This window comes from Antechinus flavipes, chromosome 4, assembly GCF_016432865.1.
Source record: "Antechinus flavipes isolate AdamAnt ecotype Samford, QLD, Australia chromosome 4, AdamAnt_v2, whole genome shotgun sequence".
Taxonomy (NCBI): Eukaryota; Metazoa; Chordata; class Mammalia; order Dasyuromorphia; family Dasyuridae; genus Antechinus; species Antechinus flavipes.
The window spans coordinates 409,845,017-410,120,710 of NC_067401.1; the positions used below are offsets into that span (position 1 = coordinate 409,845,017).

The 275,694-nt window shown below is 35.5% G+C and overlaps 1 protein-coding gene across 1 annotated transcript; it reads left to right on the plus strand.

Moving 5' to 3' along the window:
* Positions 1-25,294: 25,294 nt before the first annotated feature.
* Positions 25,295-235,768, plus strand: NIBAN1 (niban apoptosis regulator 1). Its single transcript, XM_051998784.1, has 14 exons — positions 25,295-26,310; positions 110,101-110,231; positions 112,340-112,471; positions 118,305-118,419; positions 123,527-123,694; positions 190,468-190,583; positions 205,473-205,577; positions 205,905-206,067; positions 213,466-213,653; positions 214,990-215,151; positions 217,419-217,529; positions 220,704-220,811; positions 233,328-233,439; positions 234,090-235,768. Exons 1-14 carry the CDS (start codon positions 26,256-26,258, stop codon positions 235,244-235,246), a joined length of 2,823 nt encoding a protein of 940 aa, XP_051854744.1. The 5' UTR covers positions 25,295-26,255; the 3' UTR covers positions 235,247-235,768.
* The last annotated feature ends 39,926 nt before the right edge of the window (positions 235,769-275,694 follow it).

The window sequence follows — 275,694 nt, forward strand, 5'->3', positions numbered from 1 at the left end:
AACTGGGAGCTCCTTGAGAGCAGGCATTGTCTTATTTTTTGTCTCTATATCCCTAATACTCGGCACAATGCTTTGTGCTGTCAAAGTGGAATAACATTTTCATGAAACTCATGTGAAAACTCATGTATTACATACAGAAGTTTGCATATTCATAACAGTAGGACAAAAGGAGAGGAGAGAAAACACAAATTTTCACCTAACGGGGCATGGAATGGGAAGAGAAAAGTTGCAATAAAGGTGGGAAAAGAACAAAACTCCTCCTAAAGGGAGGAGCAAGAGGATGGCAAAAGCTACTCTTGAGAACTGTTAGACTGTAAAGATGATGTCTGAATAACTATAAGAGTCACAGCTGCACAAGCAATTTCCCAATCTAGCTTAGACTGACTGGCACCTGTCTTGACTCTTAAGGAAAGTCCAGTTTGGGATATAAACAATAAATTATCTTAGTCCCGTGGGGCTTCATCCTCAACACATTCTGGAAAATATAGCAACTCAAAAAGACAAATTAAGGGAACCCCTTAACACCTCTTAATAGCACATAGTAAGTACTTAATAAATACATTATTCATTTATTTATTGTAGCAACTTATAAAAGAAACTACATTAGATTGCAAAGGCTTCAAAATCAGGAGTTTTGTATCTTTTCAGCTTTAGCATTTAATACACAGTAACTCCTAAGAAATATTTGTTTGTTTATCACATATCAAGCAACTATTCCAGATACCATGCTGATTAAATAGTCATCATTTTATTAAACCAGTTAATGATGTTACCACCTATGGCTACAATGAATATTGGTCAGAATTATAATTTCAAAGATGTAGCAAACTTGCATATCAATAACTTGACTACATCTTAGAGTTGTAAAAAGGATGTTGCCTGGAAGCACTCCACAGTGTCATTTAACCAATATGTGACACGGGGAAAACTTGAACTCAAGTCTTCCTAGGTTTGACTTTTAGAATGATGCTTTTTATCCTCTATGTTATACTGTCTTTCATTAGAGGCTTTGTTGTTTTTATTCAGTTATTCCAGATGTGTCCAACTCTTTGTGATCTCATTTGAGGTTTTCATGGCAAAAATAATGGGATGGTTTGCCATTTCCTTTTCCACTTCATTTTTACTAATGAAGAAACTGAGGCAAGCAAGATAAAATCATTTGCCCAGGGTTATGTACATCTGGTAAATATCTAGGGCCAGATTGACTCCAGTCTCAGCACTCTATCCACTGTACCACCTTGCTTTCCCAAAACTACAGTACAATCCCATGATAATATGTCTCTATCATTTGACTTTACCATATTCTCAATTAGATAATGCACTATTCCCTATAATGTGAGAAGCCTAGGAAGTACTTTTTATTCCTGTTCCTAATATTGGGGTTCTCATGTACAGGACTGGAAATGTGAGTTCATTTTTATAGTGACTCCCAATAAGAAAAATCCCTCCACTTATGCAAATTAGGAACTGGTCACAACTTATAGCTTAATTTCCTTAGCACACTAAGGAGTTAAATGACTTTTATGGAATTACATTTCTTTTATTGTATACGTCACAGATGGAATTTGAACCCTGGTCTTTTTGATTGATCCCTGCTTTCTTCCCCCTATGCCTTGATGTCTTTTCCTTAAAGAAGTTAAAACTTAAAATTGCACTAAGACTATTAGAGTAACATCCATATAATAACAATAAAATAATTTTCAAACTCATCTCAACTTATTTATTTATCAATCTTATTTCTAGGCATTTCAAGTTTATGTACTCTCATACAATAATTTCCAAGAATTCTCAAATTAAATAATAGAATTCCTGTTGTAACAATGCATTCTAAAGATTACAAAAATTCTGTGATAGCTAAGTAGAACAGAGTATTCAAAATCACATTATATGATTCTCTCTTGGACTGAAACTTCTCATTGTATATCCTTAATTTAAAAATTGTGGTTTGAAAGGGTAGGCTGAGACTTAATTTACAAACTCTTTCAGAGTTTGAATTCAGGATGTAATGTTGATAGACAATGAATTTAATTCGCCAACTAACTCCTTTTAAATATGACTAAGAATTAGTGTTTCTTTGTGACCAGTAATTAATCAAATTAGTCAAGCTTCTGGTGCAGTTCTCATCACTTTATGCCTGGGTCATTCTAATAACCTTCTGTTGTTCTCCTACTTCTAGCCTTTTTAATTCATTTAAATGCATTTACTACTCAGTTATTAAAATGATCTTTCTAAAGCACAAGCTTGACCATATCAGTTTCCTATTCAAGAAAATCAGTGGCTCCCTCTTACATGAAGGATAAAATATGAAATCTTCTGTTGACTTTACAACTTAGGTTCTTACTTTTCCAGTCTCTTTGCACTTTACACTCCTTTCCAAGTATAGTTATTCCTTTTACATTGCTGGAGTTATGGGCATAGCATCCCTTCAATCTGAAAAATCTGTGTAAATTTATTTTGGCTCCACCTTCAAACCAGAGAAGAAGTCTGAATTTTTTCTTTTACTTTTAAGGGGTGTTTACAATATTAAAAGATAAAATATATTGTTATTATATAATGCATACATATATTTTATACATTTTTGAGTTTCTAATCTTTTTCTGTGTTATCTGCAGGTCTTTGCATGTTGACTGTGGCTTCTACAAAAGTCCCTTATAATTTCTGCTTGGCTTCTTATACTGACTTAGGATATATTGAAACCCCATGGATGTGGAAGAGTAACTGTACTCTAAGATCCAGATGGACCCACCCATCTTCTCACTCCAGGCATTCTCATTGGTCAGTTGGCCATGTTTGGAATGCTTTCCTGAGAACCTGGCTTTCCTGATTTCTTTCTATACTCTGCTCAGATTTCACTTTTTACAAGATCTTTCCTCCCATTCCTTCTTACTGAGATTACTTTTCTTCTACATAATTGTATATATTTTATTTATATCTATATCTACCTCCACTGCAGTTAATGGCAAAGTGAAGGCCCAGACTAGAGATAGGAACACCTGAGTTCAAATTCCTGGCACTTATTATTAGATGTATGATTCTAGGCAAATCACATAACACTGTTTGCCTCAGCTTCCTCACTTGTAAAATGAGCTGGAGGACATGGCAATATCTTTCTAAGAAAACTCAAAATGGGATCATGAAGAATCATTGATTGAACAATCACAAAAATGTATTTCATTTGTTATCTTGTATATCTGCTCTATTCCCCTCGGTAAATTATAAGCTTTTTGAAGATAGATGTTTTCATTTTTGTCTTTATATTACCAAAGTCTAATTGAATTGAATAACTCTGCCAGCAGCTGCTACTCCCAGACCAGAATGAGGCACGTGATGTCAATAAATTATATATACATCAACAAAAGAAAATTCACTGATTACAGAGGAGAATCTAAACCCAGACCCAAGGAAGCAGGAAGGAATAGAGACCAAACAAGATCTAAATCGAAGTAGCTAAACTTGGAATAGGTAAGGGAAGTTACAAACAGATTTAAAAAAGAATTAAAAAAAATAACAGGAAGCAGTCAGAAGCAGATGAAACAACTGGTTGTGGTGGAAAAAGAAGGTAAATTAGTCACATTTTGGTTTTGTTCTCTTACCTTATTTACTTTTATTGCTTGCCCTCTTTATTTCTCAGTGGCCTTTTCCCTTTATATATTCAGGAGTCTAAAATAAGACTTCTTAAACTTTTCCCCTTATGAGCCTTTTGCCTCAAGAAATTTTTATGTGACCGTGAGTATGTAGAGATATAAAATAGATACACAAATCAAATATTTACTGATTAAAAAGTCATAATTCTGCACGCCCCACATTCAGTTACAAGACTTCATATGGTGCTGTTACACACAGGGCTCTAATGCACTGAAGACTTCCTTTTACTGGAACACAGAAGTTCACCAGTAACATCTTTAAGAAGATGTAAGCTCACATCTTTAGGAAGATACCAAATGAAACTAGAGAGAAAGTTTATAATCATTATTAACAAGCATTCTAATCAAACTTACTTCCATCATAATGAACCTCTAATTGAAGAAATTTCAATGTATTTGGATTAGACTACTTTTTTCTTTCTTTTTAAATTTTTAATCATTTATTTCCCTTTCATCATTTATGATTTATTCTTGATCTGGGTAAATTGGTTTTCCTTCCTATAAAAACAATAGATAATAACTTGTCTTTTATTACTTAAATTTTTTCTTAATAATAATCTTTTATTCAAAATATATCCAAAGGTAGTTTTCAATATTCATCCTTGCAAAATGTTGTGTTCCAAAAATTTCTCCCTCCCCTCCACGCTCCTCTCCTAGACACCAAGTAATCCAATATAGATTAAACATGTGCAATTCTTCTAAACATATTTTCATATTTATCATGCTGCACAAGAAAAATCAGAACAAAAAGGAAAAAATGAGGAAGAAAAAAGTAAGCAAATGGCAACAAAAAAGGTAAAAATACTATGTTGTGATTGGCATTCAGTCCCCACGGTCCTCTTTCTAGATGCAAATGGCTCACTCCATCACAAGTCTCCATCACATTTGGCATGAATCACCTCATTGTTGAAAAGAACCAAGTCTATTGGTTCTTATTTTGTAAGAAATGAGGAAAGGGATGGCTTCGGAAAAAACATAGAAAGACTTATATCAGCTAAACAAAATGGAGTGAGCAGAACCAGGTGAACATTTTATTTAGTTACAGCAGTATTATTAAAAAAAAAAAAAAAAAAAAACTTTGAAAAAATCTTGGTCAGTTTTGGCCAGTCATAATTCCATAGGGCTCATGATGAAGTTGTGATTGACTCAAAAGTATAGATAGAAATGTGTGTGTGTGTGTGTGTGTGTGTGTGTGTAGAAACAGACATAGCCAATGTGGGAATTTTTTTTTGCTTGACTGTATGTGTTTATAACAAGGAGTTTGTTTTCTCTGATTTCTCAGTGGTGGAAAGAGGAGGGAAAGGAGAAGGGAAGAAATTTGAAAAAAATTTTTTTGAATATTTGAAAAATATTTTTTTTAAATATTCAGAACCTTGAAAGACTGGCCAATTTTTAAAAGTTGACTCTTCACTTTGAAGAGCTATGCTGATCAATTGTAGGAAAATGAGTTATTAAAACTAAGACATAAAATAATTAGATAATATTTCAAGAAATGATTATATGACAAAACTGTATTTAGATAATGTATCATTCTCGGTTAAGACGAGTTGACCCTAGATTGGGTTCCAACTTTTCTGGACTTTTGTTTCTACCTCTTTTAAAGGAGGGGGTCAGACTAGACAACATCTATCAGTTTTACCAGACTCTGTTTCCAAGCTGATGGTTCCCCATTTAAGCCTTATGGTCCTGACAGTTGAAATCAGATTAATTTTAAAGACCCATCTTGGCCAAGGAGAACAAATGTTGAAACACATCTCCTCCTGTCTCTGTTAAGAGGTGCAGGATTGTGGGTTGGTAATATATCATTTACTGCTAAGGGAGTTGCTACTGTGTCAGTTAGATTTACTTTACTGTTATTCTTTGTTACTAGGGAGGGTTCATTTGATGTATGATATGTGCAGGTGGTAACAGTGGTAACATCTGGAAAGACCTTGGATAGGAAAATAAGAGTCATCAATAAAATTTTTAAAAATGTAAATTAGCCAATGAAGGGGAAGGGTAATGCTATTCTTTTTATTCTTCAGATTATCTGAGAATTTTTATTACCAATATATCAAGAATATGTGATGCTCTTCATTTTAGAATCTCATAGAGCTGCATGAGACTTAGAGAGAAATTTACTGATTTTCCCATGATCATACATCAAGTAATATATCAGAGAAGGATTTGAATCAAGATCCCCCTGATTTCAGTCCTGGCTCAGTGCTCATTACTAATATCACCAAGACAATAATTCACTTCTGGCTCCCTTATATTATATTATATTATATATGATAATATATATATATTATATATATTCTTTGTTGAGCAAAGGGGTCTTAGATATTGTTGTTTGTGAAGACTACCTGAATAACACCAATAGGAGTGATAAACTGATCTGGGTGTGCATTAGTTCTACTTGAATGAATTTCCTTAATACCCGGAGAGAGTATGTATGCTCTATGAGTATTAATGGTTATCCAGTAGGTGGCTCTCTTGAAGTCCTAGCACCATGCTAGAAATCTATTTGGCTGACTACTGTATGGCTGTAAAATCAGTTCATTTATGGTGATGAAGAGAGCTTCAGTTTTTAGTAAGAATAACTGTGTTGGCCCATTTTCTTTATTTACATTGTTAAGATTGATATCTGCTCATCTAAATGTGATTGGGCAATTTCAGTTAGATCCATTGGTTTTGTACTTAATTATAAACTATTGCAAGTATTTATAAAAGTGCTTGGGATTCGATTCCCAAAAGCAGCTTACTATAGAAAATAGGATGCTGCACATGGAGCTAAGGAGGCTTAGTTCAAATATTACCACTGATACTGACTAGGTATGTGGTCTTAGTGTAGTCATTTTAGGGAAGTCTCAGTTGTCTCATCTGTAAAATTTGTCAATAATAATAGCAGTATCAACTGTTTCACATTATTAGACTTAAGTATATGTAAATTATTTTATAAAATTTAAATTTTCTTTCTCTTCACATACACATTCAAGCTATAATTAAGTTTTCTTATATTTCATTTTATGAGGGTAAACTTTGAAGTTATAGTATTGAATGTTTGTTGCTATATTCTCAAGGAAGTATAATATGTAAAGAAAAGGAATTTATTTATCATGTGACTTCCTACTTATTTAATAATAATAATAATATTATTTAATTTGTATACAGCCCAACACTCAAAACTATATACCTCTTCTATGAGAATAATTCTGTAAGATAATTATAATAATTAGGCAACTTTGGAGAGATGTAGAGCCTAGTTAAAACTTGCAATAATAAGATCAATATTAGAACATTAGAGTAAGAGTTATTGAGATATAATGGAAATAGTGTTGGATTTTCAATCAAGAGATCCTGACTTTGTATACTGGCCAGAACCTTTGACCATATAGCTAAGTTAAGGAGGAGCTCAACAAGGAAGGGGGTACAATTCACAAGTGTAGAGGAAATACCTATCATCTAGTAACTTATAATTTTAACTATTTAATTTGACTAATGAGACTTTACATTGATTCTAGATGTTGAAAGATTACAAGTGCTATTAGTGTTCTTAAAATGCCAGTGCCCTGAGATAAAACTGTGATTGCCCTGTTCTAGTTATTATTCTGGTCGTTTGGATCTATGCCTTAAGACTAACCATTCTTGGGCAAGCCATTTAACTTTTGTGGACTTCAAGGCCTTCAAAGTTCTATTCTATCTATAATCCTGTAAGTCAGAATTGAGTGCCTGATTCACCATTCTGTGTGACCTTGAGCAATTCAATTAAGATCTCTGGATTTCAGTTTCCTCATCTATAAATGAAGAGGTTGGAGAAATATTCTTCAGGATTCCTTCTGACTTGAATGTTCTAGGATTAATGTTTTATGTTGGGAGACAAAAAGGATTGCTAGGACCTTCCTGCCAAGAAGGCTGCTTGAATTCTGGAGTTCACACCAGAATGAATCATGATGAAGAAATCCAAGGAGAAATTAGAGTAACTTTTCCCACCACAGAAAGGCACAAAAATCAGGGCAATAGGAAGAAGGGCATCTTTAGCAAAGCAAGTACCATCATGACTAGAACTGTATATATGTAACCTGCAAAGTTCTGCATCCTGAAACAGCAAGTGTAAAGCTCTGCCCTCCCCACAATAAAGGGGAGCTAGAAACCCCAAGAGTAGGTGGTGACCAATATGGTGCTGCTGAATTCAAACCAGGATAGCCCTGACACATAGGGTTCTGAAGTATTTAATGCCACAAATATCAAAGATCCAAGAGATTCTAACCCCAGGAGGTGAAGGTCAGAGCAGGAATGCAAGTGACCCAGAATAAGATCAAGCAGAGTCTACCATCCCAACCCAAACTACAGCAGCAGACGGCAATTGATCCTAATAGAAAGCCCTAATCTGGGAATTAGCTGGAGCCATGAAGACTAATATCCAAAGTAATTGCAAATAGAACTCTATAGTAACTACAAGCAGAAATACAAGGAGAAACACGGATTTTCCACAAAAATTACATGAATACTTAAAGGAAATGATGCAAGAGATTTTTTAGAAGTGAAATCAAAGTCTTAGGGAAAAAATTGGAAGAATAGGTAGCTTAGAAGAAAAAGTGGTAAATGTTTCCCAATATGTGGACTTCTATAAAATACAAAAGAACAAATAAAAACCCATTACTCCATAAAATAATACAAAATATTAGAACAAAGTCAAAAGATTTTTTTTAAAATGAAGAGAACATGATATCTGTTATTTTAAAAAATTGACTTTAAAAACAAGTGAAGGGATAATTTAAAATTCTTCCACTCACTGAAAATCTTTGCTTTAAAAAAAAGCTTAGATGCTATATTTCAAGAAATCATAACCAAAAACTGACCTTAAGGAGAAGAAGACAAAGCAAAATCAAAAAGAGTCCACTGATCACCTCCTAAAAGGAATGCCAAAAGCAAATAGTCCCAGGAATACATAGCCAAAAATCAAAAGCTCTCATGTCAAAGAAGAAAATTATTTGAACATCCAGAAAGAAGCCGTTCAAATATCATGGAATGATAGCATAACATCAGCCCTGGCAATATCTAAAATACCTGAGAGGAGATTTTGAAGTTGTTATTTAATTGTGTCACTCCTATCTGATTCTTCGTGACCGCATTTGGAATTTTCTTGGCAAATCTACTGGAGTGGTTTGCTATTTCCTTCTCCAATTAATTTTACAGATGACATGACCAAGGCAGAATTAAGTAACTTGCCCAGGGTCACACAATTTATAAGTATCTGAAGCTACAGGTCTTCCTGATTCTAGGGTCAACACTCTTATCTACTGTACCTGCAAAAATAAGTATGATCCTATGAAGTTGGGGAGAGGAATAGAGGAGCTGAGTAGGAACATGACTCTAGAAAAACCTAAAAAGGTAAATTGATTTAAGTAATTGGAAGAAGCTGTATAATGATGCTGTGTTAACATTCTAATAGAGAAGAAAAATTAATCCCTTCAAAACATATCCCTTTAAAAGGCATTGAGGAAATTAAATTAATGTAATAAGGGCTATTCTTCAAATGTGTTGTGGAGATGTTATTTGATGATTTGAAGGTTGGCAGAATAGACATCTCTAGCCTCTTCTGCACTCCCCACCCCCCACTTCCTCATCTTGTCTAAGGAAGACTATTTTCTGCCAGGAGGAGAAGTAGGAGCTTGGGATCAAAAGTTTGGCCACTTTGCTTTCCTCACAGATAGTGGTTACTGGGTTAAAATTATATCTATCTGCTAACTTAAACACTATTAGTCTAGAGGAAGTGATTTTTAGGTTTAAGTTAAATTCTGATTCCTGTTCATTAATGTAAAAAAGGAGGACTCAGATTTATATCCAGGGCCTGACACCTTTCTCACAAAATACCAGTTTCACAATGAAAATACACAATAATTAGCAAAGAAATCCAATTTTTTTCAAGTCAATAGAAAAATAGAAATCAGAGAAAGTTGAGAATATATACTTGATAACATAATGAACTCTCTCGTTAAGAGAGCTTAACTAAGAGACAGTCCCAAATCTCACCTAAAGGGAAAATATCCTAAAGTCTCTAGGGTAACATGCTGGGAATAGAGACATAATGGAGATTGCTAGTTCCTTTCATATTGGTTCTTCCCAGAAGAATTTCCCTTTCCCAATTCCCTTCCCAATTTTCCCTTTAGCAACCTGAAATGGCACTGACAACATTCATGCTCTCTCTGAAGTGTCTGAGTTGACTATAGAATCCAAAAAGACTTGCCTGCCCCTAACACAGGTACACATTAGTGCATATTGATCTGTGCTAAGAAAGAAAGAGTACCATTTCAAAGAGCTTTGGGACTCAGACTATATAAGAAAAGCAGAAACCCTGAGAGGGAGTTGATTTTGTACTGAAGATTTTAAGAGGGAAAAGATAAGGGAGACTAAAAGAAGAAATTCTCTCCTATGGAAAGATAAAGAAGGGGGGTATTGATCTTGCTATTTCTTGTATTCGATATACAAGACATGAATATACAAACATGGAGGAAGGGATGGCGAATAGAAAATAGAGGAACTTCACTCTTATCTGAGATGGACAAAAGACACACACAAATAGGATTTGATATAGAAATACATCCAATTCAACATCAAAACAAGAGAGAGTGGAAGTAGGGAATGAGGAGTTAAAAGTCACTAGTAAAATAAACTTCTGATCCCAAAGGGATGGGATTAAAAAGTGGGGGGAAAGAAAATAAAAAACCTTGTATCTAAGAGGATGCCTTAGATGGCCTTTTAGACAACTAAGGAATAGTTGAACAAATTGTGTTATATGAACATATAATATTATTTTGTGGTAAGAAATGCTAAAAGAGACTACTTTAGAGCAGAATCCTGTATCCTATGAATTGACACAAAGCAAAGAGGGTAGAGCCAGGTGAACATTTTATACAAGGGCAACCTGTTAGGGAAAAAGCCAAACAAACAAACTTTGAAGTTTGACCAATGCAATGACTATGTCTCCAGAGAACCCATGATGAAGCATGTTATTCACTTCCTGACAGTGAGGTGATGGACAAAAGATAAAGAGACAAACATTTTTTAACATGGTCACTGTATGAATTCATTTTGCTTGACTTTATTTTTAAAAAAAAATTTATTTCTCTCAATTTTTACTGGGGAGGAGAGAGTTAGCAGTAGTGATACACCAAAAATAAGGTCATTGTAACTTTAAAAAAATGTATAGAACAGAAGGAAGTTCAGAAAGAAACCATCAACCAGTTAGTCAACTAGCATTTATTAAATACTATTTGAAGTCACTGTGCACAGAAGATAAGCAGGGCAGTTCTGAAAGTAATGTATAGAACCGATTATTTTTTTTTTAAAGATATAGTTCTCTCTCTCACTCTCTGTCTCTCTCTGACTCTCTCTCTGTCTCTGCTTGTCTCTATGTCTCCCTCTGTCTCTCTGTCTCTCATTAAAAAAGTCATGTCCCCTTCTCCAAGGATTTGTGGATTTAGAGGTGGAAGGACTTTATATATCCCTCATTTACAGATGAAAAATTAAGAAATTTAGGCATGTATATCAAATTTCTTATTCTCTCAGGGAGGGGAGAGAGAGAATTTTTAAATAACTGTTAAAAATTGTCTTTACATGTAATAGGGGGGAGGAGAATCATTAAAAAAAAAAAAAAAGAAACAGAGTTGAAGTAATCTGCCTAAGATCAGGTAGTAAGATAGTAAGTAGCAAACCAAGGGGGAAAAAAACCTAGATGCTTTGATTCCTTCTCCAATGATCTTTCTACAAAGAAAATTTTGTTTAAGAAATTACATGATGTTGTTGATAAACTGACACATTGATGAATTTCAAGGTCCAATTCCTTCTCTTTCCCAACAAGTTTTTCCCAATTGGTCCAGCCCCCAGCAACCTGTATCCCTTTGCATTTTTATAGCATTTAGAAACTTGAAGGTAGAAACACTGATTTATATTTCTTCTATGGTTCCCATAACTCCCGATAAAGAGCAAGTTTCTCAAATATATGAATGATTTAAAACATTTAAAGTACCAGTTACTAAAACTAACACTAAAACTACAACATAAATCGACTTTTTTCAAAAGAATTCCATTCCACAAATATTTGTTAAGTGCTTACTATGTATGACAGTGTTTGAATGTTCACACTTCAGTACCCGATGGAAGATTAGAAATGACACTTAGTCAAACGATTTAAGTGGTGAAAAATGCCTACATCAGACAAAGAATATACAAAAGAAAAATTGAGATGACACAATTTTGTAAGTATTAAGGAATTGATTTTCAAGATACTTTAGAGTGGAGGACTAGAAAAAAATCATGGAAGGTGTTTTTATTTTTAAAGCCAATTTAGAGGGCAATAGCAACCATTGACCCATATGCCAATTTCATCATTTTTATGAAATATTGATGAAAATAACATGTACATATACTGAGAAAATTCTTGATAAAATTATGGGAAAGAAACAGGACAACTTTGGGAGACAAATTTCTAGACAGATGCATCTTTATAGTCATTCAGTTTATTGAATGGTATAGTAGAGTATAATGAGGTTTAACACATGCTGCCATCACCTAAAGTGTTACCCACATGGAAGACTTTTTGGGACCTACCCCTGAGAGACAAAAGAACTGGTACATATGTGGCTATTACTCATTGACCTATCATGTGGTTGGGAGAAGAATTCAGGTCTTCTAAGATATTAAATATTCTACATATTTTAAAAGTATTAAATGTCCTTAAATTTTAAAAATCTGAGCTCCCTTTTCTTGGTCCCATCTCTAAACATTTATACTCTAATTTAGTTTGCATATAATGGAGATTATAGATGTAGATGGAGTGAAGAAAACAGAAGTCAGTGCAAATTTCCCAACAGTCAATAAGCGACTAGCTTTGATGACTTTAACATATAGAGGATAGCTAGATTCCCTATCTGGCATACTTCCAGGCTCTATGCTAGATCATCTTGTTTTCTTTATTTTCTCTCTTCATGATCTCATCAGCTCCCATGGAGTGATTTATCTATGAAAATGAAAGGTTTTTGGAGTTGAAGAGAGGAATTGATATTTTATTCTATAAGCAATAGAGAGACATGGAGTTGATATAGGAAGGTGATGACATGGTCAGAGGAGCACTTAAGGAAAATTCTTGATCTTCTCCCTGGAAGATGCATTAGAATCACTGGCACAAATGGCAGCAGAAAGCAGCTTGGGAAGCATAGAATCAGTGTAAATACACAGCAAAGATAGGACAATAGAGACATAGCACCCAGGGGAAGTCAAGACATCATCCTCCTTGATGTCTTTGGTCCCCTTCAAGAATAAAGGACAAACAACAGCAAATTATCTTTTATCTTGAAATTAAGCACTTATTTAATTAAAATTAAATAACTGTGAATTAATTATAATTTATTAAAATGACAAATCTATAAATATATTTAAATTCCTTTTTAAATTACTTTAAATATGCTCTGTTTATACTTGTATTTGAATGGCTCTGTAACCTAGAGAGACACCATCAAAGCCAGCAGGAATGGGTTTAAGTCTGGCCTTTGATTCAGATTGACCTAGGACCCTAAGCAAGTTATTTAACCTCTTAGTGCTCCCAGGCAATTAAGACTAAATTGCTGACTTCCAGAGGCAGAGCCAAGATGGTGGAGAGGACATACTTTTCTTTCTGACCTTCTCCTACAACCCTCAGACTAATTACCAAATCCAGTCTCTGAATTAGCTCTGGATGGCAGAATCCACAAATATTGGGAGTATAACAAATTACCAGCAGAAGATGGTTTTGAAGATTGCCTGAAAAGATCTGTTTTAATTGGAAATGGGAGGGAGGAAGCAAGCGCAACCAGCTGAGTACAAACACCAGCACAAACAGTGCAGAGTCCCAGGGTGGTACAGACTATGCCAGTAGATCAGCAGAGAAGTTATAAAACATCCAGCACAAACACAAAAGGTAAAGAGTGAACCCTGAAATGCCAGAATCCCACGGGACCTGGCTGTTCCCACCTAGCACTGAAAGTGAGTCAACATAGATCCAGCACAGCCGCTTGTGGAGGAAGCTTGGAAAACCTCCCCTGCCCTAAGAGCAAACCTTAACTTTTAAAAAATGAATGAAAAAATAAAGAGGACTCTGACCATAGGCAGTTTTTATGGTGAAAGAGAAGAATAGATTTCAAATCCTAAGGAAACTAAAAGAAGATTATCTCCAAATGAAGCCCCAAAAGGTGATATATATCCTGGATGCCACACAAGGCTCTCCTAGAAGAAATTAAAAAGAATCTTAAAAGAGAACTAGAAGAAAAATGGGGAAAGGAAATGAAAACTTAGCAAGAGGGTTTGGAAAAGGCACATAACTCATTAAAAGATAGATTTGACAAAATGGAAAAAGAAGACAATTCTCTGAAAAACAGTATTTGTGAAACAGAAAAAGAAAATAACTCCTTAAAAACAGAATTTGTGAAATGGAAAAAGAAAATAACTCCTTAAAAAACAGAATTTGTGAAATGGAAAAAAAAAATCCATAGAACAAAACAACTCATTTAAAAATTCAGTTGGACAAATACAAAAAGAAGTTTAAAAAAAGTAAATGAAGAAAATAATTCACTAAAATTCAGAACTGAATAAACAAATATATGACTCAATTCAACAACAAGAATGAATTAAGCAAAACCAAAAAAAAAAAAAAGAAAAAGATAGAAAAAATGTAAAATACCTATTTGGGAAAACAACTAACCTGGAAAACAGATCTAGGAGAGACAATCTACGTATTATTGGACTCCCTGAAAACCATCATGAAAAAAAGAGCCTAAACACTATTTTTCAGGAAATCATCTAAGAGAACTGCCTGGATGTCATAGAATCAGAAGGTAAAATAACCATTGAAATAATTCACTGAATACCTCCTGAAAGAGACCCCAAAACTAAAACTCCAATGAATATCATGGCTAAATTTCATAACTATTAGACCAAGACAAAAATATTGCAAGCATCCAGAAAGAAACAATTCAAATACCAGGGAGCCACAATAAGGATTACCCAGGACCTACCAGCTTCCACTTTCAAGGATTGAAGGGCCTGGAATCTGATATCCCAAAAAGCGAAGGAACTTGCAATGCAGCCAAGAATAAATAACCCTGCTAAACTGAGCATTTTCTTTCAGGGAAGAAAATGGACATTCAACGAAACTAGTGAATTCCATTTATTTCTGATGAAAAAACCAGAGCTAAACAAAAAAATTTGACCTCCACATATAGAACTCAAGAAAAGTATAAAAAGGTAAAAAGAAAAGAATTCTTGAGAATTGTATTTCTGTTATGGGTATATATAAAGAGAGCATGTATAATCTGATGTTACTATTATAAAAAAAGACTAAATTGCTGAACAAAAATCCAAATGAATCAAAAGAGGGAGTTTCCTTAGTGTGAGTTCCCTTCCCCAATATAATCACAAATCTAGTTCCAAAAAAATACTTTGAGTTTATTTATTTATGTATGTGAAATATGCCTTTTCCACTTGCCCTTTTACCATATGACACATGAGTATATACACTTCTTGAGAACACAGTTTCCCTTTTCTATCTTCACATCTCCAATATATACCAGTATAAAGTAAATGAAGAAAATAATTCACTAAAATTCAGAACTGAACAAACAGAAATATATGACTTTTGTCTACAGTAGGAATTTAACAAGTGTCTGTTGAATTAAATTTAAATTAAATAGAATTAAATTTAATTAAATTGAACTGAATCATTATCTCATTTTTCTTGACTTCCAGCTTCCTGTTAATTATCAACCATTTGCCCCTTATCCTTCTCAATGTAGAAATCATTCTCTTTGGAAGAAAAAAGAAAAATAAAAGTTAAATAGTTTTGCCTTCTCTTTGTTTTCTGTTTGAGGAGCTTTAATTGACTATAAGAGTTTGGAAAAGAGTTCAAGGAAAGGGAGCTAAGATTTTTAAATTCCTGTTAAAAGTTTAATGCTTTAAAGGTGTGAGTGGAAGTCCCAATTCTGCCTATTCCTATAGGTGTGACCAAAGACAAGTCATTTATCTTCCTGTGCCTCAGTTTGCCCATCTGTGAAATGGGAATAGTACTCGTGTTCAGTATCTCATAGACTTGTGAAGAAAATATTTTGTAAAGCATTCAAAAAAATTCCAATGTGACTTTTTATTAAAAACTATTATTTTTTTTGTTGACAGAATACTTTGTATCCAAACCATTTAAATCTTGAAAATGCTATTTGACATGTGTATGAGTAGATAGTCACTTGTCGAGAACAAGGCAGATTAAATGAAACTCCATCTGTCCTGCAGTAATAACTGCAATATTACAAGCCTGAGCCTGCTGCAATCAATAAAATAGCTTCTTTCACAGAAAAATGGTCATTTCTCAGCGTTTGTCTGCCACTCATTAAGCACTAATCCAGGAGGAATGAAAAGCAAAAAGATAGTGTGGCTGACATACTCCAGAAATACATGCTTCCTGAATATATTGAAGAATCATAAAGAAAAGGAAAGGGGAATGCTTAATAACTTGTTAAGGTTTACTGACATCAAACCCATCTTCTAGATTTTGGTTGGGTTGTTTTTTTTTTTTTTAATGTCCCTCTTTTGTCAAAAACATTGTTCTATTTTGACTGTACATCATATGGATTTTTTTTTTTGTTATTCTAGAAAATAACAATGTGTTAGCACATATGGAGTGCTTACTATATTTCAGGCACTGTGCTAAGCATTTGACAATTATCATCTCATTTGATTCTTATGAGGAAAATGAGGCAAAAAGAAGTCAAATGATTGGATTTGAATTCGGGTCTTCCAGATGCTAGGTCCAGTACTGTACCACTCAGTTACATCAAAAAAAGAGTTAAGTTGTTCTTAAGAACTCTAATGAATAGTCACTTTAATCATTCAAAAAAAAAAAAGTGATTAGGGTGTTTAGAAAGCTGCCAGTCATTGTGCTAAATTCTGTGCATACAAAGATAAGAAAGAAAGAAAAAAAAAAACTCCACAAGGAGTTTACATTTAAGCCTGAGACTACATGCAAATATAAGATGTCTATAGAGTGGATGGAAGATAATCTTGGAGGGAAGACACTTAAGGGACAGGAAGTGTGAATGATCTCTTGCCAGAAAATGTTGAGTTGAGTCCTGAAGGAAGCCTGGGAAGCTAGAAGCTAGGAGGTAAAGGTAAAGAAAGAAATCTTCCAAATATGGGAGAAAGCCAATCCGAAAGCATCAATGAGAGAATAGATAGAGGAGCCTAGGAAGAACAGGATGTAGCCAGTCCAAGGGCACTTGGAAAGAAGGAAAGCATAAGAAGACTGAGATGGGGGTAAGAAGGGAGCAATCCAAAATGTGAATGATTTTGAATGGCTGAGGATCTATTGCTTGATGCTGGAGGCAGTAGTAAACCACTAAAGTTTATGGAGGGGGCAGCTAGGTAGTTCAGGGAATAGAGTGCTGGGGCTGGATTAAGAAGATCTGAGTTCAGATGTTGCCTCAGACACTAGCTATATGACCATAAGCAAGTCACTTAACTCTGTTTGCCTCAATTTCCTCATCTGGAAAATGAACTGGAGAAGGAAATGTCAAATTATTCCAGTATCTTTGCCAAGAAAGCTCCAAATGTGAGTCATGAAAAGTTGGACATGACTAAAAAATAATAACAGCAGGTAGGGGAAGGCTATTGAATGATGTGGTCAGACCTGTGTTTTGGGAAAATCTTTTAGGCAGTTGGGTGGAGTATGTGCTGGAAGGAGACTTCTAGCATCATTGCACAGAAACCCCGTCAAGCAACACCCCCAAAACAATCTAAAGTGATCAAGAGCAAGTTTAGCTTCAAAGAAGACAGAGAAGATAGATCTCTTCATGCAGATCTCTCCACTCTTTTGAAGAGATCAGAGGTCCTTGAGTGTGAAATATTGCATATATTTTTATATTTTTTTGATATATTGATCATTTTGCTGAAGTTTCCTCTATTTTCCTTCTTTTTCTTTTTAAAAAAGTCTATGCTATAAGGGGTGGCATTCTGGGAGGAGAAGAACATGGGTATGGAAGGGGACATTAAGCTGATATAAAAAGACATAATATCCATAGATTTTATGTCTTATTTATTTTTTTCAAAGGAAAGTCATTATAAGAGTACAGGCATAAGGTCAAGGGTGGCTGTGTGAGTGAAGAGAAGGAGAACTTTAGGGAAAATGATGCTATATATAAGCTATATCAAATTATTTGTCATTGTAGAAAGGTGGGAGGGGAGGGATAGAGGGAGAAAATTTGAAACTCAAAATTTTATTTTATTTTTAAAAAGGAATGTTAAAAATCGTATGTGTAATTGGAAAGAATAAATACTATTTAAAAGAAAAAACAGAAAAATATTGCGAAAATGAAAACTACAAGATTTGACAATGGATTGGCTCTGTGGATTAAGTATTAGTCAGGAGTTAAGGTTAAGAGCATGGACAATTGGAAAAATGGTGTTGTCTTTGACAGGAGCAGGAAAGAAGAGCAAAATCAAATTCCCAAATCAAGAGGATCAAAGTGTCACCTTATAGGAATATTAGGGAATAGGGACTGGACTTGTCATAGAAATCAGAACAAAAGGGAAAACCCACAAGAAAGAAAAAGCAAACCTCCCCAAAGGTGAAAATAATATGATTTGATCTGTATTCAGTCTCCATAGTACTTTTTCTGAATGCAGATGGCATTTTTGACCCAAGTCTATTGGAATTGTCTTGAATCAATATGTGGCTGAGAAGACTAAATCTATTATAGTTGATCATGGCATATCTTGCTGTTACTTTATACAGTGTTCTCCTGGTTGATTTCACTCAGCATCAGTTCGTGTAAGTCTTTTTAAGCTTTTCTGAAATCAGTCTGTTTATCATTTCTTTTGGAATAACAATCCTAATTTTTTCAGCCATTCCTTAATTAATAGACATCCATTCATTTTCCAATTCCTCGACACAACCAAAAGACCTGCTACAAACAGTTTTGTACAGGTGGGTTCTTTTCCCTCTTTTCTGATCTCTTTGGGATGCAAACTCAATAGTAACACTGCTGGAGCAAAGGTACTTTGCCTCATTTCTTATCTAGCCTTAATCTTGCCTCAGTCAATGTAAGACCTGGGGAAAATCTTAGTTTAAAAAAGTCAAGATTTCCCACTGCATCCTTGACCATCTCCAGTCATCCTGATCTATATCTGGCCACTGGAGCCATCTAGCTCTGGAAGGGAAAGTGAGCTAGGTGAATTTACACAGTCTTCCTCCCTCCAATCCAATTCATTTGCAAGTCATGGTATATCACCTCCCTGATGTTCCTCTTCAAGAGCTAAGGACAAACAACAATCCTTCTTCCAAGGCTACCTCTTCTCTTCATCACAACCTGCTGAATTTCTTATATTCATTTTTAACATTGCAAAGGAACTAGAGGTTAAAATGACCTCTTTTCTCTAAGAAACCCCAAGGAGTAAAAAGCTGATTTTGATCGCTGAGAAAATTGTGAAGGCAAAGCAAATTAACTTTTTTCCATAACAATGAAGCTATTGATCATTCTGAGGTACATGAAAAGCAATTAATATAATGAAAAGAATCACTGCTCTGTGAATAGACAAAGGGTATATCATTACTAGAATGTTTTCCTGGAGCATACACTTAACCATATTTATCAGTTGAATGGAGTATTAAGAAATGATTCAAACAGTCTAATAAGTTAAATTATAGGGCATTCTTGTCTGAAAATATTCGTTATGTGCCAATTGACTTCACCATTTATTAAATGAATTTAAATGTTTTTATGGCTTTTTCAGATTGAAATGGAAATTGTCTCACTTGGGGCACTGGGGGCAGCATCTCATAGCTGAGCAGAAGTTGAATCATTCTTGTCCTATGTGCAGCTAATTAGCCTTATCATTCCCATTGAGAGTAATCACTCAGAAAATTCATCTTAGGAGGAAATGATCTGGAGAACTGTCAGGTATGAGAATGCTATTGACATATCATGTTCAAGTGTGACGAGTTGTTGCTTTTCTTATTCTGGATGATGACTGTTCAGGGATAAAGTTTCATCTCTGAATTCTTTACAGCTGCTCAAAGATAAAGCTAGACATACATCTTTTTCATAGTCTTAGAGATGTTTTGGAAGTGTTTGAGACCTCAAGTTATCACTTAGCTAATCTCACTATCTTTAGGCAGGTGCCCATCTCAGATAGGTCATAAGATCATTGATCAATCTTCAGTCATTTATTCATTTCATATATATTTATTAAATATTTACTATATAAAGAGTACTGTATTAAGTGCTCAAGGAGATACTGTAGCTAAAACATGGTTTTATACTTAGAATTTGTAACCTAATAGAGAGATGAAACAAAAACTTAGATAGCTATAATTAATATCACATGGTAAATGCATTAAAGAGTTGTACAACCAGGTGTTATGTATGATCCAAGAGGAAAAATTATTATTCTAAAACATCTCTAAGACTATGAAAAAGATATATGTCTAGCTTTATCTTTGAGCAGCTAAATATGACTTAAAAGAATTCAGAGATGAAACTTTATCCCTGAAGAGTCATCATCCAGAATAAGTGAGTATTAAAGGAGAATTTGTGGAGGATATTGCATTTGACTCCATCAGGTGAAGAACAGGAGAGAAAACATTCTATTGTGACTTAAGATGTGAAGAGAATAGTGCAAAGGACGTATTTGGGAAGCAGAGAGTAATCCAGTTTGACTGGAGAATGGAGGATATGAAGAGGAATAATATGAGATAATTAGATAGGATAGGAATAAGGTATGGGAGGGTAGGATAGTACCAGAAATGGGAGGCATTGTCTACCTTCTTGGCAAAGGTGTTTTTACATTATTTGATTAAAAATAGGAATTCACTCAAGATTTAAAAATTATTATGGAAGATTCTACTAAAAAGCTATTAGAAATAATCCACAACTTTAGCAAAGTTGCAGGATACAAAAGAAATCCACATAAATCCTCAGTATTTTTATATAGCACTAACAAAATCCAATAGCAAGAGATACAAAGAGAAATTCCATTTAAAATAATTGCCAATAGTATAAAATATTTGGGAATCTATCTGTCAAAGGTAAGTCAGGAACTATATGAGCAAAACTACAAAACACTTTCCACACAAATAAAGTCAGATCTAAACAATTGGAAAAATATTAAGTGCTCTTGGATAGGTCGAGCAAATATAATAAAGATGACAATACTACCTAAACTAATCTATTTATTTAGTGCTATAAAAATCAGACTCCCAAGAAAGTATTTTAATGACCTAGAAAAAAATAACAACAAAATTCATCAGGAAGAACAAAAGGTCAAGATTTCAAGGGAACTAATGAAAAAAAAAATCAAATGAAGGTAGCCTAGTTGTACCTGATCTAAAATTATATTATAAAGCAGTGGTCACCAAAACCATTTGGTATTGGCTAAGAAATAGACTAGTTGATCAGTGGAATAAGTTAGGTTAACAGGACAAAAATAACTATAGCAATCTAGTGTTTGACAAATCCAAAGACCCCAACTTTTGGGATAAGAATTCATTATTTGACAAAAACTGCTGGGAAAACTGGAAATTAGTATGGCAGAAACTAGGCATTGACCCACACTTAGCCCTATACACCAAGATAAGATCAAAATGAGTTCGTGATTTAGGCATAAATAATGAGATTATAAATAAATTAGAATAACATAGGATAGTTTACCTCTCAGACCTATGGAGGAGGAAGGAATTTGTGACCAAAGAAGAACTAGAGATCATTATTGATCACAAAATAGAAAATTTTGATTATATCAAGTTGAAAAGTTTTTGTACCAACAAAACTAATGCAGACAAGATTAGAAGGGAAACAATAATCTGGGAAAACATTTTTACAGTCAAAGGTTCTGTTAAAGGCCTCATTTCCAAAATATATAGAGAATTGACTCTAATTTATAAGAAATCAAGCCATTCTCCAGTTGACAAATGGTCAAAAGATATGAACAAACAATTTTTGAATGAATTGAAACTATTTCTAGCCATATGAAAAGATGCTCCAAGTCATTATTGATCAGAGAAATGTAAACTAAGACAAATCTGAGATATCACTACATACCTGTCAGAATGGCTAAGATGACAGGAAAAGATCATGGTAAATGTTGGAGAGGATGTGGGAAAACTGGGACACTAGTGCATTGTTGGTGTAATTGTGAATACATCCAACCATTCTGGAGAGCAAATTGGAACTATGCTCAAAAAATTTTCAAACTGTGTATTCCCTTTGATCCAGAAGTGTTACTACTGGGCTTATATTCCAAAGAGATATTAAAGAAGGGAAAGGGACCTGAATGTGCCAAAATGTTTGTGGCAGCTCTTTTTGTAGTGGCCAGAAACTGGAAATTGAAGGGATGCCCATCAATTGGAGAATGGTTGGGTAAATTGTGGTATATGAATGTTATGGAATATTATTGTTCTGTAAGAAATGACCAGCAGGATGAATACAGAGAGGCTTGGAGAGACTCACATGAACTGATGCTGAGTGAAATGAGCAGAACCAGGAGATCATTATATACTTCAACAACAACAACACTACATGATGATCAATTCTGATGGACATGGCTCTCTTTAACAATGGGAGGATTCAAATCAGTTCCAATTGATCAGTAATGAACAGAACCAGCTACACCCAGTGAAAGAACACTGGGAAATGAGTGTGGACCACAACATAGCATTTATACTCTTTCTGTTATTGTTTGCTTGAATTTTTGTTTTTCTTCCCAGGTTATTTTTACCTTATTACTAAATCCGATTTTTCTTGTGCAACAAGATAACTGTACAAACATGTATACATATATTGTATTTAACGTATACTTTAACATATTTAACATGTATGGGACTCCCTGCTATCTATGGGAGGGGGTGGAGGGAAGGAGGGGAAAAATTGGAACAGAAGTTTTTGCAAGAGTCAATGTTGAAAAATTACCCATGCATGTGTTTTGTCAATAAAAGACTATAATAAAAAATTATTATGAAATTAGCAATTATAACAAAAACATTTTAATATATAATGAGCCAAAAGTATGTTGCATATGAAAATGTAAATATGAAGTTTGGGCTTTTTTAAAAGTGTGTATTAAATTTAACTTGAAATTAACAGAGAGTAATGTAATTTTAATGTAGATGGTTCTTTCCATGAAAGTATTTATGATTTTTTTTGGCTGAGATAATTGAGGTTAAGTGACTTGCTCAGGGTCACACAGCTAGGAAGTGTTAAGTGTCTGAGACCAGATTTGAACTCAGGTCCTCCTGACTTCAGGGCTGGTGCTCTATCCACTGCACCATCTAGCTGCCCCATATTTATGAATTTTTGTGTTAATAAGTTTTTTCTGTTTGTATCCCTTTCTGAACTTTTTTCTTCTATATATTTTAAAAATATTTTATTGATTTTTTATTTTATTTCTCTTAACTCTTCCCCTTCTTTCTAATAGAAGCCTTCTTTGTGACAAATATTTTTAGGCAAGCAAAACAATTTGATACACTTGTAATGTTTATAGATGCCTCATCCTAAATCTTCAGTCTATCCTCTGTTCTGATTCTCCTCATTTCACTCTGCATCAGTTCTTATAAGTCTTTACAATTTCCTCTGGATTTATTATCTTTGTCTTTTCTTATGGCACAATAATATTCTATTGTGCCATACTGCATTTTCCCATCCATCTCCCTGTTGGTGAGCACTCACTTTGTTCCTAATTTTTTTGTTATAACAAAAGAGGTTATATACATATGGACCGTTTCCCTTTTGTTTGACCTCTTTGGTGGCATATGCCCAGTAGTAGTATTGATGGGTCAAATAGTATGCACCATGATTTTGGCATAATGTTCAAAAATTCTTTCTAGGATGATTAGACCAATTCACGACTCCACTGGTATTATATATCATTGTGTTCATCCTTCCAGGATCCCTCAAACAACTGCTATTTTAATTTTTTTTTCATCTTTGACAATAAGGTGGGTGGTGAGCAGAGGGGTGACATGAGCAGCTGTATGGATAAGGAAAATTATTCTGTTAGCATTACAACAGAGTGTGGAAGAGGTATAGTAAGATCTAACAGAAAGTTATTACAAAACCCAAGTGGATAGTGTACTAATATTCAGGCCAGTGTCATCATACTTCTTGATCCAGCACTGTCTCTACTGGGCTTGTTTCCCAAAGAGACCATAAAAAAGTGAAAAGGACTCATATGAGCAAAAATGTTTGTAGCAGCCCTTTTTTTAGTAGATGCCCATCAGATGGAGAATGGCTGAATAAGTTACGATACATGAGAAAACACACCTCCTCTTATCTTTGCAGGGGTATAGGACTATGAATGTGAAACACTGGCTAGATTGCCTAACTCAATTACTGTGTTAGCTAGTCTGCTTTCTTCCCATTCTTCTTTTTAAATAATTCTTTGTATAAGTCAACTGGCCTACTACTCACAGCATTCCTTAATTCCTGGCACCATGGTGCCACATACTGTGCTGAGCACTGGGGATAGAAAGGCAAAAAAAAGGGGGGGGAAGTCCCTGCTTTCAAGGAGTTCCCAGTTTAATGGAGTAGGCAAAATGCAAACAACTATGAGTAGACAAGATATATGAAAGATAAATTGTGGGTAAGTCAGAGGGAAGGTCCTAAGATTAAGACATATTGGGAAAGGTTTATTACACAGGCTGAGTCTTTTGCTGAGACTTTAAGGAAACCAGGAAACAGAGAGAAGAAAAGAGGAAACAGATACACACACACACAGAGAGAAGAGAGAGAGAGAGAGAGAGAGAGAAGAGAGAGAGAGAGAGAAGAGAGAGAGAGAGAGAGAGAGAGAGAGAGAGGAAAGAAGAAAAGTGGGGGAGAGAAGGAAGGAGAAAAAGAGAAAGGGGAAAGGAAGGGAGGAACAAGAGAGGAAGGGAAGGGAAAGAGGAAAGGATGGGCTGAGGAAAGCAGGGAAGATGAGAGAAAGAGATGGAGAGACAGGAAGGAGAGAGGAGGAGTAGCGGGAGAGAGAACACTTCAGGCATGGAGGACAATAAATGAAAATACAGTTAGTGATAGAATATTCTGTGGGAGGAATAGCAGCAAGGAAGTCAGAGTCAGTGCATTGAAGACTATGTGGAGGTGATTAAGATGTAAGAAGACTGGAAAGATAGGAAGGGGGCAGTTAAATTATGAAAGGATTTAAAAGTCAAGAGAGGATGCTATATTTATTCCTGGAGGTAATAGGGAGCCATTGGATTTTGCCAAATAGGAAGGTAATATAATCAGACCTTAGTTTTTAGAAGAATGAACTGAGTGAAGAATGGACTAGAAGAAAGAGGCATGAAGGAGTATTTTAATTTAAAAAGATATTAGTAAAAATTAATAAGAAAACATTGAAACTAAGATTAAAGTAGCTACTATATGCCTATAATGTTGCTAGGTAAGATTCTTTACAGATCTCTGCTAAGATTTTCTACTTTTCAGAATCCACAGATCTACTAGGACTAGTCTTACATGTTGAAGGCTGTCTATATGTAATTGGAAAAAAATTAAAATATTATTGTATGAAGTAACAAAGAATCCATCAACAATAATTAAGAGTTTGGGGAAGTAAATAATATTTATTTGAATAGAGTCATTTTCACCATTTCCCCGGGACACAGATTAATTAAGATGAACCTTTGGTCAAAACCCACAGTGCCTTGTACATAGTTGTCTTACAATAAATTCTCTCTCTTCTCTTCTCTTCTCTTCTCTTCTCTTCTCTTCTCTTCTCTTCTCTTCTCTTCTCTTCTCTTCTCTTCTCTTCTCTTCTCTTCTCTTCTCTTCTCTTCTCCTTCCCTTTCCTTTTTCGAAAGGAAAACAAGGTAGGAGCTGTGCATGGTACAGGTTTCTGGAGTGAATACCTATTTGCAAACAAATGCTTTCAGGACCTTGCACCTCATCTCATATAGGAATGGAGAAACCCATAATTCTCTCAAAGTTGTAGTTTTGCTTTCTTTGCAGGAAAAAAAAAAGGCTCTGGACTATGTAAGAAGTACCACGTTGGAGTGGAGCGGCAAAGAGCTGAGTAGGGAGAAAAATAGTTAAGCGCCCGAGACAGAGAAAAAACTATCTAGATTCTTGAAGCTGAGAGAGAGAGAGAGAGAGAGACAGACAGACAGACAGACAGACAGACAGACAGACAGACATAGACAGACAGACACAGACGGACAGACAGAGATAGAGAGCGAGAGCGCCTTGCCTGCCTGCCTCACACTGCCAGGGGGCGAGGACCAGAAGGAGGCGTCTGAGAAGGCGGTGCCTCTTGGAGGAAGTTTACATTTTTATTGAAGAAACCGAGGGGAGAAAACTCTTAAGCCGAATCCTGGGTGACATCCACACACCTAGAAGCCACCAGACTACAGCTGCTTGGCTGCTGCTGGCGTGTGGTGGTGACTCCAGGGGGAACGGCTTGCCCAGTGGGAGCTAGACGTCTGTCCCGCCCTCGGGTGGAGTGAAAGCTTGGGAAGGAGCAGCGAGTCCGGAGTAGAGAGAGATCGTCCTCAGCAGCCTCCGGGGCCGTCCCAGCAGCAATCAGCCCAGAAGCAACAGCCTCAGCAGCGGCAGCCTTAGCACCATGGGCGGAGCAGCCTCCAGTCAGCTGGACGAGAGCAAATGCACTTATATCCAAGGTACGCTCCAAGCGCCTCTTTCCCCTGATGGGCAGCGCTTTGTAGGGTGAGTCCCCGGTCGACTCCTTCGGCTTCTTACCCATCTGGGTTCAGTCCCAGTCCCAGCAGGCTGGTGCAAGACTCACGGAAGAGGCTCTGCCTCTCGTAGCCCTCTCCCCAGCTGGCATCAGGAGCTCCCCACCTGGAGCTCTCAACTTTTTTTTTTAAATTTCTTCCTGCCTGGGGATCCTTAGGGATTATCAGGATCCCTGGGGATCTCAGATTGGCTCTGATCCCAGGTGGAGCCAGGTTATCTAAAGTCTTTCTCGGATTCCCCTATCGGGATCATAGAAGCCTGCGCTGAAGACGTGTGTGAGAGAGAAACGGAGATGTTGTAGGTAGCGATCGGAGACAATTTTAAGAGAGAAAAGTTGCAAGGAGAGCCGCAGGTGGGAGGTAGCGGAGTGTCCTTGCCCCCTGCCCTGTTACTGCCCCTGCCCCTGTCCCTGTTCTTGTTCTAAAAGCTGGTGGCTTGCTATCTTCTCCGAGCGTCATCTCTCTGGTCCCCAGGAAATGCCCAAAGCGTCCTGGCTCTGAGACAGGTCGAGCCGGCTTGCTTTGGCGGGGACTGAGCCGGGGAATCACCGTTTCGCCTTCTAGAAGTTCTTGGGAAATCTTAGGATAAAACAAGGATTCCCTTCTCCATAACGTGGGGTTGAGGTTCGTTTTCCTATTAGCGCCGACTGGTTTATTTCTTCAGGAAGAAAAAAAAAGGTGATGGCTTTACTTTCCCAGGTTTGAAAGATTCCTTGCTCCAGAGAGAAGGAAAACAGACGAGGAACAGTCTCCTATTTTGTAACCGTTGCAAAAGTTTATAGTTAAAGAGAAGCTGTATTTTGTGAGAATTTTGTAAACTCTGGACACGAGAAGTTGGTTCTGGCAAAATTTGGGTACAGTATCAAAATGATACTGAGCAGAAACTGTCTGACAGAAGTCACCCCTCCACTCCGTTCTCCTTACTCGGTATTAAGTGTAGATGAAACCTCCTTATAGCATCCTCAAAGAAAGGGGTCAGCCCGCTCTGAAGCACCAAAGATGCCAAGTTTTAAGCAAACAAGTTTTCATATTAAGACTGAAGTTAAGATTTCTGGGCTCAGAAATGTCATCTATCAACTGGGAGCAGAAAAGCAAACATAAAACCCTCTAATTTACCATAGTCCTTTTTCAAGGAGGAGAAGCCTATATTGTGACCGATTCTTACTTCTGACACTTTACCCTGTCTTTCAGAAAAGGAGTTATACATCTCTTAAAAGGAAAACATTTAATTAGTTTTTTTCCCCATCTTCAGTTTAGAGCACGGCACTATTAAGAGTCTTTGGATAAGGTGAATCCAGAGCACTTTTAAGAGTCAGTCAATAAATACTTTTTAAGTGCCTACTATGCGCTAGATATTTTGCTAATAGCTGGGGATACAAAAAGAGGCAAAAGACAAGCCTGCTTCTCCAGGAGTTCACTATCTAATAAGGGACCAAGATAGTTGATTTTCTTTTTAGTTCAGAAGCCAATTGAATAACAGTTTATTAAGAGCCTTCTATGTGTAAGTCCACAGAAAGAGAATCACTGTTATGGTGTGCTTTTAGATCAAAGAAGGGGAGCAAGAGGACAAGACATAGGCTTTTCTTGAAACACTAATTTCCTACAATTGCTTATAAGAAGGGGAAAACATGAGTGAATTATTTATATAAACAAAAGAATAAGAGCAATCATAACACTGTCAGGAGTGGGGAGAACACAGATATAGATCAAAACAATGAAGAGAGGTTAATATTTGTTAGAAAAATTATATTATAATTTATTATTATAGAATATATAGATTTATTATATAATATAATCTATATGACACGATTATATATAGACTATCTCAGGAAAGATTAGATGAACCTATAACTAGAATAGGATAATAGCTGACATTTATGTAGCATTTTACATTTTCATTCACTTTTCAGTTCTGTCCAACTCTTGCTGACACCATTTTGGATTTTCTTAGCAAAGATACTAAAGTAAAATATGCCATTTCTTCTTCAGCTCATTTTACAGAGGAAGAACTGAGGCAAACAGGGGTAAGGTCACTTGCCCAGGGTCACACAGCTAAAAAATATCCGAGGACAGACTCAAACTCAGAAAGAGGAATCTTCCTAACTCTAGGCTCAGCACTTTATCCCTATTCCCATTCTACAGAGGAGAAAGTGAGATTCAGATAGTAATGACTAGAACAAGGTAATACTGTTAGTATTCCATGTCAGATTTGGATCTAGTTCTATTTTAATTCAAGCCTAGGATGTTATAATTGCTATTTCAAGTCCAGAATTGTTAGTGGAAAAAAGATATAGTGTTTATATCTTAGAATCAGAAGGTATTGGGTTCAAGTCTCTGCTCTGATATTTCCTAACTATGTGATCCTGGGCAAGGCCCTTCATTTCCCTCAATTTTCTAATTTATAAAATGGGGATAATGGTACTTGTGCTATCTACTACACATACTATTGTGTGAAAAGTATGCTGTAAACCTCAAAGTGCAACATAAAAATGTGCTATTCTTAGGGAGGCAGCTGTGGTTTACTGAACAGAATGCAGAATTCATTGTTTTGCTACTTGTTAGCTGTGTGACCTTGGGCTGCACACTTAATATCTCTGAGCATTAGTTTATTCATCCACAGTATGGGATTATTTAGATAATAAAATGAACTAATATAGAAATAAGCTTTGTGGATTGGAAGGTAACACTTAAATGTTAGTTGTTATTTATTTAAAGTAGGTTAACACCCTGCACCTATGCACCTGTGCACCTTAGCACACCAATACTGTCCTTGAGGTTTTCTTGATAAAGATACTGGAGGAGTTTGCCATTTTCTTTTCCAGTGGATTAAGGCAAACAGTGTTAATTGGCTTACCCAGAGTCACACAGCTAATAAGTGACTGAGGTCTTTCTGACTCCAGGCCCAATTCTCTATCCACTGAGTCACCCAGCTGCCTCTACTGAACACATTACTTTTGTCAAAATATGAAGAGCTCTCCATATGGATGTTCTTCATTCTGTCATAGTCTCTCTCAAATCCCTGTGTGAAAAGGGGAATTAAAAAAGTGAAGTTTTGTTATTCTCTCCTTTTCTAAGAGACTTTTGTACAGTTTCTCCATTTCAATTTCTCGGAATAGGAGGGATCCTCTAGTCCCTCACTGATCTTTTCCAAGTCACTTTCTGTAACGTTGGGGTTACCATCATGAAACAAATCCTAAGAGTAAAGTAATCTTACAAAGACAATTTTAATTTCTGGGTCTTCAAAACTAATTTTTTTTTAGGATCAGCACATCTGAGCCCCTTTAATAGAAGACATGCTATATGGTGCACGGTGGTCAGTTTATGGCATTTTCTTTTGTGCAGAATCACTAGTGCAAAAATGTTGCAGAGGCCAGGTCAGAAGCAACAACAGTCGTGGTTTTTTATTTTGGGAGCTGCTTAAAACCATATGGTAGTTTCTTTTAAAAAATCACTTTCCTGTGTTAGTAATAGTTTTATTTCCTTTTTTTGTTGGCACTGTATTTTTAAATGAAATAGAAAGAAAATAAAATTATCAGTAGCTCTGTCTTTCTTGAATAATTCAAGTCCAAGGCCAGAAAATGCTGATGTATTAATGTTGCAGATCAGTCCTACATGAGGAGAACAGCCACCAATTGCCAAGCATCCGACAAAATTTCTAGACGGGATGATAGAAACTGACCCTCAAAATTGGCACCTGTTCCTAGCTCTGCCATCAATTAATGTTTATCTTAGAGAAGTCATTTTACTTCTAATGGCTCCATTTCTTCAACTGAAGTTCAATTCAGTTGAATGTAATGATCAATCAATACATTTTAAGTACAGGAGATAAAAAGATGAAAAAAAATTTACATGATCCTTGTTTTTAAGTAATTTATAATCTAAGGGGGTAGTTCAATATGTGAATGATTAAATTAATAATTAACTCTTAGGTTATACAGTGGGAGTGTCAGACCTAGAGTCAAAAAGACTCATCTTCCTGAGTTCAAATATAACCTCAGATATTTACTAGCTGTATGACCCTGGGCAAGTCACTTAACCCCACTTGTCTTAGTTTCCTCATCTGTAAAATGAGCTGGAAAAAGAAATGGCAAATCATTCCAGTGTCTTTGCCAAGAAAACTCCAAATGGGGTCATGAAGTCATACATGACTGAAAAATGACTGAAAAACAACAAAAATGAATTAACTCATGTTTATAACTCATGACAATACAAAGCAATTTCCTCATGTTAACCTAATAGGAAAAGTTTTCAAGTTATTATATTAGTTTTAAAGATGGGGATATTAACTTGCCTAAATTCATAAAAATAGCATAGTGCTTGACACCTAATGAGCCCTATATAAATGTTAGCTATTGTTATTATCAAATGGGATAATAATTTTTAAAGTTTTATTTTCAAAACATATACATAATTAGTTTTCAACATTCATCCTTGAAAAACCATGTGTTCCAAATTTTTTTCCTCCTTCCTTTCACCACACCTCCTCTTCTAGATGGCAAGTAATCTATGTTAAACGTGCAATTCTTCCATACATATTTCCACAATTATCATCCTATACAAGAAAAATCAGATTAAAAAGGGAAAAAATGAGAAAGAAAACAAAATGCAATGAAACAACAACAAAAAAGTGAAAATACTATGTTGTGATCCCTCACTTAGCCCCCACAGTTCTCCCTCTGGATGCAGATGGCTTTCTCCATCACAAGATCATTGGAACTGGCCTGAAATCATCTCATTGTTGAAAAGAGCCATGTTCATCAGAATTGATTATCATATAATCTTGTTATTGTTGTATACAATGTTCTCCTAGTTCTTCTGCTCACTTCACTTAGCATCAGTTCCTATAAGTCTCTCCAACTCTCTCTGAAATCATCCTGCTGATCATTTTTATAACCTTCATATACCATAACTTAGCCATTCTCCAATGATGGGCAATCACTCAGTTTCCAGTTTCTGGCCACTACAAAAAGGTCTGCCACAAACATTTTTGCACATGTGGGTTCTTTTCCCTTTTTTATGATTTCTTTGGGATACAGGCCCAGCAGAGACACTGCTGGATCAAAGGATATGCATGTTTAGTAGCCCTTTGGGCATAGTTGGAATAATATTTGTAAAGCATTTTGCAAATATGAAAGTATTATATAAATACTAGGTATTACCTGAGTCATGCAGCAAGTTACTTCACTGCTGTCTGCTTCAGTTTCCCCATCTGTAAAAGGGGGATAATAATAGCACCTGCTATGCAGGGTTGTTGTGAGGCTCAAGTGATATAATATTTGTAAACTTTTTTGCAAACATAAAGATAGTATAAAATGTTAGTTATTCGTATGACAAGGAAATCTGCTTTAAAAATTGCACAAGTTTAACCTATATTGGATTGCTTGCTATCTTAGAGAGGGAGGAAGAGAGGGAGAAAAATTTGGAATACAAGGTTTTACAAAGGTGAATGTTGAAAATTATCTTTGTATGTATTTGGAAAAATAAAATGCCATTAAGGAAAATACTATTTTAGAATACTATTAAGGAAAAAAAGTTAGCTATTATTTGAGATTTCATAGTATCTCTCTGTAGTAGGCATTCATTGTTCCTAAAAGACCAAAAAAAAAAAAAATTGCTGACCTCAAGAAGCTTTTATTTAAAAAGTAAGGTGCTTTTGCTTTTAGAATACCAGGAAATGAGCCCTGTACCACAGTACAGTAGGTCTGAATCCTTTGAAGTCATAGGTTCTTTTTTTTGTACCATATTCTTTTTTAAAAATTATAGCCTTTTATTTACAAGATATATGCATGGGTAATTTTTCAGCATTGACAATTGCAAAACCTTTTGTTCCAGTTTTCCTCCTCCTTCCCCCACTTCCTTCCCCAGATGGCAGATAGACCAATACATGTTAAATATGTTAAAATATAAGTTAAATACTATATATATATATCTCCATAGTTATTTTGCTGCGCAAGAAGAATCGATCTTTGAAATAATGTACACTTAACCTGTGAAGGAAATAAAAAATGCAGGCGGACAAAAATAGAGGGACTGGAAATGCTATGTAATGGTTCACACTCATTTCCCAGAGTTCTTTTGCTGGGTATAGCTCATTCTATTCATTATTGAACAAATGGAACTGATTTGGTTCATCTCATTGTTGAAGAGAGTCACTTCCATCAGAATACATCCTCATATAGTATTGTTGTTGAAGTATATAATGATCTCCTGGCCCTGCTCGTTTCACTCAGCTTCAGTTAGGGTAAGTCTCTCAAGGCCTTTCTGAAATCATCCTGCTGGTCATTTCTTACAGAACAATAATATTCCATAATATTCATATACCACAATTTATTCAGCCATTCTCCAATTGATGGGCATCTACTCAGTTTCCAGTTTCTAGCCACTACAAACAGGGCTAACATTTTGGCACATACAGGTCCCTTTCCCCTCTTTAATATCTCTTTGGGATATAAGCCCAGGAGTAACACTGCTGGATCAAAGGGTATGCACAGTTTGATAACTTTTTGAGCATAGTTCCAAATTGCTCTCCAGAATGGCTGGATGTGTTCACAATTCCACCAACTATGTATCAGTGTCCCTGTTTTCCCACATCCCCTCCAACATTCCGCATTGTCTTTCCCTATCATTCTAGCCAGTCTGACAGGTGTGTAGTGGTATCTCAGAGTAGTCTTAATTTGCATTTCTCTGATTAATAATGATTTGGAGCATATTTTCATATGGCTACAAATAGTTTTAATTTCTTCGTCTGAGAATTGTCTGTTCATATCCTTTGACCATTTATCAAATCATTGGAGAATGGCTTGATTTCTTATAAATTAGAGTCAATTCTCTATATATTTTGGAAATGAGGCCTTTATCAGAATCTTTGACTGTAAAAATGTTTTCCCAGTTTATTGTTTCCCTTCTAATCTTGTCTGCATTAGTTTTTGTGGTACAAAAGCTTTTCAATTTGAGATAATCAAAATTTTCTATTTTGTGATCAATAATGATCTCTAGTTCCTCTTTGGTCACAAATTCCTTCTTCCTCCACAGGTCTGAGAGGTAAACTATCCTATATTCTTCTAATTTATTTATAATCTCATTCTTTATAACTAGATCATGAGCCCATTTTGACCTTATTTTGCTGTATGGTGTTAAGTGTGGCTCAATGCCTAGTTTCTGCCATACTAATTTCCAGTTTTCCCAGCAGTTTTTGTCAAACAGTGAATTCTTATCCCAAAAGCTGGGGTCTCTGGGTTTGTCAAACACTAGATTATTAAAGTTACTTGAAGTCATAGGTTCTGAGTTCATATCTTATCTCTGCTTCTTATTACCTTTGTAAACCTGGGCAAAGCATTACCTTCCCTAGGTCTTTATGTAAAATGAAGGTGTTAGACCAGATGCCCTCCAAGTCTATTCCAGCTCTGGCTCTTTGATGCTATGATCCAAAGAATTAGCCCAATCTGAACTTTAAGATCTGATAGAGGACCTAGGTAGGATCTGGAGAACCAGAAGGAGTGGAATGAGCTGAGATTGGAATTAGAAGGAATTGGGTCCAAATCCTAGCATTCTCTTACTAGCTGGGCAATGTTGGTTTCTCTGGGCTTCAGTTTCCTAATCTGTAAAGTTAAAGGTTTGTACTAACTGACTTTGGAAATTCCCTTTAGCTCTCGATTTAGGTTCCTGTGATTTCCCTAGAACTTGTATGTGCGTAGAGACTTGAGGGGTTTGTTCTAACTTCCATGCAGATGGCCTCTACTACCAGATTTGGCTAGTCCAGAAGTTTGGAAATGCCCAAGTCTGAGTGGAAGTGGGAAGGAGGAAAAGAAATAAAAATAAGAAAACTCAGCTCCACTGAGAAACAAACATATGTTGTTAAATATAATTAAATAAACATGATAATAGACTATTAACTATTGCTGTCATTTCAGTCATGTCCAAATGTCTGTGACCCCGTTTGGGGCTCTCTTTGCAGAAATACTGAAGTGGTTAGCCATTGTCTTTTCCAGCTCATTTTACAGATGAAGAAACTGAGGCAAATAGAGTTAGGTGACTTGACTGTGGTTACCCACAGCTGGTGAAGTGTCTGAAATCAGTTTTGAAATCAAGAAGATGAGTCTTCCAGGTCTAATACTGTATCCACTGTGCAACCTAGTTGTCCTCATTACACACACATACACACATTATACATATATACATATATATATATATATAAAACTAAATATTATTAAATATAAGCTGTTAAAGCTTAGAGCTACATTAAGACTTTTGGAACATCCTGTATTGATTTCCAACTTGCTATTTTTTGTTCTTGCTATGTCTCTGTGCATAATGAGATACTGATGAAGCCAGTGGAAATTTGGAATGAGTAGCACTTTAGAAGGAGGGTAACTGCTGCAGTGAAGAAGTATTTAGACCTAATTCCGTTTCATGTACATGGCAATGTAGTATAAAAATTATAATGGTTAGAAAGCTGTTTTCAAGTCAGGACAACCCAGGTTCAAGACCTGTTTTGGACACATTGGCTGTGTGACTCTAAGCAAATCATTTAATCTCTTGATTAGTTATGTCACACTTAAATAGAAACCCAGTCTACTAAACCCTATACAACAATCATGTTGGCCATATATTAACATAGAAGATTACATAGTAACATTTAAAATTTATTGATTTGTTGTATTTTCTGTTGTATTTTTGTGTGACCCTATATGTCACTTAACCCTGATTTTACTCAGTTTCTCATCTGTAAAGTGGGGACACACTTAAAAAAGAAACAACTCCAATATATAAACCAAGAAAACCCATAGAGCCTATGGTCACAGAGAGGCAGGTATGATTGAACGACTGAAAAACAATGTTGTATTTCTATTTATTTATTTGCTTTTTTTGCTGAGGCAATTGGGGTTAAGTGACTTGCCCAGGATCACACAGCTAGAAAGTATTAGGTGTCTGAGGTCATATTTGAAGTCAGGTCTTCCTGACTTTAAGACTGGTGCTCTATCCACTGCACTATCTAGTTGCCTCTATTTTTAAATTTATTTTGTTAAATAGTCCCTGATTACATTTTAATGTGGTTCTGGAGCTTTGGACTGCATATTTGACACTTCTGCTCTGGGTGACTCTAGGATTATAAATTGCAAAGAAAGTGCGGACCTCCCTTGGTAGAGGGATCTTACTTACTCTGAGACTTCCCTAACTCATTGGATTCCAGCTTTAGCCACTACTCCTTTAGGTGAACATTTCTCAAGGAAAACCAACAATCCTTGGATAGACTAAGGACATCTCAATACCTACTTTTTAATCTTCTTGCCTTAATGAAAGGAGAATTTTCTGAAGAAACAGGACAAGAGAAATGGAATGGAATTCAGCCACTTCCCCACTGCTCCTTCCTAGTGGATCCCTGTGCCAGTCTCAATAAATTTCTTGTGTCTCACACAACACACACACACACACACACACACACACACACACACGAGAGAGAGAGAGAGAGAGAGAGAGAGAGACAGAGAGAGAGACAGAGAGAGATAGAGGGAGAGAGAGAGAGAGAGACAGAGACAGAGAGACAGACAGAGAGAGACAGAGAGGGACAGAGGGAGAGAGAGAGATAGAGAGAGATATAGAAAGGGAGAGAGAGACAGAGACAGAGATAAATACTGGAGACAGACAGAGAGAGACAGACAGAGAGACAGACGGGGGGGGAGAGGGAGAGACAGAGAGAGAGAGAGAGAGAGAGAGAGAGAGAGAGAGAGAGAGAGAGAGAGAGAGAGATGAGAGAGAGAGAGAGACAAAGAGGGAGAGAGAGAGACAGAAAGGGAGTGAAGGACAGAGACAGAGAGAGAGGGGGGGGGCAGAGACAGAGAGAGAGAGAGAGAAAGAGAAAGAAACAGAGAGACAGAGACAGAGAGACAGACAGAGAGAGAGAAAGAGAGACAGAGAGAGAGAGAGAGAGAGAGAGAGAGGCAGAGACAGAGAGACAGAAAGAGAATCCATGACTCACCAATGGAAGCAGTTGAGGGCTAAATTGCATAAAGTGAGAGAATGATGAATACTGTGGAGACTATGAGACTGACAGTGCTGATTCATTTGCTATAGACTAGAAAAAAGACTTTAATTTTTCTCCATTGAAAACTCTGGGAAGGCATAAATTGGATGATCTAAAGATGTAAAGGGCAACATCCTTGTGACAGTTTCCCTATTTGAACCAAGCTGATGGAAACATTTTCTTCTAAATCTAATTTTAAAAGTTGCTGTATGATAATTACATAGACAGAATGCTGCTTTTGCTTCATTTTCCAGCTTGGAAATTTAAATTCTTTGCCAGTAAAATTGGCAAAATAAATAAAAAACAAAAATTTAAAACAAATAAATAATAATACTCAAAAACATATGATACATGTGACATGGTATAAGCACAATAGTATTGTCATTTATTATTATATTCTCATTATAAATAATACTTAACTTGAGAATGAGGGGAGGGTTGAAGTCTGTTATGCAGAATAAGGGAGAAAGACAAAGAGATAGTCTATCTGCTACACTTTAAAAAACACGAGTTAAAAGTAGGCCACAATACCTAAAATATTAATAATTGGATGATAATCCAAATTTAAACACACACACACGCACACACACATGCACACACACATGCACACGCACACACAGAGCTCAGCAACTCTAAATTCAGTGCAGATTTTTCTCTTTTGAAAATGGAAAATTCAATTTAATAAGAGACAAGCAAGTTCCTGCCAGTAAGAAAAAGTCATTCCAACTTTGGAAAGTGTTCTTTGCATTGTGTATCACTGTGTATTCTTTTCTTTAGGGGAGAGAATGGTGGAGGTAGGAGGGATGGTTAAAGTTACAGAAGTAGGGTCATTAATATACTTTTCCAAATGTGTAAGAATACAGTCCAGAAAAAGACATTAAAATTTTTATTTGGAAAGATACAATATAAGTTTTTTTACTCTGGGAGTCCCCAGATGTTGGGAGTGGGAGGGAAGAGCAAGCAGTGATTTGAGGGAAATTTGAAGAGTATTTACAATGCTGCATCTGGTGCCAGGGCAGGAAAATGGTCTATCATGCCAATGAGATTCTACAGGGTGACTGATAAGACTATGTCAAAAAGCTGGGACTTCAGTCTTTTCTTCCCCTTTCTTTTCTTCCTTTGGCCAAAAACACTCCAGCTCTTTAGCAGTTCTCTTCTCTTCTCTTCTCTTCTCTTCTCTTCTCTTCTCTTCTCTTCTCTTCTCTTCTCTTCTCTTCTCTTCTCTTCTCTTCTCTTCTCTCTTCTCTTCTCTTCTCTTCTCTTCTCTTCTCTTCTCTCTCTTCTCTTCTCTTCTCTTCTCTTCTCTTCTCTTCTCTTCTCTTCTCTTCTCTTCTCTCTGTTTTCTTCTCTTTTCCTCTCTTTTTAAACTATCTATTCTGTTAATTCACTTGGTCTAGAGAGCTTAGAGGGCCATCTTTCTATATCTGCCTTCCTTGGTCTGGGCCACTCCCCATTTAGTATTTATAGTTCCTTAATTCCCTTCCTCAGCAAACTTTTCCTATATTCACATCGAGGGATGTGAGATATAAGAAATCTAAGGTGATAATGGAATTCTGGGAAAATGGATTGTCAAATGAGATGTTTTTGTCTTTATTTTGTTTAACCTATTCATGTTTCTAACAGTGAGAATTTCAGTATTAGGACTAAGAAGAGGGAATTCTTCTCCTTAGGGAATAGCTTAGTTTGCCAACATAGTTTTATTGTCATGCATCCCATGTCAAGTAGAATATGGCTTTTAAATTTTTTTCACTCATGACCCCTTTTCACCTGAGAAATTTTTACGCAATTCTAGATAGATAGGTATATAAAACAGGTATACAAATTAAACATTTACTAATAAGAAATCATAAAGAAATTTATCTTAAAACAATTCTTTGGTATACATATGATTTTATCTTTTATTAAAGACGAAAGCAAATCTGCACTCTAGTGAGATGGATGTGCTTGTTTATTTTTATATAAATAATTAAGTCTTGGTGGAATTTTTGATACCTTTTACGATTGCCAATTTTTTCTTGACTCCCACATTCAGTTATGTGATTCCATGTGAGGTTGCGACCCACAGTTTAAGAAACTTTGAAGTGGAACAATGGACAAAGTTTATGTGATGTGCCTGAGAAGACACAGTCTTGGCAGGTTTAATCAGTGTCGCTTTTATACCTTGCTAGAGCAGCTCTGATAGACATACACTTCCCTTCCTTTCAAAGAAACAGAATTTTCAGCCCTTAGTTGGTTTAGTGGTGATATTGGAGCCAGGTCAGGGCTTGGTTGGTTGATTGCTGTACTTCCTTCTTGAAGAGGACTAAATCAAGTCAGGGCATAGTTTCCCCAAGATATGAGTCCATTCCCCCCCTTCTCAGTGTCTTTTTCCTCGGTATAGGTCTAACTTTGTATCTGGTTGATGAGCTGGGAAATGACTGAGTTGTGGGCACCAGAATGTAATATAATATTACTGTGCTGTGAGAAATGATGAATCTGATGAATACAGAAAAGCATAGGAAAACTTATGTGGATTAATGCAAAGTGAAATAAGTAGAATCAGGAAAACAACCTATACCATGATTACAAGAATGTAAATAGGAAGAACAGTAACAAAGCAATTGAAATTTAATTATGCTGTGAACTTGTAATAAAACTTGATCACCAAAGAAAAGAAATGAGAAAGCCCCTTTCCTTGTTTTATTTCATGTTAATGCCTTCCTTCTAAGATTACTTCCAAATTATCTTGAATATATCCTATTTGTACATAGTTGTTTCCATGGTGTCTGCTCCATTAGACTGTGAGATACTCTCAAAAGAAGGGACTTTTTTTGTCTTTTTCCTTTCTTCTTATCCTCAATATCAACCCTTGTCAGTTCCTGGTACATAGTAGGTTCTTAATAGTAAACTTCTTGACTTTACTTGATACCTCTTCTGTTGCTTTTTTTTTTTTTAACAGATGTGGGAAGGAGGGATTTTGATATAGAACACTTCATATAATGTAATACTCCTTCTGAATGTTGTTTAGTTTTTGCTAAATTGTTCTCCTTTTTTTCTTTTTTGTTGTAAATAATGGTTCTTTGGAAAGTGGGAGAGGACTAGATCTTAATCAAGAACACTAAAATTATTTTATATCTTCTTGATTTGGGATTCAAATTCACTGGTCTCCATTTTACAATGGAAGAAAAAATAGAATTATGGAATCTTGGACTTGAAAGATACCATAGAAGTCAACTAGAACTCAGCTTCTTCAATAGAGTTCAAATGGGTATTGTAACTGAATGTGGGGTTGTGAAATTATGATTCATTATCAGTGAATTTTTGATTTGCATACCTATTTTATATACCTATATACCTAAGGTCATTAAAATATTTTTCAAGCAAAAGTGGTCATGGGTGGAAAAAAGTTTGAGATACCCTGATCTAGACTAACATTCCCTTGGAGGTAGGAACAAATTAATAACATCCAAAGAGGCGTGGGGTGAACATTTAACTACTTTGTGAGATAGCTCATTTCTTTTTTTAAAAGTAGCTTTTTCAAGGTACAATTCATTTAAATGTTGCTTTTATTTACTGGTTTGTGTTCTGTCTTCTGGATCTAGGTAGAATGTCTAATCAACATATTTTCCCCCACTGATAGCAGATATTCAACAATGTCCTGTGTAGTCTTCTCCAGACTAAATATTCCTGGATTATGCAATCTAAATTAATATGATAGATATATTAATCCTTCACCATCCTCACTATAGATTGTTGCCCTCCTCTGGACACCTGTTAAATTGTCAATGTTTCTCTTAAAGTGAACTGAACAGAACTGAAGTCAGTGTTTTCAAAGTCATCATCTGTAGGGTTCATCTCAATTCAATAAGCATCTACAATATTGTGTCAGGTGCCATAGATATAAAGGCATAACAAAAAATAGTTTCTTAACTTTAAACATATAATCTATTGGGGATTCAATATTTAAAGAGGTAAATAATTAGAATACAGTTTGAGGATACAGAGAATACAATCAGTCAGCCAGCATTTATGGTTGGGGAGGATGGGTATGAAAACAACAAAGACAAAAATGAAATAGTCCTTGCTCTCAAGGAACATGTATTCTGTCACTATTTTATGAATATAAGTATTCACATGTATATGTATGTATATAGACATACAAAATATGTGTAATATACATATAGATTTAGAGTTATTTTTTGGGAAAGGACAAGGAGAGATTAGAAAAGTAATCACAAAGAAGATGACTTCTGAGTTGAGTCATGAAGGAATGGAAGGATTCAAAGAAAAATCTGTTGTGTAAAAACAGGGGAAAAGAATACTAAATAGATCAGAGAATAACAAATAGGTCAGTTTGTCTGAAAAAGATTTTTAAATGCCAGGTTGAGGAATAAGTATCATATCCAATAGACAATAGTGAGCTATGAATGTTTTAGAACAGGGGAGTGAAATAGTCAGACTTGTACTTTAAGAAGATCATTTTTGGCAGCTTTGGGATTGTAAGGAGGAGAGAATCTAGGAGTATAATTAGCTGACTATTACGATAATCCCGATAAGAGGAAATGGCTTGAGTTAGGATTGTAACCACTTAAGTGTGTAAAAGAGAATATATGTGAAATGTGGTAGAAACAGAATTGACAAGTTGTGGCAATGAGTTGGATATATATGTAGAGAGAGAGAGAGAGACACCGAAGACTTAAGTGTGACTATGAGGGTGTAAATCTAAAAGACTGGAAGGTCTTGGTAACTTCCATAGAAAGAGGAAAGTCTTTAGGAGGAGCAGGGAATAAGCATTTTTATCTACTAGGTGTCAGCTATTGTTCTAAGCACTTAAAAACTGGTTTAAGGTGAAGATAATCCATTGTGTTTTAAGATAAACAATGGCAGCCTTTGCAAAGACATCTTCTCCTTACACTTATACTAATAAAATTTAAAATTGTATTTTTCTTAGTAACTGCTTTTCAGTGTTACTTATTTCAAATAAAACTCCCTATTATTTCAGCAATTTGAGGTCATTTTGAATCATTTGCTTATTGTACTTCCTGTTTATCCAAGCTTTGCACCCCATGTACAAGCTGATAAAAATGTTGACCAGGACAAAACTATGGACAGCCCTATAGTACTCCTTCAGACATTTAATGTTTAACATAAATAGTTCATATCTATCTCTTGTCTGAAAATTATGAAAGATCTGCTGAAATATCTTGTTGAAATTAATATAGGTTCTCTGCAAAAATTCTTCTGGTCTACCTATTTAAGAAATGTATAGTCTTCCCTGCTGTTCTGTTGGGCATATGCCAGTGTTCTTTTTTTCCCTCTTTTTGGAGGGTCTTTTTCATTTTCTATTTTATTTTTTCTTATTTTGCATTTAAGTTTTAAATAAATAAAATTGAAAATAATTTTTTCTTCTGGAAAAAGAAATGTACAAAAGTTAAGAGTTTTTGAAGACTTGTTTTTTTTTTTTCAGTGAACCTATGCTAGTTCTGAGGTATTATTACTTTTAAAAAAACTTGAAAAGCACTTGTTCTTAAGAAGCCAGCCTAGCATTTTGGTGGAGATTGATATCAAGTTGGCTGATCTGGAGTCTGTAGAATCCATTTTCTTCTTCATCCCTTTCTTTTATGAAAATTATCTTCAGTCTTCTGGCATTCTTCCCTAATATGTAACAATTAAAAAGGTACTCTCTCCTTTGGCCAGATCTGCTATATTTATTCTCAGGGTTCTAGAGGAGCATTTTGAGGAATTGCAGTGTCTCTCCTCTACTACCACTAGCTCAAACCACCCAATTTTTTTTCCAATCCATTTTTAGGGGGCCAGTAACAAATATTCCACATCCTTTTAAGTACTTAACATTGGGTAGCTTTTACAAAATAATATTTATTACAAAGATACCAAGAACAAACATAAATGTTTCTCCCTATTATATCCGGGACACATTTTCCCCCACGCGATCTCAGCCTTTTTGAGGCTCAAAAGCCTCAGTTCTTACATAACACGGGTCCCATGGAAGTTTGTGTCTCGATACAGCATCATAACTAAGTGAGTTTTTCCATTGGGTTGGAATCCTGAAGATCACTCCTGAGGATACCTCTTTGGGGCTTTAATGCTGCACTGGCTTTAGAACATATCCTGGGATCTTACTCCTCAATTCCTATGGATTATTCTCCTGACCCTTGAAATCTTAAAGGTCAGAGACTATTCCTTTCATCTAGAATGGAAAAGAACAAATGAAAAGGCCTTATGGTCCCAGAATGGGAAGAGTCCTCAGATCCTTACCCTTACACTATTTCTTCATTTTTTGGGTGAACTATCATTAATATTGCTGATGTTCTTTTTGCGGCAGCTGGTGATAAAATGGATAGAGAACAACAACAAAAATAACACTTTTTTAGTCCTTCAGATTTAGTTCATGAAGCCCTTTTGTAATAATCTTTTTTCACTAATCTCAGGGAAACCTCAAAGGCTTTGTCTTTTTGATACTATAGTTACAAGTAAATGCTACTTTTTACTATGAAACTTTCTCTTGTTCACTCATTTTCACTTGTGTCTGACTTCTTGACCTCCCATTGGAATTTTCTTGGCAAAGATATTGGGAATGGTTTGCAATTTCCCTTTCTAGTTCATTTTGAACAGTTTCTTCATCTGAGACACACAGGGTGAAGTGACATGCTCAGGATCGTACAGATAGTAAGTATCTGAGATCAGATTTGAACTCAGAAACTTCCTATGTCCCCAAAATGCAGATCCATTTTGTTGCTTTATTTTACTTATAAAATAATGTATACTTTACCATATAGGAGATTTTAGGAATTTAAAAGGGAAGGAAATTTTGATTATGAAGATTTGTTTTGGTTTAATAATAACTTTAAAACCAATCCCCTAAATGTAATGCAACTCTGGGGTAACCGGAGCTAAACTGGAAGTTTCTCCAGTTTTAACTCAGCTGTTTCTCAGATGGTAGTCCATTGGAAACATTGTCAAAGTCTTACCAGGACTTGTGCTCTGCTGGCAACACCTTTAAGAAAACTCAGAACATTCCCCAGATCATAGGAGCATAGATTTAGATCTGAGATGGTCCTTTGAAATTATCAAGTCCTATTTTCCCATTTTACAGAAGAAGAAACTGAACCCCAAGAAAATGAAATGATTAGCCCCGTGGCACATCAAATAAGTTGAAGAATGACACTTGATGCCAAGATTCATTCAAATTCCTTAATTTAACCAAAATCTAATCCAAGTTTCTTTCCACCACACCATACTGCCTCTCAGATATGGCATAGTATTAGGACTGTAGTAGAGGACCACGTTTGTAAAAGTCACTTGATGAAGCTTTGTTAAAAGTAACTAAAAAATATCCTTTGAAAATCTGAATGTGAACTTTCTCCTTCATCACATTGGTTTCTTTAGATATCTTTTCCTCTTCTTTCTCTTGGATTTTTTCCTGATTAGATGGTGATTCTTTAGCAACTCTTATCCTTCCTAAGCTATTATCCATATAGAGTTTCTAGGCATAAATAAAATCCCATTTTTTTCTTTTAATTTCTTGGACACTTCCTGAAACAAGCATGCTCCAGATGACATAAAGTGTCTGGTATAATCAGCATTTCCTTTTTTTTGCTATTAAAATTTCTCACTTTCTCTTAAGATTAGTATCACTTCTGCATCACCATCTAATTGTTCTTGGTTCAAATTAAATTTAGAATGGAATCTCCTTCTCAATTCTCTTCTCTTCTAAATGATGACATTATCAGAAAGATTTCCCTTTTCATCTCACAAGGAAGCACCTCCGTGGTACTCCTTTCTGTACCACACCTGTTGACTTCCCTACTCTCTGACAATCCAACTTTATCTGGGCATTTTTCTCCCTTCTCCTTCAACTTCAAATTTAAAGTCTCCTCATCACGTCAATGGTATCCCTGTCAAGCATATTCATAAAATCATAGATTTAGTTATAGAATAGACCTTAGAGATCATTGTTTGGCTCCTTCATTTTAGAGATGAGGATGATGCCAAGGGATGTTAAATTACTTGCATAGGGTCACGTAGATAGCGTTGAAAAAATTTTTTTAATACTACAACATAGTCTTTTTAGTTACCTATCTGCCAGAAACAGTTTTATTTAATTTAACATTAATCTATAATTAAATTATTTCTAATTTGGAGAAAGATGTTGAAACTGATATAACTCCCCATGCTTTCATGTGACTCTATCTAATACAAAATAATTTCAGATAACATTTAAAAATCTTAAATAAGAAAAAGATATCTTAAAATGCAGCTTTGGGTATAGCATTTCATAAGAGCAACCAAGTCACTATCACATTCCTCCAACTACTCTCCTCAAGGAATCAATGGGATTCCTCTCCCAGATCTAAAGAAGAATCCTAACAAAATTGAAGGGTTTCAGTGTCTCCAGCTTAATAGAAGAGAGTTCTTCCCATGGAATATAACCTTGCCTTCAGGGAATGCTTTGGATTTGCAGTATCCCAAACTTGACATGATCAGGAATGGTAGAAAATTTGCCATCATTTTTAAAAAGAATCCCTAATAGTGTCAAAGGTAGATTTCTATTTCATTTAGTATCAAGGGTTCTCAGTGGGGTCCATAGATAGATTTCAAGGAATGAATGAACTCAGGTGGGGAAAAATAAGTTTTTTATTTTAATATGATTGATTTCCTTCACAATCTTGTGCATTTTCTTTTATACATTTTAAAAACTTTTTATAGACAAAAAGTACCATAAGCTTCACTGGGCTGCCGAAGGGCACCATGTTACAAAAACCTCTGATCTAGAGATTGGATTGAAAGTGTTACTTGCCCAGCCTTGAGACTTTAGAATAAGTCAGTAAAAAAGCTTAATGATGATTTTTGGTTTTTAATGAGAAAAGATCCAAAATTTTTCAGCACTAATTTTTATCTGATAAAGGTTACTTCTTTGTAGCTGATTACCACAAATAGAAATATATCCTAGAAATGGTAAAGCCCACACACAAATAACATATGTGGAAGCATAATGTGGATTTAAGCAAGTAATCTGAAAACTGCTCAAACATGAATATATATTTGGTAACATAAACATAAGCTTAGAGTTAGAATCAGATACCAAACTTTATTAACAACAGTGACACAAGTGCCAAATCTTTATAAAAAGATGAACATGTATGAAAATTGATCTTGATTAAAATGATTAAGTAGGTGAAGATTAATTCAAATATGCAGTTTATAATGAAAGCAAACAAATGAGAATGTTATAAAAAGCAGGAGACCCAGGGATATAAACAACTATTAGCTGAGAGCTAAAAATTCCTAACTACTGGCTGAGGGAGTTTATAAAAATGTCTCAAAGAAAATGTAACAGGATCTTAAATGATCAAAATCTCTTCTGTACTTGGAAAATGATATTTTATCTGCCTCAGAAGATTGGAAGGATAATAAATTTGATTTTCTAGGATTTTGATAGTGTTGATAGATGAGACAGTGTAGTCACTTTAAATCTGCTTTGAAAAAAAGCACTTTGTACAACCTACTGTTATTTCTTAGGGGACTTTTTCTGTCTTTAGAAATTCAGATGGTAGTGTGTCCTTTTTTAAAAATGGTATTTACCACATTCTGTATCTTATTCTTTTAGCTCCATCAGAGCAGACTGGTCTATATATTTATCTTTGTATCCCCGCAATAGAGTACATGCTCAATAAATATATCTTTTTTTAACTAGACAAATCACTTAATGTCTGATGCCTCAGTTTCCTTATCTGAAAAACAAAATTGATAATAGCACCAACCTGTCATAGTTATGAAGATTATATTTGTGGAGTTATTTGTAAATCTTAAAGAATTATAGAAATGTTAGCTATCATCATTATTATGATTCTTATATTTATGCTGCATATATTTATATAGAGGCAGCTAGCTGGCACAGTGTTTTGTGTATTAGGTCTAGAGTCAAGAAGACCTGAACTCAAATCCAGCCTCAGACATTTACTTGCTCCTTGAGTCTGGGCACAGAGTTTGTCTCAATTTCCTCAACTGAAAAACGAGGGTAATAATAACATTTACTTGCTCCTTGAGTCTGGGCACAGAGTTTGTCTCAATTTCCTCAACTGAAAAACGAGGGTAATAATAGCATCTACCTCCCAGGACTGTTGTAGGGATCAAATGAGATATTTATAAGAATGCTCTTACAAATTAGATACTATTTATAAGAAAGCTCTTAGTGCAGTGTCTGACATGTGGTGGAAAAATGCTTACTTCTTTCCCTTCCCCCATTACATATCTATCTTTCCTCCAAAACAATTCCATTTTTACCCCCAATATTTAATATAGTGCTTCATATGTAGTAGATACTTAATGAATGTTTATAACTGAGTTGGTGATTTCTTACTGTCCAATAATATCCCAATCCCTTCAAATACCAGTCTGTTCTCTAAAGATTGAATATTCCCCTTTTTTGTCCTATCCTTTTTTAAAATAAAGAATGTTATGAATATTTTGTTCCCTAAGAGGTTATGAAAATGAGGAACGTGAGTCATAGAGACAGAGAGAAACAGAGAGAGTGAGAAAGAGAAGGAGACAGAGAGAAAAAGAGAGAGATGAAGACAGAGACAGAGATATTAAGGGACTTGCCCATGATAGTACTAATGTCCAAGACAGCATTAGTGCCCAATCTTTCTGACTCTTGGTTGAGGGCTCTAATCACTATACTAGGCTGTCATTTCTGCTTTTCCTCTTAAATTAAAAAATATATATATATATTTCTCCTGGGGAAATTGAAACACTCTGATCACTCCTTGCAGATATTTGCTTTATGATTTTCATTTTTCAAATAAGAAATTAACTGAGTTGTTGCCATAATTCCAAGGATGCCCTTTCTGTAGACTTTCTTTTTTCTTTTTTTTCCTTTTTATTTGAAAATTAACAAATACCAATAAAATGAACATTTTTGTATCCAATGTGAAACAGAAGGAGAAGCTTACACATGAAAATGTAAATTTCTGTTTTGTGGAGCTTGCTTTTATTTTAAAATATATAATAAATTCAACAAGTAATTTCCAAAGCTGTGATTCCTTATGGCCTTCCTTCTGTTTTATTCTCATATTTTAATATGTGTATATGTGTGGGAATCCTACCCCTAGCCTTCTTTTCTTTCCCAACTTCCTCCATCAATTGAAAAAGGAAAGAAAGAAAACCAGACATTTATGACAAATATGCAATCAAGTGAAACAAATGTCCATGTTGTCCATGACCAAAAATGTATGTCTTTTTCTGCATCTTTTGAAGCTATCACTTTTCTGGTAGGATTTGTGTAGCACACTTTATTATTGTCCTCTGGAATTGTGGTTGATCATCTCTAGAATTATAGCTCATCACAAATGTTTTTTTTTTTTTTTTTACTCTTTTTTAGTTCTTGCAAGACTTCTCAGGTTCACTGAAACTACCTTTCTATTTCTAAGTAATAATAGCCAATTGCATTCTTTACCATAATTGTTCAGCCATTTCCCAACTGATAAGTATCCCCTTTAGTTTCCAATTCTTTGCTACCACAAAAGAGAAACTATGAATTTTTATGTCTATATGGACCTTTTCCTCTCCCTTTGATGTCTTTGGTGTTTAGGCCTCATAGTAAGATTTGCTGAATCAAAGGGTGTTCGTAGTTTAGTAATTTTAAGGGTTTAATTCCAAATTTCATCCTAGAATAATGGAACCAGTTCGAAGCTTCACCAATAGTTCATCATTGTGTCTGTTTTCCTGAAGATTTCCCCTCCAACATTTGTCATTTTCATTTTTTTGTTAATTTTGTTAATCTGTTGAATCAATATGAGGAGGAACGTCAGAGTTGCATTAACCCTCTTCTCTTTCATTATTAGTGATTTAGAAAATTTTTCTTCCTTTGAAAAGTACCTGTTCATATCCTTTGACCACTTATCAATTAGGGAATGGATTCTATGTTTATACACTCTAATCATTTCCTTAAATATCCTTTATTAGAGAAGCTTTCTACAAAGTCTCTTCCACCGAAAAATCCTGCTTTCCTTCTAATTGCAGCTGCATTGAGTTTGTCTATGCAAAAATTTTTGTCATCAAAAATGTTCATTTTATTTTCTGTGATTCACTCTAAACTTTGACCACAAACTATTCCTCTTTCATAGATTGAATGGAAATTTTTTGATCATTTAATTTATGATTTGATCTTTTGTCTTTAAGTCATGAATCCATTTGGTGATCTGCCAAATAGAATGTTTTCCAGTCTTCCTGGAATTTTTGTTAAGGCTTCAGTAGTTAGGGTCTTTGTTTTAATTAAAATTTTACTAGTATATTTATTTGTTTCTTTATCATAGGTACTTAATCTGATCCACTAAATGACCTTCTTATTTTTTACTAAGAAGCTTGGATGATTTGTGTTTATAGAATAGTTTGAGATCTGGCACTTTCACTGCAGACTAACAATCTGCTACTCTCAATTTCTCCCTTGAAAAGGGGATATCACTAACCAAATTGTATTCCAGAATGGCTAGATTACTTTATATCTCCACCAACTATGTATCACCTAGGGAAGAGTTAAAGATAATACTATCTCTCTATATATTATTATACCTATTGAAGTCAAAAGAGGTGGGAATATGAAATTAAGAGCTGGACCTTGAAGAATCCCACTTTCTCTTACTCCCTACCCAGTTTATAATGCAAATAAAATAATTTTCAATAGAACACAAATAGTGTAATTGTAATACTTCAGCGACTGACAAAATAAATCATTTCCTTTCACACTAGTGATAATATTCATTTACTGATTTGTTTAGGGGATTAACTAGTTAATATTTCAAGTGCTTGACGTGGAGACAATGTTGAGTTTGTTTTTGGTATTAATAAGTCCCAGTTTACTCTAATAGAAGAATTAATAGCAGTTGGACTCCATGTTGATAAATTAAAAAAGTCGTACTTAATAAGAGTTCTTAATCTGGAATTTGTGAATTTGATTTATTAATATTTTAATTGCTTTCCTTTTTAATCCCATGCAATTTTATAGTTCCCCCTCCCCAATTTTTAAACATTTTTAATTTAAAAATTTGAGTTCTAAATTCTATCCCTTCCTTCTTTTCTTCCCTCTCCCTGAAATGGTAAGCAATCAGATATATATCAAGCATATGCAATTATATAAAACATTTCCATATTTGTCATTTTGTACAAGAAGACTGGAATAAAAGAAAAAAGGAAACAAATACCATGTTTCAGGCTGTGTACAATCAATATTTTTTTGCCTCTCTGGAGATAGATAGTATCCTTCTTTTGGGATGATGAGATTGCTATTCTCAGCAATACAATGATCTCAGACAAAATCATTCACAATTCATCATCAAATTATACTGCTATTACTGGGTGCAATATTCTTCTGGTTCTATTTACTTTGCTTTGTATCAGTTCATGTAAGTGTGTTTAGGTTTTTCTTAAATCATCCTGCTTGTCATTTTTTATAGCACATTAATTTTCCATTACAATCATATATCACAACTTATTTAGCCAACAATATGATTGCAATGGAAGATTTCCAATTCTTAGCTACCACACAAAGATCTAGTACAAATATTTTTTGACAAATAGAACCTTTCTCTTTTTTTGAATGTCATTGAATCCCATACATTTTATGTCTTAAAATCTTTATTTTAAGAAGGGATCCATGAGCTTCACTAAATTGTTCAAATGATCCTTGACATTAAAAGATGAAAAATCCCCCAATTTTTAATTTAATAGGGTTCTTTATGCATAAGTGGATTCTTCATCATTAGAAGTCTTCCAGTAGATACCCCTTGTTGGCAATGGGAAGTATATAATTGTGAATTGACTTTTGAGTAAGTATAGATTAGATTGGACTGGTGACCTTTGAGGGTCCTGATAAATTTTGAGATACTGGTCTTCCCTGTTTTCATTTATAAGAAATCCAAGTTAAAGGGTCTGATCAGAAATACAAAAAATATGGAATGGTTCTTGAGATTTTTATCATTAAGAGTTGCAAAAATAGAAATCCATTATCAGATAAAAAACTATTGAGAGATAATATTACATAGCGATTAGGAAGCTAGTTTTTGAAGCAGGAAGGCCTGCTTGCTTTATGTGACTCGGGGCATATACATTAACCTCTTGATGCCTAAGAGGTAATAAAAGTATAAATTGCAGAGAAGTTGTAGAGCTTATTGGTAGAAGGAATCTTTCTCTAGGAGTTCTCTATATTGATGAAATCATAGACCTGCAAAAAAAGGAAAATATATGCATTTTGTCTAAGTTAGGGCAGCTAAATGGCACAGCACATACACTACTAGCCCTGGAGTCAGGAGGACCTGAGTTGAAGTTCAAACACTTAACACTTCCTAGCCATGTGTCCCTGGGCAAGTCACTTAACATCAGTTGCCTTGCTTTAAAAAAAAAAAAAAAGAAATGTTTTTTAGTTTTAGTTCAGTTTACAAAACAAAAACAAACAAAAACAAACAAACCTTACAGTACTGATTGCCCTAACTTGTATTTTAGACTAGAATAATTATAGCTCCAAAATTCACCAAATGAGTCAGCAAGGAGGCTCAGTGGATTGAATGTTGGTTAGAATTTCTGGAGTCAGGAAGACTTGAATTATAATTTGACTTCTGACACTAATTGTGTGATCCTTGGCAGGTTACTTAATCTCTCTTTGCCCGAGTTTTTTCAAGCAATGGAGATTATAATAGCACTTACCTTTCAAGATTGCTGAGAGATCAAATGAGATCATATTTGCACAGGACCTGGCACATAATAGGTGTTTAATAAATGTTTCTTTCCTCTTTTACTTTCTTCCTCCCTCTCTCCCTTCCTTCTTTCATTACTCCCTTCTTTCCTTTCTTCCTCCCTCTCTCTCCCTCTCTTCATTCCGTCTTTCCTCCCTTTCTTTACTTATTCCTGTGTTCCTTCCATCTGCCTTCCATCCTTCTTCCTCCTTCTCTCCTTTCTCCCTCCCTGTCTTTTTTCCCTACCTTCTTCTTTCCTCCCCTTCCTTTTTTCCTTCCTCTCTCCCTCCTTCTTCCTTTACTTCTTTCCTCCCTTCTTCCTCTCTTTCTTTATCCCTCTTTCCTTCCTTCCAACATATTAAATTCCAATTGTGACACAATTTTTAAACAAATAGAAAAATGTGAACAATGAAGAATAAATATACTGAGGCAAGTATATTTTTTGAGCTCTGAGCAACTAGAAGAAACTCTTTGTATCTGGGATCCGAGTACCTTTCAGATTATAAACACCTAGATGTAAAAAATGGTCACTCCCTGCTCCCTCAAGAACCATCTATCTGTTATAGTCTTGAAAATGGCTTCTCCAGGAACATTTATTCCCAAAGACTCATTTTCCTCAAATCCCTTAAGCCCTGTTGCCAGAGGTCTCTCCCAAGACTGCCACAGACTCTGAAGAGCTTCTTGAGGCTCCTTCCAGTCTTTAACCAGATACCAGCTTCCCTCAGTAACTCTTACACAGAGAGTGCTATTTCTCTGCTTCTAGATGTCTTCCCCAAATCTGATGCTCAGTTCCCTGGGCCTCTGCCCAGGCCCCATATCCCAACCTTCTTTAGGGCTCAAAGTGGGTCAAGGCTATTCTTGGTACTCTTTGAGCTACATTGTTTGCTAAGTAAACTTTTGAAGACTATCTTAAGAACTTAATGGTCATTTATGACAGTGGGGAAATGAATTTATAAATTGGAAACAATCTATTAATTCAAAGAGTTCAACCCTCTTAAACCTAGGGGTTGCCTTTATTCATAATATAATGAATATTATACTATGAATAAATGGAAGGTCATTTAAGTCTAATCCCCTCCTTTTACAATTGAGGAAACTGACATAGAAGGATTAAATAACTTGCCCAAGATCACATAGATATTAAGTGGAAGAATCAGAATTCAGTCTCAGGTCTTCTGATGTTCATTGTGCTATGTATCATGATCATAATCATCATAAACACTGTTATTAACATTATTATTATTATAAATACTGTTCTCCCCATCTTCAACCCAATCCACTCAACTCTAATTCACTTTTCAATAGTGGTGAGTCAGAGAAATGATCACTCAGACCATGGAACAAAGTCAGCTACCTCAATCCTCCTGGTAAAATGGTGGCCAGGTTTTACCATTTACTCTTCATTGCTCTCCAGAGGTTGAGTAGGCCTTCTTTTTCAGTCATTTTCAGTTGTGTCTAACTCTTGGTGATTCCATTTGGGATTTTCTTGGTAGGGATTTGCCATTTCCTTCTCCAACTCGTTTTATAGATGAGAAAATTGAGGCAAACAGAGTTAAATGACTTGCCCAGGTTCACACAGCAGGTCAACATGTGAAGCCAGATTTAAACTCAGGGAGATGAGTCTTCCTGATTCTAATCCTAGTGTTCTATACATTGTAGCACCTTACTGCTCCTCAAGGTCTTACTTTCTGATATATTGCTAAGGTCTTCTTATTCTAGCATTTGATCTGCTGATGTCTGCTAAGAGTCCAGAGATTTGTCATCCATTTAGCAATTGGATTCTTCTGTGTGTTGTCTTCCCTCATTAAAATAATAATTTCTTGAGAGCAGGGACTGTCTTGATTTTCTATTTATAGCTGTAGAACTCAGAAAAATGCTTGGTCCATAAGTTCTTAATACATTTTTAAAAATTCATTCATATTAATACCTTACATATGCATAGTACTAAATAAAGATGGAGTTGTGTTAATGGTTACAATTATTGTTATTCCCACTTTATACATGAGAAAACTGAGGGTTAGAGAAATGACTCCAGTGCCTAAAATATAATAGACCAAACTCTGAATACAATTTAATGTTATAATAACTTTAATTTTTTTTTGAAGAAGAAGATTATTTACTCAGTTTTGATGACTTTGTTTTGCTTTGGAAATTTAGTACTTTTAAAATATGGGCTTCTTAGAGACCTTTCTATGTATTCAAGCGGAATTTTAGATGCCTCTTCCTTTTCTTCCTCATTGTGAAAACCTGTGATTTTAATTTTGGTCTGAATATAGGCTTGTACCTAAAATGAAATTTTTAATAGAAAAAAACCAGAAGCATTCACTGAAAATCAATTATACAAAATTACTGTGTGAAAATGTATTTATAGAGAAAGCTTTTTAAACACATCTTGTTTAATTCAAGTCAGTCTACAAGCATTTATCAAGGGCTATGAACTAGGAACTAGGCTTAGCTTTAGCAGAGGATTCACAAAAAGGTGAGAGCATGGTGCCTGACCTCTAGATGCTAACATTTTAATTAATACATTATGTATATTTACAGAGTAAATTGGAGGTAATCTTATAGGAAAGACACTGGTATTTGCTGAAAGGAGAGCAGGAATCAGAAAGGCGTCTTGCAGAAAGTGGGATTTGAACTGATTTTTTTAAAGGTACTGACATTTTATTTACAAGGTTATTCTCTATTTTCTAAGTGATTATTTAAATTGGAAATTTGAAGAATGAATTTCTTCACAATGTGTGGAATTCCATTTATACAAAATCTTGGTATTGAATAGTGGTTGTATAGTGCAATTATTTCTTAAAGGCTTTTTTTTTTTTAACACTTGAAGTTATCTGTCTTTTCACAGAAATGAACCATTACAAAAATATTATGTTTAAAAATACATTAAGAATTAGTCTGTTTGTTCAAAGGTATTAAAATCAAAATAAAAAAAATAACTGACACCACCAAATTTTTCACTTTAGACTTAAATTATAGATTTTTATAGATTATTTTAATGTTATATTTTATTTTCATTTGTCAAGCATTTTTTCTTCTTTGTGTTCCCTCATTCCTCCACAAAAGACATTCAAAAATAATTGTAACAAATAGTCATAATCAAAGAAAAGAAATTCCCACACTGGCCATGCCCAAATATATGTCTCATACTATATGTATGGTGTCATTCTTCACTATCAGTTTGCTAGAATCATGGTTGATTGTTTTAGAAAGGCCCAAGTTCAACTTCTGCTTCAGACACTCTATGATATGATCCATGACAAATTCCTTAGCTTCTGTCTGCCTCAGTTTCCTCAATTATAAAATGAAGAATAATAACAGTACCTATTTCTCAGAGTTATTATAAGGTATTTGAAAAGCATTTAGCACAAAACCTGACACACAGTAGGCACTTAATTCTTTCAGAATTGGTCACTGTTTTGATTTTATCTCCCTCAGAGAAGAAAATGGCAAACCATTTCAGTATCTTTGCAAAGAAAACCTGGATGAAATGAAGGTTAAGGATGAAGAAAGACATCCTTAAGAGTATTTATGTAGATGGCTATGAAACAGCCAGTAGACAAGAATCAGATTAAAAGTAACAGTCAGGAATCATCAAAGGGGCACAGGATGAAATGGGATCAAGAGTGAATATGAATTGCTTTGCTAAGGAGAAGGCTCATCTCTTCATGTGGGATCCAGTAGAGGAGAAAATAGTAAGGGAAGACATCTATATGATGTGACATAAGGAGACAATTAAGTATGCCTGAGATATAGTGCCACATATTTAAAGCAACATAACACATTGTATTATAAAGCTATTCATCTCTCTTGATTTGAGATAGACTTCCTTCTTCCACAATTCTCTACTCTCTGACCTGATAGGTGATTGTAGGTATGATCCCCAGCGCTAAGGCTCAAGTTGCGAAGCCCAGAGTAGGGGTAAAGGATGAAAAAACAGGCAGAATTCCAGGGGCTGTGGTGGGGAGGCGGTATTACTTAGGATCTAGTCTTTCTCTCTGTTTCAATCCTGCTTTTCTTCTGCAAGTCTTTTAATTTTCTGGGTCTTTCTCTCAGTATCAGGAATTTCAGATCCTGTCTATCCCAGAATGCTCTACCACTGAGTCATCAGCACCCTTTGCCATTTTCCTTGAAAAGGACTTTCTCTGTAGTTCCTTGAGATCCAATTTACTGATGTAACACAAGCCAAAATAGAAGTCTTGGTTCCCTTTTACAAGTATTGTCCTTTATCACACATGAATCATAGATTTTGAGCTAGAAAGAACCTAAGAGGGGGTGATTGACTACTGCCCTTAATTTTGAAGTACACTGTAAGAGGTTAAATTTTCTCTCCCCTCTTCTCTTCCCCCTCCCCCTTCACTCCCCTGTGCCTTCTCCATTCTGATTGCCACCAACAGATTTTGCCTTTTGTTACCAAAAAATGCTGGGTAAAAGTGAAATGGAGAGATAGAAATTTGAGTCAAATTGCATGTAAGGGTGTGCCAGGTTGCAGCAGAATTTGACATGGTGAGAGAATGGAGAAGTTCTTTTCCCTCAAAAGGGAAGGGAAATTCTTAGCTTCAATAGGGAAGAAAGAAGAACTCATGATATAGTCTAATTGGAACTGTCCAATGGGAAAGAAATATAAGTTGGGCTCCACCTATATATTTAGAGAACTCTTCACCAAGTTAAGTATTCAATATTTTAAAATATTTCTATAAAACACATTTCAACTAAAACAAGTTTTGATTCTTCCTTATAAAGCATCAAAAGCATAGTTTGGCATTAAAAAAATAATTCACCAAAGTGAAGATTAAAAGGATTAAACCTTGTTTATTTGGAAGAGTCTCTTATTCAAAGAACTTGCATCCTAAATGAAGCTAGCCTGGCACATGAGGCCTTGTTTGCTTTTGTTTATATCCTATATCTCTGAATCTTTAGTTTTTTCCTTAGGTAAAAATGCTTATTATTTTATCCAAGGTGGTTATTGCTATATTCCTATTCTTTTAGTTTTCTTCTTTAGAAAGACAGAGGCAGATAAAGCCCTGATATTTTTAGTGGCTACTCCCTCAGTGATAATGGACCTCAGAGATGAACTTGGGAAAAGAAAATAAATGATTTAGGGGCAGCTAGTTGGTGTAGTGGATAGAGCACCAGTCCTGAAGTCAGGAGGACCTGAGTGTTCAGATCTGGCCTCAGTCACTTAACACTTCCTGGCTGTGTGACCTTGGGCAAGTCACTTAACCCCAACTGCCTGAACAACAACAACAACAAAGAAGAAAAAAAAATAAATGCTTTAGTTTTGTCTATTTCCTATCCCTGTGTCCCAATGTAATCACACTTAAGCAGCTATCTGAAACCTTTAACTTCTTTCCAGAGTATTACTATTTAGGACTTTTCTTAATTTTTCCTCTATTTTCATGACACAGATCCCAAAGTCTGGTCTTTCGTGAGTTTCAATAACAGTGTAAGAGTTAATGTTATTTAAATGAGATTCTAATTTTTTTTTGAGAGGTTGCATCTGCCTCAGTAGAGGGAATACTATAAGAGGTACAAATATTGAAATGTGAATATGAAAATTTGTTCAAATAAACATTTGTTCAACCCCTGTACTATATGAACATTATTAGCCACTAGTTTGAGAACCCCCTTTCATAGAAGCTGATTCTAAGCTATATTTATATTTAGCTATTAGATTAGATATATTTATTTAAGATATTTATAGTCTGTCAGAGTTGGCTGAGACTTAGAAGGGGCAAATGACATATCAGTCACAATCGTCAGGTAGGTACTAGAAGGGTAAAACAGGAACCTTAGTCTTCTAATTCTAGAGCCAGTCTTCTGTGTACAACCCACACCACCACCCTGGGGGAGACAGAAAAGTAAACAAAACTCAAGTCCTGTCCCCACGAAGTTTACATTTTAGCAGGAACACACAATTCCTATAGTGATAACTGGTACAAATAGACAATAATAACTTCATATGAGAAGCCCACAGTGCTATTCTGTTTCCTAATCACCTTCTTTGACAAAGGAGAGAATCAGGGGAAAACTTCTAGAGGAAATGGCATTTGGCCATTTGGCCTATCTTTATATTAGCAGATGAAAGATGCTGTTTACATATATTTTACAATAATACATTATGCTTCTAAGGATTAAAATGATTTTAAAACTCTCAATGCCATAATCAGGAAGCATGTGATAACTGTCATCCAGTGAAATTATTGTTTTCAAAGGAGAGAGGTTTGGAGGCTGTTATATTTTTTTCCTACAGTTAAATCATGTATGCATCCTTTAGTTCCAATTTCCATCATCAGAATGTAGTTTTAGCTAGGGAAGTAGCCTTTACTTCTGCTTCTAGTGAACAGTTGCCATTTGTCCATTCAAGTTTCATGATGGCCTCGCACATGAACAAGCAGAAAGATAATCGTGATGTTCGCATTTGCATAAACATCTCCCTGACAGGGCATCAGCTCCCTTTATTGTTCACTGGCACTTTTTTATAGGAGGCAGAAGGCAGCATAATCATCTCTGGCCATTCATCTTCTTACCTGGCTTAATGGACCTTGTTACATTTCAGAAGAATGATAGCTGGGAAAAAGGCAATGTGGTCAGAGCCTGCCTGTCTGCATGGGAATTAACTGAATTCACTCTTCCTGATCATTCAGGCATTGTGGGGCATTACGTGCTTAATGACTGCTTCCAGGGGACTAAACCACCTGGTTGGACCCAAAAAGCATATATGCCTTCCCAAAGCCACCCATTTGCCTAAAGCAAGTTTAGCTTCTGTTTACTTTTTTTTTAGTTTTAGGCTGATTTATCTCAGTTCTTGGCAGGGGCTTATTTTTAATGAGTGAAACCTTCTCAAGTTCACCATCCTGAGCATTCTTTTAAAGCTCCCTGTAGACAAAAGCACTCTATTATGCCAGGGGATCTGATTCTCACTGATGTGGTTACTCTCTATAATGATGCATATTGCAATCCATCCCTGCCTGCTCATCCTGTGCAACTCTCATCCATCTGGGGGTACAGGATCACAAACTCACTGTGCTCTGGTAAATTCACCACAGGACATTAATTACCCAGGGGACTGGGGGCTGTCATGATGTTACTTGGTATTGCCTAAATATTAACAAAGCATGTTAGAGAGTTAAGACACAGCAGTAATTTCACTGGGGAAAACAGCAACAATAACATTTCAAGTATCCACAGAATTCTTCTACTATGTATCCCAACCTCTTTCCCTACCCTCAACACAAAAGGTACAGTATGCTCTTGGGAATTACATTTTGTAAACTCAACATAGACAGAGGAAAGGTTGAATTCTGAGTAGATTTTTTTCTGGGAAATCAGGCTTCTGAAGAATGTTATTAGTGTTTAATTTTTTTGTTAGGTTATAGGAATAACACATATTTGGGGTACTTTTTTTAGGAGAATAAGACATGTAATGGTAGGTTGCTATCATGGAAATTCTGTTTAATGACTTGGCACACTAAAGTTTACTGTATTTGTTCCAAGAAGGTCATGGAGGATTCATGGTCCATAGTGATCAGTCACAGATTTAGACTGGATTGAAATTTAGAGGCTATTAGGCCCACTGCTTTATTTTTACAGATGAGCAACTGAAGCTCAGAAAGCCAAATGATTTGCCCAAGAGCACAGAAGATAAAGCTAGGCTGTGGACCCAGGTACAAGGACCTGGTTTAAATATGCATTTCCTATTATACGGGGCTAACTGTCCTGCCTTAAACAGAACTTTTGTTAGGATATAGGAGATAAATGATGATCTAGTCAGTCAAATATTTATTAAGTGCCTACTATGTGCCAGGCACTGTCTTAAATTCTGGGGATGCAAAAAGAATCAAAAGACAATTCCTGCCTTTAAGGAGCTCACATTTTATTGGGGGACAAAACCCTGCCAAATCTATACAAAAAATATAGACAAGAAAAATACATAATTAAGAGAAGGAAGGTACTAGCATTAAGAGGTATTGTTAAGTAGCTTCCTGGACTGGAAATTGAATTTTAGTAAGGATTTAAAAGAAGCTTCGGAAGGCAATAAATAAAGATGAAGAGTGAGTGCATTCCAGGTGTGGGGAGCAGCAAGAGAAATATGCTTAAACCCAAGAGATAGAAAGTTTTAATTATGAAACAAAAAGGAGGCCAGTGTCACTGTAAAGGGAAATAAAGTATAAGGAAACTGGAAAGGTAGTAGAGGGCTAGATTATGAAGGGCTTTAAATATCAGAAAGACTCTGGGAAAAGTGACTTAGAAGAAGCAGTCAGAGAAATGGGAGACCAGGAGAAAACAGTCAGGGAAGACTGGAAAGATAAAATTTCCAAATGAAAGGGTTGACCCACAGTACCAAAAGCTAAACACAGGTCACGAAAGAAGAGAACTGAAAAATAGTCATAAAATTTAGCAATCAAGGGATCATTGTTAACATTGGAGAAAGCAGTTTTAATAAGGAGAGAGACTAGATTATAAAGGGTTGAAAAATCAGTGGGGAGGCAGGAAAGTAGATTTAACAAATATATATGTCATCTAGGAATTTGAAGTATTGACTGAGTGAGACAAAATATAGCTTGAGGAGATGAAAGGCTCAAATGAAGGTTGTTGTTCTGAAAGATGGGAGGGATTGGACATCTTCATTGGCAGTTTTGGAAAGAGCAAGTAGATAAGGCAAGGTCCTGGAGGATGGGAGGAGAAGGTTTCAAAGATACAAATACAGAAGTTGGCCTTAGCAAAAAGAAGAATCACATCTTCAAAGATTGGAGCAAAGGAGAGGACATGAAGGGGCATTAAAATATAAGTTAGGGGAAAAGAGGACATTCAAACCAAATAATCTTGGTTTTTCAATAGAGTAGGAAAAAATGTCCTTTGTTGAGAGGGTGGGGTAGAGGTTAGTAAAGGAGAGAAGAAAAAGTTCAAGACAGGACAGAGACCTGTAAGAAAATCATTCAGGAAACAAAATGATTACCATGCATCAAGATGGGGAGGTCCCAATAGAGATTAAATAAGATAAAATTTAATGGATCCCATCAGCCCTGGTATATGATTTTCTGTGGTGAGGATAATCCAGACTTGGATTTAAGCACTGATAACTGAACAAAGGGAAAAGGAATTCCAGGGTAAAAGTCAGTGTATGTGTGACCTGGTTAACTAGATAATCAATAGATGAAGGGAGGAGGGTGAGGTTAGGACAGAAGTAATATACTATACTATACTATATATAAACATACATATACATATATGGTCTATATAACATCATATAGTATATATACTATACTATATTATATTAAAGCATATATAGAGAGAGCAAGAAAGGGCAGAGAATCAGTTTGAGAAGAATAGGGGAAAAAGGATAGATAGAAAATGGCTGGTTGTGATCAGAAAGGAATTTCAGAGGCTGTCATGGAGGCTGAACATATGTGAAAAGTGGAAGATTAAGTGTGTGATCATCTCTCTGAGTGTCAGAGATAGAATGATGGTGCAAGTCTGAAAACGTTGATGAATTGGTAATCAAAATTCATAAGGACAGAGGTTGAAATAGAAAGGAAGACTGGGAGTTAGGTGCTATATATTTCTTAGTTGGGAGAAAATAGGACCTAGAACCCAGTATGTGACTACATACTGAGTCTGGATTGGGTGGTTTAACAAGAGTAAATCTAAAAGAGAGATTGTTGATAGATAGAGATAGATAGAGATAGCAGCACAAGGGAATTCATGAAATGGCAGTGAAAAGCCAAAGAATATGTCTACTTCTCCTGTGAGCTCATGCCTATAGTATGAAAGGAAGAACACTCAGCACTGCAGAAGGAAAGCAATATAGGAGTAGAAATATTATCTTAATATTGTAGTTGTAACACTAGCTTAACGTGATTTATTCTTTTGGTTCTATATATAGTCAAGTAGAAAACATTGTTACAGATATTCCATTTGTACCGCCAGGGAAGATTCAGAGTACCCATATTATCATCAACTTTTTTTTTTTTTTGTAGTTGAAATAATTTTAATTTTACATTAACTTTGTTTCTAAATATAGCAGTCCTTTTTAGAGAGAACCATTCCTTATAACAAAGAATAAAAGAGAAAAAGGGAAAAAGTCTAGCAGAAATGAAAAGCATATCAACAGTTTTTGAGTGTGCATGTTAATTTGCATACTGATGTTTCCCTTAATCTTAAGTGCCATGCAAAAACAAAACAAACTCAAAAAAGGGCAGTTAGATGGTGCAATAAATAGAATGCATGCCCTGGAAGTAGGAGAACCTGAGTTTAAATTCAACCTCAGATACTTGAAACTTTGTTATGTGATTCTGGGCAAGTCACTTAACCTTATTTACCTCAGTTGCCTCATCTGTAATAACAAAGCCATTCCAGTATTTTAGCCAAGAAAATCTCAAATGCGGTCATAAAGAGTTCAGATATAACTTAAATGATTGAACAACAACAAAACAATTAATTATTCCATGACTTGTTTTAAAAATATTGCCATATTTGGCTTTTTTCAACATTGAGGTGATTCAGGCTAATTCCAATAGACTTGTGATGGAGAGAACCATCTGCAACCAAGAAGAAGACTATGGGGGCTGAATATGGATCAAAGTAATAATAATAATAATAATAATAATAATAATGTTTTCACCTTTTTTTGTTGTTGTTTGCCTGCTTTTTTCCCTCGTTTTTTGGAGGCAGATAGTGGGGGAACTCTGGTTAAGGTATAAGACCCTTTAGCCCAAAGGAAACCTGCTGACAATATCTGGTTTGGCTCCCCATTTTCCTTTGGTGTCCACCTCCCTTCCTGAGAAGTCAGGGAGGGATTGATCACCTCCCTTTGGTGTTCACATCTCTTCCAGAGAAGTCATGAAGGGTATGCACTCTAATATATTTAAGAGTCCAGTGGTCTGCTTCTGAGTTACCAACAAACCTTGTTTCTCTATTAACCTAATTATGCATGCTACATACTTCCCTCAAGGTGGGGGAGGCTCTTTTCTTAATGTTTGCACCATTTCAGTTAAAAAACAAAAGTGACTAGTTTAGCTCTTACCAAATTTTCCTGCTTGTCTATTTTTGTATTCACCCTATTTCCAGATCACAGGGACTTTTCCACTGAGCTTAAGATCGCATCAGTCGTGCTATTGAGTGTAGGGCCTCATGTCTACGGCCCCACGTTTAGTGCCTCACATTGTAGTGTGTTCTTTCAGTGCCCCACATTTAGTGTCTCATGTTGGGCGCCAAAATGTAGTGTCCTTCTGGAGGTCCCTGTTTGGGCACCAAAATGTAGTGTCCAGACTAATTCTCTGGAGGATCTTGGGACCAGCCTTGGTCTTAGTGAACTAGGCAGGATGGTCAAGGATGGAGAGTGTGTGTCTCATTTCCAGTCTTCTCAGCTCTTAAATACCTCAGTATGATTACATCATTACAGTACACTAAATATGTGCAAACTAAAGAACCATTATCTCATCAATCACACTGAGTATGTGCCAACTATAAGCACCTAGCTGTAAGTATCCCTTGCTTCAAGTAGAACACAGGTGGTCATGCTCTCTTTGACTTCTCAGGAAGGGATGTGGGCACCAAAGGGAAACAGGGAGCCAAACCAGATATTGTCAGCAGGTTTCCTCTGGGTTAAAGGGTCTTATATCTTAGGTCTTATACCTTACCCAGAATTTCCCCACTATCTGCAGCCCTCCACAATGCAGCATAAAAAAATGTGAAAATATGTTTAGAAGAATTGCACATGTTTAAACCATATAGGATTACTTGCTGTCTAAAGGAAGAGGGGGGGAGGAAGGGAGGGAGATAAATTTGGAACACAAGGCTTTGCAAGGGTGAATGTTGAAACCTATCTTTGCATGTTTTTTGAAAATAAAATGCTGTTATTAAAAAAATAAAAATATGGTCATAACAACAACAACAACAGCTCCATTTAGTAGCCGTTTTTATTCAAGCGATCATAGTATTTCACTGACTCCATAATTATGTTCAGATAAAACTGAAAACTATATTGGACAAGAATTGTATATTTAAAGACCTTTAGGAAAAGAGAATTCTTGAGCTTTGTTCTGGTATTTAACAAGTTTCTTGTGACATTTTTCTTTGTATCTGTCTTTTATCTCTCAGATCTGGAATTAATTTAGATATGCAAAGATATAAGTTGTAATTTAAAAAAAATATTAAAATTTTATTTTTAGTATTGTTTTATTTTTTTCCAAATACATGTAAAAAAAGTTTTAAACATTCACCTTTGCAAAACCTTGTGTTCCATATTTCTTCCTCTCTTTCTTTTTTCTCTCCTCCAAGACAGCAAGCAATCTGGTATAGGTTAAACGTGCAATTCTTTTAAACATATTTCCATATTCATCACATTGCACAAGAAAAAGCTGATCAAAAGGGGAAAAAACATAACAAAAAAAACCCCAAACAAATAATAAAAAAGGTGAAAATACTATTCTTTGATTTACATTCATTCTCCAAAGTTCTTTCCCTGGATGCAGATGGTACTTTTTATCACAAGTCTAATAGAATTGTCTTGGATCACCTTATTGTTGAAAAGAGTTCTAAATCCAAGAGATTCAAGTTAAATGGAATTCCTACTGTTTCTAGTTTGGTGTTCTCATTACCATTTGTATAATATTATTTTCCATGCTGGTTAAATTTTAGCAAAAATATACAAGTTTTCAGCCTGGCATGTATAACATGAGTAGGATTTTTTTAAACTCCCAAACCCCTGTTCTACCCATTGCTCCCTGCTCTTTCTGCTTAAAGTCACAAAGTGAACCAGATCTTTGGATGTAATAGGAGTCCTAAATATAACTTCAAATGATAACATTTCTTACTGAGGGGAAGTATTATCCAGTACTAATTTTTTTTTAAGTGACCACATCCTTCCTTATGATGTCAGAACAACAAGTTTCTCCTATGACAGTCAAATTTGAGGAAGCTTGGGATTGGTATATTGCTTAAAGAATCACTGGAAATGATCACTTCATCATAAAGAATATTTCTCAAAAAATAAAGAAGATATAGAAGATATATCTATATCTGCATGGTGCAGAGGAATGAATACTGAATTTGGAGTCAGAAGACTTCCATTTGTAATCTAAGTTCTGTTACTTATGACATAGGGTTGCCAGGTGGCATAGGGGATGGAGTGCTAGGCCCTAGAGTTGGGTAGGCCTGGATTCAAATCTGGTTTCAAACAAGTGTTTTCTCATCTGTAAAATGAGCTAGAAATGGAAATGTCAAACTACTCAATATCTTTGCCACAAAAACCCGCAAAAGGGGTCATGAAGAGTCAGACACATTTGGAACAATTGGAACAAATCCTGCCTGATACTGTAATTTTTGATTTTCAATGTCCCTTTCCTCTTAAAGGTATGCTTCCTATTGAAATATTTAAAGCCTTTTAGTGAGGTTAATATTGGTATGGGATTCTAAAAATCCCATTCTAAAATGGGATATTCTATTTCATGGATATTCCAATGAATATTCCAGTTCACAGTGCCTTCTTTCTTCTCTTCCTACTCCATAAATAAATGCATAGCACTTCTTATCTCTAGCTCTTGATTATGGTAGAGATTGACTGGAGAGTTCAAGATGAGGATACAATTATCCCTTCCACACTGGGACTTTCTCCTTTGTAGTTTCAATATATTGCAGGTTGACATAAGAAATTAAATGGGAATTTTAGAGACATTTTGTGGAAGCCGCAGGTGATATGTGAAGGCTAGTAGGTAGTATTGAAAGTTTAGAAAATCAGAAATGCATAATATATATAATATGTATATATATATATATATATATATATATATATATATACACACACAATACACGCATATATATGGTATTATGTAATATCAATGTATTTTTTTCTTTTAATGCCATGATAATTCATATGTGCCATAATAATTCTCTGGTACAAAGGATTTGCTAGATCACAAGGACTGTGCCCCTAATCCCCACAATGTGGAAGGGATAATTAATTTTTTGTTCTGTGAAATGTATACTCCTCTTTTTCCTCCTTTAAAAAAAAAACAGTAGACTGAAAACTGAGGAGATAAAAAGGCCCAAGGCATTATGTAATTGATTTGTCATTTCTCTTAAATTGTTATAGTTATTTAGACTCATCATGTAATTCTTTTTTCATATATATCTTTAAAAATAAAGGAGAATAAAATCTTACTTGTTCTCCAAGTCTCTCTCTTCATGAAATTGGGACTCATAAGACATATTCCTTTGTATTCTCTGTAATGTCTATCACAGTCCTGGGCTCATACTTAATAAATACTCATTTGAATGAAAGAAAGAATTCAATACTCTCCTGATTGCGAATAAAAAATTGCTTGGTCCTCTTTTGTAAGTAAGACATTGTGGTTCCTAAATTATTCATCTTGATGCCTAGTTTTCTTTAGCATCTCTAAAATTTCCAGGCAGCAGGAAATGTGGTCAACTGCTAAAATAATATGTTTGGCTTTTCCTGTATCATTCAGAATTAACAGGTGTTAGTTTCATTAACTTAAACCTCAAGCCTCTATCTCTGTCCAGAAAATGCCCTTCTAAGGAATGCTATTGCTGCCTTAAACTGGTAGTGACCCAGGTGTCAATGGTGATCCCAATGGGATCACTATTTAAGAACTGTTCAAGAGCTGAAATTGAACCATCTGTAAAATTAAGTAAGCTTTCTTCTTCCTGTCAGCTTCCAAAGCCAGCCTATGAGTTTTCCATCTGTTGACTAGACTAGTAATCTTTTTGAATTGATCTTAGTCTAATGTAAATCAGAAATAATGTACTTATAGAAATTGAATGTATTATTCTAGTATTAATGCTATATCTATAAGATAGAAATTATTCTTAATAATTTAGATTTTCTAAAGAAATTAGAAAGAACTTACTTTCTCTGTAAAATCAGAACCTCTATATGCTGTTATTGATGCAACAGAAAAATAGTTGGTGTTTGGTGGCAAAAAGTAGCTGTTGCCATGGGTAAGAGTGAGTGTGTGAGTGTGTGTGTGTGTGTGTGTGTGTGTGTGTGTGTGTTTTGAGGTGGGGGGAACGGGGAATTGGGCATCTGCATTTAGTTAGAAGAGAAAGAAAATAGTGGCCAAATATTTCAAAAACTGCACAAAGAGAAGAGTCCACAATAGAAGAAAGAGAGACAGGGTCTAGGGAATTGACAGCAGTGGGTGAATATGTGAGAAAGGACAAAAAGGCAACGGTGTCAGGAAGGTAGAGGAAATCAAATGAACATATGATTGACAGCTTGCTGTGTTCAGTGTCTATTGAACAAGAACCTTCTTTTTTATTTCTGGTTAAGCTACTTCTGTTTCTTAAAGCAGAAATGCTATTAGATGTGGGTAACCACATGGAATCCTTTCATAGGACTTTTTACATTCAGAGTAAAGGATTTCTAACAAATATCACTGCCTCCCTAAGATTCTTTGATGTCCCTTCATATAGAGTGGGGAGGATGTGTGTGTGTGTGTGTATCAGGGAAGGCCTCATAGAGGAGGTAGCATTTGAATAAATTACTGTCTTTTTTAATTTGATATGATTTCTGTTACTCCAAATATACCAAGACAGAAAAATTATGCTCTAATCTAGAATTAATTGAACAACCATGAATTCTTAGAGTGCTAGATTTAAATGTATTTCTTTCTTTTATAAGCTGTAAGAGGATTCTTACAGATAAAGTAATTGACCCACTAAGGTACACAATAGACAGCTAAATGACTCAGTGTAAAGAGTGTTAGATGTGGAGTTTAGGAAGACTCATCTCACTGAATTCAATTCTGGCCTCAGACATTTATTAGTTTTGTGATCCTGGGTAAGTCACTTAATGTTTTTGCCTTAGTTTCTTTATCTAGAAAATGAGCTGGAGAAAGAAATGAAAAATCACTTCAGTATCTTTGTCAAGAAAACTCAAAATGGGGCAAAGAGTCATATACAACTGAAAACAATGGAGAAAGGAGGAGGGAAGAGGGAGGAAGGAAGGGAGAGAAAAGAGGAAGGAGGAGGAAGGAGGAAGAAGAAGGAAAGAGGGAGAAAGGTGGGAGAAGATGACACCTCAGTGGGCAGGAAAAAGAAAAATGTGATTCTTTTCAAAATGGCAGCACTGAATTCTACTAATTGCAAGAAAATAACAAGGAATGAAGTCTCAATTGAGTGCTATATTTTAAGAATTTCTTCAGACTGGTAATAAAAACTGAAGGTTTCTATAATGTCCAGTGAATTTCCTCTATATTGTGCCAGAGTGGCTTTATAGGTCAAGATCAAAATATTTGGTTACCCTAAAATGTGTCCCCTCTCTGTTTCTGTCCAAGGTACTCCAGATAAAGAGATAGACACAGAGAGACAGCCAGACAGACTGACACAGAGACACATAGAGACAGAGACAGAGACAGAAAACATATTTCAAAAAATGATTTTACAAAGACATAAAAAATAGTAAGACCTAGTAGCTTATTTGTTCTCTTTAATTGTTTACTATTTCATTTGTCATCATTGGAAAATTTCCCAAAAGTTAGATTTTTTTTATTAGGAGGAGGAGAATAAATGACAACTTTGAGCCCTTATGAAATTTTATGCTGTGCCTTGTGACATTTGTGTAGTTATTAAACCTACAATTACCTTTATGTGACACATATTTAATTGTAAATTAGTTGAAGGAATGTACTCTTCGAGCATTTGGGTTATTTGACCATCATCTTAGATAAATTTTTGGCTGATCACTAGAAGTTGTTCTCATTTTTAGAGTTTGTTTCTCTTGTGCAATCTCCATAACCTTCCTCATAATTATGAGCTTCTTTATTCCCTTGAGAAGAACTGCAACTTTCCTATGGGAATCTTCTTCTTTTCTCTGACTTCCATAAACCTACCAAGACACATGCTTTGTATATTCCATTACTGCATATATCTGTTGGGAATCAGTAAAGATAGACTATATAGTGTGATCACTACTTTTTTTACCATAGTTTCCTCAGAAAGTCAAGGGTTCTGTGGAAGCACGGCAAGAAATAGCAAAGATAGCTTTGATGTATGGTATAAATATTTGAAGAAAGTGACTAAGCAAACGAGATAGAAAATACCCCCACCCCAAAATATCTAATTTGGGGGATAACCTTGATTGTGACTTCCTCTCTAACAAGCACTAGGTACTATTTCTTATGAATAAGCAATGATGCCCCAGGACAGGCCGTAAGCTCTGCTAATTATGTGCTAGCTCTAATTATAGTACTTTAGTCACTATAATATGCTATTTTTCAGTGGAAAAAACCTACCATTGTCATTATCCTTATTAGTTTTTATCTTTCTATTATTCATTTCCATTTTTTTTTGAAAGCAGAATCTGCCCAATTTTCTTTTTTATGAGCAGTATTTGATGCTGGTGCCAGGCACAGACTAAATGATTAATAAAGACTTTATTTATCTACCTGTTTATCCACCTATCCATCTGTACATCCATCTACCTAGCTATCTGTTCATCTCTTTATATGTATCTATCTACTTCTACACTGCTACAATAACAGACTCATAGGCATGTCGTACTTGAAGAGAAGTAAAGGCCATTTTCCTGTGAACTGAAGGACAAATGATGGAGTACCTCTATTCTTCTCTTTTCATTTTTTTCTAAACACCAGTAACCTCTTAATTGACAAATCTAGTGGCTTCCTCATATTTTTTGATGTCTTACATCATTTTATGCTGTTGACTACCTTCTGTGTATTTTCTCCTCTCTGGGTTTTTCATGTCTTAGTTTTCTCTTGTCATTCTCTCTCTCCTTCTCAGTCTTTTGCTAGATATTCATCCATATAATTCCCACTAAGTTTTAATGGGATTTTCCAGTATGTCATAGGCTCTTTTATCTTTCCTTTCTATATGCCATGATTTTACTAGGTTTCATGAGCTCAACAATCATATCCATGCAGTTAATTCTTAGATCTATGTATCGTGAACTCCATTCCCACATCATCAGTTAACTGTTGGCTATTTCTAACTGGATATCTCATAAACATCTCAAACTTATCATGTCCAAAACAAAATTCATTATCTTTTCCCTAAACCTCCCTTCTTCTGAATTTTCCTGGTACTGTGAGGAAATTATTATATTTCTAATTACCTAGCTCAGAACCTCAGTGTTATTCTTAACTTTACTATTTCATTCACTCCATATTTCTTATATTTCTTATTTTCACATATTTCTCTCTCCACTCACACAACTATCCCTTTATTTAAGGGCCTTATCTCTTCTCTGGACTATTATAATTTTTTTAATCTCTCTCCCTGATTCAAATCTTTTGGTCTTGAAATGTTTTTTTCTCCCAGCCACCAACTCTTGAATCCTTGAATTCTGTTAAAACTCAACTAAAGTTCTACTTTGTCCAAAAGGCAAATATCTTTCCAGTTGCAAATGCCATTCCCCTTCTGGTTACCTTACCATTACTAAGTAATTATTTTGTATGTTCTGATTTGAGTTTCTTCTATGAGACCATAAGCCCCTTGAAAATAGAATTGCTTTTAATTTTTCTTTGTATCCTTAACATTTACCCACAATCCCTAGAATATAAGTGCTAAAATGAATAATGTGAACAAACTGACATTGAGGTAGAATTAAGAGTTAGAAAACTTTGGTTCTGGTTATGCTTTTTGTTTCCTTATTAGTGTTTTGAAATGTTACGAGTAGTTTTCAGATTTTCTTGGGTAGATTTTATAATATCTAGGTCACAGAAACCAAAGGAAACTATCTTTGACCCAGTCCTACAAGAGGAAGAATTCAGAGTTTTAGACTGTGTGTGTGTGTGTGTGTGTGTGTGTGTGTGTGTGTGTGTACATACTCTAGTTTATAGTCTCTTGAAAGAAGATTGGATTTGGATAAAGGGGACCCATGTTAAAACCTTATTTCTGTCACTTACCACTTGGGTAATATTGAACATCTGACTATCTCTCTGGGCCTCAGGTGGCAGTTCAACTAAATGGCTTCTAATGTCTTTCCCAGCTTTAAATGTATGGACCTGTGATTCTAAATTACTAAAATATATTATTTTCTGGGTTATATAACAAGGACCAGCCCAAAGTAGGAATTATTATCTTTCTTTTTGGCAAACTAGGAAGCTGCCTTATGTTAACTTCAAGGAAGCCAGCCCTTCATATTATTTAAAAAACAAAAACAAAAACAAAAAACAAAAAACAAGTCTTTTCTTAATTCCATTTTACATTTTCATTTAACATTTAGAGAAAAGGTTGAATAAGAGGAACACTTAGTTTAAGAACCATTACAACAGTTTTTTTTTTTACGGAGGGAGAGGTAAAGGAGACAGCTCAAAGGCATTTCTCAGTGCCTGGAAAGGGAGATATAGTGGAGCGAAGGGGAGATGAAGCCAAAAAGAAGCTGAGAGTAACAAATATAATAGTCATATGTTTGCCTATCTATTTTGCCAGAGTGGCAAGACTAGGCTGTGTATGATACACCCTTGAATTGCCCAGTTTTATGTGCTTTAGTCCTTAAAACATGTTATCTGAGACCAGTGTGAAAATCCAATTTATTAAAGCATGTTACACCAAGACAATTCTGTTTGGCTTTCTTGTTCCTTAGTGGGAGATTGGGTATGTATCTACATGGGTGTCCACATGAAGATGGCTTGGAGAATAAACAGAAAGATTCTTAATACTTTCTTCTCTTCTTCATGGGTAAACTCTAAAAGAGTTTAAAAACTAAAAGAATTTAAAAAACCAGAGCAAGTTATTCTTATCAAGAGTGTTTAATCTCTTACATGTGTGTAAAGGACAAAGTGAATTATGGGAAATTTGCTGAAGGAAATATAACTCATGTCAAAACCATCGTTGACAGCTAAGGCAACCTGGTGGAACAGTGGATAGAGTCATAGGCCTAGAGTCAGGAAGACTCATTTTCCTGAATTCAAATCTGGCCTTAAACATTTACTAGATGTATATGATCCTGGGTAAATCACTTAACTATGTTTGCCTCAGTTCCCTCATTTGTAAGATGAGTTGGAAAGAAAATGGCAAATCACTCCAGTATCATGGTCAAGAAAATGCCACATGAGGTCACAGAGTCAAACAGGATTGTAGCAACTGAGCAACAACATCACCATTGGTATTTGGTAAGAAGGATGATACATACATCTATATCTGTAGATAGATAATTATAGATCAATATCTATATTTCTCTCTTTCTAGATATTTTTAGATCATTTGTCTTCTGGAATTGAGATTTATCATTGTATTGTATTAATCTGAATTCTCTTGCCTTTTAGTATAATTTGCTTTATATTGTTGTATGTATTGTTTTCTCAGTTATGATTCTTTTATTCTTCATTAATTCAAAGAAGTCTTCCCATGTTTCTCTGAATTCTCTATTTCAAAGCTCTTTTCATGAACAATTATTTTACTATTTTATTGTCTAAGATTTCTAGATGGAATTTAATTAGATTGAAATAATCAAGGAATATTAATTAATAGAAGTCAACACACAAGAAACTAAGAAAGAAAATCAAAGTGAATTTTTAAAATGTGCCTAGAAGAAACATTTTATAGTTAGGAATAATGGGGTGATATTTCCCCCAAAAAAAGTTATAATAATTGGTTTCGTAACCTGTGACTGAAAGTATGTCTTTCTACTCTATTTCTTCTTTTTTCTCCAAGGGAAATTTAACTTAATAACCTCAGTTTTTCTTTCCCAGAGTATAATAGTGAGTGCTTAATAAATGTTCATTGAATTGAGTTAGAAAATTATCCTGGCCTTGTTAAGATAATGCTTTCTAAACTAGAAAGTGATACCAAAGCATGAGCTATTACTACTGATACTTAGGAAAATGAAGTAGGAAAAGATTTGGGCTGATTTTCATTTGGCAGTCCTCACATACCACATCATTTTCAAATATTTTCTGCATTACCATGCAAGATATTTGGATATTTATACAGAAAGAAGAGCACTGCTATTAAAAATTGGAAGGTCTAGATATTTCTCAGACATTTGTTAGCTACACATGTACAAGATCAATTTGTGCTGATTTTTAAATGCTTACAGAGTTATGGCTCATCACCTGTCTGACCACAGGGTGAATTCTTCAGCCACAACTCAGCATTGCCAAAATATCTTGCATTGTAGAGGGGTTCCCCCTGGAGTGGTGGAGGGAGTACTCACATTGATGAAATCACAGATTTCACTATCTTCTTCAGTGGTTACGTGAGTGGAAGTAGCAGTTATGTACATTTGTATGTTTTTGTTTGCATTGTTACCTTAGAGACAGGTGTTTTTTCCTCCATGCTAAAATGAAATCAAGAAATATATTGTGAAAGTTATACTATGACCCATCAGCTGGGAATAATGGTGTATTTAGGTTTATAAAAGGCTTTCCTCCCAACAAACCTGTGCGATTGATCAGTAAGAATATTATTATCATAATTCCCATTTTTTGATGTTACCATTCAGTCATTTCAGTCACATCTGACTCTATGAGCCTATTTGGGGTTTTCTTGACAAAGATATCCAAGTAGTTTGCCACTTCCTTCTCCAGCTCATTTTACAGAGGAGAATACTGAGGCAAATAGGATTAAGTGACTTGCCCAGGTTACACACATCTACTAAGTAGCTCTAGCCAGATTTGACCTCAGGAAGATGGAGGCTTCATGATCCCAGACCTGGTACTCTATTGACTCTGCCATCTAGCAGCCCCCTTTACAGACAAGGAAACTGAAGCCTGTCTAGGTTCATATAGTTAGTAACTTGCTGATCCAGGTTTCCTGATTTTAGTTTCAATATGCTTTCTACCAGACTCTGCTTCCTAAGTTCCTCTTCATTTCATAAAATCCCTTCTTTCAAAAGCTAGACTCGCAAAAGGACCAGAGTTCAAATCTAGCCTGAGGCAATTCACTGCCATTAACCTCAATTTCCTCATCTCCAAAATGAATAAAAGTAGAAATCTCATAAGATAATTGTGAGGACCAAATTAGATAATATATGTAAAGTGTTGGTTTTTTTTTTAAGCTGAAAGCACTATATGACTATTAGATAGCATTATTATGAAGATCCAGCTCACTGCTAATACCTTCACCCTTCCCAAATGCCCTGAATTTATTCTGTGTATATGTTTAGATTGTATTTATCTTGTCTCTCCTCAGGGAATGTATCTTATTTTTTAATTCTTGTACTTAGAGTGCCTACTATAACTCCCGGAATCTATTAGATATTTAATAAATGTTTGTTAATTGTTTGATTTTTTTTTTAAATCTTTCATTTCCCAGTAGGCACTCTAAGTACAAGAATTAAAAAATAAGATACATTATATAGCTGGTGTTCTATCCTTTGTGGCATCTATCTGCCCCATGAATCACATTTTAATGGTAATAAATTAAGGATAGACCACAAAATCTGTTTGTTTTCTTTGGTCCTGCCCTTTGAATCTGCTCTGCGTTTTCTTCACATTTTGTAAGAGTTATTATGTAAATTTTGAGTCTTTTTCAATAGGGAACTAGTCATTGACCTTCAAGTTCCTTCTAAGTCTGAGGCCCTTGTTTTTCCCATTTTGTTTCTCAATTTATGTGGGTTTCTACTCCTTAAGTATTATCCCCAACACTGACCGGTGTCTTAATGTGTCTTAATGTAACTTCCTTTTTAAAATTTGCCTCATTTCCTGGACACTCATTTTCTTGGCTGATGCTGACAAGTTTTGTGTATTTAAAGTTACAACAATGAGTCACGTATATGAAAATGAATTTTATATACTATATATATTCACACATATGTGAACATATGTATTTTATATTGTGATATATATGAGTACATGTATATAAGTGAATGAAACAAAGATTTTTATCTATTTCTCTCCTCATTATTTATGATTATGACTCAAAAAAAAGCATTATGCATTCAGTTATGGTGTATACTCTTTATCTAGATTTTTTAAAGGGACTTTCTTCTTGAGGAGTTCACTTGTAGCTATTTTTTATTTCTTACCTGCTAGAGTGATCTAAATATAGACAAATTGAAGATGTATGGAAAATATTAGTTAATTAGAGAGAGAAAAAAATTAACTACATGGTCAAATTATTTCTCCAGCTCCATATTTTTTGGTGTATTTCAGTGAATTACTTCTGGGATATTTTTCTGCCTAATTTTCTTTGTTCTAAGAACTAATATATATATATTTTTGCCAACAAAGTGAGTAAAGTTCTTCACCTGAAATCATAAAAACCTGTGTTCTAATATGATCGTAGACATTTATTAGCACAGATCACTTAACTTCTATCAACCTCAGTTAACCATATCTGTAAAATGGAGATAATAAAAGTCTCATGTAAGATTGTTTTGAGGACCGAATAAGATATTTGTAAAGCTCTTTGCAAATCTTAAAGCACTATATAAATGTTATAATTTTAATTACTATTATCCTCAGTCTTTCATCTGTGAACTCCTTAAGAACAGAGAACTATTTTCTGTTTTTTCTTTATATCCCCAGAGCTTAGTACAGAATTTAATAAATGCAAGTTGAATTACATCAAACTAAGGGAGGGAATAAACTTTGAGTTCCCCTACTGTGCTAAGCACTTTTTACAAATAAAAACTTATCTGATTCTGATAACATTTCAAGGTAAGTGCTATTATATTATGATCTCCATTTTATAGTTGAGAAAACTGAGGCAAACAGAAGTTAAAATGACTTGCCTAGGGTCACACAGCTAGTAAATATCTGAGTCTGAATTTGAATCTTATTCTTCCTTACACCAGGCCTATTGTTATATCTGTTGTACCAACAGCTACTTCTAAAAAAGAAGACTAATAGATCATTTATTTAATTGAATTGACTTTTCTCTCTTTCTTCACTAAGCTAAACCTTTCTTTGCATGTTCTGAATTAATCAGTTATTTTTTTGGTATCCCCTAGACACAGAGTATCTAAATTTTATTCTCTCCCAGTTCTTCCTAAATTTGTATTTATGATATTATGTAACATGGGAGTAGCAAACTTCAAAGCTGACCAGCTACAATAAATGTAATAGAGAGAGATGTCTCTTTCCATAGGGTCTCAGGCCTCTTCAGCCTGGTGGTCTGGTACCACTCATCTATCTGGTAGCTCCTATGTGTGCAAAATGTATTGACCCTAAAGATTACTTAAAAATATTTTTGCAATAGGACCCTTATACTGAGTCCATTATTTGACTTCTTTAATGTGCAATAGTTCTGTGATTTTGTTGGAGGTGTCTAGTTTTACTTGACTGCCCAGATCGTAGTTCCTATTAAATTCAGTTCAGGTCAATTCAATCTTATTCAATTGTTTGTCAACAGTTTCACAAGTTGCTTTGGCCACTTCTCAGTGAAAATCAATGGCCAATTCTATACTTTGAAAAATGTCTCCATTGGTTGGAACTGTTGGGAGCTTCTTTTCCACTGGGATGCTTTTCAAGAAGTCTTCATGCCAGAAAGGGGCCAGAGAAATATTTTAGTAGAGTCGTTCATATTTAAAACATTTGAGATGCGTTTTTCCTCTTTTTTCTTTTCTCTCAATTAAAATGTAAACAAAAATTTGACATTAATTTTTAAAATATTGAGTTTCAAATTCTCCTCCTTCCTTCTTAACTTCCCTCCTTGAGGTGGCAAACAATTTGATATAGATAGTCCATATGCAGTCATAAAAACATTTCTATATTAATCATATTGCAAAAATTCCAGAACAAATGCAGAACAAAAAATTCCAAGAATAATAAAGTAAAAAAAAATACTTCAGACTGCACCAGTTCTTTATCTGGAGTTCTTTTTCTTTATCTGTTTATCATTATAAGTCTTTCAGAATTGTCTTGGATCATCGTATTGCTGAGAATACCTAAGTCATTCACAGTTGATCATTATACAATATTGTTTTATAGTGTACAATGTTCTCCTGGTTCTGCTCATTTCATTTGATATCAATTCATGTAAATCTTCCCAGATTTTTTAAAGGCAGTTTGCTTGTAATTTCTTATAGTATAATAATATTCCATCACAATCATAAGCTATAATTTGTTATCATTCCCCTATTGATGGACATCTCTTCAATTTCCAATTCTTTGTCATCACAAATAATATACATTTTTGCGGTAAATATGTTGGTACAAATAGGTCTTTCCCCCTTTTCTCTGATCTCTTTGGAATACAAACCTAGTAATTATTGGGTCAAAAGGTATGGAGAGTTTTATAGCCCTTTGGCTGTAGTTCCAAATTGTTCTTTAGAATGGTTGGATAGATTCACAACTCCACCAGTAGTGCTTTTAATGTCCCAATTTTTCCATACAGGATGAGTCATTTTGACAAATCATCTCCTCTAGGTCTTTGGTTCCCTTCTATCCACACTAATTTGACGTATAAGTTAGTGGACCCAAAGTAGAGTAGCGAATAAAATAGCTCATTATCTGAATATCCTAGGAACATGCAGCTCTCTAGAGAAGTATTATGGTATGTATTGTGGAAAGGAGTGCTCAATGCCAAGGATCAGAAGACCTGGCTTCCACTGCTCCCTCTCCATAATCTTGGGTTTTTATCATTGAATTGATTTGGTTTTATCATTGAATTGTAGATTGAAAACTAGATGGAAACTCAGATTATGTTGTCGAAGCCCCTCATTCTCCAGATGAGGAACTGAAGGCCACAGAGGTTGTGAATTGCCTAAAATCACAAAGGTAAAGAATAGCAGAGACAAGATTCAAATCCAAGATCTTCACTACAAATCCAGTGCTTGCTCCACTGTTTTACTCTAGATCCCAATTTCATCCCTTTTAAAGGGAAGGGGGCCATATAATATGTAAGACCTCTTCCAGATTTAATATTTTATGTCTGAGTTATTTTTATTACAATTCTAGTTACCCTGTTCTGTTACAAAAGGTTGACACCTCCTGAGGAAAGAGAGTAGATGGGAAATAAATGAAAGCTGGTGGGCTCTGAAGCCAGAAAGATTCCATGTTTAAACCTTAACTACTAAGGTCACAGAAGAATAAAAATACATCATATATAAGATAGATGTTAGAACTACCTTGAAAATACTTTTTCAAAGATGTTCAGGGCATTTGAAGGTCCAATTCTGGGTAAGTTTTCTGAATTTAACTATTGAAATGACTGACAACTTAATTTTCAATTTGGTCTCCAGTGTCAAAGGGAGGTAGTAGAAAAGGCTGCAAAAGGAGAGCTGATCTCTTATCACAGCATCAGCAATTTAAGTCCTAGGAAAGTGATTGACTTGAAATTTAAACAAATTTTATTCTTTTCACTAACATTCACTTGAAAGTTTCAGTCAAGTTATAGGTGATTTGTTGTTGTTGTTTTTTAATCTACTAGGCTAAAGTAGACTTAGAAATACAAATATAGGGGCGATTGTAAGTACTTAATTTACTGTGTTTGCTTAGTGCCAGATAGTTTCCCAGTGAGCACTGTTAAGTAAAAAGTAGTCTCCTGCTTTGGTTATATTGTAGACACTATATAATTGTTTTAAGCCCTCCTTCCCCAATGGGGACAGGTTTTATTTTTCTAATTCTTTTAATAATATCTTTAAAAAGAAATGCTGTTTGAAAGAACATTGTAATTTCTTAAAGCTCAATAATATTCCATTGCAATCATAAGCCATAACGTGTCTAGTCATTCCCCTATATGTTATATATGTATTAGAGGATCAAACCATTTGGGATTTACAAAAGAAAATCTCAATTTTTCCAGCTAGATACCTTCATTTTAGAATAAGGTATTTTGTGTTTGTTTGCTTGTTTTTAACAGGTCTTTGGCTAAATAGTTTGCCTAATTTTTTTTTTTTTTTGGTAAACTTCTTAGGCAGATTATTACATTGCTGCTGTTGCTTCCCCCCAAAACTATCTCTTAAATATTCAGATCCAGTGATTTCTATTTTTAATATCCAGACTGGTCTTCAGGTTGACAGCAGCCCACATGAGACAGAATGGTCACATTAATTCCACCCCCCTCCAAGAGTGATGTTTCTGATATAGAAATAATAATAGTTTCTTGTAATCACAGTACTCCTTTTATCTGAAGGCTTTCAATGCTATATAAAAATAGACATTCTATTCTGAAGAAGGAGGTAAAAGAACAGATGGTTTCTTCATTTGCAGATTGGGAACGTTCACTGACCTCTGAACTTGTCTTTCAACCCAGGATTCCATAGAATGCTAGTGCTGTGTGAGCTGTTTTTTATACTTTATAGCAATAGTGGCCAGCTCAGGGAGGGCTGGCTAGAAGGCAGGATTTGTGCCAAGTCAGGCTTTGATCTTTCCTTGTGATCATTCTGCCTCCCTCTATTACCCAGAATCAACCAGATCTTCCTATCTACGTAAGGAAGTAACTCGCATACTGATTAGCTTTTCATCTCTTCCTCTCAATTATTTTGATGGAGTACTTGTGTTAGAGCAAAACATAAACATTTCAAGCATGATTGAATACATCTGATAAAGTGCTTTGAGCATTCTGGTTCTTTCTGAGGGTTGTTGAAATTCTCAGTATATATCAGAAGACTGAAGTGAGTGCCCCTTGGACCTGAGATGCTCACTATACTAGCAAGCACACGTCAACTTGCTTGGCCACCCATCTCTAGCCATCCCAGGGGATGAAGGTTTTAAACTTTCTCTAGAGTTGAACCAGGCAGGTTCAACTTCAGGATTAACCACCAAAAAAGCAAGTTTGGGTTTGTACCCCTCAATCTACCTTTATGACAGAGATGAGTCTTTTTAGGGAGCAGGTTTAGGGACAGGCAGAATTGTGGGATTAAGCCAGTTCTATACACTAATATCTGAATGACCAGAGTTCTTCTGACAGAAGTAAGCTAAAAAGCAGATTGGGACCTTTGGGTGATGGTCTTGATCTGAAATTTCTAGTTGGTTGCCAAACTGTTTATGGGGGTTGATATAGGTCAGGGGCCACTGGCTGGTTGGCTATAAGCCATATTCTTTTGCATTCATTGGGCTATGTGACCATGCTAATTCTCCTCCTTTCTTTTTCCAATTATTTTGTCCTCCCATTCCTCCTCACTGCAGCTTAAAATGAATTACAAGTATGACATAAAACATAATTAATATTCAATTTTTTCTTTCTTTTTAAAGATTAAATTTTTTTCTCTATTCCCTTTCCCTTCTTTCCTCCTTCTTCCCTCTCCCTCTCTCCTCAATTCAATCCTCAATTTATGAAGATAATATTCCAAAAGTTTGTTGACAAATCAGTTCTTTGGAATTTGGAATGCTTTCTCCCAATAGAAAGTTATACACAGTGGTTACATTCCCAGGTCAGTTGAAAAGTCTATTTAATTCAATGTATCTAAAGGGAAATATGGCACTGAATATTGTATCATCTGAATCTAACATTGTTTCTATAGGAAAATATGTGATGAGTTTCAACTTAAGATTCTTGGAACATCTATTCCTTCAACCTCGGATCCCCTGTTGTTATTCACTTGTATTTAACTCTATGATCCCAACTTTTGGAGTTTTCTTGGCAAAGATTACTGGAGTGATCCACCATATCCTTTTCCAGTTCATTTTACAGATGAGGAAACTGAGGCCAAGGGTCTCTCAGTATCTGAGGCAACATTTGAAAAGGCAAACAGCCATAACACACAGCTCTCTAGGGTATCTTTCCAAGACTTAGAGCTCCGGGAGAGACATGAAGAAATTCTCATGTCAAGGAAGGCTCTAGGGCATCTCCAAAATGTAGTCATGCACTTCCTGAATCCACAGAGTGGGATATGTCTTTCTCACTCTTTACAAGATGGTGAATCAGTCTCTGACAGCATCCAGGCAGTATGTTTTAACATCTCAGATCTCCTTGCCATAAACTATTCTTATATACCAATTATGGAAGGAGAATGTAGTTCACCTTGGTTTCCTCCCTTTGATAAAATGCTGACCTAGCTTACTACTCCATTTTATTGTTATCTCTTCTTAGGATGTTTTTATTTTACATACTCATATGCTTTTAGCACATGTCCAATGTGTATTTAATATACATAGTTTATGTACATTTTATAAATGTATATACAAAACTTACAATTTGTGTACGTGTTAAATGTTTATCTTATGAATATATATAAAACTATTGAATTAGAATGTCACAGTAGTTTCCAGAACAGAAAACAAAACAGGAAAAAAACCTCCTTTTGTTTGATTCTCTTCAATGAATAACCCTATTTTCCCACCTTGGAAATCATCAAACTCCAAACCACTAGAATATAAATGAACAAGACTGAAACTTACTCTATAGCCCCACGTAAATTATGGCTGAGGTTAGAAAACAGATGTCCCAAGGGAAAGTGCCCCACATCCCCATATAGATTACAAGCCTGCTGTCCACAACAGTCTTTTATATCGGATGACCCGGACTCTTCATCAGGATTCAGTTAATAGGAAAATCTATTTAATTAGGATATATCCCAGGGAACTGATTTAAGTCTAATGGTACTTAACTGGCAAAGACTGCAGCTTTAATTGAGATGGTAATACTACTTAATTGGAACACCTGAATGGGATTAAGTGGTACTCAGATACGGTTAACTGGTTTCTCTGATGCCCAAAGGCTTTCTGGTTCTGTTTTCCTGAAAACAGTCTTGGCCAGTTGGGTTGAATCAGAGCCAAATGTTTGTAATGTCTTTTGTAGGTCATTTCATGGGGTGCTTTAAAAACTAATTTCATCTCTCTAGGGAGCTGATCCATAACTCCCCTGATCACTCTCTTCCCAATAAGAGGGAGGAAGACCCCAATCAGCATGATATTATTACGGAGTGTCAACCTTTGTTTGGAGGTATCTGAAGGGTACCTTCCCATAGAGAGCGTGGGCATGCCCATTGCCACCTTGCTGAGAAGACAGACCTATTGATTGAATTTCAGACTGCAGCCTTGATGATTGGTTGTCTGAAACTCAGGAGGATGCATGCTTATCATGAGTCATTCTTTTTGTTGCTCTATAAAGAAAAGCACAGCTAACATTTTGTTCTCTTTTACCCTTTACTTCTATAACTCCTTGTTCTGAACTCAGATTAGCTTCTAGCAGCCTGAAGGTAGGGAAATTAGCCGGCTTCACAATTCCCTTTATCCAGTTCCTGCCTTCCAGTAGTGAGAAGTGGTTCGTCATATTGTCATTTCATAAGTTTGTTCAAGGTCTTGGAGGAAAGATGCTGAGATCCAGAGATTTTTCTGAAAGAAATGGCAAGAACCATAGGAAAAGGGTAGACTTCTTGCAGAAATACCTGGAGGAAAAAGATATGCTTTTCTATTTGTTCCAAGAGGATAGTTTATGGACAATTTAGTGAATCCCAATTGCTCCTGTGTGAAAGAGAAGAGATCGGAATCTCCTAGATAATAATATTCCAGAATTTAGTTTCTAGCTAGAGAAGGGAGATATCCTAAGCAGTGAAGGCCTATTGGGAAACCCCAAGTTTAAGACATGTTAAATGTAAATGTGTTAGCATTGAGCTTTTGGGAGAAAGGAGGCTTTCTTGAGCAATATTGAGATAGGAAAATGATAGTCTTGATGGTTGAAGTAGCCCAAGGATTAAAACCACTTCATGACAGATAGGGAGAAGTAGAAACCTTGCAAAACCCTCCCTTATCCTATTACATTGAGCTATTTAGAACATGTAGGTTGATATAATAGGAAAGGATTTTTCCCCTCCCAATTTTACTTCTGAATCTAGAATGCCCCCATGATTCAGTTACTTTCTCAATACCTGGTGTCTTCTTATCTTGGAAAATCCTACTGTCATGGTGGCCTTTTTTGTCATTGGTGATTTTTTTCTGGTTGCCTCTATTTTGGGAATGGCCTCAAAGCAACCATGCTTCATTCTCCTAATTGTGCTTCCATCTCTCTGGACTGCTTCACCATGCTCCTTTGTAGATCCCTTCCTCTTCTTTTCAGCTTCTTTTTATGTGCTATCTTCCTCCACTTGAAAGTAATTCTCTTGAGGGCAATGACTTTGTATTTGTATCTCTGGCACTTAGCACGATGCCAGGTGCATCGTAATGCTTAAAAAATACTTGTTGCCTTGCCCTGATCAGAGATTCCCCCAATATATTTAACTTTCATGGGATGTCTGAACCACAGGATAGTGTCATATGTATTGGGGGTGGAGGGAAGAAACTAAAGAGGACCCTCTGGGGAAGAAAGATGCACTGGAATAAGGGAGTTGTCCTAATGACAATCTCAAGTTTGCTTCCCTTACAACAAGAACTAATGGACTATTTGAGTGCATTATACATTATCTGTTCATAGATTTTTGTGAATTCTTTGTGTCATTTTTTTTGATAGGATGAAATACAGGTTGTTTTTCTGTATTTCATTTAACAATACTCATGTGTTGCTATTGGCAGTGCCTATAAAAGAACTGGGAACCCTTTTATCAACAGGTGGAAGGCATGAGATATAACATTAATATAGTGGAGGTTTTTCTTAATTTCTATGGATAATGAGGTTAAAAAGTAGAAATGATCACCAGAGGTCTTCCTCCTTCCTTCTCTCCCTCCCGCCCTTCTTCCTCCCTTCTTTCCTTCCTCCCTTTCTTTTCTCTCTCTTTTTGGAAGTGGGTGGGAGTCACTAATTACACATAGCTTTTATAGGAACATCCCAAACTCATAGGTATTCTGCTTTTTTTTTTTGATAAATTTGAAGAAATATCCTTTATGAAGCCATGGCTAATTGTTAGTTGTAACATCTCAGGTGGTTTGCTATGAATTTATAATAATTCAGTAATTATTTCAAGGGCCAAGTATCCTTCAGTCATTAATTTAGTTTTAATTTATATTTGTTTAATTTAAAGGCATTTGATATGAAATTTTTTGAAGGATGAATTTTCATGGCCAAAAAGTTGTTCATAGCATAATAGATTTAGAAGGGGAAAAGAACCTCAGTGAATTCTTAAATTTTCCAGGTCAGAGATGATTCCTTTATGGAAAATTAAGAAACAGGTGTTTCTCAGACCTTTTTTCTTCACCAGGGAATTGTTTAGATGAGAATGTTCATTATATAGCTGTGTCATTGTCTGTTAAATCAAGTGGTCCACCACCTCCCTAACTTATAATTTGGAGTGTCTTTCAAGTTAGCATGTTTACACTTGCAGAGTCTTATTGAGGGCAGCTTGTGAGGATGCACTTAACTTGCCATCCCAAAGACCTGCACTCCAATTTCATCTTCAATTCATATTAATTGTGGGGCCGTCAGTAAGACTTCTAACTTCCCTGAGACTATGAAATGGGAATAGTACCCCAAGACTGTTGGGAAGCTCAAATTGTGTGTACACACATAGATACATACATATATGTACATAATATACACAAATATACATATGTATTTACATACATAGATATGTGTTATATGTGCAATGTATAGGTGTATGAGTACATATATAACATATTGTGCACTTATATAATACATGTGTGTGAATGTGTATCTCTGAAGTGTATCTATATAATGCTATGTGAATTTCAAAACTCTAAATATCAGTAATTATTTTAGCCATTTTAGCCATTTGACTAGTGTTTGGATTATGCAAAATAACTCCATTATAGCATGGAATTTATATATTTTAATGTGACAGAAAGGACTGGATAGATTAGATTCTTTCGATTCTCTAGTTAGGACTTTCAGTTCAAGTCATCAAACATTTATTAAGTGTCTTGCAGTGTCCAAAATCAGATTCTAGCCTGTGGAATATACAGATCTTTAATAATAGCTTCTATATTTTAGAACACTGAATTTAAAGCTGGAAGTGACCTTGGGAATGAAGTCCTCCTTCTAGTCTAATAGGAGAAATAGTGTGTATATAGAATTTCATATTCTAACTTTATATAGAAAACAATTTCCAACATAAATCATTTCTCAATATATTCCTCTTTCACTCCTTCCACCCTCATTGAACCCTCTCTTGGAATCTATTCAAGTTAAATATAACTGACAGTATTCACATATGATAAGTGCAACATTCAGCACCTGTGACTCTCATGATTCAACCCACTAATATTTTTTTTCCTGGAACATCTGTCTAAATGTTTGTGTGTTCTGCATTTAATGGATATTACCTAGAAGCTTAATGGATATTAACTCAAAGCTTCCTCGTATAGTGATGAACTGCACTAAATAGTCAACTACAGTGATATTAAAAATAATAATCTAACATATAGAGCTTTAAACTTTGCAAAGTGCTATACATATATTTGCCTCATTTTATCCTTACAAGAATCCTGTAGGTAAACGCTATTGTTATCCCATTTAACAGAAAAGGAAAATAAGGCTGAATGAAGTTACAAAACTTGCCCATGGTCACATGGGTTGTAAGTATCTGATGCAGGGAAGCTAGTTCAGGAAATAAAATCAACCAACAAGCATTTATTAAGGACTCTAGTTTCTGTGGCTATATATTTAAGGGAGGCTAAATTCTAGCCATTAGGGCTGTCAGTAGGTATCAAAGCAATCATAGATTCTCTTTCTCCAGACATCCCATGGTACAACAGTTAGAGGCAGAGTACCAGGATAGATGAATAGTTGGTCAGAGTTAGTATATCCTTTTTTATATTCTTATGATAATTAATTGGAGATTTTAATAACTTCCACTAATGAATGTTATCAGTTTAGAAGATATTTTTTTAAATTTCTTGTATAACAGAATATTATTTGTCCTTATAAAAAGAATATTATTTGTATGATAAATGGAACTACTTTATACTGAATTTTCTGTGGCATCAAAAGGATAAGCTATAGAGTCTAATTGTGAATCAGTGCACACACACATATTCATGAGATAGCTACATCACTAAATGAATAGAGTATTGGCCTTGGAATAAGAAAACTCATCTTTATGAATTCAAATCTGGTTTCCTTTTTAGCTGTGTGACTCTGAGAAAGTCACTTAACCTAATTGCCTACAAATGAGCACATACATAGCTGAATGAAGAAAAAATTTTTTAGGTTTGTTGCTTTGATTTCTTTCAATTTCTCAAATCTAAATCGAATCTAAATCCAATTTAATCTTTTAAAAAGCTTAGCTGAAACTCCATCTTCTACAAGAGACCTTCCAAAGTACCCCAGCTTCAAGTGTTTTCCTTCCTCAAATTACCTTCCCTTTTTATGTATCTTGCATATACCTAGTTACTTACATGTTGTCTTCCCCATTAGATTTAAGCTTTTTGAGGACAGGAATTGTTTTTTATCTTTCTTTGTACTATGATCCTTTAACACATAGTAAGGCACACAGTAACAACTTAATAAGGGCTTAATAAATGACTGATTTTTTTTGTTTGTAATGTGCAAATAAAGAAAAAATTTGAATCTTTTTAGAGCCTCTTAAAAATTGGGCTATCAACAGACAATATTTAATTACCATTATAAGATTATGAAAGGTGCATGAATACTTGTCGCTTCATTTTCCTGAAAAAAGGACCCTTTTGGCATCTTAGTTTGGTTATTTTTTCCCCTAGAAAATGAAGGGTCATACCAAAGGCAAAAAACAATATAAGTTCATCAGAGACTGAGTACTGTACTGTAGTGACATTTTCTTTGTGAACAGCTGGATCAGATTAACTCAGTGTAATGGATTTTTGTGTGTGTGTGTTTCACAGCAAATCTTTTATTTAAAAAAATGTAAAATACCAGCAGTACAACATTGGATTCACAAGGGCCAATGGACTGATTCAGAAAGTGACCAAATAAATAAGATTGAGGCTTCTCAGAAGATGAGTAATAGGAAAACTAGAGGCATTCAGTGAGGCAATGACAAAAGCATCTCAAAATACTTGCAGTTCTTTTTGCAGATGAAAAGGAAGACAACAATGATTTAAAATTATCATCCATTTATTCTCATGATTGAAAAATGTTTTGAAATGTAAATGATTATAATAATATATTTATACATCTATAAAATGGGAAATAAGATGTAGGAGATAATTCCTGAGGTCCCTTTTAACTCTATTATTCTGTGATTTATGATTACTCAAGTTTATCCATGTATCAATCAATCCACAAGACTCATCAGTATTCTGAAATTATAATTGCTTCCTGGGTTGATAAGACTTCTGTAGTTTTCCTTTATGGTTAATATCATAATTTCCTTCCCTTCTTCCCTCCTTCCTTCCTTTCTTCCTTCCTTCATTCCTCCCTCCCTTCCTCTTTCCCTCCCTCTACTAGGATTTCTGAATTAGATTACGTTGCCCCTCTATTTCTTGTGTTATTTTGACATAGCCTTTAGGAACCCAGGGTCAGCTTACCATGATGAAGCATTCAAGTGGGACTTTAGTGAAGAATGTGGACATTTTTGAAAAAAATTTGAATTTGTTTGGAGTAATCTTGGTTTGACTTTTTTTTGAGTGAAAAATAGTCTATTTTCTTTTCCTATCATCACCTCTGTTAACAGAAGGAAAAAATCCTTATTCATATATGTATAATTGAGCAAAACATATTATTATGTTGGCCACATCCAAAAAAAAAAGCCTCATTCTATACCTAGAATCCATCACTTCTCTGTTAAGAAGTGTATAGCATGTTTCATCATGGGCTTCTATAATCATGCTTGGTCATTACATTCACTAGAGTTCCATAGACTTTTGAAATTATTGACCTTTACAATCTTGTATGTTATTCACAAAATAGTGTCAGAGTTTATAATTTGAATTAAATTCAAATTTTATATATATATGTGTGTGTGTGTATATATACACACACACATATATATAATATGAATTAAATTCAGATTAATTCAACTCTGCTCATTTAGTTTAGGATACTTTGAGGCCTTCTGCTGCTGAACATAGAGTTTGTGCCATTCTTCTAGAGATCCCTTTTAGAGCTTGGTATTATAGGTCAATAATAAATGTGTAGGGAAAAAAAGCCACACCCCTTAGTTCAATTAAGGGAAAACCAATTTATCCTCATTCTCTAAGACATTCTTTAGGGAGGGAAGGAGTCCATGGACATTATTCTTTGTAATTAGATTTTTGTACCTTTGAATTGTGCTTTGGGATTTCCTAGCTTTCAGCCTAATGTGAAAAATGATGATGCTTATTGACTGTAGATCCTAATTGATAATGGAATGCTGCTTTAAAACTACAATATTTAAGGAGGTAAACGGAGGTTATGAAGCTTTTAGCAAGAGAAGAAAACAAGTGATGAAAAAAAGTAAGGGCAGCTAAGTGACACAGAAGTTAGAGCTTTGCCTAGAGTCAAGAAGAACTGAATTCAAATGTAGTCTGAGATACTAGCTGTGTGACACTATACAAGTGACATTATCAGGGGTGATAATGACATCTACTTCCAAAGATTATTGTGAGGAGTAAAAGCAATAATAATTGAAAAATTCTTAGCACAGTGCCTGGTACAATAATAGGTACTATATAAATGATTATTATTATTATTATTATTTTACTTGACTTTTAAAACCACAATCATTTCAGCATCCAATTGTGCAGAGGTATCAAAAACATTGGCAGGTAGCATATAGCCCACAACACATTAAAATAGAATTAGGAAATATTTAGCAAATAAATAAAAATACAATAAAACAGTGTTTGTAATTTTCTAGGGCAATATGTGGCCTGCAGGGATCCTTATGTATGTTTTAGTGGTCCCTCTTTCTGTTTGAATTTCATACTACTGCTGTAGTGAATAGAGCTGACCAGTAAGACAAGTCTGATTTCTGACTCTAGCTGTGTGTTCTTAGACACTTCTCACTGATCTGGACAACTCTCCAAGAATATAAGTTTCAGAGAAGGTCCAAATTTGTTTTTAGAAGAGGGAGTTTCCTCATCTGGGATTCCTTTTCCTATCATTTGTTTTAGTTTCTAACAAAATGAATCTGTGCCAAATGAAACAAACAACTTAGAGGTCAGTTGGCATTGGCCAAAGTTGGTGTGATTGGGGCCCAGCTTTAGGAAAGCAGTACTAGGAATGCAGCTCAAACTATGGGTACAATTCTTTTATAAATAAAAATATCTGACTATGATGGTGTACGACTGCTATAAGAAATAATAAGAGGTTGATTTTTAGAAAAAAATATGGAAAGATTTGCATGAAATAGTGAAGAGTTAAGTCAGAAGAGCCAAGAGAATATTGTATACAGTAACAGAAATATTTTTTTATTTAATGGCATTTTATTTTTTCCTAATTACACATAAAGATAGTTTTCAATATTTACTCTTATAAAATTTTGAGTGAAAATTTGAATTTTTTTCTCCTTTCCCCTTTTTCCCTTTCTCCAACAGAACAAGCAATCTGGTGTAGGTTTTATATATATATGTGTGTGTGTGTGTGTGTGTGTGTGTGTGTGTGTGTGTGTGTGTGTAATCATTTTAACTATATTTCCATATTAGTTATATTGGGAAAGAAAAATCAGAACAGAAGGGAAAAACTACAAGAAAGAAAAAACAACAAAAAAGAGAAAGTAGTATGCTTTGATCTGCATTCATTCTCCACAGTTCTTTGAATGAGGATGACATTTTCTATCCCAAGGCTATTGAAATTGTCTTGAATCCCTGTATTGCTGAGAACTAAGTCTATCACAAATAACAGCAATATTGTTCAGGGAGTAACTGTGAATGACTAAGTTACTCTAACATGAATATTCAAATATATGTATATATATATGTGTGTGTATATGTTTATATACACACACATATATAAATATATACACACATATATACGTGTGTGTATCTATATATCTAGGTCAAATATTTGCTTTCTCTAATGCAGAATAGGGATGGAGGAGACAGCTCAGAACTCAAAATGTAACAAGTAAATCAATAGAAACATCTTTGTTGTTGTGATACAGGAGTCACCTGCCAGTGACTGCTGGAGGTCTAACTTAGACCTGTAGAATGGATCTCTTCATATAAGAGGATGATGATGATACAAGGAGACTGAGAGGCAGTTGCATTCTCTGACTTCTCTTTCCTCTTCCCTCTGTCTCCAATTTATTTCATTCCCAATCCACACGGAACATCTTTATAAGCTGCTTTGCAACTCCTTCAAGTGTTAAGATTCACAGCTGTGGAGGCTCTGGGAGAATTGATCAGATCTAGAACTACTGTTCTAGAACACTAGATGGACCTTAATTTTTAGTGAGGAACTCCTCTTCTTCAATAGCAACTTAAAACTAGGCTCTGTCTTGTTAGATGTGCTCTAGAAAGTTACCTGAGACAACAGAGGTTATGTCCAGGATCACAGAAGTAATATCCAAGTTGAGTTTGGAACCCAGGTCTGCTTATGATAACAAGACCAAATTCATCTGCTACAACACATGAGAGGAGGCAGAGACAAGATGACAGAGTAAAGGGAGGTACTTGCCCAACCTCTCCCTCAAATTGCTCCAAATTCCTTTCCAATTTGAGAGCATCAGAACATCCCAGAAAACAGAGACAACTTAGGTAAGTGGAGAGGCTCTGTGATACCAGGATGGGAGTCCACAGAGGGAGTCTAGCATGCAGGGACCACCAGCACAGTCCTGGCCCTGACCCAGAACCCAGCCCTGGATTGAATCTCTGAATCAAGGAAGATGCTGGAGGCTTTTGAACCTCTCAAGCCAGGGATACCAAAAAGAATTTGGAAGGTCAATGGAGAGGATCTGTGGCACCAGGGTAGGCATCTGGCATGCCCCTGCACAGATTGTGCCAGTGCAATTTCCATCCCAGCCCCAGCCTGGTATTAGTAAGGCAGACTCTGTTGCTTTAGTATACTAGATCTTACAGCTATAATGCAGCAGGGACACACCTAACACTTCCAGAGCAGAGAAGAATGCTTGTGGTTAAATTCCTAGAAGAATTTCTGAAAACAGCTGCACAAACCCCTGAAGCTTGGGACATGTACCCTCTACCCTGGAAATAGAGCCCTACTTAACAAAGAGTTAAAAGCCAAGTAATAGGCTAAGAAAATGAGCAAAAAACAAAATGTTTCTGATCATTGACAATTATTATGGTGACAAGGAGGATCAAAACATACACTCAGAAAATAACAAAGTCAAAGTTTCTATATCCAAAGCCTCCAAGAAAAATAAGAATTGGACTCAAGCCATGGAAGAGCTCAAAAGGGATTTTTAAGATCAAATAAGGGAGTTGTAGAAAAAATTTGGAAAAGAATTGAGTGGTGCAAAAGGAAACACAAAAAGCTTATGAGGAGAAGTGCTGCTGATTGTGCTCACCATTGAAAGAGCATGGCAGTTATGGCGTTTGACTCATGGACATAGAAAATCATTGGACTTCAAAACCCTCAGAAATCATTGGATTCTCTGAGACATTAGATTGTTGTAGGACTTTAAATCCCTCAGGAATCATCGGATTCTTTGAGACATAAGACTTGAAAGCCCTCAGGAATCATTGGATTCTTTGAGACATAAGACTTGAAAGCCCTCAGAAATCAATGGATTTTCTGAGAAATGATAAGACTGTTACAGGACTTCAAAATCTGCTGGAATCATTGGATTCCCTAATACATAAAAAGACTTTTGCTGGATTTTAAAAACTTGGGGGGATCATTGGATTCTCTGATATGTGAAGCAATGGACAATAGATTGGTTTTGGACTATCTCTTGGCTGCTGAAGAAGGTGTATGTGTGACTGCTGTTTACATACTCTCCTTCTAGGATTTCTGGCAATCTTTTACAACACAATGTTGATTTATATTGTTTGTTATACCGTTACTTGGGTGTATAATTCATGTTTGTTACACCACATCAAGCCTGCACTGACTGTGGGGAGAGTCATCACTAATAGCCTCTGCATTGTTGCTATGTGCTTGTGTAATACTTCCCATGCTGATGGGTTTGTGCATAATAAGACCCTTCAGTCCAGAAACCTGCTAGCAACCCCCACTTCCCTTTGGTGCTTTTCATCTCCCTTCCTGAGATGTCAGAGAGGGCGTGATTATCTCCTTTTTAGGGCTTTCACTCCCTTCCTGAGAAGTCAGGGGGGTCGTGATCACCTCCTTTTCGGTGCTTTCACCTCCTTTCCTGAGAAGTCAGGGAGAGTGTGATCACCTCCTCTTGGGGGCTCTGACCTCCCTGAGGAGTCAGGGATGGCATGATCACCTGTGTTCTAAAACAAAAGAAAGCGGGAGATGTAATGGGCTGAGGCTTGAATTGATGCATTGAGGTCCCAAGCACATGAGGCTAAATAGTAATTGGACCATACTCTATTAATATATTAGCTTGAAGAAAGAATGGCCCCCGCCCACTCTTTGTGCAAGTCCTGATGTGTTGTATAGGAAATGGCGATTTTGGTGGGTGGAGGCAGGGGAGTGGAAAAGGAAGGGGAAGGAGAGACTGCTTGCTTTTGCCATTGCAAGGACCTTTCAGTTCAGATCTTCCTCTGTTAGCTGACTTCCTGTCGCAGTTGCCCATATTGCTATCTCAATCTTTCTTGCCCATATTGCTATCGCAATCTTTATTCATCTCTTCACTTCAATAAAGATTGAAGGTTTTTCCCTTAACCTGAATTCCTGACTCTGGCTGATTTTAAATACACTGTCATTACAGAGAAGAATGCCTTAAAAAGCAAAATTAGCCAATTGGGAAAGGAGGCACAAAAGCTCCTAAGGAAAATATTTCCTTAAAAATTAGAATTGAGCAAATGGAAACTTATGACTTTATAAGAAATCAAGATCCAATAAAAGTAAAATAAAAATGTGAACTATTTCATTGGAAAAATACTTGACCTGGAAAATAAATCCAGGAGAAATAATTTAAAAATTATTGGTTTATCCAAAAATTATGATCAGAAAAAAAAAATCTAGATATCATCTTTCAAGAAATTATCAAGGAAAATTGTACTGATAATCTAGAACCAGAGGGTAAAATAGGAATTGAAAGAATCCATTGAACACTTCCTGAAAGAGATCTCAAAAAATGAAAACTCCCAGGAATATTATAGCCAAATTCTGGAACTTCCAGATTATGGAGAAAATATTGCAAGCATCCAGAAAGAAACAAAGTATAGTGAAGCCACAGTCAGCATAATACAAGACTTAGCAGCTTCTACATTAAAGGAATGGAGGTTTGGAATATGATATTCTGGAGAGCAATGGAGTTAGGATTACAACCAAGAATCCCCTACCCAGAAAAAAAGTGAATATAATCTTTCAGTGGAAAAAGTGGTTATACTTCGACAATGATATTGTATGAGGATGTATTCTGATGGAAGTGGATTTCTTTGACAAAGAGACCTAACTGAGTTTCAATTGATAAATGATGGACAGAAGCAGCTACACCCAAAGAAAGAACACTGGGAAACAAATATGAACTATTTGCATTTTTGTTTTTCTTCCTGGGTTATTTTTACCTTCTGAATCCAATTCTCCCTGTGCAACAAGAGAACTGTTCGGTTCTGCAAACATATATTGTATCTAGGATATACTGCAACATATCTAACATATATAGGACGGCTTGCCATCTAGGCCAAGGGGGTGGAGGGAGGGAGGGGAAAAATCGGAACAGAAGCGAGTGCAAGGGATAATTTTATAAAAAAAATTACCCTGGCATGGATTCTGTCAATATAAAGCTATTATTAAATTAAATTAAATTAAAAAAAGAAAAAGTGGTTATTCAATGAAATAAAGTATTTTCAAGCATTCATGATGAAAAGACCAGAGTTGAAGAAAAAATTTGGTTTTTAAGTACAGGATTCTGGAAAAGTGTAAGAAGGTAATCAGGAAAGTGATATCATAAGGGACTTAATCATAAGGGAGGATGATACTTGTAACTCATTAGAACTTTCTCTTTATTATGGCAATTAGACAGAGTATATATAGACAGAGGACACAAATGAGAGTTGAATATGAAGGGATAATATCTTTTTTTTTTTTAATGATGAAATTAAAATGTGAGAGAAAAGTGGAATGGTGCAAATTATCAGCCATAAAAAAGGAAGCAAGATCATCTGAACCCAGAGAGAGGACTATGGAGGACCGAGTGTAGATCACAACATAGTATTTTCACCCTTTTTGTTGTTGTTTGCTTGCATTTTTGTTTTTTTTTCTCATATTTCCCTTTTTGATCTGATTTTTCTTGTGCAGCATGATAAGAGTGGAAATGTGTGTAGAAGAATTGCACATATTTAATATGTATTGGATTACTTGCCATCTTGGGGAGGGATTAGGGGAAATGGAGGGAAAAAATTTGGAACACAAGGTTTTGCAAGAGTGAATGTTGAAAATTATGCATGTTTTAAAAATAAAAAGCTTTATATAATTAAAAAAATAAATGCTTATTGGATTGAGCTGAATCCAATATTGGATTGATGTTAATAAGATTATTACTACTAATAAAAGCTGCCATTTGTATAAGCAAAACTAACTAAATAAATACTATCTCAAAAAAAAAAAAGCTTTAATAATAAACAAGAAAAAAAAGCAAAAAATTAAAAAGTCTCTACTATCAAAAAAATTAAAAGAGGACAAGAGAAAGCTTTTACAGTAGAGGGGCAGAATTGGCTCAAAGAGGAAATAACATACATGTTCAATAGGGGTCTAAAAATCCATCTTACCCTGCAAGAAAATAGGAGAGGAATGGATTGTGGGAAGGGGGGAGTGATAAAAGAGTGGGCATATTGGGAGAGGAAGTGGTCAGTACCAAAACATTTTTGAGGAGGGACAAAATGAAAGGAAAGACAGAATAAATGGTGGGGGAGGGGTGGAAATACAGTTAGCAATAGTAATTGTAGAAAGAATTTCAAAGCAAATTTCTCTAATAAGGTCTCATTTCTCAAACTTGAGGAAACTGAATCAAATTTATATTAAAAAAAAATAAAAGCCATACCTCAATTGATAAATGATCAAAAGATCTGTGTACAAAGGGCTATAAATTCATGCAAATCCTTTGACCTAACAATACTACTACTAGGCATGAATCCCAAAAGAGATTCAAGGAAAAAGAAAGGAAAATGACCTATATGTACAAAAAATATTCATAACAGCTCTCTTCTCAGGGCAAAAACATTGCAAATTGAGGGGATGCCAATCAATTGGAAAATGGCTCAATAAACTGTAGTGTGTGTTTGTGATGGAATACTATTGTTCTATGGAAAATATGAGGAGAATGCTCTTAGGAAAAAAATAACCTGTAAAGTCCTCTATGAACTCAAGCAATATAAAATGTACTATATACAAAGTAATAGCAATGTTCTGGGATGACCAGATATAAATGACTTTGCTATTCTCAGTAATACAATCATCTAAGACTACTCTGAAGGGCTTATGATGAAAAATCCTGTCCATACCCAGAGAAAGAACTGATTGTATTTGAATACAGATTGAAGCATTCTCACTTTCTCTTGCTCTCTCTTTTTTAACTTAATTTTTCTTGAGGGTTTTTATTTTCATTAGGGTAAGAGATCTATGTTTTCTTTCACAACTTGACTTTTATAGAAATGTTTTGCATAACTTCACATGTGGTTTATTAATTGTGGGTGGGGATAAGGGAGAGAATCTAGAATTTAAAAAATTTAAAAAACAAATGCAAATTTTATTTTGAATGTAATTGGGGAAATATTAAATAAATCAAATACACCATATAAAATTCTATAGACGTGATAGAACAAAGTTATGACATTCTTATACTGGCTTTGCCACTGTGTCTATCATCATCTCACTTTGTCTCTTTCCCTTAGTTTCCTCATGTGTAAAAGGAGAGAGTTAGACAAGAATATTTTTTATTCTTTTTTGAATCAGCACAGTCTTTGATATAAGTAGGGACTGTTTATTCCCTTATAATCATGAAACTCAAATGAGTCTTGTAGATGTTTTCTCCAGTGGTACAGATGGCAACCCTTCACACCTGCTTCTCTTGTGCAGAGCTTGAGCTTAGCTTTCCATAAGTTCATCTTAAATAGTACAATCATTGTGCTGTGGGGTTCTTTTTCAATGACTTTTCACATCATGAGCAAAACAGTGGAGTACATGAGTGGAGTACATCTCACTTCTGCCATGTGACCTATCCATCTTCTTTTATATTTTTATATTTTCCCAAATGACTCCAGTTCTTATTCAGTGTTCCTTAATTAAATGCTACATCCTACTCACACAAATGGTGTGATTTTCTATTGATGTCCCTGTTATACTAATTTTTAATTCTTCAAAGACTATAAAGTTCTAGGACTCCTAGACAAAGAATAAAAGATGTAGAATATTGGTTTATAAGATGGACTTTTATTTCTAGGAGGAATTTTGCAGTTTCCTGAAAGCAAATCAGCTTACTCTCCTCCTCTTTAATTCAGGTCCCATTGTCTTTCTATTTATAACATGCACTTCATATGGAAAACACACCCACACCTACACAAGATACAAAGCAGGAGTTCTTAACCTAGAATCCATGAACTTTTTAAAAAGCATTGTATTTTCCCCATTTATATGTAAAGGCATTTTAATATACATTTTTATAAAATTGTGAGTTCCAAATATTTTCCCTTTTTCCTTCCCCTTCTTAAAATAGTAAACAGTTTAATGTACATTATATATGTGCAATCATGTAAAATATATTTCCATATTAGTCATATTGTGAAAGAATAAATAGACCAAAAGGAAAAAGACATGAAAAAAAGTGAAAATAGTATGATTTGATCTGCATTTAGAGTCCATTAGCTCTTCCTCTGAGTGTGGGTAGCATTTTCCATCATGAATAATCTTGGATTGTTGTACCCCTGAGAAGAGCTAAGTCATACTTGATCATCACATAATGTTGCTATTACTGTATGCAATGTTTTCCAGATTCTGCTCAGTTCACTTTGCATCAGTTCATGTTAGTCCAGGTTTTTCTGAAATCTACCTGTTTATCATTTCTTATTGCACAATAGTATTTCATTACATCCATATATCATAGCTTGTTCAGCCATTCCCCAATTAATGGGCTTCTCCTCAATTTGCAGTTTTTTTGCCACTGCAAAAAGAGCTGATATTAATATTTTTTCTGCATATAGGTCCTTTCCTCATTTTTATGCTCTCCTTGTAGTGGTATTTCTGGCTGAAATGGAATGGGCAGTTTGATTACCCTTTGGATATAGTTCCAAATTGCTCTCCAGAATGGTTGGAGTATGAGTTAGTTTTTTAAAAAATGTATTTTGTTAATTATATTTCACTATAATTGATTTACTTTGTAATTTTATATATTTTTAACTTAAAAACATTATTCTGAAGAATCCTCAGGCTTTACCAGAATGCTAAACAAAAAGTAACGAAAACCTGGATAATGAAAAGCATGGATTGTTGATGATTATAATTGCTCATATTTATATAGTCCAACCCTTAATGTAGTTAATGTGCAAGACCAAATGTTAAGTGTTTGGGGAGAAAATGAAATCCTAGGATAATACATTTGGGCAGTAAAGGGTTTAAAAGTCCATCTAGACCAAACTCCTCATTTGTAAACAAGGAAACTGAAGGACAGTTTTATAAGTGAGAAAACTGTCTTTTTCTGGGTCATATATTTGAACACACATATTCCTCACTCCAAGTGACCTCCTTACTATGCCGTGCTAGCAGAAATAGCAGCCATGGGTAGAGATACAATTTGTACAAAGAGAGATAAATACAAAATTAATGCAAATGCCAGTTCTCAAGATTTGTTTTGTTTCTTGGGGCCACTTTTGCTGTGGGTTCCCAGCCTAGGCAATTGCTGCTTAGATGGTAACTATCCCCATGGGACACAATTTTATAATGAAACAGTCAAAATATCCAGGAGAAGTAAACAGTAAAGAAACAAGATTATGAAATAATAATGACAAGTTATATCCCAGTGACCTCAATAAAAACAAGCTCTATTTTGTTTGGGGGCAGTGAGCTTAACCTATTATTTGACTGGCTTTCCAAAAGCATTAGCATGCACGTTATGAAACAAATTACAGTACAAGAAAGTCTTAGCACCTTGCTCAGTCTCATAAAACAGCCTCTGCAATTTAATTTTGCAGAGCTTCACAATCATTTGTGTTGTTTTGCTCCCAATAACTCTTGAAGTTGGTTCATGTTTTTCCCCTTCTATAAGAAATGAAAATGGGGCCACGAAAGGTTAAATCTTTGCATTCCTTTCTCTCCGGGGTCACAGAACAGAGCACAATGGGGACAAAGCTAAGATTAGAACCTACAACTTTAAATCAGCTGCATTAGGGATGATGTCATACCAGAGGAGTCCAGCTACACTTTGTTTTGGAGACTTGAAGGAAGCCAATGAAACGGAGGGTGATTAACCATGTTTTAAAACATCCTGGAAATGCTGGATACCTAGGAGGATAAAAAGGATATCCAAGAATGAGAAAATATACAAATCTGTCATGTTCTCTAGACTTTGGATCACTCTTATCTTAATTCCCAAATACTTCCCACATTTTCAGACTGGCAAAAAGAAGAGGAGGGTGGATTTTGATAAACAATTTTCCAAGCAATTTTCCATCTATTTTTATAAACTAGCAGTATGAAAAATCCTCGACTTGGCCTTTGAGCCTGATCTTGTTATGTTTGAAGGGTTAGACTTTGAGGGAATAGAATTTAAAATTAAATAAAAGCATTAAGAATGAGAGCCAGAGGACTCCCTCCTTTCCCGAAGACAGTGTCACAGCTTTCTTTGGTATAATAATTAACACTTATGTAGTACTTTACACATACTGTCTCATTTGAGAGTCAGACAAGCCTATGAAGTAAGTAGTACAGGTATTACTATTTTGTAATTGGTGAAACAGAGTGGAAAAGATTTAATGTCACAATTTGTAAATTTCAGAAGTGACATTTGAAAATAGATCTTTCTGGCTGGACTTCAGGTCCTGCTCTCTATCCACTATATTAAGACTGCTGCTTCTTATCCCCCAACCCCATTTTAATAGTATTTTATTTTTCCAATTACATGCAAAAATAATTTTCAATATTCATTTTTGTAAGATTCTAAGTTCCAATTTTTTTTCTCTCTCCCTCTTAAACTTTCCCTCTCCCTAAGACAGCAAGAAATCTTATATGGATCATATATATGCAAAATTTTAACATATTTCCATAATAGTCATGTTGAGAAAGACAAATAAGAACAAAAGGGAAAAACTATGGGAAAGAAAAAAACAACAAAAAAAAACTCCTCAAAATAGTATTCTTCAAACTGCATTCAGTCTTCATAGTTCTTTCCTGTGGATAGCTTTTTCCACCCCAAGTCTATGGAATTGTTTTGGATAATTGTATCGCTGAGAAGAACTAAATCTATCATAGTGGATCATCACATAATCTTGTTATACCAGAACTTCTTAAATTTTTTTCCATTCATGACTCTGGCTATAGGGATATAAAATAGGCATACAAATCAAACATTTGCTGATAATCATAACTTCACAACCCTCATATTCAGTTTTGTGACCCCCATATGGAGTTGTGACCCACAGTTTTAGAAGGAAACTTGTTTCCATTAATTTTAATGCATCAAGTATCCATGCTTTCATCCATATGGCAGCTCAGTAGAACGGCAAAGATCACTACCACCTTCTAGAGTTGCTGTGGGGAAGGCATTCTTACTCTATCTCTCCCTCCTTCCTTTTCTCTCTCTCTCTCTCTCTCTCTCTCTCTCTCTCTCTCTCTCTCTCTCTCTCTCTCTCTCTGTCTCTCTCTCTCTCTCTGTCTCTCGCTCTGTCTCTCTCCTGATAGTCATTGAAGTTAGTGAGATAGCAAGCTTTGAGCAGTCAGGAACACAGCTAGAACATCGCTGGACTTTGATTCTAAGCCTGTCCAATGTAGCTGGACCTGTCAGTTTGTGCTGGCTTTGGGAATCTAGGGTTCCCGGAAATGGCATGGTGAGACATTTGAAGTTAATCAGAAGATATTTTTTATTAGACAGATTGTGCCTTAATCTTAAATAGAAGTGGTTCCTAGTATTTAAAATAAGGCCAAAAACATCTCATCTCTTGTTTTAAGGATGAGCTTGTCTTTTTTTTTTTTTTTTTGGTGAAAGATAGCTATTAAAGGGGATTTTTGTAGCTTTAGCTGAAATTATTCTGAAGAGTGATGTAAGCCCCAATGGAAGGGAAATCTCCATCTGTGTTGAACTTACTTATGTTTTCAGAGTCAGAATGTTAACTTTGCCTCTTCTTGTTTCTTTGTCCTTGAATAGCTTCCTAATCAAATTAGTCAGATTTGATATGTTCTCATTGTTTTGGGGGGAGAAAAAATGTGAGAGTATCTAGTTTTAAAACACACATCATTTTTCAGTGCTTGCGTTTCAGTCTTTTCAAACAAGCCAAGTATGGACTTGGCTCTGACTGGGGCAAACAGTGGAGGGGTGTGCAGGGAAGGGGCTGGGAAAGAGGAATTAAATTCTACTAAATTTGGAAAAGAATGAAGAAATGTTATAGATCCTAAAAATTCATTTCAATAAAAATTCATTAAAGATTTGTGCAAAACCAAATGGCTTAGACTGGTTATTTTCTTTGATCCAGAAATAAAAGGGAATTTAGGAATCATTTGATCCAATCTTTTCATTATAGATGTGAGGAAACTGGAGACTAGATAGATTTAGTGACTTGCCCGAAGTTACAATAAGAAGCAAAGCCATTATTCAAAGTCATTGTTCTTTTCATCATGTGAGTTTCTAATGGGTTACCTTCTTGAATCTGGCATAAAAGAATCCTCACTTTTATTGATTTTAATGTCTTATTTTGTTGGAATCCTAGTGTTAACTTGAAACAAGGTGATAATTCAAGGGAGAAGTTAGAATCCTAATGTTAACTCAATGGAATTGATACAATGCTTGTGTTCACACCTTTAGAGAGCTCATATAAGCAAGAAGTATTTAAGTACTCATTGGAGTTCCCAAGTATGGGAGATTTCAGAGTTTAGTATGAGTTATGCAAATTCCCACCTCCCTTGAAGCTCTTAGGGCCAGAGAGCACTCTGGGAGAAACCCATAATCCCACTCTCTCAAAGGAGATCATATATAAAAAGCAGACAGAGGTTCTCTCGGGGAGTTCAGCTGAATTTAGATTGAGAGGGGAGCATCAAGTGAGTTCAGCCAGAAGCCCTCTCTCAGAGGCAAGAAAGATTCATTACAACTTTTACCTTGGTACTGGTTGGAGGCAGAAGAAAGCAGAGGCAAAGGACAAAGCTGCAAGAGCTCTTAGAACCAAGAAGAGAGAGAGGGGCCTCTAAGAAAGCTAACCGGTTATATTGAAGGACACAATAAAAGATCTGAACTTTTAGCACCTGGCTGCATTTGGGTGATTATTACTTTTAACTGAAACTAAGGCTGCCTCCAGAAAACCTCCCCAAGAAACCTGCTTTCTCCCAGAGAGAACCCTTATTATTTTAAAGAAAAGAACACCACATTATTTATTTGGTTTCAGTCCAGGCTATATAAATTGGGTACCTGCTACATACTTGGTATGAGCCTGGAATGAAGAGGACCTGATTTCAAATTCAATCTCAGATACTTCCTAACTCTGTGTGACCCAGGACAAGTCATTTAACCCTGTTTACCTCAGTTTTCCCATCTGTAAAATGAACTGGAGAAGAAAATGGCAAACCATTCCATTATTTTTGCTAAGAAAACTCCCAATGAGGTCATGAAGAATAAGATCGAGTACTCAATTAAACAACAACCCATACAACTAATACTATATTCTTGAAATGCATGTAAACATGAATATCAGAGCCATTATAATCATGGAATTGTTGGAATGGGTTATATAGAATGAAGAAAACCTCTTGTGAGGGGAACAGTACAGAACTGGCTCTACAGAAAATGTTGCAGTATAGGCTCTTCTTGGTCTCCCTATATTCTGGGTTATGTCCCCTCCCTTTGCTTATTGTCTTTCCCTGAATACTTCGTTTAATCTCCTCATTACTAAAGGTCTTTTCCCACCTGAAGGCCTTTGATTAGGGCACTGTGTGATTAGAAATCGTATTGTTCAAGACTTCTAGGTCTTGATTTTAAGGTCCTTATCATCTTTGTTTGAGGGGGAGTTTATTGTGCTAATTAGTGGAAGCTCTGACAAAGGTATAGAAGTTTTGCTTTTTCTCAAAATGATTTTTGCTTTTCACTTTGGTTCAATATAAGTTACACAGAGGAAAGAGAGAATATTGAAAGACCATTTTTGTCTTTTTCTTCTTTTTATGCTGACTGACTGAGAATATTTGATTCCATTTTGTAAGCCTATCTTTTGGATGGCAGAAGGGAAGTTGAAGAATATAGGTGAAAATCTTTATTTGGTGGGCAAATGGTCTCCTACTTTTAATAACTAAATTTTATAGCATTTCAAGCACTTCCTCGGTATGCTGACATAATGTGTTAGGGTTGGCCAGGCATTTAAAATGTTTGTTGCCTCCTTGACTTGGACCTTTATTTGACATCATGCAAAATTTCCTTTGTTCTACTTGGAATTTTGTTCTGTTGTAGATAATATTTCCTTGTCTATACTATATATTTGTTGCCCAATTGACACAACATGAATGGCCATTGAATAATGATTAATGATTGATTCACACCAATTCATAATTTTGATTTTGAAAGGGGCCACTGGGAGAAACTTGATATGTCCAGGTGGATGTTCTGTTTTGGGGCTCATGAAGTTTATTTAGACTATGAGGGAATATCTTCAGGAAACATCAATATATGCACAAAAGTTCCAGGTCAGGATGATGGTTTGATATATCACTGTTAATGAATAGTTGACCTCTACCATTGGATAATAAGTCAACAAACATTCATTAAACCCCTTCTATGTGCTAGGAGCTGTGCTAAGTACTGGGGATATAAATACAAGGTGGTGGTTGTTGCTGTTTTTTGAAGGCAAGTCCTTGCCTTTGAGGAATTTAAAATCAAATTGAGGAAACAACACATAAAAGGAAGATGAAAAGCAAAGGTGAGGGAGGCTGGAGAAGAGGGCAATATGGAGAAATTCAAAGAATTCCAAAACCAGTACAGTTTATGGGAAATGGGGAGGAGATTGTGCTGAGCTCCTTTGTTAGGAGCCCTGGAGCCCCTAGACCTTTCTTCAGCCAGAGGGATACTGATGAGATGTAAATATCAGATTGATCCAATGTTGTAGAATGGTGAAGTTTCCTAGTAATTAGAAGTGATTGACCCTATGCAAGCAAAGAATAAATAGATTTATTTAGCTTAGAAAAATACAACTGTTAATAACAGAACAAGGATATATGTTGACAATTTGGGGTTGGGGTTGGTTAAATGGATCACCAAGAACTTTTCTAGGCTCCCATTTTCTTCATGGGGACCAGGTTGGGAGGTGGTAAAAATACCTGCATGTATATATGAGAGTTTACAGGGATGGAGAGCTAGGCTACCAAATACCATGTCATGCATGAAACAGAGAAACCTTCCTGTTCTAGCTTCCTCCATATGAGGGGACTGCCATTCGTCAATATTCCCAGGTCTCAGTGACTTGCAATTCTGTCTCTGTTCTGTAAGCTGGGAAGTCTTCCTTGCTAATTTAACTATTCCATCTCATTGGTTTCTTCCCTTGCAAGATGTATATGCCTGATTATTGCCTACCATAGACAATGAGCTTTGCAATTTCTCAAAGACAGTTCAGCTCTCTGTCTTGGAAAAGCCCTATAGATTATCCATCTAAATTACGGTTATTATTTCTTCAGTAGGACAACATTAAAACTACCCCAAAAAACTAGTCTTCTCCAAAGACGGGAACTCTCTCTAATTAAATTGAGTATTTCCTGCCCACCTACCTCTGTACAAATAGATGTCTGTTGTTAAAACTCAAATTCTGTCTACTCCAGTAGACCCTTCTCAGTCCCTACAACAACTTCCAATACTTTCTCTGTTCAAAGTATCTTTCATTCTTTTTTGTATACAATGTGTCACAAAAGTGTTAGTGCAGTTCTTTTATAGCTCAAAATGAAGACTTTTGGGACTTATTGGGACCTGATTATCCTTACCTAGTGTTTACATTCCCATTTCTCCCATTTAGGCTGCCAAAAAAACTCTTTGAGAGGACATGGAGTATATGTTTTGCTTTTAAGTCAATCAATCAGTTGAATAGATATCCCTAGCCTTAGTACAGTGCCTAGAACATTTTAATTGCTTAATAAATGCTGATTGGCTTGACTTGTTGAATAAATGCTAAAAAAGTTAACATGAAGTTCTTTGTAAATCTAGTTAAATTGTCAAAGAAATATTAGCTGTTATTGTTCTTTTTGAATATAAAAAAGATGCATCTAAGGTCTCCCCTTTAGAAGGGGACAGAAAAGAACTTTTTTTCTCAATTCTTTAAAAAAATTTTCCCCACTTTAATAGTATTTAGTTTTTTTCCAATTACATGTAAAGGGAATTTTCAACATTCACTTTTTTTCCTCAATAGTATTTTATTTTTCCAAATATATGTAAAGATAGTTTTCAACATTGATTTTTATAAGATTTTGTGTTCTAAAATTTTTCCCTCCCTTACCTCTCCCCTCCCTAAGACAGAAAGCAATATGATATAGGTTTTACATATAAACATATCTTTTTTTTGGTCATGTTGTTCAAGAAAAATCAGACCAAACAGGAAAAAGCCATGAGAAAGAAAAAGCAAACAGTGAAAATACTGTATCCACATTAAATCTCCATACTTCTCTCTTTGGGATGCAGATGGCATTTTTCAATTCAAGTCTAATGGAATTGTCTTGGATCACCACCTTACTGAGAACTAATGATCACATAATAATGTGATAATATAATCTTGCTTTTATTCAAATTCACTTTTGTAAAATTTTGAGTTTCATTTTTTTTCTTCCTTTATTCCTTCCCTTCCCATTGGAAGGAACTCTTTTTACTTTTTCTTTGTATCCTTAGTGCTCAGAAGGAAAGGAAACAAGCATTATTAAGCATATGTACCAGGCATTGTGCTCGCTACTTTATAAATGTTTTTCATTTGATCCTTACAACCTTGGGAAGTAGGGGCTACTATTATTCCCATTTTATAGATGAGTAAACTAAGACAGGCAGAGGTTAGGTGACTTGCCCAGACACATTAGCTAGTTAGTGTCTGAGCCTGAATTAGAGTTGAGGTGTTTCTGAATTCAGGTTCAGTATTCTATCCATTGTACCATTTAGTTGGCTCTAAGATAGCAAGCAGCACCTGATACTTGAGAAATGTTCAATGAATTAATATTAGTTGATTGACTTAGAAGATGTGGATTTAAATGTGGCTCTTCTACTTTCTATATGACCTTATTCAAGTAGCTTTCCAATTCAGATCCTCAGTGTCTTTATCAGTGAAATTAAGGGGTTTGAATAAATTATTTTAGATAAAGTACTCTCAATCCTATTAGTGAAAAGGAATCGGGGATGATACCCACTCTACGTGGAGTAGGTAAATTACAGTTATAGTTCTCCTCCTTTACCTAAACTGAGTTAATGCAATTTTAACTTTTTAACCAGCCTTTTAACAGGCTAATTGGTGATGATCTCCCTCCCAAAAAATCTGGCCAATTTTTTTTTTGGTCCTTCCTCAAAAATTTCACACTTATATAAAGATTATAGCTTAGATCAAGCTAGAACAATGATGTCTCTAAGTAAACAAAGTTTTCTGGGTCCCAGTTTCCTCTGTTCTAGCCTGAAAGTACTGCTTTTTCTTGCTTTGATCTGAAAATCCAAAATGGAGCTGTTCTTTGCCTTCATTGAAATCTCTATGAACTAGTTTCTCCATTTTCTCTTTTCCCAGTAAATCTTTCTGTCTAGCCTTAGCCAGATCATATAACCTGACAAATAATTCTATCCTAGTACTAGGTACAGCACATCTGAAACTCATTACCTTATGATTATTCCTGCCCTGGGAAGAAAGGAAAGGAAGGAAATAAATATTTATATGTATTAAGTGCTAGGCACTTTGCTAAGTGCTTTACAAATATTATCTCATCTGATCCTTACAAAACAGTCTGGGAAATGCCAGATACTATTATTAAATTCATTTTGTAATTGAGGAAACTGAGGCAAACAGAAGTAATGTGACACTCAAGTAGTGTTTCTGAGGTTATAGTTGAACTCAGTCCTAAATCTGAAAGACAGCTAGGTAGCACAGTGGATAGAGTGCTGAATCTGAAATAAGGAAGATTCATTTTCCTGAGTTCAAATGGTAGCCTAAGACACTTTCTACCTGTGTGACCCTGAGCAAGTCATTGAATTCTGTTTGTCTCCGTTTCCTCATCTGTAAAATGGACTGGAGAAGGAAATAGCAAATTACTCTGGTGTTTTTGCCAAGAAAACCTCAAATGGGATCACAGAGAGTCAGACATTACTGGGGGAAAAAAATGATTTAATGACTTTCTGACTCTAGGCCCAGTGTTTAGAATACCACTTAGCTTCAGAGGTAGGTTTATTCCCAGATTTCCATACATTGGGGAAATTCCCTTCCCCTGAATCAAACCTCTACGGCTGGAAGACTCCCCAGAGATCATATAGTCCAAACTTCCTCATTTTACAGATGAAGAAACTGAGGCCCAGAGAAATTATGAAAGTTATCCAAGTCACATAAGTAGTAAGCATCAGAGCAGGTTTGAGTTTCATTGAGTTCCAGGACTCTTTTACCTTTCCACCTGTGATTCCTTGCCTCCTTGTAAAACCTTTTTCATTCATGTATTGTAGCCAATTGTTGGGCTAATCACATTATGCAATTCTGACCTCCTACTTATTGTTTGGTGAGGTGATGGTTACTCCATGCAGTAATCCTGTTTCTGGATTCTTTTGTCACGTGGATGGAAAAAACCAGAACAATTAAACCAACAGCCCCACCTCCCCTTAGTCAACCATTCCTGACTAAGTATAATAGGTACAGGAAATCAAGTTCCTCATCAGAATTCTAGTCTCTACAAAACAGAATAGTCTTTCATCCTAAATGTTTGCAAACATCTTAGAAGCCACATCAAACACCTGCAGGCTTCTCTTGGGGTAGACAAAACAGTTGCCTGGACCTCAGAAGGCACAAACAGTGCAAATCTTGGTACTCGTTTCTCTATTTCTGAAGTGTGATTCATTCTCATTCTTGGGCGTGCTCCAGGAAGATTCTTATTCTCATTTTCTTTCAGGAGAATCACTCAAATGGTGAGAGAATGTTATTGCCTCTGCACAATCTAAAAGCCAATAAAAAACACTGGCCAATTAAATGATGATAAAGCTGTTGAGTCTGTAAAAAGTATTATGCAAATACTGACTAATAGCAATACTGTAAATCTGCAGAGCAAATAAAAGCTGGGTCGAGCAAAATTATAGGAGCTTTTATTTGGATTTCTAGGGAACCTATTATTAGTGGATCTTAATATGCCTTATAAGTAATCATTATTAACCCCTATCACAAATAGGAGAAGTAAATAGCATTTTGTTGAGGGAATAAGCCAGAATCCTCTTCTCTCTCATAAATAGCCCAAGGCCTAATTGCCCATGTGCAAATTAAGAATTACTTATATTGGGGATATTTATGGACTAAGAACTCTCTTTCACTGGGGGTTTTGCAAGTCCCCAAAGCTGACTCATAAATTTAAGTCTTGTGATTCTTATTATGTTATCTGCTAGCCTGGAGAGTTGTTCAATTTACTCTGTCTTTGTACAGTATTAGAACACGGTGTTTGTTTCGGGAACTCCAACAGGATCTCACTGGCATGTTAAACTCCATCCCTTTGTCCCCTGACTGCTGTGTGTAATCTGGAAACAAAAGGTCTGTTGGCACAGTAGGTTTGGTTTGAGCCTCTTCAAAGATTAGGCTGATGAAATCAAGTTCTCATGAAAGAAAGTATCTTTAAAAAAAATTATATTACAAAGAATTTCAAGGCAGCAACCGCTTCACCATCCCCTTATGCACAGTCTCATTAGTTTTCTAACCCCACTGTTCAGGGAGAGGGTCTTATTTACTTGTTTGCACACCCAAGAGCTTGAGCTGAGATAATAATAACTACATTTACATATCATTTTAAAGTTTGCAAAGTACTTCTTTTGTATACTAGTTTTCTTCTGAGTATTATGATAATGACTGTGAGATAGATGCTATGGGGATTATAATTCCCATTTCATAGATGAGGGAATTGATGCCCAGAGAAGGAAAGCGGTTTATGGGAGTTCACACAGATATTTTATGACAAAGCTTGAGCTTTCAGGCTTCCTGACTCTCTATTCAAAGCTTTATATTTTTGCATAGTGCCTGTTATGCTTGAAATGTGAAGGAATAAGTACCATAGGATTAAAATAATAATACATTTATAAGGCACTTCATAATGTCCAAAGAGTTTTCCTGTACTTTATATAATTTAATTTTTATGACATCTATATAAAGTCAGTAACTTGATTTTTAAATGCCTATTTTATGGGCTAGGAAACTGGTTGGTTGTTGTCATCCTTCGTTTCAAAGACAATCAAAATGACATCACTATGTTAGAGTTGGGTTACAGTGTGACCTGTGGCTGATCAGTCAGAGCTTGGAATGCTCTGCCACAGTTTGGACGTGTCCCTTTGAACATTTGGGGTGGCTTCTGTAGCTTTGCACATCTCACGCTTTTTCTGAGCTAATTCTGCTTTGCTCATAGAGCCCAGCACCTCTGAGGAGGGCACCCCATGCTGGGTGGTCCTGTGCCAGTGTCTCTCATGTCATACGGTCCTAAAGTTCTTAAGAGAGACTGGAAGACTGTCCTTGTGTGGCTTTTTCTGACTACCTTGTGAGCTATGTGAGTTCCTTATAAAATAATCAGTTGGCCTTCCAACTGAACTTGAAAGGATTCATAATCTGGCCCAGTTCATCCAGACAAGAAAATGTAAACTCCTTGAGGGTAGAAGCTAAATCACTTTTCTTTTTTTATCCCAGGTACCTAGCTATTTCCTGATACACAGAACCAAACATTTAATAATTGCTTGCAATTGGTAATAAGGGCCAAAAGGGGAGAGACAAATTTAGGTCTTTTCTGACTCCAAGTCCAATGTTTTCCTCTGAATCTTCTCCTTCTCCCCCATCATTATGAAATATATAACTTCACCATAACTTCAATAATAGCAACTCATTTTCTGTTGCTTTAGAGTGCTAAAAGCAATCCTGTGACTTAGAGAATTATTATTGCTAATATGGATGCAATTCTCTGCATATATCATCTCATTTGATCTTGACAACAATGGTATGAGATGGGTTCTATTTTACAGATGAGAAAATTAAGTTTCAGATTGGTTAAATGACTTGTCCAAAGTCATAATGATAGTAGATGTTAAGTCAGGATTCAAACTATGTCTTTTCACTCTATCACCCACATTGATAAGTGAATAAATGAAAAAAAATTTTTTTTTAGCATTTACTATGTGTAAGTCATTGTATCAAACTCTGAGGAAACAAATGGTTCTCGAAGCACTCATATTCTAATAGGGAAAGACATATATAGAGGAGGTTTTATACAGCATCATCCAAATGCCTCATGTTCCTTAGTGTGCAATAGCAAAGCAGATGGAAATGCATATTTTAAAATATTTCCACCAATAAAACCATATCCATTTTTGATATTAAACCATTTCATAGTGCCAAGGATTTTGGTGATGAGACTTTCCTTTCCATGTCTTCAGCACTTGAAGCAGTTAATTTCCAGGTCTCATGTTTGCAAAGGCTGATTTCTCAGATCACAACTTGGGGGGTGGGTAGGGAAGATAGACTGTCTGGAAGCAGGGCCCAGTGATCAAGGTAAGAGAGGTTCACTGCTCTTCTTGGGGTACTTGGACATTCCTGCTTGTTAATGGAAATTGGTCAGTGTTTTGTTTTTGGTCAAGTCACAAGACTTGAGGTCATTCTGCCTCAGTCATTAGTTTGGTGACCTTGGGTAAGACATATAACTTCTCAGCCTCAGTTTCTTCATCTGTAATAAGGAGTTAATGATAGCACATATTTCACAGAGTTGTTGTAAGGATCAAATGAGAGAATATATATTATACGATATATTTGTTATATGTGTCTATATTATTTATATAATGTATATATAGATTTATAAATTTTAAAGCAATATATGAATGCTGGGTATTATTGTTAGATCCATAACTTACTATACTGGTAATATTATAATTTTATCTTACTTTTCCTAAACTTAAAAAATGATAATCAATGATTGAATTCCTTAAATATTTTTTCTCTCTAGGTGGTTAAAATAGGTCACCAGGCAAACTTTGATTAATAGAAAGTTGTTTTATATGTGTTTCTTCTTAGATTAAAAAGGGTAACTAAGTGGTAGCATGGGACCTGTAGTCAGGAAAACTTATCTCCATGAGTTCGAATCCCAACCTCAGATACTTTCTAGCTGTGTGACTCTGGGCAAGTCACTTATTCCTTTTTGCCTCAGTTTCTTCATCTGTAAAACGAAGTAGAGAAAGAAATGGCAAAAACCACTCCAGGATCTTTGCCAAGAAAACCCCAAAGGGGATCCTGAAAAATTAGGCACGACTGAAAAATGACTGAACAACTGAACTTTGAAGGGAAAGACCTCATGTCCCACCATAGTTAGTTCTGTGCTAAACTTATAATAGGTGCTGAATAAATGATTGTTAATTGATTGGTGAATGATTTAAAAAATATATCCAAGGATTAGCTAGATGGTGCAGGGGATAGAGCCCTGAAGTCAGGAAGACCTGAGTTCAAATCAGGTCTCAGAAACTTAACACTTCCTGGATGTGTGACCCTGGACAAGTCACTTAACCTAATTGTCTCAGCAAAATACACACACACACACACACACACACACACACACACACACACACTCACATATATATATATATATATATTATATATATATATATATATATATATATATATCCAGACTTCCATCTGTAGTCAGATCAACTTAGAAAATGTCATTGGGCAGGTACTTTTTAAGTTCTTCCTGGCTAAGTCTAGGAAGAAACTTCACATCTTACCTTTTAACTTCAGGTGCATCTGACAGGTAGCTGGGAAGGAAGAAGGGAGGGTTACTTTATAATTTATTACTTGACCTATATGACCTTGTCTATGCTAGAAGCCCTGGATGATGTTATAAGGATTATAATTTTTCTTTTTACCTCTCCCCCCACCTCAGGCAAAACTGAAGCCGCTATCAAAAACTTCAGTCCCCATTATCGTCGCCAATATTCTGTGGCCTTCTACAATGATGTCTGGAGTGAAGTTGAACAACATAAAGACCTGAGATCCCAGTTCTTAAAAACCAAGGTAATCTAAATCTTGGGAAAATGTTCATAGAATGCTATTTCTAGGAATAGTTCCTTGGCCTTCCCTTTCATACATCTACATTTGCCACTAGGGAAACTTTCATGTCTCCCTCTGTCTCTGAAATAACCAATAACTTGAATAACAGATAAAATAAGGATTTGTCCTAAAATTGTTTAGAATCCAGGAAGACAGCAACATAATCTGTCTGGAAGCCAGAGCATATGATTTCCTGCTGACAGAGTTACCCATATAAAAAGAAAAATGGCACTCTTCCATTTTCATTACACACATATATATATTTTTCATTTTGATGGTTTGATATCAGGAAATTTGCATTGCTATGTAGAACGTTAGTAAAAATGTCAAGGTTTCAGTGCCTCAAAACTATTAGGATTTTCATTTTGGTGATAGATTCCCCTGGGTTTCTATTCCAATGCCTTGAATACAAATAGACTATATGCCCCTTTTCCCTTTTTCATTTATATTCATAACCCATGACCGTAAACGCTTATTGAGTCTTGTTTTGATGTAGAATTTCAGCTAGGCTGACATCCCTGGAGACTGATTGATGTCCCTATAGAGTTATAAGTTCAGCTTCTGCCTTAGACATGAGGGCTTTTTCCTCCAAAGGAGAATGAAGGAGCACTTCCTTTGGCCCTTTCATGAATCCAAATAGGATATTGTTTAATTTGTAGTTAACAAATAATAGTTGGTAAGGTAACAAGAGCCTTTAAACATTAAAATTAGGGAAGGGGAGAGGATTTTCTCCCCAAGTGATCATTAAAATAGGATTACATGCCAGTTATTTAGGATGGTTTAGATAAAAATTCAACTTGGAGGTAAAGGGATAGATTGGATAACTTGTGGTTCATTGGAGAGAATGCTGGGTTTAGTCCAAGAATCTAGATCTGATTCCCCCACTCTGCTCCTTCTCATCAGTCAGATTTGTTGAAGTCACTTCATTTCTTTGTGCTTCAGTTTCCTTGATTGTTAAATGAGGGAGTTGAATTACATGACCTCTGGACCAGCTTTCAATTCTAACTCTATGATCTTGTGATATAAGATTTTTAAAAAACTCTGCAACATAATATGTAAAAAGCAGTAGACCCACAATTTTGTGTAAGATAATGCAATAGAAAAAAAAAAGTGAAGGGGTAGTAATTCTCTTGAGTTTTTATGGACAAGGCATATTGTGTATGGTTAAACAAAAAGGAGAATCAACTGAAAATCTGTCTGTTTACTCAGTTGATGTGATTTCTTAATCTAATATAGGGCAGAGAAAAAATAAATGAGCATGGTAGAGGGGAAGAGAGAGGGAGAGAGACAGAGAGAAAGAGAACATGAGAACAAGATAATTTCTTTTAAGATCCCTGTTAAATGTGAGTCCAGGCTTAATTTGAAAAGAGTTTAGTCCTTGCTTCACAAGAATTAATTATAACTTTCTAGTAATCAAAGAGTTGCAAATTAAGTCAATTTCAAGGTACTACTTCACCCCCATTTAAATTGGCAAAATACTGCCTGTTACTTGTGAAGAAACAGTTATAAACATTCATTGCTATTGGAATTGCAAAGTTAAAAAATCTTTTGGGAGAGCTATCCATCAACAAGCATTTATTAAGTACTTACTATGTGCAAAACATTTTGCTAGGTGCTGGGGATACAAATACAAAAAATGAAACTATGCTTACTGGCAATTGAGTGGTATGCAATAAAAGTCAACACCTCTCCTCTCTTTCTTCCTCCCTCCCCCCCCCCCCTCGCCCCAGCCACATCTTTCCATCCAGTAATTCCATTGTTTTTAAAAGATATTTTGGAAAATTATAAAAAGTAAAAAGGGGAGATATCTATTCATGATTTTCATAGCAACATTTTTTATAATTGCAAAAAATTGGAAACAATAGTGAATAAGATCGAATAAACAAATAAAGAATCCAGATGGAGATTTAGAGAGGGTGACTCAAAAGCTATCATTTCAGTTTATGCATTGAAATTCTTTTATTAAAAAATGTAAATAGCTGCAAAGTATGTCTCCTTATCTACACTGATTAATAATATAAAGCTTATGATAAATCAGCAAAGAAGAGCTAATTGTATTAATTTTCTTTTAGCCACCCTTGGATATGGAAACAGTCTTGTATGAAGGAGAACTATCCCATTTTGCAGATGACCTAAAGAAATGGAAAGACAGATACATTGTGGTTAAAAATGACTTCGCCCTGCAAATCTATGAAAACAAAGAGGTAAAACTTTCTACAACTAGTTTTTAAAGTCTTCTTGGACAGTGGTTGGGTGAGTTGGGGTGCCCATTTTTTCCTGATTTATTTAATGAAGTCTACCTTTCCTGGATAAATCTTGTACTGTGCCCCATAGATCAATTAATTAAAGCCCTGTTGGGAAAGGGGAATTGAATTCCAAAACTCAATTCCTTCCATTAAGATTTGTAAATGAAAGGAGTATTGTAGCCAATTCCCTTTCCATAGAGATAGTCTTTAAGAAACCTGGTTTCAATGTTTTAGCAATAGATCTGGCTACTCATAAGTAAGGGAAGTAACTTCCACCTGCCTCCATTGGCTGCTGTAATGGAAAAGACGAAAGTAAAATATAAACATTTGGGAGAAGGGAATAGTATTAATGAGTGTACCCAAATCTGGAACACAGTAGCCACTTAAGTGCCAGATTCTCTCACGTGTCTTCCTTGAACCTCCTTAGAATCTCTCCTCCAGCCTTAGCTTTATATCTCTTCTTTCTTTCTGCCTTAGGATTTCTGCTTCTATATAATCAGATATCTAATGCAATGAGAAATCAAGGGGACTGATAGAGTGAAAATAAAGCACTGAAATAAGAGTGAGAGGACCTATTTTCAAATCCTGACTCTGCTATTTACTAGCTGTTTGATTTTAGATACGTGACTTAACCTTTCTTAGCTTGTTTCCTCATTTGTAAAATGTGTGCATGTACATGTGTGCGTGTGTGTATATGTCTGTTAAGGGATTCTTAATCTTTTTTGTTTCATTGACCCTTTTGACAGTGTCTGGTGAAGCCTATGAATCCTTTTTCAGAATTGTGGTTTTAAATACATAAAATAAAATACACAAGTTTACAAGGGAAGCTGATTGTATTAAAATGCAGTTATCAAAATATTTTTAAAAACAAGTTCACAGATCCAAGGTTAAGCACTCTTAGACTAGAAGATCTTTAATGTCCCCAGTACTTTTGAAACCCTCTGATATGGTATATTTGTGTTTGAATTAAGTCAAGTTTCCTAGAAACTGAAAAACCAATTATTTTTTTCTTTCCTGTTCTTCTTTCCTTCCCTTCTCCCTCCTTCCCTTATAGATTTTTTTCACTTAGAATTGTCTTACAGTCTCCTTTTTATATTTATAACATATATTCGTGGTGAGAGTAAATGTACATTTTTCATTATTCCAATTTTATGAATAAGGAAATGAAAGCACAGAGAAAATAATAGCTTATCCCAATTCATACAAAAGTAAGATCAGATCTATATTTCAAGTCTCAGTTCAAAATAGGAAATAACCTCTAAGCAGACCAGGCAAGTACCCATCACGCCAAGCCAGTAGGCACTGTGAGTTCAGAGTTGATGGGACAATGGGATTCTGCATTTATAATCTCTATTTCCCAACCCTATCGGAGAATGGAAATCAAGCTCACAGTTCAACCAGTAAATTCCCAAATGACTTCTGGTGTAGAGCTGTGCCTAGTCAAGACTCATTACACTAGATTCTGTCTCTGCCCATCTGTCCAAGTCATTTACGACTTGATTCAACACATGACTGACTCTCTGAAGCAAATTAACAGCAAGGGCATACTGCAAAACTCAGGCACCATCTGCTCCACACAGTTTAGTTGTTTTCTCAGGATGGCCCCTACATTTAGCACTAGGTAGTTTCATGTTGATCTTAGCCTCCGTGTTTACAAACAACCATAGATGTTTTTAAAATCCACTCCTCCATGTGAAATTTAACTGGTGAGCTATTTTCTTCTGTTCATCATTCTCAAAATGTTCAGGTGGTTTGGGTGTGGTGATTACTAGGTGTAGGGATGACTACTGCTTTGACTGTGGGAGGGATGCTAAAAAAGCAAAGTTTATTTTAGAGTTCCACAGCTGCTTAAATTATTTGCCATTTTAGAACATGTTCTGAATAATATTGGTATGATACTTTTGATTTGTATTGTAATTTTTCTCATATGTGCTTAGCATTTATATTTGCTCATTGCTGTTCAGGAGAACTACTTTCAGTTTAGATCAAAAATCTAGGTGAGAGAGAATAGCAATAACTGATGTTTATATAAAATGCTTTCAGATTTCCAAGCCCTTTAAATACTTTTTATCTCATTTGATCCTCTCAACAATTTTACTATGTAAAGTTTATAGTGATTATCTCCATTTTACAGATGAAAAAATAAAGGGGGCCTAGAGAATTTAAATCTCTTGCCTAAGGCCACATAGCTAGTACATGTCAAATAGAATCCAATCCTAGTTATTTGTCTCTTCATTTACCACATTGTGTTGACATTAGTCAGGATGGGTGGCCCCATAAATGAAGTGCAGGTCTTGAAGTCAAGCAGTCAGAAGTTCAAATCTGGCATTTACTAGCTGTGTCACCCAAGGCAAGTCACTTAAGGCAAGTTTACCTCATTTTCTTCAACTGTAAAATGGGAATAATAATAGCATCTAGATCCTAGGGTTGTTGTAAAGGTCAAAAGAATCATATTTGTGAAGCACTTTGTAATACTATATAAATATCAGCTATTATTTTCTTCTTTCTCTCTTTCTCTCTCTCTTTCTTTCTTTTTTTCTTTCTTTCCTATTGGGCTTAAGTGATTTGCCCAGGGTCACACAGCTAGGAAGTGTTAAGTGTCTGAGATCATATTTGAACTCAGGTCCTTCTGATTTCAAGGCTGGTACTCTATCCACTGCACCACCTAGCTGCCCCATTCCTTGATTTTTTTGGACTAAATTGTCTGTTCCTTTCTTTGGAGTCCATCATACACAACCTTGTTTGTATACATGTTGTATCTGACCTAGTAGTTTGAGTGTTCCTTGTTCTTATTCTTCATCTTTGTATCCCTAGCATCTTGCCTAGTGCCTAATGTCTAGTGTCTTGGACAGATTAGATACTTAATAAAAGGCCATCCAATTGAAGACTTAGCTAATCAGTGAGGAGTCATATAACTTTATATCAGGATTGAACCATAAATGACACCTATTAAGCAAAGGGTTTTCAGACTAAATGATAGAACCTCTATTGGTCATCTTGAACTGGATGTCATCTTAAATGACATCTTAAACTCAACATGTCCAAAACCAACCTTATTATCTTACCATACCCTCCATCCTCAAATCTTCCCCCTTTCCTAATTTTATATCACTGTAGACCAAAGATGTCAAACTCTTTAGCAAGAATCAGATTAAAATGTAGTTAGGAAATATTTAACAAAATAAATAAAAATATATTACAAACTTGACAGTATTAATTTTCTAAGTCAATGTACTACTTCAAAGATCTATTTTTATTTGAGTGTGAAACCTATTTGAACCATCTTCCACATGATCCAGTCTCAGAACCTAGATATCACCATCAATTTTCACTTTTTTTCATTCCCTCACAATATCTCTAGTATCTGCCTCCTCTCCTGTGATATTGTTATCACTCTAGTGCAGACCTTTGTCATCTTACATCTAGACTATGGCAGTAGCCTGCTGGTTGGTCTCTGCTTCAAATCTTTCCCCACTTCAAACTATCTTTCATTGAGCTGTCAAAGCAATCTTGCAAGTATAGATCTGATGATATTCTTCACCTCTTCCCCTTGTTCTTTAAATTCGACTAGCTCACTAAGACCTCCAGGATCAAATATAAATACATCTGTTGGGCTTTTAAATCCCTTCATAAGCTGACTTTCTCCTCACTCCTTCACTTCTTAATATTCTTGTACCTCACTCACCCCCACATATTCTGCATTCTAGGGACAGTGACCTCCTTACTATTCCTCCAACCTGACATTCCATCTCCTGACTCTAGGCCTTTTCACATGCTTGAACTCTTTCCTTCTTCATTTCCGTCTCTTAGCTTCCTTCAAATCTCAGCTAAAGTTCCACCTTCAACAAGAAGTTTCCCAATCCACTTTAATCTTAGTGTCTTCCCTCTGAAGTTACCTTCACTTTATCCTATAGATATTTTGTTTGTATGTAGTTATTTACTTGTTGTCTTTCTTATAAGACTATTAAGTCTTTAAGGGCAGGTGCCATATTTTTGTCTCTCTCTCTCTCTTTTTTTTGGTATCTCTAGCACATAGTGCAATATCTGGCATACAGTAAGTGCTTAAAAAATGTTTGTTGATTTGAATAAAATCCCTTCCAATTCTAGTTCCCATGATGCAATGCTCTAGTCCCTAACCCTTTCACTTTACACATGAGTAAACTCTGACAATTGTACATTTATTTAGCAGATTCATAGTATCTCAAAGTTAGAAGGCACCTCAGAGGCCATTTTGTCCAATCTATACCTGAATAATAATCTCCTTTACAACATACTTGATGACTTAGATCTCTAATTAGATAGAGTCCACTACCTCCCAAAGCAGCCTGTTCCATTTTTGGAATTGTTAGATCTAATTGTTGAGATTTAAATTTTTTTTTTTTTTACTACTTGCATCAAATCTAAATTTGCATCTTGGCAACTTGGCAATCATTGGTCTTAATTATTCCATCTTGTGCCAAGAAGAACACGTCTATTCCTTCTTGCATGTGATAATACTTCAAATACTTAAAGACAGATATCATTCCCCTGCCAAACTCTTCTCTCCTCCCTAATAAACATTCATAGTTCCTCCATCTGATCCTCAAAAGCATGAACTTGAAGTCCTTTACAATCCTCACTACCCTTCTTTGGATGCTTTCCAGATTATTAATGTCCTAACTAAAAAGCTGTGCCTAGAATTTAACACAATCTACTAGGGGTCATTTGATTAGGGCAGAATAAAGCAGGGATTCTGCCTCACAGTGTTCACATTGGGTATGGAATCCATTAAATTCCCCAGAACTTTTTCAGATAATTTGCTTTCTAGGGAGCAAAACGGGGTCAAATTCAAGTTATTATTGTTATTAACATGATCCTCCTAGTGAAACATTGACTTCTAATTTGGTGCCAGGATATAATGAATCTTCCATTTAATTACTTGGCTAACATATACCGAATCTCCATTGCCAAGAGAACTGCCCATATTTTATTCATCTGATTTTAATGCTTCTTCTAACTATATGCTTATTTGTCTTGGGATAAGTAGCACTTTTGTAAATATAAATATAATTTTGCAAAGTTTATGAAAAGAGTAGAATTTCTTACCCATTAAAATGCATATTATGTCATATTTCTGTCCCAATATGCTTTGTTGTTACAACATATTCTTATTTGTGGGGAAAGCTTGAGAAATAGAATCTCAGAGCCGTTGATAATCATTAAAGCTGATGCATACCATCTGATTATGAAGTATTCTATTACCTTGTTAGCTCCCTTTCATCCTGTCATCAATTCAAGCAGATTTTCATATATGATAATTTTTAGTGGTAATAATCATTTCTGAGAGGGATAGCTTGGATTAGACCTGGAGCCAGGAAGATGAGTTCAAATCCAATCTCAGAGATTTACTAGTATAACCTGGTCAAATCATTTCATCTCTGTCAGCCCCAGTTTCTTCAACTATGAAAGTGGGAATAATAATAGCATTTACCTTCTGTAGGTGATGTGCAAATAAAATGAGATATTTTTAAGTACTTTTCAAACATTAAAATGCTATGTAGATATTAGCTGTTATTATTATTTTTATCAGAAGGCAGTATATATATACACTTTTGGCTTTTTTTATTTTGCAAGTTAACTCTGTTTAATTCTTTGTAATATATAACATGTTTGTTATATATAACATATATTTGTAATACATATAACATTATATATAGCATATATCTTTGATTTTTATTAAAATATAAATGAAAAATTTGATAACTTTTTCTTTTTTTTTCTTTTTCTTTTTTTTTAACCTTTCCCTGCCTAGGCTTATCAGAAAGGAGCCAGTCCTAAAAGTCGAATTCTCCCAGCAGGCGGCAAAGTTTTAATTTCTGAAGACAATTACAATTTATTATCTGACCGACATTTTCCTGATCCTATTGGTGAGTTGGTGAGAATCTTCTCAAGTTAGAAAGATAGTGTTTGGTTTGGTTTAAATCTTATGTATTATTATAATAATACATAGCAAAGATTTGCAGAGGAACTTATATGTGTCATCTCATTAGATGAAGTATTTTCATTAGGTAAATAACATTATCATTAACCTAGTAGTTATGAGTTTGAACAATAGTGATGATGATGAAAGCTTACATTAATGTAGTACTTTACATTTAACAAAGCATTTTCATTACAACAACTCTGCAGAGTAGTTGAGGCAGCCTGATTATTCTGATGAGGAAACTGAGGTTCACAAGTCAAAGATCTTATCCAGGATTATTCAGCTACCAAGAGACAAAAAGAGGGGACGGAAATCAAGTCCTTGCCTTACATCCAGGGTTCCTTTCACTAAGACAGGAATGTAAAACAATACAATATGGCTAGTATATTTTTGTGGCAGCCAGGTGTTGTAGTAGATAGAGCACCAGGTCCAGAGTCACGATGATTCATCTTGATGATGAACCATTACAGTATTTTTTACCAAGAAAGCCTCCAAAAAGGATCACAAAAATGGACATGACTGAAAGTATATTTTCAATGCTCAGAAATTGCATTATTGTTCTGTAAACCTAGAGACCATTTATGTCCTCTGCAGCCAATCCTTTGTGCCACTGGAGATAAAGAACTTTTCTCTCACTGCACCTTGGGTATGCTCAATTAGCTCAACTATTGATTATCTTATTCTTTCACCCTGCCTGAAGGAAGGGGGAGCTTAGGTTTCATTGAATAGCAGTTTCTACTGGAATGTCATTGGCTCAATCACCTTTAGAGGGAAATACATCACTAATATGCCTTATCATATCTAGGAACAACAGCATTATAGTGTAGTAGCAAGAATTAGGAACTAGGAGAATTAAGACCCCTGAGTTCTGATCATGGATCTTTCATTTATCAGCTGTGTGACCTTGGATATGTCATTTAAATATTCTGAACCTCATTTGTCCCATTTATAAAATGAGGAGATTGAACCATAGGTCCCTTTTAGCTTTAAAATTCTTTGATTCTAATACACCTCATTTTGCCTGTATAGAAAGAACCACTGGAGATATATAGACCAAATAAGGATATTTCATTGAGATTTATGAGCTGTAGACACTATAATAACTCCATCTGGCTTTGTGTGAATTGCACTCCGCAGTAATTATTTGGTTTCTCAGAGAGCCCTAACTCTTATTAATGGCTATAATGCTTTGGTCAGAATTTATGGAGAAGGCTATCTTCTTAGCATTTGTTATTTCTGGGTTGAAATGCTTGGTGGAATAGTTTTAATAACAAGGCGCCCAGATTGGTATATAGATCATGAACAAAGACTAACAAGTTGTTACTGAGTAATGCAGACAAAAACAAAAAACAGCCAAGTCCCTCCTTTCTCTCCCTCCTCCCCAGCAAACCATAAAGCTTTCCCTCAATTATCCAGTTATTTTATCCCCTTTTTTTTTTCACTTAATCCGCACTTAAACACTGCTTTGGCTACAGGAGAAATGCAGCTTGTGGTATGAATACCAAAAAGTACCCACTGTGTTTAGAACTTCCACAGCTGAACTTTACTAGTCAACCAACAGGCATTTTAAAAAACCTTTTATGTGCCAGGCACTATGCTAAGGGCTGGGGAGACAAAGAAAGGTTAAAAGACAGTTTCTGCTCTAGTTTCTTGAAGACCTTGAGACTCCAGTAGAATTATATAATATAAGATCATAGCTCTAGAGGTAAAAGAGACCTTGAGTGCAAGACTTATCTACTTCAATTTCCTCATTTGTAATACAAGGAGACTGAGGCCCAAGGAAGTCAAATGACTTGCCCATATTCATACAAGTTGTAATCACCATAGGCTTGTACTTGTATAATTATTGGTGAAATAATTCTGGAAAGAATTGAATGATTTTTGTAGACCACTACAAATGATTCAAATGTTCCCAAACTTCAGAAGATTATATATGAATTATTGTTTATCTCATATTATGGTATTCTTGATCTTAAAAATAGAAATTATAATTATTAAAATTATAAATTAAAAAATGATACAATGGTTCTTTAATGATAACCTTACAACTCAGCTCAGAAAGCATGCAAATAAATATTTCTGGGAAACTGATGCAAAATGTTAAAGTGAAAGAGAATTCTGTAGCCAAATAATGATGAATTGGCTTGTGGCTTAATAGGACAGCTACATGTAAAAGGTCAGTGCTATTTTTAATTACTTGTGAAATTGTTAACTATGTCATGGAAGGGAATGGGAAGAACTGCATTTTATACAAGTGACTGTACCTTTAACAAAGGCTTGATAATGATGAAAATTCAATAAACATTGATTAGGTACTTCCTGTGTACAAAGCACTGAATGTGTTGATAGAGGCAAAGGCTAATTTGCTCTCCTGATTATCCTGTAAGCCATTGAAACTAATCTGACTTGTAAGTAGATGCCCTACTACAGCATAATTTGGGTCCTCTTAACTGGTATGGAATCAAAATGTATAGTCCAGGAGCTCATTATGAATCAGAGCAGAGAATAAACTGAGATTTTATATGAGGTCTCTGTTCTTTTTTAAGTTCAAGTAGTATTTTTTAGAATGAGTTTCTCCTGAGGCTACCAAATCTTGCAGAATTCAAGCCAATTAAATAACATTTTCTGAATAATGATTACAATAATTTTGATAGGAGCTAACTTTGTATTGAATAGTAGAAAAATATTGGTCCTGGAGTCAGAAGACCTAATGTCAACTCTAACTCTTATTAACTTAATCTCCTAAATCTATCCTTCAGTTAATTAACCAATTAATCAGTAAGTTTTTGTTAAGCATCTACTATGTGTCAAGCATTGTCTTTTTGTTCTATCTAGACCACCATCATCATCCTATTTTTTTGAGTTAGGAATCTTAGAGTCATCCTTCACTCTTTACTCATTTCTGCCTTAAATCTGACAAACTTAGTTGACTCTTCTTAACATTTCTTAACAGGGCATTCTTCCCCCTCTATCAACTTACATGGTGATGACCTTCACCTGGACTTTATCATCTCTTTTAGATCATAGCTGTGTCTCCTAACTGGTGTTCCTGACTCCCTTTTCCCATCTAGCCTCCACCCAACTGCCATATTGATATTTCTAAAACACAGATTTGACCATTTCCTTTTCCTACACAAGAAGCTTCAAGAAATAATTTCAAATCAACTCTATGATAAAATACAAACTTCTGTTTGGCGTTTAATCTCTCACATTCTGATTCCAACTTTTCTTGCCAAGTTGATTTCAAATTACTCTTCATTAAGCACTCTATATTCCAGCTAAATTGCCCTACTTGCTGTTTCATGTACATAGATTGCATAGGTTGTGCCTCTATTAACTCTTCAGTTATATCTTTTGAGTTCTCTAAAGAGATTGTGATATCATTAGCAAAAATCAGGTCTCATTTCCTTTCTGCCTTTGCATATTCTCTAAATTCCTGCCTATTTTTTGGAATGCTTTCCTTTCTCATCTCTGACTCTTGGAATCCATAGCTCTTTTCAAAGTTTACTTCAAGTTACATCTCCTACATGAGGCAATTCTTTTCCTTTTTTATGTCTCTTTTGTGTTATAATAGTATATTATTTTTCCAATAATATGTAAAGATGGTTTTCAATATTCATTTTTATAAGATTTTTGAGTTCCGATTTTTTTCTCCCTTCTTCCCTTACCTGCCCTTTTCTCCACACTAGCAAGCAATCTGGGATAGTGCATATGTGTACCTTCATTTTTAAGATATTTCCAGAAAAGAAAAACCATGAATAAGAGGGGAAAAGGTGACAACAGTATGCTTCAATCCACATTTAGTCTCTACAATTCTCTTTCTGGATGTGGGTAGCATTTTCCATTCAAAGTTTATTGGATCACTAAATTACTGAGAACTAAGTTTATCATGGTTGATCATCACACAATCTTGCTGTTGTTACAATTTTTCTGGTTCTGATCACTTTAGTTACAAGACAGTTGTTGACTATTTTCTCATTGATGTTAGTGCTTTCTCTTAATTATTTTGTATATACATTGTATATATTTTATATTTATTTATTCATATATATGTCATTTTTTGGTATTTCTTGTACTTATAGTAAGTGCTTAATAATTATTTGTTGATTAACTTCATTGGATAGGATATTGCAATAATCTTTTGGTGTGATACCAGGTTTGGATAAGATGATATCCTTTCCATAATGGGGTTTCCAGTCTAATAATGAAATATGATATATATAGAAATGATTATTATGCAAAATAATACAAGGTGCTATTGAAAGGTCATTACCTAAGGTTACCCAGTATTCTATAATTGTAGAATCACAATAGAAAGAAAGGAATCATTCAAGTACCATAATAATTCTAAACATCACGGGGAAGAGAAATCACAATTAATAAGGAAAACAGCATAGTAGATAGGATTATTATCAGTTTATTCTGGAAATTGTCTCTTTAGGGAAATTTGGGCCCTTTAAAACTGCACTGAATAGCATTAAACATTAGAGTATATATTTTTGTATGTATATATATATAGGCATATATATATATTCTTATGTAGGTTCCCATTATCTCAAGAGCTGAAAGGAATCTCAAAAGTTACTTTGTTCCATTCATATATGAACTAGAATCACCTTGATCACATACATATCTGATGAACAAGTGTTCATCTGGCCTTTGCTAAAGATCACAAGTTGGGGGGATTTATTAATCCTTCCTTAAATAGAATATGTAGTCCATTCTACTTTTCTAATTATTGGGAAGTTTTTCTTTATACCCAGCTTGGCCTCTTTATATCTTCCACCCATAGTTACTAGTACTTCCATCCTATGGATGCAGAGATAATGATGTGCCACCTTTTCACTGGGCTAGATGACTTGATAAGATTTAAGATTGATTTTTTTTTCTTTCTTTTGTGAAAATAGTTTATATATCTAATTTGGTTGTCTCAGTATCTTAAATTTCTACTACTTGCCAAAAAACATTAAACAACTTTGTTCTAAATGAAATATAATCCCCAATTTCTTAAGTTTTAATTTTGTATCTGTTTTCCCCCCAATATTCTTTAGCTCCCAACGAAAAGGAGACTTCTCAGCCCTTTGTTGTTTTACCAAAAGAATTCCCCGTATACCTGTGGCAGCCCTTCCTCAGACACAACTACTTCTGTTTCCAAGATTCAGCAGACCAAAAACAGTTCAGTGCTCTATTGAATGACTGCATTCGACATCTGAATCATGGTAGGTACCATCTGTTTTCTCTCCCTTCTTCTTCCTCTTGACTCTTGCCTCCTTCTCTCTTCCTTTAGGTCCTCCCCCCAGCCCAGGGCACATAGTTTAAATTATGCAGAGACTCATGTTGTAAGAGGAGATATTTCCTCTCCAGTTCTCTGAAACTGTATAATGTTGTTGAGTTTGAATCATGTCTGTGAAGTTTGCAACCCACGTGACCTGAACCACTCAAAGCTTTGGTTTCCTCATCAGCTAGATGATATTCATGATAATAACTCCACCTACTTCTCAGATTGTTCTGAGCAAAGTGCTTTGTAAGGTCCTATGTAAACATGGCTTGAATAAATATAAAAATGATAATTGCCTAGTAATCTCTAATAGATCCAGTCCCCATTGAACTCCCGAGTCAGCTACATCTGCATAATTAAGAAGAAAGAGAAGAGGGACATAGAGACTTGTGATTCTGGAATCAGTTCAGATTGTTAATCAATTTACTATCTGTATTTACTAGTATCATTCCCCCTTCTTATTTCTCCCAGTTACTTTCATCTTCCAGACAATAAGAGTGTTCCAAGCCAGTTGCCTGCAGCCCCTTATTCATCTTTATGACATTTTCAATTTTTTATTTCAGTTTACTAAAGAACAGTTGCTTACTCAGAATTATTATTTGCCCTTTGTTCTTGAAGAGGACCATGACACTAGGAGGGGCTGCCATGACTTGCAAACGAATTGGATTTAAGTGAAGGAGGGCTGGACAAGGTCACCTGCCTCACTTTCCCCTCCAGAGCCATCTGGGTCCAGTGGCCAGACATAGATCAGGTCGACTGGAGATGGCCCTGGATGCAGTGTGAGAGGTTGGCCTTTTTAAGCCAAGATTTTCAACAGATCTCAATTTGACTGAGGCTGTACCCATTTAGGAATTAAAGACTAGGTACAAACTGAGTTTAAGAGTAGCCTCTTTAACCTAGCAAAAGAAAAATCTAAATAGAATTTTAAAATTTGAACCTAGATGCTCTGATTCCAAATTCATACCTTTAATGTTCTGTGCTCTATATCTACTCCCAGTTCAGACCTCAATTCTAAGAAATGTCCCAATAAAGACATTCTATACCCCAAGTCCCCTCCATTTCTAAACCAACCTGTGCACTGGTGAGCTGGGAGGGACATTAGAAGTCAAGATTTCCATTTTACATATGAAAAGACTGTGTGACTTGTGAGGATGCTTTCTATTGAAAATGTGGTTATCTTTCAAATATTCAGCCATAACTGGTTTTCTAATAATCATTTTTAGAAGAACAAAATTACATAGCAGTCAGTGGTATAGCCATTGGAACCTAGATTTCCTGATATTTTTCACCAATCAAAATTTCTTTTGATTACTGTCTCTAACAGAGAATTCTGAAGAACATTGGTTCATGTCCATAAAGGATTTCTGTTAATAGGAAAATGGTATTTATTTATACTAAAAGATTTAGAGCTAGAATGGACTTTGGAGGTCATCTAGTTCAACCTCTCAATTTATTTTATTATATTTTATTTATTTATATTATGTTATTTTATTCATTGGGGTTAAGTGACTTGCCCAGGGTCACACATATAATTTAGTGTAAGGTGTCTAAGACTATATTTGAACTCAGATCCTCTTGACTTCAGTGTAAGGTGCTCTGTCCACTGTGCCATCCAGCTGCCCCCCAAACTCTCATTTTAGAGTTAAGAAAATAGAGGCCCAGGGATTTGAAGGACTAATCTAATACAGCTAGGATTTAATTTCTATGTCCTCTGATACCAAACTAGCATTTTCTCCTTCTGTGCTTCTTTGTGTTTATATTTCTTCCCTGGAATTGTAGAAAGCAGAGGTGTGAGAGAGAGTGCTGGGCCTGGAATCAGGAAGATCTCAGTTAAAATCCAGCCTCAGACACCTAGTAGCTATATCATCCTGGACATATTACTTAACCTTTCTCTGCCTCAGTTACCTCAACTGTAAAATGGAAATAATAATAGCATCTCTCATTGTAAGGATCAAATGAGATAATACCAATAAAGTCCTTGCATCCTGCTTGGCACACCCTAGGTGTTTAATAAACATTTGTTCCCTCCCCCACACTCTTGCCTCATTTATCCTGGATCCAGGATCTATCCTTTGTATTATCCCAAATGTTTTCTATCACAGCTGGTTTGCCTGAATGTGGCTGAATGTTTAAGGATTTCCCCTAAAGTCAGAATGCAATAGAAAGAGCTTGACTCATAAAAGATGAATGATTCATTGGTGACAAATCTCTGTCCTTAATTTCTACCTCTTATGTTTGGTTGCCCTATTATTGGAAAGAGAAGGTGAAGGGGAATGAAGAGAAAAAAGGAAATACATAATGTTACTTTACTTTGCCATAGTAACTGAATAACAGAGGGTATAATTTTACTCCTAAGACCCATTTAGATCATTGCAAAAAAAGATTCACTTGTTTTTCTTCTCCCTTCTAGTGTATCAGTCTCTTAAGCCAAGAAGCCCCAAATCCTGATCCTATTTGATTTCCCAATATTCCATTCGCCTCAACATTCTTGTGCCCGAGGCAAAGTTTAATATCAACAAGCAATTGTTAAGCTCTAAGACTGTGACATTTCAGTGGAGAGTGTTTGCCTAACTCTGGCCAGATAAACCTTGTTGCATTCCTCCTTTTGTGCACTTAATAGGAAGTTCTCTTGGGACACAAATGGGCTCTGGTTAGCCTCCACTTAGGGCTCCATTTATGGAAGATAACTGTAGATCCAAAACATGACTTTGCTCTCCAGCTTGTTATCAAAGGCAATAATGGAATGAGGTCCAATCAGGTTTCCCTGGCACCGGGGAGCATTCCTCTGCCTTGAGACCAGTCTTCCTTCATTGGGACCTTCAAACAGGCTTCATGTGGTTTGGCAAAACCTCCAGTCATAACCAGAGGCCACCATGTTACTACAGGGAACAATCCTTTACTGTCATGCGGCTGAATAACTTCATGGGTTTTTCCCCACCTCCCTCTTCTGCTTCTGTTCTTGACAGTAAAAAAGGACAACTGATCTTTTGTTAAGCTATTCCTTGATTGCTGCATGACTTTTTCTTTTCCAGTGATTCATTGTGTGTCTTTCAGGAAGTCACTTAATGTCCTTAAATCTCACCTGTTGGAGTAAAACACATGAGTTGGCAACAATTCACTTTATTTTTTTATTCATTTAGAATCTTATGGTAAGGTCAATGGTTTAGCAGCTGCCATAGTGGATAAAGTGGTGGATCTGGAGTTAGGAAGACCTGAATTAAAATATTAGCTTCAGACACAGGCTAGCTGTGCATTAACCTCTGTCTGCCTCAGTTTCCACATCTATAAAATGGGGGAAATATTAACACCTTCTTCCCAGAGTTGTTGGGAGGATAAAATAATATTCATAAAGTGTTTTGCAGACTTTAAAGTACTACATAAACATTAGCTATTATTATTGATAAAAAGATGGAATAAGTTTATAAAAACTTTATTGATATATTTCACAGCTTGTGGATAGAATGCTCAGTTGGAACTTAGACAGATATGAACTTAGTACTCTCTCACGTACTAGCTGTGTGAGAATGGATAAGCCATTTATTTCTCTAACACTAGTTTCCTCATTTGTTAACCGGAGATAATAATACCCATAGTATCTTATTCACAGCGTTGTTGCTGAGTTAAAATGAGATAATGGATGTATAACAGTTTACATAGCTCTATATAAATGTTAAGGAAGGGCTGGGAGGGCATTGTTGGAGAGAGTACTCCCATTAATGAAGAAAAAAAAAAAATAGATCCATTGAATATTAAGGTATAAATGGCAGCTATTTTTGTTTTTGTTTTTAAAAAATTCACTTGTCAATCAGATATACTTCTCTCGTTGTATACTGGGAACATTGGATACAAATTACCTGGTACGTCAATGACTGGTACATAGGAAGACTTCCTCTCCTTATTTCCAATGGAGTAGAATTCCAGCAGTATTTTACTTTTTAAAATAGTCTGTGATATCTGGGAAGGGCAGGGCTTAGGACTTGTGCTAAGTTACAACTAATATATATATACATATATATTAGTAAATCTATATTATATAATATATATGCTTTGAAATATATAATGTAATATATATGCTTTGAACAACATATTATATATGTGTTTTGAAAAGGATTTATTTTCTTGTTAATTCTTTTCTTGTATTTTCTTTATTTTCTTGTTAATTCTTATTGTCCTGCTTCTGAACTTAGCACCCATGTTGGAATCATTGTTTATTGATATGCTTTAATGCCACAATCATTGCTGAGATGTGTAGGACAGAAACAGTAAACACCATTGAAGATTTCCCATGTTCTTTTCTCTAGTCAAAGTTATATTGCCTAAGCTATATTTATATGATATATAATAAATAATAGAACAATAAATTAATAAAAATATAGTAATATTTAATAATATTTTTATTTCTGGGCAGCTAAGTGGCAGAATGTATAGAGAGCCAGACCTTGAGTCAGAAAGACTCATTTTGCTAGTTCAGAATTGGCCTCAGGCACTTACTAGTTATGTGACCCTGGGAAGTCACTTAATCCCATTTCCCTCATTTTCCTTATATATAAAATAAACTGGACAGGGAAATAGCAAACTACTTCAGTATCTTTGCCAAGAAAATCCCAACTGGGGTCATGAAGTCAGACATGACTGAAAAATGACTGAAACTGAAACTGAGACTGAGATTTTATTTATATAAATTTATTATATCACGAATTATTATGTAATATATAATTATATGAATAAAATGCATAAATAATGAATAATAATGATGTAATATAATTTAATATATAGTTAAGACTAGTTCCTTTACTAAGAAACAATGTTTTATATAAAACATTCAGAGTTTACTATACACGGAACAATAGCTTGGGAAAACTCAGATTATATCACATCCCCACATATGACAAGGTTGAATATTATAAGATAGCTGTTTTTTTATTACACAGATTATGCTGGACTTGGAGTCAGAAAGAGTTTGAATCCTGCCTTATATGTTTACCCATTATGTGACCCTGAACAAGGCATTTAATTTGTCTCAGCTCAATTTCTCCAACTGTAAAACTGAGAGAATAATAGTAGCTACCTCACAGGGTGGTTGTGAGGATCAAATGACATAATAAATGTAGAACAATGCAAACCTTGAAGTGCAATAAATATGTTAGCTATATTATTATGAAACTGGTGAAAGAATTGACTAGTGTATAGAGTTTGTAATAGCCAGGAGAACCTCTCTGCTTTATGCTCATGTAGTTTAAATCTTAAAGTCCTATATAAATAAATGTTTATTATTCATTTTTGTGTTTGTATCCCAAGGGCCTAGCGTAGTGCCTTATGTTAAAGACATAATATTAATATAATGCAGTACTATGTGATTTAGGCCCAAGTCTACTGGAATGGTTTTTATTTCATTTATCACTAATTTATATCCAAGTCATTTCTAGCTGTAGCTAGAGTAGCAAAATGTCCTATGCACTCTGGCTTGACTTTATCCCAAGAAGATTTTAGGTAACATTTATAAGAATCTTGAACAAGGAAGTTATCTTAAAATGCAACTTGGGTTAATTTCCAGAATTGAACAGTCATAGCTCTATCAATTACTTTGGGAATACCTTTTTAGAAAAGTCAGAAGAGTTCTTCCCATAGATCCATATCAATAATTCAAAATCAAAAAATAGAAGACAGTTTGAATGCTTCCTTTTGGATAGAAGAGGGCATTTCTCAAGGGTGGATCCTTGTTAATCCTTTTATGGGGTAGAGGGAAGAAGTAGCTCTTAGGTGGATCAATATCTTGGTTTGTACCAGCTGTGGGAAAATGCAATATCCTTACCTCATTTAGAAGAACTTAATATTGAATATCTGATTATTATCCTTTATCCAGGCACCTAATAGAATTCCTTTTTTTTTCCCTCAAGCTTATCCCACTCACCTTTCCAAGGGGCTTTTCCTTAGAATCTGTAAAGGCCTTTAGAACAAAACATTATTTTTAATATTTCTAGAGAAATTAAAAAAGAGATTTTAACAATACTTTTGTACTTGCATATAGTAATCACTTAATAAATGCATGACGAATTGAATGCTTGATAAATAGAATTAAATTCCTACATTACCTCAAGGTTTATAAAGTGCTTTTCATGCAGCAAACCTATGAAACTGGCAGAATAGGTTTTTATAGCCTTACTTCATGATTGAGAAAATGGGAACCCAGAAAAGTATAGGTCCAGTATTTTATCTACTACACTACCAACTGCCTCTGTGAGCTTCATTTTCCTGATCCCAAGATTGCAGAAAGGATAAAATGAGATCATATTTGTCCAGTTCTTTGTAAACTTTAGAGTGTTATATGAATGCTAGCTATTCTTTTTATTATTCCTAAAACTTCCTTTGCTTTGTCTCTTAGTTGTCTGTCATTTCCATTCCTACTTAAAGTACCCTAATTTTACTGCCTCATCACTACTCTTTTTGGGTAAGTTTATCATTTATAGAACCTCCAGATTAGTCTGAAATCATAATTTTGGGGATCATCCTACTCTCTTTTAGCAACTCCCTATTATCTACAGGGTAACGTCCTCAATTCCAATTAGGCTAACCCCCACACTGTCTTTTCAACTTATCTCTTGCTATTCTCCCTCCCACCCCAAAAGATAAAATTAGAAAGACAGACAAAACAAAACAAAAACCCAGAGTCCTGTAATTCTGGACTAGGTATCATATCATATTTTTTTGAGCCTCTCTACCATGTGTAAGTGTTGATAAATGTTTATTAATTGATTATCTGATGACTAATTTATTAGGACTGGAGAGAAATCTTCAGCTAACAAGATGAATACAGTTTCAGTGTGAAGGGATTCCTTTCATGCCATTATAAATTTGTCTCTGCCATTTTACCATCACTTAATTTTTGCTTTGATCAGTCATCTCTTAAAATGCCAAGAGTTGTAAATATCATAGCTACGTGGTTTTTTAAAAAATAAAAAAATGGAAATGTTTATTCATGTATGTCTTGGATAATTAGAACATTTTCTTAGCTTGTCTAGAATCCTTTTAAATTAACCAGTGAGTAATATTCAAATGGAAACTGATTAGTTAAATGAATGTTGGATGTGTATTAACATCATATTGTTGAGTTATTTTAAAATCTTTTATTAAAAGGAAAAAAAAAGATTTCTTATGTCAGTGTTACAGCACCAAGAAACTGCAGGAATGGGGGAGTAAAATGCTGGGAAAAATACTGAGTAAATGTATTTTTATAACTAATCATATCAACATATTAAGTTTTTATAGCACTTACTGGCACAAATAAAACCCCAAATTATTAAAAAGAAATCACAGTTTAATTTCTCTTGTGCATCAGAAGCTTGTACATTCTTGCTACAACTGACCATATTCTTTCTCTGTCACCTAGTCGAGATTCAAGGGGAAGGAAAGAAAACGAACATTTACATGGCACCTACTATATGCTAAACACTATGCTAAGCATTTTGCAAATATTATCTTATTTGATTTTCACAACAATCCTGGGAGGTAGGTGCTGCTATTATCCCTACAGTTGATGAAACAGACAAACAGGTTAAATGATTTGCCCAAAGTCACACAGCTAGTTTGCATCTGAAGTTGAATTTGAATTCAAGTCTTTTTGACTCCAGGTCTAGGTGCCTCAGTATCCTCTACCTCTTAAACATTGTTCTTAGCTACTTTTAGGAAATGTAGTTTTCCTCAGGTTTTTATAGGATTTGTATCTTTAATCCATGAGTTTGGAAATTATGCTCACCTTTCATTTATAGTTTTATATTTCATTTATAGAGCTGGAAAAGACCATAAAGAACATCTAATATGACCCTATCATCTATAGATGAGGAAATTGAGACACAGAGTGATTAAAGAACTTGTTTTGATGTAAGATAGTGGCAATAGTCCTCAATTGAGATTTTAAAAAATATATATAATTCTAATCCTAGCTTTACCATGAACTAATCCAGTAACTATGGGTGATTGTGTTTAATGCCATAAATATTACAGTATGTGTAATACACTGTGGTGGGTACTAGTGTTACAAATATAGCATCTCCCTCTCTTGCTACTTCACCAAGATTCAGTTTGGCAGCCTGAGTCTATCACTTAAGCAACTGACTACTATTATCCTCCTGGTTCTATTGATAATCTTAATTAACTAGGTTTTCTAGGAATGTCTATCATCAGACATCACTGATATACTCCTCATTGAGTAAATTAACTTTTACCAAAAGGTATTTGTAAGGAGAGTCTTACCAAAACATCCCTCCAAACTAGGGTGTGTCCTCCCTTTGCCCACACAGGGTCTCTGGGAAGAATGGGATGAAATTTTGAGATCACATGTGGCCAAAGGGCAAACTTGTGGTTACTGGAAGTCCTTTCCTCTTCTCCCCCCCCAACCCTCCTTTGTAGAATCATTATTCTTTCCTTGGGGATAGCTCTTAGCTTGACTTTAAAGATCAGGACTCTTATATAAGAGTCCTGCGGCTAAATTTCTTTGATGAGTCTAATTTACTCTTGGTGTATCTTTTAGCTCCCAACGTAGACATCATCATTAATCACTCTAGTTCTGAGGATTCTGCTTCCTACTTACATTAAGATGAAACTTATTTAAACTAAGATGAAACTCGATAGAGAATGTACCTCACTAAAGATTTATCTAACATTTTTGTAGTAGGGGATAACAGATGAACAGAATATAAACATCTAGGAGAGTTCTAAAGATTTGAGATAGGAGGGATAATTCTAGCTGGTATCAACAGTCAAGGTTTAATAGAAAAAAATAGCATCTGAAGTGTTCTTTGAAGAAGGACATGGTAAGGACATAAGTCATTTGGGAAAATGTAGGGCTCCCTCCCTCATCTAAGCCAGACAACCACCTCCCAGAGGATCTTCCTGATTCTCATACATGATACTTCATCTCCCACCTCCAGACCTTTTCAATGACTATTCCCTCTGACCGGAATGAGTTCTTTCTTCACTGGCTATTAATTATGACACTTAATTTCTTTCAGAACACAACTCAAGCACTACCTTTTACAGGTAAATGGTACCTTCCATAGGTAGAGGTATTACCTGATATCCTTAGCTCTTACTGTTTTCTCTTCAAAATCACTTGATGTTGGAATCTTTGCAAACTGTTAAGTCATTAGAATTGATAGAACCATTTTATTTTAAAGAAAAAAAAAACACCACAACTTTACATCAATTTTGTATGTAACTTGTACATACCTATATAGGTATCTCACCTGACTAGACTATAAGCATTGAAAGCACAGTTTTTAAACTTTTGTTATAGTGCGTGGCACAAAGAAGGTGCTTAGTTAATGCTTGTTGAGTAATTGAATAATAAAATGCTTTATATATGTTATCAAATTTGACCCCCACAAGAACTACAAGAGCTATTATCCCCATTTTATACATGAGGAACTAGAGGCAGAGAGAGGTTAAATGACTTGCATGGGCAATCTTCAAGATTTTAAACCCAGGACTCTAGTTATTATGCCATCCAGCCTGAAAGAAAATTATTCCTAAAAGGAAAGTCAAATGCATAAGTGGAGGTGTGGTAAAACCAACAGAAAGGCAGTTTTAGATGAAGCTCTGTGATTTGCAGTCACAAAGACTCAGCCTCAGTTTCCTGTCTGCAAAAGGAATGGCTGAGACTAAATGATTTCAAAGGTCCATTACAGCTCTAAATCTATAATCATAAAATTCCAAAATCTATTCCTTAAGCCAAAATGGGAAGGAGAGAATGGTTGAAAAAAGAAAAGCTTTGAACTTCAGAGAGGAGCTGAGCAAATTCATTACAGATAGTCTTGAGTGTCTCCAGGAAAGATACAATCTTCCTGGACCTGAATTTCCTCAAAAAACAAATAAATGAAAAAGTATTTACTAATCATTTATTTTATGGCAAGATCTGTGCTGAGACTGTGCATGCAAGCACAAAATCAAAGTTAGTTTCTGATGGCAAGGAACTTATATTTTAATGGAGGAGACAATAGACAAAGAAAAGTGATGGTCAGAGAGGGACACTTTGATCAGGAAATTTTCAGGTATAATGAAGGGGGTTACTTATCCAAGGACAGTGGTAGAGTTGAAATGATCATGGTTGTTCCATAATACTGGATTATGGTTCCAGAGGGAAAGTGGGAGGTAGAGAGTAAAATGAAACATGTTGGATGAAGCTTAGCTAAAATAATGTAACACTTCTATCTGTGGTACATCTGTATGATTCAATGTGAAATGTTAGATAAGTTTTTGTTAGCCACATTCATTTGATATAATCTGAATTCTAAAGATGTCACATGTATTTGTTACATTCCATCTTGGCTGTATTTTGTATTTTCTTTGATAAGATAAATATACAATAACTTTTAATTTAAATATACTCTTCATATAAAATAGTTAATGATAGCACCTGTTCCCTTGCCAAGTCATGTATGTATTCCAAAATTCAAACCATTCTCCATTTCAAGTTGGCTGGTTCATCCATTTTAATGAGATGTTATTTCAAAGAAGATTGTGTTGCACAGGAAGACACACATTGAAGTTTCTCCGTGAGATGCTAGTTGGTTAATGACACATTTTAAGATTATTTATGACTGTGGTTTGGCCTAAAGTACCTTCTGCTTTCCAAATAACCTAAGCATGTAGGTAACAAAATGAAAGGATATAATTTTGTCAAGGATGAATTTAAAAAATTCTTGGTTTCTTTAGTTCATTTGGGACTTAGTATATATTTAGGAATTGGTTCATTTGTTGTTTAGAGCTTATCTGTGGGAACATACCAATTTTATTTTTAATTCTGCTTAATCCAAAAAGCATTTAAGCATCTTCTTTGAAATACTATATTGGGTAGTGGGGGAGGGGGAAAACAAATACAAAAATGAAATATTTCTTGCCCACAAGGAGTTTTCATTCTACTGGAAGAATACAATGTACATAAGCAAGTAAATACAAAGTATATATGAGGTATGACATAATTTTTTATTTGGGAGGAAGAACATTAATACTGTTTTTTTTTCAATAAAATAACTGTTGGTGTGGCTGAATTCAATAGTTTCTTTTTCATCTAATTGGTCAGTTGATAGTATTATAGCCCAATTGTTTGCATACACCAGAGGCCAGAAAATTAAATCATTCTTATAGATCAAGCAAACTATGACTTGAACCTGACACCTTTTTTGGGAAGACCTAAAATGGGCTCTGGTCCAGTGTCTGTAGTTTGTACACTACTAATAGATTTTAGTACCTAAAAATGATAAATCAGGTCAATTAGAAAGACCAGAGAGGCAGGCGGTTCAAGTAAATTCAAATGAAAAGCTTTCCCTGAATTATTTAGATTGGGAGCACCCCAGACTCATAATTGTGTCCCTCTGCTTTACTTTGGCAGTGCATAGCCTTTAAATGCATGTAATATGAGAAAAGTGAAAGACCATGTGATATAACTGTTTGAGAGCGATTAGGAAATGGCCAGTATCGTGGAGGATGGTCATCCATCCGTCATTGTAGATCACTGAGATTAGGAAAATATGCCTATCACTTGGGTAGAGAATGATATTGAGTCACGGCAACGTAAAGCTGAAAGGAAGGAGGCAATTTATTGTTCAAAATTTTTATGATAATATCCTTTTTTTACATTTATTTCAGTAGAATTAAGAAACGGTTGCTAAAGCTCAACCAGAAGCCTTACAGTATTTAATTACAGACTGGCTGCTTTAAAGCCTACATTGTTCAGTTGTATTCAGTTGTTGCTGACACCTTGACACCCCATTTGGGGTTTTCTTAGCAAAGATACTGGAGTAGTTTGCCATTTCCTTCTCCAGCTCATTTTTACAGATGAGGAAACTGAGGCAAACAGAATTAAATAACTTGCTCCAAGTCACACAGCTAATAAGTGTGTGAGGCTAGACTTGAACTTAGGGAGATGAATCTTCCTGACTCCAGGCTTGGCAGTCTTTCCACTTAGCTGTCCTCTAAAAACTATAAGTTTCCAGAATGCTCCCAATACTAAGAAGCAATAGAAAAAAAGAAGAAGAGGGGTTCAGGATACTCAGGACAAAATAGATAAACATTCAGCAAGAAGAAAAATGATCAGGAAAACTCAGACCCAGTAAGTTTGATGTAATCGATTTGTTACTGAGAAGACAAAGGAGCTGGCTTAAATTTCATCCTTTCCATTACATGACAGAGTAATCATAGTTGGGAAAAAGTTGATATTTGAGTCTTGCCTGTTTAACCCTTAATAGTCATTTAACTGCAGGCAAATCACAGAGTGAGCCTCAATTTCCATATTTATAAAAGAAGAATATTAATAGCACCTGGCTGACAGAATTGTAGTGAAAGTCACATGAGATTCTATAAAGTGCTTTGTAAACCTCAGAGCCCTAAAAAGATAAAGAATTATCATTAATTACCTCACAGAGGTAATGTGGTACAATGACAAAATAGGACATATTTGTATTCAGAAAACCTAGCTGATCAGTTCTGGCATGGTTTATTTATATGATCTTAGGCAAGTGATTTAACATTTCTAGATCTCTTAATGTTTCTACTTTTGTAAAATATCCAGGGAAAGAACTGATAAATAGTATATATCAAATAACAAACACAGACGCATACACTCATCTATTTGTGTCTAATGGTGGCTATCTTTAGAGTGAGGTTGGGGGGCAGGAAGGGAAGAAAAAATATTACTTGGTAACTTTATTATATGTTTAACATATAAATTTAATATATTTTATAGCAAGTTGTACACAATAGAGTGCAGTATCATGTGCGATTATCTTTTTTATTATATTATGGAAATGCCTACTTTATTTCATATGAAGAAGGGACCCTGAAACTCTCTGAAAACTCCTTGAAGGACAGATTCTCCTTGAATCCTGCTACTATAAAGATCCCACCTGAGGACAAACAGCTTCATTCTATTATCTAGGTGGGGCTGGTTGAGTCCTAAGCTGGAGAATTCCAACCCTATTCAATTGAAGATTTTCTATTCAATTCCAGCTCAAATTCCACCCACCAGGCCTCTGCTTGTAGCCAAAGGCTTCTATTATAAAAACAGCAATTTTAAATCCAATCCTCGCAGAGGGGCTTATATACCATGCCAAGGAAACTCTCCCTTCCTGGCATAGCAAATTCTACCCACTGGAATATTCTCTTTCAGTATTACCCTCTCTTTATCTCCCTCACCTATTTCCCTAACGAGACTTCACATCTCTCTGTCGGGATTTCTCTACTAGAAATTTTACTTCTCTGTCAAACCTTGTCACTAAGGAATTCAGCCTTTCTATTCATGCTTAGCAAAGACTGACTTCCCAATGACAATAATAAGCTTCTTTTTATCAGCCTAGCTTTTCAGGTTTGTAAATTCCTTTACAAAGGACCTCTGTGCTGCCAGAAGCGGGGTTCCCCAAACTCCCTCACCATGCACCAAATGCCAAGCGGATTTAGGAGAGCCAAACCTCTTCATTTGGTTCCATGAACCCCGAACCTGCCACTAACCTCATCATTTAACTCCCTGACCACCAGGAACTCTAATCTCATCATTTGGTTCCCTGACCGGGAATCCCAAAATCTATATCTCATCACATACATTAAAAATAAATTTTAAAAAATGAGTGGATTGCACTAGAGCATCTTTAAGATTCCTTACAGGTTAGTATCTACTTTTTCTCTTCAAATAAATTATGCAGTAGAAAGTCATAATTTAAAAAATGACAAGTGTTTCAAGAAAACCTTTCATGCTATATTTATTAATATTTCCAGCAAGTATACATGTGAAGGAATTTCTATTTTCATCAGGTTATTGGGAGACAATTTTGCTAATAGAATTTCCCTTTCAAAAAAATCTTAAATTGAATAGCAGGTGAATCTGAACAACATTTTTCTTATTTCATAGATATTTGTATTTCAATCAATTACTCAACAAAGATTTCTTAAGCATCTATTGTGCGAAAGGCACTGTGACAAAAGATAAACAGGCTCTGCCTTTAAGGAGCTTACAGTCTGGCTAAGGAAGATAATATATCTATAAATAGGTATGTACATTACATACAAATAGATATAAAGTGCTTTTGATGGGAAGCAACAGGTATTGGGAAGGAAATGCTTAATCTGAGTCCTAAAGGAAACTGAATATTCTAAGAGACAGAAAGTAAGAAAGGTGTATATTCCAGGCATAGGGGTCAGTCACTGCAAAGTTATGGAGGTGGGATTGTTATGCCCTGAATTTCTATACCCTGAATAAAATTATTATGGCCACCTCTTCACTCCCTTCCTTGCCATTAGGACTGGGAGAATTGAGTCAGGAAAAATCTTGAAATATCATTGAGTCATAAAACTCTAGGACACTTATCGCCCTTGCTGTCTCCTGCCCTCAACTTTTTTATCTTGACCTTTCCTTTCCTGTAATTATGGCTCATTGCCCACTTAGTGTCCTCACCTCCCCTTATCTGCCTTTGTTTTCCCCTATAAGATTGTATATTCAGGTTATGTATCCTGTTTGCAAACCCTAGTTAGCTATATAAGTTCCCTGCCTCAGTTCCTCAGGGCTGAATGATTTTGAACATGAGTTCCATTCAGTCAGAACTCTCCACATTACAAGATTAAAAACCAATCTCTGTCTTGCCTCAGTTTCTCTGATGTTACAGGATAATAGGGAACCACCATAGTTTTTGAATAAGAAATGATGTAGTACCAAAAAGCTATTGGAAATAATTCATAATTTTAGCAAAGTAGCTGGCTACAAAATAAATCCCCATAAATCCTCAGCATTTTTATACATCACCAACAAAACCCAACAGCAAGAGATACAAAGAGAAATTCCATTCAGAATAACTGTTGATACCATAAAATATTTGGGAATCTATCTACCAAAGGAAAGTCAGGAATTATATGAGCAAAATTATAAAAAAGTCTCCACACAAATAAAGTCAGACTTAAATAATTGGAAAAATATTAAGTGCTCTTGGATTGGCCGAGCGAACATAATAAAGATGACAATACTCCCTAAACTAATCTATTTATTTAGTGCTATACCAATCAGACTTCCAAGAAAATATTTTATTGATCTAGAAAAAATAACAACAAAATTCATATGGAACAATAAAAAGTCGAGAATCTCAAGGGAACTAATGAAAAAAAAATCAAATGAAGGTGGCCTAGCTGTACCTGATCTAAAATTATATTATAAAGCAGCAGTCACCAAAACCATTTGGTATTGGCTAAGAAATAGATTAGTGGATCAGTGGAAAAGGCTAGGCTCACAAGACAGAATAGTCAATTATAGCAATCTAGTGTTTGACAAACCCAAAGCCCCTAACTTCTGGGAAAAGAATTCAATATTTGATAAAAACTGCTGGGATAATTGGAAATTAGTATGGCAGAAATTAGGCATGGACCCACACTTAACACCATATACCAAGATAAGATCAAAATGGGTCTATGACCTAGGCATAAAGAACGAGACTATAAATAAATTAGAGGAACATAGAATAGTTTATCTCTCAGACTTGTGGAGGAGAAAGAAATTTGTGACCAAAGATGAACTAGAGACCATTACTGATCACAGAATAGAAAATTTCGATTACATCAAATTAAAAAGCCTTTGTACAAATAAAACTAATGCAAACAAGATTAGAAGGGAAGCAACAAACTGGGAAAACATTTTCACAGTTAAAGGTTCTGATAAAGGCCTCATTTCCAAAATATATAGAGAACTGACTCAAATTTATAAGAAATCAAGCCATTCTCCAATTGATAAATGGTCAAAGGATATGAACAGACAATTTTCAGAGGATGAGATTGAAACTATTACCACTCATATGAAAGAGTGTTCCAAATCATTATTGATCAGAGAAATGCAAATTAAGACAACTCTGAGATACCACTACACACCTGTCAGATTGGCTAAGATGACAGGAAAAAATAATGATGAATGTTGGAGGGGATGCGGGAAAACTGGGACACTAATGCATTGTTGGTGGAGTTGTGAACGAATCCAACCATTCTGGAGAGCAATCTGGAATTATGCCCAAAAATTATCAAAATGTGCATATCCTTTGATCCAGCAGTGTTTCTATTGGGCTTATATCCCAAAGAAATACTAAAGAAGGGAAAGGGACCTGTATGTGCCAAAATGTTTGTAGCAGCCCTGTTTGTAGTGGCTAGAAACTGGAAAATGAATGGATGCCCATCAATTGGAGAATGGCTGGGTAAATTGTGGTATATGAATGTTATGGAATATTATTGTTCTGTAAGAAATGACCAGCAGGATGAATACAGAGAGGCTTGGAGAGACCTTCATGAACTGATGCTAAGTGAAATGAGCAGAACCAGGAGATCATTATACACTTCGACAACGATATTGTATGAGGACATATTTTGATGGAAGTGGATTTCTTTGACAAAGAGACCTGAGTTTCAATTGATAAATGACGGACAAAAGCAGCTACACCCAAAGAAAGAACACTGGGAAACGAATGTGAACTATCTGCATTTTTGTTTTTCTTCCCGGATTATTTATACCTTCTGAATCCAATTCTCCCTACGCAACAAGAGAACTGTTCGGTTCTGCAAACATATATTGTATCTAGGATATACTGCAACATATCCAACATATAAAGGACTGCTTGCCATCTAGGGGAGGGGGTGGAGGGAGGGAGGGGAAAAAAAATCGGAACAGAAATGAGTGTCAATATAATGTAATTATTAAATAAAAAAACTTAAAAAAAAAAAAAAGAATGATAGACAAAAAAAAAAAAAAAAAAAAAAGAAATGATGTAGTGAGACGTATACTTTAAGAAGATCTCTTTGGCATCAATGTGCAGTTTGAATTATAATGGGAAAAGACTTAAGATATGGAAAACAATTAGGAGGCAAAGGAAATGAACTAATGTGGTAAATGTGTAAGTGGAAATCACATGAATATGAGAAAGATGGAGAGAGAGGAAAAAAGCAAAATCTGTGATTGGATATGTAGGGAAAGTGAGGAATAAAGAAGAAGGGTGAGTTTTCGGGGTGGGGGGAAGGAAGACAATGATTTCAACTTTGGAAATGTTACATTTGAGATATCTCTAGAAGATTCTGTTTGGAATATCTAATTGGCAATTGGAGAGGATTGCACCTGAAGCTCAGGAGAAAGACTGGGGCTGGATGTATGGATCTGTGAGTCATTTGTACAAAGCTGATAAGGCTGCAAGGAGTGTTTAGAGAGACAATAGCTCAGAACAGAGTCATGGAAGTAGTCAGAGAAGGAAGAGGAGATTCAAGTTATAAAAACTTGGAGGGGAGAGTATCCATAGTTTGGTTGATTGATTTGTACTTCCATAGTTGCTGCTTCTTAGTTCAACTTAGATTTTCTAATATATTTCTACTTGTGTATAAAAGTGCAGGCAAACAAATCCTACTCTCTGTTTACAGTCTGCTTTAGCAAAAGAAAACATTCTGTCCTTCCCATTTCTGGGCTCCATCTCTCAGCCTGCTTGGCAGAGACGCTATCCAGTCCACCAAGAGAGTGCTGCAGAATTCATGTGGTCAATGACATTTGACTAGAGCTGACGATGGAGTGTTATGTAACCTCTTCCCTTTGGCTCATGATCACGTTCTTGAATTATTAACATTTTCTCCATCACTTTCTTAAGTCTAGGCAATGAATAAAACAATAAATATATCTCTACAGTACAAGTAACTGCCCGAGTTTTAACAACTACTTCTCAGTACAATTTTAAATATTTTAAACTGCACTGAAACTTTTGGGACATCTTGTATGGCTGCATGAAGGTAGGAATCATGTGTTGAAAACAACAGTGGCATCTAATATGTATTGGAATGTGAGGAAGAACTAGCTTCAAATGTGACCTCTGAACAAGGGTGTGCTTGAGCCAGCTTGAATCAGCTCTTGGGAGTCAAATGTTAAATATTCAGTGTGAGCATTAATATCTTGGAAACTGGCAAATGCTATAAATCAGGGCTTGATTTATTGTGTTGTTGGTTAAAATGATGGGGGAAGTATTAATAATGCAGATTAAACTTAAAAGTGTATATGTAGAAGGCACATTTTCTTTAACCCCAGAGAGCTTGTTGTTAAACATTTACCAGTACATTACTGCCTCCTTAACTATGTGACTGAGAAAATAATTTAAGCTCTCTTAACCTGTTTCTCTAAGACAGGGATGGTAATACTGAAAGTATTATTATTATTGCACTTTTTTTGTATTTGTTTTCTTTCATTAGAATACAATTTCTTTGAGAGTAGGGGGGGTATCTTTCCTTCTTGCCTTTACTTTCCTGGCTATGAGTTCCTGATGATTTGTTGAATAGTGTTGCTTTGAGAATCAAATGAGATGATATACATGAAATGTCCCACATGTACTGAATATCTGAGATAGGATTTGAACTTTGGTATTCCTAACTCCAAATATATAAATCAGTCAACAAGCCGTTATTAAATACCTATTGTATGTCAGGCATTGTGTCAAATTCAGAGTTCTGCCAGCTCTATCACCTAGCCACTTTATTGGGAGACATCATGGGATAGTGAAAAGAATGTTGGTTTTAGAGTAAAATCTCACTACTTCTCCTTTCTATCTAGGTGATCTTTGGCAAATCATTCTGAGTCTCAGGTTCATCATCTGTAAAATGAAGTATTTGAATTAAATGGTCTTTAAGATATCTTCCAGCTATAATTCAATAATCCAGTGAATACCTAAGGATAGCATATAAAGAATGATTGACAGTTGTATAACTAAAAAAAAAGAGCATTTTTATATTATCATCTCATTTGATCCCTCCAACAAATCTGTTAAGTCAGTAGTAGAAGAATCAGTCATGTCTGACTCTTCATGACCCCATTTGGGGTTTTCTTGGCAAAAATATTGGAATGGTTTGTTATTTCCTTCTCCATTTCATATTGCAGATATGGTAACTGAAACAAACATGTAAGTGGCTTGCCTAGCGTCACACAGCTTGTAAGTGTGACTTGAACTCAGGAAGATGAACCTTCCTGACTCTGGGACTGGCACTCTATTAATGTGCCATCATCTGAACATTTATACTTGAGGTCTAGAAAGATTATAAATTGCATAAGATCATCCAGCAGGAAACAGAGTCAGGATTTGAATTCAAGTCTCTTTACTTAAAGTTTACTCTTCGTTTGTTAGACCTCACCATATGGTTCAAGTGAGAAGGCTGTCAGAGGGGCAGCACTTCTGTGAGACGCACCCTTCTATTCTCCCAGAAGGGAGATGAGAAAAGAGGAAGTTGTGGGAAGAGGAATGGAACCTAACAATCTTTTGCATCTTTCCAGACTGTGATTACTCCTTTTCAAAGTTCCTTTTCTGAAGTGGTCTTATATATATATAAGTACCACCTAAGAAAGGAAATGAAACTTCTGTATAGTCCCCTTCTCTTCATTTTTAACCTGGTTCTTACTAGAACTTCTAACTCTCTGCTCAAACTCTGGAGAGTTTGCTAGGGGAGTTGGGAAGCAAATTTTACCTCATCTAGCTTATCAGGTCCTAAAGCGCTAAAGAAAAGAAAAAAGTTTTACAAAAATTATGTCCTGCCTTGTTAGTAGAAACGAAGTGTGGTAAACTGGGAAAAATATTGGACTTGGAATTAGGAAAGTTTTATTCAAATTCTATTTTACTTTATTTTGTACTTTACCTTACTTTATACTTACTACTTATAGTAGGCAAATTGTTTTACTTCTCCGAGACTCAGTAGCTTCACTGGTGTACCCAGGCTTTGGAGTCTCTCTCAACTCTGAGTAGCAAAATGGGCCCCAGAGAAAGGCTGATTATTATCTTTCCAGGAATCTATGGATAACTATAAAGGCTGAGGGTTTTTAATATTATTTAATACTATTGTTCCTGAGTGTCCTCATTGATTTGTAACTGATATCAATTAGCCAACCTGTGCTAATTAACTTTTAAAAAAAATGGTTATTTACTAAGGTAGTATAGTAAGAATATTTAGTATAAAAATATTCCCCTGGGATCCGTTCCATAACTATATACAGAGCCCAGGGTAAAGTGGGCTCAAACTTAGTAAGCACATGTGGCAAATAAATAGTTCTCAATTTTGCATTATGAAGAGTTATTTTGAAAGTAAATCATAATCCCTAACTCTAGATCCTCAGCTAATTATTTTGTATTTACTTGCATATATTTAGAGGCAGCTGTTGTGAGCTTGCCTGGGAGTTAAAAAGATTTAGGTGGCATAAATGTGAATTTTCATATATCAGAATTGTTCAAAATGGGCTCTTTAAACATTGTTAAAAATTATAATAAAAGAGAATCAAGAAACTAGGTAATAAGCTTTTATTAAATGCCTACTGTTTGCAGAATATTGTACTAAGTCCTGGAGGGTGGGGTATTATACAAAGGAAATAAAAGATGTTTCCTGTCTTTGAGAGATTATTTTAGAATAAAAATCTCTAGAATTGAGGGGGGGGAGGGAGAAAAAATTTGCATGATAACTTTATTATATATTTAAAAGGAATAGGAAGATGTACCTAATAGATTTGCATTTTCATATGCAATCATCTTTTAAAAATTTATGTTGTTATAGAAATGATTTTTAATTACAAATACTAAGAATTAAATATACAAAAATTTAAAAAGAATAATAATTTATAATGTCAATAAGTGGAATCGTAGCATAGGGTATAAGGAGAAAGTAAGGAAGATATGGATCAAAGATATGCTTCTGACACATGCTGACTGCATGGTCCTGGTACGTGACTTTATCTGTTGGTACTTCTGCCACTCTGTGTGCCTCTAAGTTGTAGAGTAGTTGCTCAACTGCACTGGGTTCCTCAACTAGTATCCCTTATACCATGAAATAATAGGTTCAGACAAAAATCATAATAATAGCAACATTTTTTAAAAAATGAATTTAATAAGCATCAGATAAAAAGAGCATTACATGCAACTGAGGACTTGCTATGATGTACGGCTCAAATAACTTAGGCTTCTGTTGTGCTTTATAATTCAAAGTACTTCACATTACAAATATTCAGATGGTTATACCATCTGCCAGGACTGGAGGGCATATGGGAATGTTTTAAGAAATGGCATGGAGAAGAATTGGAACATGATTTCACTCATTCCACCCTGGGGCATCCTCCCAACCTTGGTGCTGCTCCAACCAGAGATCTATAACTTTAAAAATTTCTTCTCTCCTTGAGAAATGCTCCATGTTATTAGTAATTTGTCATTTTCCTCCTTCCCCTTACTTTACTCTTTCCTTATACTCTTCACCCTTTAAGGACTTAAATTGTGAGCAATGGAAACATTTCTCTTCCACAAAAGTCCTATTCTGGTGCTTCAATGGGACATGGTGATAACCCTAGGTTTTCAAGGGTTTTGTGAGCAGCAAAGCTTTAGCTTTCTTTAGAACTTGCCAAAGTGGAAGGAGTTCAGGTATCAGTTGAGACACCTTTCTGTTAGATTAGCAAAGCAGTAAGCCACAAAGTTTGGAGGCTCATTTCCAAAATGCTGGCCACCAAGTGATAGATTTTCTTTTTTTAAGCCATGGCAACCCATTTCCGAAGGTTGGAAATTTTACACAGTGGGGTTGTCTGAGGGAGTACCCACACAGATGTAGTCATGGCTCCTTCAAGTAATTAACATATTTCTAGTCAGCCAACCAGCCACTCATTTCAACAGTAGTAATGAATCACCACAATAAGACTCTCCTAAAATAAAGGTGAGATGAATTTGCATACTTCAATTTTTAAAAATCTGCTCTCCAGTTTGAGAGGTATATATAGTTCTTGGCACTAACTCTCTTAATTATAAACCAAAGAATTTTTTAAATAAAATTTTTTTTTTGATGAATGAAGTTTTACTTTTCTCACTTCTATTTCCTCCACTCTCAATGAAAAAGAAAAGAAAATCAAATCTTTGTAACAAATACGCATATTCAAGCAAAACATGTTGTCCATCTTGAAGAAAAAACAACCCATCTTATATCAATGTGCACTCAGAGTGCATCATCTCTCTTTCAGGAGGTGGGTAGCATGTTTCATCATGAGCATTCTGATTAAATTCATGAATATGATTAGAACATGATTAGAACAGAGAACTTTGAGGAAGGGCAGGTGATTAACAGTGGTCCATATTTTATAAGGTCATAGATTTAGAGGTGATAGAGACCTAAGAAGCCATCTATTGAAACTGTCTCACTTTAAAGAAGAAATGGAGGCTTTGGAAGATTAAATGACATGTACTCCCAATTTTCCAAAAGGTCACCACACACCTAAAAAGAATCAGACATAGATTTGAGCCCATGTTTGTTTGTTTTTTTTTAATAATAGCTTTTTTTTATTTTTCCAAATACTTACCAAGATCGTTTTCAACATTAACCTTTGAAAAACCTTGTGTTCCAAATTTTTCTTCCTCCTTGCCCTTCTCTCCTATCCTCTAGACAAGAAGCAATCCAATAGAAGTTAAACATGTATTTTGTTATTTATCATTCTGCACAAGAAAAATCTGAAAAATCAGATCAAAAGGGGAAAAAACAGGAGAAAGAAAAAAAAAAAACAAGCAAACAAATAACGAACAACAACAACAAAAGGTGAAAATACTCTGCTTTAATCCACATTCAGTCTTCATAGTTCTCTCTCTGGATACAGATGACCCTTTGCATCCCAAGTCTATTGGAATTGCCTTAAATCACTTCACTGTTGAAAGGAGCCTAGTCCATCACAGTCTTGATCATCAAATAATCTTGTTGTTACTATGTACAATGTTCTCTTAGTTCTGTTCATTTCACTGAGCATCAGTTCACTTAAGTTTTTGCAGGCTTTTCTGAAATCAGCCTGCTCATCATTTTTTATAGAACCATAATATTCATTATATTCATATACCATAATTTGTTCAGCCATTCTCAGTGGGCATCCACTCAATTTCCAGTTCCTTGCATATATGGGTTCTTTCCCCTTTTTTATGATTTCTTTAGGATACAGACGCAATAGAGACTTTGCTAGATCAAAGGATATACAGTTTGATAGCCCTTTGGAGTCCATATTTTCTTGACTTAAGTTGTAGCACAGTTGCTATACCATGCTTTCCGATTTCTTTGGGGGACAGAATGTAGTCTTTGCATATTGAGCTCCTAGCTTAGGTTCTTGCACCTCAAGGACACTTATTTCATATTTGTTGGTTTGTATGGCTGTATTGATATGCTTTGATGGTGACAACTCAGATTCCAGACTTCATATTCTTTTTCAAACTGCAGACTCTTCCCAGTAGCCCAGTATTTAGTTTTATTTGTTTGTTTGTTTTTAATGCAAACATTCTAGTTTTATTTAGATGAACAACAAAGGAAGTCAGAAAAAAGAGGAAACATCTGCTTGACTGAGAGATATACATTTCGGTCCTTCCTTTAATTTAAAGTTTTGATGTTCTTATATTTTATCTTCAATCTAAGATAGAGGAAATCAAAAACTTTATAAATTACCAGGTTTTTACCTATAGTTTGAGACATGAAGATTAACTTTCATGGTGGAGTTGAGTCATAACATGATGACTCAGGGAAATTCCCAGCTTAGGTAAAATACATTGCTGTTGGGTGGAGAAGGTGGACTAAATTTTTTTCATCTCTGGATTTTGATTTCCATATATGGTGGTTGCCTTGAAACTCTAGCACTACTCTATTTATATTTTTCATTCTGTTAGCATTTCTCAAATCATAATTCTTTTTGTTTTGGACTTTATAATGCCCCAGAAACCTCTTTATTCTGGAAGCTTATCCCATCCTTGGATTTCAGAGATGGGAAGTATTGTCTGGCCCTTAAGCTTCTCTCTGTGATTGGCTGATTTCTTCCAGAATCTCCATTTTAAGGGGGATGCCCTGGTCAGCTGACTAAACATTCTTTCCTTTTCCAACCACACTTCTGATTCTCCCAGACTTTCTCTACCCCTTATATAAAGTATCTTTTTCTTTTCTTTCATGTAAAATACTTAAGAGTAAGAACTCTTTCTCTCTCCTCACATTTATATTCCTGTACTAAATATGTAATAAATGTTTCTTGCCTTTTAAGGGGGCACTGAAAATGAAGAACTTGAGTTGAAAATGAGGGCTACAGACCTTCAGTTATTGGTATTTGGAGTGATTTAATTTCTGGGAAAGTATATTGTCATGGATTTGAATCTTAATATCCTATTTGCTTTTCTATTGATTTCCTCTAAATGGTAAGCCTAGGATTTCCACATCTTATTTTCATGTTCTTTCATTCTTTTCTTTGGGAATAAATAGGTATGGTTGAGTGTATAATTCTCTCCTTTGGCACCATGGTGGAGTGGAAAAGATCCTGGCATTAGAATTGGAAAGCAAGCTGGAGGATGTTTGCTAATATTTGGAAGCCATAGCCCCGCAATATCAACAAAGAATGTTATAATTCTTATGGGGCTGTCCATTCGATTTGGATTAATCATAATAGCTTTGTCAGCTCAATTCAATTCAATAAGCATTTATTAAATCCTACTCTGTTCAGTGATTCTGGGTCCTAGAGATACATACAAAATAAAAGGCATTTGAACAGTGATGAAGAGGATGGATTGGGAAAGAGAGAGACTATAGCAATCTTATTCCTTTTAGTGTCTCCCCTTTCTTCCTACTATTGGGATTATAGACCCAATCTCCCACTCTTACAGAATTCTTCTGTAGTCCATTTCTGACCAATTAGTCAAGTTCTTCCTTTGCCAGTCTAGGCTACTGATAGATAAATCAGAGTGATAGATAAATAAGAATGAACTTTGGTACATTATCTTATGATTTAAATACACAAATATATAAATTATTCCATTCAGCACCTTTTAAAATTATTTATTGCATAAAAGCATATACTTATTATCTTATTCTTTATAGTTATACTGTTTCAGCTCTTTATATAAGCATTTTAACAAAATGAGGATTAAGCATAGTTTTTCTAGGTCAAGTGCTTGAAATTTTATCTCCTCTGTCAAGTTTTTTTGTACTAATTTATGGGGAGATTCCACTCTCCAAATATGTAATTATAGAAAACTTCACTTGTTTCCTGACTCAAAAATGCACATACAGTGTATTTACTAGTATGCAGGGCTTGAAATAAGACAAACAATGAAAATGAAATACTTGTCTGTCATTCACTAACCATATGAAGTAGTTGCCAAGAAAAAAAAAAGATAGTGTGATAGGAGGCTATGTTAATAGCACTGTAGTGTTGAGATTGTGGAGAGCAATAGTCTCTCTGTCCACTCTGTGCTGATTCAATGACATCTGGAAAATTGTGAGAACCATGTTTTGTGAGGAACTTTGATAAACTAGAATCCATACAGAGAAAGGCAATCAGGAAGTTAAGGGGACTGGAAAATCTCTTATGGGCAGACTGATCATTCAGAAGAGAAGACAAAGAGGGAGCATGGTTTCTGTCTTCAAAAATCTGAGAGACTGAAATATAGAAAAAGGAAAAGATGTGTACTGCATTGCCTAGAAAACAAAAACTTTAATGGGAATGGTGGTCAGTGATCCGAACTTGGGATGGTATTGAATTTATATTGTGAGTTTCAGACTGATTTAACTAAACACAGAAGTCAAGTTTGATATTCAAAACATGTACATTGGGGGAAAAAATCAGATCATCTCATATATGCTCTTGCTAGATATCAGAAAGTATTCTGTTCAATGTATTTGAAGGAATAGTAAACATGTTATGTCAGAAGGTTGTAAGAATCAGTTTTTGAGCTATGAAATATTAAAATAATCCTAACTTTTGGTCCTTTTAAAGCAATAGTGTTAAAGTCAAACACAAATGAGGTTACTGCCTGGGGAAATAATCTCATTTTGTTAATAAGATTATAAGAGCTAACCAGACTTTAAATATTAGTTTCCAGTGGCCTGGTGTTGGGGGTAACTAGGTAGCCCAGCCGATAGACTCATCTTCATGAGTTTAAAACTGACCTTAGATATTTAGTTACTTTGTGACCCTGGGCAATTCTGTTTGCCTCAGTTTCCTCATCTATAAAATTAGCTGAGAAGGAAATGTAAAACCAATCCAGATAAATCCTAAATAGGATCATAAAGAATCAGACATAGCTAAAAACAACCCAATAACAATAATGTCCTAATGTTAATAAAGATAAAGGTACCCTTTCAATGTAAACAGTAAGTCAAAAAGGGACATAATATGTGCTCCCTGCTATGTGTTTTGTCAAAATCCAAATGTTGAGTTTTGTAAGAAAATTTTGGTGAATTTAATTTCATTTAAGAATAACCTATTAAACACCTACTACTTCTCAGGCATTGTTGACTGACTCTTCTATGTTCAAGTTTAAAGACTACTAATTATTGGAGCCTTTGTCTTTAGAGTAAAGGGGAAAGAGAATCGTACTCTTTTAATTAAGGAAAATTTGGTCATATGGGTTTTTAATGTTCCCACAATGTTGCATGGAATTAGCCAAGGTTGTGCAATGTATGGTCATGAAGAAATCTTGATGAGATGACTATTATTTCACACTGCTTCTTCATCAAGATACAAGACCTAAACATTGGGCTCTGAACCAAAGAACACAAAACTAGATTAAATACAAATATGAGGAAATATTGTTCCTTCCTCATCTAATCATCATCTACTCAATAGCTTCCTTACATTAAAAGCAGGCATATTTAGAATGAAATTTGCCATCTTTTTAATGTATTTTGATAACTATATTCTAATATAATGTGTTTCCTTTGCAGTTTCACATGGTTTTGGATTTTTTTTTTGTATATTTAAAAGCATTTTGAGAAGTGATACCTAGACTTTGCCAGGCTGCCAAAGGAGATCATGATACAAAAAAAGGTTATGAACTCGATCTAGAAAATGGTGGCTCATGAACTGACATGTAGGCTGGATTCCTTACCACTGCACCTTCAGTACACAGACACACACACACACACACACACACACACACACACACTCTTTTATTCTTTTCTGAATCCCTAACCTTCAATACCCAAGAACATTCCCTTAATGCTCATGCCCTCTTTACTTCTGTTCTTTAAGTATTTGAAAATATTCTGTTTTATGGAAGAAGGATTAGCCCTATTCAACTTAGACCAAGAGGGCAGAACTGGAATCAATGAGTAGAATTTGAAAGGAGGGAAATGTAGGCTTGATAAAAGAAAAAAAAAAATTCCTAAGTATTACAGCTATCTGTAAGTGGAACTAGCTGTTTCATATTATAATTGCAAGCATTTATATTTTTCTTTAAGGTTTGTAAAAGTCTTTCATAAGTTATCTTATTTGGTCCTCTCAACAACTCTGTGAGGTAGGTGTTATTATTTTCATTTTATCTCCATTTTAAAGATGAGGAAACTGAGACTGAAATTAAGTGATTTACTCAGAATCCCATCACTAGTAAGTGTCTGAGATGGAATTTGTACTTGGGTGTTTCTGACTCCAAGACCAAAGCTGTACCTGGCCACATATATATAATTACACATACATAGATACAGACACACATGTGCATGCACACATATCGTGCATATCATGTGCTATGTGCGAGTGTATTTATATGTATGATGAGTTCCCCCTCAAGCAAAAAGTAAATGATTATTTGTTCAGAAATAGATTAAATCAGTTAGCTTAGACTATTCTTTTCTGCTCTGAAAACTGATGCTTTTGTGATTGGAAAGTAGATGTATTAGCTGTGTGATCTTGGACAAGTCCTTAACCACTCTGTTCCTCAGTTTCCTCATCTGTAAATGATATGGTTGGATCCAATGGCCAGTTTCTCAGGTCCTTTTCAGCTTTCAATTTATGGTTCTATAATCCTATGATAAGTTTGTCATGCAGTAGGAAGATATGAACATACACAAATTAATAATAATATACAAATAATTAACGTACACAAATAATTAATTATTAATAAAATAAATTTGGTCATGCTCATTTTTGGTGCTGCTGTTTGTTTTAATTTAATCTTGCCCTTTTCTATCATAAATGTCAGTTGTCAGATTTAACAGCCAGAATTGCCCATTCCATAAATCTGTCCTTCTGTGTTAAACTTCAACCTATTTATATTTCCTCTTACAGTTTCAGTTGTATAGTATATAAAAATAATAACAGATGTGGAAATGCACCAAAAATGGGCATTATAATGCGGCAATAAGATGGAAACTTGGGCAGTTTGCCAATCTTCAAGGTTGGAAAATACAGAGGAAGAAATGGGAATGCCACTCATAAAATGTACAAAATCTATAAAGATCTCATAAGATGGGGCAAATGCCAGCAGTTAACACCCATATTAAAAGTGAGGGTGGAGTGGAAAATACAAGTGTTTGACTCTGAGCCCCATAGACCTGTAAGCTCAAGTTTTTTGTCTGAAAACATGTGGAAAGAATCACTGTCTATTTCAAAGGTACTGTGTAGCTGCCAGCTTGGTGAAGGGTGAGTACCATTAAGGCTCCTGTGGTCTCTGCTCTCTCAAGGTCATTAGTTTGATCTCAAAAGAGAAGCATTGGCTAAAATAGGTTTTCACAAAAGCTTTAGGTGGAAAGGGACTCAAAGGTCAGCTAGCCCAATCTGTATCTGCATTAAATCTCTTCCACAAAATATTTGACAAGTGTTCACCCAGACTTTGTGTAGAGATTAAAATTGCCCAACCTACAAGAAAACCACTGAGGAAAAGCTCCAAGCCAATCCCACTTTATTAAAGGGTTCATGATCCCCTCTAATGAAATAGACCTCAGATCTTCATCATGACCTGAAATGCCCTTGTCTTCCAGGATTTTATTTTTAAAGGGTTTGATATCTCCCAAAATGCAAAAGTGGCAGAGTAAAATACAGAATCTCATCGGTTAATAGATCTTGCTTCCTGAAGGCCAAAAATGACAAGTCAGTGAGAGTAAGAGTGGGAGTGTAACAAGTTGGGTGACGTGTGGAACATCACTAAGTAGTTCAAAGTATGGTTGTAAGATTGTCACCTGCTCATGTTGGACAAGAGAAAATGGTTCGGGGGTATGAAAATAATGCTTTCCAAAGCATTAAGGGCTTGGACATGGAGTTTGAGCAAAACAGGATAGAGATATCTTTGTCAGCCTTCTTGTGATTGTACAAGTAAACCTTATAATTTGATAAACCAGTAGAGAACATTACATTAAAGTTTGAGGCCCACTATAAGAACCTTTCTATTCCTATATGATTTATATAAAATATCAAATTGATTAATATTGATTGGAATTATTACTCACATCTAGAGAAGGTAATTAATCACATCCCAAATTAATCCATTTCATCTTAATTTTAGGAAGATCTATCATTCTGTTCTGCATATATCCAAAGCTAGGCTTTACAATTTAAGAATTAGAATCACATAAATTTGTAGATGGATCAACCCATATCCAGAAAGGAATCTCCTTTATAACATATGTGACAAGTGGTTATCCAGCTTCTCCAATGAAGGGAAACTCATTGACTCCTGAGGCAACTCAGTTTCCATTCACTTAACTCTGGTAGAAAGTTTTTTTTTTTCCCCAACGTTAAATCTAAATTGGTCTCTTGGGGATTTTTACCAGTCTCTCCTACTTTTGTTCTCCAAAGATAAATAGAACAAGTTTAATTTTTCTTTTCCTGAAGGGGTATTACAGCTATATGAACATGCAGAAGTGTCTGAGGAGAAAACAATTAATAATAATAATAATGAATAACATTGACATAGTATTTATTATGTGCCAGACACTGTGCTAAATGCTTTTTTATAAATCTTATCTCATTTGATCCTCCCAACAATCCTGGAAGGTATATGTTATTATTATTATTAGGAAATTGAGATAGAGGTTAAGTTACTTGTTCAGTCACATAGCCTAGGAAGTAACTGAGACTGGATTTAAATTTAGGTCTTCTTGGCTCCAGGCTCAGTTCTATTTACTGGGCCACCTCACTGCCATAGATGGATAGAGATAACTGAAGAATTGCAAAATGAAAACTCTAAGGAAAAGTTAAAGACACTATGCTTGTTTACTTTGGAGAAGAAAGGGCAAGGGAAGCAATAGTGTATGATAAGTAATCTATTTAGGATTAACTATGTCAAAATTCTCTCTGACCTTGAAATGCTGAAATTAGAGTTGAGAAAGCAATTCTTGATGAAAACCTTGATGAAACTACCTCCCTTATCAATATCTCTTATCTTTAATTGTCTAAGTAATTATATATGGCACACACCTTCTCCCAACTATTGCTCCTTCTTCCCAGAATGGAAACTTCTCCATGGTAGGAGTTATATCATTTGTATTTCAGCTCCTAACAACATGCCTAAGACATAGTAGACTCAGTCCATACTAGTTGAATTGATTTGAATATCCTTTGGATATGTCCAAAATTAGACTGATTTTCATTTATCTGTTAATTCATAAACTAGTCATATTTATGTACATACAGTCAGAAGCTAGGCTTAGTTGATAGAGCTATTGTCCGGAAGATCTGTGTTTGAAACCCACCTTAGACACTTACTAGTTATGTGACCCAGTGCACCCCTTCTCAGACTGTTTCCTCATCTGTTTGTTGTTCTTGTTTAATTATTTCAATCACATCCAACTCTTCCTAATCCCATTTGAGATTTTCTTGCAAAGATACTGGAGGGGTTTGCCACTTCCTTCTCTGACTCATTTTTGCAGATGAGGAAATTGAGACTGACAGGGCTAAGTGACTTGCCCAGGGTCATACAACTGTTTACAACTGAATTTGAACTCATGAAGATGAGTGTTTCTGATTCCAAGACCAGTCTACTGTACCAGCTAGTTGGACTTCCTCCTTTAAAAAATGGGTATAATAACAACATCTACATTCCAGAGTAGTTCTAAGGATAAATGAAATATTTATAAAGCACTTTCCTAAACTTTAGCCACATAGATGCCACATAACTGCTGGTTATTGTTATTATCTCTTTCCTTCCTCAAAATTTACTTAATTTATTTTGCATATGTTTTTCTGTACTTATTTATGCACATGTTGTCTTTCTTACCCTCACCCTCTACTCCCCATAGAATGTAAGCACTTTGAGGACAGGGACTCTTTAATTTTTGTCTTTCTATCCCTAGCTTTTGGCTCCATACCTGGCACCTAGAAGGCATTTAATAAATTCTTGCTGATTAATTGGTTTTATCCTTACAACAATACTATCTGAAGCAGAATGTGCAAATGTTATCTTCTCAGTCAGTCTTCCAAATGGAGGCATTGAGACTCAAAATAATTTTGCAACATGTAGGGAGTAGAAAATCACTTTTTTTTCTGTGTCATATACTTTGATACTGTAGATACCAAAAAACCAGAATGTTTTCTTTACCTTTGAAGGGGGTGAAGGTATTTATATTGTGCTATAGAGAGCCTCAGACCTATTGGTTCAGATATTACCTTGGGGTTTCATAGATTGAAACTTGTTCCAAGTAATTAAAGGAAAGAATCATTCGAGTCTGGTTTCCTACATGATCCTAGAAAGGGAATCTGTGTTACCTGGATCCCTGAAGCTTGCTGGTCCTTTGCAGGATTTTCTATGGCAGTTACTCTAAATACAACAAATGTATCCTGTTTGGAAATGACCTCATCTAATGTGTCTGTTAGTGGTTAGCAGTTTAAAACCACGTGAGGTCTGACTATTGTGCTGTGGCTTTGTTGTTATAGAAACTTCAGAAGGAAAATATCAGGGCTCTCTTAAGGCAGGAAATGTGACTTATTTTATTGTGAAGGACCTCAAATCCTACCTAACTTTGATAATAATAATAACAATAATCCTATCTGTAATGATAATTGCTTACTTTTACATAAGCCTTTAAAGGTTACACAGTATTATATATAACATCTCACATGAATCTTGCAACAATACTGTGAGGTAAGTATTCTTTATATGATTTTTCTCATTTTACAGATGAGGAAACTGACCCACAGATTCTTGCAACATGTTATATCTCCTTCCTTACTGTTAGACATTATTCAAATTTTAGCCCTATTATCTATTACCAAATTTTTGTTACATGGGATCACAGAAACATAGAACTGGAGGAGCTCTGGAGATTAAATATGACATATTCTGTGGGAGTGCCATTAAATTTGAGATCATGACAAGTATCTCTCTTCTGTATTGGTTTTGGGTCTCTCTTTTAGATCATATTTTTATCTCATGTGCTATTTAAATGTGACACTTTTTTCATAAGATTCAAGTTTGTAGAGGTATATTCTGCTTCCCTTTCTTCCCCTCCTTATAAATGCTTGTTGACTTGGCTAGTTCCCTTCATGGCTAGCCTCCCATTCTTCTCCACCCACTCTAATATAATAGCTAGCATTTATGTAGTGCTTTAACATTTGCAAAATACTTTTCAATATGTTGTTTATCTCATTGAATCAAACTCAGGTCTTCTTAACTCCAGGTCATTAAATTTATACTCTGGGTCCATCAGTATGCCATCTGGCTTTCTCAAAGATGCCTCTAGCATCCTTCACCTATAGTATTACAATTGTAAGGGAATCCTAATATCATTTGACACGAACTGTTCGTCATTCTATGGAAAAGGGAACTGAAGCCTAGAAAAAGGAAGAGATTTGCCTCATTTGTGCTTTCAGTGATGTGGATCCTCTTGCCCATCAATACAGATTGCAACTCATCCATATGAGTCTTGGTCATGAAGGGTCCAGACAACATGCTGCAAGTATCTTTAAGTTCTTTATACGTTGTGAGATTAGCAATGAAGCATGTAGACTGTCCATCAATTTCTGTTTTTTATCATATGAGAACATATACTTAGTACATTGGTACAAACTAAACACTTAATAAATAAATTTTCATCTGTTTGTAACCAGTCCATTTTCTTTGTAGCAAAGACATTATCTTGATCATATCTTATACCTGATTTTCTTTTGTTTCTAGTTTGTAATATGCTGTAACTTCCTCCTGGCCACCGTTCACCTCTCTGATATCCTTTGGATGGTATTTAATTGTCATTTTTAAACAAAATTTTCATTTTTCAAAGATGGTACATTCAACATCAGAAGAGTAGTAGTATTAAAAAGATAGATCTTTGTTTCAGGCCGAAGTTTGGTGTCTTTAATTTTTTTTTCTATTTCTTAAGGGCAATCTAACCCATTCTTAATCATCTGTTTAATTTTGGCTCCAACTCATTGTCCACTCCTCACGTCCATCCAAAATACAGAGTAATTGGATGAGCTCTATGAGTTGACCATCCAAATGCATATTATAGTTTTTACAAAAGGCATTTTTCACCTACTTAATTTTTCTTATGTGAATAGTTAGGACAAAGAATTATTTTGGTTCTCATTTGAGAGACGCCATGTCCTGACAAATTTTTGAGAGACAAAAATTTGTCCTGGGGGTCCACTTGACATGCTGGATGTTTTCCTCAATTTTTCTCAACATGATGAGGGCATCAGTAGGGCATGTTGGCTAACTTTCTCTCTCACTCTTACTACATCACCAGGTCCTCTTTTCTATGTCATACAATTCCTTGACACCCTATATTCCTGTTCTTTGGAGTTCATTGATTTTATATAACAACCTGCTCACATTCACCATTCACCTATTCATTTTATTTTGGTTGATGCTCATTTTTAGTTCTTTGAAGGCAGTGGACTTTTGGGTCTCACTATTGTATAGCCACATGGGTAAAATATTTGTATTGAAAATACAATTGCTATTATGGGAAACTTAGGATCAATAAAATTTATTTGCAATTTCCTGAAAGCAATCCAGCATGCTTTCATATGCATAGTCTGACTCCAAAATATATACTGTTTAACAAGCTCTAAGACATGTTCATTTAGATGCATATTGAAATCGAGGCAATAGCTATTCTTCATCCATTAGATCTTTCTTGTGTAAGTGGATAGGCCAAAGTTCTTAGAGTGATTACAGACCTCTTCCAGTGGACTCTGCAGTGTCTTGGAGGTTAATGCAATAGACACTATATTATCCCAAATCAGAAGCATCTGGAGGACTTCACTATCACCTGATAATGTCCCTCTTTCACCTAGACTCTACGTTTGATCACTTCCATCACAATGGTAAATATTTTGGGTGAGCACACATATCCCTATTTTATGCCTAAAGCTGATGTTTATAATTAATAGGATATAGAACAGGATAATTATTATATTTCCCAAGAAATCTTGAATGATCCTGATATGTAGCTGAGAGACATTTTGTATAAAAAAGTCTGTGAGGTGGCATTTTGTCCTGACAACTTAAGTGTCTTTTCATAATCAAACAGTAGCCACAATGAGATCTAACCTCTATATCCTTTTAGCTAATTACAAGATAAAATGTGTTCTGTTTTTGAAAGCTTGCTTTTCCCCTATTAATACCACCATGAAATTGCCCTCAATATGGGTAGATAAATGATAGAGTAAGAATATTGATTGGTAGTTGATAATATTCTCTTGGGTCCCCTTTTTTTGGTAAGAAACTTTTTCAATGCTTTTAGTATCTCCCCTTCCTTTAGATAACTGGTAAATTATTCTGTCAATGCCCTTTCATTTGGATCTTCTCCAGCATGGGTAATAATAATGACCAATGCTTTACATAATACTTTAAGATTTAAGATTTGAAAATACCTCATAAATACTACCTCATTTTACTTATGAAACAGCCTTGATAATGAGATAAAATTATTCCCCATTTTATAGAAGAGAAAATTAAGACTGAGGAAAATTAAATGGCTTGCTCAGAGTCACACATCTAGTGTTTGAGACTATATTTAAATTTCTGATTCTAATATTGTCCTTTAACCACTGTACCAGCCTTGTTGCCTTTGAATAAGTGAATAAATGAATGAAAAAAGTCATTATTATACAGGTACCATGTGCAATATAAACAAATATAAAAGCAAAGATAGTCTTTCCTTTTCCCAGGAGTTTATAATTTAATAAGGAGAGACAATACACATTGAGTAATGATGGTTCTGGAAAAAGCACTTTGAACCTGAATATTATAAGGATGATTAGTGTTAGAGGGAGATGATCATAGCCAGGAGAGAGTAGATTGATACATCCCATCCAGGAATAATGTCAGAGCTGACTTTATCATAGATTCAGAACGAGACAGAACCAGGGAAGAAAGTATATAAGTAAGGCAGGACTGTAGAAAAAATGGGTAGGAACCTCAGAAGTTCAACAACTTGCTGAAAGCATCCTAACAAGTGAATGTTACCGCTAGAACTAGAACCCATGCTTCTTGATTCCAGTCCTGTTTTTCTCACTATATCATACTTTTTGATTATTAGAAGTTTATGTGTTATAGAAGACATACCCAGATATTTAAATGCCTTTATTGTTGTCATTTATTTGATATACTCAAAAGCCAGTATGGTAGCTGTATTCTATCATCATAGCAGACTTTTCTTGTAGCTTCCCAAAACTCTTTTCAAAGTCAAAAGTTTTCATCCATCTCTGAAATACAACTATCTAAAAGATACCACTGAAGAATCATTCTGAGTAAGCTACATTAAGCAACAATTTTAAGGAAGGGGAAAAGAGGGGGAAAATTACTTTTTCCAATGGAAAATATACTGGAAATTTTCAATTGTCCCAGCACCATGGCAAGAATTGGAATGGGGCCAGAATTCTAAAATGACATGATTTCTCCTGGGGGAAAAATAATACCAAGGGGCCAGCTTTCATGTGTGAACTGTCACTGGCTTCAGTCATTAAGTTTTGGAAAAATTTAGTAACAAATGATGGCATTCAACACTGAAACTCTTGGGACTTTGCCATCACCATTTTGAACTTGCTGTCTCTGATATGGGCTCCTTGTGATAGAAAGCAGCAGATTGCAGCCTCTCCATTTGGTTGCTGGAGATTCAAGCTCTTTACCCTATAAACTTTCTGGGAAAAATGAATTGAATGGTTAAGTGAAAAGGAATGCATATGGTGACACTTATTACCCTAAAAACAGAATACTAGACTAGTTCTTGAAAGAAAAGGGTTTTTTTTTTTTTTTGGAGTATAGTGAAAAATCTCTTTTAAAATTAAATCTCTATGCAGTTAGTTGCCCTCAATATAAGATAGTCTAGGGATAAAGACTAGATCTATTCAATGGGATAAGAAACTCCCAGGAGAGGAAATTCCCTCTACTTATGAAGAATTGCACCTTCCTTGTAATTTATAGTCTTAAGAAAGTTGCTAGAACCTAAAGTAAGTCACATAGCCAGCAAATCTGAGGGTCAGACCTTAAGTTCACATCTATGGCTTTAAGACTGGCTTTCTAATTTTGACATATACATATATATATATATGTATAAATGTATAAAAATACCATTCTGAATATAAATCTAATCTTTTCCTTACCCTAATATGTAAATTCTTTTTTCTGACACCTCTCAAACACAATTACATATTTTTCACAGCATTGGGATGCAATTCATGCATCTTTTTGACATTAAAAAAAGTTAGTGCCATGAGTTATGGTTTAAATTTAGCTTTAAAAAAAGATTACCCATTCTCTGCTCAAACACCTTCAGTGATGAGAATCACACTACTTTACAAGGTAGTTCCATTTTGGGATAGGTCTAATTGTTAGGAAGTTCCCCCTTATGTTGAGTCAGAGCTTACTTCCTTTTCATTTCCACCCACTGGATTTGCCATCTGGAGGCAGACAAAATGTCTAATTTTTCTTCTATAACAAAGCCCTTCAGATATCTGTAGAGAGACATTGTGTTACCTCTACATTCTCTTCATCAGTCCCAAACCCTCCAGTTTCTTTTCTTGCATGATCAGGTCAACCTTCCTGGGTACATTCCAATTTGTCAGCATTCTTAAATGTGGCACCCCAAACTATACAAGATATTTCAGAAATGGTCTCAACCACACAGAATATAGAGGGACTGTCACCTCTTGTGCTGGATGCTCCGTTTTTGTTCTTGAAGCCTGAAAAATTACATTAGTTCATTTGGCAGTCATATCATACTATTGACTCATATTGAACTTGTGGTCAATTACAATTAAAGCTATTAAATCACATCTTTCCTCAACCCTTGGTCAGTAGATTTTTTTTTAACCTAAATGCAGAATTGGACATTTATCCCTATTAAATTTCAACTAATTAAAGTTAAGTCATCATTCCAAATGAGGAAGATACTTTTTGGCTCTTGTCTCTGTCATCCAATACTTTATCTATCCTTCCTTATATTGTGTCTTATGTATAGTCTTTCATCAGGATGCCCTGTGTGCATCCCTCTGGCTTAAAAAAGGTTATCATTATGAATTATAGTTTGGATTTATTTTAAAAATAAAAAGAACTTTGTTGATAGTATGAGCAGTTCTTGTAATAATTATGGGAAATTTTTTGTTTATTTATGGAAAACTTTTATTGGTGATGGTTTTTAAAGATACTATTTTTTAAAATGCAATTTTTACCATTTGAGTATTAAGTTAAATTATGTCATTCTTCATCACCTCCCTCTCCTTCCCTCCAACCTACAGAGCCTTAAAAAGTCAGCAAGTCATTTCTATTTTAGATGTCAGAGAAATGGGACAGCTACATGACATCATTATTCTGTAAGTTAGATCTTAAATAGGACAAAAACTTCACTTAGTAGTTGCTTTGACTTGATGCTTTATTTTTATTTGGTGACCTGTTAAGTCACCAAATAAAGCGAGTTTTTTATTTCCAAGTGTGGGCAGTGCCAAAATAACACCCTGGGATTATGTCAAACTATTTTGGAGCTGTGGGGGTGAGGTGTAAGGCAGAGGTTGTAATACTATCTACAAGTCCTGGGAATTAACACCAGTGATTTATTCCATTAAGTAGACTTGGTTTTTCCCTTCCTCTACCAAAGACTCACTCTTCTTACCTTTTATTCTGTTCTTATCTTCTCACATGGGAAATACTTCTTGTGGTCATAGAGCTGTGTCTAGATTAATGGTGGTTCACTTCTAAAGTGTTTTTACCTCAGAAGGAAGGTATAAATATCAGATACTAGGACACTCCCAAAGAAGCAAAGGACTAAGCAGGAAGTGAAGGGGATTTTACCTTCTAAGGTTGCAATACTGTCACATTGACAAATTCCACAAAGCCCCATTTGTAATCATTCATTTGAGGAGGAGGAGGAAAGCATTGGCAAAAATGAAAGACAACCATGCTATTTTGTTGGAGAATGTCTCTCCTCTCTTCCCATTAAAGCACATGCTTGCCTTAAATTGCATCCAGACGGTTGTTGGTGAATTTTTCCCTGCAGGGAGTTCGCCACATAACTCTCCATCATGTTAAAGGGAGGCACATGACTGATTCAATTCCATGGTCTGTACTGAAAGCCTACCCCAGCATTCACATTATGTGTGACTGCTTTTAAATCCTTCTTTGGCAATCACTGTCAGAATTCTCAGTTTTGAAGAAAAAATTAACTAGTTTTTGTTATAGTACCTTATTTATTTTTTTTTTTTACTTCCTTCTGTGTATTTTGTTAATGTCTTTTTCCTCGTAAAAACTTTGGAACAGCATCATAATGATTCAGGATTTGGTCAGAGGTGGGGGATGGGAAGAGATAATTTTGAGCTCCATGTACTTTCTGTGCAAGGGAATAGAGTAAAAGCTCCCATGGAAAGAGAAAGCTACGAGCTAAAATTTAAGGAAATAAATAAATTTAAGGAAATAAAAACTATTTGGTCTAGTGAAGAAGAGAAGGTTTAAGTTTGAATAGGGTTAATCCACATCTAGGACCTAATAAGTCAAGTGTAAAGAGCAACCATTTTCCTTATCTACTGGAAGTCAAACAAGAAGAAAGTAGATTCACCTAATAACAGGAGAGACTGGATTTTGTTTTGAGAAAATAAATGTTTCCAGAGAATGATAACAATACTTAAACCTGGAGTGAGGAGGGAGGTTGCACAATATCCTTTTCAAATAAAGATTCTCATTTCTCTGGAAAGGTTGCCTAGAAGTTGTTCCTAAAGATGATTTATAAAGGACTAAGTAACTTCTAAGAATCACTTTCAAGCCTTAGGTTATATGGTCTTTCTAGATCTCTACTGATATGGGCAAAAAGTTCCTGCTTGAGGCAAGGACTGTTTTTTGCTTTTCTGTTTTCCTAGACTTAGCACATAATAGATGTTTAATAAATACTTGTTGATCAAATGTCAAAATTGAATCTTGTCCCAGGATCGGTGAGAATGCTTTTCTTCTGCTCTGAGTCTATTTATCTTGAGAAGCCAATGAATTCTTTCCATTTCATAAACACATGGTATATTTGCAATATTGATGGCCTTTTAACAGGGAAAGGTTTTATTCATCATTAGTGAATGAGTTGGCAAAAAGGGAGACCTTATTGTGATTTCCAGAGTAAGAATACTTGTAGTCAGTCATTCATATCCTAGAGCCAGCTTCTTTCACAGGGCTTCCATTATCTTTGCTTTTTATAGCTGCCTTTGTTGTTGCTGTTTGTCCTTCCTACCAGAAGAGGACCATTGATATTAGGAAGATGTTGTCTTGACTTTCAGGTCAATTGGATTTAAGTGAGGTAGGACTAAGCAAAGTCATCTGCCTCATTCTTTCCTCCAGAATCATCTGAGACCATGGTAAGATATAGATTAAGATGACTGGAGATGGCCGTCTTTCCAAGGTCTCAGTTTATCTAAGGCAACACCCAGTCAGTGATTTAAGGCTACATAAGAATTAAGGCAAAAGATGGCCTGGTTTGTTTGTAAGGGTTAGAGAGAGGGACAGGAAGTCTTGAGAACCTTGCAACTAGTTGGATTTTATTATCTCAAATAATAATAATCATAGCTGGCATTTATGTAGCACTTTAGAATTTACAAAGCATTTTTCAAATATTATTTTATTTTATTCTCACAACAATCCTAGGATGTAGGTGCTATTATTTTTCCCATTTTACAAATGAGGAAACTGAGGCAGACAGAGATTTAAAAACTTGTCTAGAGTTATTCAACTGGTGTCAATAACCAGATTGCTCTTATCTTTCTATTACATGTCCAGAGCTCCATCTACTATACTGTCAAATTTTTCAAAAATGACTTGATCCATATACAGAAATTTTAATCCAATGGTTTTTGAAGTGCGGTCTGATTAGTTGATCACCATCCCTCACAGGATTGTTCTCAGGAAGGTTCTTTGAAATTTTAAAATGCCTTATCAATGGGATCTATCATAATTATTATGGAATAATGGAATATAATGGAATAATAATTATTAGGAACTACTAGTGATCTTTTGAAACACTGCATATAGTTCTGTGACTGGTCCTATTGGTATTTATGTCATAGTGTCAGTATGTTTGGTTTGGTTTTAAATTGCTGACCCGTCACAAAAACTGTGAATGTTAGTGTCTCTCCACAAAAACGAGATGAGCTTTATCACGTTTGTTGAGGATCATTCTTTGAAATGTTCAGCAGGGATGGGTGATGGATGACATAGCTAGGTCAAGGCCCTTTTAGCCCTCTGAGAAAGTTGATGAATCAATTGTTGTAAACATTTCATCAAAAATAATGTAGTTATTTTGACTTCCGGCCAAGATGGCGGAGAGGAAATACACTTCTGTGTAATCTCCGTGTTTTTCTCTCACTATTCATTTCATTTCATGCCTCTGAATTAATGCTCGACTGAAAAAAAACCATACAATTACTTACCAAGAGAAACCATCCTTGAGACTCGTCAAGAAAGGTCTGTTTTTGCGCGAGGGCGGGGACGGTATTTGGAAGCAGTCTGCGGGCAGCAGCGGCAACCAGAGCACAGATAGCAGCTCAGAACGGGTGGAGCGGAGAGGGGATAGGACCGATCGCAGCCGTCTCTGCGGTGAGAGCTTTGCTATAGGAGCAAGTCAGTAGCCCAGCAGAGAAGCTAAAAACACCGGGGTGAAGAATACAATCCCAAACAGCTGGAGTTTTAGCCCGCTCGGATCTCAGAGCGCTCGGATCTCAGTGCGCAGGCGCCATAGCACAGTAGGACCTGTGCCTCACGAATACCCTGCCCCTCCCCAAAGAAAGCAGCCTCCATTCAAGGGGTTTTTTTTTCCTTCTGTTTCTTTGATAGTTTGTCTTTGATAAATAGACAGAATGAGCAAGAAACTGAAAAAGAATTTAACCCTGGACAGCTTTTATACAGATAAAGAGCAGACTCCAAACCCTGAGGAGACTAAAAACAAACAGTCCCCAGGTGAATCCCCGAAGGAAGAGACCTTATGTCCCTCAGCACAGATGAATCTCATGGAGGAAATTAAAAAGGCTCTCACAAGGGAGCTAGAAGAAAAATGGGAAAAGGAGAGGGAGGCTCTGAAAAGGAGAGGGAGGCTTGGCAAAAGAGCCTGGAGAAGTCAGTTAAAGAGAGAGTGGATAAAGAAACCAAATCCTTGAAAAATAGGATTAGTGAACTGGAAACAGAAAACAGCTCTCTAAAAAACAAAATTGGCGAAATGGAAAAAAATTCCACAGAACAAAAGAACTCAATTGGACAATTAGAAAAAGATCTTAAAAAAGTGAGTGAAGAAAATACCTCACTGAAAATCAGGGTCGAACAATTGGAATTGAATGACTCGAGGAGACAAGAAGAATCAGTCAAGCAAATCCAAAAAAATCAAACAATGGAAAAGGATGTGAAATACCTTCTGGGGAAGACAACAGACCTGGAAAACAGATCCAGGAGAGACAACTTGAGAATCATCGGACTTCCAGAAAAGTATGATGAAAAAAAAAGCCTGAACACTATCTTCCAGGAAATTATCAAAGAGAACTGCCCAGAAGTCATAGAAACAGAAGGTAAAATAGACATTGAAAGAATTCATCGATCCCCTACTGAAAGGGATCCTAAAATCAAAACACCAAGGAATATAGTGGCCAAATGCCAGAACCCTCAGGCAAAGGAAAAAATACTGCAAGCGGCTAGAAAAACCCAATTCAAGTACCAAGGAGCCACAATAAGGATCACCCAGGATCTGGCAGCATCCACATTAAAGGATCGAAGGGCCTGGAATATGATATTCCGAAAGGCTAAGGAACTTGGTATGCAACCAAAAATAACTTACCCAGCGAGATTGAGCATCTTTTTCCAGGGAAGAAGATGGACATTCAACGAAATAAGCGAATTTCATCTATTTCTGATGAAAAAGCCAGAACTTAACAAAAAATTTGATCTACAAGCACAGAACTCAAGAGAAATCTAAAAAGGTAAAGATTAATCTTGGGAACTATATTTCGGCTGTAAAGATGTATAAAGAATACATGTATACCTTGTTCTAGAAACTAGTTGTGGAAAGGACATTGTACTAGAAAAAAGGGAAAGTGGGGGTACTACATTTCATGAAGAGGCAAAGAAAACCTAGTAAATCTGAGAGAAAGAATGGAGAGGAATGAAAATAGTGAGTATTTTACTGCTTTCAGAATTGGCAGTAAGAGAAGAATTTTAGACATATTCAATCTATGGTGAAACTTCTCCCACCTCATTGAAAAGTGAGAAGGGAAAAGTGAAAAAGGAAGGAATAAGCTAAGTGGAAGGGAATACGGTAACTGGGAGGGAAAGGGGTAAGTTGGGGGGGGGGGGAACTCTAAGGGGGAGGAGGGATACTGAAAAAGGGAGGGCTGTGAGAAGCAAGGGGAGCTCACAAGCTTAATACTGGGAAGGGGGGTAAGGGAGGGGGTAAGGGAGTAAGAAGGGAGAAAAGCATAAACCGGGGTTAACAAGATGGCAAGTAATACAGAATTGGTCATTTTAACCATAAATGTGAACGGGGTAAACTCCTCTATAAAGAGGAAGCGGTTAGCAGAATGGATTAAAAGCCAGAATCCTACAATATGTTGTATACAGGAAACACACCTGAAGCGGGGTGATACATGCAGGTTAAAGGTAAAAGGTTGGAGCAAAATCTACTATGCTTCAGGTGAAGCCAAAAAAGCAGGGGTAGCCATCCTGATCTCAGATCAAGCTAAAGCAAAAATTGATCTAATCAAAAGAGATAAGGAAGGGCACTATATCTTGCTAAAGGGTAGAATGAATAATGAAGAAGTATCTATATTAAATATATATGCACCAAGTAGTGTAGCATCTAAATTCCTAAAAGAGAAATTAAGAGAGCTGCAAGAAGAAATAGACAGTAAAACTATAATAGTGGGAGATCTCAACCTTGCACTCTCAGAATTAGATAAATCAAACCACAAAATAAATAAGAAAGAAGTCAAAGAGATAAATAGAATACTAGAAAAATTAGATATGATAGATCTCTGGAGAAAATGTAATGGGGACAGAAAGGAGTACACCTTCTTTTCAGCAGTTCATGGAACTTATACAAAAATTGATCATATATTAGGACATAAAAACCTCAAACTCAAATGCAGTAAGGCAGAAATAGTGAATGCATCCTTTTCAGACCATGATGCATTGAAAATTACATTCAATAAAAAGCCACAGGAAAGTAGACCAAAAAATAATTGGAAACTAAATAATCTCATACTAAAGAATGATTGGGTGAAACAGCAAATTATAGACATAATTAATAACTTCATCCAAGAAAATGATAATAATGAGACATCATACCAAAATGTATGGGATGCAGCCAAAGCGGTAATAAGGGGAAATCTCATATCTCTAGAGGCCTATTTGTATAAAATAGAGAAAGAGAAGGTCAATGAATTGGGCTTGCAACTAAAAATGCTAGAAAAGGAACAAATTAAAAACCCCCAATCAAACACTAAACTTGAAATTCAAAAAATAAAAGGAGAGATCAATAAAATTGAAAGTAAAAAAACTATTGAATTGATTAATAAAACTAAGAGTTGGTTCTATGAAAAAACCAACAAAATAGACAAACCATTAGTAAATCTGATTAAAAAAAGGAAAGAGGAAAATCAAATTGTTAGTCTTAAAAATGAAAAGGGAGAACTCACCACTAACGAAGAGGAAATTAGAGCAATAATTAGGAGTTACTTTGCCCAACTTTACGCCAATAAATTCGACAACTTAAATGAAATAGAAGAATACCTCCAAAAATATAGCTTACCTAAACTAACAGAGGAAGAAGTAAATATCCTAAACACTCCTATCTCAGAAAAAGAAATAGAACAAACTATCAATCAACTCCCTAAGAAAAAAACCCCAGGACCAGATGGATTTACATCTGAATTCTATCAAACATTTAAAGATCAATTAACTCCAATGCTAAATAAACTATTTGAAGAAGTAGGGATTGAAGGAGTCCTACCAAACTCCTTTTATGACACAGACATGGTACTGATACCTAAACCAGGTAGGCTGAAAACAGAGAAAGAAAATTATAGACCAATCTCCCTAATGAATATTGATGCTAAAATCTTAAATAAAATATTAGCAAAAAGATTACAGAAAATCATCCCCAGGATAATACACTATGACCAAGTAGGATTTATACCAGGAATGCAGGGCTGGTTCAATATTAGGAAAACTATTAACATAATTGACTATATCAACAACCAACCAAACAAAAACCATATGATCATTTCAATAGATGCAGAAAAAGCATTTGATAAAATCCAACAGCCATTCCTAATAAAAACACTTGAGAGCATAGGAATAAAAGGACTTTTCCTTAAAATAGTTAGGAGCATATATTTTAAACCTTCAGTAAGCATCATATGCAATGGTGAAAAACTGGAACCTTTCCCGGTAAGATCTGGAGTGAAGCAAGGTTGCCCACTATCACCATTATTATTCAATATTGTATTAGAAACACTGGCCTCTGCAATAAGAGTCGAGAAAGAGATTAAAGGAATTAGAGTAGGCAATGAGGAAACCAAACTATCACTCTTTGCAGATGATATGATGGTATACCTAGAAAACCCCAGAGATTCTACTAAAAAGCTATTAGAAATAATTCATAATTTTAGCAAAGTAGCAGGATACAAAATAAATCCCCATAAATCCTCAGCATTCTTATACACCACCAACAAAATCCAAGAGCAAGAGATACAAAGAGAAATTCCATTCAAAATAACTGTTGATAGCATAAAATATTTGGGAATCTACCTACCAAAGGAAAGTCAGGAATTATATGAGCAAAATTACAAAAAAGTTTTCACACAAATAAAGTCAGACTTAAATAATTGGAAAAATATTAAGTGCTCTTGGATAGGCCGAGCAAATATAATAAAGATGACAATACTCCCTAAACTAATCTATTTATTTAGTGCTATACCAATCAGACTTCCAAGAAAATATTTTAATGATTTAGAAAAAATAACAACAAAATTCATATGGAACAATAAAAAGTCGAGAATCTCAAGGGAATTAATGAAAAAAAAATCAAATGAAGGTGGTCTAGCTGTACCTGATCTAAAATTATATTATAAAGCAGCAGTCACCAAAACCATCTGGTATTGGCTTAGAAATAGATTAGTTGATCAGTGGAAAAGGTTAGGTTCACAAGACAGAATAGTCAACTATAGCAATCTAGTGTTTGACAAACCCAAAGATTCTAAATTTTGGGATAAGATTTCATTATTTGATAAAAACTGCTGGGATAACTGGAAATTAGTATGGCAGAAATTAGGCAAGGACCCACACTTAACACCACATACCAAGATAAGATCAAAATGGGTCCATGACCTAGGCATAAAGAACGAGATTATAAATAAATTAGAGGAACATAGGATAGTTTATCTCTCAGACTTGTGGAGGAGAAAGAAATTTGTGACCAAAGATGAACTAGAGACCATTACCAATCACAAAATAGAAAATTTTGATTATATCAAATTAAAAAGCCTTTGTACAAACAGAACGAATGCAAACAAGATTAGTAGGGAAGTAACTAACTGGGAAAACATCTTTACAATTAAAGGTTCTGATAAAGGCCTCATTTCCAAAATATATAGAGAACTGACTCAAATTTATAAAAAATCAAGCCATTCTCCAATTGATAAATGGTCAAAGGATATGAACAGACAATTTTCAGATGAAGAAATTGAAACTATTACCACTCACATGAAAGAGTGTTCCAAATCACTATTGATCAGAGAAATGCAAATTAAGACAACTCTGAGATATCACTACACTCCTGTCAGATTGGCTAAGATGACAGGAAAAAACAATGATGAATGTTGGAGGGGATGCGGGAAAACGGGGACATTGATGCATTGTTGGTGGAGTTGTGAACGAATACAGCCATTCTGGAGAGCGATCTGGAATTATGCCCAAAAAGTTATCAAACTGTGCATACCCTTTGATCCAACAGTGTTTCTATTGGGCTTATACCCCAAAGAGATACTAAAAAAGGGAAGGGGACCTGTATGTGCCAAAATGTTTGTGGCAGCCCTGTTTGTAGTGGCTAGAAACTGGAAAATGAATGGATGCCCATCAATTGGAGAATGGCTGGGTAAATTGTGGTATATGAATGTTATGGAATATTATTGCTCTGTAAGGAATGACCAGCAGGATGAATACAGAGAGGCTTGGAGAGACCTACATGGACTGATGCTAAGTGAGATGAGCAGAACCAGGAGATCATTATACACTTCGACAACGATATTGTATGAGGATGTATTCTGATGGAAGTGGATTTCTCGGACAAAGAGACTTAACTGAGTTTCATTGGAGAAATGATGGACAGAAACAGCTACACCCAAAGAAGGAATACTGGGAAATGAATGTGAACTATTTGCATTTTTGATTTTCTTCCCGAGTTATTTTTACCTTCTGAATCCAATTCTCCCTGTGCAACAAGAGAACTGTTTGGTTCTGCAAATATGTATTGTATCTAGGATATACTGCAACATGTTTAGCATATATAGGACTGCTTGCCATCCTGGGGGGGGGAGGAGGGAGGGAGGGGGAAAAAACGAAACATAAGTGATTGCAAGGGATAATGTCGTGTAGAAATTATCCTGGCATGGATTCTGTCAATGCGAAGTTATTATTAAATAAAATAAAATTTATTATAAAAAAAAAAAAAAAAAAAAGAGTGAATGCTGAAAAAAAAAAAAAAAAATAATGTAGTTATTTTTCTATTACAATTGTTTCCTATGAACAAGTTAACACAGAAATTTGCAGACTCTTTAGGAAATAAAATATTTCCCTAACAATCAAAGTAGAGATTTTACAAATATGATCCTTTTTTTTCAGGATTAATTCATTGCTGGAAGGAAAATTTCCAGCATCCATTACCAATTTCTCTGGGTCAGTGATCTGATTCTTTTGAATCCAGAAGCAGCTAAGTGATGCAGTGGATAGAATCAGGAAGTCTTCAATTCAAATCCAGTTCCAGATATTTGTGTGACCCTGGGTAAATCACTTAAACTCTGCTTTCCCCAGTTTCATCAACTGTAAAAACTCATCCACTTTCTCAGAGGGCTAAAGAAGGAAAGAGAAGGAAAGTATTTTCAAGAGTTGTGAGAATCAAGTGAGATTATATTTGTAAGGCTCTTTGCTAACCTTAATGTTGTTCATCTTTTGTGTTCTAAGGGGACCAATGACATTACAAGAGTAATGTCTTGATTTGCCCATGAATTGAATTGAAGTGGGGCAGATTTGCACAGTCATCAGCCCCACTCTTTCTCTTCTTGAGTCATTAAAGACCAATGACAGAACATAAGTCAAGACACTGATGCATCCCAAAATGCAGTGGATGACCTTGGCATCTTTGGTATTGGACCAAGCTCTAAGTGTTCTACAGCTGCTTTTGTGGCCATTGGAAAAAATTGTTCCCATCTACCTATTCCACTAGGAAAAGTCTTCACATGCTTGAGATATACATTCCCCCTAATGCACCGACAGACCTGATTTAGCTCATCTGCTAAGAAGGTTTTACCAAACTGTGGTCGTTGCACATACTGTAGCTTCTTGGAGCCACAGGTTGATATAAATGTTGGATGAAAGTTGAACATCAAAGATGGATGAGCTACCCTGAAAAGGGCTCAGCAAGCCCTCACACCAAAGGTGCTGCTCTTCTCTGGACACCCTGTATATCTCATGTTAAGGTGTCCTAGTTGCTAGATAATATGCTAAATATAGCAATCATAGAGTATACAAATAGGAAGATAAAATACTACAATATAATTATAATATAAAATAATAAATAAATGTATCAAAGATGTACAAAGCAAAGTTTTATGTAAGGAAAACAAGGCAACATCCTAGGACAGTGTCTGGCACAGAGTAGGTACTTTATAAATGCTTAATAATTGATTCCTGATAAGGAGATCAGAAAAGGTTTCCTGGAGGAGGTGACATTTGTACTATGCTCTGAGAGGTAAGACCTGCCCATGTTCTTATAGAGAGCAAGCATCTGAGCCAGAATTTGAACAATGGTTTTTTAATCCCCGTCCAGTGGTACTGATACTACAGAATCACCTTTCATCATGTTTCATCAGACTTGACCATATTTATACAAAAAGAGAATCAGTGGCACAATGATAGAAAGTATGAATTAGCAAGAGAGACTAGAAGCAAGAATATCTATCATGATTCAATACCTGCCTGCTTCTAGCCTGTCACAATTATGGTGCATTATGATATATGTTCTTTAATATACACAATCCTTTATGCATAGTAGGCACTTGAGAAATTGTTGATTAATTATAACATTGAATGTTTTTTCAGACTGAGTGATTTTTTTTTAAAAAGAAGATTCTGCCAAGCTACTCACTATCATTGAAACATAATTTAGAATAGCAAATAAAATTTGGAAAAAATATAGTAAATACCATATTCTTTTCTTCCTATGTAGGAGGAAATAAGGGCGATTTTTCATTGTACTTGGTTGAAAAAATTTCTAACCAATAATTTTGCTTACTGCTCACTAACAGAGAAATATTTAAACAGATGTCTATTTTTAAAATGACTACCACAACAAACTTGATTTTGGCTTGGAGCATGGACTAAAATAGGCCTAAATAACATGACATGTCAATTTGTCATGAACCCTTCTGATTTCTCCTTTAGAGAAGAGACTTTTTTTGGTCTTAGGTAATATATCTGACTTCCCAAGTCTTATTTAAACTATCCATATAAAGAGTAAAACTGGCATATTTTGTACAATGGCATCTATATATCTAAAGAAAAGAGATTTCTTTTCTCATTTAGTCAATCCACAAAGTAGAGTGGAAAAAACACTGGACTTTGAATACCCCCTCTTATATAATATAATTATGTTATATGTTACATAATATAATATATTATTATGTTCTTATTATATAATATATTATATATAATATAGTTGTAGAATGATGGGCAAATCATTTAACTTCAAATTTCAGTTTCCTCATCTTTAAAATTGGGATAATGATGCTTATTCTGCTATGGTTGCTATGAAGGTTGCTATTAAGGTGCAAATGGCTGGGAATAAAGAATGATCTTGCTTGTAAATCTGAAAGTATATGTATGTGTAAAGGACTGCTTGCCATCTGAGGGAGGGAGGGGAAAATTCGGAACAGAAGTGAGTGCAAGGGATAATGCTGTAAAAAATTATCCTGGCATGGGTTCTGTCAATAAAAAGTTATTTTTTAAAAAAAGTATATGTATGGGACACTAGCATCTTACACCACATACCACAATAAACTTCATATGAATAGGCAATCTAATATAAAAATTCATATCATTTAAAAAATTAGAGAATAAAAGACTATCTTTTATATTTAGGGGGAGATTATATATCAAACTTGGAATAGGGGAGATTACATAAGATCTAATGGAAATGATTGTTTTATTTTTTCTGCTTTTTAAAAACATTTTAATTTAAAGTTTTAAGTTTCTCTCCTTACCTCCTCTCTTACCCTCCCAGATGTTAAACAATCAGATATAGGTTATACATGTGCAATTATCTAACATATTTTCATAGTAGTCATTTTGTACAAGACGACTCAAAAGAAAAAATGAAAGAAAGTAAAAAATAGTATGTTTCAGTCTATATTCAAACAACATTTAAGGATTTTTTTTTTTAATAACCCAAGAACCTTGAATTGGATCATGAATCCACAAAGAATCCATGAATCTCACCTCATCATTTCCAGGTTTCTGCTTTCTGTTTTGATTGGATCAGTTTTGTTTTGTAAAATCTTTTTCATTTTATATATTCATACTTATTTTACATTTTGTAATGTTTTTTATTTTCTTTGTCCTAAATTCTTTCCTTATCCATAAATCAGACACAGACTCGTCTGTGCTCTCTTAATTTGCTTATGGCATCACCTTTTATGGGTAAATCATGTACCCATTTTGACTTTATGTTGGTATATAATATCAGATATTGGTCTATATCTAGTTTCTGTCACATTATTTTCCATTTTTCTAGCTATTTTTTTTAATCAAATGATAAGTTTTCTTTATGAAATGACATGAAAATGTCTCTTTATCATACACTGGATTACTATGATCATTTACTATGATATAATTTGAAACTAAACATTGATCCACTACTCTATTTCTTAGCCAGTATCAATGTTTTGATAATTACTGTTTTATAATATAGTTTGAGATCTGGTATGGTTAGATCACCTTCATTTGCATTTTTCATTGATTCCCTTGATAATCCTTGAGGTTTTGTTCTCACAGATGAATTTTGTTAATTTTTTCTAGCTCTATAAATATTTTTGATAATTTGGCATGGAACTGAATAAATAGATTAATTTAAGTAGAATTACCATTTTTATTATATTGGCATGGCCTATGCATGAGCAATTAATATTTTCTCAGTTATTTAGATATGACTTATTTGTGTGAAAAGTGTTTTATAGTTGTCTTCATACAGTTCTTAGGTTTGTCGTGGCAAGTAGATTCCCAAGTATTTTATATTGTTTGCAATTATTTTTTTCCTAGTAATTTTAAATGGAATTTCTTTTTATATTGCTTCCTGCTGGACTTTGTGGGAAATATATAGAAATGTTGATGGTTTGCATGCACTTATTTTGTATCTTGTGATTTATTTCTTAAGTTGAGGATAAAACTAAAAAAAAAAAGTCAGTGGAAATTTTCATTCAAAGGATTATGAGATTCTGGCTCTATTGGAACATCTGTCATATCATTTATCCTGTGGTTTAACTTGAATAATCTTGAAATTACTTTAACTGGTTGTCAAATAAACATACAAAACTTCAAAAAAAGTCATAATAAACAATTTTGATTATTTAAAATGAAAAAAATTTTTGCCTAAGTTGATGCAGCTAGATAGGAAGAAAAACTATAATTTTGGGGGAAATATTTATATCAAATGTCGTCAATGAAAATATAACATTAAAAATTTTAGGGATAATTATATTAAGAGCCACTTGCAAATAAATAACTGGTGAAAGAAATAGGAACAGTTTTCAAAGGATAAAGTGAAATTTATCAAAAAAAAACCTTTTTTTTCTATTTGATAAAATAGGTTTGATAAATTAATTTTTCAAGAATTTGGGATATGTAGACAAATTATATATAGTCTTTTAAAAATCCTGCTGAAATCAGGAAAAAAAATGCCAAAAATTTCCTCCCAACTCCTATTGAATACCTAAGGGATTATTTTGGAATCTGTCATAGAGAAGAATTGGCAGGCTGGGAGTGAAGATTCCTCAGTTTTATTGTTGGCTCAACAACTGATTCAATATGTTCATTTTTGATAAATTTATTAACATTTCTGATTCAGTTTCTCCCTCTTATAAAAATGGAAATGATGAGGTGAAATTCATGGATTCTTTGTGGATTCATGATCCAACTCAACGTTCTTGGTTGTTCCAAAGCCTTTTAAAATTCTTTTTTCTTATTTTTGTAAAAGATCAGGGATAGCAGTCCCACTTCAGGGAAAAGGGCATAGGACATGAGGCCTACAGACTTTTTGGAAATGTAACTTAATAAAATGATTCACTAGGATTCATGGTGAGTAATGCAGTTATATAACTTCCACAAATCACTGGGGCAGAGCCACTAATAAGGCTTGGCTTGGTTTCCTCTTAAAGCGAAATAATATGGCAGCTTCCAAAGCAGTGTTGAGTCAAGGAGTCCCCACAAGCTCACATGGGTCAAGATTTGGGATGATTATGTAGGCTATGGAACTTTGCAGTCTGTGATGATGAAGACACGTTATAAATCTCTATGGAAGGAAAAATGATTTCTTCTTGGCTGTTCTCACCAATACACATCCCTATGGGAACCAAAGGAGTTTTCTTTCCCTGAAAGCTATTTCACTCATCTCCCCTAAACATGAGTTTTTCCATGCAGCTGTGAGAGAGAGAGAGTTTGGATGAGGAAATAAAAGCAGATAGAGAAAGCATGTTCCTAGACAGTTTACATGACCATAGATTCATAGATCTGGGGCTGGAAGAGACCTTAAATATTCTTTACCCCAATGCTTTTGTTTTATGGATAAGGAAATTGAGACTCAGAGATTAAGTGATATGATCCAAATTGGGCAAGTAATATGGGGTAAAGTTCCGATTGGAAGATGGGCTCTCTGATTCCAAATACAATATGTTGTTCTCATTGTATTATGTGTCCTCTGTTCCTGTGTCCAGTACAATGTCTAGCACATAGCAGGCATTGAATAAATATGCCAGTTGACTGTCTTGAACTAAATGGCAAAGATCATAGAATAATTAGCTTTAGGATTGAAAGAATCCTTGGATATCTAGTCCAGTTCTTCATTTTATAGGCAAGAAAGGCTTAAATAATTTTATTAAGTCATAGGTAGTCAGTTTCAAAGCCTGAATCTGGGTCTTCTGATTCTAAATCAGAATTAAACTTTTTTTATGCAGTCTTTTGAGTGCATGTCCTGGCAGTATGAATTCAAATCTAACCTCAAACATTTAATAGCTCTGTGGCTATGGACAAATCCCCAGTCTCTGCCTTCCTGAGTTTCTTTAACTGTAAAATGGGGATCATACTAGCTGTGTGACCTTGACAAGTCACTTAACCCCAAATGCCTCAGCAAAAAAAAAAATGGGGATCATAACTCCCTATCACACTGGATTGTAGAAAGGAACAATGAGACAATATTTACAAAGTACTTAGCCTAGTGCTTGGCAGGTAGTAGGTGTCTAATAAATGCTCCTTTCTTTCCCCCTTCCCTTGTGACTAGTCTTCAAATGAGATGACATATATGTAAAACACTTTGCAGACCTTAAAATACTAAATAAATGGTGACTATAATTATTGTGCTATAAGGATATGAATGATGATAGGACCTGTGATTTCACTGGTCAGAAACCTCTCGGGATGAAATTCCCACCAATGCTGATCTCCACTTTCTTTGCAACTTCCAGTCTTAGAGAGTTGCCTCGAATTGCATAGAGAGATTAAAGGACTCGTCCAAGATCACAGAGGGATATGTCAGAAGTACAACTTGTCTTCCTGGCTTTAAGGCTGGCCTTTCTGCCATTAAACCACATTGCTTCTTTCACTGTGTCCCATGCCTTATGCTTCTAGGACTCCGTATCAAGCATCATAGACTTTAGAATTGTAAATAACTTGGTAATTATGTAGTTCAGGGGTCTCTGGATATCCCCAAAATCCTTTCAAAAAGTCTATAAGGTCAAAACTATTTTCATAATATTGTTTTCATAATAATGTTTATTATTTCCCTGGGAAAGATTCTCATAATAATAATTATTATTATTATGAATAATAATGTTATTTTCATAGTAATGTTAAAATATTTAATCTCTATGGTAAATATCAATAAATACAACTCATCTAAACAAAATCATCTGCATATCCATAATAGAAAAAAAGAGGGGTTTACTTACTAAACTGCAAATCTCCATTATGTAAACCTTTCTGTATTTTTAAAATAAGTTTTGTTGGTGTGTTGGGTTTTTCCATAACAAATATTTCTAAATTTTTGATCCCAACTCCATGAGTGCTCTTATAACAAGAACAGTTAAATAAAGATACCAATACAAGGGCCTCAGTTGAAAATACATGCAACATCGCACATCTGTAGCAATCCTCCAACCTCTCTATTTAAAAAAAAATTTTTTTTAGAATTAACAGAAATCTATTTTCTCCCTCCCACTTCCATCATGTTAGGGGGAGAAAAAGAAAAGAAAAACAACTTACTTGTAACAAATATACACAATCAACAAAATAAATTCCCTCATTGACTATATACAAAAATATTTATATTTCATCCTGTCCCTAAATCCATTACTTCTATGTCATGGATACCATGTTTTATCGTTAGTTGTTTGAAATCACAGATGGCCATGATCATGGTTCTCATTGTTTTCAAAGTTGTTTTTCTTTATAATGTTGTTATTGAATAAATTGTTCTCTGGGTTCTGCTCATTTCATTTTTTCTCAGTTTATAAGTATCTTCAAAATAATTCATTTTAATAAAATTGATGTTATGGTATACATTGTTTTCACTGTTTAGACTCACTCTGTATCTGTTCATAGAATTTTTTCATCTCTTTTAAAAATCATCCATTTCATTTTTTCTTACAATACAACAATATTTTATCACATTCCTATTCTATGACGTATTCAGCCAATTCTCAATTCACAGGTCCATCAAAATACGTACATCAATTTGTCTTTTCCCATAGTAAGTCCAGCATTTATGATTTTCTGACTTTGGTCATCTTTGCTTTAATTTTCATTTCTCTAATTGGTAGTGATTTGGAGCATTTTTTTCATATGGCCATTTATACTTTTGCTTGTTTGTATCCTTAAATCATTTATCAATTGAGGGATAGTTTTTATTCTTGAAGATCTGAAATACTTTCTTATCTATGTTGAAAATGAGACCTTGATCAGGAAAACCTGCTACAAAGAATTTTTTTCCTAGTCAATTATTTTCCTTTTAATCTTAGCTCTATTGGATTTATTAATTAGCTGTTGATGACAGTGCCAAATTGGGGTTAGGTTACAAACACTTAAAGCAGTTGATGTTTAGTGTTGAAAAAGAAAGGTTGGGAGTTCACATATCCATGGAAAGCCAGCTGTGATGATGGCTGGAAAAAATTTGGGAGTTCTTGTTAATGAGTAAAGAGAATGATATAGTCATGTTGGAGTGACTTGTTATAGCAGTGGAGGTGGAATGTAATTCTTCTTTCTGTGATTGGTATTCTTCTGCTCTAACATAGTGACATAATTTAGGTTCTCTTCAAGAATGAAGGACATCAACCAAACAATCCTTTCGGTTACTCCATGGGCTCCTTGGACTAATATCATAGCCTTTACTTTGGAGTCTATTGGGATAGAGGACCAGTCTTGGAATCTAGAAGGTCTACAATCACATCTTGCCTCTATTATTTATAAGTTTGGAGTAACTATGGGCAGACCAATTAATGTCAGAGTGCCTTAGACTCTAAGACTAGAAGGAGCTCTGCATTAGTGGAATGAGTTTCCACATTGGGAATTCCCTATATAGATGCAATTTCTTATGGAAGCCCAAACTAACAAACTCTATAGTACATTACAGATTTCAATATCTATGCTTCTAAATCATTTTTAGCATTTTACATGTTCTGATAATCATAATCTATAAGAAAAACTGCTTGAATTGAGTCTTACCACTTTTCTGGGTCCATAATTTGGAGAGGAAAGGCTAGAAGACCAAAATAGTTTGGGTTAGAAGTTATGCTAACATTCTCAATAACCCAAACATGTGGATTATAGAATCATAGACTCAGAATGTGAGAGCAAGGAGAAATCTCAGAATTAAATTAGTTTTTCTGAACCCTTCAATTTATAGATGAGAAAACAAAGGGATATAAGGCTTCTGAACAACTCAGAGAAATGCATTCAAACTCATTAGAGCAAATTGTAGAAAGAGAAAAGAAATATGGAAAAATAATTCTAGAATGGGTCTAAAAAAAATCTTACCAAGTTGCCCCCTTCTAAAGTCCCTGTTTCTTTTGAATATCTTTAGTCATTCTGCTTTGTAAGTTGCATGTTCCACAACAATAATAACAAACTCAAACCATTTTCTCTTGCTCTTTGACAGAACAACAGATTCTAATATAGCTGCTCTGAAATTTTGACTTTAAGTAGAAAGCAGTTACAAAAGCTTTAAACACTAAGGAACTGTTTCCTTAAGTCTGGGCTAATTTGTCTATGTGGTTCAAGTGGGGATATTGGAAGACTTCTGTAGAGTGGAGTGGACTGTATGTGGACTATTACCCACAAAGTATTGAATAAAATAGAGACAGTCTAGCAGGAACATGGGTGTAAGTTATTAACAGATCCACAGAAAGTAGGGAAAAGAGGGAGGCCAGTGGGAAATATCCATAACTGCTTGAAAAGGAAGAAAAAGTCAAGATAGTAACAAATGTTTGAGTTGTGCAGATTTTTTAATAAAAATAGAGGGGCTTATGATAGTAAATCAGGATCAAGTAGGTTATCACTCCCAGAAATTACAGAAAAGTATCTTTCAAGAATCCAACTGGGAAATGATGAGTTACAGAAATTTGATACTTAGCCAATATCTAAAATTATTTGCCTATCTTCTCTTTCCTCCCCTTGGAATGTGAGCTCCTTGAGTTCAGGAAGCCCCTCTGTGCTAAGCACCTGGCACATAGTAAGCACTTAATAAATGCTTGTTGATTGATAACTTGACTGCCTTGACCTCTTGGTGTCCCAGATGATTCTGAGTTAAGAGGAGTTGCTCATGATGATTAGTGGAAAGTTTCCATCCTGGGATTTCCTTATCCTGATGATATCATAGAACTGGACTAAGTTTGTACAACACTTTATATTTTTGAAATACTTTCAAAGACATTATCTCATTTCATTTTATTCACTCAATTCTTTGATGGGAGTAGAGAAACAGGGATAATCCTTCCTTCTTCCTTTTCATTACTTATTTATCTGCTCCCCTTTTATAGGTCTCTTCCAGTGCCAATATGAGGATTATAAGCATTACCACATTCAAGTGCCCCCTCCCTCTAAAGACTGCTTTAGAGTTGTGGTGGGTGGGTAACCATGGATAACATAAATCTGCTTTTGGCTGAAGTATAAAGAAAATAATCATAATTTACATTTAGTACTTCATAGTTCATAAAATACTTTCACATTCATCATTTCAATTGAGTTTTACAACAAACATGAGGTAGGTGGTGCATTTTATCTCCATTTTTCTTTTTTTTTTTTATTAAAGCCTTTTATTTTCAAAACATATGCATGGATAATTTTTCAACATTGACCCTTGCAAAACCCTGTGTTCCAAATCTCTCCTCTTTTCCCCCCACCCTCTTCCTTAGATGGCAAGTAATCCAATGTATGTTAAACTTCTATACATATTTCTACAATTATCATGCTGCACAAGAAAAAACAAATCAAAAAGGAAAAATGTATCTCCATCTTTCTGATAAAGAAAATGGGACTTAGAGGAATTAAGACATAAGACCAAGGTCATATACTAAAGAAAGAGCCCAGATTCAACCTTCCATCTTTTGATTCCAAGTCCATTCTCATAAACCATACTGCTTCCTATGAAAATTGAAAGTTGTACCTATTGCTCCTCATTCATTCATTCATTCATCCAACTCTCTGCGAATGTTCTTGGCTTTGCCTCCTTTCTCTGAAATCTTTTCCGATCTCTTGCCAAGCCATTGGGTTTGATTATCTTATACACCTGATTTAACAAATTCTTATGATTTTTTAGTGAACCTTCTTCCATCCTGATTTGAGGAATGTTCCCCCACACACTTTACCCCCATTCCTGTTATTTATCTCTAATCACTGGCCCTGGTAGATTCTATTCTCCATGGTAGTAAATAAAACTTAGATAGGATTCCTCAACCAGAAATCACAATTGTCAGTACCACTTTTATGATTGCAAATATTCTATACATGTATATTTTTATTGCAGGGCTTGCTGATTTATTGTAATGCTTACTCACTCATTCAGTTATTATTTGCCAAAATATTTAGAATTTCCAGAGCATTTTGAGAGTTTATGAAGGAAAAAGGACAGAATATATAAATATTTAAAACTGGGAAAATCTGGAAGATATGTTCATTGTATCACATCGAGTAGGATAGAATGCAACACTTAGATTTATGGCTTAGTGGTTTGGGAGGGGGAAGAGAAAGAAATAAGTATTTATATAACTCTGACTGTGTGCCAGGCACCATGCTAAAAACTTTACAAATATTGTCTTATTTGATTCTCCCAACAACTCTGGGAGGCAGATAGTTGTTATCTCCATTATATAGTTGAGGAAACTGTGCTTCAGGTCACAATTAGTAAGTGTCTGAGACTGGGTTTGAACTCAGGTCTCACTCTGTTTTTAGGCTGAAATATCACTTTCCTGCTTAGCTTAATTCTGCTTTCCTGTCCCTACCCTGTTTTCCTCAGAAAATCCTAAAACGGAGCAATAATATTCAGAGGTGTTCAGGTCAAGTGTGGTGGATGAAGAAAGCAATTCCCTTCCTCTTCATTTTATGTTTCTGACCTATTTGCTGTAGCCCCAATTTGCAAGGAATTTCCAGACCCTGAACTTCTCAGCAAATGTTTTGATATCTGAAAGCTGGAGAGAGAGATATAAAAGCATACTTTCTCAAGAAACGCAAAGGAAATCACTTAGTCAACATAGGTACTCACAGAGCATTGTAGACCCCTAACAGGGGTCCTCAAACTACGGCCCGCGGGCTAGATGCGGCAACTGAGGACGTTTATCCCCCTCACCCAGGGCTATGACGTTTCTTATTTAAAGGCCCACAAAACAAAGTTTTTTTTTTTTTTTTTTTTGTTTTTTTACTATAGTCTGGCCCTCCAACAGTCTGAGGGACAATGAACTGGTCCCCTATTTAAAAAGTTTGAGGACCCCTGCTAAGGTCTAAGGAAAATATAGACAAGATTTCTAACCTCAGGGAGCTTGAAGTCTAAAGTGAACCTTTTGAGACAGCTACGATTGAAGTTGTTGGGACTGAGATGAGTTGGATTTTTAGTTTGCTTGTAGGTAAGAGTAAAGAAGATAATTAATATGTCTTAGCTCCCTATTTTCCATGGGATTTAGTTAAAGAACTAGAGCAGGAAGTTAATTAGCTCAACTCTCTGGTTATTTGATATGTATTTTTCTCAGAGACACCTGTACCTTCTGAAAAAGTACAGTGATCCTTTGGCAAACAACTCGGGGAAGGGTAGAGAATTAAGATGGGATTTTTGTCTTTTAATGAAGCTAACCTGCGCTCTTTCCTTACTTAAGGACACATATTTTAAAAAAATAAAGGTAACATTTTATGTTGAATCTATTTTAGAACTCATTTTCTATATTGTAGATGGAATAGGTGAAATAGAGTTTGAATTAATTCTGATGAAGAGTCAATCAGATCACCAAGAGTAAATTGAATTTTATTAGGCTTTGCTGCCAGTAATGAATTACTATAATTTTCTGTCATGGTAAGTTTGATTATTAATGCTTTTAGTCTCTGAGTGTAGCTAGTCCCCCTCCCTGGACCACTATTGCTACTCTTTATCCCTCTTTTGGTCATTTTCCTTTTCCTTCTCTTTTATTCTTTTTCCACATTTTCCCCCAACCATTTCTTCAGTTCAATCTGAAAAGGATATTTTTTAAAATGACCATCTCAATAAGAATGTTATTGCATGCTTCGTTATGGCCACAAACGGCCTGGACAGAATTTCAGTCACCTCCCTTAATTTTTGAGGTTAAGTGAAGGGGATAAATAAAGTTATGCTTCCTGCACGGGCCTGAGGAATTTAAAACTATATTCCCCAAATCCAGTGACTGGCCACACTTACTCTATCCAAGTACAGTACCAGTGTTTTCTTCCATCTCTCTCGCCTTTGGTTGGGAATAAGACCAGCTGTTAAAAATAAGAGATCATGAGTCAAACCCCCAATCCCAATGTAGTCATTACAGTTTCCATTCCAGCTGATGGAACCCCTCCCAACATGCTGTGCTCCCTACTGCGCCCCTTGAGGAAGTACTGTCAGTTTTATACATAGAGACCTCTGATTCAGTTGTACTGAGAAAATAATAAGGGATAGAAAGCAGTAATTTTGAAGACTCGGCTTTTACAAAGAGTTATCCTTGTGGCTTCAAATGTATTTTTGATTAAATCCCTATGTTGATATTGAGCATCAGTCATGAACTTACTTTTTTTTTAAAGAAAGAAAGGATGGATGGAAGAAGGGAAGAAAGGAAAGAAAGATAGATGAAAAGAAGAAAAAGAAGGAAAGAAATTTATTACTTGTGTATACTATGAGAGTATGGACAAAGGGGTCCCTTTGAGCTGTGTAGCTCTTAATTTTAAGAATTTTCCCAGGATTTTATGATTTGGGGTGGCTTTTGTTTTTGTTTTTCAGACACTGTCTTTGATTTCATCAAAGATGAAAGTTCCCAACGAGGAACATGCCTGTCCCCCTTTCCTTTCTGCCAGTCAGCATTTGCTATGCAACAAATGGTTGTAAATAAAGAGATGGAATGGAAGGATTGAGTGGGCTTCAGTTCAGTGTCACTTATCCAATATGGATTTTATGTTTTTTTGGCTTCTTCTCTCTTTCCTTATTAAGGACAGCACAGTAACGCTTTGATGTCATAGTACAAGCCTCAAGAAGTTTCATTTTAGAATTCTTATTATTACCTCCCTGAAGCCTAAGGAAAGGCAAGGGAATCCTAGGGGAAAGTTAGAGAAGATGCCTTGAAGTAGCCAGGGAGGTCGGAAATTAATTTCTACCTCTGTCACATATGGCAAAGAGGTAGTGCAATAGATATAGTTCCAGGGCTGGAGTCAAAAAGACACATCTCCTGAATTTGATCTCAGACACCAACAGCTTTATGACCCCAGGTGAATCACTTCACCCTGTTTGCCTCAGTTTCCTCATCTGTAAAATAATCTGGAAAAAGAAATGGCAAATTACTCCATTATCTTTGCCAAGAAAACTTCAAATAAAGTCACAAGGAGACATACAAGCCTGAAAATGACCGAAGAACAACAATGACAATCTGCTTTGTCCATTAGATTCAGTTAAGCCTTTTTTTCAATAGCAAAAAAATTGCAAATTCTGTCTTTCCCCCTTTCATATCAGGAGTGGCAATAGAAAGTAACCAGGCTCACAGGAGAGGTTTCCCCTTTCTCAGGTTATAGTTGGTGCCAGAGAGCAGTAAGCATTGTACACAGCAGCAAGATTCAGCCCTCTTCTAATTAGCAAAGTGATTGAAGAGCTCTATTACCTTGGCCAGACTTTCTCCAGCCAATCATTAAAGCAATGACTCTTTTCCAATCAGCAGACTCCCAGCAGAGCAGCTGCGTGCAAAAACGTCCTCTCCGCTCAATTCCTGTCAAATTCTGTGTTCTGTCTCTTATATGCAGCTTTTTTTGTAGCTTTCTGTCTTCTGACTCCAGCTTCTTTTCAGACTTTTGAGCTCAGCCTTTATTTCTATCGCTTCCTATAGCTTCTTCTCCTACAAATATATCTTCTAAAGCTTCAAATTTGAGCTCCCTTGTGGTCAATGTCTCAAATTTATGATACAAATCTCAAGAAAACTACTTTTCTGTCAGGTATAAACTCAGTGGTGTTTAAATAATTTCCCTTTACTCCCTGGGCAGTTATTTGATTTAACTTACAATTTTTCCATTATAACCCACAAATCTCTTAAAAGAAAAAAAAAGCCCATCTTGTCTACTATGTACTACAAATCTCTAAAAACAATCACATATACATTGGGCTAATGGGCCACAATTTCCTGTAGCTATCATTAACCCACTCATTGCTCTGTCTTCAAATAGAACCTCTTAGTACATTCATCTAAGGAACAGTTTTCTCATTTATATACTCCTCAGAATAAGCTATTTTTCTCAAGCATTTTATCTGAGGCTGTGTTTCTGCACAAATTGATTTTTACTTGTTTTCCTTACTCCTCCTGCCCCCTTTGACAACAAAACTGCAGTTATAAAAGTATATATGAAAATATATGCCTTATATAAACAAAGTAAATATTAGGTAAATAGGAGAAATCCTGGAAATGAGGTAGGATGCAATGCTGGGGGATCACCTATAGAGAAAATAGCACTTGAGCTGAGCTTTGGTTTAAATTAGAGATTCTAAGAAGTAGAGATGGGCACAGATTACATTCTAGACAGAGAAGATACAAAGGCAGAGAGGTGGTAGATGCAATATTGTATTTGAGGACACCAAGAAGGCCAGTTTGGTTTGACTATGGAATGCACAATGGAGTTTTATGTAAAAAATCTGAAAAGAGAGGTTGAAGACAGACCGCTAAGGGCTTCAAGTGCCACATTGAGAAGTTTGAAAAGATGGTAGAAAGTCATTGGAGTTTGTGAACCAAGGATATTTTTTTTAGGTGGCCATATGAAGGATGGTTTAGAGATGAAAGGGAGACTTAAGGGAGGGAGCATCATTAGAAGGCTATTGCAATAATTCTGCCTAGAGAGGGGATAGAGACCTGAAGTATGGTGAAGGTCATAAGAATAAGAAGAAGGGAGGGAAGGGGAAGAAAACAAGCATTTTTTAAAAAGCATAACCTATTGCCAGACATATATCTAGTACTGAGAACTACAAATATCTCATTTGATTCTCACAATATCCTTATATTATAGTTGAGGAAACTGAGATGGATAGAGATTAAGTGACTTGCTCAACTTCACACAGCTAGTAAGTATCTGAAGCTGGACTTGAACTCAGATGGTCCTGACTTCAGATCCATATCTGTATTCAATGCATCAGCTAGCTGGAAGATATAAAAGTTGCTGTGGAGATAGGATCAAGAGAACTTGGGAAGTTACTGGAAATGAGGAGCGGGCAGTGAAGGATATTGAGGAGATGATGACTGAGATTGTGAATCTAAGTAACTGGAAGGATGATAGTATCCTCAATAGAAATTAGGAAGGTTGGAAAAAGGGAGAGTTTTAGGGAAAAGCTAAATTTTGCTTTGGATATGTTGAGTTTGAGAGTCCTCTGTAACATCCAGTTGGAAATGTCCAATGGTTTATATTAGTAAAGTAGACCTGAAGTTCAGTAGAGAATTGCATATATAGATCTTGAAATCATCTGTGTAGAATGAAAAGATGGATGATAGAATTGATCATCGAACCCATGAGAGCCAATAAGATTACCAAGAGAGTGTGAAGAGAGAAAAGTAGGGGACCTCAAACAGAACCTTAAGGTACAGCCATATTTAGGGGGATGGACATAGATGGTGATCCACAAAAAGAGACAAAAAAAGAGAGAGAGAGCAGATGGATAGAAGTATCAAGAGTAGTTTCACAAAAATGTAGAAAGGAGAAAATGTTCAGATTAGTGTGGTTAAGTGTCAAATGCTATAGAGAACTGGGAAAAGGTGAGAGCTAAGACAAGACACTACATTTGACAATTAAGAGATTATTGGTGACATTGAAGAAAGCAGATTTGGTTGAGTGAGGATGAGAGAAGCTAAAGTACAAAAGATTGAGAAGGCAATAAGAAGAAAGTTCAGCATTGATCTTTTGAACAAGATCATCTTATTCAGTACCAGTATTTTTGTACCAAACTGATAATTTGTGATTGGTTTCCACTTTTTTGAAGCAGAAACTGTTGAAATTCCTGGGTTTTTTTGTTTGTTTGTTTGTTTGTTTTTACTGTGGGTCTTTTTACTTCTAAAGTTTCCTCCATCTTCCATTATATGCAAACTTTGAGTCATACACCCATGACCTAAAATTGACTTTCACAACATTAAAAGGACGTTTTAGAAATTGCAGCTCAGAGTTCAGTGACATGCTCAAGGTCACAAACTGGCACCCAGCTCTTCTAATTCTAAATTTACTTCTCTTTCCACTATATTATGGGACCTACTCAATAACCAGTTTAGATCACTGCAGAAGGGAATACAAATTCTGATGGAGCAGAATACTTCCATGCATTTATAATCTCATATCTCTGAAATTCTCTCCCCCAGTACAGATTGCAATGCTTCCATACTTCCCCTTTGTCATTCTAGTTCAGCTTCCATAAATTCCCCATTTACCCAAAACACTTAGTTTTTAAAATGTATCAAAATTACCTTGATTGTATTTGGGTGGTTCTTGCTCCATGGTCAACATACCTTAGATATTCATGTCTTTGATGATGTCTCCTTCCTTATTAATGCTATCACCTACTTATATTTATCATGACTCTTTCCATGACCCAAATTGGGATTTTTCTGAGATCATGGTGTCCCATGATTTGCAGCCATATAACATCGCTGGATGGGCTTTTAACTGCAGGGAGCAGCTGGAGATGATTAAAAGTGCAGTATACTTTTCCAAATGCAATCTAGCCCAATTTCCATCCTCTATTCAATTCCAGGCCCACATTCATGTCCATCTGCAATGTCTGTAAAAAGAGAAAAGGAGGGGATAATTTTGGAGCATGAGACATTTCTTATCCTGCAGTGAGCAACATAAGAAATCTGGAACAGGAGAAAATGGCGAGAGGAAGGAGACGTTTTCTATGTGCCCCAAATTAACAGCCTATTTACCAATTTCACCTGAGCTTGGCCCTGGTACAAAATCTGATTCATCAGAGAGTATGGTGTCATTGCTAGAGAGCCAATCTCTGAACCAAGAAGACCTGAATTCAAGTCAGGAATGTCTTAAAGCCAGGTTAAAATAGCTTATCAGAGCTGACTTAATGTATTCAGCATGTGCAATTACACATTGGAAATCAGCAAACACTGCAAATCAGGGCTTGATTTATTGTTTTGTGTATTTTCTAGACTTAAGAAAGGGATAGAAAGCATGCTAATGATTTCAGATTAAAATTTAAAAGCACGTCATGTGTACATTTCTTTTGGAGGGGAGAACCAGTTGTTAAACATCTATTAATAATACAGTTCAAGCCCCACTTTTCCCATATACTAACTTTCCAGGGCTCTAGGAAATACTGTTAAGAAGTTTCACAGAAGGTGCTGACCTACATGGGTAGAGGAAGTTTCTTTATCAAAAAGTTCCATATACCAGAGAAATCACAGTCTAGTCTTCTTCCTTATAGCTAATTAGTCTTCTGTTAAGACCAGTGTAGTGGAAAGAATACTGGCGGGGAGTCAAGACCTTTTTCTCCCAACCTCTGCCCCTGGCTAAATTGTGACACTGGGGCTAATCACTTCACTTTGACAGGCTGCAGGCTCTTCCTCTGTTTTCAGCTCTGAATTTTGTAATTAATGGCATGTAATCTGTGAGATGGACCCACAGTTTTATAGACTAAAAGATCACATATCATAGGATCATAAATCTCAAGCTAAAACAGATCTCAAGGGCCAAAAAATAAGTAAAAGTACTTTTACTTTTTTTGTAAATGTACAAAAATATACAAAAAAAAAAAACCCACTTAAATAATACTGAATACAAAAAAACTGAGATCAAGGGAAATTAAATAACTTGCCTAGAGAAACACCTATAGAAATGGCAGAAGTGGACTCTGACATCAGAGAATATGTATGATCTTGTCCAGATCCCTGCAGTTCTGCTACTTTGTAATAATCTTGAACACTGGGTTCCTGCGATCGTGAATCTTGAGTCAGAAAGGTCCTCAGAGATTTTCTCATCTATGCTTTTATTTTAGTGCGATCAAATGATTTGCCTTTGTATTTAATAAACTCTAGGCACTCCTAGGAAACAATATGAACATGTCTAGCAGCATGTAGAAATCTATTTCTCTCTGCTTGATAAAAACCTTCACAAACTCCCCAATCTACCTTCCCTGCATTATGACACATTGCTCCCCTTCATGCACTATGTGCTTCTGTTACTAAAGAAGGGAAAGGGACCTGTATGTGCCAAAATGTTTGTGGCAGCCCTGTTTGTAGTGGCTAGAAGCTGGAAAATGAAAGGATGCCCATCAATTGGAGAATGGTTGAGTAAATTGTGGTATATGAACGTTATGGAATATTATTGTTCTGTAAGAAATGACCAGCAGGATGAATACAGAGAGGCTTGGAGAGATTTACATGAACTGATGCTAAGTGAAATGAGCAGAACCAGGAGATCATTATATACCTCAACAACGATACTGTATGAGGATGTATTCTGATGGAAGTGGATCTCTTCGATAAAGAGATCTAACTCAGTTTCAATTGATCAATGATGGACAGAAGCAGCTACACCCAAAGAAAGAATACTGGGAAATGAATATAAACTGCTTGCATTTTTGTTTTTCTTCCCGGGTTATTTTTACCTTCTGAATCCAATTCTCCCTGTGCAACAAGAGAACTGTAAGGTTCTGCATACATATAATGTATCTAGGATATACTGTAACCTATTTAACATGTAAAGGACTGCTTGCCATCTGGGGGAGGGGGTGGAGGGAGGGAAGGTAAAAATCGGAACAGAAGTGAGTACAAGGGATAATGTTGTAAAAAATTACCCTGGCAAGGGTTCTGTCAATAAAAAGTTATTTAAAAAACTATGTGCTTCTGTAAAACCATTTTTCTTACCCATTCTTAGACTTTTTCTTGAACCTGGATTCTGCTCTCCCTTCATTCTGCCTCTTAGAATCCCTTTTTCCTTCAACATTCAACTCAAATCTCACTCTTTATATATATATCCCCCGCAACCACTAGCGCTCTCTCTTCTAAATCACTTTGTTCCTACTTTGACTATCTGTGTTTCTGTAGATGTTCTTTGAGGGCAGGGCCTGTTTGACTTTTATCTTTGCTATATCCTTCCCCCAATACAATGCCTGGTACATAATAACACTTAATAAGTACTTGTTAATTGATTGATTGAAATGTCAGAACAAAACCTTTGCAGTTCATTGACTACAAAGCTTCTTGGACCATTTCATGTAAGTTAAGCGTATTAAAGAATCAAGGGATAATCTCAAATACTTTTTCTTGCTAATTACTCTGATCTTATTGCTTTATAGATTATTTGAAGCAGAAAACATTTGAAGCTCAAGCCTTTTTGGAAGCAGTGCAATTCTTCCGGCAGGAGAAAGGCCACTATGGATCATGGGAAATGATCACTGGGAATGAAGTCCAGGTAATGTTAGATTGAGCTATGAAGATTAAAATTATCCCACCTACAAAAAGAGAGCCTGAGGCAGAGATGGGAGCCAATGGTACTTTATTAAAGGGTCCATGGTGCCCTCTAATGTAGTAAATCTCAGATCTTCCTCACAATCTGAGATACCTCCTCCTTCTAAGGGCCTATTTTTATAGGACTACATATCCACTTATTCTGGAATAGCTATACCAAATACAGACTAACTCTATTGAATAAGCAAAATAATATCTCAGCAGGATCACAAGTTGGGTGAAACAAGGAATCTCTCCACTTCTTCTTAATTTGGGCAGGAAGAAATGGTACCAGCTATCACAATCAGTGACCTAAGTGATCATGAGATGATCATCAGCTCTTATTAGACAAATGGTCTCCATTTCAATGTAAAGGATATTCATTCTGGAGGAAATTTTGTTCCTCATCTAATAATTTATTTATTTATTTATTACTTTTTTATTATCATTTATTCTCAACAAGAATGATTAAGCACCAACTGTGTACAGAGTACCAGGATATTAACTAATGGAATCTCATCATAGGCAGAGAAGGAGTGTCACTTAAATCTTTTTCTACACAAAGGGTAATCCATTAAAGTGAAGAGACTTAGAAGATACCAACTGCATTTACAAAATACGACTAGGTTTTTCTTTTTTTGTTTTTACATAAGGCCTCAACAAAATTTCTACACTTTTCACCCTATTTGATGATTTACTCTGATTAGTCATTGTAATTCCTTTTGGTAATTTGCCTGATTAATTATCCAGGGTAAGCTGACCGATGTTTTAGGTATTATTCCAGGCATCATACTGCATAAATCCCAAGAAACTATGTTCTGCATGATGACTCTAGCTCTCACAGTGTGGTCCAGTTGTATGTATAATTGAGCAAAGACAAAATGTTGGACAGGATTTTAAAAATATGTATTTAGATGTAGGCATCCAGATTCAAATATGTTATTCTTTTCCCCCTCATGTCCCTGAAGAGTCTTGGGGTCTGTGAGACCTGTTATTGGGAGCCAATACTAGGAAGATGCCAGATGGCTCTCAGCCTCTCTATGGTCATTAAACTTCTAAAACTCAAAATATTTTCTCAAGGAGACAGGGCTGTTTTTTTTTAATTGTTTTACCATATGACCCAGAATTTTCCTTTCTATAGAGTTCAAACCTATTTATTTCCCAACCTGAGACAAAGAGCTGAACTTGTACAAATTCTTATTTGCTGGATTTGAGATATCCCTAGTGCATTCATTAGAAATTCTAAGAAGAAAAAGAAACTAAATATTTATGAGAAATAAAAAATAAAAGCTTATCATATTACATGATCATTAGATTTACAGCTAGGAGGGATATTGGAGATCAGCTAATCCAACTTTTTCATTTTGAGGAAATTATGGCCCTGGGAGATTTTGCTGATATATCCCAAGTCATAAAGTTTGGTGAGTTATGTAGTAAAGATTCTAACTCAAGTTTTCTGATATCAAACCCAATTTTCTTTCATTCTTCTAATCACTATGTGTATAAATTTATATCAACAACAATTTATTAAATACCTGCTTTGTGCAAAGCATTGAGCACGGAAAGAAAAAAACAAAACATTTCCCACTTTCAAGAGCTAATATTCTAGAGGTGGGATCCACTATCTTTGTATTTAAAGTGGAATTATATGCAAAATAAGGTAATTTTAAGACCAAAGGAACCCTAACAGCTTACTGAAGGCTCATGAGCCTTTAAGAGTCTCAATTTCCTGATCTGCCTGATGTGAGGGCATGGTCATGCAACATTTAAACAAAATTAATTTAGAGTATTCACTGGAACATTAAATACTTAAACTGAAGCTTAAGTACTCTGGCTACATGATGAAAAGATAGGACTCATGGAAAAAGACCCAGATCTTAGGAAAGACTGAAGGCAAAATGAAAAGGGGATAGCAAAGGTTAAGATGGAGGAATAATGTCCTGGCAAAAAGAGCATGACCTTGGACAAACTTTGAGGAATGGTGGAGGATAGAAGGTCCTGGCATGTTGTGGTCCATAGGGCCACAAAAAGCTGGACATGACTGAACTGCTGAACAACAAAGTGGCGCCATGAAATATGACAACTTCAAAGGTGTCTTATAGTTCTCAATCTGTGATTGCATTGATCAGTTAAATTGGAAAAGGCCTCATATTAGAGACAGTACCTGAGCTGTGCTTTAATAGAAGCTAGGGAGAAGAATCTGCAAGGTAAAAAAGAGGAGGGAAGGCAGTTCCTTGGGGGAAGGAAGTAAGAAGTAGAAGATATGTCATTTGTGGTTGGGAATTGTTAATGACCTATTTGACTAAGGTGGAGGATAGGTGAAGAGGAGTAATAAGAATATGAAATAAGACTGGAAAAGTAAGTGGATGCCAAATTTGTGAAAGTGCTTAAAATAGGCTAATTAAAATATATATAAAATTTTGTCCTTGAAGTAGTAGTATAAATTAACTAGAGTATAAATTAAGAATAAAGGGAAGGGAATAAGCATTTATATAGCACTTCCTATGTACTAGGCACTGTACTAAATGTATTACAAATGTTATCTCATTTAATCCTCATGACAACATTGAAAAGTAGGTATTATTGTTCATTTTACAGATGAGGAAACTAAGGTAAAAAGGATTAAGTGAATTGTGCAGGGTCACATAGCTAACAGTCATCTGAGATTGCATTTGAATTCAGGTATTCCTGACTCCAGGCTCAGTCTTTTATCTACTGTACCACCTAGCTAGAATTTGTGGAAAACAGCTTTAATTTCCATAGCACTTTACAGTTTACAAGGGATTTTACAAGAATGATCTCATTTGATCCTCATAAAAACTCTTGCAGATAAGGTTATCCCCTTTTAACAGATGAGGAAACTGAGGCTAAGAGAGATTAAGTCATTTTCCCAGGATGATCCAGCTAGTAGGTGTCAGACATAGACTCTGAACTCCAGGCTTTGAGTCTCTTAGCTCTTGCTCTTTATCCATGCTACCTCATGGCTACTTCCATAGAGAGATGGGGATAGATGGAAGAGAAGTTGGAAAAGTAGAAGCAACAAAACTTGGAAGTGGAGAGGGAAGAGTTAATGGTGACTCCACATTACTAATCTAGGTGAGTAAAAGGAGGGTGCCATCTTTGACAGGGCTCTGGAATACAAAAAAAAAGAGCGTAAAAGCCCCTGTCCCTAAGAAGGCGAGGGACAAGGGAAGCATATGCTGACACAGGCTTATAAACACCAGCATTGGTACTGCGGTGACAAAGTGTGCCATGAAATAATGTAGGCAGTTAGAATAAGGCTGTACATTTGTAATAAGGACATTACCATGAATCAAACTAAATTAAGTAGAGGAGAAATCAATGTATGTTGGGGTCATCACATAACCTAAACTTGAGGGAGGTCTAGCAGCAGTTCTCAGATCATTTACACTTCATTTATGAAGTCTAGCATTCCATTGGCACGAATTGATGGTTATTTTATGTTAAATTCTAGGTGGGTATAAATCTTACCTTAGGTCATCTTTCCTTTGGTTCCCCTCTGTAGTGCCAGAGAATGTCCTAATCACAGAATCTTTACTCCCTCATAACTTAAATATTTTTAATGGAAACATAAACATAGAATTTTAGAACTGGAATGAACCTTTGAGATTATTCTCATTTTACTAGTGAGAAAATTGGGATTAAATGAGTTACTTAGTTAGTTAATGGCAGTAGCAATGGCTGTGCCAAAGCCAGAGCCAGAACTAGAATTGGTTGGATTTCTAGTCCAGTTTCATCATGTCATACTGCTTTTTGTAGACATGGTGGGATCTTTCTACCCAAAGAAATCAAGGACATCAGGACTTGACCCTTAGATAAAAAAAAAATGTTTTTTGAAACATTTTGTGTGGTAGGAGAGAACTGGAAAGAAAGTAGGTATGAATTAGTTAGGGAATGATTGAAATAATTGACGTTTATGAATAAAATGGAAAGCTATCACATAAGAAATGATGAACATGAAGATGTCTTTAAAAAAAAAAAACTACTTGAGAAGACTTAAATGAAGTGAGGCAACATGAAACCAAGAGAATAATTTAAAGAATGACCAAAAAAATGCAAAGGGAATCTGAAAGATTTCAGAATTCAAGTTAAAACAGTGAGCAATTATAAGTCTAAAGGATTAACAGTGAAGCATGCTTCTAGCTTTTTTGTAGAGAGGTGGTGGACTAAGGGTATGTAGTGAGGCATACATCATTTTTCATAAGTGATGTGTTGATTTGTTTTACTTGGCTGTACTTTTCTTCTACAAAGAAGGGTTGAGTTCAGAGAAAGTAGGCAAGTTACTGGGAAGTAAAAGTGTATATTTTAAAAGTGTAGATATCAATAAACTTTATAACATATTTTAAATGTAACCTGTGAGAATCTGATTTACCAATAAAAACGAAGATATTCTGATTTTATACTTGTTAAGCACCTACTATGTGCTGGGCATTGAGTTAGCAATGTGACTTAGTGGATAGGACACTGGATCTGGAGTCAGGAACACCTGAGTTCAATCCACCTTCAGATATTTCCCAGCTAGGTAAGTCATTTACTATTTTTGTCTTAATCTATTTAATCTACTGGAAAAGGGTTAAGACAATCCCATATAGGGTCATGAAGAATCAGACAGAACTGAACAACTTAACAGTGATTGATAATATAATTATAATAGTGATAACATAATATAATTGATGAGCCTTTAACAATAATATCTATTTCTTAGAGTGGCAAAGAACAGAACAGAACAGATTCAGACACTGAAGAGAAGGATGCCCAGAATAAGAGATGAAAGAAAATACACAAACACTAAAGAGGATAGAATTTACCAAATGATTTAGGAATATGGCTTATTCTAAAAAGCTCGCTCTGATCTATAGAGTTCTTTATTTAAAGCATTGTGCTTATTTTCATATTTTCTTCATGCCTGCCAAAGCACTTACTCATAATGTACTAACCTAGAAGACCTATAATCAGAAGACTCCCAGACAATTTGCAAGATTATCTTTCTAGTAATGACTCACTCTAAAAGCATGGTGTGCCCCCACAGTTGGTTATGTTCAATGGTTATGGTTATTTTGGTCCCATATTCAGGCTGCACAAATAACTTAGAATAACTTACCCATAAAGTTTGTTATTGTGGAAATATTAAGATATCCTGAAAACCCATACTGATTCATTTGTTGCTTATGTAAGTATATATTTGTCCTCAAGTACAGTTGGTCAATAAATATACTACTCCTTCTTAGAACAGGGTAACTGACTGGGAGACAAGGAGGAGTCAATATTATCATCATAGCATCATGGGAAATGTGGTATATTGGGTAGATATCTGGATTGAAGGTGAGGATAAAAAAATCCTCTCTCCATAGGTTCAAATCTCTCCATAGACAATAACTAGCTGTATGAGCTTGAAAAGCACACTTAATGTCTTTGAGCCTCAGTTTCCTTATCTTCAAAATGGAGATATTAATGCCTGCATTACCTTCCCAGCAGATTTAGTGTGAAGACTGAATGAGATAATATATACAAAACACTTTGCAGACGTTAAAATATAATAAAAATGTGAGCTAGAATTGTCATAGACTGAAACCAAAAGAGAATTCAGAGAAGATCTACTCCAACCCATTAGTTTTACAGATAAAGTAATTGAGAAACAAAATTCCAGAGGTATTAGCAAGCATAGGTGAATGTCTTAAAAAATGTGGAAGTTGGGAGGGACCTCAACAACCATCTGGTCCCATCCATATACCAAAAGAATCTCCACTGTCACTTACTAAACAAGTGGCTGTTCCATCTCTACTTGAGGGCTTCTAAACAGGAAAAACTCACTAATTCTTAAAGCAGATAATTTTGGCATCCCTTTGTCCCAAACAAAAGAAAAGCAGAGTGCCAGGGAAAATATTGTGTTATTATATACAAAGGTAAATCTTGACTTTTGAATATTTAAATATTTAATTTATTTAACTTATTAAATTAAATTAAATATTAAGTATTTACAATGAGTCAAGGTATATACTGTCATCTACTTTTAATGTGACAAAAAACAATGTTCTCCTTTAGAGTGTGACTCAGGACAATCTAGAACATAGTAGGTAATTAATATTGAGACAACTAGAAGGCTGGATCTGGACTTGAGGAGATTCATCTTCTGAGTTCAAATCTGGTTTCAGGTACTAGCTTTGTGATTTAATCCTGTTTGCTTCATCTGTAAAATGATCTGGAAAAGGAAATGGCAAACCATTGTCAAGAAAACCATGAGTTCACAAAGAATCAGACAAAACTGAAATATAAAACAATGTATGCTTTTTTGTTTTCCCTTTTCTTTAAGTATAGGTTTAGCGTGTGTCTTTTTCTCTTTTTACTATATACTTGGTAATCTCTTTAGCTTTCTTGGGTTTAATTATCATCTCTATGATGATAACTTCCAGAGCTTTATATCCATCCTTAGTCTCTTTACTTGTTCCAGTCACCAACTCTTTACTAAACATTTCAATCTGGGTTCTTGCCTCAAACTCCACACTTCTAGACATCTCTTCCCATGAAATCTGGCTGTCTTCCTTAGCCCTCTAGTCTCTCAATCTTTGGGTATTTTGCTTTGATAGGTGAGTTTGCATCTTATCTTACATGGAATACAGTCCTAATACTACTCCACAGACATCTCCGCCATCTTTACTTCTGCACCTTTCCTCTTTGCTCCTCTTGATGTATTTTTATCTTTCCTCTGTAGTGTTTTTTGAGGTCTTCATGTAATTGTGTTCCCAATATTTGGCATTATAATTTGCACATAGTGAATGCTTAATAAATTCTCATTGGTTGATTTTAACCAGTCAACAAGCATTTATTAAACACTCATGTGCCATGCACTGTGCTAAATGCTGAGAAAACAAAGAAAGAGAGAAAAAAGGCTGCAAACCCCAAATCTTGCTCTCAAGGAGCTCATAATCTAATAGGAGAGACAGCATGCAAACAATTATGTATGTATGTACTTATATGTATACTTTCCTGTGTATATAAACATATATAATAAAATATATATCTTATTTGTATATTGTCAAACAATATATACATTGTATACACATATGTGTATATATATGGCATATATGCATATGTACTATATAGCTATATACATATATATTTACATACATGTTTATGTGGGAACAATTGGAAATTATCTCAGAAGAAAGGCCTACCATTAAAGGGAATTGAAAAAGACTTCTGGTGGAAAGTGGGATTTTAGCTGGAACTTGAAGGAAGCCAAGGAAACAAAGCGATGGAGGATTAGGAAGGAGAGAACTTTACAGGTGAGGAATAGTCATTGGAAATGCCTGTTTCCTAAGAAACCAGGCTAAGAAAAGGCCAGGCCCAACTGATCAATTGTCATAGTATAGGAAGAGACATTTTCAGAAGAAATCAAAGATATCAGCAGTGACATTAATCACTATTGTTTAGAGAAATGCAAATTAAGACAACTCTGAGATACCACTACACACCTGTCAGATTGGCTAAAATGACAGGGAAAGATAATGATGAATGTTGGAGGGGATGTGGGAAAACTGGGACACTGATGCATTGTTGGTGGAGTTGTGAACGAATCCAACGATTCTGGAGAGCAATCTGGAATTATGCCCAAAAAGTTATCAAACTGTGCATACCCTTTGATCCAGCAGGGTTACTACTGGGCTTATATCCCAAAGAAATACTAAAGAAGGGAAAGGGATCTGTATGTGCCAAAATGTTTGTGGCAGCCCTGTTTGTAGTGGCTAGAAGCTGGAAAATGAATGGATCCCATCAATTGGAGAATGGCTGGGTAAATTGTGGTATATGAATGTTATGGAATATTATTGTTCTGTAAGAAATGAATAGCAGGATGGATACAGAGAGGCTTGGAGAGACTTACATGAACTGATGCTAAGTGAAATGAGCAGAACAAGGAGACCATTATATACCTCAACAATGATACTGTATGAGAATGTATTCTGATGAAAGTGGATTTCTTCTACAAAGAGAAGATCTAACTCAGTTTCAATTGATCAATGATGGACAGAAGCAGCTACACCCAAAGAAAGAACACTGGGAAATGAATATAAACTGCTTGTATTTTTGTTTTTCTTCCCAGGTTATTTCTATCTTCTGAATCCAATTCTCCCTGTGCAACAAGAGAACTGTTCAGTTCTGCACACATATTGTATCTAGGATATACTGCAACATATTTAACACATATAGGACTGCTTGCCATCTAAGGGAGGGAGTGGAGGGAGGGAGGGGAAAAATCAGAACAGAAGTGAATGCAAAGGATAATGCTGTAAAAAATTACCCTGGCATGGGTTCTGTCAATAAAAAGTTATTTAAAAAAACAGATGGAAGGAGAATAAAATAAAGGTTGATTAGAGCAGCCACCTGATATATTGGCCCCCCACAAAGCTTTTGGGATCCCAAGGCTGGAGTTCCAGAGATGAAAGGGTTAAATCTTTTGTCCCAGCTACAAGGCAGCTGATGAGATGGCAGGGAGGTAAAGTTTCTTCCTCCTAAGATTGTTCTTTTTATCAAGCACTTTGAGAATACTTGGAATTGAAGTGTTCAACTTGAATTTAGTGGTAGGGCACTTCGATTTTCATGAAATATGAAGGTTTCAATTTTCCTCTTGAATTCACCAAAACATGCTTTTTCAGTCCTTTCTTATGTTATTTTCCTCTACTTAGTCTATACTTCAGCTAAATCAGGACTTTTCTCTGTTGCCTTTCTGTGGTCTTCTGCTTCCCTAACCCTTTGGTCAAATTGTCCCTATGCTTGATATGTTCCCATTCCAGCATTCAACTATTAAGATCTTATCCTTTCTTTAAAGTCCTGCTCAAAAGCCATCTTTCCCATAATTCCTCCTCTGGGTCCCTCCTTCCTCAGGGGTCTCCATGTCGCCATCTTGGAGAAAAGATTCTGATGATCTAATGAACTTTTCCATTAGCATGAGCACCAATTAGATCACTGAGCTCAGAGCAAATCATTCTCACTTTCCAAAGTTAATTTGGTTGACTCTTTTATGGGGTGGGAGAAGGGGTGGAGAAGTAATTTTATCCAAATATTATTTTTAAATGAGTAGAGCAGATGTTTGGAATGACTTTTCTCCATATTTTTAATCTTCACCCTCTATACCCCCAGTGTTTTTTTCTAAGCTAAGTTCTGCCCAGAGCCTTGTACTAGATATGGCCCAACCTGAAAAGATCATATTTACAAACAGAATAAACATCATTCCTGTTCTAGTGAAAGTGAAATGATGGGGAGCAATTATGATACAGTACATGAATTTCTACTGAAGCTCCAAAGACACATATTTCTTGGCCTAAGAGATCAATTCCTCCAAATTTTAGGACCTTGTGACTTCCTTATATACCTGTTTGTTTTTCATATTTAAATGTTTCCCTTGGTTTCTGGGTAAAAGAATCCTGAAAGTCTTCAAAAAAATTTTTTTTTCTCAAATAAAATATGCATCACTCCTACTTATTTGATAAATTTCTGTGAGCATCTGTTTATTTTTAAATGTTTTTATTTTCAGTTCTAAATTCTTTCCCTCCCTTTATTTCTTCCTCCACCCATTGAGAAAGCAAAAAAAAATATGATATCCATTATACAGATGAAGTGACGTAAAACATATTTCTTTATTAGCCAATGAATATCTGGTTTTGGGAGACTTATTCAGAGTCCTGGTATCCAGTTTCTGCTCCTTTCCACTTCCTATCTTTGATCCATGAGAAAATAATTTAAAGGTAATAGTCCTTGTTGTCTCTCCTATGCTATAGTCTAGCCCTGCTGTTAGATGTTTCCAAATGAATAGCCCCTAGAAATCCCAAACTCATGTTTAAACCAGACCTCATTATCTTGTTTTTTCTTTTCTTTTTTATTACATTAATAAATATTTATAGAATAAAACAAGAATTTCCATAACATGCTACAATAAAAAGATGATTGTACATGAAACTGCAAATCTACTATGTCCAACCTGCTATTCTTTTCAAATATACAACAAAATCATTATGAAATTTCTTTTTTCTCCTCCTTTTTTTACCCTTACCCCATTTTAGAGATGACTATCATTAGACACAAATAAATGCATACACACAAATGTAAAATTATTTTTCTTCTCTCCTTTACTCCCCTATTGTTCCCACTGTCCCTGTTTCTGTTGAGAATATCCTTCCAGTCAGTGAGGTTTACAATGTCAGTCATCCTTGACTCTTTGGTCTTTTTCATTCCTCCCTGCCCCCATATTCAGTGTCTACCTCAACGTGCTCTTTTGTATCCATCCTTTTCTCTCCACTGACATGGTTACTGCCCTGGTTTCAGGCCTTATCTTGCCGAGCCTATTGAAAGAGCCTCTTAATTGGTCTCCTTGCTTCCAGTTTCCTCCCTGCCTTATACTTTCTTTGCTTATCTTCCCAACTTATATTCCTAAAAAGCAATTCAAACCATGTCACTTCTTTGACAAAAAGCTTCCAACCTCTTCATGTTGCCTTTAGGGAGGGAAAAGATTTCTGTTTGCAATTTACAGCTCTTCATATTCTAGCTTTAAGAGCCTTTTACAAGCTTATTTTCCATTTGTCCCCTTCCTACACTCTGTTTCCAACCTATTTGCTATTTTACTCATATATGGTTTTCCATTTCTGCCTATATACCGTTGCCCAAGGCTTTGCTCCAATAGTAAAATGCACATACTCTCTCCTTCCTCATCCTCCCTACTTAGAATATCAAAGTAGAGTCTAGCTCACTTACCACCTCCTACTTGAGACTTTTTCCTAGATGCTAATAATTTTCCTTCATCAAAATAACTTTGCCTTTTTGTTGCATCTTTTGTATTTACGTATGCAAGTTTGTGCTTTTTCTTGCCAGAACCCAGTAAGTCCCTGAAGGATAGTTTTGACTTTTGTCTCTATATGCAGTATCAAGAACATAGTAGGTATAAATGCTTTTTAAATTAATTGAACAAGTATATTAAATTTCTCTTGATTGATTGACCTAGTGTTTGATTTTAATCAATCTCCTGCTTCATTTTTTCAGGCCCAATCTGAAAACAGAGACCTCAGTCAGTTGACCTCTTAGGTCCCTTTCATTATATTTATTTTTAGTCCCTGGGCATGTATATTTTTGTTGTTGTACATTAGGGAAAATGTTACTCTCCCAGGGTTTTTTTTTAACCTGAGGTTTATAAGTTTTTCCAGTTTCCCTCTAGATCTAGTTAATGATCATGAGCCCCTTCCTAGAGAGAAAAGTTATTTCTTCAAGGAGAATAAGACTGTTTAACTTTTTGCATGTGTTGGTGCAGTCCTCAGACTTAGCACTATAACTAAAACATAGTAAACATTTAATAGTAACTGTCAATTGATTCTGCTACTTAGTGGGGACTAAAACTCCACTTGTGATACTGCATCTTTGTTAAGACCTAAAATGTCTCTTGATAAGAAAATATTCATTCATTCATTCAATAAACATTTATTAAGTGCCTACTGTGTGTCAGGCTCTAGGAATAACAAAAGAAGGAAAAGAAAGTTCCTGCCCCTAAGGATCTTAAAAGAGCACTTTAAGCTGAGGTCTATAACTTAAACCTTTTAGCACATTTTTAACGGGAACATTGGAAAGGAATAGCTGATAAAGTTCTGAGGGAGGGCTGATCTGATTCCTTCCCACAAGGAAAAGTTCCTTTTTCACCTAAACTTAACCCACCCTGATAACTGTGACTTAGTGGAAAAAACAGGGGAACGGGGAAGGAACACATATTTATTATTATGCACTATATGCTAGACACTGTGCTAAACTATTTCCTCATCTGATAATCACAAACAACTCTGGGAGGTAAGTATTATCATGATCCTCATTTTACAGGTGAGGAAACTGAGGCACATAGAATTTGAGTGACTTGTCTAAGATCCCACAGTTAATAAGTGTCTAAGAGTCTGATCTGAGTTTGAGGCTTCCTCACTCCAAGCCCAGCACTTCTATTCTATTCTATTCTTACCAGTGAAGGAGTCAGGAGACTGAGTTCTGGTCCTAGGGCTGCCACTGGTTAGTTTGCTGATTTCAGCTTCTCTGAGCCTTTATTTCCTGCCTAAATAATAAGGCAACTGGGCTCAATGATCTCTTGGGGTCCTTCCAGCTCTAAATGCTATGGCACTTTTCTTTTGAGTATGATAAATTGTTGATTCTTTTCTATGTGAAAATATCCATCATCCTCATGAGTTTCTGCCACTTGGGATATTAAAATCTTTGGCTTTTGTTTTATTCAAAATGTCTGTGGCTTCAGGTCCAGAATTGAAACCTGCAGCATTTTCTTACCAGATCCAGATTCTTTTCTTTTTTTCTCTTTTTATTAAAATTATTTTTTGAAAGAGTGAAGTCATTTTTAAGAGTGCTCACTATATTCAAAGTTCTTTGCTAAATTCTTGAGTTAAAATACAAAAAGAGAAGCATTCCCTTCCCTCGAGAAGTTTATATTTCAATAAGGGAAGATGACTTTTTAAAATAGTAGCCAGTGTAATCCCAATAGGATGGAAAATGTAATTTTTGTATCCAGAGATAGAACTATGGAAAATGAATATGGATCAAAGAATAGTATTTTCACGTCTTTATTATTGTTTCCTTGTTTTTTTTCTTTCCTGTGTTTTTTCTCTTTTGAGCTGATTTTTCTTGAACATGACGAAGATGGAAATATGTGTAAGAGAAATGCACATATTTAACCTAAAAAAAGGTAGCCAATAAGAGATGATTGGACTAAAGAATCTATGAGGTTTTGAGTAGAGACACAGGATAATTGATTGATGTTTTTTCTTTAGATTGTTGTTACTATTAGTCCTTAGTTCTTGAAGAGGACCATATTCTCAGGGAGAAGATGCCATGATATGCAAGTGAATTGGATTTAAGCGAGGGAGGGCTGTGCAAGATTACCTGACTCGCTTTCCCGTCCAGAATCATTTGAATCCAGGGGAAAGATATAGATCTGGAGGACTGAAGCTGACTGTAAATACAGTGGGAGACCTTGCCTTTCTAAACTTTCTAAGCTAAGGTCTTTAACAACAATTGCCCATTCAGTGATTAAGGCTAGGGTTAAAAAAAAAAAAAGAGTCAGGGAATAATCTGTTTTATCTAGTCAAAAAAAATCAATTTGGATGGATTTTGGGTCAAAACAGAAACAATTGTTATTTACATTCACTCTGAGCCATCTGGGCCCAAATAAGGAAGGGGGTTGTGTGTAGACAGGGCAATGATGCTCAGGCATTGTCACAACATATGGCATGAAAATAGCCAGAGAACAGCAGACATCCTGATAACGATGGTTCTCTGGCTACTTATGGGAAACTCTTATCAGTTTTTATTAATTTTTTTTAATATTTTTAAATCAATCTACAAGCATTGGTTATGTTGCTACATAGGAGTTACAAAACTTTTAAATGATATAATCCCTTCCCTGAAGGGGCTTCCATTCCATAGGGATCATAGCTCTCTAGCTGGGAGGGACCTCAAAGACTTCTCCCTCATTTTCACAGATGTAGGAAATGTGTGGCTTTCAGAGATGAAATGGCTTGCCTAATATTGCACAGGTAGTGATTGTCAAAGGTGGAGTTTGAACCTATGCAGAGAAGGCAACATAAATACAACCTGTGCACATATAATGCTTTATAATACAGATATATGGTAAATATAAGATAATTAAGTGGCAAGGCTTCAGCTCTGCTGGGAATGCAGAAAGGGTCTCTCTCACATACGACATAGAATTTGAGCTGATCTTTGAAAAATACAAGGGATTCTATAACAGAAATAAGGAGAAAGCTCATTCCAGGCAGGGAGGATAGCAAAGGCACTGATACAGAAGTGTGTTATGTGACAGCATCAGAGAAAAGGCAAACCTGGCTGCATTGCAGATGGCTCTTAGCCCCATGGTGAAAGGCTTTGAATGTCAAACAGAACACCTTTGTATTTGATTATATAGTTAGCGGGCAACTAGTAGAGTTAACTAAGCAAGAGAATCACAGTTAGATCTATGCTTTAGGAAGATCACTTTGTTAGCTACAGGATAGATGGATGTGGGAGAAGAGAGATTTCAGGCAGGGAGACCTGTTAGGAGGCTAATTCAATAGTCTAAGCAAGAGGTGATAAGGCATTGAATTAAGGTGGCTATGGGAGTGGAGAGAAGACAGAGCTAAACAGCATTATGGAGACAGAATCACCATCACATTCATTGTATCACATTTATCTCTACATGTATCTCTTCTCTCAGCTCTTCCTAGAGAGCTATCTGCTGTAACAAAAAGGGGGAAAAACAGGTTAGCAACACTAACCTACATATTCACTATGCAGTATTCAATCTCTATAATTCCTCATCCTTGCAATGAAAAGAAAGTACTTTCCTGTAGCTTTTTCGTAAAATCAAGCTTGATTATTGTAATAATACAGAGTTCAATATCATTTGGTTGATCTTTCCTTTTATGTAGTCATTTTGAATGTTGTTTTTCTGGTTCTTCTTACTTTGCTCTACATCAATTCATTTGAATTTTTCTGTGCTGTGATTTTTTTTATAACTGTCATTTTCATGATGGAATATATTTTCTATTATATTTATATATCACTTTTTCCCCCTTCCTCATTCAATGGACACAACAATATAACATAGTTTTAGAGCCTGTATCATTTGTGATTAGTGCCAGCTAAGAGATCTGTGTTTCAGCTGACAGGGAAGAAATGGCATTGAAAGAAATGGGCGAGAACCAGGAGTTTTTCTTCCTTCGTTCCCCCACCATGGAAGTCATTTCATGACTTTCTAATTCAATTGAACCCCATGGGTTGAAGCTATGGTTTTTCTTTGATTCTATAGATCTTGAGCAACCTTGTGATGGAAGAACTCTTGCCAACCCTTCAGACGGACCTTCTACCTAAAATGAAAGGAAAGAAGAATGACAGGAAAAGAGCTTGGTTTGGTGTAAGTGACTGTTACTTTATTACCGTTCGTGGCTTAGGGGTCAAACAAAATTAGCACTGTCTTCTCTTAGTTGGTGACTTTTTTTTTCTTTTGAAGAGAAAATTCTGGGTAGGAAATTATATTTCATGACTACTTCTTGCTTCTGGCCAATCTCACTTGCATAAGGACAAAAATAAACTGACTATAAGTTAGAAAGAAAAACAAGATTTTTTTTGGTAGCTCAAGTTATAATGGTCCAACTGACAAACCTAATTTCTGCTCTTCATAATGTCATGATGATAGTTTGTACAGTGCAGAATATTAATTTATGTGTTTGTTTTGTTATAGATTTTAGAAGAAGCCTACAACTTAGTCCAGCATCAAGTTTCAGAAGGATTAAGTGCTTTGAAAGAGGAATGCAGAACTATGACAAAGGACCTGGAAGGAACCATTCGTTCAGACATGGATCAGATTGTGAACTCAAAGAACTTCTTATCTGGAAAGATCAGAGGTTAAAAATAAAATGTTCTGTTCTTTATAACTTCATTTTAGAGTTATTCTTCAGAGACACGTTACTAAACAGATGATGTTCTTAGAACATCTAGTCATTAAGACTTTTAAAATGATTAAACTATATGTTTCCATAATCCTATAGTATGCCTTAAACAAATAATTTTAATAATAACTAAAACAATGAAGGGAAAAGTAATAGCTGTTTAAGACAGTTCTCTTGCTGTAAAATAAGTGAGAAAAAAATCACTTTTGCTTTTAATGTGATCCTTTAAAATAATTTTTGGACTAGATAGCCTTCAATATTCCTACTATCTCTTAGATTATGCCATCTTGATTTTATGATTTTATGATTTATGATTTATGTCTCCTCTCTCCAATCATAACTTCTAATCCATAACTGTCAGATTCATCTTCCTTTATGGCTACATCACTTCCCCACTCAAAAGCCTACAGTGGCTAACTCCCAGTTATCTCTAAGATCTTTCTTGTCATCTCAAGATCTCCGACTTATTCCAGGAGGCAGCTTATTTCCAGTATAGCAAAAAATATGCCAGAGTTAGTCATCAGAAATCTGGGTTCACCTTGAACACTAGTTGTGGGCCATTACCTAGTCTAGTAATCACAGAATTTGAGAACTAGAAGGAATTTCAGTAGTTATCTAGTTCAACCCATTAAAAAAAGGAATTCCCAATGTAGCATACCCAACCAATAACTATCTAACCTCTGCTTGCAGGCTGGAAAGAGGTCTTCAAGCAGCCCATCCTACTTTTGGACAGTTCCAATTGTTAGAAGTTTTTCTTATCATTAAACTTGTCACCTTATAATTCCTATCTCCCCTCCACTCCCTGTATACCTGATTCAGCCCTTTGAGGCCAAAAAAAAAAATGAATCTCATTTTTGTTCTATGTGATAACCCCTTGAAACTTAAACTCAAGGCCATCCACCATCCTATGGACATTCTCCAATTTGTCAATGCCATTCTAAACTGTGCTGCTTAGAACTGAACACATCACTCCAGGTGAGATCTTACGAGGGCAGAATACAGTGGGTTTATCTCTTCTCTATTCCTCCAGGTCACTCTTGGTACCAAAGTTTTATTAGTTGTTGTTTATACTTGACCCTTGGTGTTTTTTGTAGTCCACTAAAATACTCAAATCTTTTTTTAAAATAAAGACTGCTGTCTAACCCCTATCTTATACTTTTGAAATTGTATTTTTGTACCCAACTATAATATTTTACATTCATTCCTATTAGATTTTATATCAGATTCAGTCCAATGATCTAGCCTGTCAAGAACTTTTTGAATCTGGATCTGGTAACTATTGTGCTCTCCATCCCAGCTTTGTTTCATTTGCAAATCTTATGAGCATACCATCTGTCTTTATCCACATCATTCATAAAAATGTTAAACACACAGAGCTAGCCACAGATTCTTGCAACATTCCACTAGATATCTCCTGTCTGTCATGTTGATGTTGAGCCATGAATAACTGTTTTTTGAATCCAGCCATCCAACTAGTTCTGAAACCAAGTGATTAATAATATTTTCTAATTCATATCTCTTCCTATCTCCACAAAAAAATATTATGAGCTACTTTATCAGAAGCTTTGCTAGAAATCTAAGTAAGTTATACCTGTAACACCTCCCCCAGATAGTAGCTAGTAATCCTGTTAGAAAAGGAAATGGGTTTAGTCTGGAATGTGTTCTTGATGAAACCATGCTGGAAATTTGTAATCACTACATCCCTTTTTAGGTGTTCAGCAATGATATCTTTACTCCATTCCAGAATTCATCCCTGGAATAAAAATCAGTTTCACTGGCCTGTAATTTGTAGATACTGTTTTCTTCCTGTTACTGAAAATCAAAAAATGTTTGGTCTTTTCAAATCTTTTAGTACTATAATCCATTTTCCACTATCTTTCAAATATCAGTGACAGTAGCTTAGCAGTCATCTCTGTTAGTTCTTTCACTACTCAAGGATGTAGTTCATTTGAGCTAGATGACATGAATTCATCAAAAGCAGTTGAGTATTCTCTCACTGACCCTTTACTTATCTTGGGTATCAACTCAGTGTTAGTCATTTTTGTTCTGTCTTTTCTAGGGTAAAAGTCATTCTCTTTTGCAGAGAGAACTAAAACAAGATAGAGTTAACCATCTATGCTTTCTCTATATTGCCAATTGTCATCATCCTATCAACTCAGAACAAAAAGCTTTACCTTCTTTGATCTTCTACTTCCCCATCTAGCTAAAAATCCCCCTTTTGTCATCCTTTTTTCAGGACTATGCTATACTCTTATATTCAACTTCTGATATCCAATCTTTTCCATTTTTTGTACATTTCTTGTAAAAATCAAAGTTGATTGCTAGATTTGCTGTACTTCTATGTCAGTTTATTCAGACAAATTTCATTTTCCTCTTCATTAGAATTGTTTTCTTTTCTGTCTTTAGATTATCATTCTTGAACATTTCCCATCACTTCTGGGCTGACCTCCCTGCAGCATGTTAGTCCATGGGATCCTACCTGTGTTTCCTCTGAACTCTCTGCAGGATGCTTTTCCCAAATAATAGAGAGAAGGCACTAGAATTAAGAAATATTGAGGAAGACTTCTAGTAAAAGATGGGATTTTAGTTGGAACTTAAAGGAAGTTAGAGAAATCAGTAGGCTCTTCCTCCCTAAGGAGGGGTGAGCATTCCAAACACAGCGGAAAGGCAAAGAAAATGTTCAGAACTGAGAGAGGAAGTGTCTCTTCTGTCTGTCCATGGAACAGAGAGGAGACCAGTGTCTTTGGAGCTAAGAATATCTGAGAGGGGGACACTAAGGCATAAGAGGACTAGAAAGGGATGTGTGTGTGTGTGTGTGTGTGTGTGTGTGTATCTCCATGGATTTTACTTCTGGCTCTATTTTTGGATTTTTGTATCCTGTGTATTTCTAGATTTCTCTTGTGAATCTTCTATGGATTTATAAAATTCTCAGCCACTGTTATACTTCCTTCTTAGACTTCTAACTTAGGATATATATATATATAAAAGTTATCATCTCCCCTTTCCATTCTTTTTTAGTTTAAAATCATTGCAATAAGTTTTATAAGATACCAGGAAAAATATTCTTACTAACTTTTGTTGTATTCCATCTCTAGCCAGGAATCTGTCAATCCTATATTGTAAGCTGTGATCCAGAAATTCAAATCCCATTGTCAGCTGTTCATTTCTTAAATTAATTGTTCTCTTCTGCATTCCTTGCCTTCAATGGGCAGCATTGAGAGAAACACAACCTTATGGTCTTCAGTTTCTTGCCCAAGACTTTATAATCATTGGCAATACTTTTTACATTCCTCCTGAGAGTGTCACTTATGCCCATGTGAATCACCAGAAGTGGGTAGTTTTATCTTGGATACATGCCTGAGGAGAACAGATCTTTTCTTTGTTGTTATCAAGTCAACAAATAACTTCCTGAAAACCCTTGTGTAGGGAATTACTGACTTCTACTCTTCTCACTTTCCTCTTCCCATTACTAAATCATCTCTCACTCCAGAGTTTCTCCACTACATCATTTTTAGAACAACAAATAGTTGCTTTCTCTTTTTAACAGCTCTTTCCTTTTCAGGATGAGCCTCACATCTCTTTTTCACTCTAATTACACAACTCTTTCTCCTTTTCTTTCTTCTTTGTCTGTATTTCCATTTTCCATCATTCTGGCAAGGTCAGACCTTCTCTCCTCAATCTCAAGTCTCAGTCTTTCTCACTGAATCTTTATTTTTGATTCCTTTAGGGAGTTTCATTCTCTCTAACAATTCAAAATGTAAAAACAAAATCTTCCTTTATCTTTACTTTTACCTTCTCCCTCCAGGAGGTAGAACAGCTTACTCTGGTAACAAAGATAAACAACCATGGGCAGAAATGGAAATATTATGTATTTGATACAAGTCAATTACACCATTTCCCCTCCTTCTTTTCAGTCTTATTTCTTGAACTTGCATGTATTAAAAATGTGTTTTTAAGCTTAAGAATTTATTTAAAACTTTTTATAGCAGCTTCACCCAAATGCCTTTGCTTTGTTTCAACAACTATACTCATAGCCAAAGCCTCAGCCCCAACCACGGTCCCTTCAGCTTTGTACCAGTCTTCTGTCTGTTTCATGGATTTGACCATATTGTTCTACCAATTTGCATAACCTAATTATGTCACTTTCCTTTTCTTATTTTCTTTGCTTCTTCTTGCCTACTACCTTGTTCTTATTATTCTATTGTTCTAGGTAGAGACCTCTTCAAATTCTATTCCCTAATCTTTCTTAATCCTTTTATATGCAAATTAAATGTTGAAAAACTGGACATTTCAATCATCTTTCCCTTAATGAATATTTTTTCTTTTGCTGGGATGCCTTTTCCTGGTTCATAACTTTCCCTCTTTCTGCTCCTTTCCACTAACCAAACTATATCTAATATTCATAATAATGGCTAACTTTATAAATGCTTTCCCCTATGCGCCAAACACTCAGGTGTCACCTCTTTCAGGAAGCTCTCACTGATGCCCCCAATTTTTCTTTATTCTATATTTCCCTTTGAAAATTACCCTTGTATGGGTTTAACTATGCATGTGCTGTATCCCCACCCCACTCCTCCCAGCAAAATGTAACCTCCCGAGGTCAGAGACTATTTTATTATGTCTTTGTATCTCTCATACCTGGTCTTGTACATAGTATACATTATGCATTTTTGTTAAATAGAATAGAATTGAACGATCTTAAAAGTTATCATGGAGAAGAGACTAGACTCTAAGACTAGACTAAGACTGCTTCTTAGAATGATCTTCTACCTATATTTCCTCTCAGGCTCATGCTTTTTATCTCAACTGCCATAATTTTAGGATTAGCCCTCATTCCCACCTACCTGACCTATAATGCAGGAATCTCTCTCTAGATCTTCCATGCATACTTACTACTCTTCTTAATTATATGTTTCATACTGTTGTCAGAATATTCTTTCTTATATGATAATCTTCTCATTTCATCAGCAAGCTCAGAATTTTTCTGTAGTTACTAGTGCCTAACAAATAATGTTTAAAACTCCTCTGACTGGCATTCAAGCCCTTATCCAATCAAAAAGATAGTTTCTGCTCTACCTTTCCAGCCTTTTCTCATATTATTCCTCTCTAAAACTCTACTTCAATTAAATCATTGACCTGAACATACGTTACCTTCACCTACCTCTGTTCCTTTGATAGTTCTCATTTCCTATGTTAGAAATATCCTCGATCTTCACTTATTAAATTCCTACTCATCATTAAAGTCCAATTCAAATTCCTCCTCCTTTAAGTTTTCCTGAACCCTGATCAATGATAGACTTCTCCCTCAGACTTTATATGTCACTGATTCTGTAACTCTCCAATGTACCTGTCACATAGTAGGTTTTATAATTGCCTGGTATGATATTGTATCTCCTTCTGAGACTGTAAGATTAATGAAAGTGGGGATTTCTTATCTAAAATGTGCATTATCCCACACCACCTACCCCAGTGCTCTGCATGTAGCAAGCATTCAGTAGTTGCTTGTTGTATTAAGTGTAATTAAAAAGGCACAAACAAAATACTGAAGGAATTTGGAGGAAAGCTCACTTCTAGATAGAAAGATTTAGGACGACATCATAAAGGAGACAGATTGTGAGCCAGGTTGGAAGGATGTGAATACAGATAGCTGGGAGGGTATGGCCTAATATAAAGAATAGCATGAGCCAAGACAAAGGGTTGGGAAAATATAGAGCCTGTTCAGGAAATGGCAAATGGTCCAATTTGGCTGGAACTTAGGGCATATGGCAGGGTGTAGTAGGAGATAAGGCTAAAATTGTAATTTGGTGTCAAATCTGCACTATGACAGGGAAGAAATTTGAAATTCTCCATCATTACTCTTCTCCACCTCTGCCCACTGTACACGTCATTCTGCCCCCAAATTAAAAATAGAGCTCCACCCTCTGACTTAAGCACCAGCTCCCTAGCTCACAGGCTATTATAGATGCTCAGGTTATTGTTATGCTTTTCTTTTTCAGAAGTTCCTTCCATGCTTGTCCTATCATTTTAATAACATGCTTTTTAGAATCACTATTGTGAGTGTTATTGTTCTCTTTTGTTTTTGTGGCAAATTGTTTTGTTGGTTAATAGCTGCCCAGTCATTCAAAGTCTATTCATAGATTTTCTTTAGAAAAAAAACTCTATTGAACAATCATTTATTGACCAAAGAAAAATTTTCCCATATATTTGTAGGGGAATAATATACAAGCTTCTTTCCTAGAAATTGGGAATAGGAAGACAAAAAACAAAGCATGCTCTGTTCTTAAAGAATTTATATTCTTCTGGGAGGATGTAGCAGGTATGCAGATAAATGAATATAATATAAACAAAGTAATTCCAGGAAGAAGCAGACCATAGTATATAGTGCTAGAAATGACCCTTTCATTTTATAAATATAGTATTATGTAACTGGAATACATACACATATAATATGTGTATGGACGTGTAACTGCACATATCTGTATCTCTGTCTATCTCTGTCTACCTATTTATGTGAACTCTGCTTTCATTGGTTTTGGGAGGAAACTCCTTACAAGGTAATTCCTTTACCAAGGTAGCTCAGCCTCCATTCTGCAACTTAAAGGGCTAGAAAGTTATCTGGGATATTGAGGTTATGTGATTTTCCCAGGATCACACAAACCAATGTTGTCAGAGATGGGATTTCAAACTCGGTCCTTCTTGAATCTGAGGTTCTCTATCCACTGTTCCTCACTGCCTTTTCCAATATTTTCCGATATTACATAAATGTATTTGAAAATACAATAGAGTCTATTGTATACTGGGGTCCTCAAACTTTTTAAATAGGGGGCCAGTTCACTGTCCCTCAGACTGTTGGAGGGCCCGACTATAGTAAAAACAAAAACTTTGTTTTGTGGGCCTTTAAATAAAGAAACTTCATAGCCCTGGGTGAGGGGGATAAACGTCCTCAGCTGCTGCATCTGGCCTGTGGCTGTAGTTTGAGAACCCCTGCAGATAGACTATCCAGAAGTGTGGGATACCAGAGTTTTCTTCTTTTGTATAAGATATCTGTCATCTTCTTGCATCTTTGTTTGTAAGAAATAAAAGAAATATGTCTCTTTCCCAAGGTAAAAGAAAGCTCAGTGAGAAAAGGGACTTTGGAAAATATCAGAAAAAGTGAATCAACAGTTGTATATGACAGTGATCATTCGGGAATAAAACTGGGCACAGCAAATACAAAGCTGGTTTGGCGCAGTGGCCCAGGAGAGGTCTTAGAGTTCCTTGGCATGTGCTAGTCTGACTGACCTGACTTCTAGCTCTTCTGCAGCCATTCTTACAACTATTCCCAAAATCATGGCTCTTTTTTTCTTCCCTTAGTCATGGTGGCCGAACTTGCTGGACGAACTTGTGCAGAGAGCGTGCAACCATTTCTAGCTTCTATCTTGGAGGAACTCATGGGGCCTGTGAGTTCTGGGTTTAGTGAAGTCCGGGCCCTCTTTGAAAAAGAGGTGAATGAAATCAGTCAAAGTTTTCAGACCAACAAAGATCCTGCTCAGCTGAGGGAGGTAAAGAAATAAAGTAGAAACATAACTAATATGGAAATATGTTTAATATGATTGTGTTTGTGTAACCTATACCAGATTGCTTGGGGAAGGAAGAGAAAAAAAATGTGATCAAAATTTTATAAAAGTTAATGTTGAAAACTATCTTTACATGTAATTGGAAAAAAACAAAATATTATTAAGTGAAGAAAAAGAGAAATAAAGTGGAACTGCCAGTTGGAGATAAACCATGTGAGTGTTTGAAGATCTTGGCAGACTTCTGTTTGAATTTTTTTAATGGACAACGTTATATGGATGTGTCACTGAGAAAGTTTGGGATAATGATTTTCAGTAAAACTTACACTTGAGAACCTGCCATCACTCTTGATTAATTGAATACTCTAAAATTCTCTAAGTAAAATGACAGCAGTCTCTTTATAATGTTGAACATTGCTGGGCTGTCCTTTCAAAGGGAATATCAATCAATCAATCAATCACCCTTCTTTGGATCCAATCATCCAACAAGATCCAACTCTACCTAACTGTATAATCATTTGGTCCACATCTCTTCATTTTTTTAAAAAACAAAAGAACACTACGAGAGACATAACATTCCTGGCTGAAGTCCAGGAATACTATGCCCAGGAACACAGATCTTTTGGTCTGGTAATCCTTTAAAAAAAATTAGTCTGGTACAACTTGTTCTTGATGAAATTATGGCACCATCATTGCTTCCCTTTCTAAGTGTTCTAAATCATCCTTTTTATAATGACTTTTGCCAGAAATCATTGTTAGGCTTAAGAGAAGGAGAAGCTTTTAAACAATTTGAGCTATCTTAAAGTAGAATGGATTGCCTCAAGAGATATTAAATTCTTTATCAGTGGAAATTGTCAGTTGTAGGCTAAGTAATGCCCCACATGGCATTCCTATTCAGATATTGATTAGTTTGATAAAATTCTGATGCCCCTTCAAATTTTGATATTCTATAACCTGAATTTTCCTGAAGCTCTATAAGGAGTAGCTAAAACTGGGATTTCTCCACAATTCTCTATCTCGTCTATCAATAGGGTTATTCTAATATCAGGAACCACTGCCTCCCCAAGTGCTGTTTCCTTATTCACTAAAGAAAGGTAAAAAATTCTGTATAGAAGAGGAAATACCAAGAAGGGAAAGCAGGAACAAAGACTGAGTCCTTTTTACCCACTCTGCAACAGAGCAGAAAAATATGACAATTTGTAGATTTTGTGGTCCTTAACCTTAAAGATACATTCATGTAAAGAGTCCTTGGAAATTTAGGATGCATTCCTTGAAATCAGCTTCCTCTACCTCAAGATTATTTTGTTTCTTCACCAAATTATAGCACTTGGACCAGCTGATGAATCTCCCATTGAACTCAGTAAAGATGGAACCTTGTTACTTGAAAGTCAATCTACTCCAAGAACAACTCCAAGACCTCAAGAGCCGCTTCAAGTTCCCCCACATTGACTTGGTGGTACAGAGGACTCAAAACTACATGCAAGAAGTGAGTGAAATAAGGGCATTCCCCTGAGAGAGGTAGGAATGGTGAAAAGTGTAGCAGATCAATATACGAGACAGAAAACAGATTCCCAGTCCTAAAGGACCTAGTCTTGATGAGACTTTTCCCAGTAGGATTGAAGGTTTGGCAGGAGTTGGGGTGGAAAGGAAGAGAGAACAAATATTCCTCATTCTAAAGGAGCTAGTCTTTGATAGGACTTTTCCTAGTAGGATTGGAGATTTGGTAGGAGTGGGAGGAAAGGAAAGTCCCAGCATGGTTTCTCCTCAGTGGTAGGAGCCCAAAACTTGTTCCACTATCATCCTACATTCTGTTTCTGGACCACTAAAGAGAAGTGAAAAATTCTGGAGGGAAGAGGAAATAGCAAAAAGGGAAAGTAGGAACAATCATTCTGGATCCTTTTTATCCACTAAGAATCAGCAGAGCAGAACTAAAACTATCAGAAATCAATGGAATAGAATTCCATTCAATAAACTAAAATTAAATATAGCTATTTTTTCTTTTCCACCTCAGGCAAACTTTAAAGAATGTAGAAAATGGAGGTAGGAAAGATTATATGATCCTCCTAAATATTCTCTCTACTCTTTTGGTTTTTATGACATTATTCGCTTCTGGTTCTTCTCCAACCAATGGAGCCACTCTTTCGCAGTCTTCCTTATTCATTCATCATCCAAGTCATAACTGATTGTACCACCAAGGCTTCCTTCTTGCTTTGTCTTCTCTTTTCTTTTGCTTGGTCTACCTAAGCTCTCTCACTAGGTGATTTTGTGAGCTGCCCTCAGTTCAATTACAATATCTCAACTGATGACTTTAAAATCTACTTTTCTAGGGGCAGCTAGGTGACACAGTGGATAGAGTACTGGCCCTTCAAATCTGGCTTCAGATCCTTACTAGCTAGCTGTGTGATTCTGGGCAAATTCAAAAATTTTTAAATCTATATATGTAGCCATCAGCTGTCTCTTGAACCATGATGGAGAAGGAGGATGGAAATAGGAAACTGCCCACTATGCCCTAGAAATGCCCACTGTACATTTCAAACTGGATGTTGTATAGCCATCTCAAACTAAAATTGTACAATTGTAGAAGTCATCCTTCCCCCCAAATCATCCCCTCTCCAAATTCCCCTCTTTCTGTTGATGGAAACAACATCCTTCCAGTCATCCAGATTCACAAACACACCTTCACTCACCCTACATATCTAATCTGTCAATAAATGTTTCTGCATCCACTTCTATTTGTATGTATCTTCTTCTGTGTCCTCACAAAGCCACTATCTTATTTTAAATTTTCATCACTTCTCATGTAGATTATTGTAATAGCTTCCTAATTGGTCTTCCTGGATCCAGTCTCTCTTCTCCAATCCACACTCCACAAAGCTGACAAACTGATTTTCTTAAAGAACAAGACTGACTTCTTTTCTCCTCTACTCAAGAATCTCCAGTTGTTCTTTAGGATAAAACTTTAACTTTAGCATTTAAAGCCCTTTACAACTTGGCTCCAGCCTGTCATTCTGGGCTAATTATACATCATTCTTCCTCATATATCCCAAATTACAGCCAAACTGGCTTAACTTGCTCTTCCCCAGAGGTGACATTCCATTTCCCACATCCATGGCCAGTGATGTGCCCCTCAAGACCAGAATATTCTTTCTTTCCATCCCTTGATACTCCTAGATTCTATCTTTGATAGAATCTTTTCTTCATTAAATCTTCCCTGATTCCCCCAGTTAATGTGCCCTCCATTCCCTTTGTATTATATCTATATCTATATCTTATATTTATAAATATGTTAATATTCTCTTAGAATATAAGCTCCTTGAGAGTAAGGATTGTTTCTTTTTTGTCTTTTATATTCCCAGCACTTAGCACAATGCAGGGCACATAGTAGGCACTTAATAAACAATTGTTAATTTGTTGATTCCATTCAAATTGGGGGGGGGGAGGGGAAAGGATATCAGATAAAAAAAAAATCCCAAACGAGAATGTAACCTTACAGTTTTCATCCTGGCTATTAAGAGACTTATTTCTGAAGGCAGACACATGGAAAGAGTTTTAGGTTACCATATCAGAAACTATTCAGCTTTGGAGCAGTTAGTGCCTGGAGAACCAGATTTTTCTTACTTCAGGAACTGCTCTAATTTAGATAATGGAGGGGGATAGGGGAGAAGAGGGGGACCAAATGAATGCTATAGAACATAAGGGCAGCACCTCCAATCAGCTGTCACTTTAGCTCTGTATGTTGGCTTTGATTTCTAGCTCATGGAAAATGCAGTCTACACTTTTGAGCAGCTTCTATCACCCCATCAACAAGGAGACGTGTCCAAAATCTCAACCGCCATTGAAAAAGTCAAGAAACGAGTCTTAAAGGTAAAATATCTCCCTTATTTCAATGGAAGTACTGTATAAAACAAGATGGCCATTCCTATATTTCTTAAGCTAACTGTAAAATGTCTTCCCACACTTTTTATCTCCTTCCCTTTACTTCTCTATCCTTTACAGACTATTAAGAATTGGCAGGAACCCCGGAGACTATTGAGTTTATAACTGAACAAAAGAATCACTTTGACCCCATCTATACCCAATGAGTGCTCCACCACCCATTCTTTACTTCCTGAGGCAGCCATTCCACTGTAGAGGAGCTCTAATTGTTGGGAAATTTTTTCAATGAGTGAAAAGTCCTTGTTGCAATTTCCAAGCATTAAATGCTCTTAGTTTAGCTTCCTCTGTAATCAAGCAGAACAAATCTAATTCCTTTTCCACGTGCTCATATATTCAAATATACTCTCATAATATACTCAAATATACCTCATATACTCAAAGAAATCAATCGTGTTTCCTCCCCTACTGCTCTTCCCATCCCTCTCCCTTCTTTCCCTTTCTTTCCCTTATTAATCTGTCTTTATTCCTCCCCTTTCCCCCCCTCCCTTTCCCTCCTTCTTTGAAATGCTTTTCATAATTATAAACAAATAAATTGGTCAGTATTTTCCCCCAGTCTGGGGCTTTTGTGTTTGTTCTGCCATCTGGTGGATCCTTGTAGAAATACAGGTCCCTTGCCACCAACTTTTTAAAAGATAGTCATGAAGTGATGGCTTAATATAACCCCAGATTGGTCCAGAGAGCATGCCAGATGAAATCATTTACTTTTAGTATGTTTTATTCATTTTCTGGGAAAGAAACTTAATTTAGTAACTTGTTAAAGTGGTTCTAAATTGCATCTATCAAGGCAATAGACCAGACCAGACACGAATGCAGAATTGATCCTTGAAATGTAAAGCTACATTAGCAAGAGCAGACACTGGAGGCCAGAACATTGGCATTAAATGAAATGTTACTTTTTATTGAATAAAAAAGCATAGAAATTATTACAGGGCTGAAAGATATAGGACCAATGATGGCAACTTTGGAATCCTAAAATGAAAGACTAAGGAACTCAGAAGATCATCCACTCCAACCCTTTAATTTAAAAATGAGACAACTGAGGTTCAAAAAAATAAGGAAATCATGTTACATGGTTATACAATAACCTACAACTCATGCCTAGGATCCAGATCTCCTAGCACCCAAATCTGTGCTGGTCACATCTTTCCAGATGATCACTTAATCATGGCTCAGTGGGATAATCAGCCAAGATTCAATCCCCCTTACTATGGTGGTACTAAGTTAAGGGGGTGCTCAGGGCAAGGCTAGTTCATCCCTTATCAACTAAGCAGGGTCAGTGTCAGAACAAATGCCTCCTCCATATTCTCTTTTAGAGGAGAAACAAGGGGTCCTTCTAAGGCACACCCTCTATCGTACAATGAATGTAAGTTGTTGTGTATATCAAATAGACTTAAGTTTGAGACAAAAAGTTATTAGAAATGAACTTTAAAAACTTGACCTGTCCTCAAATTCACTTAGGATGTAGAAAAACCATGTTCATTTTGTCAGGTTTCAGTTTTACTCCTATTGGATGGAATCAGGAGCATCTGGCAGAAAGAATCCTTGATTTACCGATTATGTCATCCCACATGGGCATTCCCATAGCCTCTCTAATCTCATTTACCTATCCATAAAATTGTAATAAAAAATATCCCCTCAGATATTTGTTGAGAATCAAATGATTTAATGAATGTAAAGTATTTTGTCCCTATGTAGAGCTACATAAATGTCTGTTATTTTTGCTTTTATCATCATCATCATCATCATCATCATCATCATCATCGTTATCATTGTTGCTACTGCTGCTATTATAGTTTGGTTATTTTTTTAGGAGTCTCCTATAAAGTCTAAGGACAAGTTGCTAGCTTGCTTCTTTTATAGCTAATATTTTGTGAACTCTTAGGAGGTATATAAAATGTTCGCTTCTTGTAACTGAATAAGAGCATCAAAATATAATTTCACCTTCTGTAAACTCATTAAAAACATGTTTAAGACAATTCTGCTATCAGAAGGAACAAAAGAGGTGACATATACATCCTTCGGTTCCCAAGTGGTTTAAAATTTTTCACTAGTTCTTTATCTTTGAAAGTTTTTCTTTCAGAGGCAACTAGGTGTCACAGTGGATAGAATGCTAGACCTAGAATAAGAGGTTCAAATATGACCTCAGGCAATTATCGTGTAACCCTGAACAGCTCACTTAACCTCTGCTTCCTCATCTGTAAGAAGAGGGGAGTGATAATAGCACCTACTTTTCTGAGTTATTGTGAGGATAAATTGAGATACTACTTGTAAAGCACTTAGAATACCTTAAAGTGCTGTGTAATACATCTGTAAAAGGGGCGTATGTGAAAATAGCTCCTATTTTTCTGAGTTATTGTGAGAATAAAATGAGATACTATTTGTAAAGCACTTTGAATACCTTAAAGTGCTATATAATACATCATCTGTAAAAGGGGAATATGTGAAAATAGCTCCTATTTTTCTGAGTTATTGTAAGGATAAAATGAGATATTATTTGAAAAGCATTTTGAATACCTTAAAATGCTATGTAATATATACTCGATTAATTATTTCATAGAAGCTTGATATTATGAGTATTTGATTTGACAATGTCTACTGAAAATGTTTCTGAATTTTTATATATCAATATTATGTCAAGGCAGCTGTGGATTACAGTTCTATCTTATGCTCCAGTTCCAGCAAAATTGAATTATTGGATTCTCAATCATATTTTGGAATTTACATTTGTAGTACTGTGATTTATCATGCTATTTTATAATAGAAACTGACCTCTTGGTATGTATTCCTAGCCACATAATTTTTATCTTTTTAGACATCTAGCAGTTGCTAAATCTTTGCAACCCACACTAATATATCACACAATTTCCAAAATGTTATTTTAACATCATCTTAATTATTATTAATCATTTCACTAAATAGAAGTGGGAATTACCTGGAAAAAGCCTCTGAAATACTTAGAAAATAAAATACCATGCCAAAAATAAGAAAGTGAGATGCTGTGGGTTGCTGGGTGTTTTGTTGTTGTAGATTATTTTTTAAAGAAAAGTTTCACCAGACTGTGGTGTTATTATTTAACATATGCTTCTGTCTTTGTATTGACAGCAATATGATTATGATAGCAGTACCATCCGGAAGATGCTATTTCAAGAGGCGCTGGTTCAGATCACACTGCCCACAATGCAAAAGGCATTGGCGTCAACGTGCAAGCCAGTAAGAGACTGAATATATTATTCTTAAAGAGCCCAGGTTCCAATGTACTGCAGTCCAACAACTATGGGCAAGGTACTGGGAATCCAAAGATGAAATCAAACCAAACTATGGACTTTGCTTTCCTAGAGCTTCCATTTTGCTGGGGAAGAGGGGGAAGAATTAGTGTGGAGCAAAAATACAACATAAAATCAGAGAAGCTTATAAATGATCAATTGAGAAGGAAGGAGAGAGAAATTATAACTAGAGAGATGAGGAAAGGCTTCCTGTAAGAGATGGGACATAAACAGCACACTGAAGGAAGGTAGGAATTCTAAGAGGCAGGGGTGAGGAGAGAGTACATTCCAGGCTTAGGGGTCAATCCAATCAATATTTGTTAAACTGAAGTTTTTAGCAGCTTGATGGTACAGTGAATGGGGTGCTGGACTTGGTTCAGAAATATTTGAGTTTGAATCCAGCCTTAGATACATACTAGCTGTGTGACCTTGAGAAAATCACATAATCTCAGTTTCCTCAAGTGCCAGTGTTAATGATAGCACTTACTTCCTAAGTGTGTTGTGAGGATCAAAGGAGATATTTGGAAAGCATTTCAGCAGAGTACCTGGCACATAGCAGGCTCCATGTAACTTCTAGCTATTAAATTATTAAGTTCCATGCAGATAAGGGCCTAAGAACAAAGACTTAAAGACTTAATGGTTATTCCTAACTTCTTGGTTTGGAAGATACTCTATCTAGACACTCAGCATCATTGGACTTTTCTGTCATATTTTTATTGCTACAGATTTGAGATATCATAAATCATATCATATCTCACCCAATTTTGACAAACATGCAGTTTTTAAAAATACTTTTTATAATGGGGCACCCATTTTCCTGGTTATACTGGTCCTCCATTATCAAGGTTATAATGGAGTCCAATATAGTTTTTTCCCCCCACAATCAAATCAATGGCAAGAAAAGACTCAGGTCTACAGGGAACAATTTGGCATCCACTGGGAACCCTGATCTCCTTGGCATCATTAGGTTCTTTATACCACAGCTTCTTAAACTTTTCCCACTCATGACCTTTCAGCTGAGAAATTTTTATGTAAATAGAGATATATGTGTATAAAATAGGTACACAAATCAAGCATTTACTGATAATAAATCATAATTTTGTAATCTCCCACAGTCAGTTTTGAGATCCCATATAAGGTCACAATTCACATCTTGAGAATCTGGGGTTTATACCACTCCATATGGAGTGTAATGACCTAGAAATCCTTTATTTACACAAATAGACATGTGGGAGAAAAAACTATATGACAAAACACATGAGAATAAGGAGCTGAAGATGACATTTTTTTTCATCTCAAAACTAGCAAATTTTAAGAGTTTCCTAAATTGGGGTAGCTAGGTGGCTCAGTGGATAGAGCACCCACCAGCCCTGAAGTCAGGAGAACCTGAGTTCAAATCTGGTCTCAGACACTTAACACTTGACTCTAGGCAAGTCACAACTCCAATTGCCTCAGGAAAAGAGTTTCATAAATCTGTAAAGTTTAACTTTGGGGATTGAAGGATCTTGGAAAAAAAAAAACTAAATCATTAATACTTTTACATGCATAGCATTGTCATAGAAAATCTTCTTCCAATTGGAGGGGGTCGTTTTTCCTCTCAAAACTTATCCCTAATAAGGAACTCCCTCTACTGAGGTAGATGAATGTCATTTTGATAGGTTGGAGTCCTGGAAAGTTTCCTAGGGGCAATGCAAGTTTATCAGGCAACAAGGATATATTAAGAGTTTATAGAAACCAGAAATCATGCTAAATGCTTGGAAAAGAAAGGTAAAAACATGATTATTGCCCCAAAAGGTGCTTGCTTTCTAATATGTAAAAATATATGTACCAGATACATACAGAGTAGATAGAAGATAATCTCAGAATAAAGATACTAGTAGTGACTGGGCCTGGGAAAGATATCTTGATAAATGTGAGATCTGAGTCTTGAAGGAAACCAACAAGACAAAGAAACAGAGGTGAAGGATCCCAGTACTCCAAAAACGAGGGATAGACAACATAAAACACAGAATTGAAGAAGCATGTCATTTAGGATGAACAGCAAGTAAGCTGGAATGATAAGTGAATGGAAGTGTGTAAGGAGGGAAAGACTGGAAAGGTAAGAAGGGCCCAAGTTGTGAATGACTCCATATGCTAAACTATTTAATCTAGAAATAATGGGAAACCACTGGAAGTTTGTTTTGGGGGTTATTTTTGGGGTTGGGTGATAACATCAGATCTGTGATTTAGGGTAATTACCTTGGCAACTAAGTTAAGTAAATGACAAGTTGGAGTTCAGAAAAACTTGAGGCAGTGAGATCATTTAGGAGAATGTTGCGGCATTCCAGGTGGAAGGTGATGAAGGTCTGAACTAATGTGGCAGCTGTGTGGGAAAAGAGAAGAAGGAATATAGGAAAGATACTATGAAGGTAGAAACAAGATTTGACAGTTGATTAGATACATGGGATAAGTAAGAGTGAGAAGTCAAGGAGGATACCAAGGTTATGGGAAACTGAAAATATTTGATGGCAACCTCAATAGTAATAGGAAATTTAGGAAGAGAGGAGAGTTTGGGGAAGATAATAATGATTTCTGTTTTAAATATATTGAGTTTGAGGTGTCTATGAGACATCTGGATCTAGATGTCAAAAAGCATTCTGTGATGTGGGATTATATATCTGGAGAGAAATAAGAGCCGATTGTATAGATCTGGGAATAATCTGAGGAGAGGTGCTTATTAATTCCATGAGAGCTGATGAGATCACAAGTTGTTAGAACTAGATAGATGGAGAAGGCGCAATCAGAAAACCTGAAGGAACAGTATCGCAATCCTGAGAGGACACAGTGTTCAAGAGGAAAAATTAGTCAAGTGACAGAGCTTGCAGAGAGCCAAAAAGAATGAGGACTAAAAAAAGGCTATTCAATTTAGAAATTAGAAAATCACTGGTAACTTTAGAAAGGGATGCTGAGGTAAGAAGATAAATTACATAGAGTTTAGAAGTAAAAGGAGAGAACATGTACACACCTAGTACAATTGACTTTTTCAAGGAATTAATTGAGATGTAGGATATAGTGGAAATGGTCAGATTAACTGAGGGTTTAAGTGAAGTCAAGTGACAAACTCACTATGTGTCAGAGGTGAGATATGATCCCAGGTGTTCCCTATGCTAAAATCAACTCCCTACCTACAGCAATGCAGATTCTCATTTATATAGTTACCACGAAAGGGTAGGAGAATGAGTTTCACATATGAACTTTGGCTTTTCTCTGAGGTTGCTTTAAAAAAAAATCCATTTATTGCCATGTAGTGTCATTGCATGGAACAGCTGTTGAGTGGTGATCACCTGTTGTAGACCAGTGACCTCTAGGCAAATGTCTTCATATATTATTGCTGAATGACTCCCTAAGCCAGATGCTTCTTTGATAGCAATCTGTGGTGAAACCCCGGCATGAGCAATTGCAAGGTTTATCAAGCTAATCACTTAAGGATATGATTTGGTACATTTTGATTCTGAACTTTCAGATTGCTGGAAATCCTTGAAAAGCTAAGGGATTAAAAGATTTTTGTTGTTGTTGTTGTTATGGAAGGGCTAACAGAATAACATGAAGAAAATCAGACCAGGGCAGAGGGAAGGAATACCTCAATAAATCACATAAACCAGGGAATCTCCCTGCAATAAGCATGCCATGGAGAGCTCACTTTTCCCCAGTGAGGAATTCATATCACACAGAGTGCCTGACCTAATGCCATTTATCCCCTCAGGTATTTATTAGAGAACACCTAATATAACATCCAGCATTCACTGCTGAACTTGATGCCTTAGTGGGACACAAATTTGTGTCCTAGGACGGCACAAACACCTACAAATGGCATGGTAGGCCCTTGATCAAACTTCCTGGAAAGGTGAGGCTACTTGTCTAAGGTAAACAGTGATGGATAGAATCCCTCTTTTCCTTTCCCTGCTCGATCCATTACCTCAATCAAAAAAGCAATATATTTTTTCTTGTCCTTTGAAATTAAAGTGCCTTTGGAACTTTTCAGTTGACCATAGATCATATTCCAAATAGATTATGAGAGAAAAGGGACTTTAAACATTTAATCCAACCGCTTTATTTTAAAGTGAGGAAACTGAGGCCTAAATGAAATAGAGATTACATAAGTAATTACATAATTAGTTTCAGAGTCAGGATTCAAACCCAGGATCTTTGGGATTTTTTTTTAAATAATAGTTTTTTAATTTTCAAAACATACAAAAATAGTTTTTAACATTCATCCCTGCAAAACCTTGTATCTCCCTCTCTTTCCCCCCTCCCAGACAGCAAGGAATGCAATATATGTTAAACATGTGTAATTCTTCTATACATATTTCTACATTTATCATGCTACACAAGAAAAATCAAATCAAAAAGGGAAAAAAAGATAAGGAAAAAAAAGTAAGCAAACAACAACAAAAAAGCGTAAATACTATGTTATGCTCCATTCAGTCCCCATGGTCCTCTTTCTGGATGGAGATGACTTTCTTCATCACAAGACTATTGGAACTGGCCTGAATCACCTCATTGTTGAGAAAAGCCATGTTCCTCAGATCTTCACATAATCTTATTGTTGCTGTGTACAGTGTTTTCTTGGTTCTGCTCACTTCACTTAGCATCAGCTCATGTAATTCTTTCCAAGCCTCTCTGAAATCATCCTACTGGTCGTTTCTTATAGAATAATAATATTCCATAGCATTCACATACCAGCACTTATTCAGCCATTCTCTGACTGACAGAAATCCCCTCAGTTTCCAGTTTCTGGCCACTACAAAGAGACCTGACATAAACATTCTTGCACATACAGGTCCCTTTCCCTCCTTTAAGATCTCTTTGGGATATAGGTTCAGTAGTAACACTGCTGGATCAAAAGGTATGCAAGTGTGATAGCCCCTTGGACATAGTTCCAAATTGCTCTGCAGAATGTAAATCCAGGTCAAGGATTCTTTCCAGTAGACCTGATGAAAATGTGTTGAAGGGAAACTACTGTCGTGAAAAATAAACCAGATTCAGGGAAGAGCCCTGAAAGGTCTGTATGTAGAGTATGTTAAGTTTTAATTTGCAGTACCTCAGGCAATGAGTCTCTATTGTATACACATTTGTTAAATGGAACCTATGCAGTCTAGGCTGGAGGCAGGCCTCTGATACATACTGGCTATGTCAACCTGGACAAGTTACTTAACTTAGAGCCCCCAGGCTACTCTCTAACACTCACCCAGAGATTGTTCTTCTTTGTCATTGCTGTTTGTCCTCCATTCTCGAAGACAACCATATGACACCAGGGAGGTGACGCCATGACATGCAAGTGAATTGGATTTCAGTGAAGGAGGCTGTGCAAGGTCACCTGCCTCTCTTTCCCTTCCAGAGCCATCTGGGTCCAGTGGCCAGATATAGATCAAGATGACAGGAGATGACTCTGGATGAAATGGAAGACTTTGACCTCTTTAAGCTAAGATCTTTTAAAACTACAAATTAGAGAACAGATGCTGGCCTGCATTGGTAGAAGGTGTTTACTCACCTGGAAGTTTCCTGTACTAAGGAAATCACTGGTCTCATCCCTAATCCCTCCAAGAATTTAGGTGTATATATTTAAACAAACAAACAAAAATAAGTGGTCTTTCTTATGAAACCAGTATGAGTTCGTTAAGAACAAATTGTACACACTGACCTTCTTTCCTTTTTGATATAAGGTCTAAGAGATTTTCTACCTTCAGTGTGTTTGAATTTTATCCATCAATTAATAAGCATTTATTATTATAGTTATTATTATAATAGACAATCAGGGTTAAGTGACTTGCCCAGAATCACACAGTTAGGTCTTCCTTACTTCAGAGTCAGTACTCTAGCCATTGTGCCAGCAAATGCTCCTCAATAAGCTTTTATTAGGTGCTATATTAGGTGCTATGCTGGGTGCTGGGGCATACAAGGACAAAAGCAAAATATTATTATTGATGAGTTTTATCCTATTGGGGGAGACAATGTATGTGTATATATATATTCATACTAAATACAAGGAGATTTGTATATGCAGGTCAATCAGTCAATAAGCATTTAGTATGTACCCATTAGTATCAGACACTATGCTAAGTGCTGAGGATACAAAGAAAGGGAAAAAACAGACCCTGTCCTCTAGATGTTCACAATCTAATGGAAGAGACAAGCAAATGAACATATACAAACAAGTTATTCATAAGACAAATTGGAAATAGTCAACAAAGGAAATCAGTAGGATGAAGGGAGATGGGAAAGGCTTCCTGCAGAAGGTCTTGAAGGGCACTCTCTGCCAGAGGATGGGGCAGGTCTGACAAGGCTTTGTGTAGAATGTTGTAGTTAAACTGAGATGGTGTCTAAACAGCTCAGGTGTAGAAGAAGTGCATTCCAGATTTGGCAGAGGGGAGAAATGCAAGCTGCGCAGAAGCAAGAAAATGGGGAATGAAGTGTCGTGTTTGAGGAACCACATGGAAGTTAGTGGAACTTGACCCTATAGTACGGGAACAGAAATAAGGTGTAATAAGATTGGGAAATATCCAGCAAGATGTTTGACAGTTTCATGGTATTCTTGAGTCCAAGTGAATCACTGCTCCAAGTGAAGAAAACCTGAATTTATATTTCAACACATTTTCCCAGTCAGATATTTCTAGTGTCTTTTATACTGGCCAATAAAACAATATGATTTCCTTGAAGTATTTCATGAATTTTCTAGGAGGTATTTCATAAGACTTAGCAAGTTTATGGAAAACATGAATTTTAACAAGCTTGTGGGTACACACTTACACAACCCCTACAAAGATGAAATTGGATCAGAAATCAGTACCTCTCTGGGACCATATTGGTTTTATTTGATATGTGTAGTACAGAAGGAGAATAAATATGCTGAATGAAGGGATTTGTATTACTGATGAACAAGAAGAGAAGAGGCTTGGCATTAACTTTAATTTTTATTGTTCCCCCTCCCACGCCTCTGCCCCAATTTTCATCTATTTCCCCAAAAAAGAGAAAGAAAAGATGTGGCCTCCCAACCAGATGCTCAGGAGGAAAAAACAATAATGCTACTTGCTTCTTCCACTAGCTTAGCAGAATAGTTAGAGACTGAAAGAATTTCAGGAATGCCTTTAGAGGAAGGTGTTTTCAGGCTGGTCAAAAACCAAAGTCTGAGACTGGAGTACCATTAATGGTCTTGTCAGAGAAGAGAAAAGGCAGTGGTACCATAATATGGTAAAACACAGGAGGTCCATGTTTCTCATGTCCTTCCTTCAGCTTATGCCTTAAATAGGCTGTGTGATATGGAGCACAGTGGGAAGATTAGTCACTGGTATTAAAGAATCTAGGTTCAAATTCTATTTTTCAAGCTGACTGTTTGTATGACCTTACCCTCTCTGAGCCTCATTTTCCTTATCTATAAAATGAGGGGTTTGAAAAATCAAATCCCATAAACATTCACTATGTGCCAAACACTTGGCTAGATGCTGGAAATACACATATGAGCAAAAAAAAAATAACCCATACCTTCCATGAGATCACATTCTAACCAGGGACACAACATATTAAAGGAGTTTGATGGCCTTCTAGGTCCTTTAGCCTCTAGATCTATGGACCTACAAATCAACAAAAATTACTTTGACCCTGGCTAAGATTTCTGATCTATTCATCAGTTCCCCCTGAAAGTTAGAAATAAAATTCTGCTTTATGAATTTCAATCTCTGAGAGATCTGACAGTTACTAAGGGATGTTGTCACATTTGGGGTTTTATTTAGTATTTTACTTTTCCCCAGTTACATGTAAAAGTAGTTTTCTACATTTGTTTTTAAAACTTTGAGTTCCAGCTTCTCTTCCTTCCTCCTTCCATCCCCTCCTTCATTGAGAAGGCAAGCAATTTAATATAGTTTATACATGTGTAGTAATGCAAAACACTTTTATAATAGTCATATTGTAAAAGAAAGTATAGACCAAAAGCAAGACCTTTAAGAACAACAAAGAAAGTTAAAAAAAAAAAAAAAAAAGTGTGCTCCAAACTGTATTCAGACACTATCAGCTCTTTCTCCGGGGATACACAGTACTTTTTATCATAAGTCTTTCAAAGTTATTTTGGATCATTGTATCATTGAGGATAGCTAACTCATTCACAGCTGATCATCTTACAATATTGCTGTTACATTGTACACAATACATTTCACTTTGCATCATCTCATGCAAGTCTTTCTAGATTTTTCTGAGACCATCTTGCTCATCATCTCTTATAGCATCATAGTATTTCATCATAATTACATATCACAATTTATTCAGTCATTCCCCAATTGATGGGCATCCCCTCAATTTCCTAATTCTTTGCCTCCAGAAAAAAAAAAACTGTTAAAAATATTTTCTACATTTTCATTTTTCTTTTCCATTTTCCATTTTTTGTTTTTTATTTATTTTTATTTTTTAGAATACAAACCTAGTAGTAGAATTGCTAGGTCAATGGGTATAAATGATGTTATAGCCCTTTAGGCATAATTCCAAATTTTCTACAGAATCATTGGATCAGTTCACAACTCTGCCAACAGAGCAATGATGTCTCATTTTCCCTACCCCTCCACCATCTTTCATTTTCCTTTTTTTGTCCCATTAGCTAGTCTAATAGGTACACAGTAGTACCTCAGAATTGTTTCTGCAATCAGTAGTGAGTCAGAGCATTTTTTTTTACTTGGCTATAGATGTACAAACAATAACAAATGGTCAGGCTTTGAATACTGAAGGTCTTGTCCTGGAAGAGAAAGCCATAGGCTCAATCCTATTACATGTCATGGTACCAACTTTTCTTTGAGACTTACTGTTCTAGGGTAATGTTGGGGGGGGTGCTCTTATGCCCCTATTCCAAAAATTTATAAGTTAATAAGGTCTTAAACAATATTTTAAGAGCTTTCCTACACAAAATATTATTTTCTCCATGAACATATTGAGGAGGGTGAGAAGATTGGTCTTTATTGACCAATCTTTTAAGTATGAGGTTTAATTTCTTCCTGATGCCCCAAAATAAATGTGTGAGCTATGCTATTAGGAAAAAATATCCCTGATCCCACAGAACTGTCTGTAGAACTGTGAGGGAAAAAGTAACTGGTGCCATCTGGAAATCTGACCTGACAGTACAATGGCAATTGGGAGCTCTAGTATATCATACTTGGTGATTACAGAATGGAGACCATCATTTATATGTTCTAAACAATGCTCAGTGTTTACACTCTACTTTTTGGAGGAAAGAATGGAGTTTTGATAAAAACTACAGCAAAATTTTAAGGTCCTGGACACCATCCCCCAAATACCCTCTTTCTTTGACTTAACTGGCTCCTTCTCCATGCCCTAGTCTTAGTACTCATCTCCAGAAAACTCTGTGTTTTCTTAGTGCGGATAGATTCCCCTAGGATATGCAGATTCCTTGGCTATAGTACAGAGACTTTTCAGCTATCTATATATATCCTGTAACCTGCTTCTTCTCATGCTTTTTAAATACATCCCTAACTAGCACAATGCTTTGATGTAGATGTAGTTGGATGAAACTATCCAAAAGGCTTGCCTTCAAAATCTAGTTTTTTATGATGGTTTTCTACACAAGGGACCCCATCCATATAGTCTGCTTCTTTTCTCTTCTCTCTAGCAGGATCCCAGATAATGTGAAATAAGTATGGAACTACCCCATCTATCCCATCAATATTCTGTTTCTTTTCTCTCCTTCCTACCAAGATCCCAGATAATGTGAAATAAGCATGGAACTAAGTATATGATCATGGATTTAGAACTGGAAGGGACCTTAAAGATCATAGAATCCAACCTCTTCAATATACAGATTGAAGGATCAGATTGAAGTTTCTGGAAGGAAATTTCCAGGACCAGAGATACTGTAATTTGTCCAAGGTCAGCAGCAGGATTGGAATTCAGATCCTTCTATACCATATTCAGCTCTATTATCTCTGGTAATACACACAGCCTATAGCTTTTCCACTTACAATCTGTATTCTTTAAATTAAATCACAGAATCTCAGATTTGGAAAGGAGATTATCTTATCCCCTTTGTTACTGAATTGGAATCATCTTTCTGGCATTCCTGAGAAGCCTTCACTTTCAGTTCTATGGAGAGGGAGTCTGCTCCTTTCTTGAAGCATTTTATCTACTTTTGAACAGCACTAATTGTTAGGAAATTTTTCTTTAGATCAAATCTGTACGTGCCTTTCTTTTATTGTTCTAAGTCCTGCATTCTAGAATGAGATGGAAACAAGTCACATCCATTTCTCACACAAGAACTCTTCAAATATTTGATGGTAGCTGTCATTGAGGAAGGCCAAATGGGTCTTGTGGAAAGAGCCCTGGGTATGTGGAAGCAAAGGACCTGAATTTGAATCCATGCTTTGCTTGCTTTCTACTACTATGGAAACCTGAACATTTTCTTTCACTTCTCTGGGACTCAGGTTAGATTAGGTGTCCTCTGAAATTTCTTCTAGCTTTAAAGCTATGATCTACAAACAATTCTAAATCCTACAGATCCAGAGTAGAGCCAATGAATTGTCCATTGGACCATAGCTCTAGAACTAGAAGGAACCTTAGAGGCCATCTAATCTTACCCCTCCCCACTTTTACAGATGAAAAACTGAGAGCCCAGTTTGAATTGCCCAAGATCACAAAGATAGTAGGAAAGTCCAGATTTTTGCATTTCCAATCTTCTGACTCCCAATCCAATTGATCAATATTACCTTGTCTTCAATTCAGTTCAATTAAACACCTACTATTACACCTACTTTCACAATACCTGGCACAACATGAGTGGTTTAAAAATGCTTGTTTTTTTTTTTTTTTGTTTTGTTTTTTTTGTTTTCCTTTTTATTTATTTATTTTTATTTATTTATTTTTATTTAAATAACTTTTTATTGACAGAACCCATGCCAGAGTAATTTTTTACAGCATTATCCCTTGCACTCACTTCTGTTCCAATTTTTCCCCTCCCTCTCTCCACCCCCTCCCCCAGATGGCAAGCAGTCCTTTACATGTTAAATAGGTTACAGTATATTTTAGATACAATATATGTGTGCAGAACCGAACAGTTCTCTTGTTGCACAGGGAGAATTGGATTCAGAAGGTATAAATAACCCGGGAAGATAAACAAAAATGCAAGCAGTTTATATTCATTTCCCAATGTCCTTTCTTTGAGTGTAGCTGCTTCTGTCCATCCTTGATCAATTGGAACTGAATTAGCTCTCTTTATCGAAGAGATCCACTTCCATCAGAATCATCCTCAAACAGTATCATTGTTGAGGTATATAATGATCTCCTGGTTCTGCTCATTTCACTTAGCATCAGTTCATGTAAATCTCGCCAGTCCTCTTTGTAGTCATCCTGCTGGTCATTCCTTACAGAACAATAATATCCCATAATGTTCATATACTACAATTTACTCAACCATTCTCCAATTGATGGGCATCCACTCATTTTCCAGTTTCTAGCCACTACAAACAGGGCTGCCACAAACATTTTGGCACATTCAGGTCCCTTTCCCTTCTTTAGTATCTCTTTGGTGTATAAGCCCAGTAGAAACACTGCTGGATCAAAGGGTATGCACAGTTTGATAACTTTTTGAACATAGTTCCAAATCACTCTCCAGAATGGCTGGATGTATTCACAATTCCACCAACAATGCATCAGTGTCCCTGTTTTCCCACATCCCCTCCAACATTCCACATTATCTTTCCCTGTCAGTCTAGCCAATCTGAAGGTATGTAGTAGTATCTCAGAGTTGTATTAATTTGCATTTCTCTGATTAATAATGATTTGGAGCATATTTTCATGTGTCTATAAATAGTTTCAATTTCTTCACCAGAGAATTGTCTGTTCATATCCTTTGACCATTTATCAATTGGAGAATGGTTTGATTTCTTATAAATTAGAGTCAATTCTCTATATATTTTGGAAATGAGGTCTTTATCAGAACCTTTGATTGTAAAAATGTTTTCCCAGTTTATTGTTTCCCTTCTAATCTTGTCTGCATTTGTTTTGTTTGTACAAAAACTTTTCAATTTGATATAATCAAAATTTTCTATTTTGTGGTCAATGGTGATCTCTAGTTCTTCTTTGGTCATAAATTCCTCCCTCTTCCACAGGTCTGAGAGATAAACTATCCTATGCTCTTCCAATTTATTTATAATCTCATCCTTTATGCCTAGTCATGAACCCATTTTGACTTTATCTTGGTGTACGGTGTTAAGTGTGGGTCAATGCCTAGTTTCTGCCATACTATAAAAATGCTTGTTGATGAACTGCAAGGTACTGCTAGGCACTGGGATTATAAAGCAAAAAACTAATATTCATTTCTGCCCTCAAGAAACTTGTATATGGAAAGCTTATATATGATAGCTCCCCTTTATGACTTCTTCTGAAATAACATTGTCTCATACCTTTTTTTCTCTCATTTTCCTCCTTAACCCTTTAGGAGCTTCAGAAATATGAGCAGTTTATCTTTGCAGATCATACCAATGTCATCCAAGTTGAAAATGTCTATGAGGAGATTTTGTATCAGACCCTCCTTGATGAAACTTTGAAAGGTAAGGGACATTCCTTAAGTCTTGATCATGGTGAGGACTCCAATAAGGAGTGGAAAATCTGAAACAGGATACAGGGAATCAATATAAATCCATTACCAATAGATATAGAAGGGGAAAAGGAAAGATGTGTGTGTGTGTGTGTGTATACACATACATATATGTGTGTATATATGTATGTACATAAATACATGCATGCACAAAAGACACACACATATTTTGGGGGAGGAGTTGGGGATGAAAGTGCCTAAAGAGAGGAAGAAAGAAATGAAAGTATAAGAGGAGGAGTTCATAGAAGAACTTTCTGCCCATTTAATATCTTTGGATGATCCCAAATAAAGGCAAATGACCAGAACTTTCCCACTCTCATTTGATGAATAAGCCTCCCCTCAGCAAGCATGTAACTGTCAGTGCAGTTCAGAAGTCCATATTATGAGTTATTTCCATATTAAAGGCTGAAGGGATTCTGAGGAAGGAGAAAACATCTCTGGCTAGTGTGATCCTACCATACAGGAGGTAAGACTTGAGATAGACCTACAAATGTGTGTGGTATTTGGTTGGGGAGAGTACTTGGGGTTCTGGCTGAAAACATAATGTTCAGTTTGCTCAGAGTGGGATGTAAATTTTTCATTTCACTTTCTGGTCCTGCACAGTGATAAAGGAAGCTGCTGTTCTTAAGAAGCACAATCTTTTTGAGGACAACATGGCCTTGCCTTGTGAGAGTGTGTCCAGTTTAACTGATCTAAAAACCCCCTCTGGGTCCAACCAGGCCAGTCCTGCCAAGAAATCATTGACAGGCCTGCAAGCAATTTTAGACCAAGAAACATCAAGTAATGAAGTGTTCCTCACATCCGAGGAGAAGAGACCAGAGAACCAACCTGAGTGTGCTTATCCCTCTGCCAGGGAAGAAAGCATGTCTTTCCTGTTGTCCAGCCCTTCTCTAAATACCAGTGAGAAAGTGATTATTGCTGGGATGTTTGACGAAACAGATTCATCCCCTTTGAGTCTAGCAGCCCAAGAGGAAAAGGTAGATCCCCTAAGCAGAAATACACCTGGAATGGAGCTTGGGGGAATTCCTGAGAATGTCAACCAGTCTGGAGAAAAAACTCTTGCCCCAGACTCCCTGAGTGAAATCAGGAACTTGTTGACAGTGACTGTCGAGGTGCCAACAGGTCCTGCCCAGATGGAAAGAGAAGAAGCTCTGAGGAATGATGTGAACCAGGAGGGGAAAGAAGGTGGGAAAGAGGAAAACAAAGAAGAAACCCAAGTGGATCAAGAGGCCAAACCACCATCCATATCCCACTGGGAAGAGTGCACTTTCGATGAGATTACTGCCAAGGTGTCTTTTCCTTCCAGTCTAGAGACCAACGGTACAGGTTTGATGCAATCTCCAGAAGCGGGCAGCTGTGAAACTCAACCAGCTGGTGTTACGCTCTCAGGAGAAGAGAAAACAGAGCCAGAAGCCACTAGCTGTGGCTGGAATACTGAAGCAGATCATTATAAAGTTCCCCAAAGTGATCAACTGCTAACGATGGGACCCGGTGAAAGTATGTCCAGAGAGGACACTTCCATGTTGCAAGAAAAAGAAGGAGCCCAGCTCCAAGCCATCCCAGCAGGTACTGAGATGGAGAGCACATCTGCTTTTTTTCTTAAGAATAAGCTCTTAACTGAAGAAGATGGTATTTTGGGTGATGACTGCACCAAAATGGAATCTGCCGGACAGAGCTTCATTTCTCTGGAGCAGGAGAATGAGAATAACCCCCTTACCCAAATGCAGATACCCAAAGATTCAGAACCTTCAAAGGTTTAATGATGCAGATGGAATAAAAAGTACCAGTGGGTATATGAAAATGTTCCAAGTGTGAAAAACAAAATCTCCTTGTGAAAGTAACCAGGAGAGCTAAACAAAGCACTAGTCAGAAAATTAGCCAAGGTTAATTGGCCAGAGAGTTTCTCTCTGAAAACAATTCAGCCAAGAATTTTTAGGGTCTGAGTGTAAGTTTCTACAAGAAAAAATACTGTAAGAAAATCCCTTAAACTAAAAAGTGAAACCAAAAGGAAAGCCTTAGTTACAATAGTCAAGCAGCCATTCTGGCTGGCAAGGTAAAACTGTCCAAATGATTGCTTCAGTTTTCATAGGAATTTCAAAAACAATAGAGTGTCTTTTTTTAAGAGGAAGAGGAAAGAAAGAAGAAGAGGGAAATAGACAAAGATGGGGGGTTATATTTATGGCTGGAAAAACACTGTGATCAGCTTTCACAATCCACTCTATATTTGAGTCACATAGCCTTTGAAAGGACTTCGGAGGCCTCTCTCTTTCTCTCTCTCTCTCTCTCTCTCTCTCTCTCTCTCTCTCTCTCTCTCTCTCTCTCATCTCTGTGTGTCTGTGTCTGTATCTCTGTCTCTGTCTGTATCTCTTTGTCTCTGTCTCTCTGTCTGTCTCTGTTTCTCTCTGTCTCTCTCTGTCTCTGTCTTTCATCTCATCTCTGTGTGTCTGTGTCTCTCTGTGTCTGTATCTCTCTGTCTCTCATCTCATCTCTGTGTGTCTGTCTCTCTCTCTGTCTCTGTCTGTATCTCTCTGTCTCTGTCTCTGTCTCTATCTCTCTCTCTCTGTCTCTGTTTCTCTCTCTCTCTGCTTCTGTCTGTCTGTCTCTCTGTCTCTCTCTCTCTCTCTTTCTCTCTGTCTGTCTCTCTCTTTGTCCCACTCTCTCTCTCCCTCTCCTTTTCCCCCCTCTCCTTCTCTGTCCCTTTCTCCCTATCTTTCTGCCTTTAAAGGGATGGATGCAAATGTTTATAGTAATATCAGTTTTCCATTATTCATTAATATTCCAGCTTTACTATCTCCTAGGAGTCCATCAATCATCCACAGCTAGGCAGAACAAAACAGCAAGTTCATTAACACAAATAGTCATTGCAGCAATTTGATGCCCACCCATGTTAATTGTGTTGTAAATGTAGGGATCCTAATGAGAGAAAGCTGAAAAGTCTTAGGAAAGGTTGTAGACAATTAAACTTATTCTCAGATCCATTAACCCACTGGGCTTGTGATATTCTGTCACTTTTGTATTTGTAATTTGGGGTTTTGGATTTACTTTCAATAAACATTTTTATTAGGCTATCTACTATATGTCAGATACTATGTTGGATTCTGGGAATAGAAAGACAACACACTGAACAATCCCTCCTCTCAGGGAGCTTACACTTTACTTTTGGGTGGGGGTTGAAAAGGAGACAATACAAGATTGCAATTGCAATTTCATAGAGGAAAGTTCAGATACGGCAACAAAAGTTCACTTTGCATTTGTGAACCTCAAATCAAAGGACAATTGGTCCTCCTTATTTATGGTCAGGACAAATCTGAATTCCATAGTCTAACTGAAAAAAAAATCCAACCAAAGCAAAAGCTCAAATTAGATTTATTCTTGAAAGGAAAAAAAAAATTCATGATGTTTAAAAACTATTTGAAGGACTGACATCTTTCTGTGGTTACTATTTTGTGTTATTTCAGAAAGAAAAAAAAATAACCAGTGACATGCCATTAAATTACATGGATGTTATCAAAACAAAAATGCATAATAATCACTTTTTAAATATCTCATAACTTGTAAATAGAGTGATAAAATATTGAAGCTAGCAAAGGACCTTGGAAGTCATTAAGACCAATCTCATGTTATAACTGAGAAAACTTAAACCCTAAGAAATCAGATGACTCAGCCAGTGTTATGCATTGTTAAGGCCTAGGGCTAAAGCCAAGATATCCCGACTCAATAATCAAGCCTTTTTCCCACAAGATCTTGCTATCTTGATCAAAAGGTAGAGAATGATTGTTCCATTTCAGAGTGAGTAAGAAATAAGTGGGAGTGACTAGTTGGTGCAGTTGATAGAATGCCAGGTTTACAGACAGGAAGATATCATCCTAAATTCAAAATCTAGCCTCAAACACTTAATAGCTATGTGACCCTGGACAAGTCACTTAACCCTGTTTGCCTCAGTTTCCTCATCTGTAAAATGAGTTGGAGAAGGAAATGGCAAACCATTCCATTATCTTTGCCAAGAGAACACCCAATGGTGGACATGACTGGAAATGACTGAACAACAATAATGAAGAAATAAGTTCTTTAATTTTTAAAAAAAATCTGGATCTATGATTTTTATCAATGTTGGGAAGTCCTCCACTTAGGCACATTGGCAATTTCTAATCGTGAGAGTTACTTGGGGGACTGAAAGGCTAATTACTTTGCCCACCAGTCTCAGTCAGTATCTCCTCAGTCCAAAGTTGATCCTCACTCCAGTTAGATCTTCCTCATTCCAAGGCTTGTTCTCTACCATATCACACTGCCTTTTGGGCCTAGGGATTTCATTTGCTTCCTTTGTGATTTTTAATATCAAGATTATGACGAACTCATCACTTTTGAAAGCCTATAAATATTATCTTTGGGTTCTCTGATATATGTCAGGCAAGTTCAATGTATAGAATTGTATACCAATGGTTTCTTGCCATCACAGTCACTTTTACATATTAATTTTGGGTGAAAGCTGCATGACTATCAACTAGCTTTAATTCTGTTGACTTTGGGAGGAGGGAACATTTAGTTCAGAGAAATAATTAATTTTTGATTCGCACTTTATCCATTTATAACTTTCAATAGGGATAGGTGGGCTTTGTAATAAATACATGTAGCAAATTACCTTTTCAGAGATTTTTGAAAAATCATCCTAATGAGACTCAAATTTAGCAAGATTTCCCTGAAGTTGTACAAAAAACTTCAGGATTTCTTAACATGGACTTTTTCATGAATGGTGTTTCCTACTTCTTGAGGGAGCCAACAATTACTTCAAGAGGCATAACAAAAGTCTCTGGTGGTAGTGGGGATTGTTTCTTTATAAAATAAACATTTTCCACTTCTCTTTAATGTTTAAGTAGCCCATTTACCAGGCATCAAAATTTTTAGAGGAAAAGGGGAGGATGATGTTTTGAAATCAGACATTGATACTAGTGTTATGACTGTAGGAGGCTTGGGAATTCTTTGCACCTTGTTGCTACTGTACTGATTCTTTATAGTACTTTTAAGAAAACAAAATATGGTTCTTATAATCCTATTCCCTATAGATTATTTCACCTTGTTTCCACAAAAAGTTAATAAAATTCAAAATATTTTGTAACCATCTATTTACCTTATAAGATGCTTATATGCCAATAAAAAGTTTCTCTTTGAAGAATTGTCCAGATATATATTTATTTGGTTTTTTAAACACTAATGTGATTCTTAACTGACTTCTTACTAATATTAGCTCTGAACTAAGAGCTAATCTTTCAGAGATGAGGTCCATTTTTCCTGTTCAGTGGGAATGCTATTGAGTGGCAGATGGAATAATGATGTGATCATAGATAAACATCAATATGGTATAGTGGAAAGCAAACTAAATTTGGAGTTTGACTTGAGATTGAATTTTAATTCTGTTCCTCATTCTTGGTATAACCTTGGACGAGACACTTGTCTAATCCTTAATTCTTCATCTATAAAATAATACAGTTGGAGTACATTGCTTCTAATGTTTCAAATGCTTTGTGGTTTGATGAATTAGATTGGTCTCAAGTTTAAGTAACAATTTACTTTCTTTCACCCATAAAAACTTATTTCTATCTTCAATTGGGAACACTTAAAAGGTATCTTTTAAGAAAAGAAGAAAAAGCATTTACTGGTCAGGTTTTCTATGTATCATTCTCCCTGGGTTCACTCAATTGCTTGCATTGGCAAATGGGAAAAGCAGGGTCTACTATTTCTCCCCTTTTGGTTCTAGGGGTAACCTTGAGAGATTTGAAATGTTTATGATATGATTACTTCTGAGCCTCCATTAGTGCCCTACTACTCAATGATCATTAGACACATTCTACAAAGGCATTTTACTAAAGACCTTTGATAGAAATCCAATCCTCCCTGTACTATGAGGCACATTCTCCCACAAGTGCATATAAAATACAGTCTCAAGCTTTGAGAATTCATGTGACAAAAGATAAAATTAAAGACCAGAATATCATTGGAAGTTCATTTCTCTCCTTTTTAGAATATTCATGAAGTTCTCCTGAGGTCTAGCTCTTGGCTGGGTTCTAAAGGTTGATGCCCTTGTGGAGTCCAGAGATGCCCTACTCCCAGCCTCCAAAGCAGTTATCGTATTCTCTGAAGCTGCTTTTCTCTGTGATATGTTTAGTCTTCTCCCAGCTCCCAGTTAGATGCATTGTTAGCTACTGCCCCAGTCTTTTATGGCATAATAATGTGGTAAGTGTGAGGCAAAGGCTGGAGGAGGGGCAAGAGATGGAAGAGTGTGATACTGCTTATGGAACACTCCCATCTGCTCTCCAGTACAGGTACAAAACTCAAAGTTTCCTCAGATTGTTCTCAGTTTGCTTGATTGTCCCATTACTGGAATCCCTTCTGTGATTTACATAAGTTAAAGATGTGTCTCTAATCCTTTCAGCCATTCCCAATATGTTATCAAAAGTGAAATGCATATATACTGTCTTTTAAAATTATCTCATAACCTATTGAGCCACGGAATAGCAGAATTTCAAAGGACTTTGCAAACATGACAATGTGTTTTATATTTTCATCTGACTTCATTAAATAGCACATCACACCTCCTAAAGTAATTAGGAGCTTATTCACACCTAATTTATACTTTTGATGGATTGATTGGTTCTATAAATCCAGCCAAAAAAGTGGTCTCAGCTAATAAATGCTGGTTAGCTTAATTTTAGTTAAAGGATCCAAAGATATGTAGCAATCAATTTTTTGAGAGGAAAGTATATATAGTTCACTTTAAAAATGAATCTCTGTCATTAACATTGTCTTCACTTTCTTAAGCCTAGTTAATCATCAAAATAAGCCTTGATTGGCACCATTTGCAAGGTATAAATGCTTATTCTGATAATTTAACAACTAGCTCTTGCCAACCAGCTTCAGCTGACTTCAGCACATCCCGAAGGATGGGATCCTCCTTTACATAAAATGGTTCAATAATATTCATCACGATGAACTTTAAGAAGGGAGCTTTGTTTTCTATAGCAGTGTTAGCCCTGCCCAATTATACAGCAGAATTCTCTTCACAATTCATTTCAAACTGAGAAGGACAAAAATAGAGTTTATTGGGTGGTGTTAAAGAGTTTTGTAAACATATCCATTGGGAATAAGGAAGTTAGTGTATGACCTCTGGAAAGGATAAAGAGTAAAGTAATTATAGCAAGATCATAAATTCCAGGACTCCTCACCCTCTTGCCCATTAATAAATGTGGAAGATATCACAAAGCCATCCCTAGCTGATGTGTACATGGAAGTTATTCAAAGTTTCTTTGACATTTGACCTCTACCAATATCTGGTTTGGCTTTGACTACAGAGAACTTGATGTGCTACTTTCAACCCAGATTTGAAAGAGATGGCATTAAGTCCAATTTGTACTTGAACAAGAATCTTCTCTACAACATATCAGAAAAGCAGTCATCCAGTCTACACTTGAAGACTTCCAGTAAGGAATAACCTGCTGTCTCTCTGAGGAGTCTATTCTATTTTTGGAAGTCTCTTATTAAGATTCTGATCACAAACCCAAGATTGGTCTTTCTGCAACTTCCACCTGTTCTCTTAGTTCTACTTTCTTTTTAAAATTCCTCCTCTTCACACTTCCCTTTTACTAATTAAAAGACAAATATGAGGTCCACCAAGTCTTCCCTTTTCTAGGGTTCAGCTAAAGAAATCATCACCCCTTTTTACTGATCTTTGTATTCTCTCTACTTTTTTAAAACTCCTGACTGCCTATTTTTGGACATGCTCCCATTTGTCAATAGCCTTCCTAAACACTATTTTGGGTCTAATTTTCCTTTATTACAAGGGAGGACTCAATTTTAAAGAAACAGATGAAGGTGAGGAAGATGAGTGCATGTTTTCAGTGTTGACAGTGGGGAAAAAGTAGAAAGCTTCATTTGTTTAATGTGTCACCTGCTTCCTGACAAAGAGGTGATAGGGCTCACATGCAGAATGAGTAATATTTTTTTTGACATGGTCAATGTGGGGATTTGTTTTGATTTTCTACACTTATTTTCTGGGGCAACAAGGTAATAGAGTAGATAGAGTTCTGGGCATAGAATCAGAAAGATTTATTTTCCTGATTTCAAATCTAGCCTCAGATATTTACTAACTCTCTGACTTTGGGGCACAATTTGCCTTAGTATCCTCATCTGTAAAAGGAGCTGCAAAAAGAGATGATAAATCACTCCAGTATCTTTGCCAAGGAAACCCCAAATGGGATCATGAAAAGTTGGACAAGACTTAACAATAACAAATTGTTATGAAAGTTTTTCTTCATCAAGTTTAAGTTTGTCCCTTTAAAAATTCCACCAGTGTTTCTAGTTCTGCCTTCTGGGATCAAACAGAACTGATTGAATATCTCTTCTGGTTGATGTTCAGATATTTGAAGAGAGATTTTATGCATCTTACCTTCCCTAAGCTAAATATCCTCAGTTTCTTCAACTAACATGATCTAGAATAGTGGTTTTCCATTATTGGTCCAAGGACCCTAGGAGTTTCCAATTCCCTTTCAGAGAATACACAATGTTAAAATAATCTTCATTGACAATACTAATACATTTTAGTTTCTAATACAGTAACCCACATAAGAAATAACCAGTAACTCAATGAATAGAGCTCCAGACCTGGAATCAGCAACACTTGAATTCAAATCAGGCTTCAGATGCTTCCTAGGTCTGTGACCCTGGTAAGTCATTTAACTCTATTTGTCTCAGTTTCTTCATCTGTAAATAAAATGAGTCTGAAAAGAAAATTATAACTTCACTATCTTTACCAAAGAAACTCTAACTAGAGTCATAAAGAATTTCATGACTAAAATGACTGAATAACACCAATCCTCACCTGTATATTTTCTGTTCTTCTGCCATCTAATTCTTATATACTCCTATGGAATTATTTTCTTTCCATGAAAGATTATTCTACTCCCCCTATGAAATACTTACAAAGAAGAATTATTCCAGTCATGAATCATACTACCTCAATTTCCATAAATATTTTTGAGATTCAGTTGACCTCCTGTCAATGCTGCTTTTGTGACACCAGTCCTTTTGTCTCCTTCCCTCCCCTCACATAACCACTATGCTAATTTGGACTTTTAAAATTTCTCATCTGTACTTTAGCAGTGGCTCCTTGATTACTCTCCCATCTCCAGTCCATCCTTCACACAGTCACCAAAACTTCCTAAAACATAGGTTTAGCCATATAATTTCTCCCATGTAAGAATCTCAAATAGCTCCCTATTGCCTCTAACATAAAATTCTTCAAACTTTGCAGGGTGGTATCTAAAATTCTTCAATTTGATTCTAGGTTACATTTCAAGATGTTATATTATTCATCTTCATTCACTTTATGTCATAGCCAATCTTACCCTCAAACTTTATTTCATATCCTGCCTTAATGTCTTTGCTTGTTGCCTCCATATGTCCCCTTCTTCCTTAGCCCTTAGATTCCTTAACTTACTTAAAGGTTTGATTTACAAATCCCATTCGATGGACACATTTCCTAATCCTCCTCCTTAAACTCTTTTATATTTATTTAATCTGGTTACATTTGTATTCCTTAATAGAAGCTAAACTCATTGAGAAGAGGGACTGTTTTTCATTTTGTTTTTGAATCTCAGGCTTAGAAAAGAATAATCACTTAATAAATGCTCGTTGAACTTAATTTAATTGAATAAAACTATCTCCCCAGGAGGCAAGGTAAGAATGTTAGCAGGACAAAGGAACAAGGAATCCTGGGATAAAGGATAGTGTATAATTGAACTAGTTCATAGGATCAAAATTATAAAAGGAAAAACTGTGGATGATGTTGAAGGATTTTGAGGTGGGAAGGAAAGTAGGAGTTGAGATCTGCTATGAGAGAAGTTTAGAATAACTAATGAGGGGAGTTCAATCAGGGAAAAATGAAAGGATTGTCATGGGCAATTCAGTTGAGAGGAGGTAACATCAATTTGGAGTGGACCCAATTTGTCTGTATGACTTACTTTAGTGGTATTTAGCCAAATGGAAGTAGGAGAGAGAAAGGTGGGTGGTGAGCATTATCCAGGGTTGGCAATTGGCAAGGTATGGATCGCAGCAGGACTATGGATCAAAGGATTCTAGGGTAAAATATAATTGAATCAAAAGATAGAAGAGAGGACAGCTGGATGGCAAATTGTATAGAGTGCCAGCTCTGGAGTCAGGAGGCCCTGAGTTCAAATATGGTCTCAGACATTTAATATTTGTGATCCTGGGCAAATCACTTAACCCAGTTGCCTCAGAAGGAAAAATTATGTGGGGAGTGGGGGAAAGGAGGTAGGAGGCATCACGATTCAGTGAAAATAGCACTGATTCTAGAGTTAGGTGACCTGAGAGCAAATCCTATCCTCCTCCAATATGTAAACTTTTGTTTAAACATATTTCAAATTACTGTGTTTGGTTTTTAACATTATGCTTTTCATGTCGGTCTCCTTGTGAATTTCATTCTATTATCTTTTTTAATAAATATTTTATTTTCCCCAATTACATGTAAAAGCATTTTTTTATCATTTGTTTTTAAAAATTTTGAGTTCTAAATTCTCTCTCTCCTTCCCTTTCCTGAGATGATAAGCAATTTCATGTAGGTTATACATGTGCAATCATGTAAAATATATTTCCATAATAGTCATATTGATAACGAAAACATAACAAAAAAACTTGAAAAAATAAAATGAATAAAGTATGCTTTAATCTGCATTCAAACTTCATCAGTTCTTTCTCTGGAGGTGGATATCCTTTTCCCTCATGAGTCCTTTGCTGTCTTGGATCATTATATTGCTGTGAATAGTTAAGTCATTCACAGGAAATCATTGTACAATATTGCTCTTATTGTGTACTGTATTTTCTTGCTTCAACTCACTTCACTTTGCCTCAGTTCATGCACATCTTCCCAGGTTTTTCTTAAATCATCCTATTCATTATTTCTTACATATAATGCTATTCCATTATAATCATATGCCACAATTTATTCAGTCATTCCTCAGTTGATCAATATCCCCTCAATTTCCAATTCTTTGATACTACAAAAAAAAATGACCATAAGTATTTGTGAACAAACAGGTCCTTTTCTCTTAAAAAAATATATATCTTTGAGATACAGATTAATAGTGGTTCAAATCTCACTCCTGTGGCATACAACCTTGATTAAAAGTCACTTCTCACCTGCCTTTGTTTTCTCACCTATAAAACAATGGAATTAGATTAGATTACCTCTAATGAACCTTCTAGCTATAGATCTATGACCTTGGGAGCTTTTTAAGAAGGCATAGTAGAATGTTATGCAGTGGGAAAATTTCAAGGAATGTAGAGTCTGGAGGTCATAAAAGGATACAGAATGAGTTATGAAACCAGGCAGAGGTGAAAGTATAAGAGATGATAATCAAGAAGAAAAATTTCTAGATCGTAAAGGGAAAAAAGCCTTTATTAAATGCCTACTATGTTCCAGACAATTTACAAATATTAAATTGATGGTACAGTGGATAGAATACTGGAAAAATCTGAATTTAAATATAGTGTCAGACAATTGTTGTTTGTCCTTCATTTTTGAGGAGGACCACTTACCATGTTGAGGGGAAAAGTACAATGCGTCTGCCTGGTTGATCAGATCAATTTGAACTCAGAAAACTCTACCAGGTTGGGCATGAATAGAGCACATGGCCATTTGAATGGGAGATGTCTCTAAATTTGTGCATCTCACATTTTTTTGATCTAGTGTGATTCTATTATATTCATCTAACACAGCACCTTCTCTGTTATATTCATAGAACACAACACCCTTCACAGAGCCCACCCCAGCTCTGAACTTCACAGTAATAATTGATCAAAAGTTTCACTAGAACAATGAATAGCCTAGAATATTGGCTTTATCATCCTGAACAATCCTGTGCCAGTCTCCCATGTCTTAGAATTGACCTTGAAAGTTTCCTTGTATTAATTCTTCTGACCAAAGAGTGAGCAATTACTTTTTGTGAGTTCTCTATAAAATAGTCTTTTAGACACATATACATTTGGCATTTAAACAATGTGAGCTACCCATCAGAGTTGCACTCTCTGCAGTAGAGTATGAATGCTTGACAATTCTGCTCAAGAAAGGACCTAAGTGACTGGTACCTAATCTTGCCTCGTGACAGAACCTTCCTAAGACAATCACATGGAAGCAGTTCAATTTTCTGGCATGGCAATGGTAGACTGTTCAGGTTTCACAAGTATACAACAATGAGGTCAGCACAAAGACTCTGTCCACTTTCAGTCTGGTGGACAGCCTAATACCTCTTCTCTCCCCTATTTTCTTTCAGAGCCTCCCAAATGCTGAGCTAACTTTGGCAATGCCTTTGTCAACCTCATTGTCTATGTGGACATTCCTGGAAAAATACATACTAGCTGTCTGACCATCCTGGCAAATACTTAACTTCAGTCTGCCTCAGTCTGCTCAAACAGGAAAAGGGGGATAATAATAGTATCTACCTCCCAGGGTTGTTGTGAGATTCAAATAAGATAACATTTGCAAGTCCTTAACACAGTGCTGCTGCATAGTAGACACTTATTAAATGCTCATTTCCTTCCTTATCTTATTTAATCTTCATAGCAACCAGAGGTGGGTACTTCTGGGGCTCTGATTGTTGCCCCCAGCCCATCCCAGCTCTGAACTCCCCAGGAATAATTGATCAAAGGTCTCACTAGAACAATGAATAGCCTAGATGTAATCACATCACCTGGTTGCACATGATGATTACTATAAAACATTACACAGAAATGAGCCAATAAGAAAGGAGCACCAACAGGATGTAGAACAGGACATTAGACTGCAAATCTCAATAAATCTTCCCTCCGACATGGCACCTGTGCAGTTCCCCTTCTTTTGCTATCCTTGGGTGAATTTTATGCTACTTGTAATATCATTACCATAAATTAATACCCCCCCCCCCCCCGTGGGCTTTTCTGTATGTATTCTGGTTAACTACATGCATTGTTCCACCAAGACTGTTAGTAAATTCCTCTACAACCTCAAATTTGTATTATCTTGTAATGGAATTACCACCATTTACTCTATAAATATCTCTTATCTTGCTTTGCTGGGCAAAAGCGGCTCACCCACTGAGTATATAAAACCTCATTAAAATGCCTTTGCTTACATTGGAGACTATCTGAGCTGCCTGAATTCTTTCTGAGGCAACACCGGGATATGTACCTGATACTTCAGCAATACTATTTTTATCTTCTTTTTACTATTGAGAAAACTGAGGTAGACAGAGGTTAAGTGACTTGTCCACAGTGGTCTTACAGCTACTAAGTACGTGCCTGAGGTGATGTGGAGTACTTAGAACTTGGTCAGACACTGATGACGCCAAGGTCTTCCACAGCATCCTGGACCATCACCAGTCATCTTGCTACTAGACTTTTTGGTCTTACCACTGGACTTTGATAACTTTGGAAGACAGAGTGAGGCTGACAACTTTATGCAACTTAAATCCACCTTATATATGGGTCAAGATATCACTCTGTGATGTCATTGGTCCTCTTTGAAAATTTGGGACCAACAACAAGTACCTGAAACTGGATTTATATCCATGTCTTCCTGACTCCAGGTCCAGCACTCTCTCCACTGCTCAATCTACTTCTGGTACAGTTAAGGAAGAATGTAATGAGAGGAAGCGGAAGATGAAAAAGATAATCACCTCAGGAGAGATGGATTGTGAAATACAGAAAGATTTCACAAGCTTAGAGTTGGTGGTTTCATTGCCTCCTATGAGTAGTTTCAGCTACCCAATTTGTAAACTAATCTGTCTTCAGCTTCTGATCCACATTTCCAATTATTAACTGAACATCCCTACTTTGAGCTCCTCAGATTCATATCCCAAACTGAATTTACTTTCTCTCCAAAACTTCCTCCTCTTGCCAACTTCCTGATTTCTCCCCACACCCACCCTCTAATCTCAAAGTCATCTTTAATGTCTTCTTTTTCCTTGTTCATCCTGTCTAATCAGTCATTAAGCTTTTTAGTCTATTTGAAAGGATTTTTAATATCTATGTCCTTTTCTCCACTTCCACAGCTTTCACCAATAGTTCAAACGTTCAGTACTCCTTGTCTGACTTTCTGTAATAGCTTCTGTCCACTGTGATTTCCTCATTTTCAGGCCCTTTCTTTGAATTTTTCACACAAATTTAAGATTGGACTAGCTGTATAACCAGTCAAAACTGTCATTAATCTGACTCCCACAACAATTAAATTAAGTACTTATTCCTAATTGTTGATTCAATGAATGAAAAAAGTAGAACCCAAGACACTTGTGTATCAATCAGTATTCTCTAACAAGATTATTCTATATCTTTTCAAGATCTTTCTTTGAATTAGTAACATTAATTTTCCTGGTATTCTACTTCACTGAATCTATAAGTTTCAGTGCAAAATTATCATCAGTGTACTATGTATTGCTGGTTAAGGGATATTAAGTTCTTGGTTTATTTGTATAAGCCCAAAAGAATACTTTGTTAGACAGTATATATGTTTAGATAACTTCTATCTTGCTTCCCCTGAACTTTTTATCAATAAAAAAATGAGCACTCAAAAGAACAACAACAACAAAAAAATGAGTATAATAGCACCTAAGGCTATAAACTCTCTATATAATCTGTTTAAAAATATATATTAACTTTTACAAAATGATAAAAATAATTGTCTGCTTCCACATCCTCTTCTAATCATACTCTTTTATGTATTTTTGTCAGATATTGTTGCTTGGATTTTTATCTGTCATCGTTTTTAGTATGTCCATTACTATTCTGGTTTTCTTTCTTCACTCTGTATGATTCGATACTTCTTCTCAGTATTGTAGCTCTTGACTTAATCCAGAGACTAATTGCTATTTCACTTATGCCTTTCTCTCCTGCTACTCAATGGCTCACATGTTTCCCAGAACTGTTGATGTGACCGTATAGACTTTTCTCCTAAGAACAGCATGCTTCTTGGAGAAGTAGGATAGCAGTTGGAGGATACTACAGCTTAAGAACTAATGTCAGGAGAAGTCAGGCAACTCTGACCTTGGCAATCTTCTGTGAATTGTTCTGAGTTATTGGGATGACCTAGGGTCCAAAGTGAATGGGAAAGCAGCCTAATAAATGATGTTGCTATTTGTCTTTTGTTTTCTAAGGGGACCAATGACATCATGGGATGATATTTTGATTTGTACATGCATTTAAGTGAGGCACAAAGTCAACAGCCTCACTCTGTCTTCCAGAGTCATTGAAGTCCAGTACAAGACAACAATCAAAATGACTGTCCATTGATTGCCCAGGAAGACTTTGGTGTCTTTGAAGTCTGAGCAGACTTTCAGTGTTTCATAGTACCTTTATAGATATTGAAGCAATTTATTCTCATCCTCCCCTTCCCCTGGGAGAAATCATCACAAGCTTGGGATAGGTATTTCCCTACACTGACCGGATTGAGACCTGGAGTTCACCCTCAGCCTAGTTTAGCCCATCTGCCAAAAGATTTTACTGGGATTTGACTCCTGTGCATTCTCCAACTTCTTAGAGCCACAGGTGAGAGTTAAGTGAAAGGTATACATCAAAGCTGAAGGAACAGCTCTGAAAAGGTCTCAAGCAGAGCTTCACATCAAAAGTGCTTCTCCTCCCTGAATACATAATGGACAGACCTTAAACTCTTTGTTGAGTTAGGGGAATGTCTACTCCAAGTATGTGCAGACTTCCCTGGTGGAATGAGCTAATGAAAACAATTTGTTTCAATGGCCGTGAAGCTGATTGAAACAGGCTGGGTGAAGAATCTAGAGCATTTCCGTGATGGAAAAACAAAAAAATGACAAGATAGTTAGACAGTACTAGTTGCACCTCTGTCTACAACTCATCCACTGGTGAGCTAGTTGCTTTAATTTAATATTTTATATGAATTTGTTTGTAATCAGGCTCACTATGCAGCTCTTTGTGCTGGCAAGTCTTAGAAAATACATTTGGAGGTGAGGGGAAGACTTGTAAGAATTTGGGAGGGAAAAAGAGAATCATGTGGGAAAGCATGTTCCTAATTTTTTCCTATAAATGGCTCTTTCATTGACTGGCACTGGGAAATACTTAAGAGAAAGGAGAAGAGTGACCTCCTCCCCCCAAATTAAAGTATTTTATTCAACAGAATTTAAATTAAATTTAATAATGTTTTACCAAGAAAGTAAAATCTGCCTTATCATTTACAATTTAACTTCTTAGTAAGATCTTTCTTAAATATTAATTGGGGAGAGAGGAGTAAAAGTAAAAATAGAGGGAAATGAATACAAATTGAACTTTAAGAAAATCCAAAGCCAAACACACACTCACATACACACACACAACCTGAGGAAAGAACTGTGGATTAGTACTACCTGAATGCATTCTATAGTCTCCTACAGAGTTAATGATATGTAAGACAGCAGTGATATATAGATTGATTGCAGAAAAGGTTGAAATAGGCATTAGAATAGATAGGCCCAAATTACTACTGAAGAGCTAACAAAGCATATCAACTGCTTGGAAATGAGTTAAGATTAAACTAAGAAATAGCAATGGAAGCTATTTCTTTTACACTTCTGGAAACATTAAACCAAATAATTCTGAATAGCAATGAGAAATAGGTCAGACTGAATAAACCTTGGTTTGGATATTAGAATAGAAATTAGATTGATGTCTTGAATTGGCTACATTGGTTAAAAAAACAAAACAAAACAGTAAACTCAAGTCCTCCAAAAATTTCCTTGGCTTGAAAAGCCTATTTGTTAAATTCACTGGTGTTCCTTTTAATGTGTCCAGGATTGAACATAATATATAGGAATATCATAAGAGGATTCTGGAAAGATGAACATAATATATATAGGAATATCATAAGAGGATTCTGGAAAGAGTAGATCAGAAAATTCCAAGATCTCCAGATTTTCTCCACAACTATGATAAAATTGTGCTGCAAGGATAATGCAAAGTGATTAAAAACAAATAGGAGTTGGGGCCAAGCAATGGTACTTCTATGTAATGACCGCGTATTTAAAATCAGCCGGAGTCAGGAATTCAGGTTAAGGGGAAAATCTTCAATATTTATTGAAGTGAAGAGGTGAATAAAGATTGCGATAGCAAATATGGGCAGTTGCAACAGGAAGCCAGCTAACAGAGAGCGATGTGAGCTGAGCAAACCGTGGCAATGCCCATCCCAAAAGTCTCTCCTCCCCTTCCTTTTCCACTCCCCTACCTCCACCCACCAAAATCGTCATTTCCTATACAACACATCAGGACTTGCACAAAGAGTGGGCGGGGGGCCATTCTTTCTCCAAGCTTATATATTAATAGAGTATGGTCCAATTACTATTTAGCCTCATGTGCTTGGGACCTCAGTATATCAACTCAAGCCTCAGCCCATTACACTTCTAGGACAATCGTACCAGATCTGAAGAAAGGTACCAGGACTGAGGTTTGGCCCATGTGAAATATAAACACTTCCAGTCTAGTTCCACCGACAAGAAGTGGCAAGTCCTGGAACTAGCTGGATTGGGAGGTGGCCTCTGCCCCATCCACGGGAATTTTCACTCAAGACAGTGTGGGGAATCCAGTGTTTGAGTCCAGGAAGATTGAGGGAATCTCTGCTAATAAGGCATGCCAGGTCCAGCTGTGCTGCTGAAACAGGACCTTGGATAAGAAAGAACCCTGCTAGTTCTAGGTACTTACAAGAGGGTAGAATTCTTGGTTTAGAGTTCCAGGTCAGAGGGAAGAACTGAGAAAGAGAGAGACAGAGACAGAGAGACAGAGACAAAGAGACACAGAGAGACACAGAATGAGAGAAAGAGACAAAGAGATACACAGCGAGAGAGAAACAGAGAGACACAGAAAGAGACATACACACACAAAGAAACAGAGTCAGAGACAGAGAGAGAGACAGAGACAAAAACAGAGAGACAAAGACAGAGACAGAGACAAAGAGACACAGAGAGACCCAGAATGAGAGAAATTGAAAGACAGAGACAGAGACAGAAATACAAAGAGACACAGAGAGAAAGAGACAGAGAGAGATGGAGAGAGACACAAAGACATAGAGACAAAGACAGAGAGAGGAACAAAGAGGAAGATAGGGAGAGAGAGAAAAATGGAAAGAGAAAGAGACAGAGAGAGAGACAGATAGAGAGCAAAGAGACAGAACCAAACAAAGAAAGTTACTATATGAATAGGAAAGGCCAGGGTTCATCTTTAGAGGAAAATACTGAAGTTAAAAAAAAAAAAAAAAGCTCTCTTACCCTAACGAGTAGAAGAACTCAAAAAAGACTTTAGAAATCAAATGAGAGGGATTAAACAAAAAAAAAAAAAAAAAAAGAACAACCCAAGAAAAACAAGATTATGAAAAGAAAGACAGCCAAATAAAAAAGGGGATCCAAAGTCTTAAGGAAGAAAACGACTCTGAAAATTAGAATTGGATAAGAAGAAACCAGTGAAGATATAATAGACCAAGAATTAATAAAACAAAATATAAAGAATGAAAAAAAATTGAAAAGAATGTGAGACATCTCATAAGAAAAACAAAAGATCTGGAGAACATAAGAATAATTGGACTAGTAAAAAGATACAATAAAAATAAAAGACTCAATACAATAATACAAGAAATAATTAAAGAAAATTGTCCTGAAATATTAGAACAAGAGGGGAAAGCAAAAATAGATCACCACCTGAAAGAGATCCTATGAAAAAAGCATAGGAACATCACTGCCAAATTCTTAAATGCCCAAATCAAGGAGAAAATTTTATGAGCAACAAGAAAAGAAACAAGAAAAGAATGTAGCAGAGTTATAATTAGAATCACACAAGACCTTGCAGTGTCTACATTTAAAGACCATAGGTCTTGGACCACTTTATATCAAAGAGAACTAATTCAGAACTAATTCTGAAAAAGTCTAAAAAGCAAAACCATATAGGAAAAGATAAAAAGAGTAATTATATTATAAGAATAAGTTGTGAAAGGAACAACTGACGTACAGGAATTACATGGGGGAAGAGAGCTGCTGGTTCTGGAAATAGGTTAAAGAGGGGACCATACTTTTATGTTTAAAATGATATAAAAGTCATCTAAATTTATGAAGAAATGAGGGGGAGAGAAGGGAATAAAAGAAAGAGTACAAAAGAATATACTGACTGGAACTGGAAAAAGTTTGCAGATGACCAGGAATGGGATAAAGAGGGAGGGGAACGGTATGTGGAGAAATATAGGAGGGATCCTGGAGGGGGAGGTAGGTTAAGTAATAGTAAGGAAAGGTAATGGGTAGACGTAAAGCAAAAGAAGTCACTAGGGATAGGAAATAAGAGATACACGCAAACATAACAATGATCATTTGAAAAAAAAGCAGGGCTAGTAATCATTGATCTCAGGCAAAATTAAAGCTAAAACAGATTTACTCAAAAAAGTAAAGAAGGAAAATTACACTATATAACAGCCATATTAATCAATATTATTTTAGATTCTTAAAATAACTAGATAGTATAATGGAATATTGCTGTGGTGTAGGAAATTATGAGTTGGTAGATTTAAAAAGATAAGGAAAGACTTAGACTTAAGAAGAATGATGTTATCGACCTTCAGAAAAACAGAGGACAAAAAAAGCATAGTATACATATGCATATATATATGTGTGTATGTTTATAGACACCTATGTGTATATCTATAATGTTATATATAGATATCTATAGGATACTATATATATATATCTGTCTACATGTACTACATACATGTATATATTTATATGTGTATACACATATACATGTATATGTAAACATATGTATGTGACCAGCCCACTTTTGCAAATAAAGCTTTGACTTAAAGAGAATCCTGTGTGAATGTTCTTATTCCAACTCTGAACCAAGCACTCTCCCATAGCAAAAAGTCCCCAGACAATCAGTAGGAGGGGAAGGAGAGAGAAACATATACAGAGAGACAGAAGGACAGAGAGACACATATAAACAGATAGACGGACAAAAGAAACAGGGAGAAGAGAGAATAAAGAGAGAAAAGAAAGAGAAGAAACAGGGAGAGGAAAAAAGAGAAACAGGGTAAAGAACAGAGAAGTAATGATTTTCATTCATTCATTTGTTTTTTTTACAATGTAGTGATTTTTATTTTTTTTTAAATTCTATTTTATTTCTATGTCTGAGCTCTCCCCCTCTCATCTCTACTTTTTCCTTTTCCCCATCAAGAAAAACAAAACTCATTACAAAAATATATATAGTCAAGCAAAGCAAATTTCAACACTGACCATGTAAGCAAAACAAAATTAAAACTAAACCTCAATCTGTTCTCCAAGTCAGTCACTTTTTTCTAGAAGTTAATACCCTGTTTCATCATGAATCCTTTGGATTTGGGGTTGATCACTGTGTTTATCAGAGTTTCTAAGTCTTGCAAAGTTCTTTGTCTTTACAATATTATTATTTTGCAAATTATTCTCTTGGTTCTGCTCACTTTACTTTGCATCAATTCTTAGAAGTCTTCCTAGATTTCTTTGAAATCATTTTCATCATCAATACAATACTATTCTATTATATTTATATACTATAACTTGTTTAGCCATTCCCCAATTGATTAGTGCCTTCCTAGTTTCCAATTCTTTGTTACCACAAAAAGCTGTCATAAACATGTTTATCCAGAAGCATCATTTTCCTCTCTCTGATCTCTTTGCACATCAAAACTTAATAGCAATATCACTGAGTCAAAAGTCCAGCACAATTTAATTGTTTTGAGAGCATAGTTTCAAATACTCTCTAAAATTAGGAACTAGTTAGAATTATGGACCAGTTTATCCTCTCCCATTGTTGTCATTTTCCTTTTGTGTCATCTTTGCCAAATTGAGGGTGGGAAATGGTAATTCAGAGAGGCTTTAATGTGTATTTCTCTAATTATTTTGAGGCTATTTAACGATTTAGATCATTTTTTTCATATGGTTTTTGATAGCTTGAATTTCTTCCTGAAAAAACTGCCCATTAATAAAGTTATCAACTTGGAAATGGTCCTTATTCTTTTTTTATTGAAGCTTTTTATTTTCAAAACATATGCATGGATAATTTTTTAACATTGACCAATTTCCATCCCCTTTCCCCCTCCCCTAGATGGCAAGTAATCTAATATATGTTAAACATGGTAAAAATATATGTTAAATCCAATATATGCATACATAATTATATAATTACCTTGCTGGATAAGAAAAATCAGATCAAAAAGGAAAAAATGAGAAAGAAAATAAAATTCAAGCAAGCAATAATAAAAACAGTAAAAATGCTATGTTGTGTTCCACACGCAGTTTCCACAGTCCTCTCTCAGGGTTTTGATAACTCTCTTCATCACAAAATCATTGGAATTGGCCTGAATTATCTCATTGTTGATGAGAGCCATGTCCATCAGAGTTGATCATCATATAATCTTGATGTTGCCCTGTACAATGATATCCTGGTTCTGCTCATTTTGCTCAGCATCAGTTCATGTAAGTCTCTCCAAACAAAAACAAAAAATAAAGTAAGTCATTTCTTACAAAACAATAATATTCCATAATATTCACATACCATAATTTATTCATCCATTCTCCAACTAATAGACATCCAGTTTCCAGTTTCTTCCCACTACAAAAAGGGCTGTCACAAACATTTTTGCACACATGGGTCCCTTTCCCTTCTTTAAAATCTCTTTGGGATATAAGCCAATAGAAACACTGCTGGGTCACAGGGTATGCACAATTTTATTAGCCCTTTGGGCATAGTTCCAAATTGATCTCCAGAATGGTTGGATCAGTTCACAACTCCACCAACAACGTATTAGTGTTTTCCCACATCCCCTCCAACATTTGTCATTATCTTTTCCTGTCATCTTAGCCAATCTGACAGGTGTATAGTGGTACTTCAGAGTTGTCTTAATTTGCATTTTTCTGATTAATAGTGATTTAGAACATCTTTTCATATGACTAGAAATGGTTTCAATTTCTTCATCTGTCTGTTCATATCCTTTGGAAATAGTCCTTATTCCTATAATTTTGTTTTTCTTAGAAATGATACTTTTATCAGAGAAACTTGAGGCAAAGATTCCCTGTCCACCCATTCTGCTTCTCTTATAACATTAGTTGCCTTGGAGAAAGCTTGTATAAAGGCTTTTAAATGGTATGCAATCAGAATTGTCCTTTGCCTCCTGTCATCATTTCAGTCTATTGTTTAGTCTTCAGCTGTCCATAGATCTGATGGGTAATTTCTTCTCTTTAATTTGTTCATGATGTCACCCTTTATATGACTCATATAACCATTTGGAACTCATATATAGTATGAGATATTTTTTATGGTGTCAACCTATATGTGGTGTGAGAAACTACTCTACCTTTATTCCAGATTGCTTTTCAGTTATTCCAACAGCTTTTTTTGGGGGGGTGGGGGTGAGGGTGGGAGGAATAGTGAGTTCTTGTTCCAATATCTGGATCTTTAAGATTATTAGATACTAGATTACTATCATTTGCTTCCATACATTGTGTACCTGATCTGTTCCAGTGGTCAACCTCTCTATTTCTTATACAGTATCACTGCTTTGCAAAGTAGTTTGAAATCCAATCCTGCTAGCTCTCCCATTACTTCCTACTTTCCCCCATTAATTCCTGTAATATTATTGATATTTTGTTTTTTCCATATAAATACTATTATCATTTCTTCTAACTATGAAATAATCCTTTGGTAGTTTGACTAGTATTGAACTGAATAATCAATTTAGGTTCATTTTACTATGTTGGCTCAGCCTATGCATAAACAGTATTTCTTTATTATCTAAAAACTGTTTTTGAAATTGTGTTCATATAGTTCCTTTTTGTGTTCCAAATTTTGTTCTTTTATAATTTTATTTTATATTATTTAAAGTTGTTATAAATGGAATTTCTCATTCTTTTCCTTCCTGGTAGATTCTGTTGGTGATATACAGAAATGCTGATGATTTGTGTGGATTTGCTAAAGTTATTAATTGTTTCAATTAATTTTTGGTTAACTTTGTGGAAGCCCTATGTAAACAATCATATTATCTGCAAAAATGATGGTTTTGTTTTCTCTTTGTCTATGCTTATTCCTTCAGTTTCTTTTGACTTATTGCTATAGGTAATATTTCTAATACTGAATATTGAATAGTGGTGATAAGGGATAACCTTGCTTTACCTGTAATCATTTGGGAAAGGCTTCTAGCTTATCTACATTACAGATAATACTATCTTTTGGTTTTAGATAGATATTCCTATCCTTAAGTGTGTGTGTGTGTGTGTGTGTGTGTGTGTGTGTGTGTGTGTTTACAGGAATAGATGTTACATTTTTTCAAAACCTTTTTCTGCATCTATTGAAATAATTGCATAATGTTTGTTATTTTGTTATTAATATGATCCATTATGTTTATAATTTCCCCAATATTGAACCAGTCCTGCATTCCTGGTATAAATGTAGTCAGGCAATAGTATATGATTTTTGAGGTATATTGCTATAGTCTTCTTGCTAATATTTTATTTAAAATTGTTATATCAACAATTGATCAAAAATTGGTCTATAGTTTTATTTCTCTGTTTTGATTCTTCCTGATTTAGGTATCAATATCATATTTTTGTCATGGAATGAATTTGATAAGACCTCTTCTTTACTTAATTTTTCAAACAGCTTGTCATATTGGCAATAATTTTTTTAAAAAGAATGTTTAGTAGAATTTGTTTGTAAATTCTTGGCCCTCAGGTTTTTTCCCCCTTTCAAGCTGATTTATGACTTGTTCAATTTCTTTTTCTAATATAGGCTTCTGTTAATCTAAATAATTTGTTTTTTTTTTAATCTCTTTCATGAATTGGTGAAATGGCTTCTAATAATTTTTTATTTCTTTTTCATTAGATCTGAAATCACCTTTTTCATTTTTTATACTAATAATTTAGTTTTCTTCTTTATTTCCCCCCTTCAATTAGTTAATTCGTATATTTATTTTATTGCATAGTGTGCCCCTCCCCACCACAGGCAACCAGCTCCTTAATTGTTTAGTTAAGTTTTTCTGCTCCAATTTTGTTCTCTCTTTTGATTTTTACTTTAGTATTTAATCAGAGGATTTTATTTTGTTGAAACCTTTGTTGTTCTTGCCCAATTCATTGATTTGCTGCTCTTTCTTTTTTGATGAAAATGTTTAAAGATATTTTAAAAGTCTATCCAGATTATTTATTCTTTTTATTGCCCTGGAAGTTCTGGTTTTTGGCTGTAACATTCCCAGAAGTTTCCATTTTGTATTTTCTTTCAGGAGGTGACTGGTGGATACCTTCTAGTTCTATTTTGGTTTTTGGTTTTAAAATATTTGCAGAGATTTCTTTTATGATTTCTTGAAATATGATATCTAAACTCTTTTTTTTTGGTCCTGGCTTTTATTAGTTCAATTATTCTAAAATTATCTTTTAAAAAATTATCATAAAACTTTAAATTTTTTTCTTTTTTATAATAGTTTTTTCTTTTCAGAATATATGCAAAGATAGGTTTTCAACACTTATTCTTGCAAAACCTTGTGTTCCAAATTTTTCTCCCTCCCAATATTAAACATGTACAATTATTCTATACATATTTCCACATTTATCATGCTACACAAGAAAAATCAGATCAAAAAGAAAAAAAATGAGAAAGGAAACAAAAAGCAAGCAAATAACAACAAAAACAATGGAAAAACTATGCTGTGATCCACATTCAGTTCTGACAATCCTCTCTCTGGATGCAGAAGGTTCTCGCCATCACAATATACAATATACAATAATATTCCATTACATTCATATCCTATAACTTATTCAATCATTCCCCAAATGATGGGCATCCATTCAATTTCCAATTCCTTGCCACTTAAATTATCTTTTCTCAAAGTGTTCTCCAGGGTCAGTTCTTTTTACCTTGAGAAAGCTCACATAATTTCTTATATTTTTTAAGTCTTTGACTTTGATTTAATATTTCTTGATGTCTCCTAGACTTATTAACTTTCATTTGACTATTACTAATTTTCAAGGATTTATGTTGGGTAAGGTTTTGTATCTCTTGTTCTAAACTCTTTCCTCAGCTGTTTGGTATAGTAGCAGCCAGGAGTTCAGGAAATAGGGACTTAGAAGGGAGCAATGGGATGGGAAGGGCTGGATGAAGGGAATAGAAAGAAGAAATAATCCATATGTGAAGGGCTATCATTTGAAAGAAGTTTAGAAATTACTGGGGCCGGAGAAAGAAAATGTTTCTGAGGAGGGCCATCATATCAAAGAGGTTTAGTGAACACTGGGGTAAAGAATAATACATTTAAGAGGACTGGGGTCCAAGCTGATACCCCCACAACCCTAAACCAAAAGATCAAAGACAGCTGGCTACTGGGATTTCTTCAAAGCACCAATATCCACGTTGGAGAGCCCTTCCCATCCTATTGCTCCCTTCTAAGTCCCTATTTCCTGAACTCCTGGCTGCTACTATACCAAACAGCTGAGGAAAGAGTTTAGAACAAGAGATACAAACCTTACCCAACATAAATCCTTGAAAATTAGTAATAGTCAAATGAAAGTTAATAAGTCTAGGAGACATCAAGAAATATTAAATCAAAGTCAAAGACTTTAAAAAATAGTTGGAAGACTAGTTGTAAAATGGCAATTAAGAGAAGTAAATAAGTGATAAATCAAGAAGCAAGATATAGGGCATATTTGAGGAATTGGTCTTTTTCTGGTTCAATTAATCTCTTTCACCATAGTTTTATTCTTCAGCCCTATCCTTGGACAAATGGTATGGTGGCTGGTCTAAATCTGCTGTGCCTTCTCTTGATCTGAAGTTGAATAGATAGAGTCAGTTTTATGGATTTTTAAGAAGAACCATTGATAGTAAAATTTTATTGCATTTTGGTTCCAGTTCACAGAAATTAAACTAGATGGACTCTACAATCTCTTCTAATTGTGATTTTCTTATTGTTGGACTACCACAGAGTTTTGCCATTGGGAGGGAGTAGTTTACTTTTAGGCAGTCTATGATATGTGCGTGTGTGTGAATTCTGAGGAGAGTGAGGTTCAAACATTGCCCTGTACCCTCCCCACTATTTTCCTTTCATTGTTGAAGCTCTTCCTTGTGCACCTCTTTTATATGAGAAAAATTTCCCCATTCTACCTCTCCTTTCTCCCTTCTCCCAGTGTCTCCCTCTTTCTCATCTCTTATTCTTCTATTTGTGGTTAGAGATCATTCCAATACAATTGACTCATACTCATGGCCTTTATGTAAATTCCTTTAGCTGCCCCAATAATGATAAAGTTCTTAGGAGTTACATAAATCATTTTCCTTCTTATGAATACAAACACTTTAACTTTATTGAGTCCCTCATAGATTACTCATTATTCATGTTTACCTTTTTATGCTTCTCTTGAGGCTTTTGTTTGAATGTCATATTTTCTATTCATCTATGATCTTTTTATTATGAGTGCTTGGAAGTCCCTATTTCATTAAATATCCATTTCTCCCCTTGTAGATTTACATTCGGTTTTATGGCTTACGTTATTTTTGATTATAATCTTAACTTTTTGCCTTCTGAAGTATCATACTCCAAGTCTTTTATCCTTTAATATGAAAGTGCAAAATTTTGTGTGATCCTTACTGTAGCTCCACTATTTGAATTGTTTCTTTCTGACAGAAGTATTCTGTTTTTGACCTAGGAGCTCTGGATTTTGGTATAATATTTATGGGAGTTTTTATTTTGGGATTTCTTTTAGGAGGTGAGCTGTGGATTCTTTCAACTATTTTTATTCTTTCAGTTTCTATTCTACCTTCTGGATCTAAGATACTAGGGAAGTTTTCCTTGATAATTTCTTGAAATATGATATCTAAGTTCTTTCTTTGATCAAAGCTTTCAGGTAGTTCAATAATTTTTAGTTTATCTCCTTTCAACTTATTTTCCAGGTCAGTGTCTGATGAAACATACTCCATTTTCTTCTGATTATTTAATCTTTTGACTTTGTTTTATTGTTTTTTGATATCTCATGGAGTCATTAATTTCCAGTTGCCTAATTCTAATTTTTAATGAATTATTTTCATCAATGAATTTTTTTTACCTCTTCTTCAATTTGGACAATTCTGTTTTTAAAGGAGTTCTTTTTTTCAGTGCATTTTTGTATTTTCTTTTATATTTAGCTTATTCTACTTTTTAGGTAGTTTTTTCTTTAGTGAATTTAAGCTAGACCATTCAGCACAGCTCTGGGAATTCTAAAGGATCCATAAAAATAAGGATTTTCAAAAGGCAGTAATAAAGAAACCTTGAAGATAAGTTTTGACATACCTTGACTCAAAGATTCTCTTGTAAGGTTGGGGATCCATTATTTTCTCTATCCGATTTAAAAGTTGATCAAATCAGTTAATTTGAACTAGGTGAGAACAAGGTCTCAACACTACCTTTCATTTAACTTGGACAAGAAGTCTATCCTAAGTAGAGTAAATGAGAATTTTGGTTGGCCTTGAGGAACTTACATACTTCAGAAGCTAATTCTAAACTAATTAGAGAAATTTCCAGAGTTTGCCAGTTGAAAGGAAGGAATGGGAAAATCAAGAAGTCAACCAGAATAATGGGCAGCATAGAGACACCTGACAAACAAATGAAAAAAAATTTAGGATTATCTGTAGCAGGGAAGAGAGAGATCATGAAGAGGTATTAGCTCTAAAGTTACTCAGAGCACCAGATGGCCTCCTCAAGGACTAAGAAAAGTTCTAAGAAAAGCTTTGTTTTATTCTGCTTTTTTTTTTTCCTATAACATCTCCGGCTGGTGCCTATCTATTAATGGACACAATGACATGCTCTATTGCTTTTTTACCCAAATGTTTCCGGTAACCTGAATTGTGCCTCAACCACAAACAGGTCAGGGGTTAGCTAAAGATAAATATAAATGTAAATTAAGTAAAGAGCCAAACCATTGCTTGTAAAATTTTATTGCATTTTGGTTCCAGTTCACAGAAATTAAACTAGATGGACTCTACAATCTCTTCTAATTGTGATTTTCTTTTGTTGGACTACCACAGAGTTTTGCCATTGGGAGGGAGTAGTTTACTTTTAGGCAGTCTATGATATGTGCGTGTGTGTGAATTCTGAGGAGAGTGAGGTTCAAACATTGCCCTGTACCCTCCCCACTATTTTCCTTCCATTGTTGAAGCTCTTCCTTGTGCACCTCTTTTATATGAGAAAAATTTCCCCATTCTACCTCTCCTTTCTCCCTTCTCCCAGTGTCTCCCTCTTTCTCATCCCTTATTCTTCTATTTGTGATTAGAGATCATTCCAATACAATTGACTCATACTCATGGCCTTTATGTAAATTCCTTTAACTGCCCCAATAATGATAAAGTTCTTAGGAGTTACATAAATCATTTTCCTTCTTATGAATACAAACACTTTAACTTTATTGAGTCCCTCATAGATTACTCATTATTCATGTTTACCTTTTTATGCTTCTCTTGAGGCTTTTGTTTGAATGTCATATTTTCTATTCATCTATGATCTTTTTATTATGAGTGCTTGGAAGTCCCCTATTTCATTAAATATCCATTTCTCCCCTTGTAGATTTACATTCGGTTTTATGGCTTACGTTATTTTTGATTATAATCTTAACTTTTTGCCTTCTGAAGTATCATACTCCAAGTCTTTTATCCTTTAATATGAAAGTGCAAAATTTTGTGTGATCCTTACTGTAGCTCCACTATTTGAATTGTTTCTTTCTGACAGAAGTATTCTGTTTTTGACCTAGGAGCTCTGGATTTTGGTATAATATTTATGGGAGTTTTTATTTTGGGATTTCTTTTAGGAGGTGAGCTGTGGATTCTTTCAACTATTTTTATTCTTTCAGTTTCTATTCTACCTTCTGGATCTAAGATACTAGGGAAGTTTTCCTTGATAATTTCTTGAAATATGATATCTAAGTTCTTTCTTTGATCAAAGCTTTCAGGTAGTTCAATAATTTTTAGTTTATCTCCTTTCAACTTATTTTCCAGGTCAGTGTCTGATGAAACATACTCCATTTTCTTCTGATTATTTAATCTTTTGACTTTGTTTTATTGTTTTTTGATATCTCATGGAGTCATTAATTTCCACTTGCCTAATTCTAATTTTTAATGAATTATTTTCATCAATGGATTTTTTTTACCTCTTCTTCAATTTGGACAATTCTGTTTTTAAAGGAGTTCTTTTTTTCAGTGCATTTTTGTATTTGTTTTTATATTTAGCTTATTCTACTTTTTAGGTAGTTTTTTCTTTAGTGAATTTAAGCTAGACCATTCAGCACAGCTCTGGGAATTCTAAAGGATCCATAAAAATAAGGATTTTCAAAAGTCAGTAATAAAGAAACCTTGAAGATAAGTTTTGACATACCTTGACTCAAAGATTCTCTTGTAAGGTTGGGGATCCATTATTTTCTCTATCCAATTTAAAAGTTGATCAAATCAGTTAATTTGAACTAGGTGAGAACAAGGTCTCAACACTACCTTTCATTTAACTTGGACAAGAAGTCTATCCTAAGTAGAGTAAATGAGAATTTTGGTTGGCCTTGAGGAACTTACATACTTCAGAAGCTAATTCTAAACTAATTAGCGAAATTTCCAGAGTTTGCCAGTTGAAAGGAAGGAATGGGAAAATCAAGAAGTCAACCAGAATAATGGGCAGCATAGAGACACCTGACAAACAAATGAAAAAAAATTAGGATTATCTGTAGCAGGGAAGAGAGAGATCATGAAGAGGTATTAGCTCTAAAGTTACTCAGAGCACCAGATGGCCTCCTCAAGGACTAAGAAAAGTTCTAAGAAAAGCTTTGTTTTATTCTGCTTTTTTTTTTTTCCTATAACATCTCCGGCTGGTGCCTATCTATTAATGGACACAATGACATGCTCTATTGCTTTTTTACCCAAATGTTTCCGGTAACCTGAATTGTGCCTCAACCACAAACAGGTCAGGGGTTAGCTAAAGATAAATATAAATGTAAATTAAGTAAAGAGCCAAACCATTGCTTGAATATTTGGATTTTTCCTAACTGAAGGCGTGGTGTGATTGGGATAGTTCTCTTTTTAGCTTTTCATTTAATACAAACTCCCTAAAGTAGCAGAAGAGAGTACCACATGGATCTGAAGGGACATTATATTGCCCCTAAGCTTAAAATAAGGTAATTATGATTATAATTGGGTGTTTTACCATTACTAGACATATTCCCTAAGGAGGTCAAAGAGAGAGAGAGTGAATGGATCCATTTGCAAAAAAAAAATTATAGCAGCATTTTTTTTATCACGAAGAGCTAGAAACAAAGTATGTGTTCATGCTTATCAATTGGAGGAAAGCTGAAAATTATGAAAAATTAGGGAAATATGAAATACTACTGTGCTGCAAAAAATGATGAAGGTAATGGTTTCAGAGAAACCTGGGAAGACTTCCATGAATTGATAGAGAGGTGCAGTAAAGTCAGATCCGGAACCAGGAGGTTGATATATAAAATAACATCATCATTATAAAGACAACTTGGAAAGACTTCAGAACTCTGAACAACAAGATGACATATGATGACTTTAGAAGACTAATAATGAAATATGCTTCCTGCCTCTTGGTTAAGAAATGATATAATAGAGGTACAAAATGAAACATTTTCAGATGGGCTATTTGTTAATATGTTTGATTTTTTTGTTATAAGAGAGAGCTTCTATTTAGGGTATAAGGAAGAGGCAGTTAATGGTTAGTGACAGAGATGAATAAAAAAGACAAATTTTCCATTTTTCATAGTTTTGTCTAGGGGTTGATTCTGAATGTAACTATAAAGAAAATTTATCTTTGGCACTGGATTATGAATAGAGTATCTTTATGCCTCACTGGAAGATGTGCTATCTTCCTGTGTTCAAAGCACAATTATACATACAAGGAAGGAGTTTTTGGACTTCATGAAACTTAAGTGAGACTGATGTGTAAGGAAAATCATAGCAGTTACTTCTACTTTTCATCCGAGAAATAACTATTCAGTCCTTCCTCTCCCCCTTTCCTCCTCCCATCCTCATCAACTATCTCATGAATTCTAAACGTAGAGCTTGTAAAAACTTTCAATTCATTTGGAAGAAAAATAGAAACAATGGACTATTCTTAATGTCTTAACCTGAGGAAGAAAGCCAGGAAAGATTTAATTTCTTGGTAACTTTTAGCATTTATTTCAATGAAAAGGATACATCTGGGCTTTCCAGATGTTCGGGTTTGGCCCTGTCAATTTCAATTTCAGGGTTTGCAAACACTGAGATGGGGGAAGAAAGCTTGAGAAACAAGATATTGTTGAGTGGGGGGAGAGTGTGGGAATATTAATGGGAATTTCTGTGGCTAGAGAGAGGCCAGAAATTCAAAGCAAGATTTAAATAGGAAGAAATATTAAGTCTGTTCCAGAAATAGGTGCTGTATTTTTAGTTTTGAAAACTCTGTGCTAGGTTTTCCTCACTATTGTGAACATGGATACCTGCAAGTTAATAGCATTTTTTTCTCCTTACCAAAGTGGTGAAAAATATACACGAATATTAAATAGGGACTTGTGAAACCAAGGGCTCTGTCATTAGCTGTGTGATCTTGAGAATATGGTTTGGCTTCTGTGGGTCCTCCATTTTCTCATTTACTTGTGAAAGATGTGAACTAGGTAATTTCTAAAGTCATTTGCAGCTCTATAATCCTAGAATATGCTATTTGAGAGGTAATGTGGAGTAGTGGATAGAAAAGTGGCCGTGAAGCCTGAAAGAAATGGTTTTAAGGCATGTCTCTGACAAATACTAGCTATGTGACACTGGACAAGTCACTTAACCTCTCTAAGATGACTAATTGCAGATAAGGTACTGATTTGCATTGGTAGGAGTTTCCTCACCTGGAAATTCTCTACAATAATAAAAACAGAGGTCCATTTCCCATCCTCTCATTTCTTTTAGTTATTGACAGAATAATTTTGTGCCCTGGTTAAGTTCTCTTAGAGATGGAAAGAGGGACTAGATTCTCTAGGAAACAGAAGCTTCGTGGAAGACTTTCCTTCCTTTGCTTTGTGGCAGAGGACAGTAAGAGATAAAGAGAAACTTTATTTTTGTTCCTCCTTGCTCCACCTGCCCCGATTTCCCCTATCAATCATGTCAATAGAGCTACTGGAGACAATGCATCCATTTAGGAGCAGAGAGACCCATGCAGAGTAGACACGGATGGAGAAAGAAAGGAAGTTTCAGAGACTGTGATTCACTCATCATAGAGAGAAATGCTGACTAAGGGCTTAAGAATGAAGTAGATCCTGAAGGTCCTAGTGAGTAGCCTGCCCAGCACAGAGCTGTATTCAATGGGAGATGTATGGGTACTCTACACAGGAGGAAAGGACCACCAGGAACAGGTGTTGTCAATCACCTTTTGCCACACATGCATCCTCAACATATTCCTTTCTACCAACTGCACTCTAAGTTTGAACCCACTCTTCTCTTGTATTATTACTGTACTATATCTATTATCTTGTGTATTTGTGTAAGAATGCCCCGTGGCCTAAATTTAGGGGGAGTGAGGGGGAGTGTTTTGTGCCACTTCTTAATCTATATTGGCCTTTGCATGTCATGCAACCTGGTGCATAGTTGTCTTCAAGAATGAAGGACAAACAACAACAATAATCTTAATGTAATTCCTCTGCTAAGAGTTAATGAAATATACTAGGGTGTTTTTTAAACTGGTCTTATTTTTATTTGTTCTATTTATACTGATTGACTTTTATTGGGAAACATGTAGATGGAGGCTTATGAGCAGTAAATTTTCACAAGGTTATGCCAGAACTCAAATAGTGGTTGCCATTCTTCCTGCCTTCTCCTTTGCCCTCCCAACTTTTGAATACAAGTGAGAATTATTGGAATTATGTGTGGGGAATAAGATTCTTATTCTCTCTATATGATTAGTCCATCTTCTCCCCTCTTCTACTTCCCCATCTTACATTTCTTTGATAACCTCTTTTATACCTATGTAAATTCCTGTATAATTTCTTGTGAAATGTGTTTCAGCCTGCTTTTCATTTTCCTTTAGGCTATCTTCAATCTTAGTTCTATGGAGACTGTGTTAGTCTATGCCCTTCAGTCATATAAGACTGTTGGAAGAAGATTAATGTAAAAAGATGGATTTTTAAAGACATGACCAGCAACACGGCAGAAGAGCTGTTTTTTCCCCCTAGATTTCAACAAATCAGAAACCTCAGAAAAGAAATTGTGTCTCAATTATAAAGTAATTACAGCTGACTCCATTAAATAAGGAAACAGAAATATGCCTAAAATCTTTTGCTATAATATCAGAGAACTTGGATAATTCATCCTCTTACTTAACACCTCCAGGTCACACTTTGAGGACAAGCAAACACAGCCTTGGGAATCATGGTCCAACTGCAGGATTCCTACTAGTTCATTTCATGGTTGTGACTCTGTTTAAAACTCCTGTATCTCTAGAAAAAAGATGGCAGACACTGATTCTATCTTTCTACATGAAGAAAAGAAATAAAGACTGAGGAGAAGAGGTGAGAAAGGAAGAGACAGGCAGAAGATATAGGCTGCATTCAGAGGCACAGGCTAAAGGAAAAAGAGACTGGGAAGTCCAAGTAAGGTCTCTGGTACAATTTACTCAGCGTAGCAATTGGGCTGGACTGACCAACTCCCATAAGCCATAATTTTAGAAGGCTGAGAATAAAAATAGTGTCTATTCTTCTATGGCTCTAGTCTTGGGGGGAAATCTATGTAATAGTGGAAGAAGGAGGAGCTGAAAAATGAGGGAAATATCTATAGACTAGTGATAGGTGTTGTGATCTAGTTCAGATGGATCTGAATCGGTCCCTGATAAAAGTTCAGATCTTTTATTATTTCCAATATAGCCCGGTTAGCTTAGAGGCCTATCTCTCTGCTTGGTTCCAAGAGCTCTTGCCGCTTTGTCCTTTGCTTCTGCCTCTGCTTTCTTCAGCCTCCAGAGCCAGTACCAAGTTGAATCTGTCTTGCCTTGAAGAGAGGGCTTCTGGCATAATTCTGCTGAAATCCCGACTTGGAGCTTCTTCACTCTGAAGAACTTCTTTGACTGGCCCATTGAAGCTCTATTTATGCTAGTGCTCTCTGGCCCAAAGAGCTTCAAGGGAGGTGTGGACTCCCTTGAAGTTAGAAAGTGTACTTTGTGAAGCTAGCATACTTGTGGACTCCAATGAGTAAAGGTGTGAACACAAGCCTTGTCTTAATTAGTTCTACTTAGTACCTTGTTTCAGGTTCTGGCCAAAACATCTTCTTGTAAGATTAGATCAACTCTAATTAGTTAGCAGTTAGTAAGGATTCCAACAATAGGGAATACAGGAAGGAAGCTAAAAGGCCTGTCGTTCAAGAGAGAAAACCTGGAAGAAGGCCCAGCATATAAGCAGATGAACCAAATAAATAAGATCATAAAAACACAAGGAACAATGGGGGGGGGAGGGAATAAAGACAATTAAAATGAAAGATATTGGCCAATTATACTGAACAAGTGTTATGCATTTTATGGGATGACTACTATAATGTGAAGAGAAACAATTTTTAAAAATCTCCTTTATTTGATCATAATCTTTTATCAGTCCATCTTTCCCTAAGTCTTATGAGTTCCTAACCCTATTCTTAGTCATCATCATACTCTCCCATTTTCAGCAGTCCTCAATTCTTTCACAAGTTATTAATTCTGCGCTGGCTATGTTCTCTTCCCTTCCTCACTTTGAACAAACTCATTTCTACACTTGCCTTTCTTTTCAAATTACTTTCCTTCTTTTTCAACTGTCCTGGATTACTTGTGCCATTGACCTTCTTTGTTCCTATTTAGGAACTGCTTACCAGAGTAATAGAAACTGCACTTATTGGATCTGCTGCAAATTTCCATGATCTTATTTCATCTAGGCCTTTGTTATAGGAAGGGAAATATTTTATTCTTCCATAACCAAATTACTATTCTACTTCCCGCAATGATTATTCCAAATTTCATTTCTTTTTAAGCCTTCCATGGTCCCACATCACCACAGACAAGGACTTGGCTTTAAATAAGCCAATTCACCAACAGTTCCTTCTCATCCCATATTATTCAAACATCTTCCCATGTCTTCTACTTCAGTCTGGTCTTGAAAGAAGAGACTCTTTTCCATTTCAAAGCCAAACCTATACCTTTCCAATCTCTCCATATGATTAACACCATTTATCATCCCCATTCCACTGACTCTTTCTATACTTTCTACTGACTCACCACTGTCTACCCAATTATCTAAAAAAAAAAAATTTCAATAAATTTTTTTTTTAAAAAGTCATCAATCTACCTCCACTTCCTTTTCAGTCTCTTCTGTATCTGCAATAGGCTTCTAAATCAACTTCCTGCTAGGTGATATAGTGAATAGAGTGGTGGGTATAGACTTAGAAAGACCTAAATTCAAAACCATCTTCAGACACTTATTAGTCATATAAGCTTGGACAAATCAGTATTTGCCTCAGTGTCATTACCTATAAAATGGAGCTAACAATAGCAGCTATCTTCCAGAATAGTTGAAAAGACCAAATGAAATATTTGTAAAGCACTTAGCACAATATCTGGCACAAAGCAAACATTTAATAAATACTTGTTCCCTTCCTCCTAATCTAGGAAAAATAACAAAAAAATTCATCTGGAAGAACAAAAGGTCAAGAATTTCAGGGGAATTAATGAAAAAAATGCCAACGAAGATGACCTAGCTGTGCTAGACCTAAAACTATATTATAAAATAGCAGTCATCAAAACCATTTGGTGATGGCTAAGAAATAGAGTGTTTGATCAGTGGAACAAATTAGATTCACAAGACAAAATAGTCAATGACTATAGTAGTCTAGTATTTGACAAACCCAAAGACCCCAGCTTTTGGGATGAACATGGCTCTTCTCAACAATGAGATGATTCAGGCCAATGATCTTGTTATGATGAGAGCCATCTATAGCCAGAGAGAGAACTATGGGAACTGAGTTTGGATCATAACATAGCACTTTCATTTCTTTTGTTGTTGTTTGCTTGAATTTTATTTTCTGTTTTTTTTTTTTCCTTTTTGAGCTGATTTTTCTTGTGCAAGATAATTGCATAAATATGTATGCCTATTTGGATTTGCATATGTTTTTACCTTGTTTAACATATATTGGATTACTTGCCATTTAAGAGCGGGGTGGGGGAAAAGGGGAGGAAATTGGAACACAAGGTTTTGCAAGAGTCAATGTTGAAAAATTATCTTTACATATATTTTGAAAATAAAAAATTTCAATAAATTTTTTTTTTAAAAAGTCATCAATGTACCTCCACTTCCTTTTCAGTCTCTTCTGTATCTGCAATAGGCTTCTAAATCAACTTCCTGCTAGGTGATATAGTGAATAGAGTGGTGGGTATAGACTTAGAAAGACCTAAATTCAAAACCATCTTCAGACACTTATTAGTCATATAAGCTTGGACAAATCAGTATTTGCCTCAGTGTCATTACCTATAAAATGGAGCTAACAATAGCAGCTATCTTCCAGAATAGTTGAAAAGACCAAATGAAATATTTGTAAAGCACTTAGCACAATATCTGGCACAAAGCAAACATTTAATAAATACTTGTTCCCTTCCTCCTAATCTAGGAAAAATAACAAAAAAATTCATCTGGAAGAACAAAAGGTCAAGAATTTCAGGGGAATTAATGAAAAAAATGCCAACGAAGATGACCTAGCTGTGCTAGACCTAAAACTATATTATAAAATAGCAGTCATCAAAACCATTTGGTACTGGCTAAGAAATCAGTGGAATAGATTTGGTTCGCAGGACAAAATAGTCAATGACTATAGTAGTCTAGTATTTGACAAACCCAAAGACCCCAGCTTTTGGGATGAACATGGCTCTTCTCAACAATGAGATGATTCAGGCCAATGATCTTGTTATGATGAGAGCCATCTATAGCCAGAGAGAGAACTATGGGAACTGAGTTTGGATCATAACATAGCACTTTCATTTCTTTTGTTGTTGTTTGCTTGAATTTTATTTTCTGTTTTTTTTTTTTTCCTTTTTGAGCTGATTTTTCTTGTGCAAGATAATTGCATAAATATGTATGCCTATTTGGATTTGCATATGTTTTTACCTTGTTTAACATATATTGGATTACTTGCCATTTAAGAGCGGGGTGGGGGAAAAGGGGAGGAAATTGGAACACAAGGTTTTGCAAGAGTCAATGTTGAAAAATTATCTTTACATATATTTTGAAAATAAAAAATTTCAATAAATTTTTTTTTTAAAAAGTCATCAATCTACCTCCACTTCCTTTTCAGTCTCTTCTGTATCTGCAATAGGCTTCTAAATCAACTTCCTGCTAGGTGATATAGTGAATAGAGTGGTGGGTATAGACTTAGAAAGACCTAAATTCAAAACCATCTTCAGACACTTATTAGTCATATAAGCTTGGACAAATCAGTATTTGCCTCAGTGTCATTACCTATAAAATGGAGCTAACAATAGCAGCTATCTTCCAGAATAGTTGAAAAGACCAAATGAAATATTTGTAAAGCACTTAGCACAATATCTGGCACAAAGCAAACATTTAATAAATACTTGTTCCCTTCCTCCTAATCTAGGAAAAATAACAAAAAAATTCATCTGGAAGAACAAAAGGTCAAGAATTTCAAAGGAACTAATGAAAAAAAAATCAAATGAAGGAAGCCTAGCTGTACCACACCTTAAACTATAAAGCAGCACTCATCAAAACCATTTGGTACTGGCTAAGAAATCAGTGGAATAGATTTGGTTCGCAGGACAAAATAGTCAATAACTATAACAATCTTGTTTTTGACAAACTCAAAGACCCCAGCTTTTGGGATAAGAATTCACTATTTGACAAAAACTGCTGGGAAAATTGGAAACTAGTATGGCAGAAATTAGGCACTGACCCACCCTTAACACCATATACCAAGATAAGGTCAAAATGGGTTCATGATCTAGACATAAAGAATGATATTATAAATAAATTAGAAGAACATAGGATAGTTTACCTCTCAGACCTGTGGAGGAGAAAGGAATTTGTTACCAAAGAAGAACTAGAAATCATTCTGATCACAAAATAAATAATTTTGATTATTTAATATAATTTACTATAACTTAATGTTAAAAAGTTTCTGTACAAACAAAACTAATGCAGACAAGATTAGAAGGGAAGCAATAAAGTGGGAAAATATTTTTACATTCAAAGGTTCTGATAAAGGCCTCATTTCTAAACTATACAGAGAATTGGCTCAAATTTATAAGAAATCAAGACATTCTCCAATTGATAAATGGTCAAAGGATTTGAACAGACATTTTTCAGATGAAGAATTTGAAACTATTTCTAGTCAGATGAAAAGGTGCTCCAAATCACTATTGATCAGAAAAATTCAAATTAAGGCAACTCCGAATATATTACTATATATCTCTCTGATTGGCTAAGATGACGGAAAAAATAGTGACAAATGTTGGAGGGAATGTGGGAAAAATGGGACACTAATACACTGTGAATTGTGAACCAATCCAACTATTCTGGACAGCAATTTGGAACTATGTTCAAAAAGTTATCAAACTGTGCATACCCTTTGCTCCAGCAGTGTTACTACTGAGCATATATCCCAAAGAGATCTTAAAGAAGGAAAAGAGATCCACAAGTACAAATATGTTTGCAGCAGCCCTTTTTGTAATGTCTAGAAACTGGAAACTGAATGGATGCCCATCAATTGGAAAATGGCTGAATAAATTATGGCATATGAATGCTATGGAATATTACTGTTCTGTAAGAAATGACCAGCAGGATGATTTCAGAGAGGCCCTGGATGAATTGATGCTAAATGAAATGAGCAGAACCAGTAGATCATTATATATGGTAACAACAAGACTATATGAAGATCAATACTGATAGACATGGCTCTCTTCAACAATGAGATGATTCAAACTAGTTCCAATTGTTCTGTAAGAACAGAAGAGAGTCATCTACACCCAGAGAGAAAACTATGGGCAATGAGTGTGGACCACAACATAGCATTTTCATTCTTTCTGTTATTGTTTACTTGCATTTTTGTTTTCCTTCTCAGGTTTTTTTTTCTAGATCTGATTTTTCTCATGTGGCAAGATAACTGTATAAATATGTATACATATATTGGACTTAACATATATTTTAACATATTTAACATGTATTGGACTACCTGCCATCTAGGAGAGGGGGTGGGGAGAAGGAGGGGGAAATTTGGAACAGATTTTGCAAGGGTCAGTGTTGAAAAATTACCCATGCATATGTTTTGTAAATGAAAAACCATAATAATAATAATAATAATACAAAGAAATGAAAAGTTTTAATTTAATTTAAAATTTAATTAAAATTTTAATGTAATTAAAATTTAAAATTTTCTTGGTGTCCATAATCTACTGACAAATCTAAGAATCTCCCTATTAGACTTAATGGGTTAAAATGCAAATTGTAGATGCTTATTTTTTCCCTATTTCCTTATTAATTTGGGAACCTCAGAGGTGTTGTACCTACTAGTTCCTATTAGCTTTAATTTTTTAGCTTTATAAAATTATTAGTGTTCTCAAATAATGGCTAAGACTAAATTTAATGAGAGAAAAAAGAAAATTCCAATACACTATTCCTACTTATTCCTTTCCTTTTTGTTCATCAAAGATCATTTCTTATAATCTTATAATTTCTAAAAATAAGATTGAATCATGAAACAATATTGTTCGAAATTTTAAAATTCAGCTTTTCATCCTCTTCAATACTCCCCTTCTTCCCAACAAATAAAAGTGAAGAGGTTTTTTAAATGGTCAATTATGCTAGCCTGGAATATTGTTATTGGGATGACATAGGAAGTAGGTGAAGAATCTGGGCCACTGGAGATAGTTAATTCACTAATGGGATTATCTGGCCACAAATAATTGAGTTGATTGCATTTCAGTGAAGTTGAAAGTCAAGAGCTAATTTTCTGGTCTATTTTAAAATGCTGGCAGATTGTATTTGAGTTTACCCTCTTCAGTGGAAAAACTTTATCCTCCATCAATCCCCAATCACTTTTTTCTGTCCCTCCCCCACTCCAGTCAATCCCCACTTCTAGAAGTTTGTTTGGCTACCTTGATCTTTAACTTTGCAAAGAGAGTCTAGGGTTATCAGGCCTCTAAACACTGGATAATAAATTTCATTTTTTTTTAGTCATGTCAGAATAAATAAGCAGCAGATATTGTCATTCAGTTTAATTCAATTACCTTTCTTTAAGCATCTATTGGACAGCTAAGTCTTGCACTGGGCTTGGAATGAAGAAGACTCATTTTTTCCCAGTTCAAATCTGACCCTGGGCAAGTTACTTAAATCAGTTTGCCTCAATTTCTTCATCTGCAGAATGAACTGGAAAGGGAAATGGCTAATTACTTCAGGATCTTTGCCAAAAAACCCCATATGAGGTCACAGGGAATAGGACAAGGCTGGAAACAGCTAAGGACCTACCAAATTTGGGGGTGGAGTGGGAGTACCTACCAGCCTGCAGGGATGTGGGGTATGTGTGTGTGTATTTTATTCATACACACATAAAGATGGCAATTCACTTCCTAGGTCCTTGAGAAAAGAAAAGGTGATCCCAGATTGGAGATTTTCCAGTGGGTTTCTATACATTCTAAATCATAACTTTGGAGCATCCACTGATAATATATTTTCCTTTGCCTTAGAATACAATTAAAATCAAAAGCATTTGATAAAATAATATAGCAAGAATAATAGCCCTAAAATTTCTCCTCCTTATACCTAGAGTACAATTTGCCAAAGAAACACACATTTTCAGTGTCAAGGTGGATGTATAGAAAGTATTCTTTGGTCAGGGCATATTGAAAGGCCCTTGCCAGCTCTAAAATTCTATGGGTTTTGGTACTTTAATGGATCTGTCAACTCCTTGTATCTGCTGCCATCCTTCTTCCCATTTCTCCACCCCTAAAGTAGCAACTAAAGCTCACTTTCTCATCCAGCATAACTTTTCCATTTTCCCCCCTGTAAATCCTCCATATGGAGAATGGGAACTTTCTCTAGCACTCCCCATATGGTGGAGTTGTCCATTCACACTTCTCATAGGGTGAAACTGGCAAATAGTATGTATCAAGGAAAACGTGAGTGGGATTTTAAAAAATAAGTAGCAATTCAACCAGCAACGGAAGACATGGGAACAATGAAAGGCAAAGAGATTGGAAAAAATGGATATGAAGTGAATCTGAGATAATGAAGCCTAGGAGAGAGAATATTAAAGATTAGAGAGAGGCATAAGGTGAAAAAAAGTGGTATGAGAGAAAAACTAAAAAAGCAGGGGAAGGGCAGACTGCAGAATATTCTGGATGCCAGGCAAAGAATTTTAAACAGTAGCCACTGCTTTCCATGTGTGCATATACATGTAACACATATGTTATCTATTACATATATAGCATACACAAAATTATAAATGTAATATATATTTTTCAATATAAATATAAAATTCCACGTATGTTATATTATACTATTGTAAAAAAGACATGTATAAAATGATATAAATTCACAACTGAAATGGATCTTGGATAACATCTAATCATGTGCTCCTCTTTGAACGAAAGATTTAGAGATACAAGGGATGTAAGAAATAATCTACTTCACACTCCTTATTTGACTAATGGAAAGAAACAGGCGGAGAGGGAAATTGACTAACTCCAAATGACACAGCTAGTAAGCTGCAGAGACAGCGTTGAAAACAGCGCTCGGGGCACTGACCTGATATTTAATTTCTAAGTTATTGCCAAACTTTTCATGTGTTTATTAACGTCTTGCTTGCTCAACTAGATTATAAGCACCTTGGGGCAAAGAAGGTGTTATTTAATTTATTTATTTTACTTTATTGCATCCTCCATTGGGCTTAACGATACTCAGATATCTGTTGGGTGAATTAGTGACTCGTCAGAGTTATGGGGGAGAGAAACAAATGACGTCCACAACTCTAGCGAGCTCCGTAGTGCTGCAGGTGACTGAGCCGAGAAGGCTGACACAACAGATGTTGGCCGACCTGTCAGTGCTCCCACTACATATCCCAGAGAGCAATGCGCAGCACGGATGTAAGAAACCCTGCCAGGCTGTTCCCCCGATAGAGGCAAAGAAAGGAA

What these genes read in the sequence shown, in the direction of transcription:
- NIBAN1 (XM_051998784.1), top strand. Translation starts at nt 26,256, where the DNA reads ATGGGCGGAGCAGCCTCCAGTCAGCTGGACGAGAGCAAATGCACTTAT. An exon ending in TCAAGAAACGAGTCTTAAAG is followed by an intron (nt 217,530 to 220,703) that starts GTAAAATATCTC and finishes TTGTATTGACAG; the next exon opens with CAATATGATTATGATAGCAG. An exon ending in CCTTGATGAAACTTTGAAAG is followed by an intron (nt 233,440 to 234,089) that starts GTAAGGGACATT and finishes GGTCCTGCACAG; the next exon opens with TGATAAAGGAAGCTGCTGTT.